The sequence below is a fragment of the Bubalus kerabau genome, chromosome 13 (genome assembly GCF_029407905.1).
Source record: "Bubalus kerabau isolate K-KA32 ecotype Philippines breed swamp buffalo chromosome 13, PCC_UOA_SB_1v2, whole genome shotgun sequence".
NCBI classification, from domain to species: domain Eukaryota; kingdom Metazoa; phylum Chordata; class Mammalia; order Artiodactyla; family Bovidae; genus Bubalus; species Bubalus kerabau.
This window is the reverse complement of record NC_073636.1, coordinates 79003567-79246717: the sequence shown is the minus strand read 5'-3', so window position 1 is coordinate 79246717 and position 243151 is coordinate 79003567. Positions and strand designations below refer to the sequence as shown.

Here is a 243151-nt window from a genome sequence, read left to right as displayed (position 1 = left end):
ACTGAGGCTCAGAAAGGTTATTTGCCCAAGTGAAAGTGAAAGTGTTAGTCACTCGGTTGTGTCTGACTCTTTGCGACCCCATGGACTGCAGCCTCCCAGGCTCCTGTTTATGGAATTCTCTAGGCAAGAACACTGGAGCGGGCAGCCATTCCTTTCTCCACAGGATCTTTCCAACCCAGGGATCGAACCTGCCTCTCCTGCATTGCAGGCTGATTCTTTACTGTCTGAGCCACCAGGGAAGCCCAATCTGCCCAAGGAGACACAGTTATCAGTGGCCAAGCCAGGATTCAGGCCCAGGTTTCCTGCTTCACATCCAATCCTTTAAAGAGTCGTGTACATCTACATGTAGCAAAAACATGAAGCATGTATTTCCATACGGCACAGCCCATGTTCTGAAAACTTTGGTGTTTTTTGTTATCTTTTGCACAGAAAAGTGTGCACATCCTACAGAGGCTTCTCACCAAGGGACAAACTCATCGAGTCAGCATCCAAATGAATGTTCCAGAATGAAACAGAACATCCCCAAAGCCCCCTGTATGTCTCCTCCCAGTAAATCTTCCCATGGTTAACGAACCCCTGTGCAGAGTTCTAACCCTAGAGCTTAATTTTACTGCTTCTGGACTTTATACAAATGGAATCACACAGCATGGGCTCTTCCTTGTCTGGTTTCTTTCACTCAGCATTACGACTGGAAGATTCATGGTGTTTCAGTAGACTTTCACTGTGTTACTGCCCAGATCAAGCTATCACATGAAGCACGCAAAAGTTTCCCTCCTCCAAAAAAAAGGCCATGAGGAAGGAGCTTACATGGGAAACCGTTCAAGGGATGTCGTTCCATGAAAAAGGCAGGGACAAAACAACACATGTAAAGCAATCCCTGTTTTGTTGGGGGAAAGCGTTTTCCTTTTATGTGGAGCCAAAATGATTCTAGAAAATAAGTTATATTTTCTCTTGGCCACAGTGTACTATGCTGCTGCTGCTGCTAAGTCACTTCAGTCGTGTCCGACTCTGTGTGACCCCATAGACGGCAGCCCACCAGGCTCCCCCGTCCCTGGGATTCTCCAGGCAAGAACACCGGAGTGGGTTGCCATTTCCTTCTCCAATGCATGAAAGTGAAAAGTGAAAGTGAAGTCGCTCAGTCGTGTCTGACTCTTAGCGACCCCATGGACTGCAGCCCACCAGGCTCCTCCATCCATGGGATTTTCTAGGCAAGAGTACTGGAGTGGGGTGCCATTGCCTTCTCCGAGTGTACTATGAACTCTCTGTAAATCGAAGTAGCCACTGGATGGAGGGACTTGCCCAGTATTTGAGGATGTGCTGAAGAAAAGATAGGATCTGCCCACTGGGCTCACCTGAGCTATTTAGGTCATGTCTCTCTCCCTCCTATCCCCACTTTAGCCCTGTGTTCATGGCGAACTGTCAAGTTAAATGCCTGTATCATGTGACTCAACCCTGGAGTCAAGGTTTCATGGAGAGTCTCCCTGCATGCTGGGGATGACAGGTGGATTTTATTTTTCCTTATTTGTTTATTCTAATTTGTGTAGAAAGAATAAGAAATCTTGTGTGTTAAATAATAGCCGTGGCAGCGGCAACAATCTGACAGACAGAAAGGAAGCCTTTTCCATCCGTAGTTGATGCTGCTGGTCAGGCTGAGAAAGGGGATGTCACCTGACGTGCCGAGTCAAATGGGACCGGGGATGGAGCCTCGATCCGCCTCGTCATGGCCGGAGGTGTGGTGGAGCAGCACTCATGGGGTCATAACGGAAGGACTCTGTCACCAGACAGACTAAGATTTGAATTCTGACCTTGCCCCTTGCTAGCTGGGGAGTTTGGCTGCTACTGCTGCATAACGAGCACCCCCAAACTTAGTGGCAGAAGACAGCCATTATATTCTTTTGGATTTATATCCCTTAGATCCTGTGGGTCAGGAATTCAGACAAGACACAGAGAGATGTATTTCTCCATTCTATGATGTTGGCAGTCTCAGCTGGGATGACTTGAAGACGGGGGGCGACTTGGTGCCTAGAGAGCACTGGTATCACGGGAAGTCTTCATTCGTACAGTTGGCAGCTGGTTCCTCTGCAGGGCTGGCGGGAGGACACCCTGTGTGTGACTTCTCCATGGAGTCTCTTCACTTGGGCTGGTTGGGCTTCCATATAACATGGATGGCGGTGGGGCTCCCAGAGCAAGTGTTCCAGGAGATCACGCTGGAAGTGCAGGGCGTTTCAGTGATCTGGGCTCAGACGTCACCAAGGATCATTTGTGTTCTGTCCGTTGATGCAGTCATAAAGGTCATCCAAGATTCAAGGGGAAGGGACAGGAGAGGTTGGCGAGACCTCCCTACTCAATGGGAGGGGAGTCAAAGTCAGTTTGTAAGAAGAGCCTGAGGAGGATATCCAGAACCTGGAACCTCACCCATGGCTGGGCAGAGTTTAGCATGAGGCAGACATTTTGGAAAACAGTTTGGAAAACCACTTCCTCAAAAGGTCAAACATGGAATTTCACCAGTCATTCTTCTCCTACATAAAATATATACTCAAGAGAAGTGCAGACATACGTCACACAAAAAGAGAAGTCTGTCAGAAGATGCATGGATAAACAAAGCGTGCCGTATCCACTCAGTGGAGTATGATTCAGCCCTGAAAAGGGACGCAGTACAGATACAGGCTACATCCTGGGGAAACCACAAAGACATGCCAAGTGGAAGAAGCCAGGCACCAAACCCCACAGACCGTACGATTCCATTTATACGAAACATCCAGAAGAGGCATGTTCACAGAGACAGAAAGTGGGTTACTTACAGCCAGAGTCTGGGGAGGGGTGAATGGGGAGTGTCTGCTAACAGGCAGGGTTTCTTCCGGGGGCAAGGACCATGTTCTAAATTAGTAGTGATTTTTGTACAACTCTCTGAATATACCAAAATCCACTGGTTTGTCCACTTTAAAAGGATTCTGTGGTGTACGAAGTATATCTCAGTAAAGCTGTTTCTCAAAGAAAAAGCAAGAAAAATCATGAGGGTGGGCGACGCGGCTGTGAACCTCTTTAGACAATACACTGGGTGAACAGGAGCTCATATTCCAGTGCCTCATCTGTAAAATGGGGCTATTTGGCAATCAAATGGGCTCCTAAGGTCTTTGGGGGATTAAAGATACAGCCGTGAGGCTGCATTGTGCAAGGACAGTGCGGCTGGATCAGGGTGAGTAAGGAAAGTTTCTCACACGTGCCAAAAAGAGCCTGGACATACAGTGATTGTGACCCGAACCCAAGCTCTTCCTGCACCTCCGTGCCAGCACCCTGACCTGGCCCCCTTAGCTTGTGCCTGGACTACCGCAGTGGGTCTTCACTACCTCTACGCCTCGTCCCCACCCCACCCTCTACACACGCACGCACGTACACAGTCCTCTCATGCAGCCAGAGGGGTGTCTATCAAAGTCTAAGTCCAACCATGTCCCTCTTCTGCCCAGAACCTTCCATGGCTCCCACCTCAGGCAGAGGAAAAGCCACAGATCCTATAAAGCCCTCCAAGATCTGTACCCTGATGCCCCCGTGACCTCACCTCCTCACTGGCCCCCTCACCCTCCAGATGCATCGGCCTCCTCACTGCTCCTCAGGCACACAAGGAATGGTCCTGCCTCAGGGCCTTTGCACTCGCTAGTCTTTCTGGCTGGAGCATTCTTTCCACAGAGACCTTCAAGGTTTGTTCCTCACCTGCTTTAGGTACTTCCTCAAATACCACCTTTTCTGTGGGGCCTGCCTCAACCACAGCCTCACAGTCCGTACCCACTTTGGCTGCATTATTTTTCTCTGGCATTTCATGTATTTTTAACTTCCTTTTTTGTTCATCATCTGTGTTCCCAGCTGGAACATAAGTTCTACGAAGTGGGGGATATTCTTCTGTTTTGTTCACAGCTATGATCCCAGGGCCTGGCACACGGTAAGCGCTCAGTAAACGTTGCTTGAGCGAATAAAGTGTGAAAACAAGCAGCGAATGAAGCAGTGCCGACGGAGGACAGCAGGGAGTGGTGGAGACTGGCACGCCAGTAACCCCGGTCCCATCTGCAAGGTGCAGCCAGCACTCGGCTCTATACAGCCTGACGTTTCCACGTGGGGACATGGACCCAGTATGGCCAAGTGCCGAGTGTTTCGAGGGAAGCCAGAAACTTCTATATTTATGTGAAATGTTTTGATTTTGAAACCATTGAACGACTCTGATCAAAAATCCACACCGGCTGCCTACACAGGTGTGTGCACGCAAGTGTGCTTACTCACTTGGTCACGTCTAACTCTTTGCGACCCCTCGGACTATAGCCCGCCAGGCTCCTCTGTCCCTGGGATTTTTCAGGCAAGAATACTGGAGTCGGTTGCCATTTCTTCCTCCAGGGGATCTTCCTGACTCAGGGACTGAACTCACATCTCCTGTGTCTCCTGCCTTGCAGGTGGATTCTTTACCGCTGAGTCATCGGGGACGCCCCTCTCTAGGTGGGAAGCTGCCATCTGTGACCTCTGACTCAAGTCACAAACGCTTCCAAAGGGGTTTCACAGAACCCCAGATTTCTGGGAAAGCTGACAGGACTTCTGAAAGCGGCAGCTGAAGAAGTAAACGTGGCCTTTGAATGTTTCTGTGAAACGAATGGCATTTTCTTATTTAGGTTCTTGAGATGATTTTATTTTAGGGTGAGTTCCTTTCTCTTCTCATAACTCTCAATTCCACCCTCACATTTATGCCGTGCCTGGGCATCTTTCCGCCACGCTGGAGCAAAGATCAAAAGTAAATATTGGCAGAACATTGGTTTTACTGTGACCCAGATAAGGAACAGCCTAAAACGGAAATAGCGAGATTTTTATTGTTCCTCCCACAACTTCCCTCCTCACCGGACTCCCTCAATATTTACTTATTAATTTCACTTCATACAAAGTCTTGGTGTTAATTTGGTTGCCAACAGGGCGGGGCCTGAACAACTCAGGAGCTCCAGGCTATAAATAACCCCACGAACAGCGCCCCCTGGAGTTGTGCCATGGCTGCGTACACATGTTTATTCATATCATCATCTCATTCTCATTGATGGGGCAGAGGAATCTTTTTTGCTTCAACAAATGTTTCCTGCTTTGTGAAAGAAACATGAGCACACAGAGAAAAATTCAGACAGGGTAAGAGGATTGTGGGCCAAACTGTCTTCCTTCTGGCTTCACCTGATCTTTCCCAGTTCCTGTCTCCAGAAGCTCCAACTGTTCCAGTTCCTTGTGTGTGCTTTTAACTGTGTGTATGAATCTCTCGTACTCCCTCCCTCTTGCCAGCTGTATAGCATATCACACACATACACATCCATCCATATATGTACTGTGGTGTCTCTTTCTCCATTTCCCACGTTTGCCTAACATCTTTCTTTGTACCAATGGTTTATACAAGGCATCGGCCAACGATAGTTTTCTCAGGACAGATCTATTCTACTGCCTGTTTTTGTACAGCCTGCAAGCTAAGAATGGCTTTTACATTCTCTTACATTTTTAAATGGTTGAAAACAAATCAAAAGAAAGATAATACTTTATGGCCCATGAGAATGATATGAAACTCAAAGCATCCGCGAGTAAAGCTGTGCTGGGACACTGTCCTGTCTGTTTGTTTTCATGCTCAGACGGCGTCCCTGAGGACTTGCAGCAAGGGCTGTGTCACCCACAGAGCCCCGAGTATTTACTACAGAAACTGTGTGTTCACCCGGTTCATGTTGCACACGTTCTGCCTTTTTCACGTGACCAGAGCTCCTGGAAGTCTTCTGCTCTCAGCACATGCAGATGGTTCCTGACTTTGTTTAACTTATGGCTTTTTCATTTTCAGTTCAGTTCAGTTCAGTTGCTCAGTCGTGTCTGACTCTTTGCGACCCCATGAATTGCAGCACGCCAGGCCTCCCTATCACCAACTCCCAGAGTTTACTCATACTCACGTCCATCGAGTCGGTGATGCCATCAAGCCATCTCATCCTCTATCGTCCCCTTTTCCTCCTGCCCCCAACCCCTCCCAGCATCAGAGTCTTTTCCAATGAGTCAACTCTTCGCATGAGGTGGCCAAAGTACTGGAGTTTCAGCTTTAGCATCATTCCTTCCAAAGGAATCCCAGGGCTGATCTCCTTCAGAATGGACTGGTTGGATCTCCTTGCAGTCCAAGGGACTCTCAAGAGTCTTCTCCAACACCACAGTTCAAAAGCATCAATTCTTCGGTGCTCAGCTTTCTTCACAATCCAACTCTCGCATCCATACATGACCACCGGAAAAACCATAGCCTTGACTAGACGGACCTTTGTTGGCAAAGTAATGTCTCTGCTTTTGAATATGCTATCTAGGTTGGTTATAACTTTCCTTCCAAGGAGTAAGCGTCTTTGAATTTCATGGCTGCAGTCACCATCTGCAGTGATTTTGAAGGCCCCCAAAATAAAGTCTGACACTGTTTCCACTGTTTCCCCATCTATTTCCCATGAAGTGATGGGACCGGATGCCATGATCTTTGTTTTCTGAATGTTGAGCTTTAAGCCAACTTTTTCACTCTCCTCTTTCACTCTCATCAAGAGGCTTTTGAGTTCCTCTTCACTTTCTGCCATAAGGGTGGTGTCATCTGCATATCTGAGGTTATTGATATTTCTCCCGGCAATCTTGATTCCAGCTTGTGTTTCTTCCAGCCCAGCATTTCTCATGATGTACTCTGCACAGAAGTGAAATAAGCAGGGTGACAATATACAGCCTTCACGTACTCCTTTTCCTATTTGGAACCAGTCTGTTGTTCCATGTCCAGTTGTAACTGTTGCTTCCTGACCTGCATACAGGTTTCTCAAGAGGCAGGTCAGGCCTTCATGATAGTGTGAAAGTGATATGCGTTCAGTAGAAACTGTAATTCTGATTTTGAATTTCGAGCTTCTTCCAGGCTCATGGTGTGCGGCCCAGTCCTCTCTCATGGTGCCGGGCAGGGCAGTGAGCCGCAGCTCCCAGCCGGCCCCACGATCACTGGAGTCAACAGCTGATACACTGACAGCCGTCCTGCATCCAGACGTCCATCCTGTTCTTCCCCGTCAGCACGGTATCAGTAGGTGACACGAGACATTCAACATTCTATTATTAAATAGGCTTTGTGTTAATTGAGTTTGCCCAACTCTAGGCTAATGTAAGTGTTCTGAGCATGCTTAAGGTAGGCAAGGTTAAGCTGTGATAATAGGTTAGGTGCATTAAGTGTATTTTCTTCTTTTTCTTTTTTTCAAGGCTGACTGCATAGCTTATGGGATCTGACCAGGGACTGAATCCTAGCCACTGGAGGGAATTTCCTTCAGTGCACTTTTAACTTAATGTTTTCAACTTACGATGCGTTCACTGGGACATAACCTTATTGTAAGTCGGGGAGGATCTGCGTTGATCGACCTCCTTCCTTTTAACAGAGGCTCTAGCATCTCTCATTGCATCACTGGGCCGTCATTGATCCAGTTCTTAGGACAGACCCCTGAAATTCTTGTCTAAATGAAAAAAGTTCATGTCTCAGGACAGTTTGAAAATTCTTGACAAGTACAAGAAATCCCGAGTTGTCTCTCTGTTTATAATTTATATCTTGTTCTTTGAGAAATGGGATTTGCGACAGCTTACAACAGGAGGGGCAGGCCCAGTAAAACTGTAAAACTCCTAAAACAGAGGTGAGATGCCAGGAAAGGACTGGAGCCGAGATGCCTGCTCCCCCTAGTTTAGGGAGCCTGGATTATATTTGAGCTCGAGGCTTTATTTGAATCATATTTGCAGATGATGCAGAAAGCTTTGTGGGTGTTTATTTTCCTCGAGAAGGAGGTTGAAGGCAGAGGCCTCTGAGAAGCTGGAAAAAATGCCAGTCAGAGTAACAGAAAACAGTGTTTCCTACCCTTACAATCGCCAAATCTTGAAGTAAATGAATTATTATTAACAATATTTTTCTTTAACTTACATAATTTTGTAAAAACCTTAAACATGGTTGTTTCATCTGGAGGAAAAATACCCATGAATTCATGGTTCTGATGAGTTAGTAATATGTGTGCTTTTTAAAATGCGTATAAATCCGTAATAAATACTAAAAATTCTTTGAAAGCACAACTTTATCCACGTACCACCTACAATAATCTTGAAAACCTACAGTGGTGCTTGTGCTAAACATTTAAAAATGCTGGGGTGTCAGACACTGGGGGTTATCACGCCAATCGCCATTTCTCCCTTCCTTTCTGCTGACAGAACCCTGTCTTTGTTCTGCTGGTCTTGTACCCAGGCCTAGGAAATAAATCACATTTGATTTAAAGCAATTATCGCCATTCTATTCTCCTGGACCCGTGATTGGTCTAGAGGTAGTCATTTGACCCAGTTCTGGCCAAAGGGAAGCTCTGCTGGGGGCTTCTGGGAAAGGATTTCCTCTCTGATAAGAAAGAGGCATATGAGGAGAGATCTGTTGGCCTCTTTTCTTCCTTTCCTGATTTGGCTGTAATTGTGTGAAGAGGTGATGAGTGAGCTGTGGCAACCATCTCGTGACTTTAGGTGAACAGCCTAAGGACGAGTTGCTGACTTGCAGTTGAAGGCAAGGAGTATTGGTCCTTTATGATCTCCCTGAGATTCCACATACACCTAGGGTCTCCAGTCTCCAGAAGTCTTTTAAAAAACAATAAATGCTATTATTATCTAAACTGCTATTGTGAAGCCTCTGAAAACTATCTTAAAGGATCCAGTTGGCTTTGTCCTTTAGAGCTGGCCTCCAGAGCCAACAGATTCAGGGCCATATTCCAGCTCCACCAAGTACTCTGCTATCCTGGCAAGTGGCTGAACTTTTCTAAGCCCTAGTTTTTCTGATCATAAAATATTTATCTTTTGCAGTGACTTTTGAGGAAAAAAATTAAAATTCATTTAAAGCACCGGGAATATGAAAGCACTGTTAGCATTAGCAACAATATTATTTCTTTAGTATTCATATTCTCCTCTAAGGAGGTGGGGCAGAGACACGAGATTCACAGCACCTAACTAAAGACCACCAGCCTAGCACAAGTAGAGAAGAAGTTGATCTGAGTGTCAGAACTGACCACAAGCTGCAGATGAGTCAGTGCTTCATGGGACAAGCTTAGTGGAAGCCTTGGGGTCTAGACTACCAGAGTGATAGGCAGATTCCTGGCTGTGAACTTTCTGGTTCAGGATTCATGACTCACACTTTCCAGGAGCACAGATTCTACGTTTGGTCATCTCATCTTTTTAAAGGATGTGGGAAGCTGTCCTGGGTCCAATGGCTTGGAGGCAGTGGCCTGGGGGCCATTTACGTAAGAGACTGGGAAGATTCAGGGCAAGGTCGTCACTGCCTTACGTTTGGTTTACAGAGCAGCTGTTGGCCGTGTCTATAGCAGCCTGAATGAAAGGAAATAGACCGGGAGGTATAGCATGAGCTGAAGGAGCATTAGATGGTGAGTCAGTAAACTCGTGATTCCAGCGTGTGGCCCAAGGAAGTTTCTTCTCATTTCCAGACCTCAGTATCTCCCTATGTTTAGTGGGGCTCCAGAGCAACCTAAGATCTTATGACAGATAGAAATGCATTTGGCAGCAAGGAGGTGGGAATGCAGGTGACTGATGTTCAAACAAGCAAGGGTTTATTTTTCCCCATAATAAGAAGTTCAGAGGGAGACTGTTGTTGGTCTTGACTTAGTGGCTGAAGAAAATTGGGCTCTTGCTGGCACCTCTGCAGTTCTCTCAGCTTCCCCATCATGGTTTCAGGATAGATGCTCAGTCCTTCTAATGATAAGAGGAAGAGAGGCAGCACCGTCCACTCTGTCCCCTTTGCCCCAAAGTGAAAAATTTCCCTGCATGCCAGCAACTCCCCTTACGTTTCTTTTGGCAGATCTGGTCACATGATGGATCACATGCCTGAGCCAGCTGCCAAGGACGCTGGGAAAGTGAGGGCCTGGTCACTGTTGTGAAGGTGAGAAGGAGAAGGGAATGCACATGGGTTTGCCGAGCACAGGGTCTCAGGGCTGCAAACCCCTGATCCTGGCCCCTGAGGTCTCAGGCGTCCAGAGACACTGTTGTCCTTCTACAGCCCTTCCAGCGGCAGTGGAAGCTGAGGGAACAAGACCTGGGTTCGAAGCCTGCGTCCGACACTGGCTCTTAGTAGGACTGTGCGAACGGCCCTGCATGTCTGAGCCTTCACGTCTCCAACAGGATGGAACATAAAATCCAGCTCCTCCCCAGGGCTTCAGGGCCCTCTGCAGTCACACAGCACCCCGTACACCAAAGGGCTCCGCCTTTGGACCCAAACTGGGTTTACAGCTCTGCAGTTGCCATTTTGAAATCCTTGCTGATTTCAGAACAAGTGCCCTGCGTTTTCATTTTACGTCTGGTCCGGATAATCCCATAGCAGGGTCTGTGCGGTTTGTCAGACCCTGGGTGGATTACCCGTTTACCCACTGGTATATAGTCCAGGTCTTTGGGTTGAAAATGACAGAAACAAACCCAGCTCAAGAGAGTTTAAGAAAACAGTGAGTGAGTGTGTGTGTGTGTGAGAATGTATATAGGTTTATGCAAATGGGACTTCCCTCATGGCTCAGACGATACAATGTCTGCCTACAATGCTGGAGATCTGGGTTTGATCCCTGGGTCGGGAAGATTCCCTGGAGAAGGAAATGGCAACCCACTCCAGTACTCTTGTCTGAAAAATCCCATGGACAGAGAAGCCTGGTAGGCTACAATCCATAGGGTCTCAAAGACTGACACAACTGAGCGACTTCATTTTCACTTTATGCAAATTGAAATTCTTGAGATGAGCTCAGCTTCAGGAGTGACTGGATCCAGATGCGTACCTGCTCTTTAGGAGCCATGCTCCTTCCAGCTCTCAGCTCTCTTTCCTTCTGTGCCAGTTATGGTCACCCTGTAGCCCCAGGAACGCAGGCTGCCACTCTGCCAGGTCAGCAAGCCAAGTGGATAAAAGCTGAATTTCCTACGTTTTCCCAGCATCAGTCTGGGGTTGACTCGGGTTGGCCTGACTTGGGTCCCATGCCCATCCCAGAACCAATCCCTAGGAATTGGGGTGGAGTATGCTCATTGCCCAGGCCTAATACACCTGTTGCTCTTGTTGGGGAGACAGCCCACTTCCTCCTGAGCCACATGGAGTGACAACGGGGAAGGAGTGGTTCCCAGAAGAGGGGAGGGGGATGGACAGTGGTCAGGTACAAACAACAGTTGGCTATTGAACACCCTCCCCCCACCCCAACTATCCCCGTTCCAAGGCCTCCTTTGTATGTTCTTGCTGCTGCTGCTAAGTCACTTCAGTCGTGTCTGACTCTGTGCAACCCCATAGATGGCAGCCCATCAGGGTCCCCCATCCCTGGGATTCTCCAGGCAAGAACACTGGAGTGGGTGTGGTATGTGCTTAGTACTCCAGAAATGTTTGTTAAACGAATAAGTGATTATACGAAGTAAACTACTAGAAGAAAAATCCATCTGACTTATCAGGATATAAGAGCTCTTAGAGATCATTTCTGATTCTCCGCGTCCGGCCCATTTTTGCTCTGTTCTCCCGGGCTGGCATCATTTCCACCTTCAGAACCCTGATTCTGCCTGCTGCAGGGCACAGCGAGGCTGCCTCACGGGGCCGAGTCCCCTGTGGGCCCCCGCCCACCGCAGGCCCAGGCAGATGAAGGCTGAATCAAGAGAGGCTCACTCTGCCCCGTGGAAAATGCCCAGGAAGCCCTGGCCCAGCGAGGCGGCAGCAGCGGCTGACAGAGGCAGGCACCGCCAGGCCTCTTTCCCGCCCTCACGGGCTGGCTTCGGCAGGGCACACTTACCCAGTGCTCTTTCGCATCAAGAGCTTCCGAAGAATCCTCTCCGTGCCTGAACCACACGCAGGGCCTGGGCAGGTGATGCCGCAGCAGACAGACTTGGAGCCTAGCTCGCTCAGGGACACACGCTCCACCTAAGGGGGTCCCGAGGACTCCGCTGCCTCCCCCTGTGGCGCCGTGAAACATGCGCGAGCGGTGTAGCCAGACCTTCCGATTTTTCAGTAGACTGTTTTAAAGGCTCACAGCAAAATCGAGCAGAAAGTACAGAGAATTCCTGTTCTCCCTGCTCCCACCCTATCCCACTCTCAGCCTTACCACCTACCAACAACCCTCCACCCCACCCCCCTGCCAGAGTGGTACGTCTGCTACAATCAATGAACCTAATGGACACATTGTTAGGGACCCAGTAATTACATTAGGGTTCACTCTTCGTGCTGTGCCTTCTGTGGGTTTGGACAAATGTGTCCTGGCACATGTCTATACTGTCATAGTCTAGTACAGAACGTTTTCACTGCCCTACAAACCTTCTCTGCTTCGCTCAGTCATCCTTCCCTCCCTACTAAGCCCCAGCAACTCCTGATCTTTTTAAAGTTTCCATAAGGTTGGTCTTTTCTAGACCTTTTGATTATCTTATTGCATTTTCTTGCAATACCCAGGGTTTTGGCTGGACTGCCAGCGTCCACTCTGAATGGTAGATGCCCAGGTCAGTCTGGTTAAATATTTTGCATATTATTCCTGGAAATATCCCTTTCTTTAAATGCTGGTGATACATTCTAATTTTATGAAAACATCGTGCAGGCCAAATCAAATAGGCTGCAGGCTGCGTTTGACTCGTGGGCCACCAGTCTGAGAACTCAGATATGGGGATGAAGAAGGGTGAACTTGGAGTCCAAAAGCCCTAGTGTGCTTGGCTGCTTCCGAGCTGTATGACCTTGGAATCACCTTGGTCTCTGCCCATCTGTTAAGTGAAGGCCTTGAGAATGCGATGATGAATAGGAAGGGACACAGTCGGTGCCCATCTCTGAGGCCGGATGTCCTGGCATTTTCACAGGCTCCCATGGACTGCAGTGGGCACAACAAGCCAAGACACAGATGTACCACTCCTCTTGTAAAATCTGAAGACGGTAAAAACATCAAAAATTCCCAGACACATACAGGCGTTGAGGGTAGGAGGACGTAAGAGAACAGTGAAGGGAGGCTTGTTGCCTGCTTGGCTGGTCTAGGGGAAAATTTCTCTGCCTCCCAGAAACTCTCCATTACAACAACCATCTTGATGAGGGCAAAGGTGATCCTCGGTTAGGAGCCAGGCTGCCTGGGGTCTAGTCCTGGTCTTGTCATGTGCCAGCTGTGTGCCCTTGAGAAAGTAGCTTCTCCTCTCTCTGCACCAGAGCATCAGAGGTGCTGTTCTTATCGTGCTCCATGTGGTTGGTGCTGGGCAGCACATGGCTGTCTCCGGTGACCCTGAGGTTCTTGTCTGGAAGATCAGGGTCAAATGAATTAACTGAGAAACGTGCAGGAAGTGGTGGGTGCTCAGCACCAGGTAGTGGCTCCCTAAGCGCCCACCAAGGGAGGCGTTACTGTCTCTGCTCTGGGCCACGCGCTTCACCTGCGACCAGCGCTGCTGTGCTGCAATCACCCCATTGTAAAGAAGAGAAAACTGAGGCTCAGAAAACAGTCTCAGAGAAGGGGAGTAACTCTCTCAGGGTCACCCAGCTAGAAAGTGGCAGAGAACAACAAGCAGCCGCAGGAATGGAACAAGATTGGAAACAGCTAATTCTGACTCAGCACCCCTTGTCTCATGCTGGCCACATTGCTTTAAGCTCATCATCTCAGTGTGGCTCCAACACCTTTGCCCTCCCCTGCCTCCCCAGGCTCTATGCCTTAAGAGGGTGTACTTTCCATTGCCCCTAACCTCCACTTCAGAGGAGAGAAGGGCCCCACTCCAGACAAGGCTGCCAGAGCTGAGTCTAGTTCTCAAGGTTCCCCGTGGGTGCTCTGGCCCCATGACCAGAGTCTCACCTCTTCTCCCCCTTTAATCCTCAGATTTCAAAGCACTTTACATGCATACTCTAATAGAGAAGACACCTTCCTGTACTCCTAATAAACTCTCTTGTGGGGCCCCAGGGTATCAGGGCTGCAAACACTACTAATTCTAGGATATACTCACAGGATGTGGCCAGAACAGCCTTGACTCAGACTACCTGATTCAAGGTAGCCCCCCTCTTCTCTCTGTCTCTCTCCCCTCTACCTGCTGTTTTCGATGTCGCACTGATCAGTTATTTTAAACTGTGTATTTGTTTAATAGCATATTGACTCACTATCAGCAGCTACATTTATAGAGCGGCCACTACATGCTGGTCTTGCATTTTGCTCTTACAGTCATCTCTCAGCACCCACAGGCTTCACAGCTGGTGGTAAAGAACCCACCTGTCAATGCAGGAGACATAAGAGACAGGGGTTTGATTCCTGGGTCAACAAGATCCCCTGGAGCAGGGCATGGCCACCCACTCCAGTCTTCTTTCCTGGAGAATCCCATGGACAGAGGAGCCTGGCGGGCTATGGTCCATGGTGCCGTAAAGAGTCAGACACGACTGAAGCCAAGGAGCACGCACATGCACACACACACGCTCAGAATCCACAAGGCATTGTTTCCAAGACCCCTACAGATAAGGAAATCTACGGATGCTCAAGTCCTCTATGTAAAATGTCAGAGTATTTGTATATAGCCCACTTTAAATCATCTTTAGATTACTTAAAATACCTAATACATTGTAAATGTTATGTTAATTGTTGCTGGCATATGGCAAAGTCAAGTTTTGCTTTTTGAAACTTTCTGAAATTGTTCTTTCCAGATAGTTTTGATCCTTAGTGGGTTGAATCCACAGACACGGAACCCTCCGTGTAAAGGACCGACTATGTCAACCTCCTGGGGCACAGAGAGGTTAGGTAACTTCTCTGAGGTCACACAGCTAGTGAGGAAGCTGTATGTAGTTGCTTATTTATCTGGGTGTTTTGTGTTTTTCTCCCAACTCAACCATCCATCCATCCATCCTGTCATCTATCCATTCATTTTTCAAACACATTTCTTTAACGAAAACTATATGCCTGGCTGGGCTTTAGACCCTGGGGACGTGGAAGTGATTATGTTCACTGCTGCATCCCCAGTGCCCCGTATGATGTCTGGCACATAGTAGTTCAGTTCAGTTCAGTCTCTCAGTCGTGTCCCACTCTTTGAGACCCCATGAATTGCAGCACGCCAGGCCTCCCTGTCCATCACCAACTCCCGGAGTTCACTCAGACTCACATCCATCGAGTCAGTGATGCCATCCAGCAATCTCATCCTCTGTCGTCCCCTTCTCCTCCTGTCCCCAATCCCTCCCAGTATCAGAGTCTTTTCCAATGAGTCAACTCTTCGCATGAGGTGGCCAAAGTACTGGAGTTTCAGCTTTAGCATCAGTCCTTCCAAAGAAATCCCAGGGCTGATCTCCTTCAGAATGGACTGGTTGCATCTCCTTGCAGTCTAAGGGACTCTCAAGAGTCTTCTCCAACACCACAGTTCAAAAGCATCAATTCTTTGGCGCTCAGCCTTCTTCACAGTCCAACTCTCATATCCATACATGACCACTGGAAAAACCATAGCCTTGACTAGACGGACCTTTGTTGGCAAAGTAATGTCTCTGCTTTTGAATATGCTATCTAGGTTGGTCGTAACTTTCCTTCCAAGGAGCAAGTGTCTTTTAATTTCATGGTGCAGTCACCATCTGCAGTGATTTTGGAGCCCAGAAAAATAAAGTCTGACACTGTTTCCACTGTTTCCCCATCTATTTCCCATGAAGTGATGGGACCGGATGCCATGACCTTCGTTTTCTGAATGTTGAGCTTTAAGCCAACTTTTTCGCTCTCCTCTTTCACTCTCATCAAGAGGCTTTTGAGTTCCTCTTCACTTTCTGCCATAAGGGTGGTGTCATCTACATATCTGAGGTTATTGATATTTCTCCCAGCAATCTTGATTCCAGCTTGTGTTTCTTCTAGTCCAGCGTTTCTCATGATGTACTCCGCATATAAGTTAAATAAGCAGGGTGATAATATACAGCCTTGATGAACTCCTTTTCCTATTTGGAACCAGTCTGTTGTTCCTTGTCCAGTTCTAACTGTTGCTTCCTGAACTGCATACAAATTTCTCAAGAGGCAGATCAGGTGGTCTGGTATTCCAATCTCCTTCAGAATTTTCCAGTTTATTGTGATCCACATAGTCAAAGGTTTTGGCATAGTCAATAAAGAAGAAATAGATGTTTTTCTGGAACTCTCTTGCTTTTTCCATGATCCAGCGCATGTTGGCAATTTGATCTCTGGTTCCTCTGCCTTTTCTTTTCTTTTTTTTTTTTTCCTCTGCCTTTTCTAAAACCACCTTGAACCTCAGGAAGTTCACAGTTCACATATTGCTGAAGCCTGGCTTGGAGAATTTTGAGCATTACTTTACTAGCGTGTGAGATGAGTGCAATTGTGTGGTAGTTTGAGCATTCTTTGGCATTGCCTTTCTTTGGGATTGGAATGAAAACTGACCTTTTCCAGTCCTGTGGCCACTGCTGAGTTTTCCAAATGTGCTGGCATATTGAGTGCAGCACTTTCACAGCATCATCTTTCAGGATTTGGAATAGCTCAACTGGAATTCTATCACCTCCACTAGCTTTGTTCGTAGTGATGCTTTCTAAGGCCCACTTGACTTCACATTCCAGGATGTCTGGCTCTAGGTCAGTGATCACACCATCATGATTATCTGGGTCGTGAAGATATTTTTTGTACAGTTCTTCTGTGTGTTCTTGTCACCTCTTCTTGATATCTTCTGCTTCTGTTAGGTCCATACCATTTCTGTCCTTTATCGAGCCCATCTTTGCATGAAATTTTCCCTTGGTATCTCTAATTTTTTTTTGGTTGTTAGTTCTAAAAGGTCTTGTAGGTCTTCATAGAACTGTTCAACTTCAGCTTCTTCAGCGTTACTGGTTTGGGCATAGACTTGGATTACTGTGATATTGAATGGTTTGCCTTGGAAACGAACAGAGATCATTCTGTTGTCTTTGAGATTGCATCCAAGTACTGCATTTCGGACTCTTTTGTTGACCATGATGGCTACTCCATTTCTTATGAGGGATTCCTGCCCATAGTAGTAGATATAATGGTCATCTGAGTTAAATTCACCCATTTCAGTCCATTTCAGTTCGCTGATTCCTAGAATATCAACATTCACTCTTGCTATCTCTTGTTTGACCACTTCCAATTTGCCTTGATTCATGGACCTGACATTCCAGGTTCCTATGCAATATTGCTCTTTACAGCATCGGACCTTGCTTCTATCACCAGTCACATCCACAGCTGGGTATTCTTTTTGCTTTGGCTCCATCCCTTCATTCTTTCTGGAGTTATTTCTCCACTGATCTCCAGTAGCCTATTGGGCACCTACTGACCTGGGGAGTTTCTCTTTCAGTATCCTATCATTTTGCCTTTTCATACTGTTCATAGGGTTCTCAAGGCAAGAATACTGAAGTGGTTTGCCATTCCCTTCTCCAGTGGAACACCCAAAAAAGATGTCCTTTTCATTACAGGGGACTGGAATGCAAAAGTAGGAAGTCAAGAAATACCTGGAGTAATAGGCAAATTTGGCCTTGGAATACGGAATGAAGCAGGGCAAAGGCTAATAGAGTTCTGCCAAGAGAACGCACTGGTCATAGCAAACACCCTCTTCCAACAACACAAGAGAAGACTCTACACATGGACATCACCAGATGGTCAACACCGAAATCAGATTGATTATATTCTTTGCAGCCAAAGATGGAGAAGCTCTATACAGTCAGCAAAAACAAGACCAGGAGCTGACTGTGGCTCAGACCATGAACCCCTTATTGCCAAATTCAGACTTAAATTGAAGAAAGTAGGGAAACCACTAGACCATTCAGGTATGACCTAAATCAAATCCCTTATGATTATACAGTGGAAGTGAGAAATAGATTTAAGGGCCTAGATCTGATAGATAGAGTGCCTGATGAACTATGGAATGAGGTTCGTGACATTGTACAGGAGACAGGGATCAAGACCATTCCCATGGAAATGAAATGCAAAAAAGCAAAATGGCTGTCTGGGGAGGCCTTACAAATAGCTGCAAAAAGAAGAGAAGTGAAAAGCAAAGGAGAAAAGGAAAGATATAAGCATCTGAATGCAGAGTTCCAAAGAATAGTAAGAAGAGATAAGAAAGCCTTCTTCGGCGATCAATGCAAAGAAATAGAGGAAAACAACAGAATGGGAAAGACTAGAGATCTCTTCAAGAAAATCAGAGCTACCAAAGGAACATTTCATGCAAAGATGGGCTCGATAAAGGACAGAAATGGTATGGACCTAACAGAAGCAGAAGATATCAAGAAGAGATGGCAAGAATACACAGAAGAACTGTACAAAAAAGATCTTCACGACCCAGATAATCACGATGGTGTGATCACTGACCTAGAGCCGGACATCCTGGAATGTGAAGTCAAGTGGGCCTTAGAAAGCATCACTACGAACAAAGCTAGTGGAGGTGATAGAATTCCAGTTGAGCTATTCCAAATCCTGAAAGATGATGCTGTGAAAGTGCTGCACTCAATATGCCAGCACATTTGGAAAACTCAGCAGTGGCCACAGGACTGGAAAAGGTCAGTTTTCATTCCAATCCCAAAGAAAGGCAATGCCAAAGAATGCTCAAACTACCACACAATTGCACTCATCTCACATGCTAGTAAAGTAATGCTCAAAATTCTCCAAGCCAGGCTTCAGCAATATGTGAACTGTGAACTTCCTGAGGTTCAAGGTGGTTTTAGAAAAGGCAGAGGAACCAGAGATCAAATTGCCAACATCTGCTGGATCATGGAAAAAGCAAGAGAGTTCCAGAAAAACATCTATTTCTTCTTTATTGACTATGCCAAAACCTTTGACTGTGTGGATCACAATAAACTGTGGAAAATTCTTCAAGAGATGGGAATACCAGACCACCTGATCTGCCTCTTGAGAAATCTGTATGCAGGTCAGGAAGCAACAGTTAGAACTGGACATGGAACAACAGACTGGTTCCAAATAGGAAAAGGAGTACGTGAAGGCTGTATATTGTCACCCTGCTTATTTCACTTCTATGCAGAGTCCATCATGAGAAACACTGGACTGGAAGAAACACAAGCTGGAATCAAGATTGCTGGGAGAAATATCAATAACCTCAGATATGCAGATGACACCACCCTTATGGCAGAAAGTGAAGAGGAACTCAAAAGCCTCTTGATGAAAGTGAAAGTGGAGAGTGAAAAAGTTGGTTTAAAGCTCAACATTCAGAAACCAAGATCATGGCATCTGGTCCCACCATTTCATGGGAAATAGATGGGGAAACAGTGGAAACAGTGTCAGATTTTATTTTTCTGGGCTCCAAAATCACTGCAGATGGTGACTGTAGCCATGAAATTAAAAGATGCTTACTCCTTGGAAGGAAAGTTATGACCAACCTAGATAGCACATTCAAAAGCAGAGACATTACTTTGCCAGCAAAGGTCTATCTAGTCAAGGCTATGGTTTCTCCTGTGGTCATGTATGGATGTGAGATTTGGACTGTGAAGAAGGCTGAGCACTGAAGAATTGATGCTTTTGAACTGTGGTGTTGGAGAAGACTCTTGAGAGTCCCTTGGACTGCAAGGAGATCCAACCAGTCCATTCTGAAGGAGATCAGCCCTGGGATTTCTTTGGAAGGAATGATGCTAAAGCTGAAACTCCAGTACTTAGGCCACCTCATGCGAAGAGTTGACTCATTGGAAAAGACTCTGATGCTGGGACGGATTGCGGGCAAGAGGAGAAGGGGAAGACAGAGGATGAGATTGCTGGATGGCATCACTGACTCGAATGATGTGAGTCTGAGTAAACTCCAGGAGTTGGTGATGGACAGGGAGGCCCGGTGTGCTGCAATTCATGTGGTCGCAAAGAGTTGGACACGACTGAGTGACTGATCTGATCTGATCTCTAATTTTCTTGAAGAGATCTCTAGTCTTTCCCATTCTGTTGTTTTCCTCTGTTTATTTGCATTGATCGCTGAGGAAGGCTTTCTTATCTCTTCTTACTATTCTTTGGAACTCTGCATTCAGGTGCTTATATCTTTCCTTTTCTCCTTTGCTTTTCGCTTCTCTTCTTTTCACAGCTATTTGTAAGGCCTCCCCAGACAGCCATTTTGCTTTTTTGCATTTCTTTTCCATGGGGATTGTCTTGATCCCTGTGTCCTGTACAGTGTCACGAACCTCATTCCATAGTTCATCAGGCACTCTATCTATCAGATCTAGGCCCTTAAATCTATTTCTCACTTCCACTGTATAATCATAAGGGATTTGGTTTAGGTCATACCTGAATGGTCTAGTGGTTTTCTCTGCTTTCTTCAATTTAAGTCTGAATTTGGTAATTAGGAGTTCATGATCTGAGCCACAGTCAGCTCCACATAGTAGGCACACAATAAATACTTACGGATTGAATTAACAGGATCTTGTGCTCGGCCTGTGTGACAACACACGTCTGTGTAAATATTGACGCTTCTTTCTGTGCTCCAGGGAGAAGGAAACCGCATCGTTGGCTCTTTTCTGGTTCTCCATTTTTTTTTCCCATCTCCACACCTTTGCTAGAGCTCTTCCCTCTGGTGGCCTTGCCGTTCCCATCGTGTAGATCAGAGGTTGATACACTATGGCCTGGGGGCCAAATCTGACCCATCATCTGTTTCTGTAAATAAAGTTTTATTGGAACACAGCCGCATCTCTTTGTTTCTGGATTATCCATGGCCACTTTTGATCTACAACAGAAGTGAGTAGATGTGGCAGAGACCTGTGGATCTAAACACTTATTATCTGGCTCTTTATAGAAAAGGTTTGTTGGCCCCTGATTCAGCTGACTTTTCCATATCTTTTAAGAATGAGTTGAAATGCCTCCTCCTCCAGGAAGTCTGTGATCTCCCAGGCTGGTTTAAGGGTCTTTACTCTGTGTTCCAGTAGTCCCATCTTCCCTCTAAAACAGGGTTTCTCAATGTTTCCTAGTTGCCCATCCTCCATGAAATTTTAATACACAGATAATCTGTGTATCTGTTTTAATACACAGATAATCTATGTGTCTGCTGCCCTTTGAAGGGGCATAAACCATGGTGATCTCTAAGTATTTTTTGCCTGTGTTGAGACTACATGTGAGCATAACTCCTATTGCTCTGTATGCATTCAGTTGAACAGAATCTATTGAGCACCTACTATGTGCCAAGCCCTGCTCTGGGCACAGAGGGCAACAAAAGCAAAAATAAACACACGGAACCACATCAAACTAAAAAAAACTTTTGCAGAGCAAAGGAAACCATCAACAAAATGAAAAGACAGCCTAATGAATGCGAGAAGATATTTGCAAGTGGTATATCTGATAAGGGGTTAATATCACAAATATGCAAAGAACTCATTACAACTCAACATCAAAAGAGGAAACCTATTAAAAAATGGGCAGAGGATCTGAATAGACAGTTTTCCAAAGAGGACGCACAGATGGCCGGCAGACACATGAAGATACTGAACGTCGGTAATCATCGGGGAAAGGCAAATGGAAACCACGCTGAGATTTCACTTCACATCTGTCAGAGCGCCTGTCGTCTAAAAGACGACATAGAGCAAGAACTGAGGATATGAAGAAAAGGTCAACGCGCTGCTCGGTTGGTTGGGATGTAAACTGGCGCATCCGCTATGGAGTACAGTATGGAGCTTCTGCAAAACATCAGAGGTAGAACGACCATATGATCTAGCAATTCCACTTCTGCGTACTTTCCTGAAGAAGACAAAAGCACTTATTTGAAAAGATATATGCCACTGAACAGGGCTTCCTGGGTAACTCAAACAGTAAAGAATCTGCCTGCGATGCAGGAGAGCTGGGTTCAGTCCCTGGTTTGGGAAGATCCCCTGGAGGAAGGCATGGCAACCCACTCCAGTATTCTTGCCTGGAGGATTCCATGGACAGAGGAGTCTGGCGGGCGACAGTCCATGGAGTCTCGAAGAATCTGGCGCAACTGAAGCGACACACACAGACATATACAAGTCCCTCGTTATTGCAGCACTGTTTACAGTAGCCAAGATATGGAAGCAACCTATGTGTCCATCAGTGGGTAAAGGACAGGTGGTATATATATATACACATATATGTATATTAACCCCTTGCAGATACATCATTTGCAAACATCTTATCAGATATTTTGTCTGCCTTTCCCTGATGATTAGTGATGTTCAGTATCTTCAGATACTTCATTCAGAATCTGCCGGCCATCTGTACGTCTTCTTTGGAAAGTTGTCTATTCAGATCCTCTGCCCATTTTTTAATTGGTTTGCTCTTTTGATGTTGAGTTGTATGAGTTCTTTGCATATTTGTGATATTAACCCCTTATCAGATATATCATTTGCATACACGCACACACAATGGACTACTCAGAGATAAAAATGAAATTTTGCCATTTGTGACAACATAGATGAACTTACAAGGTGAAATAAGTCAGAGAAGGATAAATACCACTTGACATCACTTATATATGAAATCTAAAAGTCAAGACAAATGAACAAACTTGATAAGACAAAAATAGTCTCCGATGCAGGGAATGCACCGGTGGCTGCCAGAGGGAAGGGCGCAGGAATGGGTGGAGTAAGTGAGGGAGACTGAGGCACCAATGTCCATTATGAAATACACCATTGGGGGTGTGATGTCCAGGATGGGTACTGTACTCAACAATACTGTAATCACTTGGTATGGTGACAGATGGTAACTAGACTTATCATGTGGCCATTTGGTAACATATACAAATATTGAATCACTATGTGATACACTTAAAACTAGCGTAATATCTTAAGTCCACTATACTTCAATACAATTTTTTAAAAAATGATAGACAAACCTGAAAAACACTAATTCCAAAAAGAAGCTATATAGACCCGCATGTTCACTGCATTTTTATCTCCAATAGCCGAGACATGAAAATAACGTGAGTCTCCATCAACAGATGAACGAATGAAGAAAATGTTGAGTGTGATATACAGATAATATTAGATATGTAATATAATAATTATGCAACACATACAATATATAAATAATATAATTACATATATTATATATTATATTACTATACTATATTATTATTATATAAAATATTGTTACTGTATAGTGTCATTATATATTAATATGTTTTAATATAATATATAAAATCATATATTATATAAAATATATCAGATCAGATCAGATCAGTCGCTCAGTCGTGTCCAACTCTTTGCGACCCCATGAATTGCAGCACGCCAGACCTCCCTGTCCATCACCAACTCCCGGAGTTCACTGAGGCTCACATCCATCGAGTCGGTGATGCCATCAAGCCATCTCATCCTCTGTCTTCCCCTTTTCCTCCTGCCCTCAATCCCGCCCAGCATCAGAGTCTTTTCCAATGAGTCAACTCTTCGCATGAGGTGGCCAAAGTACTGGAGTTTCAGCTTCAGCATCATTCCTTCCAAAGAAATCCCAGGGCTGATCTCCTTCAGAATGGACTGGTTGGATCTCCTTGCAGTCCAAGGGACTCTCAAGAGTCTTCTCCAACACCACAGTTCAAAAGCATCAATTCTTCAGTGCTCAGCCTTCTTCACAGTCCAACTCTCACATCCATACATGACCACAGGAAAAACCATAGCCTTGACTAGATGAAACTTTGTTGGCAAAGTAATGTCTCTGCTTTTGAATATGCTATCTAGGTTGGTCATAACTTTCCTTCCAAGGAGTAAGCATCTTTTAATTTCATGGCTACAGTCACCATCTGCAGTGATTTTGGAGCCCAGAAAAATAAAATCTGACACTGTTTCCACTGTTTCCCCATCTATTTCCCATGAAGTGGTGGGACCAGATGCCATGATCTTCATTTTCTGAATGTTGAGCTTTAAACCAACTTTTTCACTCTCCACTTTCACTTTCATCAAGAGGCTTTTGAGTTCCTCTTCACTTTCTGCCATAAGGGTGGTGTCATCTGCATATCTGAGGTTATTGATATTTCTCCCAGCAATCTTGATTCCAGCTTGTGTTTCTTCCAGTCCAGCGTTTCTCATGATGGACTCTGCATAGAAGTGAAATAAGCAGGGTGACAATATACAGCCTTCACGTACTCCTTTTCCTATTTGGAACCAGTCTGTTGTTCCATGTCCAGTTCTAACTGTTGCTTCCTGACTTGCATACAAATTTCTCAAGAGGCAGATCAGGTGGTCTGGTATTCCCATCTCTTGAAGAATTTTCCACAGTTTATTGTGATCCACACAGTCAAAGGCTTTGGCATAGTCAATAAAGAAGAAATAGATGTTTTTCTGGAACTCTCTTGCTTTTTCCATGATCCAACGGATGTTGGCAATTTGGTCTCTGGTTCCTCTGCCTTTTCTAAAACCACCTTGAACATCTGGAAGTTCACAGTTCACGTATTGCTGAAGCCTGGCTTGGAGAATTTTGAGCGTTACTTTACTAGCGTGTGAGATGAGTGCAATTGTGCGGTAGTTTGAGCATTCTTTGGCATTGCCTTTCTTTGGAATTGGAATGAAAATGACCTTTTCCAGTCCTGTGGCCACTGCTGAGTTTTCCAAATTTGCTGGCATATTGAGTGCAGCACTTTCACAGCATCATCTTTCAGGATTTGGAATAGCTCAACTGGAATTCTATCACCTCCACTAGCTTTGTTCGTAGTGATGCTTTCTAAGGCCCACTTGACTTCACATTCCAGGATGTCCGGCTCTAGGTCAGTGATCACACCATCGTGATTATCTGGGTCGTGAAGATATTTTTTGTACAGTTCTTCTGTGTGTTCTTGCCATCTCTTCTTGATATCTTCTGCTTCTGTTAGGTCCATACCATTTCTGTCCTTTATCGAGCCCATCTTTGCATGAAATGTTCCTTTGGTATCTCTGATTTTCTTGAAGAGATCCCTAGTCTTTCCCATTCTGTTGTTTTCCTGTATTTCTTTGCATTGGTTGCTGAAGAAGGCTTTCTTATCTCTTCTTGCTATTCTTTGGAACTCTGCATTCAGATGTTTATATCTTTCCTTTTCTCCTTTGCTTTTCACTTCTCTTCTTTTCTTATAATATATAATTATATGAAATATTTAAACATTGTGTTATATATAATATTACATATATAATTTACCATTATTCAGCCATAAAAAAGAATGAAATCTTCCCATTTGTGACAACATGGATGGAAACTGAGGACATTATGCTAAGTGAAATGTCAGACAGAGAAAGACAAACATCATATGATCTCACTTATATGTGGAATCTAAAACAAAAACAACTTAGCTCATAGATACAAAGAACAGATTGGTGGCTGTCAGAGTTTTGGGGAGTGGGGGCTAAACAGCTGAACAGGATCCAAAGGTACACATTTCCAGTTAAAAAATAGATACGTCATCAGGATGTGCTATGCAGCCCAGCAGCTGTAATTAATAATACTGTACTGCATATTTGAAAGTTGCTGAGTGAGTCAATATCTGCTGGATCATTGAAAAAGCAAGAGAGTTCCAGAAAAACATCTATTTCTGCTTTATTGACTATGCCAAAGCCTTTGACTGTGTGGATCACAATAAACTGTGGAAAATTCTTCAAGAGATGGGACTACCAGACCACCTGACCTGCCTCTTGAGAAACCTATATGCAAGTCAAGAAGCAACAGTTAGAACTGGACATGGAACAACAGACTGGTTCCAAATAGGAAAAGGAGTACGTCAAGGCTGTATATTGTCACCCTGCTTATTTCACTTCTATGCAGAGTACATCATGAGAAACGCTGGGCTGGAAGAAGCACAAACTGGAATCAAGATTGCCGGGAGAAATATCAATAACCTCAGATATGCAGATGACACCACCCTTATGGCAGAAAGTGAAGAGGAACTCAAAAGTGATGAAAGTGAAAGTGGAGAGTGAAAAAGTTGGCTTAAAACTCAACATTCAGAAAACGAAGATCATGGCATCTGGTCCCACCACTTCATGGGAAATAGATGGGGAAACAGTGGAAACAATGTCAGACTTCTTTATTTATTTGGGCTCTAAAATCACTGCAGATGGTGACTGCAGCCATGAAATTAAAAGACGCTTACTCCTTGGAAAAAAAGTTATGACCAACCTAGATAACATATTCAAAAGCAAAGACATTACTTTGCCAACAAAGGTCCGTCTAGTCAAGGCTATGGTTTTTCCAGTGGTCATGTATGGATGTGAGTGTTGGACTGTGAAGAAAGCTGAGCGCTGAAGAATTGATGCTTTTGAACTGTGGAATTGGAGAAGACTCTTGAGAGTCCCTTGGACTGCAAGGAGATCCAACCAGTCCATTCTGAAGGAGATCAGCCCTGGGATTTCTTTGGAAGGACTGATGCTAAAGCTGAAACTCCAGTACTTTGACTACCTCATGCAAAGAGTTGACTCATTGGAAAAGACTCTGATGCTGGGAGGGATTGGGGGCAGGAGGAGAAGGGGGACGACAGAGGATGAGATGGCTGGATGGCATCACCGACTCGATGGACGTGAGTCTGAGTGAAGTCCGGGAGTTGGTGATGGACAGGGAGGCCTGATGTGCTGCGATTCATGGGGTCGAAAAGAGTCGGACACGACTGAGCGACTGAACTGAACTGAGTGAGCAAAACTTAAACGTTCTCATCATGAGAAAAAATGTGTGTAGCTCTGTATGGTGACAGACGTTAACTAGACTTACTCTGACTATCATTGCACAATATAAGCAAATATCGAATTGCTATATTCTATACCTGTAACTAATATAATGTTATACTTCAATTGTGCCTCAATCAAAAGAAAGAGAAGGCTTGAGTTACAGTTGTTTTGTTCTCCAGCACAACCTAGGTGTGACCTCTGGGCATTTGCTTATGCTTTTTCCTCTGTTAGGTAGTCCTGCCACACCTTTGGCTCAGTTCGTATCCCATCCCTATTTGCATCACCCTGGTAGCTCAGCTGGTAAAGAGTTTGTCTGCAATGCAGGAGACACTGGTTCGATTCCTGGGTTGGGAAGATTCACCTGGAGAAGGGATAAGGTATTCACTCCAGTATTCTTGGGATTCCCCGGTGGCTCTGATGGTAAAGAATCCTCCTGGAATGCAAGAGACTGGATTCAATCCCTGGGTTGGGAAGATCCCCTGGAGGAGGGCATGGCAACCCACACCAGTATTCTTGCCTGGAGAATCCCCATGGACAGAGAAGCCTGGCAGGCTACAGTCCATGGGTTTGCAAAGAGTCGGACATGACTGAGCAATTAAGCACAGCACATTTGCGTCTCAGCTTTCATATCACCTCCTCAGGGAAGTCTTCCCTGATTTTCCAGACAAGATTCAGTACCCCCCACAACCATGTCAGTGTCCTTACATCATTCAATCATTCATTCATTATTTCTTTCCTTCACTTAAACATTCAACCACTTCTCCACCAAACATCCATAGAGCAGCCACTGTGCTCTAGGATTTGTTCCAGGCACCAAGGACACAGGCACTGCTTTAATGGAGCTCACGTTTGGGGATCATTCAATAACAGGCAAACAGATAAGAGAACATCAGACAAATACGTCACATGAAGTAAATGAACAGGGTCGCGTGGTAAGAGGGTGACTGGCGGGGTCCTCCCGAGGAGGTGATGTTTGAATCAACATTTGAATCAAGAAGAAGGAGCTGGTCATGGAAAGATGTGGGTAAAGCATACCCAGGAGCAGGGGGTCAGCAAAGGCAAAGGCACTGAGGCAGGAACGTAACCAGTGCAACTGAGAAAGAGCCAGGAAGGCCCTGCGGCTGCCGCCCAGGGGGAAGAGGTGCGCCTGGAAAGGTCGGGTGGTGGCAGGCTGTGCAGGCCCTAAAGACTGTCACACAGACTCTGGATCCTGACCTGGGAGCAGAGGGCAGCCGTCAGAGGGTTTTAACACGGTTCTGTATTTCTGCACAGTCGCAGCCCTCTTCACCCTTTGCAGTTCTGCTTTTGCATGACTTTTGGAGCGGTGTCTGGCTTTTGACTGTGAGCATCCCGCAGGGGTCCACCATGTCCCTTCTGATCCCCGAATATATGTCTGGCTCATAGTAAGTGCAGGTCTCAGATTGGGTGCCCCGAGAAGCAGGTACTGAGACAGGAATGCAAGTCGTATATTTGGGAGGTGATCCTAGGAAGTAAGGAAGTGGGGACACCAAACAGGGAAGCGAAGGCAGCCAGTCTGGGGTACGTTTTTGAGCAGGTCACTGCTGTGGCCAGCTGGGGCTCACCCCTGCTGGGGACCACTGGGATCAGCAGAGAACATCTCGCCGAAGCAGTCCTACCTGGGAGAGAGGAAGTGGGTTTTTATCCACCACCTCCATGTCACTGGTTGAGGGCTGCCACCAGGGCATGAACTCTTGGGCACTTCCGGCCCGGCAGGGGCTTAACGTGCTCTGGTAGCCGGAGAGAACCCCCAGCACAGAGACACAGGTGCCGGTGGTTGGAAGCCACTGGATGGAGAGCGGGGGTGGGCATGGCCTATATTTAAGTAACTCACTGACAGCTGACCAACAGAAGAGACAAGAAGAAATGCCTCTGAACATGGTAGTGTGGGCTCCACTTCCCCTACAATTTTCAGCAAATCCCCAGAGCTCCTCAGGAGGTTAGCTTTTTTGCTCCAGTCTCTTGGTTTCTGTGTGGCCAGGATAGAAGGTTCTGGAAGCCTGCCCTGCCATCCCAGCAGGCTGGGGCTCACCACATCCTGGGAAACCGAAGAGGAGAAATTTGGATTTTTCTCTAGGAAGCCATTTCCTCAACAGTCCACAAGGCTTTATCAGCGTTCAGCTCTCTCTTATTGGGCAGGCGGCCCTGGCGGTCTGCGCACTACATTCCAGGAGCCAAAAAAAAAAAAAAAAAACAAAAAACACCCTGCCTTTCTCACCCCGCCTGGGAAAACTGGACCACACTGGGATGGCACCCTGCCCTCCGCCCACCACCCAGAAACTGGCCTGGCTGGCACCGGGGCGGGTAGGGAGGAAGGCAGAGCTGTTTGAACGTGTCCCTCGATGCCGCAGGAGGGGTGGGAGACAGCAGGGGTGAGCTGCAGAAACGTGATGAGGTTATCGTTTCCTCTTGATGCAGATCCCCTCGCCCCATGAGTGGGCCTGTGCAGACAGAGACAGTGAGCGATATAAAGATGCGGTGGGGCAGACAGACACCTTTCGGACGAGCAAGTCAAAGAATCCTGCCCATTACCTGGAACCCGGAGGCCTCCTGGTCCATCGTGAGTGGAGGCCACGGATGCATCCAAGCATCCTACAACGCCCTGGGCACTAGGTAAGCAGTGGGCATCGTTCCATCAGATCAGGTTTCCTCAGCCATGGCATGGCTGACATTTGGGGATGGATACTCAGTTCTCTACAGTGGGGGCTGTCCTGAGCATTGCAGGATGTTTAGACGCGTCCCTGGCCACTCACGATGGACCAGGAGCAGTTGCCCATTCCCAGTCATGATGATCAAAAAGGATACAAAATTGCCCCTGTTTGAAAACCACTGCATTAGACCCACACGCACTTACACGAGGGGTTATTTTGTTCCTAGCCCTGTGTTCAGTGACTTACGTGTCTCAATGCATTGAGTCACAACCAACTTATCAGGCTGGGGCGGATGTGGCAGCCCCATACTGTCATGCCCAGGCTGCTAACCTGTCCTCCCCTCCTTACGGTGTTGTCCTGGCCTCATGTACAACACGCCTCCACCCCACATTCATATTGCAGCAGGGAAATGGAGAGGCGGAACATGGAAGTTGTCCCCATGGCTTAACACCATATCCCATTGGTCAAAACTTGGTCACATGGACACATCTAACTGCTAGGAAGGCTGGGAAATGTAGTCTTTATGGGGACATCCCCATCCTCAGCTACAAGTCCCCCATGGAGCTGGGGAAGGATCAGTTCAGTTCAGTTCAGTTGTTCAGTCATGTCTGACTGTGATCTCATGGACTGCAGCATGCCAGGCCTCCCTGTCCATCACCAACTCCCAGAGTTTACCCAAACTCATGTCCATTGAGTCGGTGATGCCATCCAACCATCTCATCCTCTGTCGTCCCCTTCTCCTGCCTTCAATCTTTCCCAGCATCAGGGTTTTTTCCAATGAGTCAGTTCTTCGCATCAAGTGGTCAAAGTATTGGAGTTTCAGCTTCAATATCAGTCCTTCCAATGAATATTCAGGACTGATTTCCTTTAGGATGGACTGGTTGGATCTCCTTGCAGTCAAAGGGACTCTCAAGAATCTTCTCCAACCACAGTTCAAAAGCATCAGTTCTTCGGTGCTCCACTTTAGGACAACTGGCAGCCTCAACTACGTCGTGTTTCATAGATGGGGAAATTAAGGCACGGAGTGGTTAAATATTCATCCAAGATCACCCAGAGAATAAGGAAATTAAGAAAAGAAATGGATATAAAGTGTTAGTGCTCAAGGCCAGCCTTCTTCCCTCCTGTATCCTTGGAGGGTCCTCCATTACCATTTATCAGCTCTAAAGGTCTCTTTCAGTGCAGGGTACTGAAAGTTTTCCTACACCTCTAGGACTGAAGAGTTTCCTTTGGCCCCTGAAATCCACACCCTTTAGGTCATCCAGGTGCAATTTTCAAACAACCCAAAGGTGTTAGAGTCATTTATCTAGTGGAGCAAAGGGTCCAAGACCCCTGTTTTCCTACATGTGCAGGTGGGAGAAATGTTGAGGCAAGCTCTCAGCCAAAAAGATTTACCTACACAGTAAGGACACTGAGGCCGGGAGAAGGGAAGGGACTTTTTCAAGGCCACACAGCTGGCTCCTGGCAGAGACAGGGCTAGGACCCCAGATGAGGAGCCCTGACGAAGCACTGTCTTCTGGTTTCCAAACCCTGGGAGGCATCGCCCCTCCTCCACCTTCTCATTGCCTGTTCTCTGTCCTGAGCATCTGCCCCCTTTCCTGTCTTAATCCCTTTACAACTGCGTCAGTGAGATTTCTGGAAGAAGCTGAGGCTTACACGTTGGCGACACCGTTGTTGTCTGTCCAACAGCCAGACTCTCTTGTCTTCAAAAGCAGAACCTCGATTTTGTTAAGGAGTAGGAAGTGATAAGTCCAGCCCCAGGGGCAGGATTAAGATGGGGCTAACTTAGTCATATTATCCCATTCTTCTTGATTTCAACTTACTTTCCCAGTCTTCTTGCAGTGTAGAACAGATGTATGTCCAGTTCTGGCCAATTCAATGTGAGGGGAGTCCCTTCAAGGAGACTGTGGGAAAGATTATTTTCCCAGGTTAAAAGAGCTCAAGGAAAAAGGAGGTTCCCCTCTCCCCTCAGCACTTTCTCCTGTCTTGAACTCTGTTAAGGATGTGATGCTAGGGGTGGTGGTAACTATCTTGTGACCACAAGGAGACAAGACTAACGAGAAGAAGCCAACGCATAGGGTGGCTAAGTGGAAAGGCTGAAAGTGGCTGGATACTGGCTGATACTGTTGAGACGCTGCCTTGACCCTGAAACTATCCATCTCCAGCCTTTTTGTCCTCTGAAAAAATTAAACGCCTTTCCTGTTTAAGCCACACTTAGTGGATTATTCTGACATTTACGGCTGAAAGGGCTAAGTCGCTTCAGTCATGTCTGACTCTTTGCAACCCTATGGACTGTAGCCCGCCAGGCTCCTCTGTCCATGGGATTTTCCAGGCAAGAATACTGGAGTAGGTTGCCATTTCCTACTCAAGGGGGTCTCCTCCCCCCCATCCCCTCCCAGGAATCAAACCGCATCCCTTACGTCTCCTGCATTGGCAGGTGGGTTCATAGCTAATATAATTATGCTCAGTCCACCATATTTGGCCCTGGTTTCTACCCATCTCCCAGAAGGTAGGACCATCACTTATTTTTATGAGTGGCAGATACCTCTTTTTTTTCCTCCTTGGAAGCTGATGGACAGTGGCGCATTCAGCTTGCTTCGGTCCTTGCAGGATGAATGAGGTATGAAGAAACACACGTACTAATTCTTGGGAGACTTTTGACGTTTACTCAAAAGAATGCAACGTTTGCTTATATTGAGGGGGGCGGCTTAGATTCTTAAATGTATTATTACCTCTCAGAGTTTCACAGCATCTGAGAATTTTGGACTTAATAAAATGTCTGATTCAATTAGAAATGCTTGGGTGCTGATAACCGAAGAATCACAATGACCAACAGTTGTATGCTGAACATAACTTGCCAGGCACTTTAATAGGCAGTCCTCCTACACTAACTCATTTATTCTTTACAACCCCATGAGGAGATTTCTCTCCCCTCCACGTAGGGAACGCAGGCACAGAGCTAGTAAGTGACATACCCGAGGTGTGACGCCAGACAGCTGGCTCCAGAGGTCACACTCTTAGCTGCGTCTCTTTAGAGCCAAATAACAGTGACTCCAGCCATAAGAACACCTGTCATTTCCTTAAAAAAGAGTTTAGCGTGGAGTCCTCTGACCTTGCCCTTTGCCATCCTCAGCACGCTGGCTTTTGCCACCCAATTGGCACAAGATGGTGACTGAGGTCAAGCATTCCCAGGCCCCATGGCTCTACCCACGGCAAGCAGAGAAGGCAGTGGCAGCGTTGCCAACCCTCCTCAGTGGAAGAACAGTCTCCCTGGAGTGCTCTTCCCGCAAACTGCCTGTTGGATCTCATTGGTCAGAACCAGGTCACATGCTCACCTTGGACCAATCACTAGCAGACTGACATGGATACGCCACTAGCTGACCAATCACAATTTTCCCCTGGGCAAGAAGTGACTGGCACGAATTGGGGTTCAGATAGAAAAGAAGGGAGATGACTGGTGCGTGCACAGGAGGCAGATGGCGTGGATCGCAGCCGCTGACATTCCTGTATGTGTGGAGTGAGCCTGGCTCTGCCTTCAGCTCTTTACATACATTATCAAGTCATCACACTATTATCATCCCTGTTAGGATGAAAAATCTGAAGCCCAGAGAACTTCAATTGACTTGTCTTAAATCACCCAGAGAGGAGGAAACTGGATTCAAATGCAAGCCCCTTAGAGACCGGCTCTCAACCCCTCTAGATGGGATTGCCAGATAAAATAAAGGATGACCAGTTAAACTCGAATTTCAGATAAAGAAAGCAAATGTTTTAGTTTACATCTGTCCCAATTATTGCATGGGCTATACTTTTACTAAAAAAAAAAAAATCTGTTGTTGATCTGAAGGTCAAATTTAACTGGGCATTCTATATTTTTATATGCTAAATTTGACAATCCTACTTAGGGTCACTGGGTCAGAAACCTCAGCATTGGTGTGGGAGCTTAGCCACACTCTGTTTGCATAATAAACACTAAGAAAATTCCACAAAGAAATATGCATTCTCCCATTTTTCTGGAAACCTGATCCCTCTTGGGTTATTATTTGTTTTCTTCTTTTCAAGAAGGGTACAGAGAAAATGTCCTTGCCCTCAGAAAAACAACAGTGTATGTACTGGGATAAATGGCTGCTGGCATTTGGTCTCAAGGCCAAGGAGACAGCAGGGAGAGGTGGGGAGTGTGGGGCGGGGGGGGGGGGTCCTTTCTCACGCGCCCATCCCCAGTTGATTATTGCCAGGAAGAATGTGGACCTAGCTGAGTCCAATCCTCCAATGTTTGAAGGGAGGTAGAAATCTGAGTTTTTATGTAAAATCTCTTTATTTGTGAACATTGGCTCAAATTTTATTAAAATGCAGCATGTGCCAAAGGAAACATATCTGCAGGCTTGTGGGCAGCCAGGGAAAACTGCTGCTGTTTCATTTGGGGGGATGAGGCTGCAGCTTCTGCGGGCAGGGGAGCAAGGGTCTGGGCTGGCGATAGGAGAGTTCGTGGGGCTAGAACTGCAGCCAGAATGGTCTTCAAATCTCCTCTCTTCCAGATAAGTGCTGTGTGACGGTGGGGAGGCTGCCTAGCCTCTCTGTTTTCCAAACCATTCAGAGGATGTCACTGTACCCCACGTACCGTGAGGCAGGGAGGATTCCACTGATGGAGCGGGTGTAGGTGAGGTGCCTGGCACATGGTCAGGGTGTGCTAATTCCTTTCCCTTCCCTGGTAAGGGCCCACACTTAAAAGTTTGATTTGAATGTGACTTGTTCATGCCCTTCCTTCTCTCCTCCCTTCCATCTCCCTTCTTTCCCTCTCTCACTCCCCCTTCTCTTCCTCCTCCTCTCCTCTTCCTTCTTCTTTTTTTTAAAAATTAAACTGTGTGAAGATTCAGGGCTAGGTGTCAGGAGATGGGGGAGCAGGCTGTGACGCTATTCCAACCTGGAAGTGAGATTGGGGGAAGAGTCTCTTTCTCATAGGGCCTCAGTTCCTCCCTCTGTGAAATGGGCAGGTCTGATTGCAGACGTATTATAGACAGTCTTGCAAGGGTGCCAGGGTCAGGCAATTCTGTGGAGACTTCTCAGGGAGGGATGGGGGCGGGGATGGGGGCCTTGGGGTGATGGGAGGGGTTGCCTGGAGGGGGCTGAGTCAGAGGGCACTCTCAGGGCTGAGAGCAAGAGAAGAACACCCCAGCGGGCAGTGCCATAGGAAGGCAGCAACCCCCGTCATCAGGGAGCCCATGCACAGCCTTGGAGGAAAGCAAGGTCCCTGCCTATCTTGATCTGACCCCGGGCCCATCCCTGGGACTTGGGGTCAAGGCTCTTCACACAGCCTCCTGCCTGGAACCCGGAAACCCCAAGCTCCTCCTCTGGGCTCTCTGAGACCTGACCTCTGCTCACCTCCCCTCTCACCCTCCTTGCTCTTGTCAGTTCAGCATCTGGTGAGTTTCTCGAATGGGCACTTCTCTTCCTGAGTCTCCAGGCCTGGGCACAAGCTATTCCCCCAACCTGGACTCTGGTCTCCCTCCTCTCCAGATCTCCCCAAGATCATGCTTCCTTCTGGTTCAAACGTCAGCTCAAAATCACCCCTGTGGAAAGCTCCTGCTGGTTCCCAAGTGATCGCGAGCCCTCCTGGAGCCCCGCCCATCTCCTCAAGGTGCCCACAGCCACCTGTGAGCTGTGTCTGCTTGTCTACTCAGTCTGTCTGTCCTTCTCCTGAGGGTGGGGTCAGTCCTGTTACTATAGCCCATTCACTGAAGGAATAAATGGGCGAGTGAGTGAAAGAACAGATGAAGCTCTGCCAAGGATCTGGTATGTTTCCCAGGCTCAGGGGGCTCTGCGCCCTCTCAGAAGGATGTCACAGCAAGTCAGGTGCATCCTCAACCTCAGCCCTCCTGTATCACCCTGCTGCACTGATAAAAAAAACAAACCAACACTCCAACCAGGGCCTCCCAGTGTCGCCCTGCATCTAGCCCCATTGACCTCTGTGACCCCACCTCCTCCCCAGCGGGCCCCCAGCCCCATCCCATCTCAGCCGTGCTGGCCTCCTTCCTGTTTCTTCAGCAACCAGGGCCATTCCTACTTCCGAGCAAGCACTTTCTGTTCCCGGGATGCTCAGCCCCAGGCCGTCTTCTCATTTATGCCTCAACCATGTCACTCCAGTCTTCTTGCCTGGGAAATCCCATGGACAGAGGAGCCTGGTGGGCTACAGGCCACGGGGTCGCAAAAGAGTCGGAGCTGACTTAGCGACTAGACAACACCAGCGTCACCTCACGGAGGCCTTCCCCACACACAGCTTCCTGCAGGTCACCCTTTTTGCTCCCTTCCCAGCGTGTATCATTATCTGAAATGATTTCGTTCGTTTTCAAGTACTCGATCCACTTGTATCAGAGCTCATCACCGTGCAGAATAAAGACAGTTTTTTCCAGCTTCCCCTGTAGCTGGGTGCAGCCATACAACCAAGCTCTGACTCCCGGGTTGTGATTGGGAGTATGTGTAGCAGTTTCTGGAAACTTTCCTAGAGATTCAGCTATTGTTTGCCCTCTACTCACTATCTTTCCTTCTCCACCCTGCCACCTGGAAGGCAGAGGAGAAGGCTGGTGCTGTGGCCTCTGTATTGGGGCATGAACAGGAAGACCACACCCTGGGGATGGCAGAGTGGTGAGCGGGACAGAGGGTGGGACACTGAGGGCCCCGTGGAATCTTCACACCCGCCCCGAACTGCCTACATCTGGACGTTGTGCGTAGGAGAGGAAAATAAGCTCCTTGTTATTGCTGATGTTTTCAGATTAAGCTTCATATATTTTATCATGAGTACATGTGTTTGGCCAAGGCAGTATAGTCTAATGAAAAATGTCAGTTAGAATATAGGCTGGGTCTTTTTATTTTAACATGTGCTCTATAGGGCTTTGTCTAGAATTTTAGCTGGAGTATTGGAAGAGCCCTGGGTCAGAGGAAGGAGGCCACTTTCCTGAGGCCACACAGCAGGGGAGGGGCAGAGCTGAAGTGTGACCCCAGGGCCCCAGGCCCTAACCTCTGACTCTCTTTCTCAGAAGCTCCTGGCTTGAGGTGTTGCTGGACTTCCCCCAGGACCATGGGCGGAGTGGTCTATACTCACCCTGCCTTTTAGGCCATTAGGCTAGGAGGCCCTTCCTTATTTCTCAGGGGCCCAGAATATGCTGGGACTGAGAGAAAAGACCCTGTGTGTGGGGTGCAGTGCGGATTAAATCCTGGCCCTACTGCTGGCAAGCTGTGCACGTCCAGGAAGAGCCCAGTCTCGCTGAGCTTCAGTTTTATGACAGGTAACGTCCCTGGGCACGACGAGTGCCCTGCAGAATCCCTCAGGTGCCGCATTCAGAATGTCTGGGGACTGCCCTGGTGTCCAGTGGCTAGGACTCCACGCTCCTAATGCAGGGGGCCTGGGTTCCATCCCTGGCCAGGGAACTAGGTCCCACATGCCGTAACTAAGAAAGAGTTTGCAAGCCACAACTAAAGATCCCGCATACTGCAACAAAGGCTGAGGATCCCCCATGCTACAAGTAAGACCTGGCACAGCCAACTGAACAAATACTTTAAAAAGTAGAATGTCTGGCGTTCATGAAGGATGGAGTACTGCATCCCACAGTGTGGAAACTTCTCAAGCACAGGTTGTATCATTGGTATTAAGAGGAGGTGGGCAACTTAACGCAAACTTTGGAATCAGTTTGGGTTCAAATCCTGGTCCCACACTGAACCACAGTGTGACCCTGAGCTAGTCGCTTCCCTTGTTCTGACTTTTCTTAGTGTCCTTGTCGGAAAACATGGATTCATTCATTCATTCAACACACACATGCTGAGCACCTCTCAGGCGGGCCGATGCTGGGTGCTGAGATTCAGTGCTAGACAAGTCAGACCAAGTCCTCCTTGTGGAGCTGATATTGAGCAGGGAAGGGAGTCAGACAGCAAAGACATGTCATGACCACAAGACACATGTGGCGAGCCAAAGCAGGGGGAGAAAGAGATGGAGGGAGGGGTTCTCTAAGACAAGGTGGTCAGGGAGGCCTCCCTGAGGATGTGGCAGAGTGTGTGAGATGTGAGGTTCTAGGGTAGCTGAGCCTGGTCTCCCCCATCACCCTGTAACTATTCCTGGGCCTCCCCCGGCTGAATTCTTCCCCAGAGCAGGAACTGTGTGGTGGCCAACTCTGTGTCCTGGGCACTAGCCCAGAGATGACTGGGTGAGCCAGAAACACTGGCTCCCAGCCGCACCCCCCCCAATCCCCCCCTGCCATGCTGCATCCAGTCCATCAGCAAGGCTGCCTGTTTGGCTTCCTAAAGTTCTCTTGAATCCATCCACTTCTCTCTGCCCACCCTCATCTCCTGCCTGGATTACAGTAGTAGCCCCCCAGCCTTGGTCCCCCAGCTCCCACTTCACTCTCCCCACGTCATTGCCCACCCCACTCTCTCCACCTCTGTCTTCCCCATGGCATCTGCATCAGTTTCCCACGGCTGCTGTAGGAAATGATCACAAATTTCGTGGCTTAAGAGCACAAATTTATTTACTTAGAGTTCTGGAGGTCAGAAGTCTGAAATCAGTCTCTGGACTGAAGTCGAGATGCTGGCAGGGCTGGCTCCTGCCGGAGGCTCTGGGGAGAGGCCGTTTCCTTGTCTTCTCCAACTTCCAGTGGTGACTTGCATCCCTTGGCTTGTGGCCCCTTCTTCCCTCTTCAATGTGCCTCCTTTCAATCTGGTTCTGTCATTCTCTCTGCCTTCTCCTCTTCTGTGGTCAAACCTCCTTCAGCCTCCATCTTATAAGGACTCCCGTGATTCCGTTGAGCCCACTCAGATCATCCAGGATCATCTTCCCAGCTCAAGATCTTTAACTAAATCATAGCTGCAAAATTCCTTATGCTATACAAAGTGACGTTCAAAGGTCTGGGGGATTAAGAGGAGGATATTTGGGAAAGGGAGCATCATTCATCCAAAGGGATCTTGTTAGAACCTAAGTTAAGTCTTGTGCCTTTTCTGCTTAAAATCACCCTATAACCCCCAGCTCTCTCAGAGCACATGCAAAGCCCTTACAGTGGCCACAGAGTCCTACACAGCTGTGTGCTGGTTACTTCTCTAAGCTCCTCTCCAGCCCCATGCCTGTTTGCTGGGCCTCAACACTCCACACGTGCGCCTGCCCTGGAGCCTTTGCACATGCTGTTCCCTTGGCCTGGAGCCTTCCGCCCTGCCTCTTCCCAAGGCTATTGCTTGGTATCCTTCAGGTCCCACCTCCTCAGAAAGGCCCCCTTGGACTCTGCCCTCCCTGTGACAGCCCTTCCCTCTCCCCACAGTCTGAAGCTGTCTTTACTGTTTGTTTTCCTGTTGATTATCCACCATCCCCACAAGACTGCTATCTCTTAAAGACCCAGTAGGGCCGGTCTGTCTGGTTCTCTGCTGTATCTCCTGCACCAGAGACAGGGCCTGGCACCTAGCAGTGCTCAGGAAACCTTTGCTCCACGAATCCCTGTGAGGCCAGTTCCCAGTGGCCCCCTCTGCTGTTGTGAATAAGGTACCAACACATTTAAAGCCATTCTGACTGTCCCGGTGACTTTTTGGCTTGATCTCTTTCCTCAGTCGGTGATTAAAACCCCGTCTTCACATGTGAAAAAGCAGTGAGGCCTTGTTTATATTAGGCATGCAAGGGCTTCAGAGGGCCTGGAATAGAGGTTAGTTGAGGTCTCCTAAGGGCAGACGCCATCAGAAGTGGCCTTGGGTCTCGTGAGGGAAGAGCAGGGTCATGGGGTGGGAGCCCCGGCAGTGGGGCTCTCTGTCTGTGCCTTGGCTTCCACGTCCGCGGCTGGAGATTGTAACAGGGTTACTGCAGAGCTCTCACCTGTCCTCACCTTAGAGCGGGGTTCCCACCTGTCCTCACCTTACAGCGGGGTTCTCAGCCTCCATGCTACTGACATTGGGGGCTGGATCTTCCCTGGTGGCTCAGTCAGTAAAGAATCTGCCTGCAATGTGGGAGACGCAGGTTCCATCCCTGGATCAGGAAGATCCCCTGGAGGAGGGCATGGCAAACCCACTCCAGTATTCTGGCCTGCAGAAATACATGGACAGAGGAGTCTGGAGGGCTACAGTCCATGGGTTCGTGAAGAGTTGGACACAACTGAGCAACTCTTATTTACTCATGTTCTCTGCTGTGGGGGCTGCCCTTTGCGGGGTGGGATGCTGAAAGGCATCACTGATCTCCATCCCTGAGATGCCAGGAGCATGTCCCCAGTTGTGAAAACCCCAAATGACCCCAGATGTAGCCTAAAGCCTCCTGAGGGGAAAAAAATCCTGCTGGGCTGAGAACTGCCACCTCAGTTGAAAGAGACGATGTGGGTAAGGCATCTGGCTCGCGTAGCCTGGCACTCAGCAGCTGCTCAGGAAATGGGGGCTGCTATCTGCTCAATAGGGTGGCCGGGCTGGACGCATGGCTCTGCCACTTAACAAATTACCAGGTGGTCCTGAGAGAGTGACTCTAGCTTCCTGAGCCTCAGTTTCTTCACCTGGAAAATGGAATAATAATAGTGCTCACTCTCTTGGGACCATGCCCCATACCCAGTAGCTGCTTTAGCTTACTAACTCTGAGGATGAAGATGAAGGTGACGGCGGCTCCTGGGAGAAGTGGGGGCGAGAGAAAGGGCACTTTGCAAGTACAGTCTGGGGTCTCGAGACAATGGGGACACGCAGTCACCCCTGCCCACCCCTGGGAGGGCAGCTGGCTCAGACCCTCAGCCCTGCTGGGGCATTTAATAATTAAGCTGGATAAGGGGTGACAGGGCTGGAAGGCCGGCAGCGAGCGGGCCCTGGCCTTGTTCGGCTTTGGTGACGTGACGGCCCTGGGATCATGGCCTTCTCAAGCCCAAAAACAGGGGGCTGGGCCCCGAGGCAGGCAAGGCCGGGCCAAGGTCTGTGACAGTGGCCTTGTGTTCGTGTAGCGCCGGGGGTGGGCGGGGGGATGCCTGGCGGCAGCAGGGCCAGGGCCACCCTGGAGCAGGGGCTCTTTTCTGCAGGGTCTGCTCTCCCCCTCTCCCCTTGCTTGCACCCTCTTTCTCTCTTGCCTTGGCCACCCCCTTTAGTCATCACTTCCAGCGTCTCTAGCTCTCATCACCTACGGAGTGCTGCCAGAAGGTTCCCTGCAGCTGGACTCCCACCATCCCCATTATGGAGGGGGGCCCCTGCTCCCTCCCCAAATGAACAAGGCCTGTGACCACGGGTCCCAGCCCCCAGGTCGGGAATCAGAGGCCGGGGGTGCTGAGTCACCAGCCCCAGGGCAGAGCCATGGTCTCGCCCAGGTCTGGGGTCTCCCAAGCTTGCACTTAAACCCCACGCCCCTCTGATCTCTGCTGTCTGTCTGTCTGTCCCCCTCACCTGCCCACAGCTTTCTCTAAACCACTTTCTATTGCTGTTTTTCTGCATCTCTGGGTCTCTCAATTTCCACCTCAATTTCCCCTTTCATGTCCTGGTCTCCCTCCCCCGCCCTCAGGGTCCCTTCCTTCTGGTTCTGTGTTCCTCTTCTCCGCCTCCCGAGTCTCTGCGTCTTGAACTCTGTCTGTTTCTCCCTTTCCTGTTCGCTCCCCCCTTGCCTGTCTCCCCTGACCGCCCCGCCTCCGGCCCGTCTCCCTGCAGCCAGCCCTTGTCCCCACGCCAGCACATTATGTCCCTGGTCAGAGCCTGACGTCAGGCGGGGCCTGGCGGGCGGCCACGGCTGCTGCCGGGCAGGCAGAGGGAGCCGCGCTTTCCCGTCCCCAGCGCCCGCCCGGCCCTTCAGCCTGGGGCTCCGAGTCTCCCCGCCTGGCCTCTGCTGGCCAGAGTGAACAGCGGTGCTTGGCGGCCACCTGGTCCGGGGGCCGGGAACTGCAGTTCACGCGCCTCTTTCTCCCCTTCAGCCTAGCCCCAGGGCTGTAAGAGACAGTTCCTGGGCCTGCCTGGTCCCCAAGGGGAGATGCTGCAGCCTGGGACAAGACTCAGGGCTCAGTGCTTACTGTGTGACCTCGGGCGAGTCACCCAGCCTCTCTGAGCCTCATCTCTCCCCTCGTCTGCGGGGAGGGTCAACTCTAACAGGTGGCTTACAGCCTGGGAAGCGCTCAGCTCACTGCAGGGACTCAGCGTCACCACAGGGCGCCCCCCAGCAGTCTTCGACAGGGGAAGCCTCGGAGAGGGATGGGGGTCTGGATGACGCAGGATTGGGGGACACAGCTGGTCTTCAGAGGGCAGGGACCTGCATGGAGTGGGCGGGGGGATGGCCAGGCATCATGAAGGAACACCCCACCCAAAGTACAAACAGTGCCCCTGCCGGGAAATCCTGCCCAAGCCCAGTTGGTCTCAGGCCCCATCAGAGCCTGAAGAAGTGGTTTAAAAAATGTCATATTTCTTGTTTGGTTTGTTTGGTTTTCTCCCCCTCTGATTTTCAAAAGCAATGCCAATTTCCGTGAAGGACATCTTGAAGGGCACCTGAGCATCCTGGTTTAAAACAGACTTTGGGGGGTTAGACCAACCTGGGTTCAATCCAGCTGTGTGACCTCTGGCCAGGGGCTTCATCAGCTGAGCCTCAGTTTCCGCATCTGTCAAATGGGAATAATGAACAAGACACATTAGAGAGTTACTGTGAAACACAGGCAAAACAATGCCTTTCGAAACACAGAGGTCTGTTTTCTTATCTTTTTTATTCTTCTAATTTTAAATATAGGAGATACGGAAAAGTACGGAGATGAAAACAAGAAGGCCCCCCTCCAGAGAGAAACAACACACAGATTTTTTGTGGAAATTTGGCTTAGTTAATTTATTTGTCCTAAGTTCCTTCTCTGGCCTGCTTTTTCATTTTTCACAAAAATAAAACCTGATTTGAAGTTTCATTTGAAAATATCTTTGCTTATTTTGATTATTGTTGTTTGTTTTCTCATCCGTGCATACTCAAACAGCTTAAGGGGCCCCCAGTGGGCCATGAGGTTGTCTCTCCCACCCCAGCCTCTGGCTCCGCTTCCTGGAAGCCAGCACAGCAGATTCTCACATGTCCTTCCTTCCTTTCCTGGGGTTAAATCATCTTTGGACACATGACTTCCAATTCCTCTATTCATTTTGGTTTTGTTTGTGTTTTTCAACTCGCTTAATTATAAAGTATGACATTGCTTAAAAAAATCAGAACACACAAAGAGAAGAAAGGGGAAGATAAGAAAAGTGGAATCTCCTGAAACCTTACTTCCCCTTTCACATTTTGGAGTACATCCTTTTAGGCTTTTTCCATCACCTGACGTCTCTGCACATTCTTGCCTTCCCAGGTATCTTTTTTTTTTTTTAGCTCTGATCAAAGCTTGTGACGATATATTTGTATTTGATGATTAGATATTCTGATCATTATCTGCCTTCTCCACTGTGCAGAAAGTTCCAGGAGGCAGGGAGGGTCACGTCTGCGTCTCCCACGCCCAGCAGGGTGCCAGCGCACAGTAGGCCTGCATTGAGTATTTTCCGAATGAAGGAAGGAATGGGTGACTTCCCTAAAGGGGTTACATAATATATTATCCTACCCTGTGACCTATTTTTTCCCACTTAACATACCGGGTACATCTTTCCACGTCTCTAGCTAGGCAGCAAATCTCCATTTTTCATGTCTGCACGGAGGCACCACAATAAACAGCTTTTTGATGCTGACCAGAGGCTTCTGCCCCGAACTGGGAAATTCTTTTTCAAACACAGATCTGTTAACGAATTCCATATGAGCCAGCCGTGCCCCAGCCCTTCGGCCGTTTACTTTCAGCCTGACACTTCATGGGTTTCACGGGCCCATTGTTTTTCGGGACAAATCAAGATTTATTGTCTCTCCCTGACATGTTTTTCCAGAGAAGCTTAAGAGTGAAAAACTCATCCCACTCCCATCCCACTGTTTCCGCCAGTTGCCAGTGAAGTGTTCCGTACATTTGCTGAAGTTGGGAAACTTGGTATAACCCTTCCCTTCCTGGCTGCCTCGGTGCAAACAGCACATGTCAAGCCCGTTCCTACCTCAGGGCCCTTGCACCGGCTGTTTCCTCTGCCTGGAATACGCTTCTCCTGGCTTGCTTACTTCAGATCTCTGCTCAAATGTCTTCTTCTAAGACAGGACTTCACAACCTTTTTTTTTTTTTTTTTTTTTAAATTAGCCTCTCTAAGTTACTTATCCAGTGTTATCTTTCTTCCTAAAGCTTCCTTTCTTAAGTTTTGCCTGGTGGCTCAATAGTAAAGAATCCGCCTGCAATGTAGGAGAACTGGGTTTGATCTCCGGGTAGGAAAGATCACCTAGAGAAGGAACTGGCAACCCACTGCAGTATTCTTGCCTGGAAAATCCCACGGACAGAGGAGCCTGGCGGGCTATAGTCCATGGGGTGGTAAAGGACTGAACAATGAATATCATGTCACATTATGTCTCGTTACACTCATATTTTGGATCACATTCATATTTAGTGTCCATGCCCACCGACTGTGTTTGTCACCTTTCCTACAGTATCCCCAGCACCTAAAACAGAGCCTGGAGTATTGTTGTTGCTCAGTTGCTCAGTCGTGTCCGACTCTGTGAACCCAGGGACTGCAGCACGCCAGGTTCCCCTGTCCTTCACTGTCTCCCGGAGTTTGCTCAAATTCATGTCCATTGAGTCAGTAATACAATCTAGCCATCTCACCCTCTGCCCCCCCTTCTCCTCCTGCCCTCAGTCTTTCCCACCATCAGGGTCTTTTCCAATGAGTCAGCTCTTTGCATCAGGTGGCCAAAGTTTTGGAGCTTCAGCTTTAGCATCGGTCCTTCTAATGACTTATTCAGGGTTGATTTCCTTTGGAATTGACTGGTTTGATCTCCTTGCTGTCCAAGGGACTCTCAAGAATCTTCTCCAGCACCACCAGTTAGAAAGTATCAATTTTTCAGTGCTCAACCTTCTTTATGGAGCATTGTAGGCATTCAGTATTGGTTGAATCAAGAAATGCTAATTCCAAGATTCCAAGCTTCCTTCCAAGGCTGAGAACTGACTGTCATTATTCATTCATTCAAGATTTATCTGTTGGGCACCCTCTGTGTGCCAGAGCCTGCCTGGGTGCTGGGAGGACTACAGTGGGTAAGGCAAACAGGCCCTTCCCTTAAGGGGTGTGGTCAGTGGTCAGACAGACACAACCACAGCTGGAGGAGGACGTCCAGGTTGACTTGCTGGCCTCGGGTGGTGGAGAGAGAAAGGGGCCTGTGACCTGACAGATGTGGATTGCCGGCTCTCACTCAGCTTTTGCAGAGCTGAGTTAACTGTGAGGCTGACACAACCAGGAATGATATCCTTGTCGCCTTTCTTGCCTGCTGTTCCTGCATCATAAGTGGAGAAGAAATGAAAAAGTGATGCCAGAAACCTCTCTGCATTCCTCCCACAGGCCCAGCTGGGTCTTTGCTTGTGGAACTAAGCTCTGCCCTACTTTCTGGCTGCCCTGCACGTTGCATCCTCCACGTCAGGGACATTCCTACCCTAGTGGCCACAGTTCCCTGACAGAGATGCCAGAAGATGCACATTCCCAGCCTCACTTGGCTTGGTGCAGGCCTGAGACTTGGGGCTCCACCAGTCATACACGCCTGCTAGAGATATGTAATCAGAGAAGGGCAGGACAAGAGGTGTGGAGGAGAATGGACCTGGCCCTCAAGGATGCATTGGGAGGGGTCCCAGGAGAGCAAGCAGGCTCCCTTCTGGACAGCCCTGCCAAAAGACCTGGGCCTCATTTCTGGCTGAATAGCCCTCAGTCCTAACTCTGTGTCCACCCCGGGATGACAAGTACTAACAGGTATTAAGAATGTTCATTGGAAGGACTGATGCTGAAGCTGAAGCTCCAATACGTTGGCCACCTGATGCAAAGAGCCAACTCATTGGAAAAGACCCTGATGCTGGGAAAGATAGAAGGCAGGAGGAGAAGGGGCGGCAGAGGATGAGACAGTTGGATAGCATCACAACTCAGTGGACATGAATTTGAGCAAACTCCGGGAGATAGTGGAAGACACAGCAGTCTGGTGTGCTGCAGTCCATAGGGTCACGGAGTTAGACATAACTTAGCAACTGAACAACAAGAACAAGATTATTCATGTTCTTTGACTCCTAAATCCCTCTTCTGGAATTCTAATCTGAGGAGATAATCACAAATAGTGAAAGATGCACAAAGATGTTTGCAGTAGAATTATGTAGAGTCATGAGGAACCAGAAACTACCTAAACACCCCGTGACCAGGGAATGGGTTTAGTTAAACAGGCAATGATCCTGAAAAGAAGACAAGAACTGATTCCTCCAGCAAAATATTAGTGGGGCGCTCAGGGTTAAATGTTAGTGGGGCGCTCAGGGTTATGTACATCCTTGAGTGGCCAATGAAAACCAGAATACAGGTGAAAGAAAAGTTTGTTTTTCTCTCTTACACAAAAGAAGTGAGGAGGTGTTAGTCCAGGGCTGGCGGCGTGGCTTCATATATTCGTCAGGGATTCTTTCTTTTAGGGTTCTACCATGGCCCAAGATAGCCACTCAGTTCTGGCCACAACTCTGCATTCCAGCCAGTGAGGAGGCTGGGAAAAAGCACAGGCACTCTTTCCGTAAGGACTTGGACATTATACCCCATGAACTTGTCACATGGACACACTTAGCTGCAAGAGAGACTGGGGAGGGACTTGCCCGGTGGTCTAGTGGTTTAGACTCCAAGTTTCTGATGCAGAAGACACAGGTTTGATCTCTGATTGGGGGACTAATATCCTACATGCCACATGGTAGCCAAGAAAAAAAAAAAAAAAAAGGCTGGGGAATGTAGGTTTTTTTCTGGGTGGTCACTTGCCCAGCTAAAATTTGAGATTTCTATTACTAAAGAAGAGGGAGAGATCAGAGAATTGGAGGGAAGCATGGGTCTTTGCCACAATAAGAACAATTAAAATAACATCCAAGAGGATTCTGTGATAACATTAAAAATTGTACAGTTTAGGAAAAGCAAGATTTGAAGTTGTATGTAGAGTGTGGTTGCAACTGCAGAACAAAATTTCTAAACAGAGGAAGCTGCTCAGAGGACAAGACTGTTGGAAAGTTAGCTTTTGTGGGGGGTCCTATCAGAGATGTCGCGTTTTCTTTTCTTTCCGTATTTTCCGAATGTCAGTAATTGAGGAGACCTAAGTTCCTGAAAGAATCTCTGTGCAGATTATAGAATCTACCTGCGCTATAGTTCATGTCATGCAAGTTTTTTCCTCGAATGTGCCAAGGTGGCCAGACGGGGAAAGAAGAAATGAAACGATCTCGAGTCACAGACAACACGATTGTGAATGGAGAGAAAGCCAAGGAACCCACAGAAAGTGACTAGAAAAAGAGGGCCCTGGGACTTATCACAGGTTCAAGTCACAGCTGTGCTGAAATGCCGCCTCCGTGACGGGGGATAAACCAGCCGCCTCCCCGTGTCTGCATGAAGGAAGAAGAGCCTCCGCCTCTGGGTGTGATGAGGGCCCGGAGGAAGCAGCTCCCGCAGAGCACAGGCTGCAGGCCTTGGCGTGGAGCAGGCTCTCCAGCAGATGCTCTCGGGCGATTCTGCCCTCCTAGGGGACATGCGGCAGTGCCGGGAGACCTTTACCACTGGAGCAGGGAAGAAGCTACCGGCATCTAGTGGACCAAGGCCAGGGATGCTGTTAGCATCCTGCAACGCACAGAGCAGATTCCCTCCGCAGGGACGGCGCTGTGTGCTGTGCTCAGTCGCCCAGCTGAGTCCAACTCTTTGCGACCCCATGGACGGCAGTCCGCCAGGCCCCTCTGTCCATGGATTTCCCAGGCAAGAATACTGGAGTGGGTAGCCGATCCCTTCTGCAAGGATCTTCCCGACCCAAGGATTGAACCTGGGTCTCAGGCATTACAGGCAGCTTCTTTGCCATCTGAGCCACCAGGGAAGCCCCTAGAGAGACTATCCAGCCCCAGATGTCATTGGTTCTGAATTGAGAAGCGTTGCTCTCAGCACACCCCAGCTGTTACCACCGTGGGACTTGTTTCCTGGCTTTTGATGTTGTGGTCAGCGGGGTCACACGCAGTGGACACGTGTTCTGAGTGCAGAGTCGCTACAGCAGCCCTGCTCTGCCCTTTCCGAGCCTCCTGAATGCCCCCGAGAATTCTCCTTCCTCTTATCTCGGGCTCTAAACTAGGGGTTTGGAATGTGTCTGCGCCCAGGGGAGCTGGGAGAAGGCACAAGACGGCCGACAGCGCCCCATGCAGTGAGGAAACCTGCGGCCTCTGCAGGGCGGTTTCTGCCCTGAGCTTCCTACCCTGTGGCTCTGCTCCGCTCCTTGCCTCCACCCGAAACCCCCTGAGGCAGACGCTGCCACCGCCTCCACGGCTCCATGTCAGAGAAGGGGAAACAGGCTGCGAGGCAGAACAGGAGACGGCAGCCGGCCCCAAAGGCGGCTCGCTGCCCCCAGACCTGGCTGGTCTGGCCCCCGGGTCCTTGTCCCGACTGCACGTCAGAACCACCTGGGGACTGAAAACCCCTGGGTCCCGCGTGGCCCCACTGACCCGATCAGGTCAGGCTTGGGTTTCGGAATCAAGCAGATCTTACCTGGACTCTTGGCTCCTCCACTTTCTGGCTATGTGACCTGAGGTCAGTGACCTCACCTCTCTAAGACTCAGGTTTGTGCTCTGAAAAAAAGGGTAGTGTTAGCTGCCCGCTCGGAGGTTGACCACGAGGATTCAGCGAAATGCCCCACGTAGGCACGTGTGTGTGTGTGTGTGTGTGAGTGTGTGTGTGTTTAAGCTTTTTAATTAATTCTGTTGTGCCTGGCTAGTTTCCTATCAGTTCATCCATTATCCATCCAATCATCTATCCATCCATCCAATCATCTATCCATTCATTTATCCAACACATTTATTTAACACAAACTGTGTGCCTGGCTGGGCTTCAGTCCCTGAGGACACAGAAGTTCCCCTCATGAAACTGACAATAGCAGTGTTGAGAGAATAGAGTGGAAAATAAATGAATAAATATGTTACATAGAGTCCCATGTAAACAGCATGGGATGGAGCTCCTCTTCCGGATGGGGTGAGACGCCCATGTCTTCTGTCTGCCTTTCCAGACCCCCTCCCCCCTGCACCGTGTCTCAGGGCAGATCTGTGTGCAGAGCGTCAACCTGGGAGCCCACGCCTCCCCACGGCAGACACAAGAAAACTCATTTTCTCAGCCTCTCTCTCAGCTTGGGTGCAGGCGTAACAGCTGTGTTTGAGAAACAGCAAGGGGGCCTTGGAGGTAGAGGTGGGACTTGGAGTTCAGACAGGCCCGGGGGCTTGTCTGAAACTGTGCAGTGGGGGTGTGGATGAGGCCGAACTTGAATCCAGATGCGCTGGATTCGCCGACTCCAGCTCTTCCCTGGTTTGTGGTCCTCACTGCAGGAAGGTTGCATCGCATTGAAAGGCAGGGATGGAAAAGTTAAGAAGCTCTGCCAGCGTTACAAGCTGAGGCCCACCTCTGTGTCTGTCAGTCACATCAGGCCTGGGCCTTGCATTTCATAAGCATGGGCTGGCAGCAATCCTACCAGGTAGGATGAGCTAATCTGGGTTTGGAGTCTAGGTTTGGAGAGGGGGTCAAGCAATTTGCTTGAGGCCACACAGAGAAGAAATCGGGATACAAATCCACTGTGTATCTCCAAAACCTTTGCTCTTTGGAGCGCACCCAGCTTCCACCAAGGAGACCCGTTAACGACGTAGCACCGTCATGTCTGACCCTGACCACACTGTGAGTCAGGGTCGGCATGTCAGACTTCTTCCCACTTCCGGATGAAACCCAGAGGCACGACGTATGGTAAGCTCTCAGTAGGTAACATGCCAGCACTGCAAGACACATAATCAACTTGCAGGATTTTGTTTGAGAATCTCAGAGGCTCAGAGGCTCTTCCTTCTCACATTATTTTTTTTTTTTCTGCTAAATATCCCTCATGTGAAAACTCTAGCTGACTCATTCTTTGACCTCATTTAATTCTTCTAAACTGGTGACTTTGAGATGGGGGCAGTGTAAAGCATTATTTCCCCCCATTCCCAACCTGGACTGTAGCACTTCTCTGTCCCGCCTTCCGTCTATCCATCTATCTATCTGCCAACAATCCACCCACTCACACATCCAGCCACCTGTCCTATTCACTTTCTCCAACATTCCATTTATTCCTCCACTGATCCATGAATTCAATCGTTCTCCCTCCATCCATCCATCCATCCTGGTACCCACCAATCCATTCACCCACACTTCTATCCACCTACACAATTTACTCAACTCTACCCAGCCATCCCCAACAGTGGAAACAGTGTCACACTTTATTTTTTGGGGCTCCAAAATCACTGCAGATGGTGACTGCAGCCATGAAATTAAAAGACACTTACTCCTTGGAAGAAAAGTTATGAGCAGCCTAGATAGCATATTCAAAAGCAGAGACATTACTTTGCCAACAAAGGTCCATATAGTCAAGGCTATGGTTTTTCCAGTGGTCATGTATGGATGTGAGAGTTGGTCTGTGAAGAAGGCTGAGTGCCGAAGAATTGATGCTTTTGAACTGTGGTGTTGGAGAAGACTCTTGAGAGTCCTTTGGACTGCAAGGAGATCCAACCAGTCCATTCTGAAGGAGATCAGCCCTGGGATTTCTTTGGAAGGAATGATGCTAAAGCTGAAACTCCAGCACTTTGGCCACCTCATGTGAAGAGTTGACTCATTGGAAAAGACTCTGATGCTGGGAGGGATAGGGGGCAGGAGGAGAAGAGGACGACAGAGGATGAGATGGCTGGATGGCATCAATGACTCGATGGACGTGAGTCTGAGTGAATTCCAGGAGTTGGTGGTGGACAGGGAGGCCTGGCATGCTGCAATTCATGGGGTTGCAAGGAGTCGGACATGACTGAGCGACTGAATTGAACTGAACTGATCCAGCCTTCCATTCACTTCTTCACTGATCCATACATTCAAACATCATCCATCTGTCCATCATCCATCTATTCAGTAAAAACATACCAACTATCGCCTTTGTGCTGAGCGCTACACCAGACTCAGAGACGCTAGAAACAAACAGGGCTTGGTGCTTGACCTTAGAGTATGACGGGAGAGACAGATATGAGGGATGCTATAGGAAGGGCTCATTCATTCATTTTTTCCACATGTGTTCTATACCTCCTCCTCTGTGTCGAGCAGCAACAGATGCTGGAGAACGAAGATACAGGAGACGAGGTCTTGGGCACACGTCCTGGTGATAGAGACAGAAGCAAATATGAACCCAGGCGGGAAGTGCTCATTCAGTGATCACTTTCCTGTTCAGCACGTGTTCGCTGATGCCTCCCACATGCCAGACCTGATCCCTGGGGACACCAAGATACAGAAGACTTGGCCTCAACCACCTGGAGCACAGTCCAGTAGAGGAAACGGTCCAGTGGAGACTTTCAGCAGAATGTGATATGAGCTGCTATGATATGATGAGGGTGAGAGCAGGGGTCCCTGGAAGCGAGGAAGGCGGCCAGTGGAGCTTTCTGGAGGAGCTGGGGCCAGGTCTGAGCCCAGAGGATGATGGGGTCTCCTCAGTTAGCACCGCTTTCCCGGGCTCCCCATGACTTTCTTTCCTCCCTTCTTGCAGGACAGGAAGGTCAGACCGAGGGCCCTCAGGACACCCCACCTCCCACCCAAGCAGCTCTTTTGAGGCTAGGACTCAAGTTCTGTCTTGGGACAAGGCCCTGGGCAGCTGGCTGGCTGAACCTTGGAGACTGTCCCACAGTGACCAAGGTCCACTGGTGACATTGAGGTTGTTTGTACAAATGTGCTCCATTTGCTCGGCGGTCTTGTTCACAGAAGAAAAACAACGACTCTGCTGGCATGACGTAGGGTGGGGTGTTGGGGGGCTGAGACTGTCTACCATGTATGGTGCCCTGGGGAACGGTGGCACGGGTGCCAGTAGGGGCGGTGTGGGAAGGACAGAGCAAGGCGGAGATGGAGGGCGGCAGGGGCCAGAGCGTGCAGAGCCTCGCAGGCCTCAGGGAGGACTCGGGGCTTGATCAGAATGGTAACAGGAAGACTTTGCTACGTCGCTTTAGTCGTGTCCGACCCTGTGCGACCCCATAGATGGCAACCCACCAGGCTCCCCCTTCCCTGGGAGTCTCCAGGCAAGAACACTGGAGTGGGTTGCCATGTCCTTCTCCAGTGCATGAAAGTGAAAAATGAAAGTAAAGTCGCTCAGTCGTGTCCGACTCTTAGCAACCCCATGGACTGCAGCCTATCAGGCTCCTCCGTCCATGGGATTTTCCAGGCAAGGGTACTGGAGTGGGTTGCCATTGCCTTGCTTTGAGCTGGATTCAAATGGACTAAGACATAAGATTCAAAACCTCCAGAGAGCATTACTTTGCTACACAGAAGAAACCAACACAACATTGTAAAGCAAACCGTACTCCAATAACAATTAATAATAATAATAACCCCTCCGATAGCTAACAGTTAAACCACTTGGGTATTCATTCCTTCCCCCAGTAGTTGAGCGCCTACTCTGTTCCAGACACTCTTCCAGGCACTGGAGAGAAACAAAGGGGGTTGGATACAACAAACTCAGACTCTGCCTTGGGGCCAGAGGGGTCACAGACCCTCCAGCAAATAATCATACAGTGAAACACAGTGATCAGAGCCACCAGGGAGGGCTTCTCCCAGGTGATGCAAAGGCAGCTGGTTCCGTGCTTCATTTGGCCGGTGTACATGGAGCAGCAAGCGTGTCAGAGACTGTGCTGGGTGCAAGGGGTGCCGCATGAGCCAGGCAGACCCAGTTCCTGCCCTCGAGGCGTGGACAGCCAGTGGAGGAGACACACCAGTAAGTGGACCGCACCAGCCTGGCGAGGGAAAGGCAGCTAGGGCACCGTGGGAGCAGGGAGGGCTTCCTGGAGAAGGAGGATGGGAAGGAGTTGGGCAGGAATTGTGCGTGGGGTGAGGGAGGGGCTGGCGGGGGGCGGCGGCAGATGCTGCAGACTTGGGAGAAGGTTCAGATCCATGGCAAGGAGACCCAAGACAGTGCATGCAGAACGGCAGGGGTGTCTGCGGGGCTCCCTCTGTCTCTCTGTGTCTCCCCCTCTCTCTGCCTCTCCACCTCTGCCTGAACCCACTCTTTGTCTCACTCGTGACCAGCCTCTGTCTTGATCCTTCAGTGCCTGACAGCCTCTCCGATTCTCTCCCGTCTGGGCCTCTCAGCTTCTCTTTCTCTCTGACTCTGTCTTGCCTGCCCTGGTCATCTTCGCGAGATGTCAGTAAGAGACAAGGATACTGGGGGATGGGGAGGAAAAAAACAAATGGGCGGGTGGGCAGGAAGCGAGGTCAGGAGCACAAGGACAGCTGAGCACAGGGACGGGCGGTGACTGAATGTTCTGTTTTGGAAAGACAGCTCTGGTCAGGGGCGAAGGTGGCTGACCACGAAACTTGATAACCTGGCCAAACTCGGGTCCTCGCCAGCCCTCCGGCCAGCAGCCCCGTGACCCCGTGGACGCCGCACAGAACCTCCCCAGGGGGCGGGGGAGACGGGAAGAGGGCCCCCAGGCAGTTTCTCCTCTGGCGGGCGAGACTGGCAGGAAGGGGTGGGAACAGGGAACGGTGACTTCTCAAGCGAGCGCTCAGCGTGGCTTAGAACGGGAAAGCCCTGCTTATCTCTGTATCCTCTCCCAAGGTTTAGCAGTGTATTAAGCACTTACTGGGCGCCGGGCACTGGGCTGATCCTCTCAAGTGGAGCGTGGTGGCCTAAGACCAAGGGCCATACCGCCAGAGCATCTGACCTTGTATAAGTTACTTAACCTCTTTCTTCTTGTGTAGAATGGGACCGAAGCAGAACCTGTCTGAACCACTGGAGGTCTAGAGTAATATGTGAAGTGCTCGGAATAGCACACGGCACACAATAAGTGCTCGAGAAAAACCGAAGCTACTGTGATCTCAGGTTTATAATTCGAGAGGCAAAGCTGAGGAGGCAGAGTGAAAGAAAGTGAAAGTGTAATTCGTTCAATTGCATCCGACTCTTTGCAACCCCGTGGGAGGTCCATAGAATTCTCCAGGCAAGAATACTGGAGTGGGTTGCCATTTTCTTCTCTAGGGGATCTTCCTGACTCAGGGGTCGAACCGGGGTCTCCTTCATTGGAGGCAGATCTTTTTTTTTTAACCGTCTGAGACACCAGGGAAGCCCAGTGAGTCAGGGTTGAATTCCCACTTCATCCCTTCCCAGCTCTGTGACCCTGGTTAAGTCTCATAACTCAACCGGGTGTCAATTTTCTTATCTGTTCATTGAAGATGATTTTTTTTAAAAACTCGTTTGGCAGCTCCAGGTCTCAGTTGCAGCATGTGAGATCTAGTTTCCTGACCAGGGATTGAACTCGGGCCCCCTGCTTAGGGAGTGCAGAATCTTAGCTGCTGGACCACCAGGGAAGGCCCCAGTTAAGATGATCTTGATACTCACCTCATCAGGGGTTTGAGAGCTTCTGTGTACATATGAAATAGAGGGAAAGCATTCACTTCACAGGTAAAGAAAGTGTCCAGAGCACTTTGTTTTTTGCTCCATGTGCCCAGCAGATTCCGCGTCTCCAGACCATCTGCGATATGCTTGATCCTGTGCTCCTCCCATTCTAAAAACCACGGCGGCCGGTTAGAGAGGGAGCAAGGCGCCTCACAAAGTGAGTCCTGACAACAGTCTTCCGAGGTAGGCATTAGCAACCCATTTCACAGAAGTGGAAACTGAGTTCTGAAGAGATTAGACAGGCTGCCCAAAGCAGAGGCTCACGAGCACCTGCTCCCCTGGGCTGCTCTCGATGTGAACTCCTGTGACGGCCCCCCCATTTCCTGTGGCATCAGAGGCAACTAGGGCCTCCACCTCCCTCACACACTCCCTCACACACTGTGTATTCCTGCCTCCACGCCCCCCCACCCCAAGCCTGGCCCAGCACTGGCCTCAGAAACGTTGGTTGCTGTCAGAATCTACAGGCCCAAAGAGCTGTGCTGTCCCTGTTACCTCTCCACACCCTCAGCCTGCTTCCTCATCCTCTGCCAGCCAACCAGAAGGAAACTCAGCATGGCCCTCATACCCCTGAACACCTCCCTCCCTACCAGGGCGAGAAGCAGGTGACAGGCACAGGTAGTGTGGACATGGGGACAGAAGGGGGTCTGGAGCCCCAGAACCCTGGGTCCTCATGCTTTGGCTGTGTGACTTTGGGCATGGCACTTCCTCTCTCTGCGCCTCAGTTTTCGCATCTGTAGAATGGGTACAATCACCATAATATCCACCCCTTCAGTTGATGTGCAGGATAGAGACACAGCATGGGGTAGATGCAGGGAGGGGCGGCTGAGGCCCCCTCTCCCAACTCCAGTCCTCCAGTTTGACTCTTCATGGTCAATGGTGAGCAGTTCATGAGACAGTAGCATGGTTAACAGCATGAGCCCTGGGGTCAAATCCTGCCTCTGCCACTTGTTATCTGTGTGATCTAAGACTTCAGTGACTTAACTTCTCTGGGCCTTAGTTTCCCCATCCATGAAGTAGATGCAAATAATAGTCCCCCCTTCTTTGAACTGCTGTGATGATCAGATGAATTCACAAATGTAAGGAAGAGGACCCTGCCAGGCACACGATGAGGACTCACAGAAGAGTTTGCTGCTCTTCAAGGCTGAGGGGAGAGGACACGTGGTGGCTTCTGCACAATGTACAGGGGCTTGTGCCAGGGATGGAATGGGGGCGCGGAGGAAGGATCTTCATCTGAACCGGGGGGCTGTCAGAAAGTTAGGCCCGCATATTGGGGGCAGGGCTTTGCCAAGGTCCCCCATGGCCCCAGGAAGGGCTGTCCCACCCACATCCATCCTTCCCCGGGAGCCGGCACAGTGCTTGCGCCTCCCTAAGGGGAAGGCTCCGTCCTTCCTGCCCCTCAGCCTGAAACCTTGGAGCCGCCCCTGGTTTCTTGATTTCTGCTACATCTGGTCCAGCAGGGTGTCCTGCCCACCTCTAGAACAGATCTAGACTGTGAGATCGTACCTTCCCCCACATGCCCTCCTCCAGTGTCTTCATCTGGGCCTGGCCACCGTGCCCTTCTGCCTGGACCATTGCAGTCACCTCCTCTCTGGTTGCCACCCTTCCTCCCAGGCCCTGACAGTCCATTCTCCACACACAGCCAGGGGGACCCTTGCAGAACCTCGGTCAGACCACGCTAAGCTGCTCAGGACCCTCTGGGGCTCCCGTGGACCCTAGAGGAAAGCTTTGAGCATCTAGGAAGGATTCCGGCTCCCACGCTGCCCTGGCCACACTGGCTTCCTCCTTGCCCTCACACAGGCCCGGCAACGTCCCAGCCTCAAGGCCTCTGCACTTGCTGTTTCCTCTGCCGGGAATGTGCTTCCTCCAGTTATCCGCATTGCCCAATCCCTCATGTCTTTTCAGTCTGTCCTCAAATATTTGCTCAGCGAGGCCTGCTCTGGCCCTGCTCCCGCATGTAGAGCTGTACCTCTCTGAGGTGCGCCATCCCCTTCCCCGATGTATTTTTCTTCTTAGCACCGATTGCTAAGGAGACACATCTGGAATGCAACATACTCAGTTGATCTATCAGCGTGTGTCCCTAACTCCAAAATGTCAGTGGGAGGAGCAGGGTTTGGACACGTTAAGTGGGGGCTGCCCCCGTGCCTGCTGAGGCCTGGACACTCTTCTGGGGACTCGGGACCCAGCAAAGCAAAACACTGAGCCCCTGACTCCTTGACACGCTAGTCTCATGGATCTGAATACTGCCACCAGCTGAGCAGAGAACTCTGAACCAGGGACTGTGTCGCTCCCCAGCCTCAGTTTCCCCATCTGTGCAGGGGACGATGATCCCTCCCTCTCAAGGCCATAGTGAGGCTCAGCGAGCAGAGGTCTCAGAAGCGCCTGGCACCCAGTGGGCCCTCGATCAGAGCTCGGACCTCCCTGGTCCAGCCCCCCCGGGGCTGGCTGTCCCCCAGGGGACTGTGTTGGGAGCGTTATTTTTAACTGTGACTCGGGCGGGCTGGGCAGTGGCTCTGAAGGCTGCGGGGAGACCACAGGGAGAGCAACACCCCGGCTCTCAACGCCAGGAGACCGCGGCGAGGAAAAGTTAGGAGAGCCGCCCTGTGTTCACACTCTGCCCTGTAGCCCTTTCTGCGAAATTATGTCACGTCACGCAGTGCTGTTTATAAACCGAGCACTGTTTATAAACTTTCCCAAGGGGGGCACCGGGGGAAGGGGCTGCAGCCCGGTCTCCCCACTGCTCACCGCCCCCGAGAGCTGTCGACGGCCCCTCCTATGAGCCCATGTTTGCACAGCAAAGTTGGGGCGCTGGCCTCTGGCCAGACGCTGCCCATTTGTTTTTGAGCACCTCCAAGTGCTCACAGCTGACCAGCCCTGGGTATTTTTAAAACCCTGGCCTGGGTCAACCTCTTTGTCACATTCCGGTCGGGGCTTGGATGGAGTGCATGCCCCAGTTAGGGGAGCTGAGGGTTTGGGATTCGTTTGACAACAAAGCTTTCACCAAATTCCAGGGCCTGTGAGCCTACTGTGTGCCAGACCCTGTAGCAGGAATGGAAGCCCCCGGGGGCCAAACTCACAGAATCTGCCCTCAGATGGCCTCAGTCTGGAGGGGACATGGTGACAAGGGCTAGAACAGAAGCTAAGACGGCAATTGTAACCCAGATTTCGGGACTTAGCCCTGGTGGTCCAGTGGCTGAGACTCCACGTTCCCAGAGAAGTGGGCCCAGGTTCGATCCCCGGTCAGGGAACTGGATTCCACGTGCATCAACTGAGTTTGTGTGCTTCAATTAAAGATCCCGCATGCTGCAACGAAGACCTGGCATGCCAAATATATAAACAGACTTAAAAAAAAAAAAGCAACAAACTCGAATATCTAAGGGCCAGCAGGGTGTGTAAGTGAATGAAGTGGGCCTGGTGTGAGGCGACAGGGAGGCAGGGGTCCGCCGTGAACCGGCAAAGCTCAGGCCCATGAGGAGGCGACGGCCGCTCCCCAGCTCTGACCTCTGTCATCACGAGGGGAGCGTGCCTCGTGTGCTAAGAGCTTCAGAATTTTCAAGAGAGGCTGTAAATCCAGGTCTATGTGGAATTTCATGCAAAAAATCTCATGACTTTTAAATGTTGGCAACGAATTTTTAAAAAAATGTTAAAAACATTCTGAGAGCCAAATGAAACCCATTTGTAGGCTGGACTCTGCCCACAGAGTCAAGTTGATGGGGGCAAGCAGTTTGTGCTTGCTGATGGAAAAGATGCATTATAAAATGCTCGCCAAATGCGAGCTGAGCACCTACTATGGGCCACTTCTACTGTTCTAGACCCCAGGGAAAGCGCAGAAAGCCTGATGGCTGCCATTCCTGCCCTCATGTGGCCCATAGCCTGTGCTGTGCTGGAGGTGGCTTGTCCTGGCCAGCCAACTCTGCAAGCTGGCTTTTACACAGCCATCACAAAAACTCTAATTATTCGAACTTACAGTTAATGATAATACAGATAAAGGCAACAGCTACTCAAAACTCGTCACTTTCTAACTGACATACAGTTTTCTATGTTCTTGAGGTTATTGACATCTATTAGTGCATCACAGAATACTCTGTACCATCTACTATACTATATGGTGGAAAGAGTATCTGAAGGCAGGACACTGGACATCTCTTCTCTACTCCACCGTCAGGGAAGTCATGCTGGGAGCTTGAGACTGGCCACAGAGGGAGAACTCACACCATAGAAATTGGCAAATGTAAACATCAGAGCTGCCTCCTTGCCAAGAGCCAGTCAAACATTTAGCAGCAAACCGTGGTGAGACAAGTATACTGATAGTAGGTAATATGTCGATCGCGGCAACTACGATGAAGGAAAATAAAGTAGGCTGGGGTGGGTGGTGAAGGTGCTGGCTATTTCACATGGGCAGGTCGTGGAAGTCTTCTCTGAGGTGATGCTATTTGAGCAGAGACCTGAATGAAATGACAGACTGAAGCAGACAGATATCTGGTTGAAGAAGTTTCAGGCAAAGGGAACAGCAAGTTTCTGCCTAGGTCGAGACGAGTTTTCTAGCTCAGGAACAGGGAGGAGGTATGTGTGGCAGGAACAGAGGTGGATAAAGGTCAGATCATACAAGGTCTCATGGGCCTCAGAGAGGAGGAGGTTTTTATTCTAAGAAGGAAGAGGAATTCTAGAGAGCTTTGCGCAGGGGTGCAACCTGCCTTAATTTATCTTTGACAGAGGTACTTCCTGCTGTGATGGAGCAAAGCTGGAAGCCTGGAGCCGAGGGAGGGGACTGTGGTCACAGTTAAGCGGGTGAGGGTGGCGGCCACCTGTGCCCTGGTGGTGTGTCTACGACGGTGGCACAAGAATACGGATTTGGATGTATTGACATTCAGCAGCTGAGTTGACAGGCCTTCTGATGGACGGGATGTGTGGGGTGGGGCAACAGGGAATCATATAGCCCCTAGGTTTTGTCCTGAGCCTCTGGGTGAAGAGCAGCACCATTTACTGAGAGGGGAAGATGAGTGGGAAGGGCTGGAGTTTTAGGAGGGGAAAGGGGAGGTTCTGAGGTTCTCTGTGACGTTTGAGGGGTCTGGGTGACTCCTGTGTGGAGGTGACCACTTGCCACTTGGACATCAGGGTCTTGCCAGTAGGAGGCCAAGGTGGTTCTGGAGACAGTGTCTCATGGTTGCTATGGCAACCTCCAGGCGGGGGGACAATACTGCTGGGGGGTGGGGAGGGGGCTTCTGGGAAGGCCCCACAGTGGAGGAATTGTGACGGACAGGGAGAAGCATCTGGCAGGTGGAGAATGGAGAAACAGCCTCCCAGGGGGAGAGCTCAGCAGGGCGCAAAGGCACAGTCTTTTTGGAGGATGGTGTTAGAGGGGGCCTCGGGGTGGGAGAAAAAGCTGGAAGGGCCCAGAAGGGCAGATCTCTCAAAGGACTGCTTTTTTTTAGCCAAAGGTGGCAGGAGTGTACCCTCGGGGCATGGGGCAGAGCCTGTCAGCGGGTTCAGGGCACAAAGAACCCCTTAGGAAGGAAACACTGCATCCACTCTGGCCTTAGGTTGCACACTCAGAGGATCCCCTGGCCTCCCTTGTCCACGGTCCCCCCAGCACCCTGCACCCAGTGTACACGGCAAAACACCCGTCCTACCCAGCCCAGGGCACTGGCCAATCCAGCCAGTTTCTTGGAGACTTTCACCGACTAACCAGGAAAACAAAATAACTCTGAAGAGAGGGAGGCAGGTCAAGGGAATATTCTGGAAACTTTGGTTTCTGGATTTCCATCAGGTGGAAGGGCCAGGAGGTCACTTCCCCAGATTGAGGGATGACTGAGGTAAACACCGCCTGGCAGGGACTCGGTGTTTACAGGAACTTTGCAGCCGATCTCGGGTATAGTCCTGGAGGACAGGGAGGTGGCCCTGGACTCGGGTCTGCCCTGTCCCCTCTTCTTCAGGTCTGCATTCAAAGGCAGGTTTTCTGCCACATATTTGCAGTGTGATCTTGGGCACGTCATCTTTCTGAGCTCAATTTTCTCATCTGTACACAGGGGCAACAGTGTCCCAGGCCTCCTGGAGTTGCTGGGGGACGAAACGAGACAAAACAGATCAACAGTTTAGCCCAGGGGCCTAGCTCACGCCAAATTCCCAGTAAATGTTGGCTGTCAATCATTATTTGCAAATTTATTAATTATCAATCACTTACTGTGTAAGTAGGTATTGAGCTGTAGACACTATCTCAATTAAATCCCATTCCTTTCCTGTAAGAACTATCACTGACTCCATTTTACAGACAGGGAAACTGAGCCTCTGAGATTTGACCTGGCTTCCCTGAGGTAAGTTGTCACAGGGGACACAACTAGGATTTATCTAACCCTGCATTTGACCTCATAACCCATTCCTGTATTCTTTCTGGGTTCATTCCGGGTTCTGCCTCCTGTGAATGGAATCAGGCACCGGAATTCTGGGAAACAATAATCCATGTGACCCCCAGGATCCGTCCACTCCAGCTGGGAATCCTGGCTTTTCTGGAGCCAGCCAGTTCAGGCTGCACCCTGGGTCTGGGGCCTGGACAGGACATGGATGCTGGCGGCCCCCCGGCAGGGCGTGCAGGGGTAGAGCCGTGCTAGGCCAGCCTGCGGCTGTGCCTCTGAAATCAGGAGTCCAGCCGGGCACCCATGTCCCATCAATAAACGTGCCCCAAAATAGCTCACGGGGCCTGGCCAGGGCAAGAGGACTGGGACGTCCTGTTCCCACCAGCTCTGGCCAGAGAGTGACTGTGTACTTGGCCTTCCCCTTTGGAGGCTGCTGGGAGGGAGGGCAGAGCTCATCCTGCCTGTGGACTCAGGGGAATGAGCTGAGCCCTTGGGCACCAGCACCCCCAACTTGGGGCGCTACAATGCATCCCAAACACACTGAAGGTGGAACTGGGCCAATGGCTTTTATCTCTGTAGAGAGTCTGCTGGGGAGGTTAAGAACTTGGTGTGGGTTCAAATTCCTAGCTGTGTGCCTTTGAGCAAGTGATTTCCCGGCTCCGAGCCTTGGTTGTCTCACCTGGAAAATGGGAACAAACATTTCCTGGGGTTGCAGTGGTGCCTCAGTGAGAACGGGTTGGAGACTTGCCAGGTTTATTATCTATTCCTCTTCCTCCCTCACCCCCTGCAGTGTAAATTCCACCAGGCAGGAATCTTCATGGTGCACTGCTGAGCTCCAAGGCCCCTGGGAGGTGCCCACAGCCATTTGTTGAATAAATGAATGAGGGAATGAATGACTGGAAATGCCAGGCACACAACAAGTGCTCAGATAGGCCCAGCAATTCTCACAGTTTTAATGTGCCTTTGAAAAAAGAGAAACTCAAGGATCAAATGTGACTCACATCCAGAATCGGTCAAGATGTGGAGAAAGTTCAAGTGAGTCAAGGGGAAGAAAGACAAGGACCAGAGGGAACCGGAGCGCATGAAGCAGGGTGGACTGAGGCTGCTGGAAGTAGGGGAATGTGGGGACGGTGGACACTGGTCTGGAGTCCCGGGTGTGGGGTGCTAGGAGCACCAGTCTGTTGGTTTGACGTCTCAGGGAGCAGCACCTCCTCACTTGCTACCTCCTGAGTCACCCCGTGAATGTGAATATGGGGGCTCTGGGGCTTCTGCACCTAAGGATCTGAGTATAAGGGGAAGGATGAGCAGGTTGGGCGGTTCACGCTTATATAATCCTAGCAACCATGCTGATTCATGGTCAGTCCTTCAGTCTGCCTGCGGCCGAGCACAGGACTTTGCATGTGCCAATGCTCTGAATCTTGCAAACAGCCTTAGGAGATGGGTGCAACTCTCATTACACCCATTTTACAGATGAGGGCACTGAGGCCCAGCTGGCGTGGGCTGCCCCAGGTCACAAGGACAGTGAGTGGTCAAGCCTCCTTTGCAGCACTCTGGCCACATGTGACCACAAAGTGTTCCCCAGACACACAGGCTCTTCTATCCCAGGTCCCTCACATGGAACACACTCAGCCTTGTCTTTTGGCTGGGCCAGCATCACACTTCCTCAGGCCCCTTTGCACGCCCCTCCCCTGACCTCTCCCCACCCCCAGCTCCTGCTGTCTCTTGCTGAGCTGTGATGGTTGCATATTCGTCTGTCCTCAGGGTCTGGGGCTCGGTTGAGGAATCTGCATTTTCTCTGGGGCACAGTACCCAGTGCCGAGTGGGCACTGCTGGAAACTGTGGAATAAATGCACCATGGGGTACAGCTGTGAACCAGGGGTCTTGAGTCCATAATTGCACCTGGGCCAAGTGGTGGGTGGAGGGGATGCCAAGACCACCGAGTCTCAAGTTACACTCTGGGGCCTGGTCTGTCTCCATACAGAGAGACACCCCTGTCCAGTGGTCAGGGCTCAGGCCCCAGGGCACAATAGTGTGCGTTCAAATACCAGCATAGCAGATTCCCTGGTGGTCCAGTGGCTTAGAGTCCACCACTCACTCACCTTGTGACCTGGGGCAGCCAATGCCACCTTTCTGGGCCTCAGTGTCCTCATCTGTAAAATGGGAGTAATGACAGTCGTGCCCATCTCCTAAGGCTTCCACAGGATTCAGGACCTGCCAGTGGAGGGGGCACAGATTCAATCCCTGGTCCAGGGAGATTCCATATCCCTCGGGGCAACTAAGCCCGTGTGCCACTGCTACTGAAGCCTTCGCACCTGGAGCCCTGGACTCTGCAACAAGAGATGCCATCACAAAGAGAAGCCCATGCACATCAAGTAGAGAGTAGCTCCCACTCACAGCTAGAGAAAGCCCATGTGCAGTTACGAAGACCCAGTGCAGCCAAAGCTAAATAAATAAAACAGATACCGGCATAGCTACCACCCTTTCAAGGGACCCTGGGCACGTGATTTCACCCGTGGCCTCAGTTTTCTCCATCTGAAAACTGGGAAAGTGATAGGGTTAATGTGACCGTTAAATGAATCGAATATCTCATCAGTGCTTAGAATCATGCCTTTGTGTGCTTGCCAGGCCGCTTCAATCGTGTCTGACTCTGCTATGCTATGCACGGTAGCCCACCGGCTCCTCTGTCCATGGGATTCTCCAGGCAGGAATACTGGAGTGGGCTGCCATGCCCTCCGCCAGGGCATCTTCCTGACCCAGGGACCGAACCCTCGTCTCATTTCGTCTCCTGCATGGGCCAGCGGGTTCTGTACCACTAGCGCCAAGAATCATCCCTAGCGCAGGCCAAATGCTTTACGAGCAGTAGCAGTATTATGATCATTAGGCAAGCTGGGTTAAGCCGGGCCAGAAGTAAGAAGTTTGGACTTCATCCCTGAGGGTTGGGTAGCAGTGGGCAGATTTTTTTCAGCTGGCTCTGAGCTGGTTTCAACAACACGGAGAGAGACGTGAAGGCGATGCTAGACGATCGGCACCAGGAGCTGCTGGGCTGTGCTCACACTTCTCTGCCGTGCCGACAGACCGCTCACGACACCCCGCGGGAGAGCCCTGGTGCCCCCTTTTCAGACAGGGAAACCCTGACTCGGCAGCAGCAAGTCACCTGCCCAGGGCATACGGCCGATTAAATAGCAAACCAGGATTTGAGCCCAGTTAGAAGTTCCCTGTTGCTGCTGCTGCTGCTGCATCGCTTCAGTCGTGTCCAACTCTGTGCGACCCTATGGACAGCAGCCCACCAGGCTCCTCATCCACGGATTCTCTAGGCAAGAATACTGGAGTGGGTCGCCATTTCCTTCTCCATCTCTGTTGCTACTATAACAAATTATGTCAAATTTAGTGGCCCAAGATAACAGACACTTGTTACCTTATGGCTCTGGAGGTCAGAAGTCCAACATAGGTTTCCCCAGGCTAAAATCAAACCCAGGGTTCGCTCCTCAGACTCTGCTTCTTGCCTTTTCCAGCTTCTAGATGCCACTCATATTCCTGGCTCACACCACTCCAACCTCGGCTTCCCTCAAACCTCTCCTTCTCGGACTCTGACCCTCCTGCCTCCCTCTCATAAGGATGCTTGCCATTACATTGAGCCTACTGCATAATCCAGGTTAATCTTCTCATCTCCAGATTCTTTTTTTAAATATATTCTCAGAATTGGATTAGAAATGTCAAGCCTAATTAAACAAATTTTTTTAACTTCTAAGATAATAAACTTTCTAATCTTTCAGCAGTAATATTAGACGCCAAAAGACATGGAACTATATCAAGGTTTTGAGTGAATATAAATTAGAAATCTAGCTTTCTGTTTGCACTAAGTCAAACAAGTGGAACCAACCATCATAAATTTTTTAGCTAGGCAAAAATTCATAAGTTTTCTAAAATGTACATATTATACATACTATATACATATATATATATGTGTGTATGTGTACAAAAGCTTTTCTACTATGCTTGATAAAGGCTTGGGAAAGAACAACCACAAAAAAAGAGATGGGGAAATTGGAAAACATAAACTAAATGAACTGGAAGCGATGAATATGAGAGAAACAAACTCGCTAAAAGTAAAGCATCCTCACATAGTCCAGTCATTTTTGAACACGGATGCTCGTTAGAAACGCAGCCCCGTCTCTAGATTCTCTGCCACGTCTCCCAAGCCCTTTTGTCACATGAGGTGGCGTAATGACAGGTGCTGGGGACTGGGACATGCGCAACTTTGGAAGAGCCATCCTTATTCCCTGGGGCTCAGACAGAAAAGAGGCCACCTGCCATGCAGGAGACCTGGGCTCTATCCCTGGGTGGGGAGGAGGGTGGAGAAAAAATGACTACCCACTCCAGCCTTCTTGCCAGGAAATCCCATGGACAGAGGAGCCTGGCGGGCTGCAGCCCAGGGGGCCGCACAGAGGTGGACATGACTGCGTGGCTCACACTTCCACATTCATCTTTGGAGGGGTTGTCACTCTGCTTGCCACAAACCTGGAATCCAGGCCCAACCCAGCCTCTGGGGCTTCCCCTGCGAGCACCCTAGGCTGCAGGATCTATAATGCGAGGTGGCCCGGTGTGGTGGTAGGGAGTGCTGGGAGCCCGGGTCTCTCATGCAAGCCTGGGGTCTTCATGTAAGGAGGCCCCAAGGAGGGAGGCGGGCCAGGCTTGGACACGGGGTCTGGAGGCCCTCAGAGCACTACCCCAGCCGGCAGAGGAAAGGTGGGCCCCAAGCTGCCAATTTCTAACAGAAGCTGAAAACCCTGGTTTTTATGTGAAATCTCCAGTTTTTAAGTGTTGGCAAATGATTCAAAATTATGAAAAAACAACAACAACAACAACAAACCCCTACACACACAAATGCACACACCCACACGGTATATGAGGTTGCGTAGAACACATCTGAGGCCAGGTGAAGCCCACAGGTGGTGAGCTCCTGACGGCTGGCCTGCCTGGGAGAGAGCAGAGGTGAGGGTGTGCCGCGGGCAGTGGGTGCTGGACAGTCCACGGAGGAGCCTGGAGGAGACCGAACCACTTCCCTGGTTCTGCTAGGTGGGGGCAGCCTGGACAGGGAGTGGTCCAGAGGGGACTGGGAGGCTTCAAGGAGATGGAGAAGCAGAGGGAAGTCACACTGCGGCCGGATCAGTCCAGCCCCAACCCCAGCGGTGACCCCAGGTGGGCAGGCTGCTGTGTGGTCTTGGACAAGTTCCCTGGCCTCTCTGCCTTCCTTTCCTCTTGTGTCCAGTTCCACACATTCTGTGAGCAAACCCCCGATTTGTGCCAGGCACTGTCCAGGTCATGGAGCGGCATGAAGCAGGGCAAGCTCCTGCCTCCAGTGGCCGTGGCTGAGCTGGTGGCGTGGAACCCCCGGCCTGGGCTTAATCACCACGTGAGAACCGGACAGAAGTCAGTTCGTCTCCCTCCACCAACCCTTGCTTTTGCCACCTTATCCCTAACATAGCTGTGGCTCGTGACTTCCACTCATTCACTGAGCACCAACTGAAAGCTACATATTCACTCTCAAAATCTGGACTGATGTCACTATGGCTCCCATTTTACAGGTGGAGAGACTGAGGCCAGGACGCATAGATCGCTCAGCAAGGAAGGGGCTATAGTGGGAAGGAACCCTGACCCCAGAAACTATTCTCGCAGCCCCCCCTCTGCCTTAACCTTTAGCTAGTTACCAGTCCCTGGGAATCTTAACGCCATCAGCTGGGGCCTCCTTGGAGGTAACATGGAGGAAATGTCCTCTCTTTGTGCTAAACTCTGTCCGGAATTACCTCTTCCCAACTTCAAATGGGCCCTGGTTCCTGACGTTGTTGACTGCATGGCCCCTGGCGCCGTGAGAGGTTTCAAACAACCGATCCTCTTTCATCTTTCTGGACTTGGCATTTTTCTGTCTCTCTGCCTGAGGCTGTTCTGGCATTTTACCATAAGTGTCCAGTCACTGGACCCACTGTGTGCCAGGCACTTCAGGGGCATGACCTCACTTAACCCTTAACAAGGCAGGTGCCAGGGCTAGGTGGGGTGAAATCATTTGCCCAGAGTCACACACCCATGAGCGGGATGGCTTCAAAGTCACTCTTGAACCTCTGCACCACGAGGCTGCTCTCCACCAACTGATGGGAAGGGAGACTTTTCTACTCTTCTCCAGAAACTTCACCCTCCTTCCAGCAGCCCAGTCTCAATGTCCGAGAATTTCATTTCCCATTAGTCACCCTGGGAGGGCTCCTTCCTGGGATCGGGGAGCTGGGGTGCTCACGTGCTCTGAGGCCTCCCTCCCAGCCCCTTCTCTCGTGTCTGGTGTGTGGTTCCCAGGTGGGAAATTCTCCCCGATCTTGTCCCCCTCTAGTCTCCATCGCAGGGGCAAGCAAAGAAGAGCATGAAAGTGGGCGCTGCGGGCAGGGTGTGGGATGGGTTTTAGGGTCCCAGATTCCAGCTGCCCAGGGAAAGTCCGGTCAGAAGGGCGGAGTTGCCCAGATCGAATTTGGCTCGTTCTTATCAGCTGCAGAGCTCTTCGGGCAGGCAGTGTGGAATCAAAGGAGGCCAGGGCTATTTGCTTACTTTCCTTCCTCCTTTTTGGCAAAAGGAGATCAAAGCCAATCCTCTGCTCTGCCCAGCTCCCCCTTCCTCCTCTCCTGATCTCCCTAAAAAGACTAAAAAGGCCCTAAAAAACCCAAAATTTAAGAAGGAGGGTTTGTCCTCCCACCTCATTTTCCCTGACGTGACTCTGCTCTGAGCCCTGGCTCATGCATTTTACAGGAACAACGGCAACATTCCTGCAGGCGATAAGCAACAGATCTTATTATTCCCCTGGCAGAGGGGGAAACTGAGGCACCCTGAGGGAAAGTCACTCTTCAGAGGTCACTCAAGATTCTGACTCCCCGGTCTAGGCTCTCAAGCCACATCCCTCCTCGGCATCTGTAGTTCCACCAAGAAAAACAACGTGAGCATAAAGGGGGCTGACAGCAGGCATCCAAGCTCCAATGTCCCCTGAGTCTTTCTGCTGTGCCAGCCCTGAGTTCAGGGGCTACGAACTCCAGTGACTTCAGGGCCCAGACAAGACACACAGATGATGAAGGCGGCTGGGGTGGGGGGGCGGCGTGGGGCAGGGGGAGGCAGGCAGCAGGGAGTGAGGGGGACGCGGTGAACAAGAAAGCCCTGGAGTTTCAACTCTGCACCAGCCCACGGCTGCCTCGGGAAAATGAGGGTCTCGTACTTTCAAGGTTTTCAGGCAGAAATCCAGACATTTTATGTGAAATCTGTGTATTTTTTTTAATATAGTGGAAGATGAGAGTCTTTTTATTTTAGTGACAAATGGAATAAATCAATAATGTGCTATGCTGGCATCCTGGATTTGATATTTCATTTCCCCAGTGAGTTCAAATACTACCTTTGTGATAGTTCTTCCCACCGTTCTTCTATTTCATACTTTTCCTTGTAAACTCCAAAATGAATTTATCCAATTAAAGAAATCCTGTGGGTCACTACTTGAAACAGCATCCGGTTTATATATGTTGGCACAATTGCCATTTGAAAGATGTGAAGTCTCCCCACCTATTTTATTCTCATCTTATTTCCTGCCCTTTGGGAAGATATTTTAGTTTTCTTCCAAAGTCTCTTGATTTTTAAATGATGGCAAAACTCCAAGATGTTGGAACTGCGTGGCCTAAGTAACGCCTCCCCTGTATGGGCTGCGTCTGGCCCGGGGCCCCCTTTTGCCCCCTGAGATTCTCTCGGCCTCACCCCAGGGGGTTGGGGGTGGGGGGGCTGAACATGCTGTCATTCAAAGATAACCCTGTCCCAGGCAGAGAGATCTCCGGGGCCAGGGAACTCAGAGCAGGCTGGGCTGAGAAACTCTGGGATGTTCACCCCTTGACACAGCCCGAGGAAAGGCAGGGCACCCACTTCCTTCACATCCAGCCAGATAAGCCTGCAAAGGCGACGCTTCCCTGCAGGGGCTCTGGCCAGCTCACTTTTAACCAGCTCTTAAAATAGCAATTAAAAGTAATCCAGATGGCTTGGTTTTTAAAAAGAAAATTTTTAAAATGAGAAGAAAACACAGTTGGTCCAGGAGTATCTATTGAGGCCCGCTAAAGCCAGGCACTGCTCAAGGAGCTGTGGATGCGGGTCCAGCTTCGTGGCGTTTGTGCTCTAGTGGGAAACACAGGCCGTGAATCCAGAAACAGATGGAAAACCAAGGTACACACCCGTGATGACAGGTGCATGAAGAGATGAAGGTGGTGGGAGGCAGGAGGGTCCGTGTAGACGGGCCCGGGGGTAGCCTCTCAGCGGAGGAGCCAATTTGCTGACACCCGAGTGATGGAAAAGAGACATCAGGGAATCAGTCTCCCTGGTACTTCCAACACCCAGGAAAACCTCTGTGACTTCTGGGCAAATCTCCTGCCAAACTGCTATTTATACAGTTAAAAAAATTTTTTTTTTAATTTCCATTTTACATGTTTACATTTTCTAAAAACCAAAAGTGGCCACATAGTGTTTATAACCACCTTCTTTTCCTACTCAAAGTCTCTGTCTCCCATCTACAAACCAGTTGATCTCAGTAGCTACCCCACGTGATGATGAAGCAGGTGGCTGTGAATATTACTGCCCAAGAAAATGGCCTATGGCAGATGATTGCCATTATTGCCATTTTTTTTTTTTTAGAGTCACTTTTCAAGAGCAGCCCTGAGAGGTGGAGAGCATCATTTCCATACTTCAGGGGCAAGTGGAAAGGCTGAGATGAGAGCTGACTGGGGAGAGAGCAGGACGCCATCCCCACCCCCCACCCCCAGCCCCAGACTCTGCACCATGAAACCTCAACCACATAGAGCCCCTTCCTCCCCAGAGAGGAAGTCGAGGCCAAACCCAGGGACTTGTTTTCAGTTGTTTTTTTCCTCTCTGTGATGTCGTTCGTTTTTTATGAACATCGCACTTATCTGATGTCACAGGTTGGGGGAATCCAAACCACAGATACAAATATGCCCTGTTATTCTTTGAAGGACTGTGCAGCGAGATAAGGGAGCTCAGCGCGCAAGGCGGTGTTGGGGCCGGGGTCGGGTACAGCGTGCAAGGAGGCATGGTTTGTTTTTGCAGAACTAGGAGCGTCAGTGTTTGTTCTAGGGCTCGGAGCCGTCAGCATCTTTGGTGGGAGCTTGGTCACCGGTCACCGTCACCTGGGTCACGTGGGGTGTGCTTGGCGCTCACCCTTCCCCGGTGCCAGAACAGCAGGTGGGTGCGCAGGGGAAACCCAGAGGCATCATCGGGACCACAGCCTCATCATCTCCTGAGAATGCTGCTGAGAGCGCTGGTGGCCCAGCGGTGCCTGAGGCTAACAAACGCCGCTCCCTGCCATCTTCTGGTAAATTCTGAGTTAACTCGAAAATCCTGTTTGGTTTCCCTGTGCTTTTTGAGACTGTCACTCGAACACCTGAATCCCCTCTCTGACCAAGCATTATGAGGTCTGCAAAACCCTGCTTCCTCCCTGGTCCCCATCCGGAGTCTAATCCACACGCAGTCAGTGAGGTCCTGTGAACACCCAAGTCAGGTCACACCCTTCCTCTTCTCAGAGTCCTCCTGCGGCTTCCACTGCACCCAGGGTTGTGCCAAGTGCTCTTGGCGGGCTGCAAGGTTCTGTCTGACTTCCCCTTTCCTCCTCACTCCTTCACGCCTCCTACTCCCTGCACTGGCCTCCACCATGCCTCTTCGGGCCTCAGGGCCTTTGCACTTATTGCTCCCTTACTTCCTTGACTGCGATACATTCTCATCAGAGAGACTGTCTTCGACTCCCGCCAAAATGGTGTCCCTTTCCCAAGGGGACCTTGGGACCTCACCCAGCTTTATTTTTCTTCCCAGCTCTCTGTTACTACCTGATATGTCAGATACGTGTTCTTTTGTTTACTGTCATTGGACCTAAGTTCCTGGGGACGGCTGTCTTTCTCTGGTGCCTAGAAGCTTCCTGGCACATTGAGAAAGCTCAGTCATTTCTCCTCTTGTGTAAATAAATGCAAGAATCTTGGAGCCACCTGGAACTAAGCCCAGTGTTACGTGGCAGCCTGGATGGGAGGGGATATTGAGGGACAAGAGACACATATCTATGTACGGCTGAGTCCCTTCACTGTTCTCCTGAAACTATCACAAAATTGTTAATAGGTTATACCCCAGTCCAAAATAAAAAGTTAAAAAAAAAAAAAAAAAAAAGAATCTTGGAGCCAACTACTACAGACCAAAGGGTTTAGCTCAGGTCTCTAGGACAATGAAAACCATAAGGGACTTCAATCTTTTTTTTTTTTTTAACTTAGCTTTTAAATTAAAAAAAAAAAAAAGTTTATCTTTTGGCTACACCGTGAAGCATGTGGGATCTTAGTTTCCCAACCAGGGATTGAACCCACATCCCCTGCATTGCAAGCAGTCTTAACCACTGGACCACCAAGGAAGTCCCCATAAAGGATTTTAAAGTGGGAACTTCGATCGATTGGTTTGGGAATGATCACTGAAGTTTCTGAGAGAGGCCATGTGCTCTAACTGTGGGACACACACCTCGGGGGGATGGCTGGATTGTGTTGGGTGAAATATAGACAGTACCAGGGCCTCCTTCATCTCAGGGGTTAAATCAGATGACACATGCATGATGCTCAGTCTCGTGCTTGGCACGTGGTTAAGCGCTCAGCAAACGGTCATTGTAAGTACCAACTATAGCACAAAGGAGAACACGGAGTCAGGTTCTTGGATTGAGTGACTGCACGGATGGGCATGCATGAGACCGAGAATAAAGGAGCAAGTGTGGGGTATGGTTGAGGCCAAGGGCACCAGGGTCTGAGTGGGAAAGAGCTGAGAGCCCGTGAGAAGGGTCAGTGAACATGCCCACTTGGCAGGTGGACCCAGGGGAAATGCCAGGCCTGAGCGTACAGATCTGGGGATTATCAGTGCAAAGCTAGCGACTGAAGACCCGGGGCTGGCCCTAAAGCAGAGAACCTGTGCAGAAAAGGAGTAGAGGTGACCAGAGAGCCTCAGGGGCCCCCGTGTCCCTCTTCTGCCCCGACTTAGCTCCTCAGGCTGCAGAGGGAGTGCTCTTCTTGAGAACATGGAGTGATAGCCCCCTCAAATTAAAGAGGGTTCTCAGCCAGGCAGGAGAGTTGACGCTGGCTGTGGTTGGGCAGCTGGCAAGGTCTGCCTCACCTCTACTGACCAGAGATTTTTATCCACCCTCTTCTCTCCTCCCCTCACTGCAATCTCATTCCCGTCACTGCAGGTATTGGTCGTCTACAGGTGCAATAATGTTACATAACAAACCACCCCAAACCTTTAATTCTCTTGAATGTGGAGGGAAGAAGGGATAGAGACCGGAAAACCATAGGTGAGACTGAAAAAGAGAAGTCAGTGAGGTAGGTAACCAACAAACAGAAATGACACTGGATCTGAGGAATTCTTCACTGTTGCCTGGATCCACGCCTCTTGACCTGTGACCTTGCGGTTCCTCCCACAAAAGGGGTGGAGCATATTCCCTCCCCCTTGACTTGAGTTCAGCCACATGGTTTGTTTTTGCCAGCAGAATGAGATGAGAGTGACAGTGTGTCCGCAGGAGACTAGGCTCTCAGAGACCTTGCATGCTTCCACCTGGCTTTTATGCCTCTGCCACTACTGTAAAGAACCTGCCTGCAATGCAGAAAACCTGGGTTCGATCCCTGGGTTGGCAAGATGCCTTGGAGAAGAGAAAGGCTACCCACTCCAGTGTTCTGACCTGTAGAATTCCAGGGGCTGTCTAGTTCCCGGGGTCGCAAAGAGTGGGACAGGACTGAGCGACTTGCACTTTCACTTCACACTGTAAGCAGACACATCTGGTAACGTCTTTGGGTCCCAGAAGAAGGTGAGAGGCATGTGAGGCAGGGCAGAGTCCCATCTGCCAGGCCAGCCTAGGTCAGCAGACTTCCAGCAGAACAGCAGGCAGGTGGATGGGCCTAGCCAAGATCAGCAGAACCACCCCTACACATCCACACCAGGCCAGCTGACCTGCAGCAACTCCATATTCGAGAGAATAAAACGTTTGGGGTGTTTGTTATGCAGAATTATCACCGCCGTAGATAATGATACCTGTGAGAACAAAAGGGAGATTGTAGTGAATTGAAAGAAGAGGATGGGATTTTAAAAATTCTGATTAATTGAGGTATGGCAGACACTGTTGACTGTTCAGTTAAAGCTATTGTCAACTCTTCTTGTTGGCTGAAAGAACCCTCTTTTGTCTGAGGGGGCATCGGCCAGTGTACTTAAGTCAGGGGTCACCCTCCCAGCCTGAGGAGGGAAATCAGGTCTCCAGACAGAAGCCCACACTGACAAGAGTAGAGTAGAAAAGGGGAAAAAACTCGTGTCCTGGATAATGTCTTTGAGTCTTTGTATTAATGTCCCTTGAACAACTTGTGGTAGATACTGCTTAGTATCTGCCCAATAGCCACTCTTCCTTTTATCCTTGTTTACAGAACCCTGATTTTATTGGGATGGCAGTCAGCCAGCTAAAAGCTCTCAGCTTCCTGAAGTCCCTGTGACAGCCAGGAGCGGCCATGTGATCCAGGTATGAGACATGAATATTAAGCAGAATTTGCCAAGTGGGGCCCCTGGGAAAGCTTTTTGAAAAGAGACAAACATAACGGGTGTTCTGCTCACCCCTGTCCTCTTCTTCCGGCTACAGTGTGGATACGAGCTAGAGAGACAATGGCCATCTTGTAACCACGACCAACCGTGAGGACAAGAAGGCCAAGTGAAGAAACAGGAAAGAACCTGGGCCCCTCGTGGCATCATCGAGGCACCCCATCAGCCCAAGACGCTTACTGCTGGGCTTAGTAACAGGAGATGATAGAAACTTACCAGTGGTGAGATTCGTGTTACTTGCAGCTGAATGCATGCCTGCTGGATCCACTCCCCTGCCTCTGGATTTCTAAACTCATGAGAAAATACATTTCCTTAATGATTAAGCATTTTGCACTGGGTTTCCTGTCCTTGCAGTTGAATGCATCCTAGAGTATCCTGCATTTTGCAGTGAGGTGACTTCTGATAAATGAGATATGCCTGATCTTGGACTTGACCGACATGGATAGGGGGGCAGGGATCCCTCCCACGCCTGCTGGAGAATCAGAGGGTCAAAGAGAAGACTTCTGATATCCAGCACATCTTTCTGCCAGAACCAAAAGGACTAAGGCCTCAGGGTTTACTTCGGCTTCAGATTATCTGTGAAGAGTTCTTACTAACTGATTTGTCAGTTTGCTTATTTGTTTTTGAAGGAAGAAAGCTAAGGTTCAAGGAGACAAATTTACCACCTAAGGATCTCAGCCAGAGCAAGGTCTGCTGGTCTCTGGGATCATCTTCTTTTTCCTCCTCCTTTCTGGACCCATGTCTTCCCATCAGTAGGATGAGATTAACTCAAGATCAAAGCTTTTCAAACATTTCATTTCAAAGTGGGCAAAACCCTTTTACAGCTGAACTCTTACTTGTTGTCCCACTCATAAAAAAAGATAAAAGAAGCTGCTTGTAGTGCGGCGGGTCAGGAGCCTGCAGCCTCCTCCCCGGGGCTGGGTCCACTGGCATCTCACTGCCACCCGGGGTTTGCAGTGGGCTTTCAGCAAACAGCAGCCCAGATTGTCCCGAGGCCTGCAGGAAAACCTGAGTCCAAGAGGGGAGTCTCCGATCTTTCAAACAGGGCTAACATGTATCGTGGAAGACAGTCACGCACACAGCAAAACAAAACCAAAACCAAAAGCTTTCTAACAGTGCAAACGGAATGAAAAGTCACCTTCCTCTCGTCTCTGACTTGCCACTCTTCCCCCAAAACACAGGGCCTTGTCCTCTGAGAGGTGGTCTGTGTGTCTTCCAAGAGATGTATGTACACATACTGTCCCATCTTGCCTTACACACACACACACACACACACACACACACACTCTAGCATCCTGTAATCACTTTGCATCTTTTCTCAGTTAATGTTGCATCTTGGCAGTTTTTCCAAATCCGTACTCAGAGGTCTGCTTCATTCACTTCAATGGTTACCTGATACTGGAATACTATTTAATTTCTTTGGCTAAAAAGACCCTTATTCTTGACTAAGACGTACAAACCACTGTGAAAGTGAAAGTGCTGGTCTCTTAGTCCTGTGTGGTTCTCTGCGACCCCATGGACTGTAGCCCGCCCGGCTCCTCTGTCCTTGGAATTCTCCAGGCAAGACACTGCAGTGAGTTGCCATTTCCTCTTCCAGGGGATTTTCCTTACCCAGAGATCGAATCCGGGTCTCTTGCATTGCAGGCTGATTGTTTACCATCTGATCCACCAGGGCAGCCCTACAAACCACTACGAATAGAATAAATAAAAGATATAAGGATATATTGTACAGCCAGGGAATATAGGCAGTATTCTATAACAACTGTAAGTGGAGTATAATGTACAGAAATATTGAGTCTCTACTTTGTATACCCGAAACTAATGTAATGTTGTACATCAACTATACTTTAATTAAAACAAAAATAAGAAAAGGAAAAAACAAAGAAATGGGATACTAAAAACAAACGAAACTTTCCTCTTCTTGGATACTCAGGTTGCTTCCAGTCTTTTACTGTGTTAAAGAATCCTGCAATTTAGGTGGGAGGTGGGAGGAAGGTTCAAAAAGGCGGCGACATATGTGTACCTATGGCGGACTTATGTTGATGTGCGGCAGAAACCAACACACTATTGTAAAGCAATCATCCTTCAAATAAAAACCAATACATTAAAAAAAGAAGCAGCTTGCAATGAGATCTTTAGTTCTTTATGTGCCCCTCTTGATATACATGTACTAATTTAGATACTTGTTCTCACACATGCGTGCTCTCTCTTTCCCTCGCTCTCTGCTTTTTTGCTTTATTTTTTGCTTATTTGTGTTTTCCAATTTTTATTCTATGAGCATGTCTCATTTGTGGAATAATTAAAAAGATATGTGTATAGGTCCGGGCCTCAAGCTTCAGCCAAGTTAGATAAACAACCCCACGCATAAGCACAATTGAGAAAGGAAAAAAAAAAAAAAATTCAGCCTCAGCTGCTGAGGCCTGTTTGGCTGGAAGGTTGCATATCTGGAGAGTTGTGTGCCAAGGCGCAGCCCTGCCTGCTGCGACACGTCCTAAGTGTAGGGTCTGGGTTCTGGCTTATGCTGGTCGTTGACTTGCGGGTGACTCCAGGTAAGCCACTGAGCCCAGCTGTGCTGTCGGAAGAGCATGTACTTTGTGACAGGCTCCCAGCTAAGTGCGATATCGTGTCTGGGGAGGCTGGTATTATTAGCCCTACATCTCAGAAGAAGAAAAGAAACTCGGGGAGATGAAGGACTTGCCAGTCTCCTCTAGGGCTGTCAAGGAACGACAATCCACCCAGCCTGGGAGTCGGCTCCTCCCAGGTCGTGCTTCCTCCCCACTTCCCTTGCAAATACCGGTTCACCTTCAAGGACCATCAGCTCTCCCTTCACAATATCTGTGTGTCTCACTGACGCCTCACCACGCAGCTTTCTAGACCCTCTGTGATCTGTGCCCCCCGCCCCCGCCACCTTTCTTGTTTCATCTCCCACCCCCACTCTTGCCTGGCTCTCTCTGCCCCCCTCACATCGGGCTTCACTCCCAAGCTCAGGGCCTTTGGGCTTGCTCTTCTATGGATTCTTTTCCTTCCCCGCAGGTCCAGGTCTAGGTTGAGGCAAGTGAGATGCTCAGGGTGAAAACGTTAAGGAGGTAACCTCCTGACCTGCCAACCGGCCCCTGAATGACCCTGAGACCAAGCCCCTGCTCTCATTTTGAACCCCGGGTCACTGGTTTATCTCACCGGCTCCTGGCACTGCTTCTCAGACTTGGTTCTTCTCATCACCCGGGTTTTGCCTTAAATGACCCCCTCCCATCAGAAATACCCCCTTGATCATCTTAGTTGTGGGTATTCCCATCACCCTCTAGCCCACACACTGTCTCATTTTCATTGCTCTTCTTATACAGTCATTTCTTCTGTGCCTCTCTCTGCCCAGCAGCTGGTAAGCTCTGTGAGGACGGGAATCCTGATACTATCCAGTATATTCTTGATATGTCCCCAGCATCCAGCATTCAGTTTATAACAGACTCAGTACAGAGCCCTGGGGTGAGTGAATGAATGAGCCAGTTACAGGCAGAGTCAGGATTCCACCGGGTTTTCCTGCCTCCAAAGTCAGCCCTCCCATCCGCAGCTGAGACTCAAGGTCCAGGGCACCCACGCCAGTGGCTCGTGTCATGGCCTGTCCTGATAGGAAGCCCGAGTCCCGAGGACAGGCTGCCGGAGGAAACTTCTAGGTGGGGCGGAGCTTGGCCGCCGTCAGCCTCAGGGCTTCACGAGGCCAGCTGCGCCCCTCCCCCCTCGCTCTAGTTTTTATTTTTAGAGGCGAGTTTTTGGGCACAGAGAACTCTCCTTAGGAAAAGCCCAGCAAGAGGACGAGGGAGGAGGTTTTGAAATCCGGTGGGAAAGTAGGTCAGGCCGGGGTGCTGGCGGGTATCCAGACGATAAGGCCTGTGGAAGTTTAATAACGTGAGCGGTCGTATCCATGACATAATTCATAACTGAGAGGAAATAGCAATTAAGGGGCAATTGTGCAATGTGGGACAAGCCTCCTTCGCAGCTCATAAAAGCAGGAGGAGAGAGAGGTGACCCCGTCACTCCGGGGCAACTGGGGGCTGGGCTGGCAGTCTGCGGGGACTGGGCACCCAGTTTCTACACTGGGGGACTTACACCCGTCTTGCCTCCCCCCCTCAGGCCTCAGGGAGCTAGGAGGATGTGGAAGGCAGAGACTCCCTTCAGCTGGCACCTACTATGTGCCTGGCTGGGCTCAGGGCTGGGGTTAGAGCCGTTAACACGGCATTTTGCGGCGATTGAGAGATGAGGTTGCAGCTGCACTATTTTGATGCTGCCTTGTCAAGATGGAAAATTGCTTTATCAAGACAACTGTACAACAGACACCCTGACACTTCTTCCATCGTCCCCTCCCCCGCTCCAGTTACTATGGATTTTTCGTTTCTCCTTTATTCATTCTCTGTTGCTTGATCTTTGCAGGAGCACTCAGCTTTTATAATCAGTTACATACACACACGCTAAATCCGCATTGGCACCTTTTCTTGTTCTTAAAGAAGCCAAGCATGCGCTCACCCCAGGGCCTTTGCACTTGCTGTGCCCTCTGCCTAAAATGCTCTCCCCCTAGAAGTCCCCAGAGCTCGCACCTCACCTTCTTCAGATCTTCACTCAAATGTCGCCTTCCCTATGAAGTGTTAGCGGACCAGCGTTTTAAAGCAACAAACCCATCTGTTGTTCTCTATCTACCTCTCCGACTTTATTTTTATCTACAGCACATACGACCAATTAACCCTCTCCATCTGCTGTTCATTTTTTTAATGCTTGCTCCGTCCCACTAGTGTGTTAGCACCACCAGCAAAGGGACTTTTGTCCATCTTGCTCTCGGCTGCAGCCCTAGTGTCGGCTGCAACCGTGCCTAGAACACTGTAGGTGCTCAGGAAATATTGCTGGATGAATGAATGATTAAATATTTGGTATGATTATCAACTGATCAAAAGGCTGACCATTTGCTGGTTTGGGGGCTGCCTCAGAATGCCTCCTGGGTCAAGCCCTTCTTGAATACAGCCGATGGGACTAGAGGTTGGGATCGCCAAGGCCGGTTCAGCTAGCCCAGGTATTGGCAACTGGCGCCTGTTCTGATTGGTCAGTGCTCAGCTTAAAGATCACACCTCCTTCCTCCTCATTGGCTCCTTCAAAGTTAAGATTCTAAATGCATTGACCTGCTGACCCCGCGCATCCCTGAACATTCTTGTGCAAGGGAGTGGAGTTTTGTATGCAAAAGAGGTTCCTTGCAGATATTTTTCACAACAGTGGGCGTGCCTAGTATGTGTGCGTGCACACACACACACAGAGTCAGGAATACACTTGCTCCCAAGCACACATTCAGACATACTCTGCGCTGGAGATGCAGACCTGGACATACACACAGACACACACACACACACCATGCATACAATTAAAAACACACTCCTTTTGTCATTCATACACCCCGACGCACGCTCACATGCCCGAGCATTTTGTACATTCAGCAATAGACGTGTCTCCCCATCCGGCACCCTCACTCAGAGCACACAGATACCTACTCATTCACATCCACGGTCAGTCACACACACATGCACGCACATACACACACTCATTCACCTTCTTAAAGCCATGCATTCACATGCTTACACATCCTTACACAATAAGCCAAATGCACACACAGTGGACACCCACAGACACCCCAAGCCATGCTTCCTGGGGTGCCCACCCTTTCTGAAGGCCAAGGCCCCTGGGAGCCGGTCCTTGGCTGTGTTTAGAAGAGCAGAGATGGGCCACACGCCCCTGGATCTCCCCACCCTGACCCCAAGCAGCCCCGAAGCCTCTTGGCGGGAACAAGCCGAGCCAGGGCCAGCTCCGTAAGCGGGGGGGTGCGTGGTGCCTGCGTCGCCCTGACTGTGCCGCCTCGGGGTACGTCTGGCCGGCTCATCTGTGCCCAGGGCACCCGCCCACTTCCTCCCCATCAGAGGGCGGGCAGGCCTGCTGACATCAGGCGGTTTCTGGGCTGGTCTGGCACCTAGAACAGAGGAAGGAAGCAATGTGTTCCAGCCGTGGGGGCTGACCCAAGGAGCCGGGAACATGCCTGGCAGCTCGTGACCCAGCTCTGCTGAGGCTGGGCCGCCCGCCACTCCACCTTCAAGGGTCCCTGTGACCCAGGCTGGGACCACCGTTCATGGGACTGGTCCCTCCAAATTAGCGCTCCACCCCCACTCCCCTCCCCCTGCAGGTTGCGAGCTCCTTTCCTTCCATCCCTGAAAACAAGGACAGCAATTTTCTGTCCTAACTCGCCACGGATTATCTCTTTAAACCTTCAAAACACCAACCCTATGGCTAGGAGTTATCATTCTAGCTTTACAAGTAAAGAAACTGAGGCACAGAGAGGTTAGGGACTACCCCAAGGAGTAGGGTTTGCACCCCTGCAGCTGTGGCCTGGCTCCAGACCCCTCCCCTCAATCCCCCCACCCTCTCCCAGCTTCTCTGTGTTGTTTGTCTGCTCATGTTTGTGAGCCTCCAATATCCATGGCCTCTGCACCTCACACCAGTCTGAACTCCGGCAACAATCTCACGAGCTGGGCACCAGTATTAGCTGTTCAGTATCAGTTGGGTACCGGTAGTGGTTCCAGTTAACAGATGAGGAACCCGAGGTTTACATGACCATCTGAGGCAGACAGCAAGGAAGAGGCAGGTTTGTGACCTGGGTCTGAGAGCTCTTTCTGCAATGCCAGGCCATCTCGCTCACGTGCCAGAGGCCTTTGATGGGACCAGAGGCAGGGAAAGTGGGGCCAGGGGAGGTCTGAATGGCCATACAACAGAGAAATAATAATACACTTTTGAAACGACAGCAAAATGTTTCTACCTTTTAAAATAAGTGGGAAATAATGGACATAGAATAAAATGCACAGATGGTGATGGGTTCTGTTCGATGAGTTCCGACAGATGCACTCAAGAATCAACCACCTAAAACACGATACAAATCTCCCAAAGGCCAAGTTCCCTCATGCTCCTTTCCAAACCAGCCTCAGCCCCAGATGACCGCAGGTCTCTGCACTGTCATCCTAGGTCATCCTGTTTCGCATCATAGGTTAGCTTTGTCCCACCTAGAATTTCAAATAGAGGAAGTCACAGTGTGTGCTCCTCTGCACACACTTCCTACACTCAGCGTAACACCTGCGAGATCCGCTGTGCTTCTGCAAGCCTCACTAGCGGGTTCTTTCGCGGCTGAGAAGTGTCCCGCTGTGAAAACGCTTTTTTATCCAGCCTCCAGGGGACGCGGCTGAGTTTCCGGTGATGAGCACCGACGCTGAGCCAGGCACAGCACTAACCTGGAGTCCTTCACAGGCACCGCATCTGGTCGCCCCCCACCTTGGTCATTATCACGCTCCCCACCTAGGGGCAGGAGGAACTGCAGGCTCAGGGTGAGAAATCCAAAGACGCGGAAGAGCAAGAGGCGGAGGGAGACGCGGGAATGGCAGGAGGCCCTGGCCTGCGAGTGCACGCTTAGCGGAAGCCAAGCTGGAGCGCCAGCCGTGATGGCAGGGGCCTGCCTTGGGGAGGCACCTGCTGGGCTTCCCGGCCTGTTCTAAACACCCTGCGGGAACCAACCCACTTAGTCCTCCGTTACCCTTCTTTACAGTGGGGGAAACTGAGGCACAAGGTGGCTGCGTCCTACCTCCAGGGCCCCATGGCTAGTGAGGAGTGGGGCTGAGGTTGGATTCGGGTGGGCTAGCGCCACTGCTTCTCTTCACCACAAGTCTAAACCAGCTCAGCAGCCCTGCTGCACTCGGGGCCCCTAGGCAGGCGGGCTCAGGGCCCGACTCCCCCAGAGTTGTTTCCTCTCCTGATCGTCTTGGTGTTCCACGGTGAACCTCCCCGGGTCTGGTCAGTTTAGGATCCCAGGGCCTGGTGGTGGGAATGCAGGCGACAGGAGGCATGGTCAAAAGAGGGACCCTAAAGCCAGCCTGTGAATCCCCGCTGTGCCATTTGCTGGCTGTGTGACCTTGGATCAGTCCCCTCCCCTCTCTGAGCTTCCATTTCCTTCTCCATAAAATCAAAGATGGTGACGAGGACAGTGACCTCACGAGGATTCAGTGGGATGGGTGTGGAATTACTAGGTAGGTCATATGAGCCGCTCAGTCGTGTCCGACTCTTTGCAATCTCACGGACTGTCCTAGAACAAACATTTACCTGCGTTTTGCTATCTGCATGGGACCTCTCAATGCTTATTAACTCAAATTCACAGCAACCTTGCAAAGCAGATGCTGTTTAATTCCCACTTTACAGATGAAGAAACCAAGTCTCTAAATACCACCTCCATGCTAAAAATTTCCAAACATACACCTCCTGCCAGGATGTCTCCCTTGAACTCAGGCCTGAATATCCAGCTATGACAGCAGGGCCTGATGGATGACTCAGCCTCCAGGTAAGAAACGGAACCTCTTCAACTCCCTGCGTGATCTCACCCCTGCTGCAGTCTTCTTCCCTTCAGAAAGAGCCCACCTCTGTCTTTCAAGGGACTCAGGCCCAAAACCTGAGTGTCCTCATTGACTCCTCTCTTTCTCCAACCCTCTCTGCCCCACTTTCCATCCATGAGCCTTCAGAAGGCATCCGGATCTGATCACGTCCCCTGCCTCCACAGCCCCACCCCGGCGTGAGTCACCAGAAACTTGCTCGGAGGATTATTCCAGAGTCCTCCAAACTATCTCCTCCATCCTGCCATTTCCCCCTACCCGAAAAGGAAGTCAGTTCACGTCTCTCCCATGCTCAACACCCTGCCATGGCTCCCACGTCGCCCAGAGTGAAAGACGAGGTCCTGGCGGTGGCCCGTAGGTCCCCACAGTTGACCCTTGCCTTGCCTTCTGATGACTCCTCTCCAGCCACACCAGCCTGCCCCCTGCTCCTGGAACACATCAAGCACTCTTCAGCCCCAGGGCCTTTGCACTTGCTGTTCCCTCTGCCTGGGACTCTCTTCCTAAGGATAATTACATGGCTCCTCTTTCACCACCTTCAGGTCTTTGCTCAGAGGTGAATGTCTCCAGGGCCTTTCTTGACCACCCTGCTTACAGGAACAAGCCCCTTCATGAGCACAGATTGGCGCCCATCACCATGGCACCCATGATGCCCATGGCGCCCATCACCAGCTGGCATGTGGAGCCTTATTAATATTGTTAGTAATAGTAGGTTGGAATCTCTCTACCCACTGCCCGCCAGTGCAGGACTGTTTCTGGGGAGTCACTGCAGCACCTCATCACCTCCAGGTCTGGTGCAGAGTGCTTACTCATTAAAGGTTTACTGAATGAACAAATGGAGATCCGGGGGGGATTCACTGACTTCCCGGGGCCACCGGATTAGGACGAGTTGGAACCAGCATTTGAACCCAGGGGTCTCAGTCCCAGGCTGTGTCATTAACCTCCCAGCGCCTGGTTCTACGTCAGCACCCCAGAGATGGTGGCTGTCACCATGATGATTTTTCTGGCAATATGCCCATCCTTCCCCACTTGCAGGAGAAGGCTGGGGAGGGGGGCGAAAGGGAGAGGTCAGGTCAGCTGTGTGGCCTCCGACCAGTATGAGATGACTCATCAACCCCATGAGGACAGGTGACATTCCATCCTCACCCCCAGGGGACTTTGGCCTGAGATAAAGGGAGCACCCTGCTTCTGGGAAGAGGAGGACAAACAAGTGGGAGAGGTGGCCGGGCCACTGCCTGGGGGTGGGTGGGGGGGGGTCGCATATCTGGGCTGGAGGGCCACAGGGTTCAGCCATGAAGCAAGGGACAGCCCAGATGACCCCTGAGCCTCCCTTCCGGGGTCAGAGGCACAGCCTGAGCCCTCTTATCAGGAAGATGGAACTTTTTCTGTGCAGTCAGCACCCCAGCCTCCCCCTCAGGCGAGCAGGGGACAGTCTCTTGGTGCACTTCCATTTCCCCTTGGCATTTTTTCCTGGGTCAGAAAAACCGGAGCCAACCAGCAAATGCATTTTGAAAACTACCATCAAGGGGCCGCAGAGTCTCTAGCCTGATGGGCTATCAGTTCAGTTCAGTCGCTCAGTCGTGTCTGACTCTTTGCGACCCATGAATTGCAGCTATATTTGATTTATATTTTAATTTAAAAAACTCCCAACTTGGGACTTCCCTGGTGATCCAGTGGTTAAGAATCTGCCTTGCAACGCTGGGGACTTGGGTTCGATCTCTGATCAGAGAACTAAGATTTCACTTGCCTCCAGGTAACTAAGCCCACACACCACAACTGAGACCCGACAGAGCTAAACAAACAAACAAACCAACCATATATATATATATATATATATATATATATATATACCTCCCAACTTAATAATGTGTGTATGCATGTGTGTTAGTTGCTCAGTTGTGTCCCACTCTGTGCGACCCCATGGACTGTAGCCTGCCAGGCTCCTCTGTCCATGAAATTCTCCAGGCAAGAACACTAGAGTGGGTTGCCTTTCCCTTCTTCAGGGGATCTTCTCGACTGGGGTCAAACCTGGGTCTCCTGCATTGCAGGCAGATTCTCTTACCATCTGAGCCACTAGGGAAGCCCCACAACTTAATAATACTTAAAGATAGCTCTGTTGCAAAAAGATTCAAGCAACACACTCTCTGTGGTAAGTTAACTTTATCTGCAGGATTGGGTTTGGCTGCAAGTAACGAGTACCAGACTCCAGTGGCTTTGCCGGCTACAGCTTCTATTTTCCTTGGGTAAAAAGAAGTCCAGAGGAGGACTCGTTCCAGGAAGTCACCAATGACCAGTTTCCTTGTCTCCCACTTTGGTGCGTGACTTTCAAACTCATGGCTACTTGACTGCCTGACACGCTGTGCTCAGCCCTGGAGGAGGGCAGAGGAGGTACAGGATCTGGGTCAAATCCTCCTCTTAGATTAAAAACATGGCAGCTTTGTCAGAGCCCCACCTGACTGATCTCTACTTACATCTCACAGAGTCGGACACGACTGAGCAACCGAACTGAACTGACCAGGAGGGGGTCACCTGGCCCCCCGACTGCACCTGCCTGCCTGCAAGGTGGGCTGGAGATGTGATCATTTTGTGTTGGTCCGTTGCTGGTCCATTCAGAACTGGGGTCGTATTCTTCACCTTCCCGTGCGATTTTGAGCCCTAGTCGGGGAGCTCAGCTCCCACCGGCCTCGCAGACAAAAAAACCAAAACGCAAAGCAGAAGCAATATTGTAACAAATTCAATGAAGACTTTTAAAATGGTACACATCGGAAAAAATCTTTTAAAAAATATTTATTCTTGCCTGGAAAATCCCGTGGACATAAGAGCCTGGCGGGCTACAGTCCATGGGGTCTCAAAGAGTGGGACACAACTGAGCAACTAAACACATTAGGGAGAAGAAGGGATGAAGGATCAGATTTATTTTGTGTGATCTGACTAGAAACAGCGTGTAAATGTGATTTCTCGAGCTTTTTATCACCTAAAATTATGCATTTAGATAATTGTGGCATAGCTGTGACACAGTCTATGTTCTTCACAGTTTATATACTTCATCCCATGTTCATGGATGTTTAGCTTCCCCTAAATCATGAGAAACGCTGGGCTGGAAGAAGCACAGGCTGGAATCAAGATGCCGGGAGAAATATCAATAACCTCAGATGTGCAGATGACACCACCCTTATGGCAGAAAGAGAAGAGGAACTAAAAAGCCTCTTGATGAAAGAGGACAGTGAAAAAGTTGGCTTAAAGCTCAACATTCAGAAAACGAAGATCATGGCATCTGGTCCCATCACTTCATGGGAAATAGATGGGGAAACAGTGGAAACAGTGTCAGACTTTATTTTTTGGGGCTCCAAAATCACTGCAGATGGTGACTGCAGCCATGAAATTAAAAGACGCTTACTCCTTGCAAGAAAAGTCATGACCAACCTAGATAGCATATTCAAAAGCAGAGACATTACTTTGCCAGCAAAGGTCCATATAGTCAAGGCTATGGTTTTTCCAGTGGTCATGTATGGATGTAAGAGTTGGACTGTGAAGAAGGCTGAGCGCCAAAGAATTGATGGTTTTGAACTGTGGTGTTGCAGAAGACTCTTTAGAGTCCCTTGGACTGCAAGGAGATCCAACCAGTCCATTCTGAAGGAGATCAGCCCTGGGATTTCTTTGGAAGGAATGATGCTAAAGCTGAAACTCCAGTACTTTGGCCACCTCATGTGAAGAGTTGACTTATTGGAAAAGACTCTGATGCTGGGAGGGATTGGGGGCAGGAGGAGAAGGGGAAGACAGAGGATGAGATGGCTGGATGGCATCACTGACTCGATGGACGTGAGTCTGAGTGAACTCCAGGAGTTGGTGATGGATAGGGAGGCCTGGCGTGCTGCGATTCATGGGGTCGCAAAGAGTTGGACACGACTGAGTGACTGAACTGATCTGAAACAATTTGAAACAATGCCTCAGTGAACATCCTCACCAAGGACTTGTCCTGCCCTTCGCTTTTCCCTCCTCCAGGGGATCTTCCCAACCCAGGGATCGAACCCAGGTCTCCCGCATTGCAGGTAGATTCTTTACCAGCTGAGCCACCAGGGAAGCCCAAGAATACTGGGGTGGGTAGCCTATCCCTTCTCCAGGGGATCTTCCAAGCCCAAGAGTCAAACCTAGGTCTCCCGCATTGCAGGTGGATTCTTTACCAGCTGAGCCACCAGGGAAGCCGGCACACTTTCTACAAAGTGTACTTGAGACTGTGGGCGCATCCATTTAAAAGGTTAGGAAGTTTTCCCAAATCAACAGGAAGGTTTTGCCACTTTACACTCCCTCCCACCATATGTGAGAGGATCTGCCTCCCTAACACTCACCAGACAGGGTATTATCACTTAAATATTTCCCCCCGTGTGGTGGGGGAAAAATTATTCGCGTTAAAATTTGCACTTCCCTGACTAGTATTGAGGTGAAGCCCTTATCATTTATGTATTGCCTGTTTGTCTTTTCTGATGTACTCATTTGCTTTTTAAAATTATCTGGGATTGTCTCTCACTGATTTGTTTCTTTCCTTTCTGATTGGTAGAAGTCCTTTTCCAGCTGGCCTACAGACTTATGTACAATAAACTGCATCCGTTTAAGGCGTGTGGGCGTGCTAAGTCAATTCAGTCGTGTCTGACTCTTTGTGGAACTATGGACTGTAGCCTGCCAGGCTCCTCCATCCAGGGGATTCTCCAGGCAAGAACACTGGTGTAGGTTGCCGGTTCCTCCTCGAGAGGATCTTCCCGACCCAGGGATGGAACCCCCATCTCCTGTGTCTTCTGTATTGGCAGGCAAGTGCCTCACCACTAGCGCTACCTGGGAAGCCCCCATATAAGGCAGGGTGTCTCAATTCTGCTACTACTGACATTTGGGTCAGATAATTCTTTGTCTGGGGAGTGGGAGGTGCTGTGTATTGTATTAATAGGATGTTTAGCAGCATCCTTGACCTCTGCCCCTAGATGCCAGTAGCATATCCCCACAGTCATGACAACCACAGAAGGGTCAGGACATTTCCAAATGTCTCTTGGGGGCAAAATGATGCCCAGTTGACAGCCTCCAATTTAAGTGTACAGTTGATGAGCTTTGATAGATATGTGCACCCAAGAACCTACTAATACCTTCAAGAGTTTTATAATTTAGGTTGTAAATATTTCTCAGTCTGAGGTTTGACTTCAGATCCAACACCTGACTTTTTCTATTTGAGTGAACTTAGTAAAATCATTTTTTTTTTTTTTACTCTGAACCTCAGTTTCCCCATCTGTGAAGTGAGGATAACAATCTGACCTGGCAGTGATGTTGTAAGTCTTGAAGGCAAGGATGAATGTGGTTGGCAGCTAACAGGCACTCAATAAAAGCTACCCCCACCCACCCACCCACTGCCCTTTCTCACTGTGTGCGCTCGTTTAGTCAACAAATGCTAAGCGCCTCCTATGTGCCAGGCCCTGTGCCAGGCTCTGGACACAGTGAACAAGACAGACAGGGTCCATGTGCTGCACTGGGAGAGGCAGAGAAGAAGTGAGCAAATACATAAATGAACGGGACTGATGCGCCTACAATGCTGCTGATTAGGACTGGGAGGTCAACCAGATGGCCCGGTGTGGTGGACACCTGGGTAAGTGGTGGCTCTCTGGGAGAACAACGAGGTGACATCTAACTGGGGAGCAGAGGAGAAGCCGGAGCCACAGGGAAGGGAGGCCCAAGCAGAGGGAACAGCAAGCACAGAGGTGGTGCAGCTGATTCCATCAGCTGGACACCTTTAAGGAACAGCAAGGAGAAGGAGTGGCTGGGACAGAGCACTCGGGGGAGGACAGAGCTGGGACTCAAGGCCAGCAAGGTAAGGACATGGGGCAGACCACACAGGGCCTTGGCCTTCATGTACAGGAGTTCTCTTCCATTCTGACTTGCAGGGAGAAGTCAGTGGACAGGTTTTAGCTGGGGAGACATGATGCCTCCACTCACGCAACACGGAGGTCCCTGCGCCCCGCCCTGCAGATGGCATATTTATCGGCTCACAGTCTGCCCACTTCTCTGGGTCTCTGTCGGCTGCTGCTGCTGCTTGGTCGCCCAGTCATGTCCAACTCTGTGCGACCCCACGGACTGCAACCCACCAGGGATTCTCCAGGCAAGAATACTAGAGAGGGTTGCCATGCCCTCCTCCAGGGGAGCTTCCTGACCCAGGGATCAGACCCAGGTCTCCTGCATTGCAGGGAGGTTCTTTACCACTGAGCCACCAGGGAAGTCCCGTCTGCCTGCTGGTGCCCTATAAATAGCTCTGATCTTAACCACACTAATGACCAACTTTTCTCTATAAGACCTCAGGCCTCAGGGCCCCTTCACATCCACTTCCCTCCTCCAGTCTTGTGCCAACCCTGAGAAATTAACCTGGGCTATGGGTGCCCGTTATTTCACAGATAGGGAAGCTGCGGTTCAGCCACACAGCTGGAGAGCATCAAGCTGGGACTCGAACCCAGGGTTCTTTCAGCTAAGCCTGCTTCTCCTTGATCCCAGGGCAGCTCTTAGGGTGGAGGGTCAGGAGAGAGTTTTCTCTCTTCCTTTCTAAGACCGCCCTTGATTCCGGGGCTGAAACCTGCAGTGCTCCTATCAGGCCTTTCCCGTGGCAAGCCTCCTGGGCTGCCCAGAGAGAGGGGAGCCCCGTCCCCAGCTGCCTCTCAGAGAGGAGAGAGGCAAGTACCAGGGCTGGGCCCACAGCCAGATGAAGCTGGGGCTGAGCCGGAAGTGCAGTGGTCCAGGGCCATGTGGGATCAAGACCCACCTGTGGGCATTCAGGGGGCTCTGCCTTCTGGCTGGGGACTCGGCCCTGTTTCTGAACCAGTTCCCTGGGACTCCTCAGCTCCCCCATCAGGTGGGGGTCTTGCAGACCCTGACCCAGTGTTGGTTGGGATACCACTGGGCCAGGCCAGCCTCACTGCACCCTGACCACTTAAACCAGGCCGTGAGCCCCCAGGATCTCACGTGTAATGGGCACCAGGGAAACACATGTGGAACTGAACCAGGGCCTGCCTCAGTTTCCCCAGCTCGCCCTTCGGCCTCTGCGGCTCATCCTTATTTGTCACATGCCAGCCACACTGCTGGTTGCTGGGGATGCAACAGCGGCCACCTCACACGGCCCCTGTCCTCAGAGAGCTCACAGTCTGGCTGGGCTGGTGGTTGAGGAGCCAGATAAGACTGTGCTCAGCGCTGACGGCGAGGGTGGCAGGGACTGCCAGGGTCTACCAACCTCCCTCATCTTTCTCCTCAAAATGCAAGAACCTGGAGGTGCTCCCAGGGCACATGTGGCTGAGAAAGATTATATTTCCCAGCCTATTCTGCAGTTAGCTGTGGTCATATGGCCAAGTCCTAGCCGATGGGATGCAAGTGGAGTGATGTGAAACCACTTCTGTGTCATGCCCTCAGAAGGAATGACCCTTTCTCTCTTCCTGCTGACTGGAATGTAGAGGTGATGGAGGAGCTAAAGCAGCCATTTTGGCCTTCACTGGAAGCTGTGGAATGAAGAGAGCAGAGCAACTATACAGAAGGAACCAGTTTCTAGAATGAACTTGCAGAACTGAAACAAACCACCAAATTTGGACCTTCTACATCCGTGCTGGGCAATTAAAATTCTGTCCTGTTGAGACAGTGTGGGCTCTGTCAGAGCAGCTTAGATGTAGCCTGACTTACACAGAGGCATAATAAGCACATGCTGTTAGGGAAGCGTCAGAGGTGTTTAACCCAGCCTGGTGGGGGCAGGTGTGGAGGGCTTCTTGGAGGAGACAACTTTTAGATGGAGGCTTGACAATGAGAAGGAGGATATTTCTAGACAAAGCTTTCAGGCAGATATGTAGCATATGGGTAAATCTGGAGGTAAGAGAGAACATGGAGTTTCCAGATACCTAAAGGACCTGAGGGTGGCTGAATCAGGGAGTGAGGGGGGCAGGTGAAAATGGGGCTGGCCGGTTGGCAGAATCTACCTTGAAGGGCCTGGAAAAGCCATGTTAAGCCTTTTGAATTTTGCCCTGAGGGTAAATGGGAGCCATTACGTGATTCGAAGAGCCGACTCATTAGAGAAACCTCTGATGCTGGGGAAGATTGAGGGCAAGAGGAGAAGGGGGTGGGAGAGGATGTGATGGTTGGCATCACTGACTCAATGGACATGAGTTTGATCAAACTCTAGGACATAGTGAAGGACAGGGAAGCCTGGTGTGCTGCAGTCCATGGGGTCGCAGAGTCGGGGTCGCAGAGTCAAACATAACTTAGCAACTTAAGAGCAAGAACCGGAGGCTGGAGGCAAGAGGGTGAGGTGACTAGATGTGCTTCTTAGAAAGGTCTCTATGGTTACAGGGTGGGAAATGGATTTATTCATTTATTTTTTTAAGAAAAGAACACAGGCTATGCTACGTGCCAGGCACTGAGGATTATCAGTGAGCAAAACAGATTTGGTTCCTATCCTTGTGGAATTTGCAACCTGGCGGAGTGAGACATGAGTCAAGTAACCATGTAAATAAGCATGGAACGTGATAAGGCCAATGCAGGGAGGAATGCATGGCTGTGAGTTGATATAAAGTGGGGGTTGACTTGCGGGAGTCAGAAGAGCTTCCCTGGGAAAGGTGATGGAGGGACAGCAGTGGGAAAGCTTCTAGGATGAGGGGACAGCACAGGCATAGGAGCCCCGAAGGCCACAGGGAGAATGAGGAGGGTCAAAGGTGATGGTAAGGTCGGAGAAATGCAAGCATAGATGGTGAGGCAAGCAGGGCATCTCCAGGGCCAGTCGGTCTCTGGCTTGACCAAGGCAGACAGCAATAGGGAAGGAGTAAGGAAGGGGAGGGAACAGGAAGTGAACCCCGAGTTTGGGCCACATGCTGTATGCCAGGACCTACGCCCATGGTAGCTGTCTTCCCTGGTGGCTCGTATGGTAAAGCGCCTGTCTACAATGCAGGAGACCTCGGTTCCATCCCTGGGTTGGGAAGATCTCCTGGAGAAGGAAATGGCAATCCACTCCAGGACTATTGCCTGGAAAATCCCATGGACAGAGGAGCCTGGTAGGCTACAGCCCATGGGGTCGCAAAGAGTTGGACACAACTGAGTGACTTCACTTCACTTCACACCCATGGTAGACACAGTGCTTTCTCGCTCTGTCTTCTCAGTCAGTCCCGTTTTGCTGGACGTCCATCTGCCAAGGTGCTCAGGGACAGTGCCTCTCTTCAGCCTCAGCATGAATTATTATGGGTCTAAAAACCAGTCAGGTCCATGAATGTCAGGTCCATGAATCAAGGCAAATTGGAAGTGGTCACACAAGAGATGGCAAGAGTGAATGTCAACATTCTAGGAATCAGCGAACTAAAATGGACTGGAATGGGTGAATTTAACTCAGATGACCATTATATCTACTACTGAGGGCAGGAATCCCTCAGAAGAAATGGAGTAGCCATCATGGTCAACAAAAGAGTCCGAAATGCAGTACTTGGATGCAATCTCAAAAACGACAGAATGATCTCTGTTCGTTTCCAAGGCAAACCATTCAATATCACAGTAATCCAAGTCTATGCCCCAACCAGCAATGCTGAAGAAGCTGAAGTTGAACGCTTCTATGAAGACCTACAAGACCTTTTAGAACTAACACCCAAAAAAGATGTCCTTTTCATTATAGGGGACTGGAATGCAAAAGTAGGAAGTCAAGAAACTCCTGGAGTAACAGGCAAATTTGGCCTTGGAATACGGAATGAAGCAGGGCAAATCTAATAGAGTTTTGCCAAGAAAATGTACTGATCATAACAAACACCCTCTTCCAACAACACAAGAGAAGACTCTATACATGGACATCACCAGATGGTCAACACCAAAATCAGATTGATTATATTCTTTGCAGCCAAAGATGGAGAAGCTCTATACAGTCAGCAAAAACAACACCAGGAGCTGACTGTGGCTCAGATCATGAACTCCTAATTACCAAATTCAGACTTAAATTGAAGAAAGTAGAAAAACCACTAGACCATTCAGGTATGACCTAAATCAAATCCCTTATGATTACACAGTGGAAGTGAGAAATAGATTTAAGGGCCTAGATCTGATAGACAGAGTGCCTGATGAACTATGGAATGAGGTTCGTGACACTGTACAGGAGACAGGGATCAAGACCATCCCCATAGAAAAGAAATGCAAAAAAGCAAAATGGCTGTCTGGGGAGGCCTTACAAATAGCTGTGAAAAGAAGAGAAGCGAAAAGCAAAGGAGCAAAGGAAAGATATAAGCATCTGAATGCAGAGTTCCAAAGACTAGCAAGAAGAGATAAGAAAGCCTTCTTCAGCAACCAATGCAAAGAAATAGAGGAGAACAACAGAATGGGAAAGACTAGAGATCTCTTCAAGAAAATTAGAGATACCAAGGGAACATTTCATGCAAAGATGGGCTCGATAAAGGACAGAAATGGTATGGACCTAACAGAAGCAGAAGATATTAAGAAGAGATGGCTAGAATACACAGAAGAACTGTACAAAAAAGATCTTCACGACCCAGATAATCATGATGGTGTGATCACTGACCTAGAGCCAGACATCCTGGAATGTGAAGTTAAGTGGACCTTAAAAAGCATCACTACGAACAAAGCTAGTGGAGGTAATGGAATTCCAGTGGAGCTATTTCAAATCCTGAAAGATGATGCTGTGAAAGTGCTGCACTCAATATGCCAGCAAATTCGGAAAACTCAGCAGTGGCCACAGGACTGGAAAAGATCAGTTTTCATTCCAATCCCAAAGAAAGGCAATGCCAAAGAATGCTCAAACTACCGCACAATTGCACTCATCTCACACGCTAGTAAAGTAATGCCCAAAATTCTCCAAGCCAGGCTTCAGCAATATGTGAACCGTGAACTTCCTGATGTTCAAGCTGGTTTTAGAAAAGGCAGAGGAACCAGAGATCAAATTGCCAACATCCGCTGGATCATGGAAAAAGCAAGAGAGTTCCAGAAAAACATCTATTTCTGCTTTCTTGACTATGCCAAAGCCTTTGACTGTGTGGATCACAATAAACTGTGGAAAATTCTTCAAGAGATGGGAATACCAGACCACCTGACCTGCCTCTTGAGAAATCTGTATGCAGGTCAGGAAGCAACAGTTAGAACTGGACATGGAACAACAGACTGGTTCCAAATAGGAAAAGGAGTTCAACAACACTGTATATTGTCACCCTGCTTATTTCACTTCTATGCAGAGTCCATCATGAGAAACGCTGGACTGGAAGAAACACAAGCTGGAATCAAGATTGCCAGGAGAAATATCAATAACTTCAGATATGCAGATGACACCACCTTATGGCGGAAAGTGAAGAGGAACTAAAAAGCCTCTTGATGAAAGTGAAAGTGGAGAGTGAACAAGTTGGCTTAAAGCTCAACATTCAGAAAACGAAGATCATGGCATCTGGTCCCATCACTTCATGGGAAATAGATGGGGAAACAGTGGAAACAGTGTCAGACTTTATTTTTGGGGGGCTCCAAAATCACTGCAGATGGTGACTGCAGCCATGAAATTCAAAGACGCTTACTCCTTGGAAGGAAAGTTATGACCAACCTAGATAGCATATTCTAAAGCAGAGACATTACTTTGCCAACAAAGGTCCGTCTAGTCAAGGCTATGGTTTTTCCAGTGGTCATGTATGGATGTGAGAGTTGGACTGTGAAGAAGGCTGAGCGCCAAAGAATTGATGCATTTGAACTGTGGTGTTGGAGAAGACTCTTGAGAGTCCCTTGGACTGCAAGGAGATCCAACCAGTCCATTCTGAAGGAGATCAGCTCTGGGATTTCTTTGGAAGGAATGACGCTGAAGCTGAAACTCCAGTACTTTGGCCACCTCATGCGAAGAGTTGACTCATTGGAAAAGTCTCTGATGCTGGGAGGGATTGAGGGGCAGGAGGAGAAGGGGACGACAGAGGATAAGATGGCTGGATGGCATCACTGACTCGATGGACGTGAGTCTGAGTGAACTCCAGGAGTTGGCAGTGGACAGGGAGGCCTGGTGTGCTGTGATTCATGGGGTTGCAAAGAGTCAGACACGACTGAGCGACTGAACTGAACTAAAAAACCAGTCAAAGCTATGGTCTTTCCAGTAGTCATGTACAGATGTGAGAGTTGGACCATAAAGAAGGCTGAGCACCAAAGAACTGATGCTTTTGAACTGTGGTGCTGGAGAAGACTCTTGAGAGTTCCTTGAACTGCGAGGAGATCAAACCAGTCAATCCTAAAGGATGTCAGTCCTGAATATTCATTGGAAGGACAGATGCTGAAGCTAAAACTCCAATACTCTGGCCACCTGTTGTGAAGAGCTGATTCATTAAAAAAGACCCTGAGTCTGGGAAAGACTGAAGGCAGGAGGAAAAGAGGGCAACAGTGGGTGAGATGGTTGGATAGCATCACCAACTCAATGGACATGAGTTGGAACAGTCTCCAGGAGATAACGGGCAGGGAAGCCTGGCATGCTGCAGTCCATGGGGTCGCAGAGTCAGACACAACTTAGCAACTGAACAAAAGAACAGAGCCAAAGCTGGTCATCTCACTCTCTCGATTGGTTTGGAATGGGCACATGACGCAATCTTGATCAACGGGAAGTCTTCGGGGAACAGTGGTCTCCCTTATAGAAGAGGACGCGTGAGGGGAGGTGCCTCTCCCCTCTTGGTGTTCTCACGTCTGTGTGTGAATCTGGAGCTGTAGCTCCAGTCCTGAAGCCATGAGGAGAGCCATCGACAAAGTGCTGAGAAGCGCAGAGCGGGACGATGGAAAGAATGGCTGAGAAGAGCAGAGCGGGACGATGGAAAGAATGCGAGTTTTTATCCACCTCGAAGGAGGAGCCTGGTAGGCTACAGTCCACGGGGTCGCTAAGAGTTGGACATGACTGAGTGACTTCACTTTCACTTTCACGCCTTCAAATTAAACAACCATTATGAGCTGAAATTATGAACCCCTCTCCCGTTTTTTTGCCACCTTCATTTATGTTCTAGTCCTGTGGCTAAACACATTCTGACTCAGAAAGTGCTTCATATGCATCATTTTATTTAATCTTCTCTGTAACCCTCTGGGGTTACTGAGAGGTTACTATCACTATTATAGCCATTTTGTAAGTGAAGAAACAGGTTCAGGGCAGGTAAGGGACTTTCCCAGGGTCACAAAGATAGTAAGGTATACAGCTGGCATTTGAGTCAAGGCTGATGTGATTCAAGAGTGCAGCTGGGTGAAAGCCACCATCTTCATTTAAAAGTCTTTCCCTTAACACATTTTTAGTAGGAAACCATAGCCCTGTTCTTATTTTTCCCTGGAAAACTGTTATTATGGTTGGTGGGAAATTTAGAGTGGGCTGCATTTCTTTGTACACAGTTAATGGCTTTGATTATATGTTTCTGGCTTCTTCATTCTGAGAAAGTCTTCCATTGGTTGTACAATATAATCAAATCATTTCTTATGTAAACAGCCGTCTGGCACAGAGTCAGCGACAGTTCCATCAGCGGGAAGGTGAAAATGAAACTGTGTTCCCAGCTCCGGAAAGCAATCTGCTATTCAGCAGGAAAAGATCAAGGGTTAATGACACGGAGTTGGGCAAAGGCTGACGCTGGGGTTCTGAGCATTATCAGGAGGCGGGAACAAAGAAGCGTTGTTAAATGGGTTTGTTACAAAAGTTATTTCCTAATGTAATTCATGAAACGCTTGTCAGGACATTAAGCACATCCTTCGAAAGCACAAGAGAATGTAAAAAAAAAGAAGAACAAAAACAGAAAGAAAAGAGGCTTCTGAAAGTGAATTATGAAACTCTTAGGAAAGGTGAATATCCTTAATATACAAAGAGTTCCTGCAAAACAATAGGAAAAGGTAAACACCTTACTATAAAATTGACTATTCACAAGTGAAGAAATATAAGAGGCAGGCCTACATATGAAGCAGGATCTAGCCTGCTGGTAATCAAGGAAATGCAGATAAAAGCTATAATGATATATCATTTTCCACCTATCAGACTGACATTAAATGCCAGTACACTCCATGATGTTCAGTGGGCAAAGATTTTAAAGCACCACAGAAATCTAATCTTGGAGCACTTATCCTAAGGATATAATAAGCCAAGCATTCTCCATGGACGAGGGTGTTCACTGCAGCATTGTTTATCTTAGTGAAAAATTAAGGAAAAACCTAGAAATGCCAAACTATGATGATTCATTAAGTCAACAATGGTAAACATAATAAAGCACTATATTAAAATAAAGTTTTGTTAAAATAGTAATTAAAAATGGCAATGTAGAGATGTCGCAACGTGTTATAGAGAAAAATTATTTTTATATTTGAATTTTTAAAATTTTATACACTTTTTAATTGAAGGATAATTGCTTTACAGGATTTTGTTGTTTTCTGCCAAATATCAACATGAAGAGAAAAAATTTTCCTAACTTGTACTCAATCATAGATGCACAGGCTCGAATATTAAAGAGAGCATCCTCAAAGATACTTACCGAAGATGGCAGCAGAGTTTATTTCTAGGCAGCAAAAATGTCAGTAGCAATTTTTTACTTTCGTGTAAGTCAGTCTCTCGACCTTGGCACCACTGACATGTGCTGCTGTCGCTCAGCCTCTCGGTTGTGTCCGAATCTTTGTGACCCCATGGACTGTAGCCCCGCCAGTCTCCTCTGTCCATGGGGTTTCCCAGGCAAGAATACTGGAGTGGGCTGCCAGTTCTTCTCCAGGGGATCTTCCGGGACCCGGGGATCGAACTCACGTCTCCTGCACCGGCATGCGTATTCTTTACCAATGAGCCATCAGGGATGGGGCCAGACTTATTTTTGTTTTGGGAGGCTGTCCTGGGCATTGCAGGATGGTTAGCAGCATCCCTGGCCTCTACCCACCAGATGCCAGTAGCACCCCGACCCCCCTCCCCAGTCGTAGCAACCAAAAGGACATCCAGACATTGCCACATGTCTCCTGGGGGGCAAAACCACAGTCGTTTGAGAAGCACTGTTTTAAATACTTTTCTGCATTATTTAAATATTTTAACAACAAGCATGTATTGTTATCATAATCAGAAAAAACAAACACATTAAAAAAATATTCGGTAAAGTCTTTTGCGGCTTTGTGAATTGGCTGTGGTTTCAGTCAATGGAATTCGATCGGAGAGCAGAAAAATGTGTTATCTTCCTGCCTTGGAAACGAGGTTCTGGTGAACCATCTAGACGTTTGGCAAAGCTTTCCCTGGATTCATCTTTGCTAAAGAACTTTTTTCCTCCAGATTTTAATAAAATTAAACAGCAGGGTGGATGTTTTGACTCTCTTGCCATCTCACTCTTCCGTTGGTAGCTGCTCCAATTTCGGTGGGTGCCACACTTCTCTCTGAGCTTTCCTGGTGGCTCAGATGGTAAAGAATCTGCCTGCAATGCAGGAGACCTGGGTTCTCTCCCTGGATCAGGAAGATCCTCTGGAGAAGGGCATGGCAACCCACTCCAGTATTCTTGCCTAGAGAATCCCATGGACAGAGGAGCCTGGAGGGCTACAATCCATGGGGTCACAAACAGTCGGACATGACCGAGCAACTAATACACTCAGTTCTCTCATGCAGCCCCCTTTGGAAAGGAGCTGACTGTCCTCTTGGCTCCAAATGCAAGCTAATTTTCTAAATCTCACCCTGGGGTCATGGCTGCTGGTTCAAGGACGGACACTTAACCAGTTCAGTCCATTGACTCCCTAGAGGTAACTCAGTGCTGTGGATTTCTGTAAAAGATGCATTCCAAGTACTCCTAGAAGCCACTCAAAGAGACCTCTTACATCTGAATGGATTGAAGTCTGGCATTGCTGTACCCATTTTAACACCGCTAAGAAAATGAGAGGAAAATAGCAACACACAGAAGCTGCAGAACCAGGTGAAACATAGAGGAAAAGATTGGAGCCCCGATCAAACCAAGCCTGAAGCTCACCCTTCTTTGAGGCTTTTTGTTTACGGGAGCCAATGAATCCGTTTGTAGTCAGTCTCCTAAGTGTATTATCTACAGTCCCAAACTAACTGATACATGCCCTTTGATGACAGTGATCTCTCCCAAACTCGGCATCCGTATCATGTCAGCAAATACATATCAGCCACCTGCTGGATGCCTTTTCATACTGGATGCCAGGTCCAATGCCCGATTCTGGAAAAGCAAGATGACACAATCCCGTCCCTGACCAACATGCAGCCTGGTTGGGTGGGGAAAGGGATGAAGAAAGGGCAACAAAGAGGCGACGTGATCCGTGCGGTGACGGCAGGGACACAGGCCCCAGTCTAGGTGTGGGGTGAAGAGAGGAAATCCTGGCTGAGCCAGCCCTGGAGGCAGAGTGGGGAGAGGGAATAGAGGTCTGGACAGGGGGTGCAGCGTGCTTGCCAGCCCAGACGTTTGAGAGACTGCGGTGGGCTCAGGGCAGGGAACCACCTGGAGAAAGGGAGGAACTGTTGGAGGAGGGGAGGCATGACTCCAGGGCATGTCAGAGCACCCCACACAAAGGGGGCCCGGCAAGGGACTGGGTCCCCAGAAAGAGCACCACAGCTCTGGGGCCTGGACCCTGGCCTCCCCCATTCCTTGATGCAGTCCAGCTGTTGGCAGAGAAGGTAGGAGGTGGGGAGGCGGCACTTGTCAAAGACCAGCTTTTCCATTCCAAGGCTGGAAAAACTCAGGTATCAGTAAAGATGACACTTTATGACAAATATTCTTTCAATGGCATTTACTCCACACAAGCCCGACTCTGTTGGAGGGCAACAGTCAACCTGGGCTGTGGTCTAATGGGAGACAGATAATCACCTAATGATTCTAAAATATGTAAACTGTTGTCAGCTGTGCTCTGGAATCCTCTGTTGAGGTGTTTGACATCTCAGAGAAGTCACGGAAGGCTTCCCAAAGGAGGTAGCACTTGAGCTGAGGACTGAAGACTAATAGTGAATTAGTTCCTTTGGCAAAGTCAGGAAGGAGAGAGAGGGTTTGGGAAGGAGGAAATAGCTTGTGCAAAGGCCCTGTGGCAGGAAGTTACATGTGAGGATGAAGGGCTGATATGAAGGAGTCTTTTCTTAAAAGTCTGAGGACTGTGTTTTTCATGGCAGCAGGCATGTTGTAAGGTAGGTCTCACTGTGACCACTTTACAGATGAGGAAACAGGCCTAGAGAAGCAAAGTCATCTGCCCAAGGACACAGCCAGTAAGCAGTGGAGGAGAGAATTGAACTCATGCTCCTAACCCTCCCCTGGCATGTCTCTTTGGAGTGTCACCCAGGAGAGGGTACTTGTCCCTGAGAACTCAGCAGTTCTCAAAGTGTGCTCCAAGGATCTCTGGGGGTCCCCAAGACCCTTTCACAAAGTTCACGAGATTATTTGCCCTTTTTTCACTCTCATTCTCACAGGAGTATAAAGGGTGGGAAAAGTCCACCATAGGTATTTAGATTCCATGCTGCAACTAAACTTTAAGAAATGACCCCTGGCAAGTTTTCGTGTACCACTAAGGAATATTCACAATATTACAATAGTCTCTGCTTTGCAAAGATGTGCCTTTGTAAAGCTGAGGTTTTGTTTTTCAGATATTTCAACCAAAGCAAAAAATCACAACAGATGGAATGCAGAAGCAGATACGTGATCCAGATGTCTTCTATTAGGCTAGTCATTTGAGAGAGGAGCTAAGCTGTAAACAGTGCCACTTTACTCACTGCATGTTTCTGTTTTGAAATGTATAGTTACTTACTATAACAACATGTTAATTATATGAGCATGTACTGGAATTATTGTTATTATCAAGTGAACAAGATAAACATTTTATAAACTTCTTAGTTTTTGTTCCTAATATGAATATCAGTTGATAACAATCCACATAAACAAAAGCTCCTTGGGCTTTTCAATAATTTTAAAAACTGATTTTAAAATCCTGAGACCGACTGTCTGGGAAAGCTGCCTTAACTGATAATGCTTCTTCTCCTGCACCCCCGCAGCCCCCCACCCTGACCCCCAGTTTTCTCCCCCCTCCCCTCCCTCCTGGAGGGCAGCCCTGGGCCAGTTAGCGCTCGTGACTCTAGGAAGGGAGCTGGGCACCAAATCTTGGGGTCCCAGGAGGCTTCCTGGCTTCAGAGTTTCAGAACCAAGAGGAACAGGAAGAACTCATGCTTGTGACAAAGCATCTCACAAAGGGCAAGCCTCCCCCATCCAGAACCAGGGGCAGAGTTCTGGCGGGGCGGACTGCCTTGGGTTGAGCCTGAAGCCAGACGCCAGGTAGGAATGGCTTCTCCGGGATGCTCTGGGAAGGCCTCCATCCAGCCAGGGAACAGGGAGCGGCCAGAAAACAGCCAAAGGACCCCAGGACATGGGCACCATGTGGCCCAGCTTGTGGGAGTGAGCCCATCACAGACTCAGAGCCCTGCTCTCACTCTGGTCCCCGACACCTCCACCTCACTAAAGCTTGGAAAAGCTGGGAACCCAGGATGGGGAAGTGGTGGGAAACGGGTGCAGGAATCAACAGTCAGATGGTTTCCACTGGCCTGCTGGAACAATTGCACAAGATGGAGATTAAGTTCAGCTGTAAAAAAAAAAAAGTCCACACGGCTCCAGCTGGTGAACTGGGGCCCGAAGCCACTGAGTGTAGAAGCCCTGCTTATCTGGGGCGTGACCTCCTAGCCCGGCCTCTTTCTTTGGGCATCAGAGAGGCACAGTCACTTGCTCCAGGCTGCACAGCAGGAAGGGGCAGCTGGGATCCGCGCTCAGGCCGGGCTCCAGCCCCCACGCCTTTGACCACTGAGCCATGCTGCTAGGGGAGGCTGTTCGTCTCCAAGGCAGGCCATCCTCTGCTGGAGTGCGGGGCTCAGAGGCTGGGCCTGGGGTTACAGCCCCTGGGACTGGAGGTTTGGACCCCCAGGGCCCTCGGTGGTAGAGGTGGGGGGCAGAGGGCTGGCCGTCAGTGTAGGCGTGAGAAGCTGGGCTCAGCCCCCAGGACTGGAGGTTTGGACCCCCAGGGCCCTTGGAGGGAGGGGGCAGAGGGCTGGCCATCGGGATCCTCAGGGCCCTCGGGGCAGGGGTACAGGCCTGGTCGTCAGCGTAGGCATGAGGACCTGGGCTGGGTGCTCTTGCGCAGGCCCTGCCCCAGGTGCCCCTCTGCCTGTGGAGTACCAGGGAGGGGTGGGTGAGGCTGGCAAGACAGGTTCTGCAAGGTTCTCTGCCTGAGCCAGTGGCTTCCCGAACCTTCACGCTCTTCCTGGAGAGGAGGGTATGCAGATGCTCCAGAAATAGGCCCGGAGAGGCTGAGAACACAGCCAGAAGTCACACAGTGGGTTGTGGGAGAGCCACGGCCACACCTGAGACAGCCTGGAGGGAAGCAGGGCCCGGAGTTGGGGTGGGGGGACTGGGTCCCAGCCCCAGCCTCTTCCCCGATGAGGGCTTTGGGTGTGCAGATGGGCCCCTGACCCCCTCTCTGGGGGTGCAGATGTGTCCCTGACCCCCCCTCTCCGGGGGTGCAGATGCGTCCCTGACCTCGTCTACCCACTCACTGTCCTTGATACTTCTTGTCTCACCACTACATCCAAACCACCGAAACTCTCATTTGATGCCCCAAATTTCTCTGAAATCAGACCACACCTCCTCACCTCCGTGATCACCCCCCCGGCCAGGCCACCATCCTCATCCACCTAAACCGCGACAGTCTCTCCCCTCCGCTTCCATCGCTCCCGCTGACCGTCCAGAGGGTTCTGACAGGACCCGAGTCACAGCGGGTCCTTCCTCCGCCGACAGCCTGCCGTGGCTCTCAACTCCTTCAGGGAAAGTAGAAACGCCTGACCGTGGCCACAGGCTCCGGTCTTATCCCCACTGTCCACCACCACCACCACCGGCCCCTCCAACCTGGGACTCCAGCCAGGTGTGACCGTTTGCCATTTCTTAATGCCCCATGTTTTGCCCAGAATCATGTCAGATTCTTTTTGGTATCTCTGCCACCTACCCCTTCTGCGGACTTGGGGTGAGTCTGTTGAGTGACTAACTGTTAGGATGAACGGGGACAGAGAGGCAGAGCAGGGGTGAGGCCGTGTCAAGTGTGGACGGAGCCCCAGCAACTCCACGAGCAGGCGGGCACGGCGCCTGTCCTGGTGGGGATGATGACCTGGGGTGGTGGGCAGTGGGGCGGGCGAGCAACCTGACGGTCAGAAGACGGTAACATCAGGTCACTGGTGGCGGGTTGTGGGAGCACCTAGAAGACTCCTGACCCCACTGGGAGTGGAAAGGTTAATTGTGGGTGGCCTGAAAAGGGGCTGCCGTACAGGGAGGAGCAGGAGGATGAGAGCAGAGGGCTGGGAGGGAGCTCTCAAAAGGAAAAGCAGCATGAACGCACGCCGGACCCCCTGGCTCCCTCCCAGGGTGACTTTGCTCTCCCCAGGGCATTTGGCTGGGCCTGGAGATGTTTCTGGTGGCCCTAGCTGGGGAGTGGTGTCGGGGCGGAGGCCAGGGTGCTGCTAAACACCATAGTGCACGCTCCCACGGGCTACAGAAAGTTCCCACCCGAGGCTGAGCCACCCCGGCCCGGACGCTGGCCCTTGGGGGACCTAGAAGTTGGGTCTGCCTGGAGTGACGGTGCAAGGAAAGCTCAGTAAGATGGGGGAGGGAAAGAGATTCAGCAGCGGCAGGCTTGTGCAGGGATGTGCATTCAGGGATTGTGGGGACCGGAGGCCCACCAGAGACAGGATTTAGGCTGGGGGCTGGGGGGCTTGCTCAGATTCAGGTTCGGTAAGACACCTCCAGCCGCAGTGTGGACTGGACTCCGGGGGTCCCAGGGTGGAAGGGGGCAAGGACAGGCTGAACTGCCTGAGATTCTAAGCAGATGCCTCTGGCTACGCCTGGAGAAGGGGTCCCAGGGCAGACCAGGGCAGCCAGGTGGGAGGCTGCTGCAGCGTCCAGGTGAGCAGTGGTGGGGGCTGGGCCGGGTGGGGAGCAGGGAGATGGACTAAGTTACTTAGGAGATGAGGGCCCAGGGTAGATAGGGAATGAGAGGCAGAGAGACAGAGTTGCTCAGAAGCTTCGAGGGGCCTGGACGTGAGTCCCCACGGGTGTTTCTTTTTGTATCACGGCTCCCAAGGTCTGAGAAGAGGGTGTCGCTGGCAAAAGTCCCAAGTTCCCCAGCCATTTCTCGGAAGCATGAGTTTCTTCTGTCTGACGGGCCTGGGCTCCAGTCCCTCCTCTGCCACCATGCAGCTGGTGGCCTGGGGTGGATCCTTTCGTTGCTCAGAGCCTCAGGCCTCATCAGTCAAGTGGGCATAACAGAGGCTTCCTCAGAAGGCTGCTGTGAATTTTAAAATAAGATAATATGTGGAAAGTCCCTGGCACATAGTAACAGTGTCCAATAATTGCCTGCTAACATTATAATCACTATAGTACTATCATTATTATTACTATTAGAGCACAGAAAATGATCCACGTTAGCTGCCCTTCCCAGCAGGAAGGGCTGGTTTGCGCTTCAGATCACCTGGGGCTATCAGAGCCATTGCAGACCCACAGACAGAACCCAAGGCCAAGTTCCCAGGAGGATACACCACGGGGGCAGTCCAGTCACAATTGACGGTCTGCAAAAAAGTTGTGGTTTGGAGGGCGCTGGCATGGAACATGGAGGGCTTTGCAGCTGCAGGACCTGAGCACCAACCCGGCTCCCTCATAAAGATGCTGTGGGACCTGGCGCGAGCTCCTGAGCCTCTCAGAGCCTCAGTGTCCCCTTCCATCGAGTGAGACTTCCTAGCTTCCTGCACAGGTGTCTGGGAGGTGAAATTGCTCCCTCTCTGTTCTATTCTTCAGGCAAAAGAGATGACAGCCTTCTGGGGATGGCATCTCGGCCCCTCTGAGAGCTGAGGGCTTGTCAGTGCCGGGCACTTGCCGCTGTTGCCTCATGGACCCTCACACCGACCCTCGGTTGTCCTCCCTGCTGCACTAGAGGGTGCAGAAGCTTGGCCACACAGTGCCGAGGCCATGACGACCTCGCCATCCTCCCAGCCTAGGTGCCCTTCAGTCTTTAGAGACAGTCACTGGGCCCCACGTTCCAAGCCAGGAAGGGAGGCTGGACGGTGGCAGACCCACGGACGCCTGTTGCACGATCGGCTGAGGGTGCAAAACGTGGTTTGGCATTAAACAGAGGACCTGGGACAGCAGCAGCCCCTGCACAGCTAGCTGGCTTGGCAGGGGGTTGAGGGGGCTGCCCCTCGAGCAGCCTGGAAGGGTCTGGCTGGGGTGCAAAGGTCCCAGCCCCTGTGTGCCTCCTCCACCCTGCCCAGCCCCACCTCCGCCAGCTGCCTGCCTAGGGTCTGACCCTTCCTCTCTTCCTGCCTTGTTTTCCCAGCCAGCAGCAAGAGCAGGGCTTGGCCAGCTCTGTCCTGTCAGGGCCCATCCCAGGGCCTTTGCACCGTGGCTGTCCCTGCCTGGAAGGTGGGAGAACCTTCCCACATCTAGATCTTCCCGGGAAGGCCCCTTGTCCTCCTTCAGGACAGTCGCCTCTCAGCCACCCTGGCACTGTCCCGTCACCGTGTTGTATTTCTCCAAAGCACCTGTTTACCTGTGTTGAGCCATCTGTTGTCCATCACCGCAGTGGAATGTCAGCTCCCAGGAGTCAGGGAGTTTGCGTCTCTGGACACACAGCGTCCAGCTCAGTGCCTGGCCTACAGTAGGTTCTCGATAAGTGAAATAAAGAAAAGCCCCTGCATCACTTGGTCCCTTTTTATCACACCCTCTTTGCTCCACAGGAAGCCATTATACAGATGAGGAAAACTGAGGCAGATGAAAAGGGACACACCCAGCCAGGGACAGTCTCCACCAAGAAAGCCCCTGCTACACAACAGCTGCTGAGCCTTAGCACATCATCCCCAGTTTCTGGGGCTCTGAAGGCAGGCTGCCTGGGTTCAAAGCTCTGCCCTACCGCTCGCTGGCTGGGCGGCCTCCAATGAGTGACTGTGCCTCAGTTTCCTCACCTGTAAAGATCTGATGGTTGTACTTAACTTCCACAGTTGCTACTGAGAGGGTCGGATGAAAAAGTGGAAGTGAAAGTCGCTCAGCCGTGTCTGACTCTTTGTGATCCCATGGAGTGTAGAGTCCATGGAATTCTTGAGGCCAGAATACTGGAGTGAGTAGCCTTTCCCTTCTCCAGGGGATCTCTCCAACCCAGGGATCGAACCCAGGTCTCCCGCATTGGAGGCAGATTCTTTACCACAAGGGAAGCCCAAGAATACTGGAGTGGATAGTGTACCCCATCTCCAGCAGATTTTCCCAACCCAGGAATCGAACCAGGGTCTTCTGCATTGCAGGCAGATTCTTTACCCATGGAGCTATCAAGGTCAGATGAGTTAATACATAAAAAGTAATTTTGAGGTACCAATACCTGTCAGATATAATGTTCCATAAGATATTTGTTGAATTAATGTGGTAATTATCCCATTTCACAGATGGGAAAATTGAGACATAGGGAGGTGAAGCTAGGTGAGTAGTGGAACTGGGTATTGAGTCCATGTCTATTCAACTCTAAAGGCCACCCTTGGGCAAAGGAGGTAATTGGGGGAGAATCTGGGTCTCAAGACTCCCAGGTGATGGAAAACCAGTGACTGGAGGGACTTCTCTAGTGGTCCAGTGGTTAAGACTCTGTGCTTCCACCGCAGGAGGAGCATGTTCGATCTCTGGTCAGGGAACTAAGGTCCCACATCCCACGGGGTACAGCTAGAAATTTAAAAAAAATAAGAAAACCAAATGACTAGAATCAAGGGTCCCACCTCAGGGTGGGGGCAGGCACTGGAGATGACCCCGTCACAGCCCTGAGAAGCCCCTCACCACCATTCTCTGTCCATGTGGTTCGAGTGGAGTTGACCTCATCTCCGGCATTAAGGATGGTCACCTAATCTTTGTCACAGAGCCTGGCCGTGGCCACAGCGTTTGGTTCATTGATGGCCATGCAACCCCACCTAAATGAGAACTGGTCCTGGGACTTTTATAGTGAAAGTCGAGAAAGCACACTCACTTTTTCTGAGTTGCTGGCCTGATAAGGTAACAATGGACGCTGTAATAGTAGTAGTAATAAAATAATGGCCAACATTACAGAGCAGCAGGTGTATTCAGTGCTGTTTAGGGCTTCCCAAACATTAATTAATTCATCTTCCAGAGAGACATGGAAAACTGATGACATCATTCAAGCACCTGGATCCAGCTATGTCTGAAGCAAGATCACCCCTGAAGTTGTTTTTTTTTTTAACATGACCCAATAAACTCTCTTTTGCTTAAACCGGTTTGAGCCGGGTTTCTGTCCCTGACTAATCCACCTGCCTTCCGGACATTATCTAAGCTTCCATCTCCCCATCAGTACTGCGGCTGCAGCCGCGTGCCCTTTAACTGTTTTATGCCTGTCGCTGACTCACAGGCTTCCACTGTAGTTCTTGGTCCCTCTACCCATACAGAGGCCCCGGGTCTGCCCAAGCGGGAGACTGGCTGTGCGGGCGAGCCACACATCCTTGTTCCAGGAAGGAGCTCTGTGGGGTTTGCTTGGCTCCAAAGCAGGCCTCGTTATGAGTGTGATGCCTGTTAATACACAGTCCCGGCTCCCGCGCCAGGCCAGCTGCTGTGCATGCATGGTGATCTCATCCGGCCGTCCCGACACCCTGCGAGGCAGGCACTGTCATCCCCGTGTTAAAGACGAGGCAAACGAGGGTCTGAGAAGCAAGGCCTGAGTCACACAGCTCCCAGCTCCTCAGCTGGGCCCCTTCCAGGACACGGGGCTCACTGCCCTCAAGGTCGACTTGGTTTAGAATACCTGTGTTGAGTCTATATGTATGGAAAATGCATGTATGCAGGTGTTATATAGGTGTGGAATCCACATGTGTGTAGAATGGGTAATATATGTGTAGACACTATATGTGTGTATAGTACATATCTAGAACTATATGCATGTGGAATATATGTGTGGATATGTATAGACTACATGTATGTAGAAGACATGTATGTGTGTATATAATGTACGAAAGGGTCTATATGCACATGGAATACATGTGTATATATGTGTAAACTCTCTAAGTATGTTTGTGTAATATACATATAAAACGTATGTGTATGTAGGATATATTGACACACACACACACATATATATATAATAAATGGAAAAGGTCTATATGTGTGTAGAATAGGGCTTCCCTGGTAGCTCAGCTGGTAAAGAATCCACCTGTAATGAAGGAGACCTGGGTTCAATCCCTGGGTTGGGAAAATCTGCTGGAGAAGGGATAGGCTACTCACTCCAGTATTCTTGTGCTTCCATGGTGGTTCAACTGGTAAAGAATCTGCCTGCAATGCTGGAGACCTGGGTTTGATCCCTGGATTGGGAAGATTCCCCTGGTGAAAGGAAAGGCTGCCCACTCCAGTATTCTATATATATCCATTAATATATATGTAATAAATGGAAAGGGTCTATAAGTGTGTAGAATATATATGTGTATATACGTGAAAATTTTTTATGAATGTTAAAATATGTGCATGTGTGTGTATACGTATAAAATCTATGTGTATGTAGAATATATGAATATGTGTGTGAAATGCAGGTGTGAAATCTCTGTGTATGTAGAATGCATGTGTGTGTGCAGGATCTATCTGTATGGAGAGTGTGTGAGAGTGTGTGTGTGTTTGGAACTTCCTGGGTTTGCCTGTCCTGCGTCTCTGGGGAGCAGGCAGGCTGTGCAGTGAGAGGGGACAGTGCGCAGTCTCCCCAGCTCCACCTCTACGATCCTGGGCCGTGGTCGTCACCTCCCTCCTGGCTTCCCTGCTTCCTTCCCCCTCCCAGCCCACAGTCCCTTCTCTGCCTGGGGCCACAGGCATCCTGTTAGAGTCTGGACCAGATCAGGGCTCCATGGCTCCCACCTCAGAGTAAAACCAAAATCCTCACTAGAGCCCACAAGGTCCTGCCTGGTCTGGCCCCTTGGGACATTCCTGACCTCATCGGTTTCCCTTCTTGGTCCCAGGTACAGTGGCCTCGGTCACGCCAGCTGCGTGCCTGCCGCAGGGCCTTTTCACTTACAGTTCCTCTGCCTCAAATATGACTTCTCCTAAGTTTTGAGCTGAAATGCCACCTCCTCATACAGGCCTTCCCTGACCATCCCGTCTAAAACACCACCCTGATTCTCTCTGGCTCCTCACCCTGGGTCGAGGTCCTGAAGACTCTCCCCCTATGGCATTCCAGCTGGGTGTATGGCTTATCCCTCATCGCCTGTCTCTCCTGCTAGAACTTCAACTCTGGGGTCGCAGAGACGGTGCCCACCTGCTCACTGAGCACACTAAGTCCTCAGCCCCTGGTCCACGAGGGAAGGGGCTCCTGGTCTCTTCCCACGACTGTCTTCTCTGCACAGCCCCCTCCTTGACCTGGAGACTCCCTCTCTTGCCTCCAGAAAAGGCTCAAACTTTCTTCTGGGGGCTGTTGGTGTCCTTCCTAACTCCTCCGTCCTGGCCTGACTGCGGAGGGGTTCTATCCCTGCAGGTCCACGGGGTCAGAGAGCAATGGCTCCTCGCCCAGCCTGCCCTTCCAGGACCACGGCCATCTTTCTTGCGCTCACAAGGCTTCCAGCTCTTCTTCACAGAGGTGAGGGAGGGAGGAGGAAGGGGGCAGGAAAACAGCCCCCACCCCGCCACATACAGGCACCGGATTCCAGAAACTTCACACACAGACCCAGAGGAAGGTGCTGGACTTGGCGTGCCGGACTCTGGAGCTGGTCTGAACCACAGGCTCACCCGGCTCTGTTTCCTTCTTGTTTGGGGCTAGAGGTTAACAAACAGAACTTTTCTCGGCTTGCATCTCATTGTTTATTTTTAAAAGGAGCAAAAAGGGAAGTGTCGGGAACAGCACCCCCCACCAGGGCGATTCTCTATGGCCGCTGAGCCCCAGGGGGGAAATTCTGTCTTCTGGGGCAGCCCCGTGCGCTCTGTGGGAACCCGGCGTTCCAGGTAGCTGAACATCCGGGCAGCTGAGGCTGACCTCCTCAACCAGGGAGCGGAAGAGCGTGGCCTGCAGTTGGCTCTGAGCTCTATCAGGCAAACACGTTTAAATGTTACCAACTTTGAGATATAACGCCTATACCATACAACGCGTGCAGTTCATTGGTTCTGAGTACATCCATGGTTGGCACAACCACCACACCGTCCATTTTACCTCCCCAAGTACCCCAGGCCCGTGGGCAATCATTTCCCACTCCCCGTCCCTGCAACCCCTGGCAACTACAGATCAACTTTCTGCTTCAATAGATTGGCCTCTTCTGGATGTTTAACATGAATGGAATCAGACAGTATATGGCCTTCTGCGTCTGACTTCTCTCACTTGGCATAATGTTTGCAAGGTTCATCCACTGCGAATCATGAATCAGTACCTGTGAGTCGGGTCTCAGCTGCGGCAGGCCGGATCTTCACTGCAGCCGGCCGGATGTTCGCTGCGGCCTGGGGGATCTTTCATTCCTGCACCTTGGCGTCTCTCTGGTTGCGTGCTCGGGCTGTCTAGCTGTGCCTCAGGGGCTCCAGAGCACGTGGACTCACTAACTGTGGTGTGGGGGCTTAGTTGCCCCCCAGCAAGTGGGATCTTAATTCCCTACCCAGGGACCAAACTTGAGTCCCCTGCCTTGGAAGGCAGATTCTGAACCACTGGACCACTAGGGAAGTTCCGCTTCATTCCTTCTTAATGCTAAGTGGTGTTCTGTTGTATGGCCAAACCACACTCTTGGATCCATTTCTCAGCTGATGGACATCTGGATCATTTCCACTTTTTTGTCTTCTATGAAGAACACTGTCATGAACACTCATGTGCGAGTTTTCGTGGGGATGGGCGTGCATGCTCAGTCACTCAGTCGTGTCTGACTCTGCGACCCCATGGACTGTAGCCCACCAGGCTCCTCTGTCCATGGGATTTCCCAGGCAAGGATACTGGAGTGAGTTGCCATTTCCTACTGCAGGGGATCTTCCCAACCCAGGGATCGAAGCCATGTCTCTTGCATCTCCTACATTGGCAGGTGGATTCTTTACCATTGCACCACCTGGGAAGCCACACAGGTTTTCAATTTTCTTGGGGATATACCCAGGCGTGGGCTTCCTGGGTCATATGGTAACTCTGTGTTTAATCTTTCAAGGAAGCACCAGACTGTTTTCCAAAGTGGCTGCATCGTTTTTACAATCCCTCCAACAGAGTATGGGGGTTCCAATGGCTCCATATCCTTGCCAGCACTTGCTACTGTTATCTTTTGACCCTGAAAGGTGCAGGGGCAGTAGCCCAATGCTTTCTCTTACTCAGTCAGAAACATTTAAAAGTTGAGAGTCAACCTAAAGATCTGGATTTCTGACTTCTCTTGAGGACAATGGTTCTCTGGCATGACTGGGGCAAGTTCACCGTGGAAGCTGACTCATGGTCGTCCTTCCAGGTCACCATGGTCCTCACACAGCCACTTCCCTTGTTGCAAGGCTCATGACTTCTCGGCTCATCTGTAATGCTTGTCTGAGTCCAGCTGAGATCTGCAGAGACAGTGAGTCTTCATCATGCAGCCTTTCTGGAATCATCTTCCCTCAAGCCAACTGGGACGTAAACTGCAAATGTGTTTTAACTCACAGTATTCCGCACTGATGGTCCTGGAAGAATTTTACTATAGAAATTTCTGGTTGATGAGCGAGTCAACCAATGATACATTTTAAAACAAAAATTGCAGTTTTTTTCTTCATAATGTTTTCTTTTACAAAAGTGTTCTGTTAAATGTCTAACTAATCATGATTGAAGTTCAGACTGCTTGGGCTCACATTGGGGCTCCTCTACCTTTTAGCACGTTACTCACCCTTTCTGGGTTTTGTCTTCGTCATTTAGGAAATAACAATAAGTAAGAAATCGACCCCAAAGTTAGTCCACATAGAATGTACTGAGGACACTGTTAGGATTGAGAGCTATCATCTTCATCATCTTCACTTCTGTTTTCATCTGTGAAATGCGCCAGGGGCTTCCAGAACAAGGGTGGACGGAGATGCCATCTCGGGGTGACTCAGGTTCCAGGCTGCAAAGTGAAGTGTTCACAGGAAGGGACACGGTTCCTCTGAGAAATGACAAGGAACCAACTGCTTGATGAGTATGAGAGGAAGTGAGTGAATGGCGGTGAGTGGGAGCTGGAAAATGCATGCTTGCTCGAGTTGCTTAATTTATCCAGTGACAGGGAGGCCCTCTGATCCCTGGGGGAGCCAGGTATGGGTCCTGGGGTCAGGAAGGTGCCCAGTGCACAGAGTGGAGAGGCTGGGGAGTCTGCCCAGAGAGGCAGAAGCCCCAGGCCTGAATGCTGGAGGCGCTGGCGAGCATGGAAGGATCCCACGACCTCCAGCTCTGGAGGCCTGGAGCAGCGCTGATGCCACAGGGTCTTTGGAAGGAGGCGTGAAGGCTGCCTTGGCCGTTTCTGGCTTAATGCCTGTGTTCCTCCACCTCTCACCTTCCTGAGCCCTTCTTCCTTCACGTCTAAGGAGAAAGGCACTTCTCTCTCAAGCTGGCAATGTGGTGGCTCCCCTGAACCTCAGGAGACTCTCAGGGGCTCACGCTTCTCCTTGAAGTCTCTTTACCTGCTTTGGCAGAATCTTTCTTCTCCACCCCAGTCTCATCTCTTGAGGCCGCCAGTCTCATTCTGCACCCCGTCCACACTGGGTCTACCCAGGTTCCTCCTTCCCTTGCTCCAAGTAATAACAACAGGAAGGGTTCCCTTCCTGTGAACCCTTCACCCTGCAGCCTGGAACCCGAGTCACCCTGTGATGGTACTTCCATTTACCCTGGTTCTGGGCGCCCCTGGCCTGTTTCACAGATGGAAACAGAAATGATGATGATGATAGCTGCCAGTCCTAACAGTGTCCTGAGCATGTCTTACACAGACTAAGTTTGGGGTAGATTCCTTGCTTATCGTTATTTCCCAAATGAGGAAAGAATAGTGATAACCCATGTTTGCTGAGCACTTAGCGTGCGTCTGGCATTGCGCCTGTTACTTTACAGAACAGAACTCATCTAATTCATCCTTATAACACCCTGGGAAATAGGAGGCCCCATTACCACCCCCAGCTCACAGATGGGGAAACTGAGGCCCTGAGAGGCCAAGTCTGAACTCCACGAGGAATTGGCAGCTGGTCTCCTGGAAGGCCTCCTGCCTGAGCCCTGAGTTCATCACCAGGCCGCAGAATATATCTGGCAGCCAGGTGAGGACCCAGGGGTCCGGTATCTCTAGCAAGAATGAGTCCCTCTGCATTATTTAGGAGGCAGGTGAGAAATGTCAAGAGCAACTTAGAAGCAACAATACATCTTGGGATTTAGCACATTGATCCAGTGCTCTTGGCTACGAGGAATAAAAATTCAATCAAAAGAGGCTCAAGAAGCAGGACGGTGTCCATGGAAGTCCGAATCCGCTAAGGAGTGTGTAACAACTCACCTGCCGAATCAACTAGCCCTGAAAATGGATGGCGCTGGAGCATCAGGCCCATACCCGGCCATCGCCGGCAGTCGGAGATGCACGAGAGACCAGAAACTATAAAACTCCTAGAGGAAAACATAGGCAAAACACTCTCTGACATACATCACAGCAGGATCCTCTATGACCCACCTCCCAGAATATTGGAAATAAAAGCAAAAATAAACAAATGGGACCTAATTAACCTTAAAAGCTTCTGCACATCAAAGGAAACTATTAGCAAGGTGAAAAGACAGCCTTCAGAATGGGAGAAAATAATAGCAAATGAAGCAACTGACAAACAACTAATCTCAAAAATATACAAGCAACTCCTACAGCTCAACTCCAGAAAAATAAATGACCCAATCAAAAAATGGGCCAAAGAACTAAATAGACATTTCTCCAAAGAAGACATACAGATGGCTAACAAACACATGAAAAGATGCTCAACATCACTCATTATCAGAGAAATGCAAATCAAAACCACTATGAGGTACCATTTCATGCCAGTCAGAATGGCTGTGATCCAAAAGTCTACAAGTAATAAATGCTGGAGAGGGTGTGGAGAAAAGGGAACCCTCTTACACTGTTGGTGGGAATGCAGGCTAGTACGGCCACTGTGGAGAACAGTGTGGAGATTCCTTAAAAACTGGAAATAGAACCGCCTTATGATCCAGCAATCCCACTGCTGGGCATACACACTGAGGAAACCAGAAGGGAAAGAGACATGTGTACCCCATTGTTCATCGCAGCACTGTTTATAATAGCCAGGACATGGAAGCAACCTAGATGTCCATCAGCAGATGAATGGATAAGAAAGCTATGGTACATATACACAATGGAGTATTACTCAGCCATTAAAAAGAATACATTTGAATCAGTTCTAATGAGGTGGATGAAACTGGAGCCTATTATACAGAGTGAAGTAAGCCAGAAAGAAAAACACCAATACAGTATACTAACGCATATATATGGAATTTAGAAAGATGGTAACAATAACCCTGTGTACGAGACAGCAAAAGAGACACTGATGTATAGAACAGTCTTATGGACTCTGTGGGAGAGGGAGAGGGTGGGAAGATTTGGGAGAATGGCATTGAAACATGTAAAATATCATGTATGAAACGAGTTGCCAGTCCAGGTTCGATGCACGATACTGGATGCTTGGGGCTAGTGCACTGGGACGTCCCAGAGGGATGGTATGGGGAGGGATGAGGGAGGAGGGTTCAGGGTGGGGAACACATGTATACCTGTGGCGGATTCATTTTGATATTTGGCAAAACTAATACAATTATGTAAAGTTTAAAAATAAAATAAAATTAAAAAGAAAAAAAGAGAAAGAAAAAAAAAAAAAAAGAGGCTCAAGGATTTCCCTGATGACTCAGTGGTAAAGACTCCTCCTGCCAACACAGGAGACATGGGTTCAATCCCTGATCTGGGATAATCCCACGTGCCATAGAGCTACTAAGCCTGTGTGCCACAACTATTGAGCCTGTGATCTGAAGCCTGAGCTCCACAACGAGAGAAGCCACTGAGCTGAGAAGCCCGTGCTCCAGAACTAGAGAGTAGTCCCCGCTCTTACCAACTAGAGAAAAGCCCATGCGGCAACCAAGACCCTGCAGAGCCAAAAATAAATACATACTTAAAAAAAATAAACAAAGAATAGTAAAAAATTAGAGGCTTCAAAAACAAGGAAACGATTGTCTTGTAGCTCGGAAGTTTGGAAGTGATGGGGAATCGGGGATTGGTTAGTGCGGCAGTTTAATAACATCAACAAGGACCCACGTCCTAGACTGGGGCTCTGCCCTCCAGCTGCCTCTCCTCACTGGCTCAAGCAGGCTGCAAGCGCCATGACCTCTCCCCAACCCTAGAGGGACAGAGCCCATTCCTCCCCTTTTTTTCCCCTTTATCTAAGAACGTTCATATATTGGGTTGGTCAAAAAGTTCGTTCGAGTTTTCCATAAAATGTTATGGAAAACTTGCACGAACTTTTTGGCCAACCCAATATAAATTTTTTTAAATATTGGTATCATTGAGAACTCCACATAATGTTGTTTTATTAGTGCTCTTTTTATTTAACATAACATCTATCCATTACTTTGTCAACAAAGGTCCGTCTAGTCAAGGCTATGGTTTTTCCAGTGGTCATGTATGGATATGAGAGTTGGACTATAAAGAAAGCTGAGCACTGAAGAATTGATGCTTTTGAACTGTGGTGTTGGAGAAGACTCTTGAGAATCCCTTGGACTGCAAGGAGATCCAACCAGTCCATCCTCAAGGAGATCAGTCCTGGGTGTTCATTGGAGGGACTGATGTTGAAGCTGAAACTCCAATATTTTGGCCACCTCATGCGAAGAGTTGACTCATTGAAAAAGACCCTGATGCTGGGAAAGACTGAGGGCAGAAGAAGAAGGGGACGACAGAGGATGAGATCATTGGATGGCATCACCGACTCGATGGATGTGGGTTTGGGTGGGCTACGGGGGTTGGTGATGGATAGGGAGGCCTGGCGTGCTGCGGTTCATGGGGTCACAAAGAGTCAGACATGATTGAGCAACTGAACTGAACTGAACTATCCTTTTATCAAACTTCTTAATGTATGACACAACGCGGTTAACTATAGACACCCTGAGGTGGAGCAGATCTCAAGACCCGAACTCCTCTTAGACAAGCAAAACCTCACACCTGCTGAATAGCAGCTCCCCATGTCCCCCTCCCTCCAGACCTAGCCAGCCAGCATTCTACTGTTTCCATGAGTCCCACCACTCTAAATGCTTCAGGTAAGTGGACTCCTGCGGCGCTTGTCCTTCTGTGACTCGCTCAGTTCACTTAGCATAATGGTAACAATCCAGCAATCCCACTTCTTAGTATTTATCCAAAAGAATTGAAATCAGGATGTCCAAGAGGTATATGCACGCCTTCATTCTTTGCCGCATTATTCACGATAGCCAAGATATGAAAACAACCAAAATTCCATTGACAGAGGAGTGGATAAAGGAAAGGGGGCATACCCACACCATGGAAAATTAGTAAACCGTATAAAGGAAGGGGCTCCTGTCTTGGGCTAAGTGAAATGCGCCTCTGTCTCTTTTGACAAGCAGGGAAGCCTTTCCCAGAAGCTCCCAGCAGATTTCCCGGCACGTATCATTGACCAGAATCGTATCCCTTGCCTGACCCCAAGTCCCTGAGATGGGGGGATTTCCTGGCCAAAATGAGGGTCTGTTAGGAAGGCTGACATGGGGACTAGCTGGTTATCACTACCAGCACGTCTTCCTTGAACTACCTGCTTTCTTATACCTGCCTTCATTTCTGTGCTATTCTGACCTCGTTCTCCCCTTTCCTCATGAATTCCATAAACTTACACTGTTCCTCCAACAAATCCCCTTCCTGCTTAACTTGGTCCGATCTGACCCTGACTGAGACACCTGAATTTCCTCAGTGATCATCAGCACCGTTATCACGCATTATCGTTGCTGGTACTCCCTGAGTGCTTGCTCCGTGTGAAGGCCTATGCAAAGCTCTTTGCCTGCACCAGCAGTTCTCAACCAAGGGTTATTTGCCCCGCAGGGGACTTTTGGCAATGTCCGAAGACACCTGTGATTGTCACAATGCGGGGCAGGGATTGCCACTTGCATCTAGCGGGCAGAGAAGTAAGGGAAGCTTCTAATCTAACTTGCCGTGGCCTCAACTGCAGAGGATGAGCCGGCCCCAGACGCCGGCAGTCAGCAGGCTGAGAAAGCCTCTCTTAACCAGTTCTGGAGGGAGGACTCCTCGTTACAATATTTCAGAGAGGAGTTCCGGTTCAGAAAGTCCATCACGCCTAGATTGAAGACCCTCCCCTTACACTATCGAGCAGAGAATGGCCGAGAAGCATTGCTGTGTGCCCAGCACCACGCTGAGCAGCTGTGGGGCCAGAGGCTCAGCCTTAAGCCTCAGAGTTCAAGCTCATTTTCCTTCTTTACTCTGTTTGCCCCCTGCCAAGTTCTGAAAGTTGCTTGAGGCAGCGAGAGCCTGGAGTCATTATCCAGGAGAGAGAAAAGAGACCAATACTATATCAGCTCCGTAAGCAAATATTCAAAGCAGTTCCTCAACGAGGGAATTTCACTTGGGCTCATGAAGGTACGGGCAGTGAGATGGCAAGAGATTTATGCAGAAGAAAGCTCATGTGTTTCTCAGGAATACTTACATCTGTAAGCAATGGAAATCCAATACGAAGTTCATTTTAAAGAGAGAAGTAGAAAGGACTTCCCTGTGGCTCAGTTGGTAAAGCGTCTGCCTACAATGCAGGAGACCTGGGTTCAATCCCTGGGTCGGGAAGATCTCCTGGAGAAGGAAATGCAACCCACTCCAGGATTCTTGCCTGGGAAATCCCATGGACGGAGGAGCCTGGTGGGCTATACACCATGGGGGTGCAAAGAGTCGGACACGACTGAGCGACTTCACTCACTCACTCAGAAAGAAAAACAAATTGACGTATATAACTGAGTTCAGGGCTATTCCAGCTTCAGACACGGCTGGATCCAGGCACACCCACGCTGCTTTTAGGACTCAGGCTGGCCCCACCTTACATCTTGGCCTGTGTTGGCTATATTTCCTGGCAGTCTTTGTTCTCACGGTGGCTCAGGGGCCATGGCTCCACCAGGCTAAGATCCCACTAGCTCAGCCACTTCAGGGCAACAATTTCTTCCCTTCTGTTCCATAGAATTGAGTTCTGTTGGCTTTGACTAGGTCACGTGCCTACCCCTGAACCAATGGAAGTAGCCAGGGGCCTGGGAAGCTCTGATTGGCCAAGCCTGGACCACCAGTCTGCCCCTGGGGCTGGGGCCAGCTCAGCTGATGGAACGGTGCACCCCAGGGGGGACATCAGTTTATTCTCCAGAAGGAGGAGAAACGGGAACCGGGTGGGCCCAGACCACAGGGAACACAGCATCTTCAGCGGTCCACCCACCAAATCTGACAAGGACCCGGGTTGAGCCTGGCATCAAGCCCAGAAATGAATCTGGCACCTTTCTGCCCTCTGGGGGGAGGGAAAGAGATAAACAAGTATAATTCAGCGCACCGTGAGGGGCTTCCCTGGTGGCTCAGTGGTAAAGAACCTGCCTGCTTACATAGGAGACACAGTTTCGATCCCTCATCCGGAAAGATCCCACAGGTCGTGGAGCAACTAAGCGCAGTGTGCCCAGCCATCGAGCCCGAGCTCGAGAGCCCTGGAGCCGCAGCTACTGAGCCCACCTGCCGCAACAACTGAAGCCCGCACGTCCTAGAGGCTGCACTCCGCAACCAGGGAGTCACCACAACGAGCAGCCGGTAGTCCGCAACTAGAGACAGACCGTGCAAGGCAGCAATGGCCCAGCACAGCCACAGATAAATGAAATCAAAGTCATTTTTAAAAGGCCCTGTGTGAGATGTCCTGGGAGGAAGAAATAAACAAAGGGCTACAGACATTGGAGGCAAGACGTTTACACTCATGCCCGAGGAGAGGAAGGGCACTCAGCTGGCAGGAACCGCTTCGGTGAGGCTGAGGAGGTGGGACGGGACAAGGTGTGTTTGAGGAACCAAGAGTCATCCACGTGGTTTCCACACAGCGGATGAGGCTGCAGAAGTCAGGGTAGATGGGTTAACCCAACTGAAGCTTTTGGACTTTACCCAGGTGACAGTGGGGAGCCATTGATGGTTCTAGAGCAGAGACGTGACCCAGAGTTGGGCTTTCTTTTTTATTTTTAATATTTATTCATTTGGCTGTGCCAGGTCTCAGTTGCAGCATGCAGGACCTTCGCTGCATCATGTGGGATTTTTCTGTTGCAGCACACGGATCCCCTGGAGAAGGAAATGGCAACCCACTCCACTATTCTTGCCTGGAGAAGTCCATGGACAGAAGAGCCTGGTGGGCTATAGCCATAGGGTCACAAAGAGTCAGACATGACTGCGTGACTCTCTCTCTCTCTCTCTCTCTCTCACACACACACACACACACACATGGACTCTTTGTGACCCCACTGACTATACAGTCCATGGGATTCTCCAGGCCAGAACACTGGAGTCGGTAGCCTTTCCCTTCTCCAGGGGATCTTCCCAACCCAGGGATCAAACATAGGTCTCCAGCATGGCAGGTGGATCCTTTACCAGCTGAGCCACCAGGGAAGCTCTGATGCATGTGGGATCTTAATTCACCCACTAGGATCGAACTGGGTTCCCTGCACTGCAAGGCAGATTCTTAACCACGGTCCCACCTGGGGAGTTCCAGAGTTGTGCTTTCTGAAGATGAACAGTGTGGACCAGAAGGGCTGCAGCACAGAAAGGCTGGGAGGATCCTTGGGTGGCTGTCGCAATTGTCCTGGGGCAGGTACGGGGCTCTGGGGCGGGACAGAGGCCTCGGAGAGGTGGCAGGCCGTGGCTTTCCTCACTCATCTGCCCACAAAACACCTCAACTCAACCATGTTCCCTAAACCAACAGCAGTATCTGCTCCCACCTCCCGGGAACAGAAAATGGTCCCTCCAGCCTCCCAGTTACTTGGACCAGAAAGCCTAGAGCTGGCCTGCTAGCCTCTTTGCTCAGTGACCCCTACAGCCCCCGGCAGGCAGTGCCATTGGCTCTGACTTTCAAAATACACCCTGAATGCCACTTCACACCACCCCTGTGCCTGTCACCCTGGGTGGCGTTGCCCCCCCCAGCCCCCATGCCCACCCTGTCTCTCCCACCCCAACCCCTAGTATTCTCTCAGAGCAGCCAGAGGGATCCTTCAAAAAGACAAAGCCCCTTTTGTTACAGGACTTGAAAGGCACTTCCGGCACTGTCCTGCCTGGAGCCCTCCAGTGGGACTTCATCGCCCCAGAAGGAAATCCAAAATTCCCTGGCCTGGAGGCCCTGTACCCTTCGACCCCGTGACCCCTTTGACCTCCTCCCTCCGCTCTCCCGGGCTTACTCAGCTCCAGCCCCACTGCCCTCCCCTGTGGGGTGCTTAGCAGACGAGGGGGTGTGAATGGAGAACCGCAAGACAGAGGCCTGAACCCTGATGAGGCCTAAGGATAGGGTGGGGGCCCGTGGGCGGACCTCAAGCTGTCCAGTTAGGCTGAGCAGGGCCCCAGCTGGTCCCTGAGGAAGGGACCATGGCCACCCTGGCCAGCCCCACACCCCGCTTCTATCGACCTGTGTGGCGCCCACCGCGTGCCCCAGGCTGCCCCAGGCCGGAAGTCAGGACAAAGGAGGAAGGCAAGGCAGGGACGGGCCTGGTCCCCTCTCCAGCTCTGGTCCCCTCTCCAGCTCCTGGCCCTCCTCAGGACGCAGGGACGCTGAGTGCAGGTGGCAGGGGGCTGGACACAATGACCTTGAGAGGTTACTATGTCACCCACTTGGTCTTGGCGGTCTCCCTTCACTCTTGCCTCTACAGACTGAAAGATCACAAAGCCATCTCTTCGACAAAGCATGTGGACTTGAGAAATATTTGCCCAGTGGCTCTTTGTGCCAGGAGCACCGGCAGGGGACATTTTCGCCGCAGCTGCCAGCTGGCTTACCCCGCTTCCCTGCAAACCAGAGGGTTCTGCTTGGTGTTACCCAGAGGGGGACAGGGGTTCTGGAAAGTGGGGTGGTGGGGCTCCAATACTCAGGGATGTTCACCAGCGCCGGTACCTGCAGGAGCCAACCCATTGTGAGCCATGGAGACTAAAGACAGAAAATATCCGGACTTCCTTGGTGGTCCAGTGGTTGAGACTCCGTACTTCCACTGCAGAGGGCACAAGTTTGATCCTTGGTTGGGGAACTGGGATCCCACAAGCTGTGTGGTGTGACAAAAAAAAAAAAAAAAAAAGACAGGAACTACTGGGTTCAGCAGATCAGATGTGCAGGACAAAGAGCAGAAAACAGACTGGGACCCTAATTCCTAGGTGGGGTACCTGGGTTTCTGTGCTTCCAAGCACCCATGTCCAAGCCCATTCCCAAGTTAATAATTACAGCTACACTCATGTTTCACCCATGTACCAGGCGCTAGTCCAGTATCTCATACCAATTACCTGGTTTCATTCATTCGACAAAAGTTCACTGAGCACCAACAGTGTTCTGGTTATTAGTAATGACCAAAACACCCCAAACTTCCTGCTTTCCTGGAAATGACACTCTAGTGCCATGACAAATTAGTATAACATGTCCTGTGTGAAGCTTCCCTGGTGGCTCAGATGGTAATGAATCTGTCTGCAGTGCAGGAGACCTGGGTTTGAGCCCTGGGTCAGGGAGATCCCCTGGAGAAGGAAATGGCAACCCACTCCAGTATTCTTGCCTGGAGAATTCCGTGGAGTCAAGGAGCCTGGCAGGTCACAGTCCGTGGGGTCACAGAGTCAGACATAACTGAGTGGCTAACACACTTTCCTGTGTATTAGAAGGTGGTAAGTAGCTTGGAGAAAAACTAAGTAGAAAGGGACCCTGTGATGGGGACGGCCATCAGTGGCACCGCTCTTTACAGGCGACCACTGCCATCATCCGCGCTTTGCAGGTGAGGAAACTGGGACCCAGAGAGGCTGTGTGACTTGCCCAAGGTCACACAGCTCTTAAGCGTCAGAGATAGGACTTGAACCCAAGCCCGATGGCTCCAGAGTCCTGGTTCCTAAGACAATGAGGATGCCTAGTCCCCTGTCTTTAGCACAGGCACCCGCATAGCCATGAGACAGGAAGGGACTCAGGGAGGAAAGGCCGCCAAGGAAGGGGAGATGAGAATTAGCTCTGGCACTGGACCAGCTCCCAGATGTGCAGCTTTGGAAGGCATTTCTCCTGCCTGGGCCTCAGTTTCCACTTCTGCAAAATGGGGAGCTGCAATTCTTTTTTTTTTTTAATTAATGTTTTATTGAAGGATAATTGCTTTACAGAATTTTGCTGTTTTCTGTCAAACCTCAGCATGAATCAGCCATCAGTTCAGTTCAGTTCAGTCACTCAGTCATGTCCGACTCTTTGTGACCCCATGAATCACAGCACGCCAGGCCTCCCTGTCCATCACCAACTCCTGGAGTTCACTCAGACTCATGTCCATCGAGTCAGTGATGCCATCCAGCCATCTCATCCTCTGTCGTCCCCTTCTCCTCCTGCCCCTCAATCCCTCCCAGCATCAGAGACTTTTCCAATGAGTCAACTCTTCCCATGAGGTGGCCAAAGTACCGGAGTTTCAGCTTCAGCATCATTCCTTCCAAAGAAATCCCAGGGCTGATCTCCTTTAGGATGGACTGGTTGGATCTCCTTGCAGGCCAAGGGACTCTCAAGAGTCTTCTCCAACACCACAGTTCAAAAGCATCAATTCTTCGGCGCTCAGCTTTCTTCACAGTCCAACTCTCACATCCATACATGACCACAGGAAAAACCATAGCCTTGACTAGACAGACCTTTGTTGGCAAAGTAATGTCTCTGCTTTTCAATATGCTATCTAGGTTGGTTATAACTTTCCTTTCAAGGAGTAAGCGTCTTTTAATTTCATGGCTGCAGTCACCATCTGCAGTGATTTTGGAGCCCCCCCAAAATAAAATCTGACACTGTTTCCACTGTTTCCCCATCTATTTCCCATGAAGTGATGGGACCAGATGCCATGATCTTCGTTTTCTGAATGTTGAGTTTTAAGCCAACTTTTTCACTCTCCTGTTTCACCTTCATCAAGAGGCTTTTTAGTTCCTCTTCACTTTCTGCCATAAGGGTGGTGTCATCTGCATATCTGAGGTTATTGATATTTCTTCCGGCAATCTTGATTCCAGCTTGTGCTTCTTCCAGTCCAGGATTTCTCATGATGTACTCTGCATATAAGTGAAATAAGCAGGGTGACAATATACAGCCTTGACGAACTCCTTTTCCTATTTGGAACCAGTCTGTTGTTCCATGTCCAGTTCTAACTGTTGCTTCCTGACCTGCATACAGATTTCTCAAGAGGCAGGTCAGGTGGTCTGGTATTCCCATCTCTTCCAGAATTTTCCACAGTTTATTGTGATCCACACAGTCAAAGGCTTTGGCATAGTCAAGAAAGCAGAAATAGATGTTTTTCTGGAACTCTCTTGCTTTTTCGATGATCCAACGGATGTTGGCAATTTGGTCTCTGGTTCCTCTGCCTTTTCTAAAACCACCTTGAACATCTGGAAGTTCACGGTTCACGTATTGCTGAAGCCTGGCTTGGAGAATTTTGAGCGTTACTTTACTAGCGTGTGAGATAAGTGCAATTGTGCGGTAGTTTGAGCATTCTTTGGCATTGCCTTTCTTTGGGATTGGAATGAAAACTGACCTTTTCCAGTCCCGTGGCCACTGCTGAGTTTTCCAAATTTGCTGGCATATTGAGTGCAGCACTTTCACAGCATCATCTTTCAGGATTTGAAATAGCTCCACTGGAATTCCATCACCTCCACTAGCTTTGTTCGAAGTGATGCTTTCTAAGGCCCACTTGACTTTACATTCCAGGATGTCTGGCTCTAGGTGAGTGATCACACCATCGTGATTATCTGGGTCGTGAAGATCTTTTTTGTATAGTTCTTCTATGTATTCTTGCCACCTCTTCTGCTTCTGTTAGGTCCATACCATTTCTGTCCTTTAGAATCAGCCATAGGTATACATATATCCCCTCCCTTTTGAACCTCCCTCCCATCTTCCTCCCCATCCTGCCCCTCTAGGTTGATCCAGAGCCCCTGTTTGAGTGCCCTGAGACCTACAGCAAATTCCCATCGGCTGTTTATTTTACATATGGTGATGTAAGTTTCCATATTCCTCTTTCCATCCATCTCACCCTCTCCTCCCCTCTCCCCATGTCCATAAGTCTATTCTCGAGGTCTGTTTCTCCACTGTCGCCCTGTAAATAAATTCTTCAGTTCCATTGGAGCTGCAGTTCTTGCCTAGAGTGGGGGCACCCCAGGGTGACTCCCAGCAGCTTTCATATTTGCCCTGCAATCTATCCTCTACCAGGGGCACCTCCATATAAGACCTTGTCACTCCCCAGCACGAACACCCTGATGGCTCCAGAGCACTCTCCCTGCTGGGCTGCTCTCTGCTCGCTCCCCCTGCTGCGTTGCCCTGGCCGCCAGCTGCTTCCACCCATCCCCTGGTGCAGGCCTGCCTCCGGCTCTTCGCCTGCACCCCCTTTGCCTGGAACCCCTTTCCGCACAGATGGGCAACAACCGGGACTCGGCCCTCACCTGAAAGCCAGAGCTTTGCTGTCCCCTTGGCGTCGGGATGCCAGAGACACCCAATGGAGATGGAGACACTGACAGAGGAGGGCAGTCTCTCTCAACACCCCGGAACATACAACATACACACGACGCCAGAGACACATCTGGAGGCAGATACTCACCCTGCTGCAGACACACCCAGGAAGGCACGCTGGGACGCAGTAGATGCAGGGAGCCGCAAGCCTGCTCAGACACAGCACCCCAGCGTGCAAGGCATGCATGTGCACACTCAGTGACGGTGTCAGACACACGTGCCCCTCTGTGCACACAGTCACACTCCAGCAACACACACACACACAGGTTCGGGCACACACCTCCTTCAGGCGCCCGGAATAGCCCTGTGCCAAGTGTCCTGGGCTGGGGACCGCCCGCAGCCAGCCCTGGCGGGAAGGTGTCCCGGAGAACAATGGTGCCCCTCCCCTCCCGCCGCGCAGACACAAGGAGCCATTGTCAGGCCGCCGCACAGGACCGGCAGACTTTCCACAGCCTCCCCGCGGCTGCGCCGAGTGTGGGGGCGGAAGGCTGGAGGCTCCCCAGGCCCACCTGCTCCAGTCCGCCCACCCCAGACCCCGCCTCCTCCAGACCCTCCAGCCTGGTCCTACAGACCCCAAGGGGCCTAACCCTCCAGCCCACCTCCCCTGTGGGTCTCATTAACCCTCCTCAGAGGGGAGTCAGTGTTACCAGGGGCAGGGCTTGGTGGCCCATAGATTGAACACCCATGCTGTGTGACCCCGGGTGAGTCACTCCACCTCTCTGAGCTCCGCTGCCTCATCCATAAGATGGGATAATGCCACCAGCTACCTCATAGGGTTGGGAGGATAGAGCATACAAATGGAGTCAGAGCATACAAAATGCCAAGGCAGGGCGTGCAGCCTAGGATCTGGGAGGCCTGGGCTCCAATGCCAGCCCTGCGGCTTCCTGGCTACAAGGCCTTGGGCAATCGGTGTCCCTTCCAGACCTCAGCCTTCTCACCATGGAGTGGGGATGATCATTGTCCCTCCCGCCGAGCTGGTGTCCGCTCCAGCTGGGGGTGGGTCTGGCACACAGTAGGCACCCAATCAGTGCTGGCCATGATCCATTATCTTACGTGGACGAGGGCCCCTTTATTCATTGGTACCTTCCTTTCATTTGTTTGACGATATTTCCTGTGGACCTACTATGTGCCGTGACTGGGGCTGAGCACAGCCTGAGGTTGCTCCTGAGCTTGCTGGGCCACAGTGGACCTCGTAGATGTTTATTGACTGCCTGAATGAAAACTGTGGTGCCGGAGAAGACTCTTGAGAGTCTTGGACTGCAAGGAGATCCAACCAGTCCATCCTAAAGAAAATCAGTCCTGAGTGTTCATTGGAAGGACTGATGCTGAGGCTGAAGCTCCAATACTTTGGCCACCTGATGCGAAGAACTGATTCATTTGAAAAGACCCTGATGCTGGGAAAGATTGAAGGCAGGAGGAGAGGGGGACGACAGAGGATGAGATGGTTGGATGGCATCACCGACTCAATGAACGTGAGTTTGAGTAAGCTCCAGGAGTTGGTGATGGACAGGGAAGCCTGTGGTGCTGCAGTTCATGGGGTCACAAAGAGTCAGACACGACTGAGTGACTGAATTGACTGAATGAATGAATGAAAGAAGGCAATTCAGTGCCCATCATGCCCTCCAGGCACCCCAAGGACACCAGCTCAGAGTGGTCGGGTGGCCCGGGTCAGCCTCTTAGAGGCTTGTGACATCCAGCCAGGGTCCTTTGTTGGTAAAGTGGCAACCGGACCACTGATCCCAGCCCCAGAAGTGAGGCTGAGGTGACAAGCAGTGCGGAAAGGGGAGGAGCTGCCGCTCAGGGAGCAACTACCATCTGGGGTCACCTGCTGGGGGCACCCCGATCTTTTCAGGACGGGCTCCTTCTCATCCTCAGGTCTCTGTGCAAACAGAACCTCCCCTAGGCAGCCGTATACGCACCTCCTGACCCCCGTTGCCACACTCTGATCAGTTTCATCAGAAAACTTTCAGCACCACCTGACTTCAGGTGATGTGTTCCTTGGCTCGTTTAGTTTACTATTTCCTGCTAAACCAGGGTTTCTCAGTCTTGGCACTCTGGACTTTTGAGGTCAAATCAGTCTTTGCTGTGAAGCGGTGTCCTGGGCACGCCATGATTGGTTTAGCAGCACCCCTGGCCTCTCTCTACTGATGCCAGTAGCATCCCCTCCCCCCACCCACATTTGTTGCTGCTGCTGCTGCTGCTGCTGCTAAGTTGCTTCAGTCGTGTCCGACTCTGTGTGACCCCATAGACGGCAGCCCATTAGGCTCCCCTGTCCCTGAGATTCTCCAGGCAAGAACACTGGAGTGGGTTGCCATTTCCTTCTCCAATGCATGAAAGTGAAAAGTGAAAGTGAAGTCGCTCAGTCGTGTCCGACCCTCAGCGACCCTGTGGACCGCAGCCTACCAGGCTCCTCTGTCCATGGGATTTTCCAGGCGAGAGTACTGGAGTGGGGTGCCATCGCCTTCTCCACCCACATTTGTTATGACACCACAAATGCATCGAACACTGCCAAGTGTCCCTGGGTGACATAATAGTCCCCGGCTGAGAGCTGCTGTCTGCAATAATGAGCTCAAGGTGGGTTCCTGCTCTATGCCCCAGGGTGTACAGTAAGTATTCAATACATTCTTATTGGATGAATCTTAAGGAGATATATCACAAAGACATATGCTCTTCTTTTTCTCAGAATGCTTTTCCACGCCTTTGTCTGGTGAACTCCTACTCATACTTCAAGACCCTGGGAGGCAATGTGTATGAGAAACGTGGGCTGAGCAGAGACTGGGAGGAAGAAGAGAATATCTGCTATGTGCTGCTCTGAAAGGGGAACCATGACCCACTCCGGCTTCCCCACGCCCTGTAGGAAAGCAGACCCCACACAGCCTGAGATTCCTGTTTTTTAAGAGAAGTCGGAAAAATGGATTTTACGTCAACTCTCCTGATATCTTGAATGTTGGTAACTGATTCACATTTTAAAAAATTACATCAAGGGCCAAACCAAACATATTCCTGGGCTGGATAGGGCCTGTGGGTGGCAGCAAGATTTGCCCTGAGGGGTTGGGGGTCTGGCCACCTCTGGGTACCCTGAAGGGTTAGAGGACAGTTCTTGCTCATGTGTCACTTGCATCCGCTTTGCTGTAATAGTGTGGAAGGGGGTCCTCATAGGGCAAGGCAGCTCTAATGGGCAGAGGTGAAACCGCCAGCAGAAGACAGGGTGCATAGGCAATTGCTTAGCCCACCCTAGGCCGGCTACAGGCCCAGTTCAACCCAGAGCCCGGGGTGGAGGTCCAGGTGGGGAGGTCATATCCTGGGGCCTTTGCCAAGCCAGCCTGTGGCTCTGAAATTTCCACACGGTGGGCCTAGTGTTGGGGCTGTTCACCCCAGATTCCTTAGCCTCTCTAAGAAATAAAAACAGGGAAACAAAGGCGGGGGCAGGGCCTCGCTGAGAGCTTGGCCTGTAGTCTCGTGGGCAGGCACAGGGGGAGCAGGAGGCGGACTTCTCTGGAAAGTCCCTCTGCTTTGGGAACTGGCTGGGTGCCGGGGAGAGAGGACACCCGGAGGCTCCGAGTCTCTGAGGCTCCAGCCATATCCAACAGCTCCTCTGACATCTGCCCTTCCTGGGACAGAACTTTCCAGAAACAGAAAATTGAAAAAGCCCCTCTCTGCAAACCCTGGGCCCCCTTGATGGGAACCAGGGGGCTACAGGGCAAGGGTATGAACCCCAGGCCCAGGGCCCGATGTCCCCTGAAGCCAAAGCCAGCTTCTCCTATGCCCACAGCCCTTTCGGGGGTCTAAAGAGCCCCCCCAGCCAGACCCTAAACCAGCCAGGCCCAGGTCACAGCAGACCCTGTCACCACGTCCAGGAGGCTACAGCCCCTGGACCACACCTCAGAGCCCCCCCCCAGGGAGTGGGCCTGGGTTCTCCAGTGTGGGTTCTGCATCTACAACAGGCCTCCTTTTGTGATGGGAAGTCGAGCATGTGGCACGTGATTGGTGCTGGGAAGGGAGAAAAGGAAGTAATGCTTTACTGAGCAAGGACTCTGCTAGTCAGAACCGTCTATACACTCAGTCTTCAGCCTCACCACGTAACCCTGCCTGGGTGCAGTCAACAAACATTTGGTGAGCAACTGCTATGAGCCGGGCCCTGAGGGTTTAAAACAGAATAACACAGAATTGAGCTCTGCCCCCTTGGAGCATATAGTCTGGAGGACAGGGATTAATAAAGTCCCCAAATCATGTCAAGCAGTGGAGGGACGTTAACACAGGGCAAAGGGGCACCCTGGTGGCTCAGACGGTAACGAATCTGCCTATAATACAGGAGACCCGGTTTCGATCCCTGGGTCGGGAAGATCCCCTGAAGAAGGAAATGGCACCGCACTCCAGTACTCTTGCTGCAGAATTCCACGGACAGAGGGGCCTGGTGGTCCACAGGGTCACAAAGAGTTGAACACGACTGAGCAACTAACACTTTCGAAGGGTTAAAGAGTAATGGGGAGCAACTTAAAAGGTCAGAGCTTCCTCCTGAGGGCATTTCAATAGAGACCCCAGTAGGGTAAGGATGGGTATCTGGAGGAAGGATCTTGCAGGCAGAGGCAACAGTGAGTACAAAGGCCCTGAGGCAGGAGTGTGCTGAGCCTGTCCGCAGGACACAAGTTGCCCGGTGCGGTTGGAGGGGAGGGAAGGAGAGAAAATAGAAGAAGATGCGCTTGTAAGGGGGAGCAGAGGGGCAGTTGTGCAAGCCCTGGGAGCCACAGGAAGACTTTGGCTTTTCTGCCAAGTGAGGTGGGAGCCATGTGAGGATTCCGAGCAGAGGAGGGTCATGACCCGACTTCCTATTATTCTCCCCATGTTAGAGATGAGGAAACTGAGGTTCAGAGAGGTGAAATCACTAGCCCAAGGTCACACGGCCAGTGAACACCCCTGGTGGAATTTGAACCCACATCCGTGTGACTCTCCGTCTTTCTATTTCCTGACAGTTCCTGGTTTGGGGGAACCTGCCAAGGTGGCGCAGTGGTAAAGAACCCGCCTGCAATGCAGGAGACATGGGTTCGATCCCTGGGTCGGGAGGATCCCCTGGAGGAGGGCATGGCAACCCACTCCAGTCTTCTTGCCTGGAGAATCCCATGGACACAGGAGCCTGGCGGGGTACAGTCCATGGGATCGCAAAGCGTCAGACACAACTGAGCCTGCTCCTGCGCGTCTCGCTCTGGTGCAAGTCGGGAGGCCAGATCGGGGCAGAGAAAGGACTTAGAGCTGTTGTTTACAACTCCTTCCTCTGCCCAGGGCCACACCTCCTCACTCAGGCCCTCTCCCTCACCCCCGCCATCCTCCAACTGCCTGGGCCATGGATGAGCTCCTAACCTTTCAGACCATCCCCTCCCCCGTACAGACTGGCTTTCCAGTAACGGACCAGAGGGGCCATTCAAAGGACCCAGCACACGTGGTGGGGTGGCAGCTGAGGACCTGGAGCGCCTGAGGCCGCTGTAGCTCTGCCTCTACTGTGCAGAATGGCCAGGGCAAGTCCCCAGCCTCCAAAGTCAGGCTTGTTTCGAGGACAATCACTTTCTTTTTCTTGTAAAAAGAAGAGAAATGGTCAGTCCTTCAGTTTCACTCTGAGCCTGTCGATGTCTTTCCAGTAACTGCAGGGCAGGGGGCGGGGCCACTGCCTGGAGGCGGCCTGTGGACGCCTGGGGCGCTGTGGTTGATGCCACCTGGCCCCCCTTGCATCACCCCGCTCTCCACACCCCTCCCACCTCCTCCAATAATTGCGGTCTTCGGTTTCCCTTTAACACCAAATGCAAAACTCCGCTGGAGGTAAGGCAGAAGGGAATCTGTGTGAATCTCTGAATTGTGGTTGAATAGAGATATTCTTAGGCGCCTGCTTGCAAGGGTGGTGAACTTTTGGTGCTAAAAGCAGAATTGCTTTTCAGTAAATGTTATTACTCAAAAGGAAGTTGTCACCGCCACCGCCACCCGGAGCCTGTTCCAACTGCCACACTGTCAGTCAGACCCAAGGCAGGGAGGGGGGTGGTCTCTGCATAGCTCCCCAGGACCCCACCAAGCCCCCATGGGAAGCTCTGGCCATCTCAGCTGACCCCGGCCAGCTAAAGCTGACATTAAAATGCCCACAGGCTGCCCTGGCATCATACCTCAAGGTACCAACCCTCTGCTTACTCAGCATTTACATCTCCGAGCTTGAGTCTCAGAGGAGCTGAGCCCGAACTGAGGGCAGGGTTGAAGGAAGAGCGGGGTTGACTGTTTGTTCAAGAACTATAGTCCATCTGGGCAACTCACCCCTCTTAATCTTTGTTTCCTCTTCTCTAAAATGGGGAGTGGGTGATGATGCCCCAAAGCAAAGAGCTAAGCATCCCAACTGGTTATGGTAGATGCTTAATAAATAAGGTTATTATAAATAGTCAAAATGACGCTAAATTGAAATCAGACTAGGGCTCAGCTCCACCATAACCTTGGACAAGTCCATTCCTCTCTCAGCCTCAGCTTTCTCCTGCATAAACTAGAAATAGTAATAATACCTATTGTGCAAGATTGTTGGGAGACTTTGATGAGCTGAAGCGTATAAGTCATGAGGCACACAGTAGGTAGGCAGTCAGCATTCCTTCCATCCCTTCTTTTTGCTGCCTCAGAGAGGCTAAGCCCTGGGCTCGTGGTCCCCTGGGGCCGCCCAGCCCACGGGAACCGCCTGTGTTCCTCCTTCACTGAGAAAGGCCCTTGAGAGTGTGCTCCAGAGCCCAGAGGGCAGACAAGAACCAATCAGACCAACCTTAGGGCAGCCGTTTAGCACACAGCCCTTAGTGAGAAAGGAGTCAAAACAAACCTTGGATGGGGGGTCACCATCCCAACCTAGGGAGCCAGCCGAGGATGCCCTAAGGTCCTATCGCCTGCCTGTCGCGGCCCTGAAGTGACGAGGAATTTATAGAGCAGCAGGCGCACTAGAGCGCTGGGCCCTCTGTGAATCTCGAGTCACCTCTTGGAGTCTCTGTACCAAGCCCTTGAGGCAGGGCCTCCCGCTGCTCAGCCACTTGCAGGGGTGGAAGCCAAGGCTCAGGTTGGTGACAGGTCCGCTTGACTGAGATTTGAACACAGCCGGTGCCATCGGCAAACCACACACTTAACCACTGCACGACATCCGCTGTTTGAGATTCTGATAGTGCCTCCATGTTACCAAAGATACAATTATGTTCAGAAGTGGATAGGTAGAAAAAAGTTGTATTTGTATTCTCTATCAAATTTCTTACGTTGAGATTGGTGTAGATTCAGGGGCAGTCTTAGGAAACAGAGATTCCTACTTACCCTCTCCTCCATTTCCCCCATGACAACATCTTTTAAACGACGACACAGCCAGATTGCTGACACTGATCCAGCCGAGATGCAGAACGTCTCCATCCCCGTAAAGATCCTTCCCGCTCTTCTTCCATAGCCCCAGCCATCTCTCACCCCCAACTCTGTCCTTTCTCCTGGCCACCACTAATCCCGTTTCCATTTCTACAACTGTATGAGTGTAAGAATACTATATAAACGGATTTCCCTGGTGGTACCGTGGATAAGAATCTGCCTGCCAATGCAGGAGACGCCTTCACTCCAGGAAGATTCCACATGGCGTGGACTAACTAAGCCATACACCACAGCTACTGTGCCCACATTCTGCAACTATTGAAGCCCTTGAGCCTAGAGCCTGCGCTCTGCAGCAGGAGAGACTACCGGAGTGAGACGCCAGCTTCCTGCAACTAGAGAGTAACCTCCACTCACCACAACGAGAGAAAGCCCAAGCACAACAAGGGAGACCCAGCGCAACTGAAATAAATACACAATTTTTAAAAAGAATATGATATAAATATTCCTAAAGAAAATCAATCCTGAATACTCATTGGAAGGACTGATGCTGAAGCTGAAGCTCCAATACTTTGGCCACCTGATGTGAAGAGCTGACTCGTTGGAAAAGACCCTGATGCTGGGAAAGATTGAGGACAGGAGGAGAAGGGGACGATAGAGGACGAGATGGTTGGATGGCATCACCGACTCAATGAACATGAGTTTGAGCAAACTCCGGGAGTTGGTGATGGTCAGGGAGGCCTGGCGTGCTGCAGTCCATGGAGTCACAAAGAGTCAGACACGACTGAGCAACGAGCAACAACAATGTAAATGGAATCATATGGCTTGTAACCCTTTGGGACTGAGTTATTATTTTTTTTACTCACATAATTCCCTAAAGATTCATCCAAACTGTTGCACGTGTCAATATTTTGTTCCTTTTTATGCTGAGTAGAATTCCAAGGTATGGGTGCACCAGTTTCTTTAACTGTTCACTATGGCAGGGCATCTGGGTTACTTCCATGCTTTGCCTATTATAAATCAAACTGCTATGAACACGTGTGTACAGGTTTTTGTGTGAATCTAAGTTTTCAATTCTATATTCAGGAGCACAATCGCCAGATCATCTGGTAGTTTTTAAGACATTGCCTAACTGTTTTCCAGAATGCTGTGCCATTTTATGTTCCCACTAGGAACGCGTGAGTGATCCAGTTTCCCCAGTCCTCGCCAGCATTTAGTGTTCTCATCATTTTTCATTTCAGTCATTGGGATGGGAGGGTAGTGATACCTCATTGTGGTCTTAATTTGCATTCCCCTGATGGCCAGTGACGTTAAACGCCGTTCCATGTGTTTATTTGCATCTGTGAATCCTATTCCATAAAACGTCTGTTCCTGTCTTTTGTCATTTTCTAATTGGATTTCTTTTTCATTGCTGAGTTTTGAGAGTTCTTAATACATTCTCAATACTAGTCCTTTGCCAGATACACGGTTTTCAAATATTTTCTCCTGGTCTGTAGCTTGTCTTTTCATCCTCTTTGACAGAGCAAAAAAAAATTTTAATTTTGATGAGGTACAATGTATCAGTTTTTTCATCTTATGAATTGTGCTTTTGGTGTTCAGGTGAAACAATTCTTTGCCTGGCCCTAGATCCTGAAAATCAATTTTCTCCTACTTTAAAAGAAATAAATGTTTTATAGTTTCGTGTTTTAGTTTAAGTCCATGACCCATTTAATCTTTGTTATAAGGTGTGAGATTTGGGTCAAAGTCAAAGATCTTTTTTTTTTGCCCGTGGATGTCCAGTTGCTCCCGCACTATTTACAGTAAGTCCCCTACATACGAACCTTCAAGCTGCGAGCTTTCAAAGATGTGAACGTGCGTTTCCTTGGTATCAGGTGTGAGTGATACTGCAGCTTGCCCCCCATCTCCTGTTGCTGACGGTCCTTCATCTCAACCATCCCCCTCCCCGCCTCCCTCCTCCACAGTAACTCTTCTTGCCCTTGATACCAGCCCTTGTATGCCAGCTGTTGTACTCTGCTGCTGCTGCTGCTGCTGCTAAGTCGCTTCAGTCGTGTCCAACTCTGTGCGACCCCATAGACGGCAGCCCACCAGGCTCCCCAGGCCCTGGGATTCTCCAGGCAAGAACACTGGAGTGGGTTGCCATTTCCTTCTCCAAGGCATGAAAGTGAAAAGTGAAAGTGAAGTCGCTCAGTTGTGTCCAACTCTTCGAGACCCCATGGACTGCAGCCCACCAGGCTCCTCTGTCCATGTGATTTTCCAGGCAACAGTACTGGAGTGGGGTGCCATTGCCTTCTCCGACTACTGTACTTTTTAAGGTACTACACTGTAAGATTAAATGTATTTTCTGTATTTTTTGTGTGTTTTTTTTAATTTATTATTTAAAAATGGTGTGCTGCAGTCCATGGGGTCGCGAAAAGTTGGACACAACTGAGCGACTGAACTGAATTGATTATTTGTGTGAAAAGAATTATAAACCTATTAAGTATAGTACTGTAGAAACAATTGTGTTAGTTGGGTACCTAGGCTAACTTTGTTGGACTTAACAAACTGGACTTACAAACACGTTCTCGGAACGGAACTCAGTCATATGTAGGGGACTTACTGTATTAGAAAGGTTATCCTACAGAATTGCTTTTACAATTTTATCACAAATCAGCTGGAGATGTCTATGTGGGTCTAAGTCCTTTCTTCTGTCCACTGATGGTATGTCTCTTCCTCTGCCACACTACTCTCTCTTGTGTAGTAAACTTTAATATGGGGGAGAATGACTCCTCCCACTTTGTAGAAAATTGTATATGGTGTTTTACCTCTTTGATAAATGGGGTGGCCAAGCTCTGTTCCTCAATTTACTTTTTAAAAATAGACTATTGAAGCAGATATGGCTGAGGCTCCACAGAGATGTGTGCGCCTCCTCTGAAGTGTGCAGCTGTAGACAAGGAGCTGCCCAGCCAGAGGACTACATTTCCCGATTGCCTTTGTGTCTGGGTGGAACCGTGTGACTAGTTCTGGACAGAGGAGCGCGGCAGGGCAGGGTTGGGGAGAGGGTACACATGTACGTCACTCGGGCTGACGGGTTCCTTCTCCACCATCTCTTCTCCCGCTGGATCTTGATCCCCAGGGTGACTTTGAACACGGCAGAGGCCTCCAGCAGTTGGGATTCCTAAATGACTGTGTGAATCAGGTGTGATTCCCTCCTCCCTGTGACCATCCCAACGAACAAAACCAGCAGCATTTATAAATGAAATACTGCAGCACTGTTAACTTTTAAAAGTTAAGCAATAAAACTTGTAAAATGTCCATCTGTGTACAATTTACAACCGTTTCCCACACCTCTGGCATATTCACAGTTTGGGAGATATATATCCTAAGCCTGTTTTAGAAGTCAGTCCACATTCCTTCTACAACTAGAAAAACAGAGGCGCAGAGAGGGAAGGGGTTTGCCTAAGGTCACAGAGCAAATGAGCAAATCCAGGGCTGAGCCCAAGTAATTCCACTTGATATACATAACTGATTTCCATGAACCTTTGATTCCTTCTCTTAAAGTGTGGACAAGTCTGAGCATGTGTCATCCGAGGCTCCAAGTGGACGATTATAAAAACAAATCATAATTAATAATTCCTTAGGAGGCAGGTCAGAGAGCTTCCGGGGCAGGGTGGCGCCTCTGAGGGCTGATTTGGAGGAGAAGTAATTTTAAGACTTCCCGCCTTTCATCGGGGGATGGGGAAGCAATTTAAAATAAGCCTAATAAACATGGCCCTTGCAGTTTTGACCCATGGAATGACGCTCTCGCCTCCAGAAGCCGCTTCGGCCTTTGTGATGTGGGATTTGTCTGTGTGCTGAGGTTAAAGAAGAAGGGTGGGAAAAAGGCCATGAGGGATTTATTGGGAAAAAACAACATCAACAATAATTTCTTGCAGAACTGAGTGGGTCAATGCCTGTGGGTTGCTGAACTGGTGGGTCAAAGGGCATCAGAAAGAGCAACTTTGGAGGACGCAGGAGGAGAGAGGGCAAGCGCTCTGGGGTCAGGTTCACAGACCCTGATTCAAGCCTGATCGGCTGCTGAACAGCCGTGAATCCTCAGCCATGGACTTCACCACCCTGTGCCTCAGTTTTCCCGTCTACGAGATGGGGAGTACCACAGAACCTCCCACCAACGGCTGCCTGGGACTAAAGTGAGACAATGCGTGGGAAGCTGCCAGCGCAATGTCTCTCACACAGTAGGCCCTCAACTCGTGCATACCCACATTCTATCACTGCTGGGTAAGTGAGTCCTGACGTCAGTTCAGGACATCGAGCCGAGACACTCATAGTCCGGTGCTCCACGGCTCTCCACCCGGGCTTCGCTTCTTAAAATACCGGTTCCTGGCACCCACCGCAGAGCTTCTGCTGCAGTGGCTCCTGGGGCAGGTGGGAGAACCCCACCCGTGGGGCACACGGCCTCCTGCATGCAGAGATCGACCGTCGGTCTGCCTTTTCCCCTTCCGCCGGCGCTGTGCTCGTCTCTCAGCTCTAACCACATGGCTGCCTGTGTGCCTAGTCCATTGCCTCTCATTTCTGATTTCTGCATCCTCCTTACTTTTTGTGCCCCTTAGACTCCAGGTTGCTCCTCCCTCCCCTCTCCACATTCGTGTCTGACATTGTGATGAACTTTCTCCATGAGCACCCCTGAAGTGGGGGGAATGACTCTGAGGCTCCCTATTATCACTGAAGTTTAACCTAGTAGCTCCAGTGACTGAATCTGAATCTCCAAGGTGGGGCCTCAGACCCTGAAGTTTTCTAAATGCTCTCCAGGAGTGATTCTGAGAAGGAACAGCACAGATGGAGACTCACTTGCTTACCAAAATCTCCAGAATCAAAATACCAAACATCCCGGAAAGAAGAAATGTCAGTGAGTTAAAAATGGAATTTCAATTCCTTTGCCAGTTTACCGAGGGCCCATAACAGCCAGGTCCTGGGGACCCAGAGATGGTGACCAGAGTTAGTTTCAGAGTGGCCAAGAGACTGGAACTCAGGACTTCACGACACCAAATGGCACGTTCTACATCCCAAGATGTGGTCCCTGCCCTCGAGTTGTTCACTCCCTACTGGGACAAGCAGAGGTTTTAAAGGGTAATTACAACCCTCTGTGATAAAGGCTAATATTAGATGTGCATACAAGGAATGGGGTGAAGTAATTGATTGATTTAAGAGGGTTAGGGAATCTCTCTTGGGAGAGTGAAGGATGGGCTTTAAAGGACGAATAGGAGTCTGCTAGAAAAAGATCAGGAACGAATAAACACTTGTAGCAAATGCTGTTGGTGCCCACCCAAATCCCCTATATGAACACTCCCGCTTGCTGCAAATACTTGTTTACTCTCTCTGCTTGAGAGCTTTGGTCTGGCTGTGGGCATGTGCATAGCCAGAAGTTCCAGAAAGTTGATGCCCTGGAATGAGCCCTCAGCTGACCACTGATGGGCAGTTGGCGGATACACAGCTGGTTTCCTCTCCCCTTAGCTGGAAAAAGTCTGGGGTCCATGCACTTCACTGGCTTCCTGAGTGGGTTTGAGATCCCCCCGGACGTTGCTGGCCTGATAACCACGCGTTTTATTTGCTTCCTTCCCTGTCTTGCTCATCCACCCCGCTATGGGGACTTCCCAGAATCACTTTCCGAATATACTCCTTGAACTTGAATCCTGTCTCAGGGTCTGTTTCTGGAAGAACTCAGACCAGGACAGCATCCTCGGTGCAGGAGACCACACGGGCAAAGGCAGAGGCTGGAAGGCACGTGGTTTGTGCAGACGATTCCCAACACCCACCGCGCAGGGTGCCATACGGACAGGAGGTCGAGCAGTCATGTGGATGGACCTCAACTGCCACACTAGGATCCCGACTTCTTCCCACTTTTTCTGCTCAGGAGGTGGGACCCCATTCCAGAGCAGGCAGGGAAGTGAGCTGTTTAGATTCCTCAAGGGTGTGCTGGCGAGGCTGGCGGGCTAAGGGTGCCAGGTTCTCCAGCCACTGTGTCCACGATCCACTGGCTTTAGGGTTCATCTGAACAAGACTCAAGTCTGACCTGGACAAAGACAGGAAGAAACTGGCCAAAAGGCCACTGTCTTTGGTTGGCAGAGACAGCCCAGCTGGGTAATGACTGCCCATCCAGCTTGGCTTTCAACAGGGCACACTAACTCTCTCTCTGGGCCTGAGTTTCCTCCTCTGTGCCACGGGTACTCTGATGGCACCACCCTCGTGGGACCACTGCAGCACCACGTGAGGCTCCCTTCTCTTGCCCCTCTGCCCTGTGGGGGCACCTCTGAGGGACAGGAGGAAACATTGTCCTGAGCTGTCCGTAGAGAGCCCAGGCCCAACTTCATCTTGTAACTCCCCCACCAGCCTCCCCAAAATCAAGGTCTCCGGAAGTCTCTGGGGCCCACCCAGGTAGGAATCATCTCTGTGCTGTGGCCACAGTGCCCCCATCACACCCCCGTTATGCCCAGCACCAGTGTGGACTACAGGACCCCCTGGACCCAGCTTGACAGGTTAAGCCTCAAAATTTAGTTGTGGCAAAGTTGAGTCGCTGACTTGCCAGCAACTTCCCACCCTGGGCTCTAGAGCGACCAGGCTGCGGAGGGAGAACAAAGGCTTTTGTTTGCCCAGCCTCAGAGGAGGATGAGAAACAGCAACTCTTGCCTGATCCTGTGGAAGCCCCCACAGCTGCCGGCTCAGGCCTGGAGCCAAAGGAGACAAGTCAGAACAGCCAAGTGGGAGACCCGGAGCCCAGGGTTGGGAAATCGTGTTGGGGGAACTGTCCACCCATCCTCCCATCCATTCATCCATCCACCACCTATGTGTCTATCTATCAATCTGTCTGTCTATCCATTACCTACCAATACCTCTGTCTGTTACCCGTCTCTCACCCACCCATCCATCCATCTGTCATCCATCCATCTATCTGCCCATCCTTTCCACAAGCACATACTGAGCATTATGGAGGCCCAGGCCCTGGGTTGGGTACTAGGAAACAGCTGTGAATAAAGTCCCTACCCTTAAGGGGCTGATATTCTAGGAAGAGAGATGAATCATAAGTAATATATTTAATAAAATGACTAAGGGTAAAAAAAAAATGCTAGGGTAAAAAAAAAATGCTAAGCCAAAAAATAAGTCAAAATACGAAGAGTGAGTACAGGGCTATTGTCAATGGAGTGGAAAAGGAAGGCAAAAAAGGAACGATGGACCAGATCTGGTAGGGGAGCCGGAAGTGCAAAGGCCCTGAGGCAGGACTGAGATCGGAATACTGGAAGAACAGCCTAGAGGTAGTCTACGTGCGTGCTAAGTCGCTCAGTCATGTCCAACCTGCAAACCCATGAACTGTAGCCCGTCAGGCTCCTCTATCCATGGGATTCTTCAGGCAAGAGTACTAGAGTGGGTTGCCATGCCCTCCTCCAGGGGATCTTCCTAACCCAGGGATCAAATCTGGGTCTCCTGCAATGTAGGCAGATTCTTTACCATCTAAGCCACTAGGCAAGCCCTAGAGGCCAGTCTAACCGTCACTGAAAGAAGGAAGGAAGGTAGAGGGAAATAAGGGGGTAAAACTGCAAGGGCCCTGTGGGTAGAGAGACCCAGGTCCCGCTCTGGCTCTGAATAGTCAGGGAATGGTTCCTGTTTCTCCCCAGACCTTGGAATTTCCATCTATATAAAGAGAGCCTAGATGGGATTGTCCTTTCCCATCTAGGGCTCTGTCATTTAAAAAAGAAAAAAGAAAAAAGATGGCCTTGCTCTTGCCTGAGAGCCAGAAGAGCCGGGTTCTAGACTGTAAAAGTGAAGAATGCAGACCCTGGGGTCAGGGATTTTAATCTCTCTGTGCCTTGGTGTTTGGGGTCATAAAATGGGAATAATAATAATACCTTCCACCCCTTGGGGCTCTTATCAGGAGCCACAGGGATGGTGCAGGGAAAGCATCTCTTTGGTTACCTTTCTTGTCCCTGTTACACTGTGATTCAGTGAGACAGTGATGGTGGATCTTGCCGATCCTCCTGTTCAGAGGCAGAGAGGGTGAAGCCCTGGGACGTCCCTCTGGATGCTGCCAGTCTGGGCTGGCTTGACAAGGTCTGGGGGCGGGATATCCAGAGCTGGGGTCTAATCCTACAGGGATTGCTGGAGCGGTGTGGGGATAAGGCCCTGCGAGCAGCTCAGAGGCCTCACCGTCCCCCAAACAGGCAGCTTGGCATCGGCACAGAGCTTATCTCGGGACAGGCAGCGGAGCCTCCCGCGGGGCTCCACCATGCGCACCGCTGGGCCCTTCCTCAGCCTCCCTTTCCAAACGCACCACTCGGGTTCTCATGCCTCATCTGGTCCGTCCCTGCCTTAGAACCTTCGCAGCTGTGGGGCTGGCCACCTGCTCTGCCCCTTCCCAAGCCAGCTCCTTCCCCTCCCGCAGGACTCAAAGTTCACCTTAGAGAGGGCTTCTCTGACCATCAGGGCAACACAGCCCCACACCCCACATTCATTATTCCTCTCTATGCTGGTTTCCTTTCCTGCAGGGTCTTCCTAAACACTCTCTGAAGTTCCTTGCTAAGTTCTTTGTTTCTCCGCTGCCTGACTCCTCCACTCTGATGTCAGTGCCACAGGACAGAGGCTGCCCATCCTGCCCTCTGTATCGCCAGCAGTGGGCACACAGCAGGTGCTTAGTCTGTTTTTGCTAAATGAATAATGGGAACGTAATGATTCCTTTATTTTTTGAAAAATGTTTTCCCGCTTAAAAATTAACTTTAATTTCATAATGGACTCTATTATACTCTTTAAATTTTTTCTTTACTGTTACTGTTAATGGTTAAAATTCCCTTTGACCTTCAATCTGGACACTCCCTGAGGTGGTCATGTAACAGGTTTGGCCGTGTCCTCCCAGGCTTATTCTTGTACACGTACACGCATAGAAATGCATAACATTGCCGCTGATATTGTGTGTGTGCAACCATGCGTGCACGTGTGTGTGTGTTTATGTAAATGGTGGACTAGATTGGGCTCCCAAGTTGCAAACAACGTAAACAGCTCTGAGTAATTGGCCGTTTAAATTTTATGTGTCGACTTAGCTAGGTTATCGTGCCAGTTGTTCGGTCAAACATCAGTTTCCCCGTTGCTGGGAAGGCATTCTGTAGGTGTGCTTAGCATCTACACTCGGTTGATTTTAAGTAAAGGCAAGTATCCTCCATCATGTGGGTGGGCCAACCAGTTAAAGGCCTTGAGAATGAAAACGGAGGTGTGCTGGAGAAGAAGGAATTCTGTCTCCGGATTATAATATAGAAATCCTCCCTGAGTTTGTGGCCTGCCAGCCTGCCTACAAATTTCAGACTTGCCATCCTCCATAACTGCATTCCTAAAGCTAGATGATAGACAGACAGATCGATGATAGATAGATCATCTTCTATTGATTTTCTTTTCCTGCAAAACTCTGCCTGTTACAGTAATTTGAAGAGACACAGGGGACTTTCTTTGTGGTCCAGTGGCTAAGACTCCAGGCTCCCAGTGCAGGGGGCCTAGGTTCAATCCCTGGCCAGGGAACTAGATCCCACACAGCTCAACTAAGAGTTAGCAGGCCGCAACTAAGAGTTCAGATGCCGCCACTAAAGATCATGCATGCCACAACTCAGAACAAGAGACACGGTCTCTTCCAAGTAATTTAGGGGGAAAAAAAAGAACAATCAATAGACACAAAAGACAAAGAGTCAAGGAGACTTTTCACGAAGGAGATGCAAAATGACCAACAGAATGACACAGAGGGGCTTAACATCATTGATTGTCAGGGAAATGCAACTTAAAACCACAGTGGAATACCACTTAGGAGGGTTAAAATGAAAGATACAGAAAATACCAAGAGTTGATGAGGAGGTAGAACATCCAGAGGAAACCCATAGGAACACAAAATGGTGCAGACACTTTGGAAAGCTGGTGGTTTCTAATCAAATGAGACATGCCTTCACCACATGACCTTGCAACGGGTCTATTACTCAGCAGCAATGCAGACAGATGTTCGCCAAAAGATGTACACAAGAATGTTCAGAGCAGCCTTATTCATAAACAGCCTCTACCTAGAAAACAGCCACATGCCCATCCGTAGGAGAGGGAATGAATGAACTGAGCCACATCCAGACGATGGCCTCTTGCCCAGCAATAATGATGAACGACCTGCAGCCACATGCAACAACACAGATGGATCTCAAAGACGTCAACGTTAAGAGACGGAGCCAGACACGAGAACATATCATTTAATTCTATTTAAGTAAAGGGCTAGAAACAGACACACTACCCTTGGTTACCTTTGGGAAGTCATCACTGGCAGAGGGAATAGGGGAGCTTCTGGGGAACAGGAACACTCTGTTTCTTGATGTGGGCTTGATGCGCTCACTTAGGAAGATTCATCATGCTGTCTCATGACCTGTGCATTTTTCTCTATGTATTCTACACTTGAGGAAAGAGTTCACATCAGGGAGGGGACATATGTATACCTATGGCTGATTCATGTTGATGTTTGGCAGAAACCAACACAATTCTGTCAAGCAATTATCCTTCAATTAAAAAATAAATTTTTTAAAAAGTTCAAATGAAAATTAGGGGTTGGGAGAGTCAAAGAGAGCTGAAGAACCAGATTTCAAAGTTAGCAGGGACAGTACCCCAAACATAGGACTAGATCGGGTAAGACCTCTCTGCTGCCCCTGGACTACCCCTCATTCCAAGTTTGGGTAGGTGTGTCTGATTGGTTGAGCCCAGGTCATGTGACCACCCCATACCTGCAAAGGAGACTGGGAAGTTTGAACATCTAGCAGGTTCACCATCAATGGTGGAAGTGGGTAGGGTCTGCCTCAAAAGATGGGAGTCCTGAGGTCACTGCAAGGTGCTCAACTCTTCCCCTGCCAGCAGCTATTTAGGTTGTTTCCAGTAACCATTTTGGCACACATCCCTTGTACTTGATGTTTCTCTAAAGGAGACGCCAAACAACAGAATTCCTGGGTTCTGAAAAAGATGAACTTACAATTTGACTGTATACTGTAAAGTTATCTTTCTGAGAGACTGTTCTAATTCATACTTGGGCCAGAAGAATACGCGTGGCCATTTCCCACGGTCTCCTGAATACTTTACATTATCAGTTTTTTATCTGTGACAAACGGAGGACTCAAAAACCTTATCTAATTTTTGTTCATTTGAATTTGCCTGATAACCAGCAAGGCTGGATATCTTGCATGCCTATTTGCCGTATGTGTTTCTGTTTCTGTAAGTTGCCTGTTTCCATCTACTTACACTGTTATTCTAGGGGGTCAGGTTTTGGGGTTTTTCTCTTATTGCTCTGCAGGGATTCTTTAGCTACTATGGAAATAAGTCATTTGTCTACATTTACATTGCAAATATTTTTACCCAGGTTGTCACTGGTCTTTTAACTTGGAAGTGAACATATGCTGTTCCCCAGGCTCACAACTTTTCTGAGGCTGGGAGATCAACACTGAGGCAGAGGGGGTGGGGATAAGGAGGAAAGAGGATCTTTCTGACCTTGCCCGGTTTTGTTCCCACTAGCTCTGAGGACATTTTGTAATATCTCTACCAGTCACCCTTTCATTTCCTTGTTCTTGTCACCAATAGGAAATAGTATTAGAGCCGCAGTCATAGGACTACTTAACTTCTACTTTACTTTCTTTTTTTTTCAAGTCAGAAGTTTACAAAATTTGGTGTGGAGAAGAGTAATTCCCATGTCCTTTAGTATTCTCAGAGTCCCTAGTAGGGGGTCAGCCAGGCTGACCACCTCTTAAGACTGTCCTTCATCTGTTGACTACATGAATAAAGGAATTAGATTAATGCCAAGAATTTGCAAATTCCTTCAGAAGCTGCCACTGGCTGACAAAGGGGCCAAGGCTGTATAGGGCATACGTGAGCAGATGCTCTGGAGGTGGACCTGAGCAATGGTTTACAGTCTCCTTGAAAATCTTTTGTTGTTCATAAAAAGGCAAGAGCACAGGGTTTGATGAATACAGATACATTTTAAATGCACAAAGTCAGCAGTTGGCAGACTATAACCCTTGGGCCAAATCCGGCCCTCCACCTGTTTTTGTAAATAAAGTTTTATTGGCACACAGCCACATCCATTAGTTTCATATTGTCTGTGGCTGCTTTCCAGCTACCACAGCAGAGCTGAGTAGTTGCAACAGAGACCATATGGTCCACAAAGCCCAAAACATTTATTATCCACTAGCTTTATAGGAAAAGATTACCAACCCCTGAACCAAGCAATTAAAAAGACATAACAAGTTATAATTTCACAGTATTTTTAGATATATAAAACAGAAAAAATGAAAACATGATTTTTAAAAAGTGTTTGGCCAATCGTGTATGGCTAGATCTTTCCAAGTTAAATGCATAGAAGGCGTAATCCACTGCATAACATGGTGAAGAGTAAGTCCAGATTATTATTTTTTTTAAATTCTAGCAGCTGAGTAATTTCTTTCAAATTACTTTAAGCCTCTCAACCTCAACTTTCTCACCTGTAAAATGGTAGCGATGATAGCAGCGACATCATGGGTTGTGTATTTAGTGGGATTCTTAGAACAGTGCCTAGAATCCAGCGACTGCTATATAATTATGTGCTGTTATTACCGTCCTTGCTGCACACAGACAGATTGATGCCCTGACTGTGCTACTTCCCAGCCCTATGGCCTTGAGCACATGGATGTCCCTCCCCAAACCTCAGTCTCCCCATCCATAAATGGGATCATAGTTTCCATCACATGGAGTTTCTGTAAGAACTGTGCTTAACACAGCATCTGGCATACCGTAGGCATTCCACACTTGGTGGATGTTATTGTCACTGTCCATTATTCTGACTTCTTTCTGACCCCAGAGCCTCTGCACTGTCTGGAGCTCAGCCCTCATCCTGCCGTGCAAGGCAGACCATGGCTCTGGACCTGCTCTGGACCAGCACGGACTGTTTCCACCCAGCAGTGGTTTATTTAACTGTCCTCTTAAGTAACTCTCCAGCCATCAAAGGGCTGTTTACAAACCCCACAATTAGCTTTCCTGGAACAGCAAATAAACAGAAACCTAATTAGGTATGTTTCTCCTGGCTCAAGGCACAGTGATTTGAAGGCTTGGGCATAGTAGCCATCAGTTAAATAAACATCTGTGGGATGTATGGATGAATGGATATAGAGATGGATGCATGTATAGAAGAACAGATGGGTGACGGATGGACAGGTACTGTTTAAGATGATGGAGAGGCAGACAAATGGAAGGACAGACAGACAGAAGGTGAAAGGGGTAGAAAAATGGACAGAAGGATAGGTGGATGCGAGTGTGGATGGATGGATGGAGGCTGACTGGAAGGGAGAGACAACAACGGAAGGATGGCTGGATGGACAGGTGCTTGGAAGGTAGATGAGTGGGTAGCTGAGTAGATGGGTGGATGGATGGATGAAAGGGTGGGTGGATGGATAAGTGAATGGGAGATGGGTGGGTGGATGGACAGATGGGTGAATGAGTGGGTGGACATTACTGGAACGCTAGAGTAAGAGGGCAACACGAACTGGAGTTCCAGGCTCTTTCTGACATCTGGGCCCTGCCCTGCTCCTTGCTGAGATGCCATGTCACCACTCGGCAGAAGGGACTCTGGCCTTACGGTATCAGAACAATCCTGGGTTTAAATCCAGCTTCTGCTATATCCTAGCTCTGTGATCTTGAGCAAATCATATTACTCTCTGGGCCTGAGTCTCCTCCTCCTCCATAAAACGGATGCTATAACTGCCGCACTGCATGCAGCTGCTGAGAGGTTAATGGTTAAGTGTCCAGGCCACAGTCCTTGCTCTGTTCATGTAAATGCCTTTCCCACCACTGCTGGTGGATTGTCCAGACCGTGTTCCAAGGACTCACCCTGATGAAGGGACCAAAGACCACTGTACCCTGAAGAGCAGGGCCTGTTCCCACTGTGGGTGAGGGGCAACTGAGACCGAGCCCAGAACTTGGACCTCCTTCCTCCCCAGCTCCCTCAGGGGTCTCCGCTTGCTTTTCCAGGTCTGGGAGATGAGAATGATGGTGTGAGAGCCAGACTCCTGAGATTCAAATTGCTCTCCTCCCACTTTCCAGCTGGTCACTGCGGGCAAATTACTAACCACTCTGTGCGTTGGGAAAATGAAAGTCCCTACCCCAGAAGATTATTGTGAAGGTTGAGTGAATTAATACAATCAAGTGTTTCCTACAGTGCCTGGCACAGCGTAAGCGTGACTAGTTACTCTTATTACTGTATAATGGTTATTATTATTATTCCTACTATCATTACCACCTCTCTCACGACCCCTTGGCGTTCCTGGACAGAGGAATCTCTGGTGTTCCCCACCAGAAGATGGCCTTCAGGCTGGGCTCGGAGGAGCAGGAGGCTCCCGGTAGAAGGGCACTGCCAACCAGGGCACTGCTTGGGCAAAGGCGTGGAGGGGAACGCTCCCCGGGAGCGAAGCCGGAGCGTCTTTGGCCAGAGGGGGGTGTGACTCCCGGTGGCAGAGGCTGGGTGGGGTGCCGTGAGTCAGGGTTTGGCCCAGCCAGGCCCTGGCAGCGCCGTTTCCCATCAAGGGCCTGGGCGGGGTGGCTGCGGCTCCCTCTGGCCAAGGGTGAGGGTCTGAGTCAGCCCTCGTCAGGTAAGAGGAGGAGGACACGGGACTTTCCCACCTGTGCCCTGGAAGCCCGTGTGAGCTGGGCAGGGCGCCTCCCACGGAGGCGGGCAGGCAGGGACCTCTGTACCAGGTAGGGTTGGTGCTGCCCACCTCCACGGCTGACCCCGGGGCCCTGAGTCCAGAGAGAGGCCTGGGAGCTTCTCTCTCCCGACACGTGGGCTGGGAACCAGGACCCCAGCCAGGGCCTTTTCCTAGGGGAAGAAGAGAGGTTTGGTGTCCAGTGAGGTCTGGGAAGCCAGGGGGAAATCTCCCTTAACAGGAATAGTTATTTGAACCAAGACCTGAGGGAGGGGAGGAAGTGGGCGATATATCTGGGGAAGAGTGTCCTCAAGAAAGAGAACAGCAGGTGCAAAAGTCAAGCGGTGGAGGCTGGGGTTTTAAAGGAGCAGGGAAGGGAGAGCCAGATTACGCAGGCCCTGGCGGGCCACGAGGAGCACTTCAGACTTTAGATGAGAGGAGCGCCCCAGGACGGCTTGGAGCAGGAGCGGGACGGGCCGACTTTGGTTCCGATGAGACCTCTGGTTGCACGTAGAGAATGGATGGGGGTGAGGAGTAGAGCACGGGGCCAGGTGGCTGCAATGGTCCAGGTGAGTGAGGAAGGGAACTCGACGGGGTGGGGACCCTGCAGGTGGGCAGAAGAGGCGGGTTCCAAGGAATCCCTTTGGATGTCAATCAACACGTCCTTCCTGAAGACTTATGCCTGAGCCCTGTGTGGGAACTGTAGATACAGGGATGACAAAGACTGCGCCCTTGCTTCCAGTTCAGGAAACAAGAGGCACATAAATCAGTATGATGGCACCAGGGGTGAGCCAAGGGCATCCACACTGCACCAGGCCCCGTCTGCTGGCTTTCTATGTAGGCTTAACTCAACCTGGTGAGATAAGAACAGCCGTGAGCCCCCATTTCACAGATGAGGAAACTGAGGCCCTCTTGGGAAGGTTAAGTAAGCAGTGTGTCCAAAGTTAGGAGACTCCTCCCCACTAATAGGATTTACACCAAGGTCTGCACAGCTGCAGGACTGGGCCACCTGATGCTCTGATCTCCGGACGGGCCCGTGTAATCAGGGAGGGCTTCCTGCAGAGCCGAGACTACAGCTTGGTTCCCAGGGATGGGCAGCATTTCGTCAGTGCCCAGAGGGGGCATTCCACACCTGGGCACAGCAGGGGCCATGGCCTGGGGGTGAGGTCAGCTCCCTCAGCCAATGTCTCCTAAACCTCACTGAAAAGTCATCTTTAAAGTCATTCACACTTTTTATGAATGATTTTTTTTTTCCTTTGCTTGGTTGGTTTTTAAAAAATCATTTACTAGAGTAAAATTCACGTAACATCAATTAGCCACTTTAAAGTGAACGATTCATGTGCTAGTCACAATGGTATTTGCAGTGTTATGCAACCACCACCTCTCACTAGCTACAAAACATTTTCATCACCCCAGAAGGAAACCCGGTACCCATCAAGCAGCTGCTCCCCACTCTCGAGCCCTGCACCCCAGTCCTGAGCAACTACCATTCTTCTTTCTGTCTCTATGGACTTATCTATTCTACATATTTCATAGGGATTTGTGCCATAGGTGACCTTCAGGATCTGAATTCTTTCGCTCGGCATGATGTTATGGAGGTTCATCCTCTCTGTAGCACGTGTCAGTAAAGTAAACTTTTTTCAGGTAAATTTCCAAGGAAAATTTGTACCGTTACTGTTCTACAGACAAAACATAACCTTAAAAGCAATGATCACAAAGAAATATTATTAAACTCTAGCTGGATTCTATGGCTGGCTGAGGGCTCCAGGCTGAGGTCTGCTCTGCCTCCTAAAAGGAGATGAGCAAGCTTTGGAGACCTAGGAAAGGGCGGCCAGCACCCACGTGTGGCTATCTCTGTGGGTTAATCAGAAGAATCAAAGAGAACTCCAAAGGGAGCGATGCCCTGGAGGCTCCTGAGATTCCCAGGGCAGACGTGGGGAGCGTGTGGTCCATGAGGATGTCTTCTCAGGGCCTCCACAGGAGGACCCCAGGGAAAGGCCACCGACAGGAGCCTGCTGGGGAGCCAGTGCCCCAGCCCAGACCCAATCCAGAGAACTCCACGCTAACTGACGTCTCCCCTTTCCCAAACCCTTTCACACCCCTCAGCAGGACAAGAGACACCTGGGCTAGTTACTGGACTCTGTTCCAGTCCCTTGATGTGTTTGCCCACTTCTATGCCAATACCGGGCTTCCCAGGAGGCGCTAGTGGTAAAGAACGTGCCTGCCAATGCAGGAGACGTAAGAGATGTGTGTTTGATCCCAGAAGATCCCCTGGAGGAGGGCATGGCAACCCACTCCAGTGTTCTTGCCTGGAGAATCCCATGGACAGAGGAGCCTGGCAGGCTACGGTCCATGGGGTCGCGAAGAGTCTGACACGACTGAACTGACCTAGTAGGCACGTCGAGTTTTACTTTTTAAACCTCTGCCATAGATCCCATAGACTTCCCTGGTGGCTCAGACGGTAAAGCGTCTGCTTGCAATGCAGGAGACCCGGATTCAATCCCTGGGTTGGAAAGATCCCCTGGAGAAGGAAATGGCAACCCACTCCAGTACTCTTGCCTGGAAAATCCCAAGGACAAAGGAGCCTGGTAGGCTACAGTCCATGGGGTCGCAAAGAGGCAGACACGACTGAGCGACTTCACTTTCACTTTCATAGATCCCAAAGTCTGGACGGACAAGTTCTCCCTCTTAGTTCTTCTGTTTCAGAGTTGTCTTGGCTGTTTTTGCACATTTCTTCTTTCACTTGACTTTAGAACCTACCCTTTTCATGGACAGGTCTAGAGATATTAAGTGACAGACCCCAAGTCAAAGGGCTTCAAGTCTCATGGCTCATTTCCAAGATTCCCAGGAATCCAGTGCAGTTTTGGGGTCTGTGTGCTGTGAGGAGAGGCCGGTCTCTGTATCCCCATACGGGTGGGTCACCAAGGAGACATGTCTGCTTGTTAAAGGCTTTGAAATTGTTAGTCGCTCAGTCGTGTCTGACTCCGCGACTCCATGGACTGTAGCCCACCAGGCTCCTCTGTCCATGGGATTTTCCAGGCAAGAATACTACAGTGGGTTGCCATTCCCTTCTCCAAGGGATCTTCCTGACCCAGGGATCGAACCCGGATGTTCTGCGTTGCGGGCAGATTCTTTACTGGCTGAGCCACCAGGGAAGTTAAAGGCTTTAAACACCCTTAGAAGTAGCAGTGTTGGCCACATTCACATTTCCCCCGTACACTATTTACTCTTTCTCTTTAAGCCGACTCATGTTTTCAACTTTTATTTAAACTTCATTTTAAAGGAAACATTTGATCTCTGCTTTATATGAGAAACGAGCCTCAAGTGCGAGGCATTTGCTGCTGGTGCCTCGCCCAGCTCCCCTCCTGCTTACTTCCCATGAACATAAACCGGATTCCAGCTGCCAGCACCTACCCCCTTTACCCGTGGGCTCTGCCCACCTGCAGGAGGCCAGAAGTTCTGGGAATTAACACTCCAGGGAGCTGCCCCCACCCAAGGAGCGGCAGGAGTAGGTGTATCCATGCCTCAGCTCCCTGGCCGCGCCCACCACCCCCTCCCCCGCTGGAAAATCCCAAGGCTGTCTGCACCTTCTATATAATTTCTCAGAGCTCTGCAGCAGGTGCAGCCCCAGGCACCCACAGGGTTTCCTTGCTCAACAATATTCTCTGCACTGGAGGCCCCCCCGCCACCTCCTAGGCTCACTTTCCCACACCTCTACCAGAGTTTTCTGGGATCATCTCACAAATAAACTACTTGGCTTTGAATTATTTTCTTGGGGATCTGCTTCTAGGGGAGCTCAACCTAAGGCATTTGCTATAAACTGAAGATATTTAGCATATCATACAAAGTGGTAAAGAACCCACCTGCCAATGCAGGTAGACATAAGAGACGCGGGTTTGATCCCTGGGTCGGGAAGATCCCCTTGGAGGAGGGCATGGCAACCCACTCCAGTATTCTTGCCTGGAGAATCCCATGGACAGAGGAGCCTGGCGAGCTACAGTTCATAGGGTTGCAAAGAGTCGGACACAACTGAAGCGTCTGAGCTTGCACACACACACTGTTTCTTAAAATGAAAGAAGAAGTATTAGGAAATGAGAAAGACACACAGGCCCCAAGTGGAGCCTTGCCTTCCTAGTGACAGAGCCAGGAGGACAGAAAGGAGCGGAATGACTCTCGCGGGGAGCTGGTGTGATTCGGAGCCCACAGAGCTGGCTCTGGCCCCTACCACAGTCCACAAGGGGTGAGGCCCTGAGGACCACCTTCCAACGGGATGGCTCCAAGGTGGTGGAATGCCCCAGCTGGCAGGACACAAGCCTGGTGGACCCAGCAGGCAGCGCTCAGCACTGGGCCGGCCACAGGGGCCCGATGGGGACCAGGAGGAAGAGGAAGACAGGTGGTCCACCCTGAAGGTCCACCATGACGAAGCACAGAGAGCCATCAGCCTGTCACATGGGCTAAGGGACTCAGTGTTGCTTGAATGCACCTCAAAGGAGACATCATTCATTCAACAAAAGCTTATCGAGCATCTACTATATTCTGGGCACTGTACCAGGCACTGGGAAGACAGGGAAGGACAGATCAAAATCCCCCACAGTACTGATGCTCTAATGGAGGACACAGGCAAGAAACAAGTGAACACACAAGTAAACTGAAATGAGAGCCCTTGGTGCTACCAAGAAAATAAACAGAATTATAGGATAAAATTATAGCTTGTGAGAGTTGGACTATAAAGAAAGCTGAGCACCAAAGAATTGATGCTTTTAAACTGTGGGTTGGAGAAGACTCTTGAGAGTCCCTTGGACTGCAAGGAGATCCAACCAGTCCATCCTAAAGGAAACCAGTCCTGAATATTCATTGGAAGGGCTGATGCTGAAGCTGAAACTCCAATACTTTGACCACCTGATGCGAAGAACTGACTCATTGGAAAAGGCCCTGATGCTGGGAAAGATTGAAGGCAGGAGGAAAAGGGGACAACAGAGGATAAAATGGTTGGATGGCATCACCAACTCAATGGACAAGAGTTTGAGCAAGCTCCAGGAGCTGGTGATGGACAGGGAAGCCTGGCGTGCTGCAGTCCATGGGGTCACAAAGAGTCAGACACAACTGAGTTACTGAACTGAACTGATAGGATAAAATGTAGACGTGAGGGAGGCTTTTGATAGTATGGCCTGGGAGGGCCTTTGGGGAGGGAGTAGTTGAAACTCAGAACTGAATGTGGAGAAGGACCCAGTCGTGCAAACAGCTAGAAAAAGGGGGTCTCAGATGGAGGGAACAGCAAGTGCAAAGTCCCGGGGGTGGGAATGCGCTTGGTGTGTTGGAGGAGCAGAAGAAGCAGGCTGCTGTGCTGGAGTGGAGAAGCAGGAGGAAGGGTGCTGGGAGCCAGGGTGAAGCGGTCCCTGGAGCCACGTCAGACAAAGAGATGCCTGGTGGGTGTTTGTGGGATCATGAGTACCAGGGAAGACATCCACGGGTGCTGGGTGGGGAGCAAAGAGGGGAGCTGAAGGCATCAGGTTTGGGAGGCTTTTTCTCTTGATGGCTTTGTCAGTGGAAGGGAAGGCCAAGGAGAATGACCTTGGTTTGCATAGCACCAGCTCAGACTGCAGCGGGGAGGGGCTTCAGGCCACATCTGGGCGCATCTGGGTAGAACAGGCTAATTTCAATCATTAAAATCTCAAACTCATCTTTGGCATCTCATAGTAGCATCTACTCCATGAGATGCTGTTCACTGAGAACCTAAGCATCAGACTCTATGCAACCTGCTCAGAGGTTGCCAGATATATCCCCCTCCCAGAAAGAAGCTCACAGATGCAGAAACTTGCAGTATGAAGTGGTGAGTGTTCCAGGGAATGTTAGAGGAAGGCTCATTCAAGTCGGCTTTTGAAGGATGAAGAGGATTTCACTGGAGAGAAACCATCAACAGAAGGGCAGAAACTTCCTTTTGTCCTTCTGTACGTCCCAGCACCTAAGACAGAGCTTGGAGCATAGTAGGTGCTCAATCCATATTTCTTGATGGAATGAATCAGAGCTGCCCACACTTCAATTATTCAAGTACCTGGCCTCACGATTTTTGTGTGGTCTGCTTTCCACTATTTCTACCAGTGAACCAGTGAAGTTGCTCAGTCGTGTCCAATTGTGCAATCCCATGGACTGTAGCCCACCAGGCTTCTCCGTCCATGGAATTTTCCAAGCAAGAGTACTGGAGTGGGTTGCCATTTCCTTCTCCAGGGGATCTTCCCGACCCAGGGATCGAACCCAGGTCTCCTGCACAGCAGGCAGACACTTTATCGTCTGATCTACCAGAGAAGCCTATTGCTTAATATTTTTCTTCAAGTTGAATTAGCTTTCTATCTAAATGAATTTATTTTAAGAGGAGACATTTGATATGATCACTAGATTTGAAAAGAACAAAGAATATTTGCCATAAATCAAAGATAGCCAGAAAAACCACCACAATGAAAACAAAACAATGTTATTGAAGTCTGCCTGTTGAGAGAACAAAAAGGCAGGCTGCAGATTGAGAGGAAGTATTTGCAAATCACATATCTACAAAGGACTGACTCGTATCCAGAATATATAAAGAACTTTCCAAACCCACTAATAAGAAAACAATCTGATTTTTTAAATGGACAAAAATTTGAACAGCCACTACACCAAAAAAAAAGATGGCAAATAAGCACATAAAAAGATGCTTAACATCATTAGTCATTAGGGAAAGGCACATTAACAACACAATGACATTCCAGAGTACACCTATTAGAATGGCTAAAATTAAAAACAAAAAACAGACAATATCAAGTGCTGATGAGGACGGGAAGCAACTGAAACTTTGATGCAATGCTGGTGGGAGTACGAAATACAGACGCTTTGGAAAACAGTTCAGCAGTTTCTGATTAAGTCAAATGTACAGTTACCATGGGACCCAGCAATTCTAGTTCTAGAAATTTCCCCAAGATAAATAAAATGTTATGGTCACATAAAAACCTATTTGCAAAAGTTTATAAGTGGCTGAAACTCCAGTACTTTGGCCACCTCATGAGAAGAGTTGACTCATTGGAAAAGACTGATGCTGGGAGGGATTGGGGGCAGGAGGAGAAGGGGACGACAGAGGATGAGATGGCTGGATGGCATCACCGACTCGATGGACGTGAGTCTGAGTGAACTCCGGGAGTTGGTGATGGACAAGGAGGCCTGGCGTGCTGCGATTCATGGGGTCACAAAGAGTTGGACACGACTGAGCGACTGAACTGAACTGAACTGATACTTATAATCACTGAATCTGGAAACGGTCCACATATCCCTCACCTGGTGAGTGGGTAAACAACCAGTGGCATGTCCATATAATGGAGTACTATCCAGCAATAACAAGGATCGATGTACGGATAACACGCAGTGAAATAAACGCGTCTCAAATGCGAGGTGCTGAGTGTAAGAAAAACCAGTCTCAAAAATCAATGCACTATAGGATTCCACTTATATGACGTTCTGGAAAGGGCAAATTTATAGAAAGAGAAAAAGATTAAAGTTCAAAAACAAGTGACACTGACCTATGGTGATAGAAGTCAGGATAGCAATGCTCACAGGAAGGGAAGTAACAGAGGAGAGGGCAGGGCTCTGAGCCTGTTTGGGTGCTGATTCAGAGAAGGCGATGGCACTCCACTCCAGTACTCTTGCCTGGAAAATCCCATGGGCGGAGGACCTAGTGGGCTGCAGTCCATGGGGTCTCGAAGAGTCGGACACGACTGAGTGACTTCACTTTCACTTTTCACTCTCATGCCTTAGAGAAGGCAATGGCAACCCACTCCAGTGTTCTTGCCTGGAGAATCCCAGGGCCTCGGAGCCTGGTGGGCTGCTGTCTATGGGGTTGCAAAAAGTCTGACATGACTGAAGCAACTTACCAGCAGCAGCAGCAATTACTCAGCTGTGAAAATTCAAGCCGAGTACTTCTTTGCATATGTCATGCTCAGTCACTTCAGTCGTGTCCGACTCTTTACAACCCCATGGACTGTAGCTTATCAGGCTCCTCTGTCCATGGGATTTTCCAGGCAAGAATACTGGAGTGGGTTGCCAGTTTCTTCTCCCGCATATGTCATAGCTGAGTACAAAGGTTTTAAAAGTTTAGCTAGAAAAAGCTGTATGCCAGAGGTATGACATCTGAGACTTGCTCATTTTCACCAAGGGAGATAAGCAAGTATTGGGTGTTAGAGATAGGTTGGCATCTGCTCTTCATGATGCAAAGGAAGAACTATAGAAAGATCTGCAAAGGGAAGGACTCTATGTGACCCAATGTGAACTGACGCTCTGCACCCTATAAAATGAAGTTGGGTGGCCCCGATGGTGCCCAACATCAACAAAGAGAACATGTGAGTATCTGAGACAGCATGCTGGAAGGGTATGATGGCTCAGCTCTGAAAGCAGAAGAGCCCACATTTGGCCAGAGCCGTTAAGAAGTAGCTGGATTCAATTTCGCATTTTTCATCTCCGTGTTCCTCGGCACCCAACACAAGCCCAGCATGTGGTTAGTCTTCACTCGCTGGTCACCCCTCCGAGCACTCTCATCCGTTGTTCCCTCTGCTTGGAGACGCTCCCTTCTCCCACCCTGACCACCCGACAAACTCCTAAGCTCACCTTGGGGATGACTCTCTCTGCCCTGTTATCTGAATATCCCCTAGCGTTGCTGCTTCAGGGTCGTGACACAGGCTATTTCCTCGGCCTGGAATCACTTCCTTCTCCCTTCCCCCGGGCCAATCATGCCCTTTTGTGTGCAAGTGATGGAAAACCAAACTGTTTTCAGCCAAAAACAGGAAAAGTAGGGGCTCGTGAAAAAAAATCCAAGTGTGTCTACTTTCAGGTATGGCTGGATCCAGGGGTTCCAACCCTGTCTAGCTCTGTGTTGATCTCTCTCAGGCAGGTTTTTCTCTTATGAAGTCCCCTGATGCTCCAGGCTTTCACTTGCTCACTCTCCATCCAATGGAAAAACTGCAAGTCTTATCACCAATAATTCTCAGCAACCAAAGTCCCAGGATCAAGTTTCATTGGGCAGGCTTAGTTACACGCCCATCCCTGGACCAATCACATGGAACCAGACTTGGTCACATGTCCACCCTTGGAGACAGGGTCCTAGGACACCCCACCCAAATCTCATGGAATGAGATGAGGGAAGAGGAGGTTCTCCAGTAGGAAATTGGGGTGCTATTACCCCAATACAGGAGAAACCAGGAGATGGATACTGATTCCACCTTCTCTTGGAAAACTCTAGCGCTTCCCAGCATGCTGTGTGACCTCAGGCCAACCGCTTTACCTCTCTGGGCGTCATGTTCCTCTTCTGAAAAATGGGCAGCAGGCCATTTGAATTCCAACATTCCAGAATTCTGGGACAGCTTCCAGGACTGGCGGCTGCTCCCGAAATCCCAGGAACGTTCCAGTACTTCTGGGGACGGAAGTGGAGCATCAGCCAGAGCCGTCCCTGGCCCCCTGGCCTGGGAACATGCTTAGAGGATGACAATTGGGCTCCCTTCAGCCGAAATTCCACTCCCGTGGGGGCCTTGCCAAGGAAAACAAGCCCAAGAACTGGGCATTGAAGGTGAGCATATTTGACAAGTTTTAAGACGACAAATTATTTACACAGGTGTGGGAACCGTCCCCTCGCACCCGGCTTTCTTTTCTTTCTCTTCCTCCCCTTTCCAAATTCTTTCCCCCAAGGGTGCTGACAGACATGCCAAGGGAGGGGGTGGCTGGCTTGGGGATTGGCCTGGAGTGAGTCCATGAGCCCGAGGCAGCAGGGGAGGGGTGGAACAGCAGGGAAGAGGGTGTCTGTTCCGGGGGGGGCTCTTCTCCCCTCACCTACCTTCTTGCTCTCAACTTGCATTACCTGGGAAGCTACAAGACTGAGGTCCTGGATTTCAAAGCGACCTGAGTCCTTCAAGAGAATGGAGCTCAGTCCATCCTCAGTTGACAAGGAGTAGCTGACCCTGGAGCAAGCCAGGCAAGAGGTGGAGAAAGCAAAAATCATTTCTTCAACACCTACTGTGTTCCTAATGCTGAGCTGAGCCTTAAGAGTACACTGAGAATGACCCAGATGGAAATCTCTGCCCTGGTGGAGCTGACGAGGAAACAAACAATGTAAATGATGAGTTACCTTCATAAGCACTTTAAGAAAATAAAATAGAGCAAGGGGTTGGGGCAGGGCAGGGGAGTGGGGAGACTAGGTTTAGGAAGTGACGTTTGAGCTGAGAAAGCAGAAAAGGTGCCTGCTAGGCAGAGATCCGAAGGAAGGACATTTTGGGCAGATGGCTCTGCACATGCAAAAGCCCTGAGGTTGAAAGTGACTTGGGTGTCCAAAGAGCACTGAGGAGGCCCGTGTGGCCAGAGCCGGGCAGGGAATGGAGCTTGACCAGAGGTCTGCTCTGTGATTTCTGCTCAGGGAAACAAAGACACAAAGTGGGAATAGTTATCCCCACTTTACCAAGGAGAAAACTGAGGCTCAGAGAAGGGCAGTGACTTGCCCAGGGTCACACAGCAGAGTCAGACCCCAGCCCCTTCAACCTGGTCCCAAGCCCATGCCCCTTGCTTCTGAGAGGCGATAGGGCAGGAACAAGGAGTATCCAAGACCTGCCAAGTCTCTCGTCTGCAGCTCGGCCCCCAGGGGAAGGGGTGTCTGGAGGGTAAGCCCTCTTGCTTCCTGTGGGAAGAAAGTGGAGACTGATTTAGCTGCTGAGTCACGGGGGTACCACAGGCTCCCAGGCCTCAATGGGCCCTGCCTCAGTTTACCCACCTGTAAAAAAAATGGGTATAATAACATGTCTGCCTCCAGTACCAACTTCAGAGGGGTGCTAGGAGGGTTAATTACTGCCTGGCAATTCCAGGAGCCATGATGAAAGGTGGTGGGAAGTGGGCAGTATTAACCCGGGCAAATAATTACTCCCAGCCCGGGGGAGGAGGAAGAGGGGTCGCACCTGGTCCGATTCGGCCTGCATCCGGTTTCCTTTCCAGATGTGTAGGAGCACAGCAGGCATGAGCATCTGGCTCTGACAGCCATCCTGCCCCAAGACGCCCAGTACCAGGAGGACGTGGGGCTGTGAATGGGCACGAGCCACACAGAGCAGTCAGTCTTGAGACTGCATCTCTGCCCCTCCCTGATGGAGAGAGCAGGGCAGCACCCCTCCCCTGTCAGGGCCTTGGTTTCTTCATCTGCACAATGGGGGCAAGAAGCCTGCCTGCCCCACAGGCGCTGCGGTTTTCACAAGTACACCGACACGTTCCATCTCCCTGGCTGCATGTCAGGCTCCAATCTCCCATGCCAACAGCCATCCTGACTGCCACGGCCTGATGGGAAATGGTAAAAAAAAAAAAAAAAAAAAATTTCTAGAAATAAAAAAAAATTTTTTTTAAACACTCTTCAGGGGACTTCCCTAGCAGTCCAGTGGTTAAGACTCTGCGCTTCCAATGTAGGAGGCACAGGTTTGATCCCTGGTCAAGGAATTAAGATCCCACATGCTGTGGCATGGCCAAAAAATAAAAATAAATAAAAATAAAACACTCTTCGGAACGCTGATTAGGCCTCATGTTGCCCACAACTCTCGGGCCCCAGAGGCAAGCTCCAGCTGCCCTCTGCCCCTGGAATCCCAGCCTCTTGCCTGGCTTTGGGAGGGGAAACAGGGACAGATCCTGGAGAAAGCCCTCTCTTCCTCCTTTCAGTTATTTATTTTTTATATTATTTTCTTAAACTGAGGTAGTACCAACATAGCATTATATAAGTTTCGTGTGCACAACGTCTTGTTCCTACTTCTTCACACCTGACAGTGTGCATGTGCTAAGTCGCTTCAGTCGTGTCCAACTCTCTGCAACCCCATGAACGATAGCCCACCAGTCTCCTCTGTCCATGGGAATTCTCCAGGCCAGAACACTGGAGTGGGTTGCCATGCCCTCCTCCAGGGGGTCTTGCCAACCCAGGAATCGAACCCAAGTCTCTTATGTCTCCTGCCTGGGCAGGTAGGTTCTTTACCGTGAGTGCCATCTGGGAAGCCCATCTAACAGTATGTTCACCACTGAAAGTTCATTTTCCACCTGCCCTGCTCTGGCGGAGCCCCTGTATCCATTTTGCCCACCCCCTTGCCCTGCCTCTCCTTCCCTTCTGGTAACCGCAACTTCCTCCTCTGTATCTACATATTGGTTTTTTGTTCGTCTAGTAGTTTTCTATAGTCCACATATGAGTGAAATCATATGGTATCGATATTTGTCTTTCTCTGATTTATTTCACTGGGCATAACATCCTCGAGGTTCATCCGTGTTGTCGCAAATGGCAAGGCCTCATTTTTTTTCCTGGGTGAGTAGTATTCCACTGCATACATCCCTCTATGTGGCAACATTGTGCCCATCTCACAGAAGGGGACACTGAGGCTCTGAGATGCACATGTCAAAGCCCTAGGCTAGGAAGAGGCAGATCTCAGCCCTCCGCTTTACCCTGAAGCTGTCTGAGTCCCAGCTGAAGCCTCAGCGTAGATGCCCGATCCTATATGGTGACCCCAGAGATGAGGCTTTTCCATGTGAGTGGGCTGTTCCTGGTCTTGGGGACCCCAGACAGGAGGGAGCCAGGCCCTTGCCAAGTGGCCGCCCCTGCAGGCACAGGGCAGGCCCCAGGAAGCTCGCTTTCAGGAGGAGCCCAGGGCTCAGAGTGCTGGTACAGGGCGTCTGTGCCCACCCCACCCCCACATGCTCACCTGGTCCCCCTCTTACCACAGGTGCCCCGCTCCAGCCACACTGGCCCAGGTGATCTCCAAACACGCCTTGGCTCCCACCAGCGCATCTATGCACCTGCAGTCCCCTCTGCCCAGAGCAATGTCCCCACACACACTCCTTCCCACGCTGGCTTCTTTTTATCCAATCTCTCTTCAAAGGTCACCTCCTCAGAGGATCACTCTTGGGCTGTCTCCATCACAGCTTCTGCTTTATTTCCTGCAGAGCCCTCATTCCTCTCTGAAATGACCTGAAATTTCTGATTCCCTCACTACAGTATAGACTCTGTGAGAACAGAGGGGCTTGTTTTTATTTCTTCTTTTTTTTTTTTTCTTTGTTATTCACTGCTGTATTTCCAGGACCCAGTAGAACACAGCCGTGCTCAACAGATATTTGTTGATGTAATAAAGACATTTTTAAAAATAAGAATCATTTGGGTCACGAGGAGAGGGGTGGGTGTTCTAGGGGGCAGGGAGCGGGGATGGCTCCCCCAAGGACTGAGTGATTTCTCCGGAGTCTTTCAAAGTCCTGGGGAACTCTGACAACACAACAGCAACAGTCCTGCTTGTCAGGCTGACTGTGCTCAGCACTGGGCATGGATCATCTCATTTAACCCTCGCACTGGCCCCGTGAGGTCAGTCCTGTGATTATGCCCATCCTCCAGATCAGGAAACTGTAGCTTAGGCGAAGGGATGCATTCCCCTCTCTAGTCTCCCCCACGCCCTACCTCCCGCCCTCCAGAGCCCCAGGGTCCCCTAGAGACAGCCCCACCCCTTGATTCCCGGCGCAGCCTGGAGAGGTCACGTGCCCTGCCTGACGCCCCCCCCTAGCTGGTCGGCAGCCCGGAGGGACGATCTCTGGCTCCCCGTGGCCACTCACCCGTGGGGAGGGAAGACTGGCTTGGCGGCCAGCCGGTCCTGGGGACGCCGGGCAGCCAGGAGTTTCTCTCCCCGGACTTACTGTACATGATTCAGCGCCAGCCCCGGTTGTGAAATCTGGGAATCTTGTGGGCAAGGCCAGGCCCCGGGGATGGCTGTCTGGGAAAACGAGGCCGGGAAGGGGTTAAGGGGGGCAGCAGGCCACCCCCCACCCAACACCCCGGGGGGGAGGCACCACGCCAGGCCAGCAGAGCTCACCGTTCGCACTGGGCCGGCCACCGCCTGCGGCCTGTCGCTGACATCACAGCTGCGTCAGTCCAGCCTGCCCAGCCCCCCCACTTCCTTCCCTCCCGCGGCGGCATCTCCAGCCACGTCTCCAACTTCACTGTCCTCTCCTGGGTCGGGGGGGCAGCTGGTGCCCAACCTCCCCTCCTGGGAGAGAGGGGAGATGACAAATAGTCCTCTGCACACAGGAGGCGCTTCATAAGCCACAGCTGTGATGGGTGTGAGCCAAAGCACAATCCCGCAGGTTAAACGTTCTCATACCCATTGCAGAGAAGAAAAGACCGAGGGTCGGAGAAGAGTAGGGACTTGCCCAAGGTCTTCCAACTGCACGGTCGTAATTACTTGAAATGTTAATACAATCCTGCTGCTCGTCCTCAGCTTTTTATTAGAAGCACGTGTATCTCTCATCGCCCATTGGGTTGCAATGACTATCCCGAGGCTGGGGATTTTCTTTCTTATCTCATTTGTTTGCTTAAATTCCATTAAACCAAATGGGCATTTGTTTGACTAGAGAGATAATAAAAAGGTTTCATAGGAACCATTCGCAGATCAGTGATGACTTCTGGTACTGTATTAAATGAATTCTACCCTTGAAATTTTCAAAAAACTCACTGAGGACCTGCTCTGCTCCAGACACCATTTGTGCATATTAGACTCAATCCTTACAGGGCCGCAGTGCAATTAATCTCACAGATGAGAAAACAGGCATGGGGAGCCCCCCCGTAGCTGGTAAGCAGCAGTCATAATAAAAAATATTACCAGAATGATAATAACTGGCATAGATTAGGTACTTACTCCATGTGCTGAGTGTAATATTTACATCATCTCACTGGCTTCTCTCATGACTCTAGAAGATAAGTACTGTTGGTTTCCCCATTTCACAGATGAGAAGCTGAGGGGTTAACTCACCTAGATAATAAAGGTGCTAAGTGGCAGAGTTGGGATTTGAACCCATGTCTTCTGTCCCTGCGTGCACGCATGCTAAGTCACTTCCATCGTGTCCAACTCTGTGCGGCCCTATGGACTGTAGCCCTCCAGGCTTCTCTGTCCATGGGAATTCTCCAGGCAAGAATACTGGAGTGGGTTGCCCTGCCCACCTCCAGGGGATCTTCCTGACCGAGGGATTGAACCTGTGTCTCTTATGTCTCCGGCATTGGCAGGTTCTTTACCACTGGCGCCAGCTGGGAAGCCCCTTAGTCCCTACTCCGAGCTGGGGCTGGACACACAGTGGCTGCTTAGGTAACTCAAGGACGACCAAGCTGGAGAACCCTGGAGCTGCCAAGGGATCCGTCCCCCAAGATAGCCCTGGCATCAGCTCGAGGTCGCCGGTGTGGGCCTGGCCCAGCTGGAAAAAGACGTGCGCTCACATCTTCTCCCAGAATGCCATCTCGCCCACGGAGGTAACAGCCCTCAAGCTCACAGCCACGGTTGTCCAACCACCTATGAGGAAGTTCATTGTTTTCCCCATTGTACCGGGCAGAGAAAGCAAAGCTCAGAGAGGGCGTGTGACTTGCTCAAGGTCACACAGCAGGCTCCAGCTCCACTTTTACCTCCCAATCCTGCACTTAGCTGGCAGAGCCCTGGGGTGTATGTGAAGAGGGGGAGATAAGGTCTGCGCCCACCAGCCCACCCCGCACCTTGGGATGAGGACTTCCTCTCCCCCTCTTGCCTTCCTAAACCCCAGCTGAGAGTTAGCGGGACTTGGTGGGGCTGAGCCATCCGTGAGCCGCCTCACAAAGGAAGGACAAGAAGAGTGTTCCTGGCCGAGGGACCAGCAGGAGGAGGAGGCACAGCTCACTGAACAGTGGGGGATGCGGGTCCAGCGGGGCTGAGGGGGAGAGACGGGGGCTGGAGGGAGGAGGCCAGCCCGCGTGGCAGGAGCCTTGAACATCAGGCTGAGGAGCTCGGGCTCTCTCCAGGGGCAATGGGGAGCCACGAAGGCTGTAGAGCAGGGGGCGAGCACGATCCACAAACAGAGAACTGACCGCTCCAGACCTCCCCTGTTCTTCCTGCTTTCATCCCGGCCTCTGCAGTCCATTTTCCACTCGCCACCAGAGGGGTCCTGTGAAAACGCAAGTCAGACTGCGTCCCACCTCTGCTCGGAATCCTCCACGGCGCCCACCTCGTGCGGAGAAGCCACGAAAGAGGGTCCTGGGGCCGGCCCCGCCCCTGCCCCCAGCCCTGCTCTCTGCCGCACCACCTCAGGGCCTTTGCCTTGAGTGCTCCTCCTGCGTCATGAAAACCTCTTCCCCCTGCTGGTTCCCTCCCTCAACTCACAGGTTGTTGCTCAGACGTTCCCTGCTTAGTGAGGCTGTCTCTGACCCATCTCTAGATATGGAAACCCCCAGCTCAGCCCACCTCCTTTCCCCACTCTATTTCTCTCTGCAGCCCTGGTGCTTTCAAATACAATGTACGTGTGTGTGTGTGCACATGTATGCGCACACACTCAGTCATGTCCAACTCTTTGTGACCCTGTGGACTGTAGCCTGCCAGGCTCCCCTGTCCATGGAATTTTCCAGACAAAAATACTGGAGTGGGTTGCTATTTCCTCCGACTTGGGATCTTCCCAACCCGGGGATCAAACCCGAGTCTCTTGTGTCTCCTGCGCTGGCAGGCAGCTTCTTGACCACTGCACCACCTGGGAAACCCTTCAAATATAATATACAACTTATTTATCTTGCTTGTTGTCTGCTCACCCCACCAAAGTGTGAACTCTGTGGGGGCAGAGACCTCTGACTGTCTCGTGTCCTGCTTTGACCCCAGCGCCTGACACACAGGAAATGCTCAATAAATATTTGTTCAGTGAATGAATTCTCTTTCCCCTCAGATTAATTTTCTGAGGGTTTAGAGCTTACGACCTTTGCTCCCAACTCCAGATACACAAGTGACTTGCCCAGGGTCACTCAGCTCACAAGTGGTCAGTTGATCTGACCCCCAAAAGTCTGTGATATTTTTTCCTTCATTCTGGGCTGCCCCTCTGGGATTTAGGCTGATGCCATGTTACCACTTCTGAGGGCTCTCCTTGGTGCCACCTTACGCTGGAGGCTCAGAGAGGTGAAGCAACTTGGCCGAGGTCACACAGCAACCAAGGGTGTGAATTCAGGTCTTTCTGCCTCTGTGTTCTGGGCATTTTCCACTAAAGCAGCTCTGTCTCTCTCCCCTCCTCCTTCCCTCTTTCCAGCCAGTGTGTCTGCCGCTGAAATATCAGGCCTGCTGTGTGCAGCCTGGACATACACCACGTCCCGGGCCGGGCCCCGCCCGCCACCCCGGCCGGGCCGCAAGCACAGCGCTGGTCCCACATGCCTCTGGGATGAGCTGCCGAGAGTGTGACCAGGCCCAGCTGACACATTTCAGAACAGATGTGGGCCCGCCTCCCACGGGCCCGTGGAGCCCAGCCAAGGCTCAGCCCAGCATCCACCCTCAGGGCGTGGTGCCAGGCCTTGGAGGGGGCGAGGGCAGAGAAGACCAGCCACCCTGGAGCGTTCACGTGAGGCAGAGATTAAGGGGGTCCAAGCTCGAACCAGGGCCCAGGCCTCAGTGGTTATGGAGGGAAAAGAGACAATTTTTCAGGGCTGAAAATCCAGTGGGATTTTAAATGACTGAAGCGGGCCAGAGTTAAGATGATAAAGAGTTATTTTTCCCTGGCCTCAGCTTCAGAGAGACAAGAGGGAGTGGAGGGGACCAGGGCACGCACCCCATCTAAAGCCCAGTGTGGCCCCTTGGGGATGGGGACCCAGTGCAATCAGAATTTTGGGTCCTCTGATTTTCCAGAAACACAAGTTTTTATCCAACATCTACAGATTCTTTAATGTTGTCTCCTTTCATTTAAAAATTCTGTTTGGACTGAACACAACCAACCCACGGGCCAGATTCGGTCTCTCGGGCCTCTGGTTTGTAATCTCCAGTTGGCCAAAGAGGACAGCCAGAGAAGGAGCGGATCAGGACCTGATCAGGATCGGAGGGTCGGGACGGTGGCCAGAGCCAGTGCCAGCAGCTCCAAGGCGCTGTGGAAAAGGTCCCTGTCATCTGGTCCCCCTCCTCTGTCTCCCGGGTGAGGCTCCCCGGCCCGCCTGCCCGCCGCAGCTGGCCATGTGGTGGAAGGGGGCCCACATGGGACACAGCTGCGGCCGTTTTCCAGACAGATCTTCATTTTCCTCTCCTATCCCCCACGGCCCTGCCGCCTCAGGAAGTAGGTGACCCTGTGCCCCACCAGGTCACCCCCCAAACCACGCCCTCATCAGCCTGCTTTTCACATGCCAGCCCCACGCCCCCCATGCTCCAAGCCACCCGGCTCCACCGCCGTCACTCTGAATCTCAACCACATCCTTTCATGGCCGACGTTCAGATGAGGAAACTGAGGCTCGGGGAGGGGGAGAGACTGGCCCACGGCCCTACCACAAGCACGCAGAGGAGCTGGACCCGAGCTCAGGCCTCATGTGCTGGGTCACGGGGGCCTCACCTCCTCTCCTCCTGCCGAAACCCAGCCCGTCCTCCGAGGTTCGGCCCTAAAACTTCCTCCTGGGGTATTTAAGCGGCAGCCAGGGACTTCCCTGGTGGTCCAGTGGTTAGGACTCTGCGCTTCCAATGCGGGGGCATTAGTATCCCACGTGCCTCGTGGCGTGGCCAAAAAACAAAACAAGACAAAAAAACAAGCCGCCGGGTCCTAGCCCAGGTGCTGGTATTCAGAAATGAAGACATAGAGTTTGTCTCAGGCTTCCCCCACAGTGTTTGTTGAATGAATATTTCACTCACTTCCTGGGAATCTCCTTTTCCCTAAGTCATAGGCTTATACCCAGTCTGTCTCAGCCTCAGCATCCTGTTCCTCTGGCCACTTGTCTGCACGCTTCCCAGATGTCGCTCCTGCGTGGTCCCCAGGCATCCTTCACACCAACGCCCCCCAAGTGAGCTCTCTGGCCTCCCCCACACTGCCCCTCTGCCTCCAGTTTCCTGCTCTTAGAAGGTCCACCTTTGCCCAGTGGACAAAGCCAGAGGCCCAAGCGCCGTCCGTAATACCTCACCCCCCACACCCTCAGCCCAACTGGTCACCAAGGCCAAGGAGACTTGTCCTCAGCGTCCCCCAAATCCGTCTGCCGCTCACCTCCTCCTTGGCTGACCTCACTCTCCTCCTCACCGTGTACCCCTCGTAGGAACACCCTCCTTTCCGAATCGAGCTTCCCACAGCAGCTGGCTGACGTTTGCCGTTTCCTACAGCCGCCAGCTGTATGTAGCTCCCCATCACAGAAGGTAGTTCCATCACAGAAGGCAGTTCAAACACCTTGGCCAGCCTTAAAACCCCAGATCAGTCCAGTGACCTCTCCCCATCCGTACACATTCTGGCCTCAACCAACCCGAACCCCTCTCACTGTTCCAGCACGCTGTGCTTTCTCTCATCTCTGAGCCTTTGCCAGGCTGTTCCTTCTGCCTGGAGGGTTCTTCCCTCCTTAACCCCATCTCTTGTCTGACTACTCCACGAATGCCCTGCAGGACTCAACCAAGACGCCATGGGCTTCATACAATGTCCACAATCCCCTAAGCCTGATTTAGGTACCCACTGAGGTCCTACCCCGCCCCCCATGTGAATCAGATTACAGCTGCAGGAACCAGAAGCCCCTCCAGTTTTGGTTTTTTTTTTTTTTTTACACAGAGATGATAGAATACAGGGATGTGGGCACTCACAAAATTGCTAGACAGCCTGGAGGGGCTCCAGAATGGCACAGCGGAGCTTGCCCACTGGGGAAGCTGCCACCACAGCCAGTCTGGATGGTAGGGAACCAGCAGACCACCACAGGGACTGCTGGCTTTCAGACCACCTCACTGTAGCAGTGATCTGGATGTTAGGCGGTCACTACCGCTACCTCTGAGGAGCTTCCCAGTGGTGCTAGCGGTAAAGAACCCACCTGGCCAATGCAGAAGATGTAAAAGATTCGGGTTCGATCCCTGGGTCAGGAAGATCCCCTGGAGGAGGGCATGGCAATCCACTCCAGTATCCCTCCCAGGAGAAGCCCATGGACAGAGGAGCCTGGTGGGCTATGGTCCATAGGGTTGTAAAGAGTCGGACACAACTGAAGCTATTTAGCACACACAGCAACTTCTGAATCCCTGAAACTGGTGAGCAGGCAAAGTATGCTGCTACCAAAGGAAAAACCCAGCCATGACCAAGTTTATCAGCAGAAAGAGAGCAAAGGCAAAAACCAGATGGGCTCTACTTTCTAAATCTCATGGGAGAGCATCTGAGTGGCCAAACCTAAGGAGCATACAGAACCCTGTCTGCAGAGGAGACTGGGAGATGTGGCCTGAAGCTCTCCAGCCTCTGCATCCTCTAGACAGAAGGAGACAGTGAGTAAGTGGAGGCTGGGTCCCAGTGCTCCCTAAAGGTGACAGCTCAGGATTCCCCTCCACAGCCCCAGTCAGCCTGTGGTTTACTTGCTTGTCTTTCCTGCCAGACTACGATCACTTTAAGGGACTTGACAGGGCCTTAGATACTGTGGGTTCACCAGCATTTATTGAGCACTTACTATGCCCTGAGCACCAGGCTATGTGCATTGCACACTTGTTTACACATTTGTACCCCATAGGGTAGGGATTATTGCTCACCCTACTTTAGATCTGAAGAGGAGGCCCAGAGAGATGAAGTAATTTTCCTAAGATGACCCAACCAGTAAGCATTAGAGAGGAGATTAAAAATGAAAACTGCTTGACCTTACTCCTTAAACACTATGAGAGACAATGTTATCTTTTCACAGCACTCTCCCGAGCATCCAGAAAAGTCACAGTAATGCTGTGTGACGGACAAATGAATCCACAGGTGACTGACCCCTCCGTTGGGATTCGCCCTGTCGCCATCTCAGCCACTTCATCCCTCTGGGCCTGGGTTCCTTTCCGTGGACAGGCCTTGAGAAATAGAAACTAACTGTGTGGTGCCGGGGCTCCCCACCCCGGCTCTGTAGACGGCCGCGAGGCTCGTTGGCCACCGCTGCATTAAAGCTGCTTACATGTCGCATCTAGGAGTCGTTTTTGGGAGATAGGGGTCATAGCTTTCATTAAACTCTGAAGCTCCCAAAATTCGACAGACCGTTACCCCAGGGAGGGATGCAGGGATCTTCCCGCCATCCTGACCTCAGTTCAGACCTCTGACATTGTACGTATTCACTTGTGCATCCATCCATTCACTTACCTATCCATCCGCTCCCCCATCCACCCATTCATATACTTATTCCACCATGCATCCATTTATCCATCCACTCATCCACCCACCCATCCATCCATTCATCCATCCATCCCTCCCTCCATCCATTCACTGACCCATCCGGCCATCCACTTTCTCATTTATCCATCTCATCTAACCATTCATTGCGTCCCCGGTGGCTCAGTGGTAAAGAATCCAGCTGCCAGTGCCAGAGACACAGGAGATACGGATTCAATCCCTGGGTGGGGAAGATCCCTTGGAGAAGGAAATGGCAACCCACTCCAGTATTCTTGCCTGGAAAATTCCATGGATAGAGGAGCCTGGTGGGCTACAGTCCATGGAGTCACAAAGAGTCAGACACAACTTAGTGACTAAAGAACAACAAAACCATTCATCAATCTGCCCAACCATTCATTCATGAAGTCACTACTTATCAATTCATCTATCTGTTTATTCCTTTATGTGTTTATTTATCTAGCCATCTATTAATGTGTCTATCATTTCATTTCTTATTTATTTACCCATTATTACACGTTTACTCATTCACCATTGATAATTCACAGTGTTCAACTATGAAATCATCTATACCACCCATCTCATAATGTATCCATTATCCATTTATTTATTCAACCATCCACCCATCATCCATCTATCCATTTACATGCTAACTTCTTTATCCATCCATCCTTCCATCCATCTACCCATCCATTAAATCAGTTCATCATCTCAGTCATTGATTCATCTATTCTCTCATCCATCTATCTCTTCATCCATTTCATCCATCCACGCTCAAACATCCACCCACGTACCCAGCCATAAATCATCCATTCGACCATCCACCCATCCATCAAAACATCACTCATCCTTCCACCCATTAACTTCTCCATCCACTCATTCTATTCTGTTCCCTGTACCAAAACCAAAAGATGAATCAGAACTGGTCCCTCCCTTGAGAAGCTCACAGTCTAGTGGCAGGAACAGATAGTTACAACTCAAGATGGAAACTATTATTAGGAAGTTAAAGGGGGCTCGAGGCAGGTGCCTCCACTGGAGGGGACTGGGTCTATCTGGGGATTCAGAGAAAGTTCCTTGGAAGAGATGGCATGTAAACCATGATTCATAGACAGGAAAACAGTGAACAAGTTCCCTTAGATATATCAGAGGCTGACTTACAGAACACCCATTTACCCAGATGCTCACTGAGTTTGTGAAGACTTTAAAGACTCTGAGAAGTCCTGCCGCAAATGTTAACATTGTTAAACACAGTGATCCTCAAGTTCTCTGGATCGTAAACCCGTTGCCCATTTTACTCCTATTAATACCCCCAGAGAATCTGTGTCCCTTAGAAGCGCATTTGGGAAATGCTAGTCTGGTGCAACTCTGGACAGGGAAACCTGGCGTGCTGCAGTTCATGCGGTTGCAGAGTTGGATGCGACTTAGCGACTGAAGAACAACAGTCTGGTCTAAACTTCTTATTTTCACAACAAAGGAAAACAAGGTTTCATTAAACCGTCTCTGTCTCCATAGTTTTTCCATCAGGAGACAAGATGCAGTCCATAATATACACCCAGGATTTTATTTTATTTTTTATCCCTAGGCTCAGCACAATAAGTGTTCAATCAGCATTTGTGAAAAAGTGTTGTTATTGAAAGAGTCACTCCAAAACTTACCCCTTGTTCTTGAGCTCTCCCCATTTCTAGTGACCCCTATATGACCTCAGCCAGCTCCATAGCTCCCAGACTCAGTGTTTTGGCCTGAGAAAGGGCCAATGAAGTCCCCTCAGGGCAGGGGGACTGATGCTGGAAGCTCGTGCTTACATGCAGCCCTTGCTGCAGGCCCAGCCTCGGGGTGTAGCCCTGACCACCTGCACCACCTTCGCACATGGGCGAGCTGAGTTGCCAGCCAGCCATGAGAACTCTGGGCCTGGCTGAGCCTTCACGGCCGAGCCTGGAACATACCTGGAAACCGCCTGAGTAATCCCATGGCGTCCCTGCCCAGCCTGGTGGGGCACGAACTGGAAATTCCCTATAATATTGCTAATTAAATGATTCCTCCACCCTCCTTCTCCTGCACCCTGGCCTCCCGCTCTCCCTTACTCAGCTCCCCGAAGCGCCTCCAGAAACCTCTGCAAAGGAGTCTGACTGGTTTGGGGAGGGCTGGGCGGCCACTTCCCCTTCCCACCGCCCACCTGCCCGCCCACCGCCCGGAGCCCAGGCCATGCGGGAGGTGTAGGCTGCGCGGCTCCAGCAGACGGAGCCAGACGCCCACCCCAGATACAGGGGCCTCTGAGTGCCCCCTCGGCCCAAGCCCAACCCTATGTGTAATTCACGTCCTTGTTCCGTGGAGACTGTCCCAGGGAGGAGCCAAGTGCTGCCAGACCTCCTGACTATTCCAGGGGCTGTTTTTTTTTTAAGTCAATCTTTGGACTCCTCTCTGCCATGCAACTGGGCCTGCTCCTCCTGACCTGGGCACATTCTCATCCTCCTTCCAGTCGTTCAACACTTATTAGGCACTTCCTGTGTGCCCAGCCCCGTGCTGGGTGCTGGGGACAGAGAGATAAACAAAACGCTTGTCCCCATGGAGCTGATAGTAGGGGAGAGAGAGACCTAAAAACAAATAATGGCTGTGATAACATAGATGAATCTCAAAATCATGATGCTGAAGGAAGGAAGCCTAACAAAGAAGAATATGCTATACGATTCCATCTAGAGAAAATTCTAGAGAATACAGACTAATCTGCAGCAGCAGAAAGCTGATTGGCAGCTACCTGGCAACTGGCAGAAGGGCGCACGGGGAGGCTGGAGGACAAGCATAAGGAGACCTCCGGAGGTGGTGGGTGTGTCGACCACCTTGACTGTGCCAGTGGCTTCATGGTGCACACATGTGTCAGAACTCGTGTAAGTGCACTCTAGGGGTGCCGTTCATTGCACGTCTGTTAAACCTCAGCGTGTGCTAAGTCGCTTCAGTCGTGTCCGACTCTGTGCGACCCTATGCACTATAACCTGCCAGGCTCCTCTGTGCATGGGATTCTCCAGGCAAGGATACTGGAGTGGGTTGCCATGCCCTCCTCCAGGGGATCTTTCCCAACCCAGGGATGGAACCCAGGTCTCTCTTGTTTCCTGCATTGACAGGTGGGTTCTTGACCATTAGCATCACCTGGGAAGCCCGTTCAGCCTCACTCGATAAAGCTGCTTTAAAAGAAAGTTGTGCGGCAGTGTGACCAATGCAACAGGGAGACTCAGGAGGGGCATGAGAGAGGCATGGGGAGGGCAGTCAGGGAAGGCTTCCTTGAGAAGGAGACAGTGGGTCAAAGTTCTGAAGACGAAAATGAGTCTCATCAGGAAAGAAGAAAAGAGAGTGCTGTCAAGTTCCAGATGCCCTGAGTTCAAATTCTGACTCCTCTGCTTAAGGGCTATGTGGCTTTCAGCATTGACTCAACTCAGACTCAGTTTTCTCATCTGTAAAATTGATCCCATTATAGTATTAATATCAATATTGATCTCATAGGGCAGGTGGGAGATACAAAAGACAGAAAGTGCTTGGCCTGGCATCCATTAGTCGCAGAAAAGCCCCGAGGCAGGAAGGGACAGTGACCCGAATGATGGTGAGAAAGTTCAAGTGGCTTCATTAGAGAGAAGCAAGGAGAGGTCGCAGGGGCCAGGGCTGCAGGACATGTGGGCCATGGTGAGGGGTGGAGCTGTCTCCTGAGCACTGGGGAACCGAGGAAGAGCTAGAAGCAGGGCAGTTTCATCATCAAGTCTGTCCTCTTATCAAAGCCATTCTGATTATAAAAAAAAAAATGCAAACAAAAAATTACAGTTGGGAAACCGAGGCTTAAACAGAGAAAGATTGGGTCAAGTTCCAGTGGAATTACAAAGCTTAAAAGGAAGTGGTCTCTCATTCATTCAAACCCTTGTAAGCAGATGAAGAACTGTTATCTGTGTCTCCTTACATGCCTCCAATGATGGGGAACTCACTGTCTAAACAGTTCATCCTGTAGGGCTCAACAGAGAGGCCTCCCAAACTGCCCCTAGTTTTTCCCTCCAACTCTGCTCAGATGCCAACTGCTCCCCTGGCCAGAGTCATGCTGGGAGGAGCCCAGCGGACAGGACAGGAAGTGGGAAGCAGTGTGAGTTATGACGGAGACTTCCTGGGTGCCGCCACCAGCTCCCTGCCACGAGGCCCTGGGACATACCCTCTCCTCTGGGCTTCAGTGTCTGTAAATGGAAATACTCACTGCTCCGCAATCTCCTCCCAGTTCTTAGAAATTGACTGGGCCTCGCACAGGTGCCCGGCGGGAGCTGGGGCAGTCACAGGGGGTTCACCAGTCCCGCCCACCCATTCCCATCTCGGAGGCCAGAGCTGACCTCGGGGCAGGCAGGGCAGGCAGGCCCGGCTGGGGATAAAGGCAGGTGCCCCAGGGTACAGCCAGCTTAATAACAGGCTCCCAGATCCAGGGAGTTTGAACCCAGGGGAATAGGTTCAAACACAGATCGAGCAGCCCACATTCTTGCCTGCAGCTCTGAGAGCCAATGGTTCCCACACCCAGTGGGCTTGGCCCCCACTCTCTCCAAGCCCATCCTTCCCAGGGGGGAGGTGCCCCCTTCTCTGTGTTCACCATGCGCCCAGCTTCTCACTGTACTCAGAATAAGATCCACACCCCTGGCCCTGGCCCGGCCCACACCTGACCTCTCCTCCTCCCTCCTCCCCTCAGTCACTGTACCGGGGGCCTCCCCAGTGCTCCGCAGACAGGCCACTCTGGTGCTGCCTCGGGGCCTTTGCACTGCCTGTTCCTCCTGCCCAGAACACGCTTCCTCCAGATCTTGCCTTGGCAGCTCATCCTTCAGGCCACCGCTCCAAGGTCACTTCCCCAGAGAGGCCCTCCCTGACCCCATCCAGTTGCTCTGTCTCACCATCCTGCCTTATTTCCTCCACAGAAGGCTTTGTGGGGATGTCTTATCCCCCGGGTTTGGCGTCTGCCTCTCCCAGGGTTTGGAGCCTTAGATGGCGGAGCCGACGACTGTCCCAGTGCTGGATGTGATGTCACCAGGCACAGCCTGGCAGCCACCCATCAGTGTAGGTTAAATGAACAAGTGAAATGGATGTTGGAGATGCTGAGCCCATTCTGGGGGCGGTCAGTGCTTCACCTGCATAGACCCTCTCACGTCCGCACAGATGGGCTGGAAGAATACCTGTATTGATACACAGACTCACTGTGCCCCTAAACACACCTGCACGTATATGCACACACACACACCACCCCACCCCACCACCCCCTGCCTCCGTACCTTGGCACCCAGACGTCTCAGTGCTCCTTCCTTTCTCCAGGCTCCAGCTGGCCCCACGCCAGCTCTTCTCCCCAGCCTGCCCGCCTGCCCTGGGCACCAGACTCATAAAGGACGAGGAAGGGCCTGGGGTGGGCTGGCCGGGTGCCATGCGAACGCAGCCCCTGGGGCCCTCGCCTCCCCCTGAGCTGCCAGACACCTGCGTAATGAGTGTCATTACTGGGGACCCGCCGGGCAGGCCCCGGCTCGCCCCAGCCACCCAGGCTGTGAACAAAGCTGGGGATGGGGTTCGGGGAACACGGGGCTGTGGGGGTGGTGGGGGTGCCTCTCTCCTCCCCAGCCGCAAAGCTCAGCTCTGGATTTCTGGAGCCGCGGAGACAGCCTCTCGTCTCCCCACAGACTCCCAAACCTCAGGTTCCTCTCCCAGTTCGGCTCAGGTGGAGACAAAGGAGGGGAAACACTCATTGAGTACCTACTGCATGCCCATGTGGCACCAAGAGCTGGTATTGCCACTTCCCACTTTAGACACCGCCGCGTCCGTCCACCTGATCGCTTACTGTCTCTCTCCTCCTTTTGAGTACAAAACGTGGAGAACATTTATTGAGCACGTACTGTGTACCTTGTGCTAAACACACAGATTAACGCCTGTGTTCTTAGAACAGCCCCACGAGGTGGGTACTGTAATTTATTCCATTTGACAGAAAAGGCTCAGAGAGGGAAGGCAACTTGCCCAAAGTCACACAGTTGATGAGAGGTGGGCCAGAAGCGGAGCCAGGCCTTCTGGCTCAGAGTCCGTGTTCTTCGTTGCTTGCCACGCCGCGCCACCTCTCCCATCACAGCGGGCGGTTTCGTCCGAGCTGTGCCGTCCCCAGCGCTGGGTCTGGTCCTCAAAAAAAGCAGTGAATGAGTGAGTGAGAGAATAATCTCGCTGAGTTCTGACAATGTCTTTCCAAGTGACATTGACAAATGAGAAAACCAAGGCTCAGAGAGGTCAGGTGACTTGCCACAGGCCACACAGGGACGGCACCCCGCAAACTGAGATTTGCCCTCCAGGTGTCTTCTGTTGAGGCCAGGATGGGAGCTCATACCCCGTGCCCCTCCTGGCCCCTCGTGGCCCTGACCCCTCTCTGGGCTGGCCCAGGAGGCTCAGGAGGGTGAACGTGTGTCTGTCTCAGTGTCCCTAGCATCTAGCCAGGACACACATGCAACCTGCAGACTGAAACTGCAGCTTCTCCCGGTGGCTCCGAGGAAGGTCTCACAGGATCAGATCCTGACAAGTCCACCTGTCCTTGTTCCTAGCTCCTGAGCCGTGATGAGTTTCCCAGATCCACCCTGCTCTCCCTTGCCTCTAGGCTTCCCCCTACCAGCAATCTTCCAGAAACTGCCCCAGCCTCAGCTTAAAGGGCACCTCCTCTGCCAGGAAGTGCCCAGCACTCAGGGCTCTGTGAGGGCACCCACGCTGCTGACCCTGGGCCATCAACTCCTCAGGCCAGGTCTGACTTCTTTCTTCTCAGGGTGAGTCGGCCTGAACTCTCTGTCCAGCCACCTTGCTTTCATCCCCACCCTGCCCCTGACCTTCTGGGTGAACTTGGCCATTGTTAGCTCATCTGTCAGAGGCGTAGGAAATTTAAGTCAAAACAGCAAGTGAAGGCCCCTACTCAGATCCCATGAGGGACACTCAACCCAGAGCTCCCTGCGTGGTCTGACTCCTGCCAACTTCTCTGACATCCCCTTTCCCCTCCCTCACTCCCCCCAGCCACCTGGCCTCCCCACCTTTCCCAGGACACTCCAAGCCCCAACCCACCCCAGGGCCTTTGCCCTGGCTGTTACCCCTACTGCAATCCCTTCCCCCAGGATCTGTTCCTTCTCCTCCTTCCGATGTCTCTCCAGGTCACCTCTTCTGAGAAGCCCTCTCTGATCCATGAAGCTCCCGAACACCCCTGTGTGTTTCAGTCATGGGGCTTCTCCCCCGCTGAAATGATCTTCTCTGTTCCTGGGCTTGCTCAACTGATCTTGTCTCTTCCACCAGAATGCAGAAGGAGACCTTGCTGGGTCTCCTAGAGCCTGGTATCTGTAGGTGCTCGAACAACAGGCATGGAATGAAGAGAAGACATCAAAGTGCTGCCCCATCCCTGCCTCATTCCTGCACCACCCATCCCCGACCGGAGCGGCCCCCAGCCCAAAGTTCAGGGGCTGGGGACCAGGCAGCCCCACTGCCGCCGCCGGCAGGCCCCTCTGAGCCCCAGAGCCTGTCTGGTTCCCAGCCTCATAAAAACCTCCGCCCTCACCTTGCCCTTGGGCGGCACAGGGAGAGGGAGGTGGCCGTGGGGCCCCGAGACTGACCCTAACCTGGCTCTGGAGAAGATACAGACACCAAAGTTGATGTCCATGGAGCCGGGCGGCCAGGTGTCGCTTCAACTCCACGGCACAGCCCCAAGGGCTGCCCTGCCAGGTCAGGACCACCACGATCGCCCTCCACCAGGGAGGCCGCCGAGTGCAGTGGGGTGCGGCCACGAGCCGAGCCCAGGCCATAGCGCCGCCAGAGAAAGGCATAGTCGGCATTCGAACGCAGCTCCAATGGATGCTCACGTGAGCTCCAAGGATGCCTGCGTGAGCCCCAAGGGATGCCCGCGTGAGCCCCAAGGGCTGCCCGCGTGAGCCCCAAGGGATGCCCGCGTGGGTGCCCACGTGGGCTGGTCAGCGCACAGACGTGAAGTGCGCCCTAGCGATGCACCCCACGCATCCCGCTCCGAGCAGGGATCCCAGAGGCAGAGCACTGAGTTCTCGGCCAGTGGACCCAGCCCCTCTGTGCCTCGGTTTCCCTCAATGGGAAACAGACGCCGCCATCTCTCCCTTGCCGGGGTGTTGAGGGAATGAAAGGAGATCTTGTGGGGTCCAACAGAGCTGCTCAGATTCCTTGCTGCCCCGCCCTGCTGCATGCCCTCCGGGCCTCAGTTTCCCCATCTGGCAGGTCGGGTTGTGGCAAGGGTAGAATAAGATATTTGCCCAATGCCTCGCACACACTAAGTGCCTCATAAGTGCTTGCTATTATTTATTCCAGGCCTCTGGGGTTCACTTTCCCCTTCTGCAACTCCAGAGGGCAGTCCTGATCACCCAAGACCTCTTCTAGGTCACTGGGGCAAAGGTCCAGGGGTCCTAAGGTGGCCCCGGCAGGGGGAGGTGGCCCCAGGTCTGGGGGAGGGCGGCAGGATGGCGGGATTGGGAAGCTGCCTGGAGGCCGCAGTGACTCACCAGCCAGCCGGCCTCCAGGGGGCTGGGCTGCGGCCCCCCACGCACCCCTCTGGGCTCTGCCTTGCGCCCAAAAGTGCTGTGTCATGCTCTGTCATGTGGCTCCGGGTCATTAATACCCGAGTTCTGGGAAGCTTGGGCCGAGTTCCCGGAAGGGGTCAGCCAGTTCAGTAAACAGATTGGCTGGTTGGTCGTCACGGCTGAGCCGGGCGGGCCTGCAGCTCGGGAGGCAGGAGATGGGGACTGGTGGCCAAAGGGGGCCCAGGAGCTGCCCTGATCCCTGTGCAAGGCTGGCACCTCCCAGGGCAGCGTGGCCCAGGCTCTGCCGAAGCAAGGTCAACCTGAGGCTCAGAAAAGGCAAGGCACTTGCCAGAGGCCGCACAGCAGGGCCAGGGTTCAGGCTCAGGACTCTGGACTCACTGTCGAGGGCTCTCAGAGTCTCTCTGACTAACAGGCAGGAAACTCTACATCCTCTTCACCTCCAGATCCTGCCCCGGACTCTGGCCAGTTGGTCGGATGAAGAGGCAGACTAGTGGGAGAAGGCAGGTTGGGAAGGGAGCGGGTTTGGCCGGCTGTGAGGCTGTCCCCATGGTGGGTCCTCTAAAAGTAATAATACGTCCCAGCAGTTCGTGAGCACCTGCAATGCGCCCTTAGACACGAAGCGGTACTTGGGCGCCACTCTGAGTGCCTGCCGTGAATCCACTCATTTGATGTGCAGCCATCATCTTCAAAGCACCTGCCGTCCACTAGGCACTGAGCTGATCCTCATGTGGACCCCATGAGGGGGACATTATCCTCACCCCCTCTTCACCAGATGAGGAAATAGAGGCCCAGAAAGACAAGCAGCTGTATTACTTGGTGGAAGGAAAGTGGGCTCCAGGGTCAACTGGACCCAAGAATTCAAACCTTGACTTTGCCCCTTCCGACTGTACGACCTCACGCAAGCGCCTCCATCTCTCAGAGCCTCAGTTTAGCCCTCTGACAAACGTGATGATTGTACTCAAATCACCCGGAGCCAGACCTGGTGGGAGCGCCTAAGAAGCGAGGGAGGGCAAGGACTGTGGGCTTGGACTGCCCTGGGCCCCAGTCCCACTCTGCTGCTTCCTAGCTGTGTGACCTTCAGCGTGATGTTTAACCTCTCTGGGCCTCCACGTCCTCTGTACGATGGGGATCGTAGTAACACCTCCCTCATACCACTGACAGAAGGAACGAGTGAGCTGACACCCCAGGAGCCCTCCGCGCAGCACTGGGTGTTCCACAGGCACTAACACAGGTGAGTCCTTCTTGCATCTCACCTAAGAGGACTCTGCTGGGATGAGGGGAAAGGGCGCCAGGTGGTGGGCAGAAGGACAGGACACTCACAAGCACCCTTCTGTACCCGCAAGCGATTTGCACAGAGGAGGTCAGGTCCCCGTTCCTCTTCACACGCTATTTTCTCAGCCCTGGCTGTGCCCCTGGCCTATGCTCTTTGGTTCTCATGCTGCTGTCCACGATCACTAGCACAGCCCCCAACACTTTCATCCAAACTCTCCTCTCGTTATTCCCACGACTGGGGTCCTCCACCAGGCAGGCTCCCGCTACTTAACCCAAGTGCCTGGTCTACATTTCCCCCATCCTCTGCCACTCAGATTCAAAACCACCTCCTCCAGGGAGCCCGCTCTGATCCACTGCTTGAAAGCAAATTCTCCTGGACTCTCTCTAAACCTTACTTACCCCTTTCTATCATTACACATCAGCTATTTTTGCATATGCCACCTCAAATTTTGGCTGCTGCTAGGTGGAAAATTTGCAAGGGAGATCGGGGGGAAAAATTGTCTTGCCTCTAAAACACTTGAAGAAACCTGCTAAATAGAAATTAATAAGTCCTTTCATGAATCTACCCTAACTTCACAATTCATTATTAAATTTCTAATTTAGTACTTAACGAAAATTTTTATGGCATTTGAAAATAATCTGCAAACGAGAATGTTCCTTGTTGGGCAAACACTCGCTGGTGTACATGGGGATTGCCAAGAACCCAGAGCCCGTGGTGAAAAAAATGAGCTGCTCATTGCCAAACAATTTCGGAAGCGAAATTATTAATATCATTAAAATCCTTTAGTGATTTTTCCAGCCAGGCTTTCAGCCTGGCCCCTTCGTTTATTTCCCAGCATCACCCCAGCCCCCATGATCACACCCCCTTCCCTGATTCCCTGATTCCATCTCTCCTTCCCTCCCTCACCCTCAAAAACAGTCTGCATACCACCCCCAACACCTCCATGCACTTGTTCACACTCCTCCACCTCCTGGAATGCCCTCTCCTCTATTTTTTTTATTTTTTATTTTTTGCCGGAATCTGACCCTTTTTCAGAGCTGAGTCCAAGCTCGTCCTCCCTCCGGCCTGGTGCCCTGCCCGCCCTAATCCCCTCACTGGAACGCCTATACTTGTGACTCCCCATCTGCAAAAGAGAGGGGATGCTCAGCAGGTAAAGAATCTGTCTGCCAGGCAGGAGATACAGGAGAGGCCGGTTCGATCCCTGGGTCGGGAAGATCCCCTGGAGAAAGAAATGGCAACCCACTCCAGTATTCTTGCCTGAAAAATCCTGTGAATGGAGGGGCCTGGCAGGCTATAGCCCAATCAGTCTCCAAGAGTTGCATACGACTGAGCATCCAAGCATGTAGAGGGGAAGAGAGGCACCAAACTCATGGCCCTCAGGCCAAATCTGGCCTGTACATTTATAGATTGGCTCCAATATTGAATAATCAATCCAGACTTGCACAGAGGAGGTCAGGTCCCCGTTCCTCTTCACACGCTATTTTCTCAGCCCGGGCTGCGCCCCTGGCCTCTGCTCTTTGGTTCTCATGCTGCTGTCTACCATCACTAGCCCAGCCCCCCGGGTTCTCATGAGAAACTGGAAGCCCTCGCCTTGGAGACATGGGGCTGAAACTGAGTGGTGCCCATTCTTTAGATAAGCCTGTGGCTCTCACCAGCCAGTTCACTGCGTGTGCTATTTTCCTGGCCCTGGAGGTACCTGAGTTTGCAACCCTTACCCTGGAGTGAAAGTCCTGTGGCTTTCTTCAGTCTCAGCGCCCCTTCCTGAAATATCTTAGGTAATGGTTGAAATGAGGGACCCCCCTGCCCACTTGACCATGTTCTCACTCCTGGAAGAGACACCCGCATGCCTGCCATCCAGGTGCGTCCTCTGCATACGTCAATCCTTTGAAGCAGAGTTTGAAAACCTCAGCATCACTTCAGGCCAGGTTGGGACCCATCTCAGACCTACTGAACTGGCACCCGAGAAAAGAAACCTTCTGATGTAGCCCCCCCAAAATCAGACCCCCACTCAGCAAGACAGCACCTTTACTGACCCTTGCTTGGGCCAAAAAGTCCTGCTGAGTTCGCCTTCAAAACAGATCCAGAGGGACTTCTCCAGAGGCCCAGTGGTTAAGACTCCACGCTCCCAGTGTGGGGAGGGGTGGGGAGGGTTGGGGTGGGGTGGGGCTGGGTTTGGTCCCTGGTCAAGAACTGGACCCCATACGTTGTAACTAAAGATCCTGCCTGTGGCACAACTAAGCCCAGTGTGGCCAAACAAATAAAAATAAATAAATATTTTTAAAAATTAGATCCAGAATCCAGCCACTCCTCCAGCCCCGCTCCCTCCCCGATCCCGGAATCCCTGCAGTCGCCTTCCCCATGCCCAGCCAGAGGGATCCTGTTAGACCAGTAGTTCTCAATTCAGGGCTGATTTGGGGGGCCCCAGGGTGCATTTGACAATGTCTGGAGATATTTTTAGCTCTGAGTACTGGGTGGGAGAGGGGGTGCTCCTGACATCCAGGAGGGAGAGGCCAGAGGCGCTGCTCTGAGCCCTGCGATGCACAGAACAGCTCCACAACAGAGGGCCATTGGCCTGAGTTGACAGGCCCAGGGTCAGAAACCTGTGATCCAGCCTGAGTCAGGCCCTGCGCTCCTGCTCAGAACCCTCCGGGGAACCCCACTTCACTTGCAGTCAGCCTCCTCCTCCTCCTGTCACCCACAGGGCCCTGGGTGATCCCGACCCTGACAGCCTCTCGGATCTCATCTCCCCCTCAACCCTCCCACGGGCTCACTCAGCCAGGTCACTCTCCTTATCTTCCCCCAACAATGCGAGATTTTTCTCCCTCAGGACACTTGCATCTGCCATTCCCAGCATCTGAACCCTCAGCCTCAGACGTCTGCAGAGCCAGCCCCTCACTTCCCTCCAGCCTCCTGGCCCGACAGTGGTGGCCTGAGTGATACCGCAGCCCCCGTGCTCCCGCCCCCTACCCCGGCACTTGCCAACTGTCCCATATCTGACATACTCCATCTCGTTTTTTTCTTGACTATCTCCCAGCTCAGATAAAAGCGCCATGAAAGCAGAGAGTTCATCCATCGTTTTAGTCCATTCTGTTCACTGTTGCCCTCCCAGTGCTTAGCCCAAAATGTTATTGCTGTTTAGCCTCTAAGTCATATCCAACTCTTTTGCAACCCTATGGACTGTAGCCTGCCAGTCTCCTCTGTCCAAGGGATTCTCCAGGCAAGAATCCTGGAGCAGGTTGCCATTTCCCTACTCCAGGGGATCTTTCTGACCCAGGGATCAAACCTGCATCTCCTGCCTGGCAGGCAGATTCTTCTCCCCCAAGCCACTTAGCGAACATATGACTCGGTATAGCAGGCCCCCAGTGTGTTAGAATTCTAGAATTGCAGGGGCTTAGTCAACTGAGGGGCTTCCCTGGTGGCTCAGATGGTAAAGAATCCACCTGCAATGCAGGAGACCTGGGTTCGATCCATGGGTTGGGAAGATCCCCTGGAGAAGAGAATGGGTCACCCACTCCAGTATGCTTGCCTGGAGAATCCCATGGGCAGAGGAGCTTGGTAGGCTACAGTCCATGGGGTCGCAAAGAGTGGAACACAACTGATCAACTAACACTTTCTCACTTTCAGTCCATTGAGAGCCGGTGAGCTGATGACATCTTTGTCCTGACAGGAACAGTTCTACAGACTTGGACTCCATGGTCTTAAGCATCCATCAGGCTTCCATTCCAGGCCAGAGCACCACCAAAGAGACACTTAGTTGCTAGCTTAGAGAAAGATGGAAAGGCAAGAAAGAAGGGGAAGCAAAGGCTGGGCCAGGCGAGGAGGCTGAAGCCACAGGTGGTGGTAATATGAGATAGGCCCCAGCCTAGGAGGGGTCCCCGGGCTGCCCAGCCCCTGGAGACCCTGGTCCCCCTCACAGAACAAGAGCTCCACCTGGGAGTGTGGAGGAGGGCACTCCTGGAGACCCCGGGCAGGAGCTCAGAAGAGAAAGGTGGACAATTTGTTCTAAGGAAAAGCCATGTAATGTGAATTCACTGAGAACCAGGCCAAAATCTCAGAAAAAAAGTTAGAGAAATAGAGAAATTTGCCTAGAACCTGTCTTGCAAAGTAAAAAAAAAAAAAAAAGAAAAGTGAAAATAAATTGGTTTTTCTCCTTGACCTAACATGATAACATAATTATACAAATTCTTAGCATGATCAAAGTGAAGGGAATGTTGATATATTTAAATAAATATAAAAAAAAAAATAAAATGGCGTGACAGAACATATCCTTTTCGTTGCATGAGACCAAGCCGACATAATCATGGAGAGAGTCATTCAGTCTGCACTGTGGCCACTCCCAGGGCCCTTGGTCCCCGCTCCCATAACTGGCCGGCCCACTGCAGACTCTGGAAACCTGGAGGCGGCTGCGGCCCCGCCCACCCCAGGATGGACTCCCCAGTACCACTTCCACCACCTCCAGCTTTTGATCCAGAAGACAGGCCCAGATGCACCTGATTGGTGGGCGCTGGTCACGTGGCTGTAACCACGCCTCTGGGGAGCAACCCCACTGGGGTCCTGCCTTCCTTCCCTCCGCAGTCCCTATCCCTCAGACCCTCATTGGCTCCTGCAGCCTGTTCCACATCCCAAGAGGGACGAGTCCAGCCCCTCCAGTTTTTGAATAACTAAAGGATTATTGTGTCCCACTTCAGGAACAAATGAGAAACCAGGAAAACATATTTTTACAATTTTTAACAATGAAGGAACTAATTTTCCCATTACAAAGATGGTCTCAAATAAACAAGACAAACGCTCCATGGAGAAAATGGTAACACCATAAAAATGAAAGCAGCTTGGGTATCCACTAGGCACCAGATGCCGGGGATACAAAAGTGGACGAAGGCTGCTTCCTCCTGAGCTCACTGTCTGTGGGAAAAATGGCTAAGAGGCTGGTCCGAACCCCGCAGGGACCAGGGGCGCCTGGGGAGCTGGGGGATGGCAGAGCCATGCCCACGTGAAGGGGTGGTGAGCTGAGAAGGGGACAGAGTGCCCCAGGAAGAAGGCTCTGCTCAGGCAAAGGCGTGGCGGGAGGAAGAACGCCAGCCACAGCTTCTAGAACCTTCTAGACCACAGGTGTCCACCGACTTGCATTCTGTTGTTTTTAATGTGATTTTTTTGGCCCAGCATTTAAAAATCCAGACTTTTCACACACGACCTCGGATTTCTGGCTTCTCTTGATAAATGGAAAGACTCGGGCTGCGTGACGGCTAAGAAGCAGCTGAGAAGGGCTTGTTCTCTCCAGTCCATGGCAGCCACCACCCAGCTCACCCCTCACTCTTCACGTCACCAAGCTATCTGAGTTTTTTGACTCCCTGTTTTAAAGGTTGCCAGGGAGGACACTGGGGAATCAGGCCCAGAGAGCTTGAGCAACTCTCCCAAAATCACACAGCACACAAAACAGGGCTACAGCCTGAGGACTCGGGACATGAACCACCTCCTCCCCGGAGCCCCATGGACCCCCACCTCAGTCCTCCAGGAGCCGCTGACCCTGGCCCTGAGCCCCCGGAGAGCCAGGAGGCCTGGCCAGGGAAGGCCCCGTCCTGTTTAGGTTTTGTGGTCTCGTGAGTAACTGAGTGGAAAAAAACAAGCTTGAAAAGATAACAATTACAACGAAAATTAAATCAAATCGGGCCCGTGACTCATTTATGGAGCCGTAAAAACAGAAAACAAAAACAAGCTGGTTCTGGAGGAGGGAGGCCGGAATGAGGAGGGGAGAAGCTGGAGAAGGGAAAAAATAAAGCAGTAACAGCCTCCGGGGCCTCCGGGGCCATCAGTTACCCCAACAAAGAGGTAACAACGCCAGGCCCCTGGATGGGGCGAGGGTCCCAGGGGTACAGGAGCCAGAGGCGCCCGAGGAAGGGGCCAGATCCTAGATTCCCGTGGGGTGGCTGGTCTTGTCTTCCCAAATGCCCCTGTGAGCTGGGTACCACTCATGTGCTTCCTTCTGCAGACAAGGAAACTGAGGCTCAGAGGGGCCGAGTGATCAGCCTCAGGTCTCACGGCCAGGAGGTGGGAGGCTGAGAGCCAAGCCTGGCCCCAAAGCCCATCTGAGGTTCAGTCTTGCCATCTGGAAAACAGGCTCTTGAGCCCCAGCCCTGTTCTGGGGTTCCGGAAGCTGCCCTGGACGTTTCGGGCCCTGAAGTCTAGCCCCCTGACATGGTGGGCCCCTCTCCAGCCTCCCCGTCTCCGTTTACGCAATCATGGGGTCACCCCGGGCGATGACGGAGGCAGGCCCAGGAGCTCGGTGGGTCTGACCCGAGGAAGCTTCAAAGTGCTGCCCTGCCCGCTTCCCAGAAGCCTCTGCCCCCAGGGGGATGAGAGCAGAGCCAGAGGCAGAGCCCGAGGGCGCCCGCCCCGCAGGCCTGCGTTTCCCCGAGGTCACCCTGACCCAGGAACCAGACCGTGCGGGTGGCCGAGAGCTGGACCGGGGAGCCAGGCTGGGCAGAGAGTGCAGGAGCGCTGGGTGGAGAGCACTGGGCCTGAGGGGGCTGGGGGAAGGGCCCCTGGAAAGCTAAAAATAACACCACTCACCACGTTAGGACATTGGGGTGTGGAGTGCTTACTGTGGGCAGGGCACGGTGCCAAGCACCTTACGTTCATTCATTCATCCATTCATCCATTCTGCAAGTCTCTCTTGAGCATCTTCTTGGGCCAGGTGCCATGTTGGGGGCTGGGAACTTCACGATGATCAAGAGAGTCACAAGTGGGGCTGCCATCCTGAACACTGCAGACAGACAAGGAAAAACCAGGCTGTATCGGAACGTGGTAGGAGCTACAGAGACAACTGAAGCTGGGAAGAGGGTGTCAGGCGTTAGCGGCAGCCTGGCTGAACTGTGACGATCAAGCAGGGACCTGAAGGAGCAAGAGCAGGCCGCCCTCGGGAATGGTGTTCCAGGCAGAGGGAACAGCCAGTGCGAAGGCCCCGGGGTACGTGCACGCCTGGTGTGTGTGAGGACCAGCCAGAGGGCCCGTGGGGCCGGGGCAGAGAAAATCCTCCCAACAGGCAGGAGGGCGGGTACCGCTGTTCTCTCCTCTTACGGAAGAGGAAACTGAGGCTCAGAGGTGGGAAGTGACTTGCCCAGAGGCACAGGGTCAGGAAATGGCAGAGGGAGCAAGTTGGGCTGTGTGGGGAGGCGGGAGTGTGAGCCCCAGGCTACAGGGTCCGAGGGCGACCCCCAAAATGCATGTGTCACCTGCCTTGGTCACAGCCACGGACGCTGTGATCGTGCAACCAGAGCCCTACAGGGAGCCCCAGCCTGCCTTCGCCCCGCCTCGCAGGCCCCCTGGGTCTAAGGGGCACTAGGTGGCCGAGAATCCCGGGAGCTCATTCGGGGGAGGCTACGAGTGACTGCGAGCAGCTCCCGGCTTATCCCTGTCCCTGAGGATTGAACCAGCAGAGAAGCAGCTTTGCAGCCTTGGTTTCCCCGTGTGTCAAATAACGGGTCCACTTCGGTGGTCGCCAGTGGCAGCTGTGTAGAGCTTCCCTGGTGGCTCAGCAGTAGAGAATCCATCTGCAGTGCAGGAGATGTGGGTTCGATCCCTGGGTCGGGAAGATCCCCCGGAGAAGGAAATGGCAAGCCACTCCAGTGTTCTTGCCTGGGAAATCTCATGGACAGAGGAGGCTGGCGGGTTACCGTTCACGGGGTCACAAGTGACTCGGACACGACTGAGCGACCAAACACCAGCAATGATGGCAGCTGTGGATTCTCGGGGCCAGAGAGAGGCATGGCGTCCTGAGGTCACACAGTCAGGGAGTGGCACAGCCAGGGTGACCCCGGGCGCCTGGCTGCTGGCCCGGAGCGCATCTTCCTCCTCCCTGGATGAGGCTTCACCCTGGATCCCAGCTGCCTGAGCTGCTCGCCCTGCCCTGATGTCTTCACCCTTCTCCCCTTTAGCCAGCACCCTGCGCCCCTTAGCCTGTTCACGCTTCTGGGCCTTGGCACGTGTTGGGGGCCGGGAACATAACAACGATCGGGAGAGACCCGAGTGGGGCTGCCCTCCCAAACACTCCTCTTTTTGGGAGTTTCTCTCTCTTCCTTCCCCTGTGCCTTCTCCTCCTCCTCTTGTAAAGGGAAAATAAAGCAGGATTAGAGTACAGAGAGAGAGGTTAGGAGGTGGAGGGTGTTTCAGCTGGTGAGGGCAAACACTCAGAGAAGGCTGCCCAGAGGGGTGACATCTGAGATGTGACCTGAAGGGACTGAGGGAGGGATTCATGGGAATACGGGGTCCATGAGGATTCCAGAGAGAAGGAACAGCACATGCAAAGGCCCAGAGGTAGAATAATCCATGGTTTGTTAGAGGAACAGCAAGGAAGCCATAGGTCCAGAAGGGAGTAAGCCAGGAGGAAAGTGGAGGAGACAAGGTCATCAGAGAGGGATAGGGTTTGCTGGGGTCGGGAGGCCACACAGGGCCTGGTGGGCCCTGGAGAGGACTTTGACTTTGACTCTGGGTGAGGTGGGAGGCTTGAGAGGTCTCTGAGGAGGGGGGACCGGCTCTGCCTTAAGTCCTAAGGGCTTCCCTCTGGCTGTGTGCGGAGGTCAGACGGTAGAGTGGGAGGTCTCCAGCGGGGTGATGCTCGTGGCACAGACCACGGCGGGAGCAGTGGAGCTGGGCAGAGGCAGGCTGGTTCCAGACACAAAGGTGGAGCTGACAGGATGTGGCAAGCCGTCAGATGCCAGGGTGAGAACAAGGCATAGAGGAAAACCCCTGGGTTTGGGGAGCACCTGGGGCACGGAGGCACAGTTTGCTGCGGTGGGGTGGAGGGAGACCAGGAGACCGGCCCACTCACGGAGCTTGGCTGAGTCTGGAGCGCCTGTCAGTCACCCCAGTGACAACTGGGAGGAGTGAGTGGGTGCTTGTGTCAGGGCAAGTGTCTGTGCTGGAGAGATGCGTTTGGAAATCACCAGCGTTTAGGTGAGGACAAGAGCTGTGACTCTGGCACCTCTGTTCCCCTCTTCCCCTCGCCCCAGTGCCTCAGCGGGCCTTTACGAAGCATCCAAGGGACCCTTGAGTAAATCCCAGAGCACGTGTCCTGAGTGCCCACCACGATCGGGGCCATGCCAAGAACTTCTTCCCACTGACCTATTTCATTCTTGCAACTTCTGACGGGGTAGGTACCACCACAGCCCACCTGCAGAGCTGAGGGTGAAGGAATTTTGCCCAAGGTGTCACCTAGTGCTGAGAAAATAAATTACTGGATTAATTCATCCTAGGAGGCTGCTCTAGTGAAGGGTACAGCAAGCAGCAGTCGTGGTCATCAGGGGAGTTGCCGCCGTTCTCAGCAGCGTCTGACCGTGACGTCCGGCCCTGGACCTGGAGAAGCTGGAGGTTCCTGAGCAACAGGCAGTGGGAAGGATGGCCTCTTGGTGACTCTAGGTCCCCTGGAAAAAGGTGGAAGGCAAACCTAGAGCTCCCCAAGGCTAGCAGGAGGGAGACTGGGAAAGCAGCTCAGAGGAGATGAGGGAGCTAGAGTCAAGGACCAGACCGAAGCCTCAAGCCAGGCGAGAGACTCTAAGACTTTAGGGCGGACTTCGGCGTCAGTGAGACCCCCACCACTTCTAAGGAGTCCACAAGCGCTCTTCATCAGATGCCTCACGCTCACCATTCACTGCAGCCATAGCCACCCGCTGGATGGAGCCCGGAGAAAGGCTGAGGCAGGGGTGTTTTTCTGCGTGTCATTTTGGGGTGGGCCACTCTGGTTTGTCCTTCTGTGTGTGGGACCATGTTTGTTATTTGTATATTGTACGTGTGTGAATCAGTATTTGCACTGTGGGGTTCGATTTGTCCACTCAACATCCCCTGAAGGTCAGGAGAAGAAGAGTAAGACCCAGATAGGGTTTGTTGAGATCCAAGTTTGTGAGAGCCACTGGACAAGTTTCTAATATGTAAAATCAGAGTTGCGATCCCTTTTTCCTCCCAGGGCTGTGATGGGTTAATCTAGGGCTTGGAAAACTTATTCTGTAAAGAAACAGATAGTAAATATTTTCACTTTGGGGGCTCATATGGTCTCTCTCACAACTCCTCAACATGTGGTTGTAGGGCGCAGGCTTTAGAGATGATAGTAAATGAACGGGCATGCTGTGTGCCAATAAAACTTTATTTACAAAAACAAGCTATAGGCAAGATTTAGCCCATGGGCTGTGGTTTGCCAACCACGCCTGGCACAGAGTAGGCACTCAATAATATTTGATGAATGAGTGAAATGAGTCTGGATTTCACTTTCTTCACTTCTTAAGAAGAAATAATTACAGGGACTCCCGTGGTGGCTCAGACGGTAAAGAATCCCCCCGAAATACAGAAGACCCAGGTTTGATCCCTGGGTTGGGAAGATCCCCTGGAGAAGGGCATGGCTACCCTCTCCAGTATTCTGGCCTGGAGAATCGCATGGACAGAGGAGCTGCAGTCCGTGGGGTCGAAAAGAGTTGGACAAACTGAGCGGCTAACACTCTTTGATGGTCCAGTGGTTAGGACTTTGCCTTCTGGCGCAGAGGGTGTGAGTTCAGTCCCTTGTTGGGGAGCGAAGGTCCCACATGGGTCATGGCCAGAAACCCTTGTTGCTTACGGCTTCAGAAACGCGACAGTAACAATGGTGGTGGAACGGCGACAATAATGGTCACCAAGAGCCTGATGAGGTGGGGCCGCAATGGCCCGCTTCACCGGACGTGAGCCCGTGGGACGGGCAGAGGCCGAGCTTGGGATTCCAGCCCGGACCTCCCGAACCTGGGCCTGGCGCTCTCGCTACTCTGGAGTCTGGAGGCTGAAACCGAGACCCTGGGGCCCACACTGGGTCTGCAGCGGAGTCAGGCTCTAGATCTTCGGTTTCATCCTCCCTGCAGCCAGGGGTGTGCTGCCCACACTCCCTCCAGAGCAGTGGGTCACACGCACAAGGGAGGGAGACACAGAGACAGAGAGACAGACAAAGACCGAGACGGCGGGTCCAGGGAGACGAAAAGAGAAACAGAGACGCAAAGAGAGGTGGAACTCAAGGGGGGTGACGTCTCCCATCCCTCCTTCCCGCCCTGGGGCCCCCTCAACGGGCCCCACCATGCTGTCCATCCCCAACTCTTTACATGGAAAATTCGATCCATGCCCCACACAGTCCTGGGTTGGAATCCTGGCTCAGACGATGTGTGACATTAGACAAGGGACTCCCCGTCTCTGACCCTCGTTCTCTCCATCTGTGAAATGAAGATGATGCTGAGTGGACCGCTTCGCCGGCTGCTGGACCAGATGGAGCATATGGTCATGGTTGACTGGAACCAACATGCACCCAAGGACCCTAGGCACCCCACCCCCTCCCTGGGCTAGGGAAGGAGGCTAAGGACACTTTCAGGGCTCAGGGCTTGTATTCCCCAAGGGGTCACTATTTAGTTATTCATTCTTTCAACATTTATTGAGCACCTGCTGTTTGCCTGATCCTGTGCTGGACTACAAGGGATGCAGCAGTGAAAAAGGCCAATAAAATTGCCTGCCCTGGAGGGGCTGATCTCCTAGGTGGGAAGGCAGCTTAGAAACCAACATGCCCATGAACACAAAAGTACCAGGTGGAGAGGACGGCAAGGGGAGAAATAACTCAAGGACATGGGGGTGGAAAATGCCTCCAGGGGTGGGTGGCTAATTATTGAGTAGTTTCCTGAGTGTAAGGCACTTCCATTGACTTTAATCCCACTGAATCTCCTCAGCAAGCCCAAGAGATAGGTACTCTTATAGCCTGCAATTCTCAGGTAAGGAAATGGGCTCAGAGAGGATGAGTGACCTGGCCAAGATCCCACAGCTGTAAAGGGGCAGAACAATTCAAATGGGCCCTGAAGTCCTGGGGCCAGTCGGAGGGGTTTAATCCAAGATGGGATGAGTCGGTAGCAGTCGGTACTTGCTCTGCAAGTTAGCAGAGCAGGAGCTTGAATGGGGGACAGACAGGCGGAGAACAAGACTTGCGTCAGAGGCCTCAGCAGCCAATAGGTTAAGCCCCTAGGAATCCGGGTCCCCGGGCTCCCTGGCAGTGCTCCAGCTCCAGCTCCAGCTCTCGCCACCACCAGGCCCCAGATAGGGTGACGGCCACACCCAGGCTCAGCCTCCGGCCCGCGCCGCCTACTGGAACACGCAGTCCTTGGGACTAGGAGGCTCAAAATAGAAAGCTCAGAACCTGGGATGGAGCCTGGAATGCCCGGCAGGCAGGCCGGCCCGGACTCCTGGACCGGCCCGAGCACTGCCCGGCCTGCCAGGGCAGCAGAGTCAACAGCATCTCCCGCCAGGGCCTCCATCCCAGCTGCTATCCTCCCGAAGCAGCTTCCAGGAGGCTGGCTCCAGGATCTGATGAACCTGGGCTCCTGTCTTGGCTTCAGCTAGGACTAGCCGTGTGGCCTTGGGCTGCTCACCTACCCAGAGGGACCTTAGCGTCCTTGACGGTGTCACTGTTTAGTCACTTAGTCATGCCTTTGCAGCCCATGGACTGTAGCTCACCTGGCTTCTACGTCTGTGGAATTTTCCAGGCAAGAACACTGGAGTGGGTTGCCATTTCCTTCTCCAGGGGGTCTTCCAGACCCAGAGATTAGAACCCAGGCTCCCTATGTCTCCTGCACTGGCAGGCGAGTTCTTTACCACCGTGCCGTTTGGGTGATTTAGTGTCTTTATCTGCCAACAGCCACAGAGTTGCTCATTCAGTCATTCTTCGACTGGCAAGCACCTGTCATGTTCCCGGCCCTGTACTGAGCACTGGAGACCCAACAGAGAACAAAAGAAATAAAAAGCACTGCCTCTGTGGATAATGAAAGTCTACAGTGTGGCGGAAGGGCTTCCCCACTGGCTCAGAGGTAGCGAATCTGCCTGCATTTCAGGAGACATAGGCAGGAGACCTGGGTTCAATCCCTGGGTTGGGAAGATCCCCTGGAGAAGAAAATGGCAACCCAGTCCAGTATGCTCGCCTGGAAAATCCAATCCATGGGGTCACAAAAGAGTCAGGCTTGACTGGGTGGCTAGACAACAACAGCAACAAGGGTGCATTAGGCCCTCTGGGGCTCTTTGCGACCCCGTGGACTGTAGCCCACCAGGTGCCTCTGTCCATAGGAGTCTTCGAGCAAGAATAGGTGGCCCTAGTGGTAAAGAACTTGCCTGACAATGCAGGAGACATAAGAGACGTGGGTTTGATCCGTGGGTCGGGAAGATCCCCTGGAGGAGGTCATGGCAACCTTCTGCAGTAGTCTTGCCTGGGGAACCCCATGGACAGGGGAGCCTGATGGACTACAGTCCGTGGGGTTGCAAAGAGTCAGAAAGTGATGCACACTCTCGGGGGAACATGAAGCAGGGACAGGGACATGGAATACTAGGTGAGGAGGGGAGGTGGAGGGGGGCCTGTGGACACTTGGGGGAAAAGTGTTTCAGACCGGGGGAGCAGCCAGTGCGAAGGCCCTGGGGCAGCATGAGCTTGGGTCATTTCAGAGACACAGGGCAGCCAACGTGTCTGGAAGGGTGAGTGGGGAGGGGGCAGGAGGGAGGGGAGGTCCCTCTGATACGGGGCCTGTGAGCCAAAGGATGAGCTCAAGCTCGATCCTCGAACCGCTGGGGATGTGACTCAGCGAGGGAGCAAGGTGGACTGATGCACAGTTTTATGGGACCCGTCTGGCTGAGGGTAGAGAGGGATGTTCTGGAGGGACGTAATGCAGACTTCTGTACCTGCGCAGGTGAGAGGTAACAGCTGCAGAGGAGGGAGAAGGAAGGACGTGGAGACCCCTCTAGGTCTCAGGAAGCCCAGCAGGAAGTTGGCAGGCCGGAGGCCCAGCCTGGGAGGCTGACTGGTTTGTCCAGCCTGGAGCCTGTGATCCCCACCCCTAGCCCGTGCTGACATGCGGCAGCCCTAGAGCTGGGAAATGTGCCTGGTGTGTCCGCCACGAGGCCTGGGCCAGACAGCGCCCATGGGACCTGCCAGGAGGCTAGGCGGGCACCCTGGCCACAGGCCTGCCCACACGTGGAAACTCTCAAGCCCACTGAGTGGGGCGAGTGGTAATTACAGGGCCTGGAGCAGAGTGGGCAGGGACTGTAGACCAGAGCCTCCCCCACAGCCGGCCCCACTCCTGTTTGCTGAGCACCTATTATGCACTGAACCCCCACCACACACCATCCCAGCCCGCCGGCACCTCAACCGTGTGCCTCTGGGACCTTCACATGACCCGACTTTTGGACGAGGAAGTTAAGTTGCCCACAGTCCCACGGGATGAAACAAGACAGGAAGGAGCTGAGATGTACACCGAGGACCCCAAATTTGGCCTTCCTTCTTTGTGGCTCCACTAGCAACAAAGTGCTGCAGAGATCAAGGTGAGTCCAGAGAAGAAGCACAGGACTTTGAGCCGCATGGGGCTTTCTCTGGGCCTTAGCCCCCTGCTATGTCAAGGAAGTAGTCATTCATTCATTCACAAGGGTTTACTGGACACCTGCTCTGCACAGGCACTGTGCTGGGGGCTGGAGGTACAGCAAGGAGCAATAGACAACACTCCCCCCTTGACGATGGTGACGTTCCAGTGGAAGAAGACAGACAAGCGTTATAAACAAGTACAGTAACCTTCTAGAATAAGCTCTGAGTCCTAGGAAGAAAATAAAAGAGCCTGAGGTGATGGAAATGAGGGGCTGGCCAAGGGCCCCTCTGAGCTGAGGCCTGGGGAGAGCTGAGGGAAGAGAGTTCTCTATTCCAGAGGAAACAGCAAAGGCCCTGAGGTAGCAGCATGATTGATGTGTTTGTGGCACAAGGAGGTCAGTGTGGCCACAGTTGAGCAGAAAATGGGGGAGAGCAGGTGGCTGGGGTGGGGGACGGGGGGACGTTAGAGGGGGCTAGGAGGTGATGGAGTAGAGTGACACCCCCCCACCAAGCCTTGTGGGTGACTGTAAGGACTTTGGCATCTGCTCTGAGAGCAGTGGAAGCCATGGAGTGTTCTGAGCAGAGGAGGGCCAGGACCTGTCTTGAGTTCTAAGGGAATCCCTCTGGCTTAGGAGGCAAGAGTGGAGGCAGGAAGACCCCTGAGGAGGCAGCTGCAAAAGTCCCAGCTGGAGAAGGCAGTGCTGGAAAAGGTGGGCAGTGGAGATGGACCCTCAGACATTTGGACGAGCTCACTGGTGGACTAGCCAGGGTGAAACTCAGGTCTGGAGCCTGGGCAGCCAGGTGCTGGGGTGCCGTCACCACAGTGGGGAAGACCCCAGGTCTTTGCTAGAGGTTGGGGGCCCTTCTGGGCAGGAGGACCCACCCAGAGTAAAAGGGGGTACCTAGGGCTTCCCAGAAGGCTCATGGTAAAGAAGCCGCCTGCCAATGCTGGAGACACAGTTTGATCCCTGGGTCGGGAAGATCCCCTGGAGAAGGAAATGACAATCCGCTCCAGTATCCGTGCCTGAGAAATTCCATGGACAGAGGAGCCTGGTGGGCTACAGTCCATGGGGTCGCAGAGTTGAACACAACTTAGCCACTAAGCAAGGTCCACCACAACCCTGCCTCAAGCACAGACTCAGTGAAGAGGCAAGAGTGGAGGCAGGTACATACCCCATGGACAAGTAGCCCTGGAATCTGAGACCCCAGAGATGAGATGCTCTCCCTGGTGAGAGCTCTGCAGATACAGTGCACCCTTGACCCACCCGACCTCTCACCCCACAATAAGTGAATTCGCTGCTCTTTGCTGTGCCCAAGCATCCCACTGGGCTCCCTGGAATCCCAGGAAGCAGCAGAGATGGGATGGAGCAGGCTGTCTCCATCCTCCATGGTCCCCTCCACCCACCTCCCCCTGCCAGCCAAACAGGGCTGAGGACTCATGGCCAGCTCTTCCCCAGCACCTCTGTCCACCCTGGTCCCCTTCCCCTTTTTCCCTGCCCACACCACCGCTGGCTCCTATTCATCCCAACCCTGAAGCCTTCAGAGGTGACCCCCAGCATCACCTGTGGGCCCTGCAGCTGGGAACTTGGCTCTGGCCCCCATCACCTCACGCTCCATCTCGTCATCACTCATCTGCGGTACTAAGTTCCCATTTCACTGATGGAGGAGCTGAGGTTCTGAGAGAGGAGGCTGGTTCCCAAGGTCACAGGCAAGGTCAGCAGTGCCAGGATTCAAACTCAGGTCTTGATTCCTGACCTCCTAACCTCAGAGTGGTACAGCTGCTCGCTTAGCTGGGCAAAATCGACCCAAGACAAAGATTAGGATGCAAGCTGTATATTTGGGAGGATGACCCCAGAAACATCGGTAGGGAGTGCGAAAGTGGGGCAAGGAAAGGGTGAGCAGGTTACCTTTGTGAGCTCAGCCCCTGGGAAGCTGGGGGAGAAAGCGCATTTATGCACCCGTACTCACACACCTGTTCCCACCCTTCTGCCTGGCACTCCACAGCCCCAGGAAGCCCTCAGGCAGAAAGAGTGAGGACAGTGACCACAGCGTGAGCTCCCAGGTGGGCACGGCCAGGACCTGGGGCTGTGCTCCCCCAGAGGGGTCTTAGGTCCTTCCTCTTCCCCACACCACCCACTCTGGTCCTGCCGCAGCCCTTCTGAGCTGCAAACATAAGCCTAAGAGACAAGAGCTGGTACCAGTGGGAAAACGGAGGCTGACAGAGATTGCCCGCACGCCTCAGCCTGCTCAGGGGGGAGTGGCTGAATGCCCCTCCCTTGTGGGTCTCCCGACTTCTGGAATGCGCTGGCCCCAGGATGCAGACGGGATGCAGCCGAGTTACATGACCACGGGCAAGTCCCGCCACCTCTCAGAGCCTCAGTTTCCTCATCTGAAGAAGGGGATCGTTAAAATCAAAAAGCCAACTCGCAGGATTTTCTGCAGGGATTCAAGGGGATAGAAAGATATAAAGGGCTTAATACAGCACCTGCAAGTATCAGGAGATGCATCTATAAATGTTTGCATTTCAATGAGAGGGGCCTGTGTCTCTGGCGTTCAGTAGACGGAGGCCACTATTATTGTGGTTGTCATGGTGGTTGGGGACCCTCTCCCTGAGGACCCAAGCCCAGGCCGCTTCTGTCAAGACGAGATATGGCTGGGTCAGACCTCCCGGGTCCCCCAGCCTCTTGCTCAAGGCTCCCTGAACTTTGGGGAAACAGAGGAGGAGGAGGAAGGGGTGGGAGCTCGGCCAGGCCGGCTGGCGGTAACCGCGGACACTGACCCTGCCTGAGAGGCCCGTCCTCGCCCGTCCACCCCTCTGCCAGCGCCTCCTGCCCCTTCCATGCCAGGGACGCCTCATCTTACACAAGACAGGAAGTGGGAGGCCCGGGGGGGAGGCCGGTGACGCCAGGGCCCCATGTCCACCCGGCTGCAGACGGGATGGGCAAGGGAGGCCCCCGCCAGGCTTCCTGTGTGCTGAGCACACTGGGCAGAAAGGAGAAGTGAGGCTCAGGGTCACAGGGAGATCCAGGCAGCATCCTCCCCTCCCCGGCCCAACTGTTCCGCCTGCCCTCCCTGACTCAGGGGCCCTGAGTTCAAATCTCAGCCCAGCCATCTCCCAGCTGCGTGACTTTGGACAAGGCAGTGCTCAGCACCTCTGTTTCCCGTCACTGCTGGGGAGCAGAGACGCTTCTCCTCTAAGCCTCCCACCTCTAGGGTATTGTCATTATCCCCATTTCACAGATGAGGAGAGCAAGTCCATGAGGTTTTTTCAAGCAGCATCAATATACTTGGATATTTAGGGGCATGATGGGAGAGGGTAAGCCTGAAGACCTACTGCACCCTGGCGAGGCCAACAAAGACCCCTAGACTCCATCCTTAATCCACTCGGCACTGTCGTTATTCAGTCGCTCAGTCGTGTCCGACTCTTTGCGACCCCATGGACTGTAGCACGCCAGGCCTCTCTGTCCATCACCATCTCCTGGAGTTTGATCAAACTCATGTCCATTGAGTCAGTGATGCCATCCAGCCATCTCATCTTCCTGCCTTCAATCTTTCCCAGCATCGGGGTCTTTTCTAATGAGTTGGCTCTTTGCATCAGGTGGCCAAAGTATTGGAGCTTCAGCATCGGTCCTTCCAATGAATATCCAGGGTAGATCTCCTTTGGGACTGACTGGTTTGATCTGCATGCTGTCCAGGGGACTCTCAAGAGTTTTTTCCAGCACCGATAGGCATTGCTAATCAATTATGATTCTCCCTCCTAGGAGCCCAGATGTAGCCTCAGTACAGCTCTTCAGCCACTGCCACTCCAAGCCCCTAAGGCCTGAGTAAGTAGGGAGAGAAAGTCTGCTCCCCCAACTCAGCAACAGTTTGGATCAGAGGAAAACTTTCTCAAGAAAGAGGCTGCCCTCTGGCAAGCTGTCTTTGGGTATTTCTCAGCAATCAGGGACCCTCGAATATATCTATACCTATCAGCCCAGACTCTGAGGGCTCTTCCTGGAGCAGTATATTGAGGGGGCCACCGGCAAAGTGTGGGCTTTGAGGGAGAAGTTAACACAGTAACTGGGGCTGGGTTTGCCCTTGGAGAGGAGGGTTTGGGGTCCAGGGCTGGGCAAGGAGGGGGCCAGGAGGAAGAGAAGGCCAGATTGCCAGCATGCTGTGGACTCTCAGCCACGCTCGGGAAAGTCCAGTGACCCACAGCCCTAGGGAGGATCGTGTAAGAAGGAAAAATGAAACCAAATGCAGAGCCCTGGGCCTCCGGCCAGCCCTGGCCATCTAGCCCTGTGTTCACTGCCCTCACGCTGGTCCAAGCTGCCATCAACACTCGCCTGGACATCTGCAGTTGTTTCCAACCTGGTCTCCTTGCTTCACCTTTGTCCCCTACACAACCTTTCCACATGGCAGCTGGAGGGATCAGAAATATAACCCCAAGCAAGCCACGCCCCTGCTTCAACCCCCCACTGCCCTTCACATTTAGGATAAAATCCAGATGCCAGATCCTGGCCTCCAAGTCCCAGGTGCCTGGCCCCTTCCTCTTTCCAACACCATCTCCTGCTTCTTTCCCCATCACCGACGCCACCCAGGAACCCCCAGGAAAACTTGCTACTCCTTAAGGAAGCCAAGCTGATTCCACTTCAGGCCTTAGTTCCCTTGGGTCCCTCCACCTGTAACGCTGTTCCTCCATATTTCCCCTTGGTGGGCATCTCAGGAATCAGGTCTCCGGAAATGCCACCTCCTCCCGGAGCCCCCGCCCCCACCTCCCCAGGCCACCCTTGCCGTCTCCCCTGACGCCCTGCATTGTGTTCCTCCGGTCAAGTCACTGTAGCACTCCCCCGGGCCTGGAGGGTTGTGTGCTCAATCGTGTCTGACTCTTTGCCACCCTATGGAGCGTAGCCCACCAGGCTCCTCCATCCATGAAAATTTCCAGGCAAGAATACTGGAGTGGGTTGCCATTTCCTCCTCCAGGGGATTTTCCTGACCCAGGGACTAAACCCACATCTCCTGCATCTTCTGCATTGGCAGGCAAATTTTTCACCACTGAGCCACCCGGGAAGCCCCGAAACTGTCTGCTTATTGGTTTACTTGTTTGTCTGTCTCCTTCACCAGAATGCCAGCAGACAAGCACTGTGCCCACCCTGGTCACTGTGTCCCCAGCACCCAGCACACAGTAGGTGTTTAACAGATATTTCTTGAAATTGAGAGGAAATGGCATAAATCGCCTAGGGAAATTCTCACTGGGCTCTTCCGAGCCCCCATTCACTGTCCCTCCCTGGGAATGACAAGGTGGTCCCTTAAGTGCCATTCACCAGGGGGTGTACAGGCCTGGGTAATATTCTGATTTCAGTGGGAAGGTGATGGGTTAGTGATGTCTGCCACAGAGCAGGCACGGTGGGGCATCTGCATGCATTCATATCTGGTCTGCTCTATGCTATCTCCACAACACCCAGGACAATGCCTGGAACCCAGTGCTCGAGAAGTATCATGGAAGTTCAAATACATGGGTACTTCATCTAACTGGCTACTTTTTTCAGATAGAAAAACATCGCTAGCTCGTCTAACTAACAACTGTTGGCCAGCCATTCAGCCAGTCCCCAAGGTGTGCTAAACCTGAGAACAGTCTGGGGAGAGACTCCGATCCTCTGTTTACAGAGGAGGAAGCCAAGATGACAAGATTTGATTGAGGTCACCCGGCTGGGTTTAGTTGATCCCAAAGTTCTCCCAGAACTCAGTCTTGCAGCCCGGTGTGGGGGAGACGGAGACCTCACCCAGGCTCCTGCCCTCCCCCAGGGCATCCCTACCCACTCCCTCTGGCACAGGGACTGCAGAGAGGCGGCCTCTGCTTCCCTTTTGAGGCATGTCACACGGCTGTGGTTAAACGGAAGCAGGGCCCCTGCCCATCCCGGGCGCGGACCTCCGAGGGCCCCACCCTCTCCATTCCCGGCTCAGACTCTTTCCAGCTGACCACGGGGGTGTCTGTTCCCTGTTCCTCTTTTCTCTGGGCAGGAGGAAGTGGGTGGGGCCAAGAGACAATGCAGGGACTCAGTTTCCTCATCTGGCAAGTGGGCTCAACCCCGGACACCTCCAGGAGTTGGTCTGTGGTGGAGATTCAAGAAAACTCGTGAAAGATGCCAGGCCAGGCTATGACAGGTGGTCAAGCAGGAGGGCAGAGGTGGGCAGAGGGGCCTCTGGACCCCATCCCCCTCTTACCCTAAGGGCAGCCTCTCCATCACCTTCAGTATAAGAGCGGGCTGCTGCCCCCGTGGAACCTGCCCCGTCCAGCTCTCAGCCTTCCCTACTCCTCACACCCCCTTCACCTCACAGCTCCAGCCTCATGGGCTTTTGTTTTATTTTGTGCTTGCTTTTCACATTTATCTGTTTGGCTACTTCCAGTCTTGTGGCTCGTGGGCTCCTCGCTGCGGCAGGTGAGCCTCTTGCCAGCTGTGGCTCGAGGGTTTCTCTCTGGTTGCAGCGGGCAGGCTCAGCAGCTGGAGGCCTAGACCCTGCACCAGGCGGGATCAAATCCGTGTCCGCCGCATTGGAAGGCGGATTCTTAACCACTGGACCACCAGGGAAGCCCCTACATGGTCTTTTTAGACTCCCTTATTCACTCTGCTTTGCCTTGCCACAGGGCCTCTGCACACGCTGGGCCCACTGCTGAAACACATGATCCTCCCTTCCTCAGGTCCTTGGCCCCTGCTCACGCTCCAGTTCTCAGGTCAGTTCTTTCTAGGTTCCTGACCTCCCCAGTCATGTTTCAACCCTCCTGCCCCATTGTGTGCTTAGCCGCTCAGTCATGGGCGACTCTTTGTGACCCCCATGGGCTGTAGCCTGCCAGGCTCCTCTGTCCATGGGGATCCTCCAGGCAAGAATTACTGGGGTGGGTTGCCATGCCCTCCTCCAGAGGATCTCCCCAACCCAGGTGTCCCACATTGCAGGTGGATTTTTTATCATCTGAGCCACGAGGGAAGCCCAAGAATAATCGAATGGGTAGCCTGTCCCTTCTCCAGGGGATCTTCCCCACCCAGGAATCGAACTCTGGTCTCCTGCATTGCAGGTGGATTCTTTACCAGCTGAGCTACCAGGGAAGCCCCGTTACAGGCCCTCAAATCACCTCAGGCTTGTCAGTCATAAACAGACGTTTCCGAGGGTGATTTGATTAACATCCAGCTCCCATACTGGGTTGTGGGCTCCCTGTGGGCAGTGGTCATTGTCTCCCTGGTGCCTGGCACAGAGGAGGTGTTTATATTTGTTGAACAAATGAATAAATAAATGGCAAATGCAGAATGAATGAGGCAACAGACACACGTGCCCTCCAGATGCCCTCTCCCACCTCCCGCTCTGGCCGTGGGCCCAGCCCCACCGCTGCCCTGCCCAGAGCCCCTCTCCCAGGAAGGCTGCTTCAGCCCCCACCCCCACCTGTCCCCTCCCTCAGCTCTCAGCAGAGAGAGAGAGAGAGACTTCCTTTCCTGGACAGAAACCAAAGGGATGGACCTCAGTCGTGGGCTTTCAGACTGGCTTCCCCTGAGCCTGATATTCTAGGGCCGAGCCTTGGAGCCAGCCTCCAACAGAGGTCAAGGCTGGGAGGTCTCCCATCCCTGACTTCAAGCCGAACAGGCCTCCCCCTTTTACTCATGTTCTATTCAGGGCAGTCCCAACTTAGGCACTTTAACAGGAATTCAACCATACATGCTCAGCAGAAAAATCAAGCCTCAGAGCGAGAAGAGCTGACCTGGTAGGCGGGCCAGGAGGGGGAAATGTGGGTTAGCAGTGCCCCCAGGGTCTGAGTCTGCTCAGACGCGGCCCTGCTCCCTTAGTGCAGCCCCCAAACACCAGCCCGGCCTCCCCCCGGGTGGGACCTAGTGCTGGGAAGATGGCACGGAGTGCGTACATCCGCTTCGGTCAGGGAGGGCTGTGTCCTTCCTGTGGAATCCCCGAGGGGAACTTGGCCGTGGCCGATTTCCACCTTACGGGCCAGAGTTTGAGCCTGCCCCTGGGCGATGCGGGCCACCGCCATGGGATCTTCTTTCGAACAGTGGGTACCATGGCTCAGAGAAAAAGGAAGAGAAAAGGAAACCATTGGACAAGATGTTCCCAAAGGGAGCACGGAGGGTGAACCGAACATTCCTAAATTCCATTCCTGCCAAGTGTCATGGCCCAGGCTACGATAAGTTCTGGGCTCTGTTCCCCTTTGCTTCAGGCAGAAGGGAGGCTCAGGGGTGCTCGCCCCACCTCTTGGACCCCTCCCTCACTGTCCCCCAACCCTGACAGGTCTAGGCAGCGCCCTGGGTTGAGAGGGACCCATCAGCTCTCAGCCGGAAGTTTCCTCGGCCGCAGGGACCCCACAAGCTGCACCACTGAGGAGCTGCCAAGACTGTTGCCAAGCATAGTGTTCTGGGACTTCCTTGGTGGTCCAGTGGTTAAGACTCTGCTCTGCCAATGCAGGGGCCGCGGCTTCGATCCCTGGTCAGGGAACTAAGAGCTCACTTGCCATATGGTATGGTTAAATTTTTTTTTAATCATAATAAAATTAAAACAAAAATTTTTTTAAAAACCCGGTGTTTTGTGTACCTACTGTGTGCCAGGCTCCATGTGAATAAGACACCATTCCCACTTGCTAGAGCTCACCTTCAGAGTGTGTTCAGGGTGGGCAGAAAACACTGAGCAGATGACCAGATAAGTAGAGAGAGAGAGAGGATGGCAAGCTCACCAGAAAAATGAATCAGAGTCAGGGACAGAGGAGGGGGCGGGGGCTGTCACTGTGGGTGAACCAGGAGGACCCTCGCGGGAGCAGAGGCCTGAGTGAGGAGGGGAGCAGGTCAGAGAAAGGTCCAGAAGGCAGTGTCCCAGAGTGAGCTGCAGCAAGGGCAAAGGTGGGGACGGGCTGGGGAAAACTTGGTGTGTTTAAGGAGGTGCATACGAAAGTCCTTGTGGCCAGAGGGGAGGCGGTGGGAGGCGGGGTCTGCAGGGCAGGGAGGGAGGCGGGGGCCTGGGAGGGCTGTGAAAAGGGCAGCGGTGAGCTGATGGAAGCTCTAACAGGGTCCTTCTGGAAGGCGGCAGCAGGGAGGAGGGGATGAGGAGGGACCAGGTGCTGGCAGAGGAGGCGGATCCAGTCAGGAGGCAGAGCCGGCGGGATTTCTGATGGAGTGGATGTGGGGTGAGAGTGAGCTGAGAGTGACTGCAGGGTCTGAGAGCTGATCCCCTCCTGGGTTGGGGGCAGTGTCGTTATCTGAGCCGGGGAAGATGCAGGGAGTTAAATGACATCCATGTCTCTGATTTGGGAAACTGAGCAAGACAGAGAACCGGGAGGAGGAAGAAACTGGTCTCAGGCAGACCGAGTGGCCTGAGCCACTGATGGACACGCAGACAGGGACTGGGGAGACCTGGTCAAGGACGAGGGGCCCTGTGCGGCTGAGCTCGCCAGGCATGGGGTCAGGTGAAGGCAGGAGAGAGTTCCACTCCCCCTCAAGGGCCATTTCTGAGACCTGAGAAAGAACAGGCGGGGAGGACAGAGGAGAACCAGAGAGACCACCTCTGCAGCCCTGGGAAGACAGTGCCAAGGTACGGGGAGTGACTCAGGGGGCAAGTAAGAGATGTCCTGGCAAACCCAGCCCACCTTTGCTGCCTGGATGTGGGATGTCGGTGAGACTGGAACTGCCGGCCAGCCCAGATGAACCCCCATCACCTTTAGAGCCTAGATTTCTCTGGGGCAGACAGAGAGACTGTGTTCTGATTGGTCTAAAGTCAGCCACAGGCATTCTTTCCCAGCTTAAAGGCAAACATGTGACTCCACTGTCACATGGGACACGAGGGGAAGTCTACTGGGACATTTAGACAATATTTTCCTGTTTGATATAAGAGTGAAATTCTAGATGAGAAAGATCGCTTTCCTGCCCAGCCCCCTTCCTTTCCTGGTTGGGATGTGGTCGTGGGGAGTGATGACTGGTGCACAGCAGCCACCAGGGCCCATGAGGAAAAAAAGAAGGGGAGAGAAATTAACCCAGAGCCCAGACTCTTGTTATAAGGTTTAGCTAAATGTCTTTACTTTTCCAGGCATGGAAGATCTCATCGGGATAAGAGGAAAATGAGAAGGAACCCTGAGATGGGAGAAAATAGAGAGGAGGTGTCAGAAGGCCTTAAAAGAGTCTTTTAGAGGATTTCATTTAGGGCAGCATTTTTGTCTGGTCCCTGGGAGAGAAAAAAGCCAGCCTCACAGATACTTAAACCCTCACCTAGGATGAAACTTAAAACTTCATTCTAGAAGTCCAGGATGACCTGGGTAAACATATCTAATGGTACAGATGGGGGAAACCGAGCCCCAGGGAACTCAGCAGCTGCCCACGGCCACACAGCAGAGAAACACCAGCTCGCGCACCCAGCCATGCTGACTGCCTCCCATGTCCTCATCCACCAATAGGGATAAGAGCAGCAGGTATCGGGACTTCCCTGGTGGCCCGGTGGTAAAAAATCCACTTTGCCACACAGGAGATGCAGGTTCAATCCCTAATCAGGGAACTAAGATCCCACACATGAAGCAAGTAAGCCCGCATGTCACAACTACTGAGCCCCCGAGGTCTGGAGCCCGCGAGCTGTAACTAGAGAGCCTCCATGGCTTGGATGTGGGGTTAGAGCAGAGAACAAAGGATCCCACATGACGCAGCGAAGATCCTGCGTACCACAACTAAGACTGGACCCAGCCACACAGATAAATATTTTAAAAAAAAAAAAAAAAAGGACAGCAGGTGTCCATCTGACGTGTCATGAGTCTCAAGAATCCAAGAGCACTCAGCACAGTGGCTGAGATACAGGGGGCGCTCAACAACGCCCAGGCACAGGGCCCGGTCCGTGGTGGCTCCGTGAATGTGAGCGGCTGTTTCTGCAAGCGGTAGGTGGTCTACGAAGGACGCGCCCATCTACTGAGCACCTCCTGCATACCAGGCACGTTTCTAATCCAGAGCACCCGGTAATTTGCTTCATCCCCCACAACAAACAGCTCAAGAGGTTTCATTCGCTCTCCAACTTAGAGCTTCCCTGGCCCCACGTTCAACGAAACACCCTAACTCCCCTCCAAGTCCTCACTGACCCCCACTGAGTTCCCTTCGCCCCTGCTTGTATGCCTCCTGGGGCAGGCAGCTCACTCCTGAGGACCCCACTTTCCAAAGTTCTTGGTCCCTGTGTGGCCCCAGGCAAGCGTCGAGGGCCGCTCTGGGCCTCAGTTTCCACACCCGTAAAAGGGCGTGAATCACAGTCGCAGCCCCTGGCTGGTGGGGAGCCCCAGGACGGCCCTCGGCACAGCGCCTGGCCTGCAGCTAGTGCTCAGCCAACACGAGTGTGTGGGCATCAGCCATCCCCGTTACACAGGGCCTGCCCGGCCTCTCCTATCCTGCCTCCTGCTGGAGCCCTGGGTCTGTCCAGGTGTGGCCACCAAGGGGCCCCGAGTGACCCCTGTCCTGACCCAGGAGCTGGAGGAAGGGAAGGGAGGTGCTGAGTCTCCCGGGCCCGCCCGCCGCTGCGCCCTGCGGCCCCCGGCTCCAGCTCCCGCCTGACCCAGGGCCACCCCCTCCTCTGAGGACCCATTGTTCCTGTCTGACTCAGCTCCAGGGCCCTGGGCCTGCCCAGGCTCCCACTTCCCTCCAGGATCCTCCACCATCCCCAGGGCCAGGGCCTCCATCAAGGGCCCCAGACGAGGTGCCAGGTGCGGCAGCGACTCAGCCATGGGACGAGCTCTAATCCCAGCTCCGTTCTCCCCAGCTGTGGGACCTCAGGCCCTCTGCCTTACGCAGCCTTGGTTTCCTACTCTGTTCAGAGAGGCGTGACAAGACCTCACTGCACTGCAGTGAGCAGCCTGTGATCTGCAGGTGGAAGGGCGCCTGGCACGTCAAGAGCCTAGGGGAGCATCAGCCCCACTTCCTCTGCTCCCCACAGGCCTGGAAGATGGAGTCAGGAAGAAGCAGATGCAGGGGCCAGGAAGGGGTGACCGGCCCTGAAGCCAGAGGCCGGGGACCGTGAACAGAGCACTGGATGAGGAGCCCACGGCCAGGTCCTGGCTCCAACCCCGCTGTGTGATCTTGGACAGACGATGGACATCTCTGGGTCCCAGAATGTGGGAAAGAAAAGACTGGGATCCTCTCTCCCTGGGAAGCAAAGCAGGGGGGAGGAGCCAAGTTTTCTTTTCATTTTTTTATTTTCAGCACAAAGGGCTTGAATGAAGACCAGCTGCACAGACAGAGAATCCTATTGTGAAGGCACCCGAGACTCCGGGGCAGGCGGAGAGGCAGCTCTTGGGTGTTGGGCTGGGTAAACAGAGGCTGGGGTATTGGCCAGACACAAGAACAGGCAGGGACAGCTCCCCCCACCCTTTAGAGTACTAACCCAGGAGGCTGGGCGCTCCCTTGGGCATCTCCAGCTGAGCCACCATCTCTGCTTCCAGACACGGGCCAGCCCTTTCGCTTCTCAGAACCTCTGCTTCCTCATCTGCAGAATGGGCACAACCATCAGCACTTCTCTTTTTGGAAGGTGTGTTGTAATAAGCTCAGGACAGTCTCCTCAGGCAAACAGCGCTGGTCTAATCCTGGCTCTGCCACTCACTGACTGTGTGACTTGGGGTTTCCACTTTCACTTCTCTGTGCCTCAGTTCCCCCATCTGTGAGATGGGCACAAGAGCAGTACTAACCCCCTGGGAAGATGAACCATTTATTACGATCCAGGATCATAATAAATAATGATCCTGGATCATAATAAATAATGATCCTGGATCATAATAAATAATGATCCTGGATCATAATAAATAATGATCCTGGATCATAATAAATAGTGACAATTATTATTTTCTTCTTATTTTTATTGTCTCATGAGCTCAGTCTGCTAAGGCCCCATCCTCAGGAAGTCTTCTTTCCTCTGAGTGACAGTTCGTCTCAGCACTTCCATCACGTAATCCTGGAGTGCTTGCTATGCACTAATCTTGGCAAAGCCAGCATTCCAGAAGAAAGATGTTAAACGCCGGACTCGTATGTGAAGGGTTCGGCATGCAACAGGTGCTCAGTGATGTCATTCACCCAACACCTGGCCCCCGTGGCTGCCCTGTGCTGGGTTCTTGCCGGACTCTGGAGATACAGCCCTCTTTTGGGTCCCAGTCAGGGGGTCCAGCTTAGGATGGGAGATTAGCACATGAAAGAGGCAACATTCTTCAACAGAGGAAGTCCAGGTCACCTCAAGAGCCAGAGGAGGTCAGGGTGGGCTTCCTGGAGGAAGTGAAAAAAAATAGCATCTATTAAGAATTACCTTACGTGGCACATAATGCTAAACAGCTGGGCACTGTTCTCTTTAGCCCTCTGGGCAAGGTTTTTTTCCTCACACACCTATTCTGCGGGTTAGAGACTGAGACCAGAGAGGTCCAGTGACCACACAGCAAAGACATGGAAGAGCTGAAATTCAAGCTCCACGGTCTAACTCAGGCCCTGCAGTGCTCTCTAGACTGTCTGTCCAGACTGTCTCTTGGATCTGACTGCTGCTTCTGCCTAGACCAGGCTCTCACCATCTCCTCCCTGGCAAAAATTGCCCCGAGGCAGCCTCCTCTGAAGCCTCCCCACACTCTCTGCATGTCGCCTGTAGGCCTTGACACACACAGAAACAGGGCGTTCCTGGGATGAACTCCCGAAAGCGTGGCCCTCCTTCATTCTGGTAAAAAGGAAGGAAGAGAAGGGGCATCTTCTGCGTCCTCCCTGCGTGCCCACTCAATTTCACAACAACTCGACAAGGTCAGGTGATTCGCATTTCTAGAAGAGAACACAGAGGCAACTCTGCACCCTCTCACCCCGACGTTGCTGAAGGGGTGAGGGGGGTGACCCCCAGGTGAGCTGGGGGCTCCAAAGCGTCTCCGAGTCCCTGTTTGCCTGTTTGGGACCTGGGGCCTGCCGCTCAGGGCTGCAAGAGCAACGAGGCACGCGGCCTTGTCCACCTGGGGCCTGGCCGGCAGGAAGCTCCACAGGCTGCGTGATCCCTGCCGCTCTGTTATTACTGTCACAGGCACACGCCCGCCCAGGCCTGGAAGCCCTGGACCTGCAGGCCTTCCTGTAATGAAACCCTCCTGCCAAGGCCTCAGCCAGGGGCCCTGATCACTCATTTAATTATAATCTTTGGGGGAAAGCACACACCCCCACGAGCTACTGGGGGAGCCGACTGTGTGGCAGGGGTAACCTGACGCCCCTAGTCGACCAGCCCTCAGGCCTTTGTCTGAGTCCTGGCCAGATCACGCTCCTATTTTTCTAACCCCAAACCTGGGCTGGCATGAACTCAATGCTCTGCATTGTCCTGGGACCAGGCCCCCCGGGCTCGCAGGGCCTGGCCTCGTCCTTCCTCCACCTGGAGATCCGGCCCCCAGGAGGCGTCTCCGGGGAAATCAGAAACCCAGCAGGGCCCACTGGGCCGCCTCCTGCGTGTGCCCAGCCCTAGGCTTCCTGCACGTCACTTCACCAAACCTTCACAACTTCCCTGTAGAGGGGCTCACACTACGCCCATTTTCCAGGTGGAGAAACTGAGTCCTGGAGCATCAAATCGTCCCCCAAGTTGACACAGGGGAAAGTGGCAGAGCCTTTCCCAGGAGGTGGGCAGGGTACCCTGGACCCTCAGCTGGAGCCAGACATCACATCCTGTCAGCAGGAGGTTCTCCTGGGAACCTCACAGAGTAGAGAAGGAAGAAGACTCAACTGTGGGGCAGAGGATGTCATGGCTAAGGGCTAGGATTTCCCCAACAACTGCTCCAAGTTCGAGTCCAGCTCCAGCCCGGCCTTACACAAAACCCAATTGCTCTCCACACCTTGGTGAGGAGACGATTCAGGTTATCAGCCGTGCAAAACACTCCTCAGCAGGTTAAGTGCTTGACTACCAGGTGCTTAAAAAACCAGAGTTTGAAAATGACAAAGGTTACCAGCAGGCACGTAGCAGCTGCAAAAAGGGAATTAAGTGTAAGGACCGCCCACTCAGCCACATCACATCCCAGGGGCCAGAACTGAAATCAGAGCAACACCAGGGGCTGCCACAGAGGCGGGTAGGGGTGTAAAGTGATGCACATGCCTTTTTTTTTTTTTTTTTTTGGCCACACTGCGTGGCTTGTAGGAACCCAGTTCCCTGAACAGGCATCAAACCTGTGGCCCCTGCAGTGGAAGCATGGAGACCTAACCACTGGGTCACCAGGGAATTCAACACATGTCCTCTTTAATCCCTCCTGATCTGCGCCTTTCCCATCTTAATACGTGCCTGGGAAGCAGACCCACATAAATGCCACCAGCACCACTCTCGGCTTCCTAGGGGCTTCCCTGAATGCAGGAACCATCAGACACCCAGCGGGGAGGGCGAGGGCAGTGTGGGGACAGCTCCCTCCGTGCAGGCTGTCCTTCTGGAAGGTCTCAGCTCCTGCCAGGACCCTTTCAGTGCAGCAAGCATCAGCTCCCCGCTGCGGCCAGTCCCACACCACACTTTTCCTCACAAATTCCCTTAATCTTGCCTGAAAAGTCTCCTTAGTAAACCCTCCCTAGGGTGCTCCATTCCAGAAGGGTCTGTTTCCTGCCAGCCCCTGAGTGTTACAGACATGATATAAACATGGCCTAGTGCTGAGAAGTGAGGAAGCCAGGTGACTGAGGCCTGGGGCTCATTAGACTATCTCTTACCAAGTTCTGGGCGGTTGATACATATTTTCTAAAGAAAGAACCAGAGGACCAGAGAGAAAGCAAACTCAGCAGGCAGGAAGCCCAGCCCATCCGGGGTCCTGAGGGCACGCCCTGAGGTCAGCGGAGGTCAGAGGGTCCACACTCACCCTCTGCTCGCTCCTGGGCTCCTTCCCTCTTTCTCTTTGGCTTGAACCTCCCTGCAGGAAGTGGGAAGTGCATGGGGGATCACTGCAGAGGGGTCCCCAAGCAGGACCGCTGTGTGCCTCTGGGACCCCTCTGGGACCCCTCAGTTAGAGAGCAGGCTGCACTGAGGGAATCTGGCTCCACTGGGACCTCACAATCTGGGGTGGGGCGGGCAGGGGAAACAGGGGACACCCTCCGGAGAGCAGGCTCCTGGAGGTACTCTCTCCTCTCTAGTTCCTCATCTTCCCAGGCCCCTGTCCACCCCTTTTTGCAGAGAATACTTGGAGGGGTGCGGGGTTGGTGTTTTATTTTGTGTGTGTTTTTAATACCAACATACACAATGACTCAATGTGTAACTTGTCACACATGCCTAAATGGAATTATTTTGTGTGCACTGTTTTGGTTTGGCATCTAGCCGCGTTTTTTTTTTGCTTTTCCTTTTCTGCAGAAGCCCTCTCTCTCACCATGTTGACAGCTGAGAATGGGATCCTGCATATTCTTCTGTAAGCATCAAAATCCTATGCAGGCTCCGGCCAGACAAAGGATTTCTTTATCTGTCCTTTTTTTTAACAAATGGGGATCACGTTGTTTGTTGGCATCTTGCTTTTCTCATTCAGGAAGACGCAAAACAGGGACTGGCGCTCGGATATTCTTAGCAGTGTTATTCATAATCGCCAAAGGTGAAAGCACCTAAACGTCCATCAGCAGACGGATGGGTGAACATAACGTGGTACATCCATGCAGCAGAGCATTATTCGGCCACGAAGAGGAATGAAGAACTGAGACATGTTGCAGGAGCCTCAGAAAGATCGTGCCGATTGAAAAGCCAGACACGCAAAGTCATGTATTGTGTGACCTCATTTGTATGAAATATCCAGAACAGATTAACCCGTAGAGACAGAAGGCAGAGCAGAGGTTGCCAGCGACTGGGAGCAGGCTGGGACGAGGAGCGACTTGTTGAATGGGTAGGGGTCTCTTTTTTGGGGGGCAGTGAACGTGTCTTGGAACTACATAGAGAAGAGGGTTGCTCAACATAGTGAATGTTCCACATGCCACTCCACTGTACACTCTAACATCATTAACTAATCAACGATTAATTCAAATGACTTGGAGAAGGAAATGGCAACCACTCCAATATTCTTGCCTGGAAAATCTCATGGACAGAGGAGCCTGGAGGGCTACAGTTCATGGGGTCACGAGAGCCGGACGTGGCTTAGTGACTAAATCACCAAATGACTTATGTTTTGTGAATTTCATCATGCTTTTTTTAACTATAAAAAATATGAATGTCTATATTCCTCCTGCTGAGAACAAAGGCAGGGGTAAAGAATTCGCTTGCCAATGCAGGAGACGTGGGTTCCATCCCTGGGCCTAGAAGACCCCCTGGAGAAGGAATTGGCAACTCACTCCAGTCTTCTTACCTGAAGAATCCCATGGACAGAGGACCCTAGCAGGCTACAGTCCATAGGGTCACAAAAAGTCAGATAAGACTGAGTGATTAAGCAATAACAAGAATACTGTATACACTGTATTTTTCCTTTAAATTTTTCAGTTAAAAAATAAGCCCTAGGGGGAAAAATGCCTGTGTAAGTAAGAATGTTTAAAAACAAACAGAAAAGATTAACTACACAAGGCACCTGGGAAAACCATGAGTCATTCTTTTTAACGGCTGCATTGTAGTCCATGGTGTGGCCAGACCAGAATGGACTCACCCATTTCTCCAAAACAAGGAATGATGAGTTTTCATTTTCATTCTTTTTTTCCTCCTTTTTTTCCTCACACACAAGATTTTATTTCACCCTCACTCCAATTCTAAGTTTTTGTTCCCATTCCTCAGGTGAGAAAACCAAGACCCAGAAAGAAGAAAGTCAAGAAGTGACTGAGCCAGAACTCAATATCAGGACTGTCTGGCCCCACAGCCACACAGCCCTGGGCCCACTGCTTGCTGTGGATACAGCAGGGAACAATACTGACCAAGGACCTGCCCCCTGAGAGCGGGCAGCTTCCTCACTCTAATGAGGGAGAGAGATGAGAAATAAGATGAACTGGTGACCTGTGTGCCCTGTCCCGGGTGTCAAGGTTATAGGAAGAAAAAAGGGAGGGACGGGGGAAGGGAATAGTGCAGTCAGGAAAGGCCTCGCTGGGAAGATACATCTGGGCAAAGGCCTGAAGCAGGTCAGAGAGAGAGTGAACCTTGCAGCGGTCATCCATTTAGGGGAACAGTGTTCAAACTGGAGGGAACAACAAGTGCAAAGATCTGCAGACAGGGAGAGACAAGGAGCTGGGTACTGCTGCGTGAAGGGAAAAAAGCAAGATCAGGCCACAGAGGGCTTGTAAACCCCCTGAGGAGGCTGGACTTTATTCTGGGAGTCATGGAAGATTTCGTAGCAAGACAGATTGGAAGTTAAATCTGGCTTGTGAAAAGCTCCCTCTGGCCTCTCTGGGTGGAGCCGGAAGACCAGGAGAGCATGTCAATGGTGGCTCAGGCAGGTGGGGGTTGTCATGGAGATGAAGATGGAGAAAAGCTGTCTGGGGCTGGGGAGAGGCCCTGTCCACCTCCCCTCTACCTATGCATCCTTGAACTTAATCCCCCTTGGAGGAAGCCAGCTCCCTATTTCCCCAGAGAAAGTGCCAAGAGAGGAAGGAGAATTTTGCTGACTCACCGGCAGAGGCCTCCCAACAAGGATGGACGGGGGAATCTAAGTGCAGATGGTGGGGTGGGGAGCCTTGTGGGGGCTGAAAGCAAATAAATAATTACAACTGTGCTAAGTGATGGAAAATAGGGAGGACTTCCTGGTGGAGGCAGTTGTCTGGGCAAGAATCAGAAGAAGTAGTAGTTTAACTAGGCCAAGGATAGAAGGAAGAGCATCCCAAACAGATTAAACTGCCAAGAGACTGGAGCCAGCCTAGTGAGTTCATGTTCCTGAAACGAGGCCTGGCGGGGCAGATACAGCCCTGCGTGCTGAGCTCAGGACAGACAGTGGCGTCAGCCAGGGAACATACCCAACCTGGTGCCACATGCGGTCAGCTCCCGGCAAAGGACTGCTCCTGCCACCATGGAAACCATGTGGGTAAAGATCCGCCCTCCATAAACTTCTCTGAGCATCACCACAAGCCAATAAAATAAGAAGAAGATTGGAAGACCAATAAAAGAAGTTCCTGAGATTGTTCTTCTCTTCGGAGAGACAAGAAGAACAGGGCCCAGGGAACAGCCAGATTGTCGCCTTCGACGAGTCACTTCGTGAGAAGGTTGCTGCGAGCTTCCCTGCCCGGCACCAGCCTTCCTGGCTCCCTTTATGCGCCTTGCAGGACCACAGGACAGACCAACTTTGTCACCCTTGGAGGGGGCCCCTTGGTGGTGCAGATGGCAGCTGGAAAAGCAGGAAAGCAACCTGCAACAGAAGCTGGCTTGCTGCCCGAGGAGGGGAGCTTCAGAGAGGACAGACAGAGATACCGAGAGAGACAGAGGACAGAGACAGAACAAACAGAGAGAAGACAGGTGAGAGGAGGGAGCGGAGGGGAGGAGAGGAAAGAAAAGGCAGATAGCAGAGAGAGACAGAGAAAGGGAGCGATGAGACCACGGAGAGACAGAGAGAAGGGGAGAGGCGGCGGGAGGGAGGGGAATGAGACAGAGACAGACAGATGCTGAGACAGAGCAACAAAGAGGAAGACCCAGTGACAGAGGGAGACAGAGAGGGGCCCGCCGAGCTGGGCTTGAGGAAGGGGGCAGATGGACCCCAGAGCCCCTGAGTCTCCGTGCCTCCGAGTCTCCAACTCTCCACTGCGGGAGAGATTTTAAGAACCTTGCAAAGCTTGCGCGGTCTGATTTCACAGCACTGACACTCACTCATTCGACAAGCAACCACTGAGCGCCTGCTGTGTGCTGCGTGCCAAAAACCGTTCCAGGCACTGGGGTACAGCCCCCAGGCCCAGCTCCCCTCCTGGAGCAGATAGCCTGAGGGGACACAGGCATTCTTCACGTGAGCAGATCCATGGCTGTGTTTCTCCAAACTGAGATAAAGGGCTTGGAGGGTGGAGACAGGGAGCCGTGGGCAGGGCAGGTTGCTGGGGGCCAGCTGACCCCCAACCCGGAGCCCCAAGAAGGCGAGGTGGGGATGGTGGTGGGCGAGGCCTGCTCAGAGTGGCGACATGACCCGACCAGGCCTCACAGGACCTGGTGGAGCCTCCTAGCGAGGTGGTGTCCTGGGAGAGCGCTGAGCAGGGCAGGAACACGGACTGCCTCGGTTCCAAGGGGCACCTCTGGCTGCGGGTAGAGAACCAACCAAGGGGCCCAGGGTGGAAGCAGGGCACCCAGGGAAGGGGCGACTACCACGATCAGGGCAGGAGAGGACGGGGTGTGAACGATCAGGCGGAGTCTGTGGAGGTGGGGAGATGGGCAGGAGCCTGGAAGTCCCACCCTGGTGACACAGGAGGGACTGCAGGGGGGACCGGGAGCCTGTTTTAGGGCTCAGCCTCAAGCGCCCTGAGAACCCCCCTTTTCTGATACAATGAACTGCTCCTCCCCACAGGCCCCCACCCGTATCACACACGCCAGAGGACTCACATATTCTCAGTGTCCCTGAAACAAGACCTTCGGAATCTGGGTGCTTCCTTCTGCTGAAGAGTCTGCAGATGGAAAGAAGCGGGGTGGGTGGGGGGCGGGGAAGAGAAGGAAGCGGCACCTGCCCTCATCACAGACCCATGGACGCCCACCCCACACACTCACCTTCCAGAATCCCTAAGAATAATGGGGAAGGGACTTGCCTGGCAGTCCAGTGGCTAAGACTCCACACTTGCACCACAGAAGGTGTGGATTTGATCCCTGAGGAACTAAGATCCCGCATGCCACTCCAAGCAACCAAAGAGGGAAAAACAACAACCAGAAAGAATGATGAGACAGAAGAAAAGCCTCCACCGGAGGTGTGAACTGAGCCTCTGGTGGCAATCATTTTGAGATCTATAAGTATATCCAATCAACACATGAAAGTCACGCAGTCATGTCCGACTCTTGGCGACCCCAGAACTGTGGCCCTTCAGGCTCGTCTGGTGAATCAACATGGAATCAACACGTGGTTCACCTTAAATTTACCCGGTGTTATGGGTCAATGACACCGCAATGAAGCTGGAAAGAGAAAAGAAGAAGAAAGTCATGCCAGAGCTGGGCAAGGGCTCCAGGGTCCATTGCCTCTTTAGGAAACTTCAGGAGTAAGTGATTCATTCCTACCAGAAATGAGAAGAAGACATGATAATAATAGCAGTCACTGTTCCTGCATACCAGCATGCCAACGGCTTCCCAGACATTACTTCTATTTTTATAAATTATTGTGTATTTGGATTACAAAACTAAGAGACTCACTATAAAAAAAAAAAATGAGAGAGGAGGAAGGGAAGGAAAGGAGGAAGAGAGGGAGGTGAGGAATTCGCACATCACGGAAATACGTACCTTACTGTCCCCTGGTCACACTGGCCTTCTCACTGCCTTGCAAGCACCTCAGGCCTGTGCCTGCCCCAGGGCCTTTGCACTTGCTGTCCTCTGTCTGGAATGCTCTTGAGTCAGAGAGCCAGGCACACGGCTCTCTCCCTCCCTGCCCACAGCAGCACCTCCATCACGCCGACCATTCTTCACAGAACTCAGTGCTGCCTGACCCTGTATTGTTTCGTGGCCCCTGAGCAGCCACCAGAACGCCAGCTCCGCGACGGCAGGGACTTTTGTCTGTTTTGTTCGCTGCTGTGTCCTCTGTCTTCTGAATAACTCCTGGCACACTGCGGGTGTTCAATAAATTGCGGTACAGGTGAATGAATAAGTAAATGAATGTGCACATGAATGAAACAGCTCTCTCTTAGGCTAGGCCAGGAAGAGGAGCTCTCTGAGGGCAGCAGCTAGAGCTCGTGTGTCCGGCACCTGGTAGGCATTTGTGGATTGAACAGGTGGCGAATGCGGTCATTGGGAAATGGGAAGAAGGAAGAAAAGGAAATATTTATCCAGGCTCCCTGAGAGCCTACCGCGTCCTAAGCCCACCCCATACGTTAGTCCACTTCAACACCACAACCACCCTGTGAGGTTTATTTCAAGCCCATTCTCCAGATGAGGAAAAACTGAGGCTGAGGGAGAAGAAACCTTTTCCTCCCCAGGTTCCATAGCCAGGAAGGACTGGCTGAAAGTCGATCCCATCTGCCTCTAAAGCCAGGGTTCCAAGCCGAATGCATTTGGCCTGTTCATGTTTTCAGCGGTGGCCGAGCACCTGCTCTGTGCCAGGCACCGGGCTGAACCAGCTGGGGGATGAGAGCTCAGGGCTGCCAGGCTTTCCACCTTTGTAAGAGAGCCTGGGTGTCCACGTTTTCCCATGAAACCTTTTGCCCTTCAATGCTAGCTACCAAATCAAAATGTTAGAAAGCACTGCGCAGGCAAAAGGAAGCGTGTCTGAGGGCCCCTCGCTGGAGACCCCGAGTCTGGGCCGGGAATCTCCGAGAACAGGGACATCATTGACGGTGAAGTAGGCAGAGAAGGCTTCCTGGGGAAGGCAGCATCAGCCTGGCCCTAGGCTGGAGGAGGGTGGGGCTGCTGAGAGAAGGAAGCCTGGTGCAGAGAGGAGGGAGGGGCTTGGGCTGCCCTCAGGCCATGCTGGGGGTCAGAGCAGTCTCCTGTCCAAGACTCCCCTCTGAAGATGCCCAGCAGGTCAGACCAGACTGACACCAGGAACCCCTGGGGGTCAGAATGCCACGGCCGCCCGGCCCTTCCCAGCACCCACGCCCCGTCTCCACCTTCCTCGGGCCCTCTGGGATCTGAGCCGCCTAGCACATGCTTCCCTGAAGACTGTGTCCTTGCAAATTTCCCACCAGGCCGGCTGGAGGGAGACCCTGAGGACGGCCCAGCAGGGCGACTGGGTGGATGTGCCTGAGCTCTTTCATCAGTCCGTCCTCAGATACAGCAGAACTTCACGCAGAAAAAGTCTGAGATCCAAAATACTGTATTGGCTTCAAAGGAAGTCATGACATTGACGTGAAATGTCTTTGAAATATAATACTATATCAACCAGTCAAAAGGGTAAGACAATGTCTCTTCCTTTCTTTTTGGCTGTATATAAACGCTCTTTAATGGAAGATGTGGATGCACTTTATGCTTGACACGACTGAACCAGGTTTTGACACCGACTCCATCACTTACTGTGTGGGAGACTTTCAGCAAGATCCTGACTTGTCTGTGCCTCTAATACCTAGCTGGTAAAATGAGGTTGAGGGGAATAACTAGGGCCTGGGGCTGACAAGTAGCCTAAAGGAGATAATGCTAATTTCTAAGTGTTAAACACTTAGAAAGTAAGTAGCACATAGTAAGCACAAAGTAAATGGCACTGATAATTATCGTTATCAATATAGTGATTCATCGCTATTTCAAATCACATTGTAAAACACATTGGATTCTGGAGATATCAGTATGAACTCATGTCTAGTGAAATATAGATACAGCTGGTCACATGTAGAAATATTTGTAGATAAAATCATATACATGAGTTAGTAAATAGACACATATATACACATATATTGGGTTGGTCAAAAAGTTCATTTGTATTTTCCTGTAAGCTGGTATGAAAAACACAAATGAACTTTTTGGCCAACTCAATGCTTTTTTTTTTTCCTGTTACTTTTGAGAAGGCCTAAAAGAAATGCCACCCACTAGCAGTGGACACGTGTGGCACCCAGATGGGACTTCCCTGGTGGCATCTTAGTTTCTAACACCACACTCCAGAGAGGAACAAGGGCTCCACAGAGAAATGACTGAGTCTAAGTTTGGAGCAAGAAATACACAAGACGAGCCTCGCACATTGGTGGCACCGGAAGTCAGCAAATGCTCAAAGAAAGAAAGAAAAGAAAAAAAACCTACGCTGATGGTGGAACATCAGTGGGCAAGGGAACCAACCCAAAGGACTCCCACTGGCCAAAGCTGCAACAATTTGAATATTGAATTATAACTCAAAGTATAAATGAAATAAATAGCCAGGAGCCCATGCTGATACAACTGAATAAACTGATATGTAAAAGAGAACAGACAGATGTGGGCAGAAGAACTCTGAATCATTTGTACAGCAGAGAGTAACTGCCTCCTCCTTGGGTGGAGGCTAACAGAGTGACTTCCTTCTTCCCTTTCTTCCCAGGTGGCTCAGTGGTTAAAGAATCCACCTGCCAATGCAGGAGATGCTGAAACACGGGTTCAGTCCCTGTGTCGGGGAGATCCCCTGGAGGAGGAAATGGCAACCACTCCAGCATTCTTGCCTGGGAAACTCCCATGAACAGAGGAGCCTGGAGGGCTACAGTCCCTGGGGTCGCCAAAGAGCTGGACGTGGCTGAGCACAAGCACGACTACTTCCTTCCCAAGAGCACGATGTCGAGGCAGGCGGGGGTGGGGGAGAAGCGTGACGTCATGGTGGAGAAACCTGACAAGCACAGCCTGAGCCCAGTGATCAAGGTCAGCATCAGCGGCAATGAATCCTGTTGACAGCATGCACTCTTGATGTGATGTGATAAAAATGGCACTTTATTGCTGAGAGCTTCCTCCTCAAAACCCATAACCCCCACCTAGCCGTGTCAAAAACAGCCGACCGGTTCTGCCCATAGAGGAGCAGCCTACAGAAAGACGTCACAGGTATTCCTCAAAACTGTCACTTCACCAAAAAGAAGGCACGTCGGAGAAACCGTCACAGCCGAGAGGAGCCTAAAGGACATGATAACAAAATGTGGTGTGGAATCCTAAATGGGATTCTCAAACAGAGAAAAAAAAAAGACACTGGGTAAAAAAATTTTACAAACCTGAATAAATTGTGGACTTTAGTTAATAATAATGCATCAACACGGTGTGTTCACCGTAACAGATACGCTAGACGAACGTTAAAGTGTCCATCGTTGGAGATGCTAGGGGTAGGGTGCTCTCTTTTTCATTTTTCTGTAAATCTAAAATGGTTGTAAAAAATAAAGTCATCCTTAAAAACTAGTATCTTTTTCCAACATGGTCTCTTGCACATTCTTTTTTAAAATATTTATTTATTTATTTGGCTGGGCCAGATCTTAGTTGGGGCAGGCAGGATCTTTAGGGGCAGTGTGTGAAATCGTAGTTCCCCGACCAGGGATGGAACCCAGGCCCCTGCATTGAGATCATAGAGTCTTAACCACTGGACCACCAGGGAAGTCCCTTATACACTCGTCTAAGTCATGGAATGACTTTGTCCAAACCCAACTGACGCGTCTTCTATAACAGAAGCTTTATTTTTCTATTTTACTATCCAACTTGTGAGCTTCAGACCTCACGTTTCCAGAACACGGCCTGTTCATCTCCACGTGACACCCTTTCTGTCTGGAAATTGCGCCTGAAACCAAAGGACTTTTCCTCCTGACCCTGGAGAAGTTCTTTGGTTAATTCATCCTGTTGATGTCTGTGTTTAACCTGAATATCCCGCAAATGCCGCTGTGGGTTGAACCCTCAGGAGTCATCACTAACTCCGAGTTAAACTGCTTTCTCTCCTCCCTCTTTCTGGTTCTATGACCTTGAGAGGCCCTCCCAGGACCCTGTGTCCAGCTGAGAAGTGGTCTGAAGGCTCCACTCGGGACATTCCCCACGACAGAGAATAATCTGCTTCAAATGCCAGCGGTGCTGCGGATGAGAAGCTCTGTGATCGAGTAAGGATGGGCCCCGACCCCCGACCCCCAAACCCTGACCCCTCTGGACCCTTGCTCCCAGAGTCCCCCTCCCCTGCTCCCAGCGTTCCCCCTGGCCCCGAGGGCAGCTGACACTGTCTGGGAGGAAAGAGCAAAGGGGAAGCCCCTGGCAAGACACCCATTTCTCAGAAGCTCTGGGTTGGAAGTCAGGGGGCCTGGGTTCAAGTCCAGCGTCTGCCTCTGACTCATAGTGTCACCTTTGGCCACTCACTTCCCCTCGTCTGGACCTCAGGTTCCTCATCGGGGAGTCAGGGGGTGGACCAGCTGGTCTGCCGAGCCTTCCCCATTTGACAGGCGCTGTTGAAATTGGGGCAGGTGAAACCATTCCCCTTCCCAGCACCCCTGCTCCCGACTCTCCCAATAAGCGCCGAAGTCCAGAGACATTCCCAGCTGACAAACTCACATTCCCATCTAACAGATTGTGATGACCTGTCCCCTTTGTATTTCTTGAAAACAGAAAAGCTCAGGGAGGGGTGGGCAGGTGCTTTTCTCTAAGGTGCCAGTTCCAGAGGGCCCAGGCTCTGGGCTGGAAGTGAATCACCATGAGTTTGCACTTCGTATACTGTAGTCACTCATAACTGTAGCCTTTGTTTATAATAATCACCGTTGGAATGAAATTCAGAGTCCTCCTGCCTCCGAGGCCCTGAAGGACCCACCCGCCTCCTCCTCCGACCCTCTCCCTTTCCCTCGCTCTGACGCACCTTCCTGTACTTGGAGCCCCTAACTTGTTCCCATCTCAGGGCCCTGGCCTCTGGGGTTTGCTTCACCATCAACAGCCCTCTTTCAGGTCACAGCTGCTTCTCGGGGAGACACTCTCTGACCACCCTACTTCAGGAAGCCCCTGGCCACTCTCCGTCACCCCGGCCTGCCGTGTTTCTCCTAAACGGGCACCACGGTCTGAAATGATGCTGTTCGCTCACTCACGCACTGTCTGTCCAAAGGCGGGGATTGTTTTGTCTGTTCTGTGATCGGACCACGACCTTCCTGCCCAGGACCTGATGCACAGTAGGGTCTCAGTACATCCTGGTGGAATGAATGAGCAAATGAAACACGAGTCATAGAACTCGTCGGCAGCAGAGTCTGAAGTCCAAAGAGCTGGTATTTGGTGAGCATCTACTGAAGTGCCAATACTCTGGCCACCTGATGCAAAGAACTGACTCCTTGGAAAAGACCCTGATGCTGGGAAAGATTGAAGGCAAGAGCAGAAGGGGACAACAGAGGATGAGATGGTTGGATGGCGTCACCAACTTGATGGACATGGGTTTGAGCAAGCTCCCGGAGATGGTGATGGACAGGGAGGCCAGCATGCTGCAGTCCATGGGGTCGCAAAGAGCTGGACACGACTGAGCAACTGAACCGAACTGTGTGCCAGTCACCACACTGCTGTCTCATCCTCCCAGACGGTGGCTTTATGGTGCCCATTTTGCAGTTAAGATCAGGAGTCCCAGGCTTTAGGGCCTTCAAAAGGACAGAGCTGGCCTTGAGCTCAGCCTGGGGCCCCAGTGCCTGGGCTCTGTCCTCTCCACTCGGCTCCCCACTGGTGAGAGAGCTGGGGGAGGGGAGCCGAGCCCCGCAGTGCACACGCACCCCTTGTCTCAGACAGAGCCTCCTGAGGACCTCGCTGTCCCCGCCACCTGGTGGAGCCCCGGGGACCAAGCTGGGAGCCAGGTGTGCGGGCAGCCTGGCCTTACGCCCGTCGGTGCTGGGAACCAGCTAGGGGAGCAAAGAGTCTGGACCCGTCCCAGGGCTGCTGAAGGGGGCCACTGGCCCCAGGTGAGCTCCTGGGCGTCCCTGGGGCTCGGACAGCAGCAGTGGGCACAGGGTGCTTCTGGGGGCCCAGAGGCTCGGGTCCCACCTGCCTTCCCTTGAGGGCAGAGCTAACCTCTGGGGTTCTGAGTGGAGGAGGCAGGTAAACAGTGGCCGACAGGCAGCCTGTAAATCCCCAGTGCAGACCCCCTTCTGCGCTTGCTAGCTGTGTGTGCTTGGGCAGGTCTCTTCACCTCTCTGGACCTCCATCTCTGGCAAGCGGGTGATGTGACTGATTCTAATGGAGCCACTATATTTAAGGTCTGCTCGGGCAACAGAGAGGAAAGAAGACAGCTGAGGGGTTGGAGGACAGGCTCCTGCTCAGGTCGAGGAAGCTCCCCCCTCCCCAGTCCACCTCCTACTCCCGGAGGAGGAGTCTGCCCAGCCAGACCTGGAACAGGGAGTGGGAGTTTGGCGCAGAGAAGTAGAGAGAAGGGCGCTCCGGGCAGAAGGCACAGCCTGGGCAGACAGCGGGCATTCTGCCCGGGGAGCCTCCTTCCTTGCTCAGGTCTCAGCTCAAACGCCACCTCCTCAGAGGGGCCTCCTGCTGTCTCCAAGGGAGGGAGCCTCACCGCCTGCCTGCCATCAGAGCAGCTTCCTTTCCTCCTCGCACGTAGGGCCGTCTCAAGCGTTAGTTTATTACTTGTGTGCCCTGCCAATTCCCCCAGGACAGGGACGCATCTGTCCTGCTTGCTGCTCTGCCCGGGGGTCCAGCACAGCCGCTGGCACACGGCAGACACCGGCCCCCGCTCCGTGCCTCGCTCTCCTCGCCCGCGAAATGAGCGCCGTGACAGCACACCCCTTACTGCGGTGTTGTAAGAACTCAATAGTTCACATTTGTGGAGCCCTTAGGAAATCCAGGCCCCCAGGAGGTGCTCTGCACAAGTGTATAAATTAAAAATACCATCACTGCCTTAAGACAATCAGGGATGTGTAGATTAGAAAGTCATAATACTGCAGATCCCAAAAGCTGCGTAACCCAATATGCTACAGCTTATGTTTACATTCCAGGCTCTATTTTACCTTTTGCCCAGCTTTTCATTTTGACAAATTTTAAACGCATAGAAAATAAATAAATAAATAAAAAGAAAACATGGGGCCATGAAAGCCTATAATCTCACCAGTCAATTGACATGGCTCAGACGGTAATGAATCCACCCACGATGTGGGAGACACAGGTTTGATCCTTGGGTCGGGAAGATCCCCTGGAGGAGGGCATGGCAACCCACTCCAGTATCCTTGCCTGGAGAAGCCCTTAGACAGAGGAGCCTGGTGGGCTACAGTCCATGGGGTCACAAAGAGTCAGGCACGACTGAGTGGTTAACACTTTCAACACTGCCTTTTAGCCTCGTGTGCTTCCCTCTCACTAGATAGAACGAGAAAGATAGATATTTATACTTTTATTTTCTTGTCTTATTCTTCCATTCTGACCCATATGGGAGCCAGTTGAAGACACCAAGATAATTTATCCCTAAATTCTTCAGCTGTTGTAATTTTTTTTTTTTTAATCTCTTGCTCAAAGAATGTATGAATTCTCTGGAACCAATTGTAACCAATTCCCTTACATATTTGTAATTCTACAAACCTGCTAACATGTGAATCCTTGAACCTGGGAACATTTGGTTCTAGAAACCATCATCTGTGGTTTCTTGGAGTCCACGCATGCTTGAGGTTCTACCTCTTGCTCCCCTGGGATTCCTGGAGCCCTGCCGCTGTGGTTCAGGAAATCTGCAAGGCGTCTGATGCCTCTGAAGCCAGATTCCCACTTCCCAGAAGCCGATGCCCGGGACTGAGCAAGGGGAAAACCCAGCCAGCCCTGACACGATGCCAAGCCCCAGGGATGTCAAGTGGCACAAGGGCCTGGGTCACAAGCCCAGGGGTGAGACCCCGACCTGGCCGCACCCACTAGCCCTGCAGGGCCTCCCCAGGGTGCTCAGGCCTCCTCAGGCCAGCCTGGTGAGGGGCAGATGGGCGGCCCCCACCCCCGCCCTGCTCATGGAGCAATCTTCTGAGTCACCCCCACCTCATGACTGGCCTGCCCGCCACCACGGAGGCCTGTAATTAGCCTCCTCCGAGGCTGGGTCTTATCGGCCCATCGGGGCAGACCAGGGAGGGGACGCCCCAGAGGTCCCCACAGACGCGGCCTGTCCCGGGGCTTGATGGCACGCAATCCGGGTGTCAGCCAGTCCCACGTCCAGAGGCCCACTTCAGGCTCCCAGCATACCCCCAAGTCTGTTCCCCAAAACTCGGCCTCAATTTCCACCATTCAAGCCATGTTCCTGCAAAATGTACATGGTTCACTCACGTGTCAGAGTGATTTTGCCAAAGCCCACCTAAAGAACCGGTGCCGTTAAGCACCTGAGGGGTCAAGGAAGACCCACTGGGGAGCTGCCTGTGGTCGTGACTGTCAGGCAGCCCTTGCAGGGGGTGCTGGAGAAGAGGGGAAAGAAAGGATGTCTCCTTCCCTCCTCCCCTGGTTGGAGGCCCTAACCCTCCTCATCTACAGATGAGGAGACTGAGGTCCAGAGACGCTCCAGACCAACACCCACCTGCCGGGGTGTGCTAATGTTGAGGGAGTGGATAGGGGCCTCTTCCAGGGAAGGGGGAGCCCTCTACTCCCAGCAGAGAGGACAGCGAGGGCAGTCAGGCTGTGACCCAACACGCTGAGTTCAAATCCACTTAAACCTTTGTGCCTCAGTTTATTCAACAGCGTCAGCTGCAGATAAAAACACCATCCTCCTCGTGTGAGAATTAAATCTGGCGCAGACTGAGGAGCCTCCTGAAGACACAGAGTGGGCTTTTTCCTGCCTCCTCTTGATCCTGGCAGACTCCTAACTTGGGCTGAAGGGAGGCAGGGAGGCCACAGTGTGCCTCAACCCAGGGAGGCTAACTCTGTGTCCCCCGTCACCTCACCTCCCACACACAGGTCCCCGGGAGGCTGCAGCTGATCCCCAGACTGTCCCCCACTCCAGGATGGGGCTCCCTAGAATTAGCACCCCAGCCCCACACCTGCACAGACACACACAGACACATCTCCAGGCCTGCAGCAGGGCAGGTTGCTTTGCGATTATTAATAATTTCCTCCCTCCATCCCTCCCCCAGACCTGCTCAACCAGTCTCCCCACAGGCAGCAGAGCTGGCCTGACATTTGAACCGACTATTATTCTCTCACTTGTGGGAGAAGCCAGAGGGAACATGGGCGCTGTGTCCTGAATCCTGGGGTGGGGGAGCACCCAGGCCATCCACAGGTCCCCCTCCACCCTGAGGTCCTGGGCACAGCATTCAAGTTCCCCAGGGCAAGGGGTTCATTGACCCTGAAGACCAGGTAAGATAGAGAGATTAAGCCCCTGGCAAGGGGCAGACTAGAAAACCCTCTTGAATGGGGCCAGGAATGTGGCGTGGTTAAGAGTCAAACTCAGCATCTGGATTCACATCCTGGCTCTGCCTTTGACTTGCTGTGTGGCCTGAGACAAGTCACTTGCACTCTCTGATCCTCTGTTTTCTCCTTTGTAAAACAGGGATGGTGAATCCCCACATTGGAGGGTCAGTGAAATTTACAAAGCCCCAGGCCCAGTGCCCACCTGGTTCCCTGGGGCCAGGGTCTGCTCACTGTCTTTCTTCCTCGGAGCCCAGAGGTTGCGTCCAAGTGTGGCCCCTGAGGCCTGGGGCCACTAAGACCTTAAGGTCTAGGCCCATCTCCAGCTATCTCTGAACTCCACCAGTGGGAACAGGCCGGGATACATGTCCCCCTGACGACTCCCTTGCTCCATAATTAGCATTCGTGGCTTCTTCCTGATAGTTAGGCAGCGCCTGCAGAACCCAGCACACAAGGCCAGAGACCCAGCAAGGACCTGTGCTGCCCACGGCACCCACGCTGGCTGGAAGAACAGAGGATGGCTCGGCACAGCGAGTCCTGGGGCCGTGGGGAACCACCGAAGGCCTCTGAGGAGGGGCGAGACCTGAGCTGGGCGGGTCAGACGGTCGAAGCTGAAAATTCAGGGCCTCCCAGCTGTTCCTCTCCCCCTATGGAACAGCAGAATAGCCAAGGGTGCAAGCTGCCTGGATCCAAATCCACTCAATACCTGGAGCTTCGTGGCCATGAGCAAGTCACAGTGCCGGCATCTCCGTTTCCATCAATCAAAGAGGGGTGATAACAGCCTAGAGGTGGGGGAGTTTATATGCAGCAAGGACTCATGAGCACACGGAGTAGGTGATCAATAAATAGAAGCTGGGAGCCGTTTCTGCATCCAGCCAGTGTCACTCTTCATATTGCTCCCTCTGCCTGGGAGGCCCTTCTCCATTTGTCTCATATGAACTCCCATGCATCCCTATGCTGCTGCTGCTGCTGCTGCTAAGTCGCTTCAGTCGTGTCCGACTCTGTGCGACCCCAGAGACGGCAGCCCACCAGGCTCCCCCGTCCCTGAGATTCTCCAGGCAAGAACACTGGAATGGGTTGCCATTTCCTTCTCCAGTGCATGAAAGTGAAAAGTGAAAGGGAAGTCGCTCAGTTGTGTCCGACTCTTAGCGATCCCATGGACTGCAGCCTACCAGGCTCCTCCGTCCATGGGATTTTCCAGGCAAGAGTACTGGAGTGGGGTGCCATTGCCTTCTCTGTGCATCCCTATGGCCCCATCTAAATATTCCCTCCTCAGAGGAGCCATCCCTGACCCCCTACACACACACGCACGCACACACACACACACAGGAAGTCCTCTTTTCTGGGCTCTCTGGTGCCACATTTGGTGACTCCTTCAGCAGCTTGGCCATACTCCAGGTAGATGAGCTGATGCTCTGGGGTTCACCATGGATCACCATCGCCTGGCATGCAGGGATTGTGGATGAAAGGAGTCCTCTCTCTCTCTCTCTCTCATTCACTCTCTCTCTCTCCCTCTCTTCTTATTTCTTTTATAATTTCAATCAAAACAGACTCAAAAAATCCCTGCAGATGTGGGAAAAGCTTATAGTTTCCAGGCAAACCGAAAAACTTTTCTCTGACCACCTCCGGAGAAAAGGAGAGCAAAGATTCCAAAAAGGTAAATTTGAGATTGAAAAGTCCTATAATGAAATGTGTTATAGATTTGAAAAAAAAAAAAGGAAATACCATGTGGAAAGATAAGAAGAATAGAGTAGATCTGTGTGTGCCGATCTGGAACAGGGTCCAAGATAAGCTGTCAAATAAAACAAAAATAGAACGAGGGGCAGACTGAGGTATGAAAGACATTGGCTACCATTTGTGTGGGTAGGAGGGAGACAGGAAAGGACAATTTATAAATTTGTTTGTATTACGTAAATTAGCTCTGGGGGAAAAATTGGTAAACAGTGGCTGCTTATTGGGGGAGAAAGTTGGGGACTGGGGGTCAAGAAGAGCGGGGACTTATTTTTCACTCTGTATTCTTTTGTACTTTCTGGAGTTTGTACCTTTCACTCACAGGAGCTATTCAAAAGTAAGCATGTGAATAAAGTTTCGGGCTTTGGAAACACACACTCCAGCACCAGGCCCCACCTGCTGCAGGAACACTCTTAGCACCCCTGACAGGCTCTCCTGCCTTGAATGCTCCCAGTGATGGGGAGCTCAGTAACTCACTAGCCAGTTAATCCATCCTGGGGTGGCTTGGAAGGGTGGGGTTGGGCTCAAGGAGAGAAGGCAGAAATGTGCGTCTGGGGCTGCAAATAGATGCCTCTCTTGTGTCCCCGAAAGTGGATAGAAATGTGACTTTCCAACTTAGGGACCTGCTCCAAGGGCCTGTCTGTCCCAAGGCCCAGGCAGGAGGTGGGCAGGGTGGCAGGGCGTGCTCTACTGTGACTCAGGCCCCACGGGTGCCCGGGGCACAGACAGCTTCCCAGGGCACAGGGCTGTGAATCAGGGCCACACAGCAGGGCCAGCCCAGGTGGCAGCTGGCGGGCCACCAGCACACCCGCGCCCTTTTCAGCCTCGAACCCCAGCACGGCCTCTGTCCCTGGGCACTTGGCACCTGGCTCAGCGCTGGCCCCCGGCAGAAGGTGGGATGGGGAGAAGAACTCTCTGGCACCAGGCGGCCTGGGTTTAAACCCTGCCTCAGTTTCTCCTTCTGTACAGGAGAGCGCTCCATCGCCCTGCCTCCTCATAAGGCTAGTACAGAGATGCTCTGAATTCATCACGTCCACACGGAAGCAGCCCCAGTACGGAGCCAGCACTCAGTAAACATCTGCCATTACTGCTGTGGGTGCCCAGACTGTTGTGAGGGTCACTGACCCTGGAGCCTCGCAGGGAGGCCTGGGCACCCCACGGTCACCCTGCATGGCCCGGTGAGCAGGCCCCGAAGGAGCAGGCCTCCAGGGCACCCAGCAACCCTGAGGGGCTCCTAGGTCCTCCCCCACAGGTTGGAGGAGGGCAGAAGTTTCCTCTTTCATCAGCTGTGCCCCATGCTTGGTGTGGTATCTGGCACACAGTCAGGGTGGGCTTCATGGGCATGTGACCAGGCTCCTCCCATGGGGCCCCACGTTCAGACGCTCCCTTGCTGGCACCATCTTGAAATTCTTCCTTTTGAATAAGAGGCACTGCATTTAATTTTGCACAGGCCCACCCCCCACCCCCACCAAATTCTATAACTAGTCACGTACATAGTCGACACCCAGTGTGGACTTCCGGACTTCCCCGGTGGCTCAGAGGGTAAAGAGTCTGCCTGCAATGCAGAAGACCCGGGTTCAATCCCTGGGTTTAGACGATCCCCTGGAGGAGGAAATGGCAGCTCACTCCAGCATTCTTGCCTGGAGAATTCCATGGACAGAGGAGCCCAGCAGGCCACAGTCCATGGAGTCGCAAAGAGTCAGACAGGACTGGGCAGCTAACACAGCAGCATGGGCTTCTGAGTAAACGAGCGGCCAGATGAATGTTGCCCGTGGCATCACCTTGTACCTTTCACCCCGAGAGTCGTGGATTCCAAGGCTCCTTTTACTGACGGGGAAACAGGCTCATGGAGGTGAAGAGACGCACCCCAAACCACCCAGAACTAGAACCCTAAAGCCCTAGTGCCCACGGCCACCTCAAGCGCGGCAGGCCGGGTGACGGGAGGACAGAGACCCGAGGATCTTGGGGGAAACTGAGGCCCGGCTCAAGGTGGGAGCTGGCCCCACTTGGCGCGAGTGCCTGCCCGGGAGGCGGCCTGGCCAGGTGCCTGGTCAGGAGGCGGGAACCCCTGTGAATCGCTCCTCAGTCCCCGCGACCACAAGCGGGTTGGGTGAAAGGCGGCGGCCCCCCGCCCGCTTCCCCGCCGACGTGGGCCCAGACAATGGGCCTTTGTGCCCGGCGTGGGCGGGTTGTCAAGGTGCGCAGCCCTGGCCCGGAGCCCTGGCCTCAGCCTCCACGCGGGCCAGGGGGCCGGAAAATCCAGGAGACAAGGAAGCAAGGCCTCTCCCCAAGACAATCACAGCCAAGGAGATGGGGGCACAGAGCAGGTATGCCAGGCCCCCAGGGCCACACAGCGCACGGCGTCAGAGGCTGGGCAGCAGCCTGTGATGCCAGCCTCCCGGTCACCCCACAGCCGGGGCTTGGACTGCCCCGCTGCTCAAACCCACCCTCGGAGGGTCGGCAGAGCCAGGACCCCCTCCCTTTCTCCTCTCACTGCCCCTCTCACGTCCATGTCCCAAAGGAGCTCAACTGGGAGTGACAAGCCCCCCCATCTCTCGGAGTTCCCCCCTAGGCTGCCACAGCCACAGCCCTGCTAGGAAATCGTGACCCCTGAGGGCTCCATCAGACCTGTTCTAGAGCTCTTTCTCCTTTTGAGACCACATGCCTGGAGGGGAACCGCCTGGTCCAGCCAGCACTGCCAGGAGCTCCACTTTACAAGAGAAAAGAGGCTCTGAGATGGGGCTGAGCTCTCCCAAGGGCCCCCAGAATGCAGCAATAACGTGTAGCTGGACTCCAAATATTTCCTCTGACCTCCAGAGAAAGATGGGGGCAAAAGATGGGAGCCTGGCCCTCCCAGCACCTACCAGCTGGTGGGAAAGACAGAAGTCAACAGGAGGGACAGTGATAATAAAGAGTAGCTACCAGTTACTGAGCATTCAATAAGTGCTTTATGCACAGAATCACATTCCACTGCTGCAAAATCATGGGGAGGCGGGTATTATTCTTGTCCCCATTTTACAGATGAGGAAACTGAGAGGCTCAGAAGAGGCAATCTACCCAAAGTCAGTAAGCTAACGGATGGATCCAAACCCTGACCCCTGAATGTTTCTGCTCACTCAGCCCCTGCCAGGCAGGGCGAATGGTGCCAAATTACCGATGAGGACGCTGAGGCTCTGGGCACCAATGTGACATGCCCAAGGTCACACAGCCAGAGAGTGTGAGGGGGGCTTCAACCCCGGGCTTCTGGCCCCCAGAATCCAGGTCTGGGTTCCTTCCTCCTCTACGTCAACCGAGTCTGTGAAACGTCCCTCGGAGCCATCTGCACCAGCGGCCCCTCCTCCTCGTCTCCCACCTGATTGGATGCAGCCGCCCCTCCGCCCCCATCCCCTCTGGCCTCTCCCTACACAGAACAGATGCTTATGAAAATCCGGAAAGAGAATCCCAGTCGGGAGCAAGCTAAACGTCCATGCGGAGAGCTTGCAGGAGAGCGCTGTGGTCTGTCCGCAGGACAGATCCTACACCAAAAATAAATAGATGCGCCCAAGCTGCTGTACCGATGGGGACGGATCTTGAGAACAGAACACTGAGTGGGAAAAAAAGCAAGTTGCAGAAGCAAAAGTGACACCATCTGTTGAATCACACCCACAACCAAAACAGTACCCCAGCTCTCTAAGGGGTGTGCGTGTGTGTGCGAGTATAAAAGCATAAAGATGTTGTACAAACGCTTTGGGAAATTGGCCATAGCTACAAGGACTAAATGTGTGCATCTATAGCCTCACTCTTGAACATACACTAAAAGAACTGTGTTCTTAGGTCTGCCAAAAGATATGCATAAGAATGTTCGTAACAGCGCTATTTGAAATACTGGAAACCAGAAAAAAAAAAATGTACATCTCCATGGACAGTACAGCGATTATATGAACTGTGATCTGTTTACCCAGTGGACTACTGCACAGCAGTGAAAAGGAAGGAACCAGTGACACAAACACGCATCCGTCCCACCAGGTTGAGAGAAAGCGCCAGAGACAGAAGACCACTCACAGAGTGACTCCATCTGTATGCAGTTCGAGAAGAGCAAAAACCAAAGGCTCGGAGCGGCCTATGACTGGATCCGGGTAGTGATCCCACAGGCCATCAGATTACACAGTTAAGATTGGTGTATTGTACTGTGTGTACGTTATACCTCCATCAAACAAACAACAGAAGGACAAAGACATCGGTGGAATCACGAGCACCAAGCCAGGCCCACAGTAGCTTCTAGGAGAAATGCAGCCGGGAAGGGGCAGGGGCCGGAGGCACCGTCTCCCCTGGGCTGTTTTCTTCTTAAGCCGAGTGATGGCTGCATGAAAGCTGTATGATCTTTCAAATGTTTTTCTGAATGTCTGAAATATAGCACTGAAAAAACAAACCAAAACCAAAAACCATTTCCAAGGCTTCTGCTGCTCCAGAAGGCACGCTGGTTCCCCACTGCCTACAGGTTGAGGCCCACCCTCGTTTTCATGCCATTCAAGGTCTCCTCCTGGGCCTCAACCTGTCTTTCCAGCCTCCTCTCTCACTCCTCCCCACCAGCCAAGCTGGTCTCTGCACTCTTTCCCTAACACACCTTAAACATTCCCAGCTCCACGCCTTTCCTCCCACCTGGAATGCCCTCCCCATTCCTGTCTACTTGCTCTGTGCCAATTATGCCGAGTGCTTTAAGCTATTAACTCCTGAAATCTGAGGCTGAGGCCTGGGGAGATTGGAGCACTGCTCTCAGCCCAAAACAATCTCCATCGTCACCCCCCAAAAGCAAGCACAAAGAGTGGTTCTGCTGTGCCACAGTTTCCAGATGTTTCTCCCACACCCCATTTCTGGAGTCCCCCCCCCCCCACACAATAGAGGAATTGTGGCCCACTACCGGATTTCATCTTCACTCATCCCTAAGGGTTGGGTCTGTATCATTCTCATTTTACACTGGGGGAAGCAAAGGCTCAAAGTGGGCAAGTGACTCGCTCAAAACACTCAGCAAAGACTGTCTGGTTCCTGAGACCTTTGCATCCCCTGAAAGCTTGCCATCATGACTGGCTCCAAGCTTGTTCCTGCCTCGTGACCTCTACATGTGCTGTTCCCGCTTCTGGAATGCCCTTTTCCTAGATCTTCCTGTGCCCAGCTCCTTCTCATCATTCTGGTTTCTGAATTCAGAGCAGCCCTTTCCAGATCCCACTCCCCGCAACCAAGACAAAGCACAAGCATGCTAAGTCACTTCAGTCGTGTCTGACTCTTTGTGGCCCTGTAGACTGTAGCCCCTGAGGCTCCTCTGTCCATGGAATTCTCCAGGCTAGAATAGTGGAGTGGGTAGACATTCCCTTCTCTGGGGGATCTTCCCGACCCAAGGGTGGAACCCGCGACTCTTCCGTCTCCTGCACTGGCAGGCAGGTTCTTTACTGCTAGCGCCCCCTGGGAAGCCCCGGGGCAAAGTAGTCCCAGCCTTATTTTATTCTAGCCCCATCACTTGGCATTACCTGAAATTGCTCTGAGTATTTATTCCCTCACTTCTCTTCTGTCTGCCACACGCACAGCCCCTAGGACATAAGCACCACCTGCACGGTTTCTGCCATTCAGTGTGGTGTACCGGGGTCCGACACTGCAGGCGCTCAGTGAATGAGCGAGACCACCGTCACTGACTGATGGTGCCCGCCGGGGTCACACAGTGAGGGTGCGACAGAGAAGGGACTCCGTGACCGCGCAGGACCAGAATCTCTGCTCCTCAGCCCTCAGCTCTACCCGGGGCCAAGGCTGCATATGGGCCAAAGAGGCGGGAACGAAAGGTGACGATGCTCTGGGCCGGGCATCCTGGCAGACCCCATCCCAACCACCAAGCAGGCTGAAGGGCCCCACGTCCCACTGAAAACATGTATTTTTTTGCTCTTGATATTTCTGACTTTGTTTAATGGTACGATTTTGCCCTTATATTGCTGTTAATTTTTAGTTTGGGGTTTCTTCTTTGTCTTGTAGCCCCATTTCCCCAGGTTTTTAGCATTTTCATAGATGCTTATAAAGCCTGTATGGCCCCCATAGGGTAAAGATAAAAAGAGAGAAACAGTAAGAAATGGGGAGAAAGAGACAGAAATGAAAGAAGGGATACAGAGGCAGAATAAAGAGAAATAGGTGGACACGGACAGACAGGTACAGAGAAAGACAGAAGAAGGATGATGAGACAGAGAGAGGAGAGACCAAGAGGCACACGGAGCGAGGGCCCGACGGCCGCATGTCCTCTGTAGAACACGCACCTCGCCGACAATTGCAGCGTTTACTGCACACTTCCCACCTGCAAGCACATGCCACGCACGCTTACGTGAAAAACCGTGAGGTGAGTGTTACTCTCATCCCTGTTGTCAAGGCGGGACACAGAGGGTCCCCAGCTCACGCCCGGTCACACAGCCAGCCCACGTGAAGCCAGCTCTAAGCGTCAGGTCTGCCCCAGACGGAAGGCCGAGCCACCTCCTCTAGTAACGGGTCTTGGGGTTTCTAGATTTGTTTTAGGGCAGCTCTTCTCAAACTCGGCTGCGCCAGCCAAAGATGGCACAAGTCCTGATTCGACAGGGCCGGGGCGGGGCCCAGGACGGCATTTCTTTCAGCCTCTCGGGTGGGCCCGACTGACGCTGTGGAGCCCAGATCACAGTCAACCAGCACAAGCGTAGAGGCCTCTGTCAGCCTGAGGATCTGATCGGCAGCCTGGATCCCCATGCAGGCCGCAGGCCCTGGGGCTCACTCGGCCCCTTTGGGTCAGTCTTCTGTTCTCAGCGCTTCCTGTTGCTCTGCCTTCAGATGCCTGGGAATTCCCCATAAGCCAACTGCTGCGGCACATGAAGGCAGCTGCACAAAGATGTCCTTTGTGGCGTCGCTTATGGGAAAGACGCACTGGAACCACCTAAATGTCCACCAGCTGGGGACTGTTCAATTACACCGGGATTCACGTGGCCATTGAAAATGGGGGCAGAGCAAAGCTGAAAACATGCATGACACCTGACCCACCGTTTCACTTCTAGGAATACATCCTCCAGACTTGCACATGGGCACACAGAGGCTTGCACAAGGCTATCTGTTGCAATTTGTAGTGGTGAAAGCCTACAAGCAACTTGATATCCCTGAATAAGGAACTGGTTCACTAAACAGTTCATTTCTATAAGGGCCTACCCCATGGGCTTAAAAAAAAAAAAAAAAGCAAAAAGGACAGTCCTTTATGCACTATATGGACCTTCTCCAAGGTCTATGGTTCCGTGAAAATAACAAGGCATGGAAACAGTGTGTAGGGTCTTTCAATATCTATAAGGAAAACAAGAAGAAAAAAATTATATGTTTTTGTTTATCTATGTGTAGGACTCTTCTGGAAAGCAAAACAAGAAAACATCTCGGCGAGGAGCTGAGGGAACAGGGACAGGCGGGACACAGGCTTTACTGACACTACTTGTACCTCTGGAATTCGGCAGCATATAAATGTATCATCGATCAACAAAAATTAATAAATGTTTAAACAAGTTTAAATGAGAGAAGAGTGCTACATTTGGGGATGTGGGGAAATGCTTCTGATGAACTGTTGAGGGGAGAAAAAGGAGACGACCCAATCTTTATAATACAGTGTTCATATATACCCATGCGTGTAGGTACAGAGAGAAATGTCTGTCAGGAAACTGTTAACAAGCAGAGTTGCTGCTGTTGACACGCTCTGTTAGTTCATTAATCCTCACAAAGGTGTGGGGAGGAGGATGGGCTGATGTTGATCCCATTTCACAGGTGGGGAGACTGAGGCCCAAGAGGGGCAGTCTCCTGGCCAAGGTCTCACGGTCAGGGCAGGCAGAGCGAGATGAGAGCCATGGTCACTAGGCCACAGGGCCCCCTCAATTCCACTTGGGTGATTTTTAATTTTTGCTTTGAATTTTTCAGCATTGCTGGAATCTAAAACAATGAACCTGCCTATCTGTCTGTCTCTCTCTCTCTTTCTCTCCCTCCCTCCCTTCCTCTCCTTTTAAACAAAGTTTTTAAGAAAAGGCCTTCAGAACACCCATGTTCCCACATTAGCCATCCCCCTCGCCTAGCACTCATGTACCCCTGGGACTTGCCTTTGAGCCCCAGGTATGAAGAATCCTGGGGACAGCTTTTAAGAAAAGTACATTTTAAAACTTCCCTTGTAGTCATATTAGGTCTTCCCTGATAGCTCAGTTGGTAAAGAATCCGCCTGCAATGCAGGACACCCCAGTTCGATTCCTGGGTCAGGAAGATCCCCTGGAGAAGGGATAGCTACCCACTCCAGCGTTCTTGGGCTTTCCTTGTGGCTCAACTGGTAAAGAATCCGCCTGCAGTGTGGGAGACCTAGGTTCAATCCCTGGGTTGGGAAGATCCCCTGGAGAAGGGCAAGGCTACCCATTCCAGTATTCTGGCCTGGAGAATCCCATGGACAGTCCATGGGGTCACAAAGAGTCGGACTCAACCGAGCGACTTTCACTTTCACTCAGTGGAGCTCCAGAGGATGGGGAGTCCGCCCGCCAATGCAGGAGACACGGATTCAGTCCCTGGTCCAGGCGGATTCCACGCACCGCGGAACCACTAAAGCCTGTGGGCCACGACTACTGAGCCCACAGACTGCACCTCCCGAGGCCCGAGCACCGAGCGCCTGCACTGCACACGAGAGAAGCCACCACAGTGAGAAACCCACGCACCGCGACAAGGAGCAGCCCCCGCTCGCTGAGACTAGAGAAAGCCCGTGTGCAGCAAGGAAGACCCTGTGCGATCAAAAAAAAAAAATGTAAGTATATTATATATCAAGCCAGGGCAGAGAGAATGTTCTGGATAAAAGGAGACCAAAGAGATCCTATCAAATGCAGGGCCTGATCCTTGACTAAAGTCCAGACAAGAAAGATAAACACACACACACACAGAGCTATTGAGGACACTTTGGAGCAACCTCAGTAGTTTGGACACAGACTGGATACTAGGTAACGTGACCAGACCAATGCTAACTGTCTTGGACGTGATCATGGCATTGGGGCTGGGCCTGGGAATGCCTGCACTCTTCAGAGGTGCTTGCTGAAGTATTTAGGATGAAGGGTCAGGATGTGTGCATATACAAACATGTCAGCAAAAAATCATGCAGAGAGAGACCAAGAATGCCCATGGGGCCAAGTGATGAGTGTTGACAGCTGGGGCATCTGGATGAAGGCACTTCAGCGGTTCCGTGTAAGGTTTTTGCACGTTTATAGAAAGACTGAAAATCTTCAAAATAAAAATCTGGGGGAGATCACTGGTTGTCCACATGTGGTGGTATTGAAAGAGACTGACCACAAAGGCGCACCAAGGAACCTTCTGGAGCGATGGAAATCTGTGTCTTGATCACGGCGGTGGTTATGCAATGAAATTCACAGAACTGTGCACCAAAAAAGAGTGACCTCTATTGTAAGTTAATAAAGTGACCTTTATAGAATTATACTTCCCAAAAGGTGACTTTAAAAAAGAAAAGTTGGAGAAGACAAACAGCCAGCCAGGCCCCAACCCACACAGGCTCTGGGAACACAGGGGGTCCTGCCTTGAGCCAGCCATGCCTGAGCGCGTTCCACTGTGGACCCCAGGGGCTCAGCAATGCACAGAGGCTGGCTCTCCAGATACTGGGACCCACAGCCTGGCCTCGAGGAGCACCCAGCAGCAGTTGGACGCCTCCTGCCTCACCGCGTCGGCCTGACTGCAGGGCCTCAGTCTCCCCGGGACTAGTAGCGGCATACTGAATACTAACTCCCTGTGTGTCCCAGAGAAAGCGGGTCTGGGTGCCCCTCGCAGGAGTGAGTGGCCACTCATCTCCATCACTTGGTCCACCCCGCCATCACTGGGTACAGCCGGATCTACAGGGGCCCAGAGGAGGGAAGCAACTTGCCCAAAGTCACACAGCAAGTCAGGTCGCTCTGTCTGGGGTGGATCATTCCTAAAGCTCAGGTCGCTCTGTCTGGGATGGATCATTCCTAAAGCTTTGAGCCTGAGGTCGTCACATCCAAACACCCCCATTTCTCAGATTGGAGGCCCAAGGCCAGAGACAGTGTCAGCGTGCAGGTGAGCCATGTCTTGGGACCCCCAGACCCTGCTGCCCTGGCCCTATTTGGTGTGGTTCCCACAGGCAGGCTCCTCGCGGGGTTGCTGGGGAGGTGGGGTGTGAGTCTCCAGTCCTGACCACCAGCCTCTGTCATTCCTGCCGTCCCCTCCCGGGAGTCCTCTGCCCCCACCCCACAGAGGCAGAGGGAGGAGGCAGGGGTCCCACGCCCGCCCCCCACCGCCCCAGGGAGCGCCCACATGGCAGAGAGCCATGGATTCTGCCCAGCCCACGAAACTCACCTCACCCAGAACCTGTTTCAACTCCTCCAGCTCTCCTTGGCAGCTGTGGAGGCCTCATTAAGTGATGCCAGTGCCTCCCACACACACCTGAAGAAGGGGAGGGGGCACACACCATGACGGAGCCCTAGGGCACCTTCCCCAGAGACCCCCAGACCCCCGGAGGGCAGAGACGGCCCAGCACCCCGCCAGCCGGGGCCTGGGTATCAGTGGCCTCGCTGCGAAATGGCCAGGCCACCTTCTCCCCAGGCAGGCCTGCGTGGGTCCTCTGAGCTGTTTAACCTCCTTAATTAACCGGCAGTGATTAAGAGGCCACCTTGGAAGGCCCCCGGGGCTTCGGGGAAGGCTGGGGGCAGGGCCCCCCCAGCCATGGCAGACTCAGAGGCTCCCCGCTCAGCAAAACAGAGAAGAAGCCCCATCCCACACCAGAGAGCTGGGGGAAAAATAGCCCATCAGCACCCCCCACACCCCCATCAGCTGTGTGATGCTGAGAAAGTGGCCTCGCTTCTCTGGGCCTCGGTTTCCACTGAGAGGAAGGCAGGGTGGCAGTGAGACCTGATTAATGACTGTTTGTGAAAAGGTCCCAGTGATGCTGCTGATAACAGGCCCAGCTATTATTCTGGGAAAGGCATCGAGGAGTGTCTGAGCCCATAATTACCAAGAGGATGAAAACAGTAAGGAGCAAGGAGGCCTCGCCCAGTCCTCGTCCGCCCCTCGTGCCTGCCCTCCTGCCCCGGCAGGGCTCCTCCCAGTACACAGGGACCTTGGGAAAGAAGGTGTCAGACCCCAGCCTGGGCCCTGAGACTTCTGTTCCTCTTCTCAGCACTGAGCGTACTCAACTGTGTCCATCCATTTCTTCACTCATTCATTTGTTCACAAATGTTTATCAAGGAGGGCATGGCAACCCACTCCAGTATCCTTGCCTGGAGAATCCCCTGGGCTGAGGAGCCTGGCAGGCTAGAGTCCCCAGGTGGCAGAGTCAGACACGACTGAGCACACAAGCACCCAGATGTCAGTCAGTACAGCAGCAAACGAGATAGACGTGGTCATGCCCACAAGAGCTCATTCTAGTAGAGGAAATAAATGATAAACAAACAAGAATCCTAGAGGAGTAGGGCATTTTTTAAGCTGATGTGATAGGGAACGACTGATCTCAAGGGCTTAAGGAGGACTTCTCTGGAGTGGTGACTTTAGCACTGAAAACCAAAGGATGAGATGGAGCTGCCACAGGAAGAGGGTTCCAAGCAGAGTGCAGTGCATGTGCAAAGGCCCTGGGGTGAGAAACTGGCCTGTTGGAGGAAGCTGGAGCAGGGAGGAAGAAGGGGAGAGTGGTGGGAGGCGAGGTCAGAGAGGCGGGCAGGGTGGGAAGCGGACCAGGCAGGCCCTGATGCAAGCGTGAGCCTGGATTGCATCCTCGGGTCAGAGGGCAGCTGCGGGAGAAGTTTAAGAGGAGGAGGGACAGAGTGGGATCAGCTCACTGTGCAACGTGCAGGCCTGCTCAGTGCACATGAGCATGTGAAGTTAGCATCCAGACAGCTGAAGACCCCGAAGATGACGGCCTTGCCCTCTGTAGAACCCTTTCCCACTGGGGAGTCAGAGCTTGGCTCTACCACTCCCTGCCTCTGTGACCTCAGGCCTCAGTTCCCTCTCCTGTGAAACAAAGATAACAGGTTCTTCCTTTGAAATGGGGACGGGCCCCCTCAACTCACATGGAGAGGATGATCTAAATCCCCAGACACTGACACAGCACGAGTTTCCTGAGCACCTACTATGTGGAGTGAGGATCCGCAGGATGGACCTGCCAGGAGGACTTTGAAGGGGACGTTCAGTCCTCCTGAGGGCTCTGGAGCATCAGTGCCCAAGTTCAGATCCCAGCTGTGCCCCTGAGAAGCTGTGTGCCCGACTTCCGTGGGGGCCCAGTGGACAGGAATCTGCCTGACAATGAAGAGGACATGGGTTCGATCCCTGGTCCAGGAAGATCTCACTTGCCACAGAGCAACGAACCCCATGCCACAACTACTGAGCCTGTGTGCCTAAAGCCTGTGCTCCACGACAAGAGAAGCTGCTGCAATGAGAAGCCCGTTCACTGGAACAAAGAGTAGCCCCCACTCACCCCAACCAGAGAAAGCCAATGCACAGCGGTGAAGACCCAGCGCAACCAAAAATAAATAAGTATTATAAACAAGAGGGTTCCTTTAAAAAAAGAAGCAGCAGCTGTGTGCCTTGGGCAAATGTCTTGACCTCTCTGAGCCTCAGTTTCCTCATCTACAAAATAAAGTTAATAATAGTAATAGCTACCTCATGCGGTTGTTGGAAGGATTAAATTAGTTAATATATATTATATATTGGGCTCAGCAGGTAAAGAGTCCACCTGTGATGCAGGAGACACAGGAGATGTGGGTTCAATCCCTGGGTTGGGAAGATCCCCTAGAAGACGAAATGGCAACCCACTCCAGTATTCTCGCCTGAAAAACTCCCATGAATAGAGGAGCCTGGGGGCTACAGCCCACAGTGTCGCAAAGAGTTGGACACGACTAAGCGACTAAGCAAACAATTGTGTATTATCCATTTCTTAAATCCTTCTTTAAGCAAGCTCCCCACCTCTTCGCCCCCCACCAACTTCCCGGTGCTGGATCTCTTGGCTCAGTCACTGCCCAGCAAGTCCAGTCTCACCTCTAGACTGTTTCCTCCCAGAGACAGGAGGGATCCTTTAAATCACGTTCCGCAGAGGACTTCCTTGGTGCCACTGTGGCTCCCCACTGCCCCCAGGCCAGGGTACCTCAAGCAGACAGTGCGTGTTCCCGGCCACCTCTTATCCCATCCTCATCTTCCCATCATGCCCCCAGCCTAAGCAACTTCCCGTTCTCTGAACGCCCTGCCTCCGGCCCTTTGCACATGCTGTGCCTTTTGCTGGAATGTCCTTCCTCCCAGTATTCTGCCGGAACTAACTCTTCCTCCTATGGGAAGGCATCTGGGGCTCCCAGGGGCTGCCCTATGCTGCCCACCTAGCACCCCGTGCTCTCCCATCATAGCACCTGTTGAGGGACATGTCAGCTAGACTGGGAGGATGCTGGCAGCCAGAACCGAGTCTGGGGCCTCTCTCTTCTGCGAGGCCAGAAGGCTATCTGTGAAGGGGGGCGTGGCAAATGGAGTGAGTGAGTGAGGTGCCTGAGGTGGGTGACCTGAGCCAAGTTGAGCTGAGGGGAGTTAAATCAAGTTTCGACAAGGTGAGTTGAGGAAATGAGGTGAAGTTGAGCTGAGCTGAGCATTAAATTGAGTTGAATTGACTTGAGTGAATTGAGGTGGGTGAAACTGAGGTGAACTGAAGTAAATTAAACTGAGTTGTACTGCGAGAAACTGAACTGAGTTGAGGGAAGGGGAGTTAAGTTAGGATGAGTTGACTTAAATCAAATTCAAGTGGGTTTTAAACTGAATTGAGGAGCACAGAGCTAATGTACGCTGAGTCAAAATGAATTGAGATGAGAGGAATTAAACTGTGTGAGTTTAGACTGCAGTGAGTTTTGTTGAGTTGAGTTGAGGGGTTCAGTCAAATCAAGTTTAGGTGAGTTTTAAACTGGATTGAGTTAAACCAAAGTTAACTCTTTTTAATTGCTGCCCCAACAGCATTTGTATGGACTTCCCTGATGGCTAAGCAGGTATAGAATCTGCCTCTAATGCAGGAGACACAGGAGACTCGGGTTCGATCTCTGGGTTGTGAAGACGCCCTGGAGGAGGAAATGGCAAGCCATTCCAGTATTCTCGCCTGAAAAATCCTATGGACAAAAGAGCCCGGCAGGCTACAGTCTATGGGGTCTCAAAGAGTTGGACACGACTGAGTGCCTAAGCATGCTTTCATGCATGCAGGGAGCATATTTAGACAGTTTTTTTTTCCTGTCTCCCTGTGAAGTTTTGATGCCTGTCTTCTAATCTACTATTGTATATCTGTTTTTTTTTTTTTTTGTATGCATATCTGTGCTTTAGACATAAAAACATTAAGAGATTTTCACCCCACAAGAATCAATTTCCATTCTCTTGGGGGCAGTATCATCCCCATCACTGCACCCCATTGCCCTTGAGAATGTTAAGTTAGCCTGAGCTGAGGCGAACACAGTTGCAGCTCTTGGAAGGGCTCCATCTTGTCTTCCTGAAGGTAGAAGCTTCTGGGACAAGGGTTGAGACTCCTGCAAGACTGAGGCAGAGGCCAGGCCAACCTCAGTCCCAACTCCCCTTCCGCCCTGCCTAGTTCCCTTCAGCCCATTCCCTCAGCTGTGTAAAAGAAGGAAAAAGAAGCACACAGCCCTGAAGCAGAGACGAGCTCGAAGTGTTGAGCTTAGCTGAGGGAGGCCCATGTGACTGGATAAGTGAGGAGGAGATGACTCGGGGGTGGTGAGGTTCTTGTGGGACATTGGGATAATTGTGGCTTTTATCCGTGGGCAATGTGGAGCCATGGAAGATTCTGAGCAGGAGAGAGACTTGACCTGCCTGGAACTAGAGTCTGGATAGAGGCAGAATGGACTCCCTCCGGGTCCAGGATGGTGCATCTGATTGGCCAAGCCATCACATGTCTATGCTCTAGCTGCCAGGGAGGCTGGAAACCTAGCTTCATATGCCCAGCATCCTTTGTGGAAAGTAGAATCTGCTCATAGAGCCGGGAATTCTCCAAACGTCAGAAGGAGATTCAGATTCTGGACAGTTGAAATAAGTGGCCCAAAGTGACCAATAGGAACAAAATAAATAAATAGAATGCAATGAGGCTGGTTGGGTGGGAGGCGAAAGGTCAGGCTTAACCTGGTAGGAGCTGCCCCCGTCCCAAGACCCTGAGCCAGCCCTCATATACACAAAGCCGCTTCCTGGTCCCCAGCCTGGGACAAGGACCCTGGGAACACACCGCTGGATCTTGGAATCTTGGGCCAAGAGTTGCTACGTGCACTGCTTTATTTAGCTTTTCAAGGCTGTTCCATCTGTAGCCATGGTGGCCCTAAGGGACCCAGTGGGACATATATCAGTAATGCATGCTCCCAGAGACATCCCTGCCTACAAGAAGGCAGGCTCCAGAGCTGAGCAGACTGAAGGTCCAATCTCTGGCTGACAACTTTACGTCCCTGAGTCTCAGTTTCCTCACTGTGAGAGCGGTAGGAACATCCCACCTCAAAATGGAAGTCACCTCCCCCCGGGATGTCAGGATGGTCTCACACTGGTCATCGGGCACGCAAAGATCCTAATTTCATCCCCCCGACCACGCACCTACTAAGTGCCAAGCGCCAGACTGGACATCTCACACCTCCAGTCCTAAGCCCCACAGCAAGCCACAGAGGCAGGGCGGAGACTCAGACCCAGGGCTGTGGGACACTGCACCCGCGCTACCAAGTCTGAGCTTCAGCTGTGTCCCTGGCCCTGCTCTAGACACTTAATCTGTGTCGGCTCACTTAGTCCTCACCACCCTCGATGAGTGGAATGCTATGATTATTATCTCACTTTCTAAGTGAGGCTTAGAGAGAGAGATGGGAACTTGACCACGTTCACCTCTAGGGAAAGGGGGCAGAGAGGAGATTCAAGCCCAGCTGAGCTGACTCCAACAACCAGCCCTTCATCTCCCCTCTGCACACCTGGCTCAACACACACCTCCTCCACGAAGTATCTCCAAACCCAGTGGCCCCCACCACCACCACCCAGCTTGCTCCCATCACTGCATGCCCACTGGCACTCGTTTGGCTTTTCCTGTAGTTGCTTGCCATGACTGTGAGTGCCATCATTCCTAGAATTTGTCCCTTGACATCCCTCCTCCAACCCAGGTCCCCACCAGCCTGCCCCCGCACCTCGCACAGGGGGCCTTGGACCAGCCAGAGCCCCACCTGCTCCGTAATGATTAATGAAACCCCAAACTGTGACCTGCACTCTTGGTCCAAGCCTCGTGCCTAGTGATCTCAGCTGGCGTGGTGAGGGTGGGAGGGATGAGGAAGCAGTGGAAACATTCGTGGGATAAAGGGGTCTCCCCGCTCCACCCGCCACTCCCTGAGAGGACCTTTGGCAATCAGACAAGGCAGTAGGTTTACCAAGAAAAGGAGGAAGAAGAAAATGCAGGCAGAAGGCAAAAAGCGCATGGCAAGGGTGAATCAACACCCAGTGGGCGGTGGGTGCCTGGATACCAGCCTCTGGGGAGCGGCTGACCGAAGAGGGGGTCCATAGCCCAGGAGGAGGGCCAAAGTCAAAAAGACCCAAGCACAGAGAGGAGGGGTCCATGAGCTCTGAGCACCGTGTGCGGCTGTTGTCCACTCAGACCTCCGTAACTCCGCCCAGCAGCCCTACAAGGCAGGTATCCACACCCCCATTTAATGTAGCAAGACACGGAGGATCAGAAAGGTGAAGTGACTTGCCCCAGGTCACACAGCATCTAAGTGGTGGAGCTGAGACACAACCAATGTTGATGGCTCAGAAAAGGAGTTAAAACAAAAGCCTTCGTCGTCATGCCTGGATTCCAGTGTGGGCTTCCCTGCTTGTGCCTGTGTGGCTTTGGACTTGTCACAGCTCCTCTCTAGGTCTCGACTTCTCAGCACAATGGACAGGGCAACACCCCAACTCATTCATTGTCGGGCGACATCTATGAGCTGGCACAAAGCCTGCCTCAAGTCAGAGATGGGTACCGTGGGGCTGCTGGTGTGCACCCTATTTGAATGCCCCCATTCCTGGGGAGCCCAGTCCCTTACAGAAGTGATTTTCCCCTTAAAACTTCTCCTTATTTTGAGCTAAATAAAACCTTCCTTTCCCAGGACCAGCCCAGGCTAAGGTGGCGCCCTCACTACCCTCCACTCCTCCTTTGACAAAATTAAACGAGACCGCTGACCTTGCAGAGAGGGCTCAGTCACCTGACAAGCATTTACTGGGCCCCTACTGTGTGCCAAGCCTTGGTCTTGGCACTAGGGGCACAGAAGTAAACAAGACCGAGAAAGTCTCTGATATCACGGGGCTGGTGTTCTATGGAGAAGAGACAGACACTAACCCTAGGAACCCTCAGGAAATACAACCACTGGGTCAGTATTCATTGGGGAAATCTAAAGACAAGAAGCATCCAAACAACAGAGAACATTTTGAATTTATTATTCGGATCGCCCAATTTTTAAACGACGTCATTGTATGAATGAGATGACATTCCTTCTTGGCTCAAAACCTTTCTGTGGCTCCCACCGTCTTCAGGATCGAGTCTAGACGCTGTACAAGCAACCAGTAGGGTTCCAAATGATCTGGCCCCTGTGGACCTCTCTGATTTTACCCCCTTGCTTACTCCACTCAAGCCACACTACGCTTCTCCCTGCTCCTGGAATGTGCCAAGCTCTTTCAGCTCTCAGGGCTGCCGCGAGCAGCAAGCTGTCCCCTCCACCTGAAGCTCTGCCTCTCTTTCTCCAACTGGCCGACTCCTCCTGCAACAGTTGCCATCCTGCACCCCAGGGAGACGCATCTGGATCCCGTCTTGCCTCTGTGTTTGGCTCACTTGGCCTCCCTCCCCCTGCCCCTACGAAAATCCACGCAAAACGGAAAGAAAAATAGCCAGGAAAGAGCGTGAGTCATTTGTTTACAGGCTAATTAATTACTAAGCTCAAAAACTTGATTTCCATTCTTCCTTTTTTTCCCCTCTCTGCCCTTTGAGAATGTTTGGAATCCACATTGTTTCCCAACGCAAAAGTATGTCAAGTATATTTTTAGCAAACGCACGTGATGGCTCGGACTGTTATTCATCCCACCCGCGTCAGTAAGGAGCCACTCCACAGAGCGTGCGGGCTGCTGAATGCTCTTCACATGTGGCTCCTGGGAGGCCAGCAGGTCTGCCATAGCCTTGATGGCCCTGGGCTCAGTGAGACCCGAGCGGGGTCCAGGACTGAGGGACTGGGATAGATGTTCCCAGCTGCAGTTTCTCCTCCTGACCAGGGCTGGCGCTGTGGTGCCAGGGTGGGAGGAGTGATGTCTCCCAAGCTGGCTGAACAAATGCCTTTTTCCTGGACTAGCGAGTGGTAACTTGGGTATTCTGGGGACTTGTCCCTCCACTTTTTGTCTTTTGGAAGGGAGTGGGAGAAGCCTGGTTCATGAGGATGGACAAGCCCTCCTATTCTGTCTTGCTGGTACTCCTGTGCCTTCTCTGCGCACTTCCCCACCACACACCCTCACTCCCACCCTCCACGCCTGTCAGCCGACCCTGTTGCCCACTCCTGCTCTCTGAGAGCCCAGATTGGAAAGTAGGGGCGGCCTTGTAGTGGGAACTCTTCCAAGGGTTTCCTTCCAAGATGGCTGCTTCCACTTCCTGTCCCAAGATGGAGTCCAGCAGCTATGAAAAATCTACTTCCAGCTACTTCAAGGGAATAAGAAAGGACCTGTCTCCAACAGATACCGTTACCCAGCAATAAAGATGGCATTATGGCCGTGGAGAGCAGGAGACTGTTACCTCTAGAAGGCGGGATGATATCTGTCACACTGCCGTGGTGTGTGTCCCTGGGCCTGGCATACAGTAGGCACTCAGTAAAGACTTAGTAAAGGATTTGTGACCTGAGTTCTGGGCTCATGATGCAATATTAGTTAAGTCACGTGCTCTTTCTGAGCCTCAGTGTCCCATCTTGCAAATGGGTAACTGACCTCTAACTCTACAGCTGGGGTCGCAAACTCAGCTGCCCACAAGAGTCAGGGAGAGACACAGAAGTGAAACAGGTTGGGGGCGGCTGTGGCCGGGTAGGGCCCTTGGTGGCAGCCATTCCTCGGCTCCAACAGACAGCATTTACGAACCCGGGGTTCCTGGATCCTCTCGTTTCTCAAGGGAAGCCAGAAGTGTGGCTGTTTCTGTGCAATATCCTTAATTTTTAGGGTTGGCAACTCATTTTAACTTTCAGCAAAAGCACAGCATGGGCCAAACCCAATGTGCCTCGAGGCCGAGCAGGCCCTTGGGCCACCAGCTTGAGCCCTTGGTGGTTAGCGCTCGTGGTTCAGGAGACCTTGAACAGGCCTGTCCCGCCCAAGCCTGGGACAGGGGTTTGGGATGGAGGAGGCGGTGGAAGCCTCGCCCCATGTGGGAGTAGCTATTATCCCGGCTTACGGGCAGGCTGGGCTGGACTCGGTGGTGCTGGGGCTGTGGGCATTGCCTGCAGAGCTCTGCCTTCCACTTAATTAAGGAAGCTGATAATAATCTAGGTGGAGCGTGGAGATAGGTCGAGAATGAGTTAGCAAACTACAGTCGGTTGATTGTATCTATTGTAAAAAGCCCAGATATAATATCAGATTAGTACACTTTGTGTGCCGTTTATAACACCGTGTCATTATGGGACAGGCGTGTTATAATTAAGGCCCCAGCGGGCCCCCTTCTCTCCCTGACTTTGCAGGTCCAGGCACTGTGTCTCCGCTTAACTCCTTCCTGGCCAGTGTGCTCTGCTCGCGGGGTTTGTAACACAAATCTGGATCAGCCAGGCCCTGACACATCCCACAGGGTGCCAGACTCCTTGCTGGGCACTGGTGGGCAGCAGGAGAACCAAGGCAGCCGTGGGTCTGTTCTCACAGAGCTCCGAGGCTGGGGGAAGGAGGGCTGAGAGTAGATATAGACACAAACAAAACAAGTCAAGTTCATGGTAAGTGCTGTCAGGGAGCTGGATGGGGGCCCCAGGGGGAGTCGTGCAGTCAAGGAACCATGTGACAGGCTGGCCAGGGAACCGTCTCCAAATACAAGCTGAAGATGGCAAAGCATGTTCACTGGCCCTGATGAGGTTCACTGAGGTGTAATCTAGGCTGACATGGCCCTTCCTGCCCACCCATGCCCTGATTCAGCAAAACTTTGTGGTGCATCTACTGTGTGCCAGGAGCTTCCCAGGTGGCTCGGTGGTAGACAGTCTGCCCGCCAATGCAGGAGATGCAGGAGACGCAGTTTCGATCCCTGAATTGGGAAGATGCCCTAGAGGAGGAAACGGCAACCCACCCTGGTATTCTTGCCTGGAGAAGGAGGACAAGAAGAGATGTGGACAGAGGAGCCTGGTGGGCTACAGTTCATGGGGTCACAAAGAGTCAGACATGACTGAGCATACAGGCACACACGCACTATGGGTCAGGCCTGGGCTGAGCACCAGGGAAGGGCTGTCAGCAGAACAGACAACAGTCCCTGCCCTGAGGAAGGAGACACATATTAAACAAATAAACAAAAATATAATATGACAGCGAGTCGGGAAGAAAGAGGGGCTGAGGGTGACACTGGAGGTGACG

General features: G+C 51.5%; 5 long non-coding RNA genes across 8 annotated transcripts; 2 read left to right on the top strand and 3 right to left on the bottom strand.

Annotated features, from left to right (window-relative positions):
* Nucleotides 1-9323: 9323 nt before the first annotated feature.
* Nucleotides 9324-41993, top strand: LOC129626088 (uncharacterized). The gene is made up of 4 exons (XR_008701750.1): nucleotides 9324-9431; nucleotides 9863-9943; nucleotides 28964-29158; nucleotides 41870-41993. It is a non-coding gene; the product is annotated as an uncharacterized LOC129626088 (long non-coding RNA).
* On the bottom strand, nucleotides 37690-52417 carry LOC129626086 (uncharacterized). Of its 3 annotated transcripts, none has more exons than XR_008701745.1 (6): nucleotides 52278-52417; nucleotides 50317-50389; nucleotides 47731-47810; nucleotides 41679-41744; nucleotides 39065-39686; nucleotides 37690-38079 (listed from the first exon to the last, which is right to left on the bottom strand). It is a non-coding gene; the product is annotated as an uncharacterized LOC129626086 (long non-coding RNA). The 3 variants fall into 3 exon arrangements; XR_008701746.1 differs by having other exon boundaries at nucleotides 39065-39232; XR_008701747.1 differs by having other exon boundaries at nucleotides 52290-52410.
* Nucleotides 51879-73543, top strand: LOC129626090 (uncharacterized). The gene is made up of 3 exons (XR_008701752.1): nucleotides 51879-51988; nucleotides 72510-72601; nucleotides 72719-73543. It is a non-coding gene; the product is annotated as an uncharacterized LOC129626090 (long non-coding RNA).
* On the bottom strand, nucleotides 71280-159263 carry LOC129626087 (uncharacterized). Of its 2 annotated transcripts, none has more exons than XR_008701748.1 (6): nucleotides 158676-159263; nucleotides 158419-158576; nucleotides 154106-154234; nucleotides 74290-74367; nucleotides 72895-72964; nucleotides 71280-72126 (listed from the first exon to the last, which is right to left on the bottom strand). It is a non-coding gene; the product is annotated as an uncharacterized LOC129626087 (long non-coding RNA). The 2 variants fall into 2 exon arrangements; XR_008701749.1 differs by having other exon boundaries at nucleotides 154106-154231.
* A 3-nt stretch (nucleotides 159264-159266) lies between these two features.
* On the bottom strand, nucleotides 159267-163709 carry LOC129626089 (uncharacterized). The gene is made up of 3 exons (XR_008701751.1): nucleotides 163162-163709; nucleotides 160688-160764; nucleotides 159267-160142 (listed from the first exon to the last, which is right to left on the bottom strand). It is a non-coding gene; the product is annotated as an uncharacterized LOC129626089 (long non-coding RNA).
* Between the last annotated feature and the right edge of the window lie 79442 nt (nucleotides 163710-243151).